This window comes from Euprymna scolopes, chromosome 3, assembly GCF_053919585.1.
Source record: "Euprymna scolopes isolate OS-2025 chromosome 3, ASM5391958v1, whole genome shotgun sequence".
NCBI classification, from domain to species: Eukaryota; Metazoa; Mollusca; class Cephalopoda; order Sepiida; family Sepiolidae; genus Euprymna; species Euprymna scolopes.
Window position 1 is genome coordinate 56474708 of NC_136484.1, and position 248500 is coordinate 56723207.

A 248500-nucleotide genomic window follows, 5' to 3' on the forward strand; every position below is an offset into this window, starting at 1 on the left:
GTTTGATTTCTTTTGCATGGTAATAACCCCTGAACTCTGGGACGATTTTCCATTTCAGACATAGCCTTTGTTTATGCTACATGTGAGCATAAATGAAGACTTAAATATGCACTCCCGTACCAAACTGCCTTGTCAAAAAACCTTTAAGCCAATAAACACGAAAATAAATGCCCCCTTCCTCAGATGGCCAGAAAGTGAGTGCTCATTCTAAGTTAAATTTACATTGAAAAGTGATCACCCACTTTTCGAAAAAAATGTCTTCATATCATGAAAACTATTTTTGGTACTCCTTGGGCGTTGAGTTCCATGGCGACCCACAGAATTATTTAATGGTTATTCCCTTAGTCCCCCCCTTACTCAAGGCTAACGCATGCGCACGTAGCATTTTTTATTTATTTACTTACGTGGCAGAGTTATACAACCATCACCCCCATGCAAATTTCTATACTGATAGGTTTTTTGAAATTTTTCACTGGATTATTATTGCTTGAACACTAACCAGATTATGAAAAAAAATTGGAAAAAAAAAAATCATTTCAACATTTGAAAGGGGTGCTCACTTTTTAGTTACCACGTTCTGGTAAATCGGTCTCCCATTTTTTTTTTTTTTTCCTCTAAATACGGAAGTGTCTTCGGGAGATATAAAATGGTCTCATGTTGACGAAGCAATGTATTAGGAGGCATACAGGATGGAATATTATTGGTAAATTTTTAGATTAGGTCCACCTCTACAATTTTCTTTTAAATGATGACTTGTAATGGTTTTCGACTATGCTGGATACAAAAATCACATTGAAATTTTGCAGAAATAAGTAGTTATCAAGATATAAAAAGTTGTATTATGCATTGTATTCTTTAGCGGCCATCTTTTTTGCGTGCGTTTGTTTATGGCGCGTGCACGCGCGTAAAAAGATGGCCGCCAAAGAATATAATGCATAACTTTTTATATCTTGATAACTACTTATTTCTGCAAAATTTCAATGCGATTTTCGCATTCAGCATAGTCGAAAACCTATAAGTCATCATTTAAAAGAAAATTGTGGAGGTGGACCTAATCTAAAAAATACCAAATTATTAAACATTTCTCCAGCATGTTAGTGAAATTTATAATAAAATTTAAAAAAAAAAAAAGTTTTGAAAAAAAAAAACTCACCTTTCATAAAAACAGATAAATTATTGTAAAGAAACACCCACAAACTCACCTTTCATAAATACAAATTATTAAAAAAAAAAAAAAAACACCCACAAACTGACTTTTAACTAAATAAGTAAAAAAAAATTTTAAAAACACGAAACTTTATTTTCATAAAAACAATAAAAAAAAGTCATGTTCATTCTATTTTTTTTCTTTGAGAAACAAATATATTTCTGACTTACAAATGCGTTAGAGGCTCATATTATTTTTACTTCCTATGGTTTTGATATACCCATGTTTTTATTGGTTACAAAATGGATGACTGATTTATCAGAACATTGTAACTAAAAAGTGAGCACCACTTTCGAAATAATGATTTTTTCAATTTTTTTTTTCATAATCTGTTTAATTAGTGTCCAATGAATAATAATCCAGTGAAAAAAATTTCAAAAAACCTATAAGTATAGAAATTACGCATGGGGGTGATGGGTGTACAACTCCGCCACTTACGTTGCCTTTCGCACTTTAACAAACATTATTTACGTTGGCTTAACTCTTTTCATAAATAATTAAAAAAGTAACTAAACCATTTATTGATAATTTGTCACGTGTACAAACATTTATTTATTTATTTACGTTGGCTTAACTCTTTTCATGAATAAAAAAAAGTTTTACTCTTTAAGAATAATAACAGGAAAAAGTTACTAAACATTTATTAATAATTTCTCACGCACTTACGTTGGTTTAATTCTTTTCATGGAGGCCAGAGGAATAGTTGGCCGAAACGTTGTGAAACAACAACTAATAAAGATGAGAATAATAGTCCACAATAATAAAAATGGTGCTAATGCAGAGAGTGATCTGCGCTATTTTTTAAATCGTATTTCCACGTTTAATTAAAGTTTTATGATATGTTTGTTTTTATTTGATTGTAAGGTTAAAGTACAGAATAGGTACAAAACACCCTCCCCTCCCCATGTTAAGAATGGCTTTTTAAATGATAATGTTATTATTTCAGCACGGATCACTCTCTACATGAGTACCATAGAAATTAATATAAATAATACTCATCTCAATAAGTGAAAGGCTCATTTCTCCCGGAAATGAAATGGCGAACAGTCTCGCAGTTACGTAAAATATTTTAATTTTATTTAATATTTTTATAATTCACAATGTTAAATTATTTTAATAACATGCAAACATTCCTTGACTCTAACAATGGGTTGTCTGAAAATTTCAAATAAATTGGTAATGTAGAAATATGGTTTTATCGACTTTGAACGGACCAAGAATTACATTTATATATATATATATATATATATATATATATATATACCACCTTTTTTGGCAATTTTATGAGTTCCAAATCTCAGCGACTATTGATCAGAATTTAACAAATGAAGGCTTGTTTGAAAGGTAATGACCTGAATTGTGCAGTTGGCTATGTCACATTTGCCTTTAAGGTCGCATATTAAGAGAATCAATCCAGAGCCTACTTTTGGCATTTTTTATAGCCATAAGATGTTCAATCATAATCATTATTTGTTTTCCTAGTTTTGCATGTGAATTACAAAAATATCTGATATTTCCCCAAAACCTCTGACTTTGATGGAGAGGGAGACTAAAACTTGCTGCTATGGTTTCAAATGATCTGAAATAATAGCAAGGGGAGACTTGATTCCAAATATTTCTCATATGCTATATCTCCCCTCTTTGATTTTCATACATAAAGTTCACAGTATATATATAAAGATTATTTGATACTGGAGATATTCATAATCATACCCTATTTTCAAAAGAGGGGAAATATAACATATGATAAATATCTGGAATCAAGTCTCCCCTAACTGTTATTTCAGATCATTTGAAACCATAGCAGCAAGTTTTAGTGTCCCCTATGATTAAGGTAAGAAGTTTTAAGGAAATATATATCTGTGGGTGTGTATGTATATATAATTACATGTATACATGTGTATTTACAGTTTTCATGTAATTTCTATATTTTTATGTTTTTGTAAGTGCTCATTTGTTTTTTAGGGTGAAAGGTTAATAAATATAGATTACTTCTTAGTGACAATCAATTATTTATTAAACTCTATTTGAATTTTGTTGAAAATTCACTTAGAGGTTTTACCTTAAACCAAATTAATATATTATTTTCCATTAACTCTAGGCTTGCAAATTAGCACACATTAATAAAGTTATGATTTTGTCAATTAAGAAAAGAACTAGCTTAGGTAATAAAATAGTAGGAAATTAAATTTCAAATTATTTTACCTCCAGTTCTATTTTATTTTACTCTTTGTGTATAATGTTGAATTTGTGTGTGTGTGGGTTACAGTTATATGTATATGTATCTACACTGTTAATTGTTTGTTGAATGATTTTATTTTTAATTTATTTTCTGATTGCGAGATTCATGTGGAGTCCCTATGATGGCATGTCAATGTCGAAACATTGATCGATCCGCATAGGCTCTTTATAATGTTTACTAATTTTATATATAAATAATACGGGTCTCAATATTAAACCTTGAGAAACACTGTAGAGTATATAGTAATTTAGAACAGTGATTTTGAAATGGTAGCCTTTGTAATGTTTTTACTTTTTTTTTTTTTTTTTTGCCTTAGCTTTTAAAGATTTCTACTGCTTCAAGTGATAATTGAAATTTCATTACCATGTTAAGAGGTGTATTTTATGAGAATGCTGGAATCTGTTAAGTTATGGTATGGATTGATTAGCACTGGTAGGTCTGACCTGATGTTGCCTTTACTGATTATACAGGGTGATCAAAAAGTCTCTTGTGTACCTAAAAAAAATTTTTTTTTATAATGTCATGTCTAGCTGCTGTTATTATTTTCTGTTTCATCATAAAAAAAAAAGTTTGGTGCATAGAAACTTTTATATTACTCTGTATAATCCAGCAGTTTTATTCTTTTTCTCCTAAAGTAACCTTTATCTTGATTCAGTGTTAAGTTATATAATTTTACAGCTGTCATAAATCGCTTGAGATAGCAGCATCCCTAGCTTGATCATAGTTACTTTTCCCAATAAAATATGTAATAAATTCCTTTTTAGTTTACTTGTTTTTTATATTTATGAGATGAGAGGATATATCCTCATCTGTGTTTATGTATTTATGCTAGGTTCGAAAGAACTTAAAAGTGCAAGACTATTTTGGCTGCGGAATCATTACTGGAGCATTATACTCGTTTTTCTCTCTGTAGTTAATAAAGTTCACTAGTCCAGCAACTAGAAGAATAGAAACTCTACATCTTACAAACTTGAACCAAATACATATATGATCTCTATTCTGTTAACATTGAATATACAAGGGTTGTTCCAAAAGTTTAACCATCCTATATTTTTTAAACTCAAAAGTTAAAGTGCTACAAAGACGGGAGTGGTACCATTAAAATAAACATTTTGTGCTCTAGAATTTATTTTTCTACGCAGTCACCACCATTCTCAATGCCCTTTTGCCAGGAATTCAATGACACATCTTTGCTTCTGATGCACATCCATGATGGGTTGCTTTCTTAGAATCTCACATCGTCAATATCTGCAACAGAGATGAAACTTTCAGGTCATGAATGCATAAATTGAGTCATCATAACAATGTAGTTTGCAATCCCCTCTGATCCATTTGTGAAAGAATGAAAAAAAACATGTCTAAATTTTACTTGCCTGTTAGTTGTCACATATTGGTCATCGAATGTGCTTGTTTTGTGTGAATGCTGTTGCCCAGAAAACATAATTATCAACCAGAATGAAAGAATGAGAATATCAGAATAATTGAATTAAGTGGTGCTCTAAAAATATTTTCCCTTATGAAGAAAACGGTCCAAGTGTATTAGTACATATTTTTTAGGGAGGGAATACAGTTTCAATCTCTCTACCCTCTATCTAGAAGGTGTTGAGAGAGGTTGAAATCTCAGAATATATATAATATTTTTTTTATAATAATTAAAAACGTGGAAATATTTTCTGTAAACACGATGTAGGAAGTGGTGTTGATGTTGCATGTTCAATCATTTTCCTATACTTGCTAAATTTAGAGGGGAAAAATCAAGATTAATTTATTATGTAGATAGATAGATAGATAGAAGAGGTAGAAAATAAGCTAGATAGACAATGCATAGATATTGCATTTGTTTATTAACTGAATACACCAGCATCCCTCTGGCCAATTTAATTTCAAGTTTAGATTACTTATTTGGTTGGAAAAAATAATTTATTGGAAAGAAATTCTTACCATAAATATTGTTTTGTATCTAAAATTGAGCCAAATAAAACTTTATTATTAAAATTTTATTTCTTTATTCATTTTTCATTAAAAAGTTAAGGATAGTTTAAACCTCTCACATTTTTTAAAGTAGTAAGATGTTCTCCATTTGGCTTGCCACCTCAATCCAGCATATGCCAACATGTAAAACAGACTTTAAACTGATGTTGATGATTACCATGTATTTACTGTACTGTGTTGCACATTAGATCTGATTTTATTGGCAATTGTTAAAAGCAGAACAGGTTTGCATCTGGCCGAAAAGAAGTAGTTATCTCTTTTCTGCCAAAATTTAATTAAAAGGAAAAGTTAAGTTTATTTTTATCATTCCTGATTTTATTTTTAATATCATGTCTGGTGTTATATGCTAACATCCATTGGGTAGCTTTAATAAATTCCTTTCCAAATTAACCTACCTCTGGCCAGATCTTTATTCGTCATTATTTCCCTAAAGTCTACTTTTTTTCCTTGACCCTCTCCTATGAAGTTGACCTGCCACCGCAACTGTTCTATAACTCCTATCACGAGAATTCTCATTTATTTTTATTGTGTGGCCATACCATCAAAGTCTACTCTTCTGCACAAATCTCTCTATTCTGTTCAGGTTTAATTTTCCTTTGAAGTTATCAGAACTAAGTCTGTCTTTAAGATTCACATTCCACATCCACTATCATTCTCACATTTTTCTCCATGCATGTCCTCAACTCTCACAGGCCAGGGTTAACCTTCATACATCATCACGCTGTGTACACACGTTTGATGTGATAGTTTTCTCTTGGTTGACCATAATAACATTACTAATTAGTAATGGCAGAAGTTACCTGAACTTCAATGGATTATATTACTCATCTCAGTGGTTAAAAAGTATGGGATTGAGGTAATATTTCTTCTATTGGTTATTTTAATCCCAAAGTTTGTACTTAGATCTTTAGTATTATCAAGTGTTTTTTTTTTTTATTTCTTTTTTTAAAGGCAATCTATTATGGTTTTATCTTGTACAAGGATACAATTAAAATATTTAGAAAAACAATACCTACTTAATTTCTCCACAGCTTTATCATTTAGATACATGATGTATTATTCATGAAAAACTCACTCTTACTCTAACTAGAACGGATATTCCTAAGAGGTATTCATTCAATCTGCACATTTATTGGTGAAAATTTTATTTCAAGTGTGACAGTCACACAGAGCCTCTTACTAGAGATGTGTGGATGTATTTAAAAAAAATTTATCAAGTAATATGTTTGTTCAAAGTAAATAAAATATTTGACAAGATGTTTGCTGTGTTAGCGAGAATTAATTCAGTTGCCATTCTAAAACAAAATGGACTATTTTCTAGTGTTAGGACGATTCTAAATTTTTTCAGGTTCCGATTCCAGGAAAATGTTGATTAACGATTCCGATATCAAGTATGATTCCGATTCAGTAAATAAAGAAAGTGAAAGAGAACATATATCCATAATTGTTTAATTGGAAATGTTTCGATTTAATTAATGAAAACGGGAAAGTTTTTCATGAAACATTTTTTTTTTATTAAAAACAGAAAATGAAATGACGTATTCATAATTGTTTAAACTGGCCGAGCGCCATTTGAAAACCAAAACATTTATTGTATAAAAATAAGTACCCATTGTTTTATTAGAATTATATTTTCTTATGCAAACTTTTCAATAAATGTTTTTCCAATTATATTTTGATAAATTTTTATTATCTTTGATAGATTGAAGAATTTGAAGCAGTTTTACCAATGGGCACACATGCAAAACTTATTTTAACATTGACACGTTCAAACATATTTCATAAAAGTTTTAAAACATATTTTATTAAATATCTTTGTAAATAGACGCACATATTAAAAATTATAAACAATGTCTTTGTAAATAGTAAATGTGCATTGTGGAAATGTTTAACTCTGTACGCAAGTGAATTTCCTCACCCACATACTTAAGTTGTCCTTAGTAGAATTGTTTTTTGGGTGTGTCTGGAATTTAATGTGTAATACGTTTTACATACATAATGCTGGCCAGTCTAGAGACCAATAGTCAAGTGTTCTTCCAATTCTGTTTCACCCATGCATAATGATAATGATAGCTGTAATATATGACATAATCATGTTGGGACACAGGTTTTTATTAGATCACTGAAGTTAAGCAACAGTAAGCCTGGTTAGTACCAGATGAATACCCATTTAGAAGTATCAAACACTGTATGGGAAGGATGGTGATACTTCTTTGTGAAAACTCTAATCCTGAAGGTGCCTATAGCAAATAATTTAATATAACCTGCTAAAACCATACATATGATGAGATTACAACCCCCTCCCAAGCCAAGCAGAGTTTTGTTCTCAAGCGTGTGGCAAAGCTCTTCACAGTATGCACATGACTGGTTGGAGTTTTTAGCTTGCAACGAAGAAACTATTTGTTTTCCATATTTATTTTACATTTAGTGCTTCTCTGTTGTGGGAATTGCTGAAGAGATAGGAATTGTTGTAAATGATCAGGACTGTTAAAAACTGATTGATGCCTCAGATTAAATCTAGCTTGGCCGAATCTGTGAAGTCAAGGAATCTAAGTAAATTAATTGCTTTAGAAGTCCGAGTCAGAATCAGATTATTTAAAATTTCAGGAGTCAATGGTTTGCAGTATAGGAATTACAAAAATATCCCTGATATTTTTAATCGGATTCTTGGATTTTATTAGGTATCACAAACTAAGTAGTTTACTGTGAAAAAAAAAAGAGTAAATATAGTGAAATTTTCTTCAATTTCAATTTGTGATAATTCATTCATAGTTTGAGGTATTTTGATCAAGTTTGATTGTAAAGAAAATTAAATTTTTTCTATTTATAAATGTACACTTTCTTGTGTTAAGTGTTTGTCCAGGTTGATTCAAATTAGTGATAGACTATTTTTGTTGATTTTTTTTTTTTTTTTTTTTAACTTAATGCATTTGATATTGGGTGTCTATATGTATATAAAAATCATCCTATCTTAAAGAAAAAGGGCCACTCTTTTACAAAAGAAAAAAATATCCAAGTTGAAAACTTTAGTGAATTAAATTTCTGCTCTATTATCAAATTGTCTTTCCATCTGTTTTTACATGATCTAAGTCTGATGTTTTTTTTTTATTGATTTATTATTAAAAAGAAAAATCTAGTTTGATCTCTACTGTACTTTGAATCCTTAAGATTCAATGTGTTATCTGTTGAAATGAATTGTACTCCCTCCATGTCATTTTTGTACATTTTTCCAAGAGGTAATAAGATTTTTGCCAAATGTTTAAACTGTTTTGACCTAATAATTGTTTCTTTTATGATTAATTTTCATTTACCACAAGATGATTTCATAATTGTAAGAATTTTTCAATTGTTTGAAGCTTGCATTTTTTACTCATACACTGTGAAATATGTTTTCTAAGCCAATAGGTAATGCTGCTAAATATGCTTCTAAAATACTAACTTTAAATAAGTCTATAAGGTGATATCTGTTTCACAAGTGATATTTGCTAAATCTGAAACAACTCTGCTATGTTACCAGCTGTTGGCAAGCTGAATGTGCATTAAGCTTATGCAATCTCATCCACACTGAAATTTGATTGTTTACTCAAGAGATAAATCAAGTATGTGATGTTCTCTTACCCTAGTGAGTTGTAGTCTTGAATATCTTGTTGATTAACAACTTAAAAGTCCCAAAGAATACCTATGATTAGAAAATATATGAACACCTCTCCTCAACAAGACATAAGATAGCAACTTGTGTTGAATTATTGACTCGTCCGGCTGTACCATGGAAATTATTCATGGTTGTGTCATAGATGTCACAACATCAAATGTAACCCCATACTATGAGGATTGCATTTGTTCCGACTGGTTACTCTGTCAATCTTTCTATATCTACAGTGTGTTTAGAACATTGCAGAAGTTAGGGTGTTGACACAACTCAGTCGGGGAACTGGTCAATCAACAATTTATCTGTTTTGATCCGAAAAAGTGTTCTCTTGATCTATGGGTAGTTTTTGTTTTAATCATGCTGTGTTTAACTTAGGTTGTGAGCAAGTAATCTAGAATAAATGTTTGCATACAAAAATGTATTTTTTTTTATTATTCATAAATGCAGTTATTTAAAATGCATAGGTGTAACATTTTCTCCTTACTACATCAATAAAATGACACCTCAAAATATTTTTAACCAAAACTTAATATTGCTGATCACTGTATGACATCAATTATGATAATATAGACAATAGACATCTATAATATAAATCTCAATCGTCTGTTTGTGTGAATGTATGTATGTATGCATGTATGTATATCTGCCAAAACGTTTAACAGACGCAACAGATCCTAACGAGATAGGTATTGATTTGAAGCTTGATGTCTCGGATGACAAATATCGAAAAATTGTCTAAAAACATTAATTCCTTCGCCCTCAACTAGCCAATTTTCTGCAAGGAAGGGTTGGTTTTTGCATCGCCATTTTCGCAAGTCATCATATTGATTGGATTGACTACGCTTAATTTCAATGTTCGGAACTTCCGGTCGGATGACGGAGACATCGGCTAAAGCGTCATTTTTTTTTTTTTTTAACCTTTTTTTCTCTTTCGCATTACGGATTCGAGTCTGCCTACCTGCTTACTACCACATTTTTTTTTTTTTAACACCTCTCTCCACTCAAACTGCCTACTGTTGTTTTGATCCCCCTCCCCCTCCCCAGGGTTCCTTACTACACCTCCAAACACCCAGGCAATGCCGGGCACCTCCGCTAGTTGTTCATACATTAAATAAGCTAAAAGGTTTGATGTGCTAAAACAGAAAATATCGACACTCTTAAAATGCATTGGATTTGGTATAATATTAATTGGTTTTGCTCATAATTTTTTCTTTTTTTTTACGTCACTTGTGGATGCATGAAGTTTTATAGATTGTGCTGATGTTTATTCTAATGCATATATTTGCTTGTTTGACCTTATTTAGTCAGATAAGCAATTCTAGAGGCCTTTAACACTAAAAAGATGAGGACTACATATGTATAAATCAGAATAAACACAGTGCTAAATCGTGAAATGACAGTTTGCATTTCAAAAATGAAAAAAAAAAAAACTTTGAATACTGTTTGCGACTCCCGCTAAACATTATTTGCATGAGAGAGTGGATGAGGATGGAGCTGAAGTTGGAATTTACAGTAGTGATTCAAATTGGAAGATATTTACGCAGATCGATGAAGAAATGATAAACTAATGCGGGCATATTGTAATTATGTTGCGCACGTTTGGAAAGCTACAAAGTAATTTTCTAAAGGGGAATTCCTGCAGTCATTATGTTATATATGAAGATGAATATTTATGTGAACACTTGTGAAGGATAATTTTAATTCCCCCCCCCCATTTTGATGGAGGGTATACATTCATTTCTATTGTATTTCTCTTAGTCAGTCTGTTTGTTTCACTTTTTTTTTTTTTGGAAACTACTGGGCCGATCTGGCTGAAATGGCCCTTTTGTGGCCCTTTGCTATAATTAGGTACAGCGAACTAAGTATTTTGGTATATATTCAATGCACAGTTAGGAATTAGTATTTAATGCAAAAAAAAAAAAACATACACACACACAAATTTTAACTATATTCAACCATTAATTTGGCATAAAGCACTCCTAAGTCAACAGTTTATAACTTTTGCCCATTTTTAATGCATAAAAAGTTTAGTACTATAATGTTATCAATATAGTAACTTTATTATTAGTTTAATAAAGTAACATTGCATGAATTATTTGTATTTCTTACACTCTATACTTACTCTCACACCTATGCTACCTCTTTAGCTGTTCTTGTTTCATCCAGCCAAATATATTTCTATGTGTTGACAGAGAACAAAATTATCAAGTATCCTATCAAATCTCTAAATGATATGTACTTTAGTTCAGCCTTTAATAAACATTTTAGTTGTACTTTAATAATCTCAATCATTATTTCAGATTGTTTTCATATTGTTTGTTAAGCTGTGACTATACAATTGTTACCATAGGTGATTCCTCAACAAAGTACACTTCACTCACAAAGCCAGCCTTACGCTTTATCTGTTTACAATTGAAGACTCATACAAATCACTGACCAAGCATAAATTAGTAGTTCAGCAAGTTCTCTTACTAATGCCATTCTTCCCCCCTCTCGCCTGTGTTCATGACAAATGAGCCATTTTCTTTCTTTTTTGTTCTAACTTTGATCACTTGAAACATCACCTGCTTCTTTTTTTTCCTTGACTCCATTCAGCGCATATTTCATTGGCTTTCACTCTTTAAAACACAAACCTAGAAAGAAAAGAAAATTTTTTTATTTTCTTAAAGAAAATATAATCCAAATAAAGTTTGACAGCACTCCTTTTCACTGATGCCGTAATTCACACCACCTATTAACTTCCAATGTGTTCTCTCAGCTGCTAAACACTCCATTCACTGTTTTCCCCAATTCATCCTCCTCAACACAGCTATTTCTCTCTGACTAAATCCTAAGTCACACTATCCATGCAAAATGCAATGATATCAGCATCACAGAGACTCTTTGTAAACATAGACGTTGCTGGTTTGGTCATGTTCTTCAATACTTTGAGAAAGTTTATGACCTTCACTTAGCATTACAAGCATATGCTGTATTTTCGTGGACATCGGCAATATTACATATCTAATGTGCTTCAACTAGTCATATCTTTTTTATTTTTGGGTCAATTTTTAAAAGAATTACATTGATGGAAAGAGAATAAAATAAGCATTCCAAGGATGTTAATTTATTTTGCTTTTATGTGTTCAATGCCTTTATGCTTTAATTTAAAAATGAAAAAACGGTAAAAAATGACGACGGCAAAAAGGGAAACTATTTTTTCAATGTTTACATTTCATATGTTACGTTTGGATACAAATGCACGGGGTTAAATTTGATTGGATATGGCAGAAATTTTACAGGCTATATAAGCATAGAAGTCCATCTCTACTGAAAGAAAAATGTCCATGGAAAGCCTAAATTTTGGCACTTAAAATTCTCATAACTTTTGAACTACTGATGGTGTTTGCATAATTCAAACGGTTTTAAGCATCTTTTACATAGCACTTTTCATGCAAGTTGATAAAAGAACAATTATCTAAAAAGAAAAAATCAACTTGTAATGCTACTTCACTGTAACTGCGGCCTGGAAGAAGTGCAGAGATGACCAACTAGAAACTTGTATAAGAACATTAAGGATAGACATGGAGCTGATAACTGGCCCCAGTGTTCTTAGTGTTTGATGCTAGGAATGGATGAACTATGAAGCTGTCAATTGGCAAGAGCAGACCGCCTTCACATGAGATCCAGTGAACTTATTTGGAGCTGGCTCAACCCAACCCAGGTGAATGCCATTACAGTTCAATATCTGGAAGAATACGTGTGATGTAGTGAAGCAAGGGTAATTAAATCTGCCAACTCCACTTTATCTGACTCCTGGCATTGCTTATGTCCATTGGCAGGAAGAAATCCAAAATGACCTGAAATAATGCTAATATAGAGTACTTGTGTTATTTCAGTATTTTTTACCCCTAGATTAGTTGTCCAACTAAAACTGGAGTCTAGATTACTTTACTATCGCGTTAGATTTTTGTAAACAATTTAACGCTTCTTTTAGGATGTTTAAAATATTATCTGGGTTATTCATGTTGTTTGATGATAAGGTAATTGACATGTTTTGCAATTTGGTGGAAGAGGGTGGGTTATCATTTTAAAGCAAATAAATTAGTTGTTTCATTTTATATTACATCAACTCTTCTTGTGCCATTCAGTGCCAAACTCGCTCATCCTTGTAAATTCCTTCATGTTTCAAATTAATTTGCTTTGCAGGTCTATATTTTTTAGTAAACAGTCTGTAAATGACCAATCCATTCATCCCACAACAAGAAATGGTATGTGAGAACATTTTAAAAACATATCTCATCTCCTTCAAGATTCCACCAAGATGATGAGAAAATGTCGCTTGACACTGTCTCTGCCATATTTCTAACATCACATCTTCCTTTCTTAACAAATTTTAGTTTATAAAAGAAAGGTCAAATGTTTGAACCCTTCATGATCCCTTATTGGGAATATTTTCCTGTTTGCAATGTTACACCAAATTTATCTGACCAAGTTTATTCTAACCATTATTTATACGAGTAAATATGCCCGCTAATATTTAGCATTTATTGCAAAAAAATTCAATTTGATGAGAAAAATAACTTTGTTTCTAAATTCAGTCATACTCGTTCATAACTTGAGAAAATCTAACAAACCCCAGCTTAATGAATCATGCTTAATGGCAAAGTTTCGAGGGGGGGGGTGTCAACCGATAGCAAGTTATGTGATACAAAGTAAAGCACCTAAATTTTTTTATTCAAAGAAAATATTGTCTTAATTTTATAGAAACAAAGAAAAAAAATTGACTTCATATTTAAAAATGTATGTACTTAAAACTTGTTCTTTTTTTTCTTTCAAAAGGTTTATTTTAATTAAGAGTTACATTCAAAGAATCAATTCCATTTTCTTTATTTTGTCAAAAGATTCATTATTACAACTTCATTCACATATTACATAAAGCAGTATCAAAAAGAATTTGTGGTTGATTTTTTTTCATTGTAATTTTATTTTATTCTTAATGAAATTTCATAAAAGGTTATTGATTATTTTGTTAAAATCAGAAGAAAAGTAAAAACTGCTACTAAACTTTTGATATAATGAGCAAATAGAATTAGTTATACACAGTTTATGTGGGATACAATATAATAACCAACCTAATCAATTTTGATTTGAGATGTTATTCACAATATTTAATTTCTGTCTTCAGAAAAAAAAATAATCCTGTGTGTTATTTGCTAATTGCTTAGTCAAGACTTGTAAAGTAATGAGGTCAAGAACAATGCTGCATTTCTAAAGTATTGCATTTAGTAATGATCCTTAAACATTTTAATTTTCTTTTTTTCTTTTATTTCTGAATATTTATTTAAAGAGCTAGTTATAAATTAATGCCCTAAAAAGATTTTTAAAAAAAATTTCTTTAAGTGTTATTCTTTTGTCCATGAGCAAAGAAAAATAAAAGTAGGCTGACTATTGAACTTGTCAAACTGCAAAGTATGTATTGTTTGTATGGTTTGGTTTTTAAGACTTGAAATCGCTTAATTGATTTTCATTGATCTTCCTGAGATAAGCCATATTGATTAGTAATTGTTTTTCTAATGGAATTGAATTGTGACTTGATGAAAAATGAACTTCTCCTTCCAAAGAATTGCAATGGCAAAACAGTTGGAAAACGATTTAAAATTAGTTGTTCCTATTTACTTGCATCTCCAAGGGCAAAGTTAAATGCAAGGTTGTTTTATGTGGAGAAAATTCAGCTCCACAAAATGAGCGACATTAAATTGGGGCCAAAATAAAAATTGGCTCAATTTAGGAGGATTCTCCCTCATTGACCGAGGACAGAACAGATACTAGTCTTTGATCACAGGCTGATTAGTTATTTTAGTTTTTGAATACAAGCAAAATATACATACTGTATAGAGATTGAAAATAAAATTAAGTGCAAATTTTCAAAAAGCAAATAAGTGAATTTGATTTCACTTTCTAGAACTTTTTTTTTTTTTTCAAAACATTGTTAATGTAAATCTTAAAAAAAAAAATTCTTTTTTAATGCATAAAAAAGAAATATTGCTATTTGTAAAACATTTTTTGATGATACAAGTTAGATTCATATACAATACGAGGTGCCTTTTCAGTCATTTTTTTGTACAAGCATTTAAAATTGTCGTAGGCTCTTGAAAATACAATATATTATTACTATACATCTTATGAGATGACTGGTCAATTTTTATGATTTCAGGTCCAAATGAACAGCTACAGCAGGAATTGTAATACACCCTACTAAAGCCTGATTGTCACAGCTGGTGAATTTCAAAAATGCAATCTGGATGTGAGGACACTTTAGAAGAACAATATGCAATAAAATTCTGTTTTAAACTTGGAAAATATGCCACAAATGTTATGGAATGCTTCAGACTGCTTTTGAACCATCTTATATGAATTGAGCATCAGTTTCTGAGTGGCATAAGAGATTCAAGGAAGGCAGGGAATCTGTAAAGAATGATGAAAGATGTGGGAATAGTAACGAAGTCAGAACACCAGAGTTGATTTGGTAAATAAAGAATTTCATGGATAAAGACCATTGTGTGTCTATAGAGACAATAAGTGCAGTTTGATTTCAGTGTGGGAACTGTACACAATTATTCACGAGGAACTGAAGATGTGGAAGATTTGCGCAAAATTTGTCCCAAAGGTACTCAAAGAAGATCAGAATATTTTACCAAGATGGGCATCAAGACAGTTCCTCACCCTCCCTATACTCCAGACCTTTCTCCCTGTGACTTTTGGTTATTCTCTAAGCACAAGGAAAACCTTAGAGGCTGTCATTATAACAATTGAGGAGATGAAAGAGGCTGTAATGAGGGTCATTGACACACTCACACAAGAGGACTTCCATGGGGCCTTCCAAAAGTTGTTGGAATGGTACAACAACTGCATTCCAGCCAAGGGAGACTACTTCAAAGGTGACTAGAATTTCATGTGTGTACTATCAATAAAAATGCTCATATGAAAAAAGTCTGGAAACTTATTTAAGCACCTTATGTGTGTGCGTGTATGTATATATATATATATATATATATATATATATATATTTATATATAGTATTTAATATCACTTTATTTTCAATTATATAAAAGCTTGTTTTTAATTTGCTTGTTTAAAAAAATGAATTCAAACAAAATGAATACTTTCTCTTTCATTCTCAATTAAGATTTGCTTAACTGCTTATAGATTCGATACCCTTTATTCTACTATTTGTACTTGAAACAGCTGTCATCCAGAGTGCCTTTCTACTGCATCCTTCACAAATGATGATCAACCCCGATTTGAAGTTGGTGATTGGGTGATCTCTCCCTACTTGCTATTTCAATGGCAAACTACCTGATTCAAGGCCCAGATTGGATTCAGGTCAGCTTTAATCGTCATCAACCAGGTTTTCACTTAATCCACCACATCACTTATTTCAATTTTGTTGTGGAACTTGGACAATTACTTTGTAGATGAACTTTCCTGGTTGATCGTGAAAGCATAACCCAGTCAGCATAGACATCTTTTGAGGATGGTTTGTTAGAGGGAGTTAATTTTACAGCAAAAACATCCTATATTGTTTGAGAGGAAGTGTTGCCATCGGACACAGATGTGACACAGGCAGTAATGATTAAAACTTTTTAATCTTCCGTTCTCATTGGCGAGAAGAACTCACTGCCATAAAAGGTGATCAATTGCAGCAGCACTTGATAGATCCTTACTTTGGTGCTGAGCCTTATCTCCGATCTTGACCAGAGCTGGGAATTGAGTTAACAAAAGGCATGATGTGCAAGGTCAATTTGCACTTTGATGTTGGCTCCATCTCGACCTGTAGTTGTGATGATTCTACCAAAATATTTGAAACTCTCAACCTATTCAAGTATATTGTAATTGAAGATAATGTTTTATCTGTTGTGCTCTTTTTTATTCAACTTAATAGTTTTGGTTTTATCTTCTACACTCCTATAAATTTGTTTTTTTTTTGTATTGATATTCATATTAAAAACCCTTTTTTCTATTTATTTAAAAAGAAAATACAACTTTGTTATATATGGGTCGTAGAATTGCATTCATCTGCAAAAGATCTACCTAATTGGCATATTCTTTTAAACATTCATTTTAATTAATTCCTTATTAGTTTTATCGGTTTTCATAAGGGATGATCATCTTTAGTTAACTATTATGTGTTTGCAACAATCCATGTTCAAATGTAACTTTTTTTTAAAGGTGCTTTATAATTTTAAACCATTTTATTCAATTAATGAAATGACCAAACGATACAGTAAGTAGTTCAATAAAACTTTGTACAATCCGATTAAGGAGAGGCGCGAGGGTGAATTGCAACAGCTGGTTAAAAAAATGCATTATTTTCCACCATGTTCATTCCGTAAGATATATCGATTTTTTTTTTTCTACTTCATTGAATTATCTTTGCAAGGATATGAACATTTTTTTACAAGAAAGTAAGAGAAAAAGAGTGGTATATGAGCAAAACAAAAACGCAAATGAAAAGATGAGTAAATATAGCTAGTTTTGTAAACTGCTTAATGTATTTCTTTTATTTTATGTATTTGATATTTTTCTGAAAATACTAAAACTTTTTTTCATAGATTTACAAATATTTACATACGTGCATCAAAGTTAATTGAATATTTCAGCATTATTTTTTATAAAAGTAAATCAAAAACAAACTGATATTCAGTTTTAGTTATTTTCTTTGTCTTTTTTTTATTTATCTTTTTATATAAAATAAAAAATTTAGTAATATTAAATTTTAAGAATAACAGAACAATCTGCAGCAATGTAAGTTAACAAGCAATAATTTATTTTGTTGCTTTCTCGCAATCGATATGAGTCAATATTAACAATGCTTTCATCAGTTGTAGGTAAAAAAAATTGTTAAGTTTATTCATTACAAATATGATGACACTCTTGTAAAGTCATTCATTGCAGGTATTTCTGCTTAGTGGGCTATGGGGCGATTTGGGAGGAAATTCAGATGGGATAAATTATAATATAACAAATTGGACAAAGTATGGACAACTGACTTCACTAAAAAAAAAAAAAGGGACAGATTTCTGTTGACACTGGTTTATCTTCACCTTGGCACGTTCAAGCAGATTTTCGCAACCAAGATTGCATTTTTTATATATTTACACAATCTTTGGATTGATATTTTTATTAAAAAAAAATAAATAATAATGAGTTATATTATTTATTCAGGACCAAGATTGATTTTGTTATGAAGAGTGTGTTTATATATTTACAAAATTTCTTAAAACTATTTAAACCAAAATTTGGATTGATATTTTTATAAAAAACAAAACAAAAAAAAACAATTTTTAAAAAATGAACTTTATTAGGTATTTTGTAGCTTGGTAGACCAAATGAAGATAAAATTAAAAAGTTGATTTTTAGGGATATTGGTTTGTTTTGAAAGAATATCACATTTAAAATTGTTAGTGGCAAGTAGTTTATAAGTAAAAAACAAATCAATGATAAGACATTTTTATTTTCTGCTTTTTTGGAGGGAGGGGGTCATTAAATCTGCCTTTTCTTTTGCGCTCATTTATAATTTAATTCTGGGAAGAGGGGCATACTTGTTATACTTGCTATGAAAATTGAAAAAAAGAATAGATGGAAATGACTTTACTTTTTGACAAGAAATATTTTCTAAACCAGAGACTTGTACAAAAGGACTTAATATTGCTCAGATTCAACTTTGGTCAGAAAACTATATGGTTTAGTATGTGCTGATCCTGTTTGTTTTGTTTTTGTTTGTTTGTTTTTGTTTGTTTGTTTGTTTTTTTTTGTTTGTTTTTTTTTTGTTTTTTTTAGCCATTTTGATTAAAAGGTAGAAAATCTGAACAAGTGAAAAATTTATTTTTTTGCTTTTTTAGTGATAAATTTATCTTAGAAAAATTTCATTAAAAAACATTTAAAAGAAAAGTATTAATTAAACATCTTTCAACAAAGTCTTAGTCACATGATTTTTTAAATATTGAATGATTTAAGGTTCAAAATGTCAAAAATACCGAGAGTAATTTTTCTTAGACACATAAAATAAAAATATTTTTTTTTTTTTTTTTTTTTGCCATTTTCATTTAACTTTAGTGAAAATAGCTATTTTAAAGGCAGTTCAGTCATCATGTTTTCAAATTCTTCATAAATTAAAAATTTAATTAATTTCAATGGGAATAAGCATTAGGTTAAAGAATTTTAAATAGAAAAAAGACAATAAAACATTATTTCAGAGGATATATGTATATGTGGTGATCAGACAATAACCAGGGTCAGGACACTGCCAACAAAATAAAAAAAATATCTTGTCCAAAGAATTTTAATACTCAATTGTGAACTCTTTGAAAGGTGTCATATAGACGTTTACCAGATAGGCGTGAGAAGAAATTTGAATTTTTCAAAAGGTTTGGTAAGAGAATAGGTGTAAGTGAACATTAGATTATTTACTATGTTTATATCGGAAATAAGGCTCAAATGTTTCTGGTTTTAATTGTTCAAGCACTAGTTCAAACCCTTATGTGGTGATTTACACCTTAATACTGTTGAAAAAGTTATTAACGTGCAATTTTCTCATAATTATGTATAAAATAGTAATTTGGTGTTGCTATCATGTTCACTACATCCCAAACCATAGTAACACATGCATGGCCGCACGGGTGTCCTGAGCATAGTCACTTGAGTTGGCTAACCAATTGCAATTCTATCATTGAGGGTTGATCACCTGTGGACAAGTTCTACTTGATGGTTGCTGACCAGGTTCTCAGCTGTCCAATAATATGCTTGCGCCACCGAGACAGAAAGGTAGGAGAATGATGTCACAAATAATTCTCCTTCCAAGTGATGTCCAAACTATCAAAAATGTCACTGCAAACAAGGCAGATAGCAGAGACTTTAGATTGAGATTTTGCCGGAAGACAACAGTTGGGGCATGATAGGCTTGACATTGACACAAAATACAACAGAGGCAGTCATTGTTAAAGACCTCCAACATTTACCAGTCAGTTACCTTCATCGGCCATGTTTCAGGGTCCTAAAGAAGAATTGACTAGATGACATATTGGTTGACATGCTGCTTTGTTGATATTGAGATCTCCTGATAATCCCACAAGGGGTGCACAAAAGTAGATCCAGCAGCCCCAATTTGATTAATCTCTTCTATGTCCTACCCATCATTCTTGTTGAGCCGTCCCCTTAAATTGTCCATATCTACCCAATTTCCATCACCGTACATGCATCAACCCTTATTCTTGAGTGGCTTTCAGTCCTTGATAAGTGGTGCCATAGAAAAGATCTATTTTTTTTAGTTTTTTATGTGTTAGTTTAGAAGTGGCTGGTAACATTTGTATGAATCAATCAGGTAATTGTATTGATTATTCTGAACGATAAAAGTTAAAAGGTCGGTTGGTCCACATTGAGTTATTGATTCCCTCCACTCAAGATAGTTTGCTGGAAACTAATCTTTTTGCTTGTCCATACAAATGGCTTACTTAACTCCAGTTATAATATATGAGAATATGCATCCTTATTGTCTTAATTCATCTGAAAATTCATTTGTCTTGCCACCCGTTCATCCGTCAATTGATGGAGAAACATTAAAAAATCTATGTGCCATAATGCTCACTCAATGTGGACAGACACTTCAATCATGAGAGATGGTAGCAATCATGCCCCCCCTCCTCTTTTTCTTTCTTTCCTATTTCCCTGTTTGAAGATACTGGTTTCTTAGAACATTTTACTTTTGAAAACAAGCTTTTCAAGAAATTGATAACATTTTACATCAGTAAAGTATAAAAGGATGAACAGAAAATATTTTACTAAATAGGATCCCTTATGAATTTTTTTTAATATCAACCAGGTTTTGAAATAAAGTTTTGTGTCTTAAATAACTCTTTAGAAGTTTATAAGTCATTAAATACAACCAATCAATCCTGAGGGATCAGTGTTCTAATAATATGAGGCCTTTGCTCTATCATTTGACCTCTGAGGGTCACAAGAACACTTTTCCAGCAGGTTCATGTTAGGATACATGTCAAACCAGTATCAAAAGTCAGTGTTGAACAACTGGAGAAAAAAAACAAAAAAAACTGAAATTCTTATCTTTAACACATTACAGACCTATAAGTACTATAATGTTTTGCTCTAAATGTTTTTCTGCATAGAAGATTTTACCAAAGACTTATTTTAATTGTGATATAGTTAAGTCACAATTATGAGGTTGATTAACATTTAAATGGTATTTAGATTTTGTGGTTGACCAAAAAAATTAAGACATTTAAAGAATCTTTTTTTCTCTTTGAATTTCGTCCAGTATTTCTAATCTTTTTTTTTTTTTTTTTTAAATTTTTTGTAGAAAAATATATTTAAAATAACGGGTTTGATTTTATTTCAATCTCATTTTGATGAAATGTAGTCTAAATAAGTTAAACTATTAATCTTCATCTTAATTTTTAAGGGGAATGCAGAACAATTTGCAACTCACTAAGTCTTGGTACTATCATAGAAAATTTTTTTAAATTAAATAACATTCTTTAACTGTAAGTCAAGATTTGTTACAAACATGACTTTAATGAATAATATATATATATATATATATATATATATATATGTGTGTGTGTGTGTGTTTATCATTTTTAAAATCAAAGTGCCATTGGTCGCTCCTGATAGAGAAAGACATCTCAGTTTAAAAGGAACTCTCTTTTCTGTCATTTATAAATTTTGTACCACTAACAAACTTTTATATATGTGACCTTGTGTGTGCGCAGAATGATCTCTACCAAACTACTCTGCAGTTTGGTAGAGATCATTCCGTTGGTCTACAGACTTGAAACTCAATATATGTATCTATTCACACCTGTGGAACAAATTCGATTTGGTTTTTAGCTAAAAAAAAAAAAAAAAGCTGCTAAGGGGGTCAAAATTGAAAAATTGCAATTTGGCAGGCGTAAGTCGAACTAATGTGTATCGTAATTTGTAAAGCTTTGATATGCATGTAGCTCAGATGATAGCAAAGAATGCTGGAAAGCTGAATGTTTTAGTTTATGTTTAGGTAACACCTAAGTTTTTTTTTTATTTTTAGCTTTTTACATCAATACTATATATTGGGTACAATATAATAATCGATAGAGAATTGGCTCTATAATAATAAATACAAAATCTGCATAAATTAAAATATCATTTAAGTATATTTTACGACCAAGCAACACCAGACAGCCTGTTAGTATATATATTTAAAAGAATATTTGCACTGGTTTGTTACATTTAAGTTTGGAATAGTAGTTTACTCTCTAATACGCAGGTCAAATGGGCATAATTGGAGTATGTCTATTCTTAACCACAAAACTTTTTATTCATATTTGTTCTTACTTTATACATCCTTAGTCATGATATTTTTTTTTAACCCTTTCTCATCCCAATTTAAGCTACTGATTCAATATAGTAGGAAAGTTAGCATTAGCTGATCATTTGATCTAGTGTCTGCGTTTTTTTTTTTTTTTTTGTTTTTTTTTCGAAAATTTACCAATAAGAATGAAAAATAATTTTTTTTTCAGATCCTATATACACTAATTTAGTACTTACTTTAAGCAAATGAATATTGTAATAGATTTTTTAGTTATTTTTATCCTAACCAGCTTAAGGTCATACTGAATCTGAAGGGTTTACAAAAATATCTTTAGGAGTTTCTGAATTTTAGACACAGAAATATGACACTTTTATATCATAATAAAAAATACCGTAAGTGAATGGTTTCAGTTCCTTCCTAACAAATTTTGTTCATTCATGTTCACACTGTCCTCCTTTTTTTTTTTTTAAATTTGAAAAAAGGTTTCTTTTATTTATTTAATGTGTCTTTCACTGGTTATAAACTTTTTCAAAGAAGTGATCCTAAATTCCTTTTGCTTTTTATGCCGTAGCATTAACAAACATTTCAGTTGTTAATGCTCTTCTAACTGAAACCATCAGAATAGGACTTAATTATTTCCTTTTGTTATGAACTCCTTTCCTGTAGCGATAATGACCACCTTGTGGAAAGACGTTTATATAGTAAATGACAACGCTGACTGAATTATAGTCACATGAAGTTTCCTGTGGAATAGTCCAGAATGTTCTATATTAATCTATAAATTCCTCAAAATTTATTCATTTGCACATAAACTTTTCAAAGTTTCTTCTTCCAGTTTCCTTTTTATATGAATACTAGAAAAAGAAATGTGATCATTGAGCCATTTGTTGAAATTGGTTGGATTATATTTGAATTAGAAAAAAGTCAATTTGCTAGTTGCAAAAAAAAAAAGACAAAATTGAAAATTAGCTTTACTGTTTGTGATATCACCCCCCCTTATCTTTAGCTATGAATTAAATAATATTACTACTTTTGGTGATATTCCCTTTTGTTTATAATGGATTATTCCAGACTTTTTTTTAATTCTTTTCCTTTCTTTGTTACCTTTAACTGTTAATAAACAGAAAGAGATAGTGATAGATACTGTCTAAAATAAGAGGGGAAGGTCAAACAATATACAATGCGATAGGGTTTAATGATAGATACAAGTTGAGTAAGACAAGTTGGTGAGTTAGGATTAGTGAGACTGATAGAAATTTCATGAGAGAGGAGTCATTTGGTGAGTTGATTATAGATTGTAGTTAGTTACAATTAAAACAGAATGCTTTTCAAACATAACTAAATCCCAAAATCAAGTAATATTTTAGAATATATTTTATATGATTAAAATATATAGGAAAAATAGCCTTAAGAAAACAAACACTAATTAACTCAGATTTAGTATAAGATATTTCTTTGTTTGGTGAAGCAGATTTTTTCCTTCACATTTTCAAATTTTATAACAACTAGCAAAAAACCATGCGACTGTGAGGATAATATAGTGAACAAACATATTACACTAACACCAAAAAAGAGACGGTAATGGCTAGGACTAGGACAGCAGCATATTCTCTTCATTGTTTTGACTCTCGTGTGTGTATCCGTTGATATCTTGTATGCTTTTATATAGAGTGATGTGGTTCTCGGTTGATTTACTGTGTCTAACTGTCAGATATATACTCGAGAGTCAAAATAATAAGAATATTCTGTTGTCATAGCCTAGTAATGACTGAGAGAATTTCATGACAACAGAATAGATAGTACACCACTATCAACCCCCCCCCCACACACACACACGGAAAAAGCTAGAAATATTAATATCAAGGGTATGAGTTCCATTATAGAAACATTGATTTAATTTGAATAAAATGAAATATGCATCAAGTGCGCTTGAAAGCCAAATTACAACGCAATATTAGGGAAAAAAACAAATATTTTACTTGTTTGAAATTTATTTATTTACTGTTAAATTTCAAACAAGTAAAATATTTGTGTTTTTTTTTCCTAATATTGCGTTGTGATTTGGCTTTCAAGTGCACTTGATGCACATTTTATTTTATTCTAGAAATATTATTTACATTTTTTATATATATTAAGTGTTTATTATTAATGCCGATATGTGGTCAATACAAATTTATTTTTGACTATTAATTTCCAGTTTTGACCCACTTTTATGTATACTAATATGCATAATATACAAAAGAAATACATTTGAAACAACTAAATATATAAATATATTTGAATTCATGTTTTGAAACACAATAGAAATCATAAATCTGACATCACAACAAAGCTGAAATTTTGCTAAGGTAATGTTTTAAGCTCTATTTATGAGATAGTTTAAATAGGTCAGTTGGTAGATTCTCAAAATATAAATCTCATGGTTTTGATTTCCTTTCCTCGTATCCACTTTATTTATTAGAAATTTATTATTTACTATTAATGCAATATTCTCCATTTGTAAAAGTAGTTAAGATCTCTGATATTTCAAAATGAGACAAATTTTGTAATGTAATTATTATATTAAAAAAAAAATTGTGACTGACAGATGGACAAAATTTCTATTTATATAAAAGGGCATTGTTTTCAGGAGTACCAATGCTATAGTAGTGTATTATTTAATTATGTGTCAAATAGAATTCCTTGAATTTAAACTGATGTGTTGTGATATAAAACAAAAAAACAGTTTGCAATATGAATTAAATTTTGAATGCATGAGGTGCCTTCAATAAGTTTCCAGACTTTTTTGTACAAGCATTTAAAATTGTTGTAGACTCTTGAAACTTCAGTATATTATTGCTATACAGCTGATGACCTGACTGACTAATTATGCTTTCAATGAACAGCTACAGCAGAAATTGGAATACACCATTCTGAAGCTTGATTATCACAGTTGCTGAATTTCAAAAATGCAATCTGGATGTGAGGACACTTTAGAACAACAATATGCAATAAAATTCGGTTTTAAACGTGGCAAAAATGCCACAGAAACGTATGGAATGCTTCAGACATCTTTTGGATCATCCTGCATGAATTGAGCATCAGTTTTTGAATGGCATAAGTGATTCAAGGAAGGCAGAGAATCTGTGAGAGATGATGAGAGGGGTGGAAAGAGTAAGGAAGTCGGAACACCAAAGTTGATTGGCCAAATAAAGAATTTCATGGATAAGGACTGTCATGTGTTTATAGAGACAATAAGTTCACACTTTAATTTCAGTATGGGAACTGCATACACACTTATTCATGAGCAACTGAAGATGTGGAAGATTTGCACAAAGTTTGTCCCAAGGATGCTCAGAAAGGATTGTAAAGAAAGACGTTGTCATGACAGCAGGGAGATGGTTGAGCTGATCAATTTGGATCTTGTAGTTCTTGATGCTCTGGTGACCTATGATGAAAGCTGGATCTACTGTTATGACCTAGAGACCAAGAAACAGAGTTTTCAGTAGAAGCATGCTGGCTCTCCCAGACCCAAGATGGCCAGAGAGCAAATTCTCCTAGAAACTTATGATGATCCTTTTTATGACAGCATGGGCATGATCTACATGCACTGGGTTCCTACTGGACAGTCAACAAGGAATGCTATATTGAGGTTATAAGGAAGTTCCGGAAGAGATTCTGTCAGAAGAGGCGAGCACTCTTCAAATCAGGTCAGTGGTATTTCCTCCAGGACAATTCATCAATTCACAACTCCATCCTTGTCACTGACTATTTGACTAAGATGGATATCAAGACAATTCCTCGCCCTCCCTATAGTGCAGACCTTGTTCCTTGTAACTTTTGGTTATTCCCTAAGCTCAAAGAAAATCTTAGAGGGTGTCATTATGAGAAAATTTAGGAGATGAAAGAGGTTGTGACAAGGGTTATTGACACGCTCACACAAGAGGACTTCGATCAGGCCTTACAGAAGTTGTTGGAATGGTACAACAAGTGCATTGCAACCGGAGAAGATTACTTCAAAAGGGACTAGAGTTTCATGTGTTTACTATCAATAAAAGTGGCCATACGAAAAAAAATCTGGAAACTTATTTAAGGCACCTCATATACTAATATGCATAATATATGAAAGGAATACATTCAAAACAACTAGAAATATATTTGACAATAGAAAACCTGTTATGTATGACATTATGTTCTTATGTATGACATTTGATTGCATATATTACAGACTGTATTGGTGATGGCAATTTTTAGTCTAAATTTAAGTGCACCTCAAGTGAACAAGGTATTCATTAAGAATTATCTGTGAAATAAACTTGGTAACCAATGTTCTGTACAAACATGTATTGGGTTGTTTCTTTATCATGTTTTGTGTATCATACAAATTGTTTAATGAGAATTAAACAAAAAGGTCGTATTAAACACTAGTACACATTTTCAGAACGTTATATGTAGCTTAAAAAATTTATTTTCATTATCTTCTCTCCTACTGTTGAATGATTTCCAACTTCTGTCCGTTGACATTTCACCTGTGCCGCCCACGAGGATCAAGTCATCATTAACTATCCCCTCCATGTCTTTTCAGTGGCCTATCATGTGGCTCTAGAGAGGTTTACTTTTGGCAGCCCTTTAATTCTCTCGTGCACTATTTTGTCCTTTAGTTCTCACATTCCATGAGCAGTATTTCTAACAAAGAGGAAAGAATTGTTTTCTAGGTCAGAATCTATCCATCTCCTACTTGTCATCGGCAAATTTTTGACCTTGAGGTTTTTTTGTTTTTTTTTCTTAGCTCCTTACATCGAGTGGCTACATGCCTTGTCTGGAGTGATTTCCATAAAAAAATTAAAAACTGACAGGCAGCTAACATGGCCTACTAATTAAGACATTGTGTAACACAATTTCTCATGAAAGTCTTTACAGTGAGCCATCAATTTTCTCCATCTCATGTGCTGCATCCCTGAAAGTGTTGCTTTGACATTTCATCATTCATCATCTCTCTGAGCCATACAAGAGTACAAGTCAAACGTGTGTTGTATGTTACTACTCTTGTGTTTTGTAATAATTGTTGACAACTGCCAGAAGATTCTATATGGCACATATATATCGTTTTATAGTCAAGTGATAACACAAAGTAGATGAAGTGTTTTAATAAACAATTTATAAAAAGATATTGATATGTGTGTAATATTTGGTCTTTAAGAACCAATGTTATTGAATGGGTGTTTGATGTTAATTCATCTTGATCATAGAAACCACTTAAACTCCTGATTTTCTATAACAAATATTAGATATTAATTATATCCATGTAAATGACTATTATTTTCTTTTCATCTGTGTGTGACATTTTTTTTCATTATAAACTTATTAATATCTTTATATGTCATGAACATAGATATATTTTACAGAAAAGAAATTAGACATGTTTTTTCTTAACATGAAAAGTTTTTCTGATGTGTATTTTACATTTATGTTTTATGTTGTATTGTAATGATTAAGATGTTTTTTTTTCTTTAATGAAACAAATATTAACTTCCTGAAATATTAGTTTTAGTAACATCAAATATAAATGACATAAACTTTTGAATTTTGAGAAAGTTTATCATTCTAAACCGGTTTTTCTGGTCATACTAACACAAGAACGAGGATATTATTATATAGATGCATTTAATGATTTATTCCATTTTGTTAATTGTATGCTTGTATAAAATGTATAATAATATGTATAAAAGAGATACATGTATAATAATGTGTATAAAATAGATACATGTATAATAATGTATATAAAATAGATACATGTATAATAACGTGTATAAAATAGATACATGTATAATAATGTGTATAAAATAGATACATGTATAATAATGTGTATAAAATAGATACATGTATAATAATGTGTATAAAATAGATACATGTATAATAATGTGTATAAAATAGATACATGTATAATAATGTGTATAAAATAGATACATGTATAATAATGTGTATAAAATAGATACATGTATAATAATATATACATGCAGAATTAAAATTGTCCGCGTTTTAGGTTTTGTCACGCACCATTTCAATGTTTTAGGGGGTAACTGGTAGTACTTTAGAGCGTGCTTAATTGAAAAAGAACAGTTTTCATTCTAAAAGTCATTTAAAGTTTAATCTATGCACATTACTTTGTTGACTGTTATATAATCTATTTTTTAAAAATACCCGCAGTGGCTATATAAATATGGAAAATGTAGTTGATGCCAATGTGGAAGGTAAAAACAGAAGTGATAAGAGAAAATTGACAAATTCAAGACGAACAGCAGTTCTGCAAGCATTGCTACAAAGGTCTAAACGGCACATCCTAGAATGAGGTGCAATCAAAGATGTTGCCACAAAATTCGGTATAGGAAGCAATACTGGAGGCAGAATTTGGTCACGAGCACTAGACAGTTCGTCCAATATATCAGTGCCAATGGATTCTTTGAGCCATAAATTTCTCTGTGGCTGAAAAAAGGACTATAGTTCACAGTTGGCAAAAATAAACACCATTCCCTTGAGAAAAAGAACCACTTTGAGGTCTACTGCTCAAGCATGTGGAATACCTAAGACAACGGTGGTTGCAAGGATGAAAGATGGCGAAATTCGGGCACATTCAAATGCAGTAAAACCGCTTCTCATGATAGAAAACATGAAATGTCGCGTTGATTTTTGCTGTTTGCAGTTGGATTTAAATCGAGGAACTTTTAAAGAAATGTTTGATGTCATACATATTGATGAGAAATGGTTTTACATGACGCAAAATGCAAGGAAATTTTATTTAGACAAAGACGAAAATGACCCTTTAAGAACCACTAAAAGCAAGCTTTTCATTACAAAGGTAATGTTTCTTGCTGCCGTGGCTCAACCCTGTTGGGATCCACATCGCAAATGCTACTTTGACGGGAAGATTGGAATTTGGCTATTTGTCAAACAAGAGGTGGCTAAACGTAACAGCAGAAACAGGCCTGCTGGAACAATGGTAACTAAAGTCATGGATACAATCACGAAAATTCAGATTCGTGAATTCCTTGTTGAAAAGGTCCTTGTTTCCACACGGAACAAATGGCCAAGTGGATCCATTGCACAACGAATCATAATTCAACAAGACAATGCTAAGCCACACGTACATCCAATGGACCCGGTGTTCAAACAGCAATCGGAGAGATTTGGGCTGAACATTGAACTGGTTAATCAGCCTGCAAACAGTCAGGATCTGAGTGTGCTTGACCTAGGTTACTTCAATACAATACAATCCATTCAACACCAAAAGGCCCCAAAGAATATTGATGAATTAATTGAAGCTGTTGAAACCAGCTTTCAAGAATTAGAAAAATCAAAGTTGAACAACATTTTCCTAACATTTCAGGAGACAATAGAATAAATAATTTTGGCTGATGGTGGCAACAATTACAGGCTTCAGCATATGTCAAAAGCACAGCTAGAAAGAAAAGGAAAAGTTCCCACTTCAATTTTAATATCAGAAGAATTGAAAAGTAAATTAACACAATTGAATAAATAGTTAGATGTTTTAGCTTTTTGCATTATTTTTTGTATATTTATTTAATCATACATTGTAAGAATGTACGTACAATCAATTGTCAATTTAATTAAGTATAATTATTTGGTTAACCTGTATTTCCTTTCAAAAGTACTGCCTTATAAAACTTGAGACTTGTATGCACCAAGTATTTCCGACCAAACTGAAAATTTTTGCGCACCAACTATTTCCGACCGGAGGTAGTAATATATCTATATAATACTAAAAGTCTATGGATCTTGTATGTTTGCAATCAGATTTCCGGTTTTCAACATCCGGTTGCGCATGCGTAAATAGCAACGTCTTCAATCCGTTATTCCAATTCCGGAATTTTTATATCGCTTTTAATACAATTTCATTTAATTTGATCAAATAGTTTTTTGTTTTTTTTTAACGGCTAAAAACATTCAACTTCGTAAAGTCTGTCGCAGTTTCAAAAAAACTTCTCCCTTTTAAAAAAACAAAAGTAAACAAACAAGAAAAACAACACTCATTATTAATAGAAACAGCGGCGGTGAAAGAAAACACCTCTCACTTTCCCTCTAATAGATTTCAACACTCCTACTCCCTCTGTTTTCGTTACGTACGCGAGAAATCTTTAATTCATGTCATTATAAATAAATAATTTTATAAAATCAACCGTAGTTTTTTTGTTTTTTTTTAACGGCTAAAAACATTCAACTTCGTAAAGTCTGTCGCAGTTTCAAAAAAACTTCTCCCTTTTAAAAAACAACACTCATTATTAATAGAAACAGCGGCGGTGAAAGAAAACACCTCTCACTTTCACTCTCATAGATTTCAACACTCCTACTCCCTCTGTTTTCGTTACGTACGCGAGAAATAGTTACGTGTATGTGTGAGAGAGAGAAAAAGGGAGCGATGTAAAACTGGATAGTTAAGCGAAAGGAAAACATAAAAGTTTTTTTAAAACACTCAAATTGTACAAAAAATGTTGTAAATAGAAAAGTATTGTCTTAGTTTTAGTGACCTTATTATTAGCATATGAATACAATATTTATTTTCTGTACAATAAGTGCTTAAGCACCCGTGCTTTTCAGCGATACATATTCAATAAAATAAATTGATTAATATAATTAATCTGGATATAAGAGAGTTAGAACCTGATAAGAAGTCTCAATTAAGCAAAAGGATAACAAAAGTTTTCTTTAAAAAAAATTAATTGTACAAAAAATGTAAATAGAAAAGAATTGTCTTAATTTTATTGACCTTATTATTAACATACAAATTAAATATTTTACACAATGGGTACTGAATGTTTGCTTAAATTAAATGAAAAAAGTTACATTTTATTTTCATTTTCTATTTAAAAAGCCATTATTAACATGTGGATAGTGTTTTTTTTATTATTCTGTACTTTCAACTAACAATTTCATTTAAAAGATGATATATCAAAATTTGAATTTAACTATAATAAGGATTATGATACCTGTTCAGTGCATATTTACCTATAAGTATGACCAACCACTTATAATTCAGTAACTGTAATTTTAAAAAAAATAACAATTATAATAAACAGAACGACTCATAGAAATCTATCTATATTCTTTTTTCATTTTAATATACTTTCATAGAAATGCTTCTGTTATGTAAAAAAAACCTATTTTCTTTATGCCACAAGTGTCCCGCTCATACATGAATTCCATAGCTAATATAACGTACTGACCCAACGGGTCACGGGTGGTCTAGTATAAAATAAATATCCTATTATAAATTTTCGTACTGTGTGTGTGTGTGTGTGTGTGTGTGTGTGTGTGTGTGTGTGTGATGCGACGCAGATTGTCTCAGCCTACAGGCCATCTACCCAGACAAGTTAGGTACTAAAATGAAGCTTATGACCCAGTGGATGTTTTAGTGATATTTATATCCATGTTTGGTGTATGGAAATGCAAAGAAATAACGATTTACAATGTTTTATTTGCTGGATACTTTTCTGGTATTCACCGGAAGTTATTATCTCCTTTAGTAAGTTCGATTTACTGTGTGTGTGTGTGTGAGAGAGAGAGAGAGAGAGAAACGCGGTTCGAAATGAAGCTTATGATCCAGCGGATGTTTTAGTGATATTTATATCCATGTTTGGTGAAATGAGATGCAAAAAAAAAAAAAAAAAAAAATGCAAAAAAATAACGATTTACTAAACGTTTTATTTACTGGATATTTTTCCGGTACAATGACTCAAGTTTGCCCAGCTGGGCAAACCTGGGTTCTTGTATGTATAATAATATATATATGTATAATATGTATAAAATAAATATATGTATAATAATATGTATAAAATAAATATATATATATATATATATATATATATATATACACACTATTTCATTGGATTTTACTTGTGCGAATGGAAATTTAATTAATTTTCTTGGGTTTACTTTTTTGGATTTTACCGTCATTGGATACTTTACCTTTCACCAGACTATCCATTCGCGTGAAATCACCTTTTTCTTCACCCTATTCCTTCTGCTTCACTTTTTGTTATCAAGTAAGATCTTTGACTTACTTGCAGTTTCATCAAATACTTTTGCATGCAAAATCCGATCCCGCATTTTGCTAATTCCTACCCTCTGATGAGAAGGAAAGTATTTCTTCGAAACTCCGCAGATTAAGGACTATCCACTTAGGTGTTTCCTTTTCAAATTAAATGTTTTTAACTCTTTTTCAAAGTGTTTTTTAACATGTTTTATTAACTATTTTCTCTTATATATATATATATATATATATACACATATAAAATAATTGTGCCATATTTTTGTTCCAATCCCATTAATGATATAAAATTGAGTTTAATTTTGTATATTTTTATTTTATTTTTCATACTTTTCCTGCTCTGAACCAACTATAGCGTAAGTATTTTTTAATATTTTGATCACAAATTGAAAATCTTGTCTGATACTCTAACCAGCCGATTGTGATGTTTTAATTAAAAATGTTGACTCTGTTCATTCTATTCTAATATCATATGTAATAACTCCTGTAATGACTGACAGTTTTTTTGTTTTTTAGATTTTTATTTATACATTTACTAGCATAGAAACTGCTTAGCCTGCAAGCAATAGCCTTAAAATTCATTAAAGCATCATCAGTTGTCAAGGCTAAAAGCCACTCAAGGGTAATGGTTAATGAGATGACTAGATCATCAATTGAATGACAAAGAATATTATAAGAGGATTGAAAATGATGAATGAAATGAACAACATTTGATGATGGCTTATGATGAGTTGGCAGCAATTTCTCTCAAATATTTTTTCAATCCTATTTTGAAGTTTAAAAGTAAATTTTTAAGTTAGAATATTTTTGCTAAAATAACTATTTTCTTTATTAAACTAACTATAATTTTATATAGAAAGTTGATTTTCATTCTACAAGATCTAAGTTGTATAGAAAATTAAAGCTTTTTACATTATTACAGTATTATGTTTAGAAGATTGTATAAAATTTATTTTGATTTAGTATGATGGGAGATTTTGTAAAAACTATAACAGGTAAACAAAGCTGAAATTATTTAATAGTGCGCATTAAATGAACATTTCTTTAAAACCCGTTTCTCACAGAAGAGATGTTGGTATTAAATCTTTATTTTTGTGCCAGGTATTTGACTCGGCTCCAATCTCTACTTCCCCTGTAAATCATTCACAGCAAAAACTTATTTAACTACAACCACTGTAAAATATTTTCCTTCCTTTGTCTCTATACCTAAAACTAAATGGAATTTCCATGAACAAAGTTTCTTTTCTAAGAATTGCCCCTCTGTGAAGCGCAATACCCCAGAGATGCTTTCCAACTGACTACAGCATGATCGTTTTCAAGTCAAATGTTAAATTCTAGTTGGGCTGTCCATTTAAGTAATCAAACACTGTTGGGATCCAACAATAATCTGCAATCCTGAAGAAGTTTGTCTCACCGTCTTCAAATGACCTTTGGCTTTTGATAAGCAGTGACATGTTACTGAAGAAAAGTCTACCACTAATTAGTTGATGTCAGTCATTATTTTAGACTTGGTTATAAAGAAAAAAATGTTCTTATTACAGTTCAGATTTTTTTTTTATTATTACTTAGATGGGTTTATACACAAAGTTCATTTATACAAATGAGTTGAACACAAGTTCATATTAATACAAATTCACAATACCATTGTTTGTAGAATGACACAACACAAGATGGCAGGTCTTGGCCTTCGGGACAAGATCAAAGTGTAGTATCTGTTCTTCAGATGCTGCACTTCTATTTCTTGTTCTCTTTCGGTGGAGGAGAAATCCTTCACGACTGAGACAATTTTTATTTTTGTACCTTTTCTCCACGTTAAAAAACGACCCTGGTGTCTAACTCTGTCCCGTGGGGAGGCATAGTAAATAGGTACAAAATGATGAGATGTTTATTTCTTCGACCGGTCAATGATTTCACATCAAGGAATTCAAAGTCCTACATGATTTCAACTTCTCCTCTCGCTTCTAAAGGGAGATTCCTTCTGACCAATGTCAGCTCTGTCTGTCGACTCTATCTCAACACTATCTCGACACTATGTCTCCGTTTGTCTCACTAAAGCTCTAATTATATGGAGAACTCATCTCTTAGCCATGACGTCATTGCATAACCAAACACGTGCATCTCGATCCCATGGCCTAGCATGCTTCACGTGTTCGTTCTTCATGTTCGAGCATGTACCCGACTCACGTGTCCTGAATTCACGTGCATACATACCTCCAACAAGAATTCTTTAACCTATTTTTGATCTAACCTATTTCTCGATATGTTTAATATTTGCTATTGTTCGTTTCAAATTCCTTATTTTAATCTCATTTTCATAAACAGAAATGAATCATCAAATTCCTTTTTCAATAACATTTCTCAACAACGAATTCCTTTTCAACAAACATATCTATTATTTATTTTAAACTCTCCTTAATTCCAAACCTAGCTTCCCAGGTTCGAATTCTCGGACTATCCTATCTCATTTTTACTTACTTACAAGAACAGGCGACTTGTTCTCGTAACAGTCTCACCATCCACCTGACACGCACCATTAATCATTCTTCGAATGACCTTTGGCTTTTGGTAAGCAGTGACATGCTAGTGAAGAAAAATCTACCTCTAATTAGTTGATGTCAATCATTATTTTAGACTTGGTTATAAAGAAAAAAATGTTCTTATTAGAGTGGAGATTTTTTTTTGGTACTTGTACAGTTTAATCAAGACATTAAAAAAATGAAAATATCGAAAAAAAAAAAAAAAAGGTTATATTGTACGTATCCGTTATGGAATGAAGTTCTCCGAAAAAAAATTTCACTTAATTTCATCAAGTAGTTTTTGTTTACCGAGCAAAAGATTCAATTTTTAGGAAGAAAAGCTAGTATTAAAGATGGGGATGGGGTGTCTGCGCTTTAACTGGAGTTATCTCCCTTTGGCATTTCTAAACTCCAAACAAAAATTAAGAAAAATTCCAAGATCTGCCTTCAACGTGCTCTCATAAAAACGTATTTTTTCGCTGTAAAAAAAACAAAAAAAAACTACTCTATGAAATTAAGTGAAAAATTTTTTTTTTAAGATCTTCAGTTCAAAACGGATACGTACAATATAACGTTTTTTCGATATTTTCATTTATTAATGTCTTGATTAAACTGTACAAGTGCTTTCTTTTTTTTTTTTTAAATGATTTTTGGGTAGCATACACTCTCCCTTTCAAAAAATTATTTTCCGGTTTGAACTTGACTAATAGTACTAACGTGTTTTAAAAATAATTTCATTGAGAAATAAAATCAATTTACACTTTTTGCATAAATAAGTACTAATTTCATTAAGAAAATTTTAATAAAAATTACATTTTTCAGAAATTCCCTTATAAAATATGAATATATTTGCATTAACTTTTGTTGCTTCTGGATTATATTCTATGAGCGCCAGTAATCGTACATTGCCACAAAAATATCTAATGAAGATGCTTAAAGCTAATTTTTGTCTTAAACTTTGTATCAAATTATCTAAATTCTTTAATTTAATTTTTTATTTTTTATTTTGCGTTATTTTAATCATGCATGTCAGAATATTTGTTGCTGCTTTGGAAATGTATTGGTCTCTAATGACATCATCATAAGACAAGATATACATAACAAAAATAGCTGGTATTTTAAGTCGCTATACTTGTTAAAGGGAGATAATCGGTAAACAATTTAGTGATGAGAACTGATTGACATGTCAATCTTATTAAAATGAAATAAAAATAATGATGTTCATTACATTTTAAAATGTAACAATTTCTTAGTCAGATTTCATTAAGTAATGATCCAACTAACTATTTACTAGTATTTTATCTTTTCTGCAGGATTATTTGATTTTTCATAAATTTATTTGAAAGAATCTGATCTGTTAATCAAAAATAGCATCAAACCAGTTTTATTTTTTATTTTTACAATAGCTTTTATTTATATATATATATATATATATATATTAGACTTAATGAAAATTATTTTCTCATGATTTATGAAGTTCTAACTTTTTTTTTACAGAAAAGAATGCATAAAATTACATTATTTTTTTTAATTAGTTGTCCATATTTAAAATATATAGTATCATATTTTTGGTCATATTTTTTTATGAAATTGGCTCTAAACAAAATATGAAGCCACTTGATGTAAGGAGTTAATTATGGATATTGCTTTACATAATATGAAGACAAGCACATACATGCCTTTATAATGATCATTTTTGCCAAGTTGTAGTGTTCGGCATGAATGTAGACTCAACATTGACATAAAACGGGTTCATTTTGACCCTATTCATTTCTTTTATTCTTCCATTTAGTGTTGCAATGTCTTTGAGCTTTCATAACCTTCAGGCGTTATCTAGGTCAGCTTTGCATAGACTGACATTTTCTGGGTCATAGCTTATCTGCACATATCAAGATTCACTTTTGTAATTTTATATAATAAACTCCTCAACCATTCACAACCACTTATGTGGTACCAATCAATGCTGGTGGCATTATTTTTTTCTTTTTAAATAATAATAATATAATAATCATCTTTTTATTATCATTACTTACTTTTTACTATTAGTAATGTTATATGATAAAGTATTTCATCATAAATTTATATTTGTTATGAATTTTTTTATTTCGTGATTTAAATGAGTATTTTTTTATATTTCATGATTAAAAGTTTTTTTTTTTTTTAATGAATTTCCTTTATTGGTAACTATGTGCTTCAATTTTGGTAGAAATTTTGAGATTTGTTTTTCATGTGCAGGACTCATATTTTGATATGTGGGACCAAATTGCTCTCAACTGGAAAGCTCTCTAACCCAAACTTTTAAATCCAAACTCTCCTTTTTAGTTCTACATAGCTGCTTTTTTTTTCTCCTTACTTATCTGCCATTTCTGAATTTTCTCAGTTTGCTGGGTCCAGGCTACTGAATGCACTAACTTATATTTGAATATTATTTTCTGTTGAAATTTCTCTAAAAATGATAATATTGCAATTATTTTTATCTTTTTAGTTTGATAGGACTTGCCTTTGCTGCAGCTGTTGGTATTACCTTTGTAGTGTTAGGATGTGCTCTTCCTGCTTTCAAGTAAGTACCTACTCATTTCTTAGATTGGGTTCTTTTCTATTATTTATTACTGCTTTTTTGTTTAAATTAATGCCATAATCTCAGATTTAGTTTACACAAATTTGATTGTATAATATCCCAATGATTATTATTATATGGAAGAATGTTGGTCTAGAATGGTTTAGGTCGGAGTCATAAAATCCATCTCTATTAGAAAATGTTGAAAACTGTAATCCATCATGCAAATTTTAGTTGGAAAAAGTCAAATCCCAGTATTGTACTTGATAAATTTGTATTATTAAGTAGAAAATAATACAAAGATATAAAATATGAATAGATTTATTCCGTGAGGTACAATAATAGAAGTCCATGTCAAGTAGCAGCAATCGGTGAATTGATAAGTAAACTGCTAAGCATTCGCATTCCAACTTGCATTTTCAACTAAATCCAACTAGTTTCGCTCTCCTTAGATATATGTGAATCGTAATCACATGTTTACACTACATCACAATAAAATCTAAACCAAAACGCAAATAACATGATAATAACACTAATGATATAAAACAACTTTTAAATGATAATGTTATTTAAACTGAAGAGTTAGAGTATTTTTATGAGCGCAAAAATAATTGCGTTGTTGTTTAAAATGTGTGTCGGTCAAATTATTGAGAGCATAGCACTACAAAACTGAGCCAAGAAAAAAGTTAGAATGCAATGTGCTGTGAGGTGTTCTTCAGTCTGTATGGTTTGTCTGTAATCTGCTTTGTTGATAGAACCAGCTCGTCATCTCTGTAGTTGCAGCGATGATGTGGCAGCCAAAGTTTCCATCTACCTCTCTCACCTGGTAGCTTCAATTATGTGATGATGTTTGAAATATCACCTGTATATAGAGTACCTATGGGATGATTCTGCAGTAGAGGTTCTGAATGCTCTATCTTTTCAACTACAGTATAACCCCGAGATATAGCATTAAAAATTAGTCACAAAATATATATACATGTATATAATCAAATAACATTATAAATAACACTAAGGTGGGGCAAATACTGTAACCAGGGGATGGAAACACATTGTATTCTACACATTTCCTCTTGCATTCCTCAATGCAGGCAGATTCAGCAATCGTGACATTTTTGTTGCTTGCAGTATGCTGAGAACATATGTTTTGAGCTAGGTTTTCCCACAAATTAGAATACAAACCAAACTGCGTGAGAGACACTTAAATAATTATGTACAACATAAGTGCAAAACGACAATCTTGTTACTTAATGGCTCATGTTAAAGTTTTGATTCTTTTATACTCTAATAGCAATGTAAAGTTACACATAAGCCCGACACACACACACATTCACATGAGGAGAGCGTAAATGAAGCTTGGTTCGGTATGATTAGATTGTGGTACTGTTAAGAAAAGGAGAAATGTTATTTTATTAGAACTTTCCTTAACTAAAAACAAAACATCCAATGTTGTGTTATAATATTTACCCAAAATCATTGCAAACGGCATTTCCAACTGCACAAATAAATCATTCCCCTGAACGATATCAATGTATATATTTTTTTTACATTTTACAACTTGTTTCTCTCATCACATTTCAGCAATTGGTGGCCAATGTTTGTGGTGATCTTCTACATTTTATCCCCACTTCCCACAGTGATATCACGGCGAGCATCAAATAATTTTGATTCTACAAGCAGTGCCTGTACAGAATTGGGAATCTTTCTTACTACAGGCATTGTGATCTCAGCTCTTGGGTTGCCCATAGTATTAGCACATGTAAATACGGTAAGTTACTTTTGGCAATGCTTGCAGGCTGACAATATGAAATACAGAACATTTGCCTAATAAAAATCAAAAATGTTTGAATAAACCTTGAGTAGTTTGTGTTAAAAAAATATTTTGCTTTTATCTATTTTAAATCATAGAAATAAGCATTTTAGAAATTTAATTTTTTTTAATCCTAGTTCAACATATATACCATACCAGCAAAAGTGGATGGAAAATCCGTAACCCCAGATAAGCATTTTTATTTATTTTTTTTCTAAAATAAAGTAAAACCTTGTTTTTATTGTTTATAGGTGACTGACATGAATGCAAAATATCACAAAATAAAATTTTACTCAAGATGCTTGATCTTAGTACAGGTGTTTTATTTCAATTGTATCCCTAGTAAGCAATAGTGGAAATTGATAATTGATCCTTACTGACTCTAGATGAAATCAGAGAGAAAGTTGAATTCTGTTGGAAAATTTGATCCCAATTGAAACTAATTTGGATTTTGTAACTAATTTCTATAACAGCCAGACAAAATTCATTTTATATATAGATTAGCAAATATATCCTCTCTCCAATCTAATGTTCTTGTTAACCTTAGAGGATGGTATCCTAATGAATGAACACTACCCCCTACAAAAAAAAAACAGGGGTAGGTAATGCCTAAAACGATATCCTAACAACAAAACAGATACTACACTATCCCCTTCCTTCAAAATGGAGAAAGTAATTCTGGAATTATGTTATCATGAGGAATGAACATATACTATACTTCCTCAAAGAGGAGAAGGTAATGCCTGGGAGAAATGTGTTTTGACTAATGAAAATATACAAGACTACCCCCCCCTACCCAAAAACATATACTACACTGTTCTCCACTTCTCTCCAAAAAAAAAAAAAAACAGAATGTAATACTAGGTAGGATGGTATAATAGAACAGATACTACACTACCTCCTCCAAAAGAGTTAATAACTGGGAGTATCACCTCATAAAAGGAGAAGGTAATGCATGTTAGTATAATATCATGACAGCAAAAAATAAAAGGTAGTCTCTGAGAAGATGGTCTCATGTCAACAAAACAGATACTACATTTTCCTCTTTCTCACAGATCCAATACCTGGGAAGATTCTCCCACTTACTTAAAAAGGATAAGATAATTACTGGGAGGAGTCTGATGACATAATCAATATTATACTAATCACTCCACCCCCTATTAAAAAATGATACACTAATAGATTTCTAATTTAATTAGGTTTTTTGTTTTTCTTCATTTAAAAAATACCTATTCATAAAAACGTTTTTTTGGTTAGGATCACAGTGTAGTGTCAGTTGTCAGCATCACATCATCATCATCATCATCAAATGTTTTACTAATCCCGTAAAATTTAAACCAGCAGTTTTTATGTAAATTGCCTCCCCTGGAAATTACTGATATTTAAAGAAAGTTTATAAACGTCATCCTTTATTACTACTAAATCACTTTAATTAATATTACCATTGACAAAAAATATTGCGTATATGAGAAAATTAAAAATGCATATTATAGAATGTTAATTTATAAGAAACCATTAACTTGTAACTATTCTGTACTTTCAACTAACAATTTATTATTAAAAAAAGATATGAAATTATAAAAAAAAAGATATTGTGAAAGTTGAATTTAAATTGAAAAAAAAAAAACAATGCGGACGGTGCGTTTAATATTGTAGCCGGAGCCTATTTGGCAATAAGGTCCGATTAAGATTCGATTGTTTTTGCTTTATTTTAACGTAAATTGTTAGGTTAAAGTTTGTTTGTTTTGTTGTTTTGTTTTTTTTTTCAAGAAAACTTTTTTTAACAAAATTGAAAATACACTTTTTTCTTTTTCTTTTTTTACAGAAGTTGTTTTTATATAAGAAAATATGAATGCTTATTCTTTATTAAAGAAATTGTTAGGTGAAATACAGAAAAGTTCCTACCAAGAAAACCGCTATTGTTTCAGCCATTCTTACCATGAAGAGGGGATGGTGTTTTGTAACTCTTCTGTGCTTTCAATTTTCACATTAGGTCCACGTCCACAATTTTTTACATGGGTAGGTTGGGGGTGTTTATTCCGAAAGCTGTTTTTAATATGGGGAGAATGGTAGTATTTATTCCAAAAGCCGTTTTGAACATGGGGAGGTTAGAGGTATTTATTCCGAAAGTCGTTCTTAATATGGGAAGGTTGGGGGTGTTTATTCATGGCCGCCAATGAATTATAGTGCATAGTATAGGTTTTTATATCTTCAAAACTACTTGCCTCTGCAAATTTTAAATGAGATTTTCTTATTCAGCGTAAAAGTAGTCATTTTAAAGAAAATTGTGGAGGTAGACCTAATGTAAAAAAAAAAATACCCCCCCCCCCCAAAAAAAAAAGATATTTTGAAATTTAAATTTAACTTGGAAAAACTATTTTTAAATAGTGTGGTACCAAAAATAAAAATAGACAGAAAAATATACCCCTTTCGGGTTTGTACTTGCACAAAGATTTGAAAAAGTTGTCAACAAAAACAAATATATAACAAGTAAATGTTTTCAAAGGCAAGATAAGTTGCTTTTCTACCTAACTGGATAATATTTTAGTGTTTTTATTTAATGTAAAATGTTTATTCGGCTTGAAAAACACAGCGTTTACCACTATATTTGAAAATTACAAATGGCGGCAGACTCTGTGTTAAACATGTTAAGTTTGGGAAAATGAGTTAAAACTAAAAAAAACTATACAAAATACTGTTTAAAAAACCACTGAATATATGTCAGCCTAAGTCACGGTAACATATATTGAGTGAGTTCCTAACAGTATATTAGTATAGGTTTTAGTTTTAACTCATTTTCCCAAACTTACTGTGTTCAACATAGTCTGCCGCTATTTGTATTTTTCAGATGTACTGATAAACGCTGTATGTTTTCAAACCAATTAAACATTTTACATTAAATAAAAACACTAAAATCTTATCCAGTTAGGTAGAAAATTAACTTATCTTGCCTTTGATAACATTTGTTATATATCTATTTTTCGACAACTTTTTCATATGTGTTTAGTAATACAAACCCTTTTTATTTAATGTAACGTTTAGTCAGCTCGAAAAACAGTGTTTATCGGTGTGTTTGAAAAATACAAATGGTGGCGGACACTGTTGATTATGTTAAGTTTGGGAAAATGAGTTAAAACTAAAAAACTATACAAAATACTGTCAGAAACCTACCGAATATGTCAGCCTATGTTACGATAACATATATTCAGTGGGTTTCTGACACTATTTTGTATAGTTTTTTGGTTTTTAACTTATTTTCTCAAACTTAACGTATTCAACAGTCTGCGACCATTTGTCTTTTTCAAATATATTGATAAACGCTGTATTTTTGAGCCGATTAAACAGTTTACATTAAATAAAAACACTAAAAAATTATCCAGTTATGTAGAAACGTAATTTACCTTACCTTTGCTTTCATTTATTTACTTTTGGACAACTTTTTCGTATCTGTGTATAGTAATCCCCCCTCCCCCCAATATTAAATAAAAACTCACATTTTTGAATACAAAAAAACAAACAAAAAAAAAACTGGATTTAGCGTTTCAACATTTTAACAGTGTTCGGCTTAATCAACTGATTGTTGGTCGAGCCCAAGCCATGATTGACGGAAACTCCCGAGGATCCAGATCAAATTCTGCAAGAGTACCATTTTTTTTTTTTTTTTTTTTTTTTTTTTCACTTTTTGGAGTGGATTGCTCTACTAAGAATATAAAAAGCATGCATTTTCTCTTTTTACTAGATTTTTCCATTACACCAAATCGAGCCACATCAACGTGTGGCAGGGTACAACTAGTATATATATAAAATGGAAAGGAAGAAACAAAATGCTCAATGATCTATTTGTTCTCACAATTAATCACAACTAATTTATAAATTGAATAACTACGATAAGAAGGTGACAAAACGATCCATATTTCTAACCTGAATGCTCGACACTAACTGGAAGCTAAAGTGATATACTTCACATTTGAAAAAAGTCGTTTGAATTAAACCCACTGAACAAATGAATCATTGAGCATTTTGTTTATTCTTTTCCATTTTAAATTGATATCGGCTGATTTTTTTTTTTTATCACACACACACATATCTATACTATCATTTTTTTTTTTTTTTGTGCATTGATGATATTCATATTAAAAACCCTTTTTTTTCTATTTATTTAAAAAGAAAATACATCTTTGTTATATATGGATTGTGGAATTGCATTTATCTGCAAGAGATCTAGCAAATTTGCGTATTCTTTTAAACATTCATTTTAATTAATTCTCTATTAGTTTTTTCGGTTTTCTCATGGGATGATCATCTTTAATTAACTATTGCATGTAATTATATTCATGCAAATATTCTACATGATTTATATTTGTGTAACAAGGTTATAGTAAACACAAACCTCTTTCTTTATGTATGCGTATATATATATTTGTTAAAAAAATTTTGTCTACTAAACTCCTGTCAATTTTTGGTCTACAGACATGGAACTTCATATATATAGGGTATTCGAACCTATGCAAACTTTTATATTTTGGTTTTAGCCAGGGAAAATCTGTGTAAAAGTGTGAAAATTATAAAAATTGGAATTTTCCAGGTAAAAGCTGAACAACGGTGTTACTAACATGTATGAATAAGGGATTAACTATTGGTTCATGTTTTAACTTTTAGTCTTGTAGCAAACATCTCTTCATAGCTCAGGTATCAACGTCAAAGGAAAAAGTAAATCGTAAGCTAAACATTTAGGTTTCGATTCTCTGTGGTGGCGCACAAGTCATTTTTTTTTTTCTTTTTTTTTTTTTTCTTTTTTTTTTTCTTTTTTTTTTTAAACTTTTTAAATCATTACTATATATTGGGTTCAATATAATATAATAATAAATATATAATATATATATAAATATATAAATATGCATTAATCAAAATGTCATATTTAAACATAGTTTACTACTGGCAATGCTGGGCAGTCTAAGCATATTTTATGACTGGGCTCATGAGGATGCAAGTAAACAGGTACTACAGGTAAGAGAACTATGCATTTCTCTTTATTCATGTTATGAAGTAGACATTTTCATAAAATTTATTTTTATATTTGACTTTTATTTTTTTTTCCAGATCACATGGGGAGCATGCAGCTTGATTCTTGTCGGGAACGTAATTGTGTTCATCACAATCCTTGGTTACTTCTTAGTGTTTGCCAGCGATGAATTTGACTACAGCATGTGGTGATGATGATGATAGTCATCATAACCTGTCACAGCAGAAAAAAAAAAAAAAAATAGAAAGAGATGGATTGGGGATCCATGGCAATAGTATATGTGTGTGTATGTGCACATATATGATAAATGCATTCTTGAGTGAGTTATTTTTTGCTGTGGATGTCAATAGACATTCTTTACAACATACATCTGATCAAAATGACTTCCCTTTCTCCAATTTATTTTATTTTTTATTTTTTTGAACTGCCTTCATGACCACCATTATCACCATTGAGTGTGATTACAACAGTCGCCTTTAAAAAATTTTTTTTTATTTCCATCATATTTACCAGAGAGGCAATGTTGGTTTATATATATATATATATATATATATATATATATAAAAAATCTCAGCAAAGTATCTATTTGACTGCTTTTTTGTTAAAAGATCTATAATTTTTTATTATTATTATTATTATTATTATGGTGATCCTTATTATCACTATGATAAAAACAAGTTGGTCATTGTCTGTAAAAGAACACTTTTCATCAAATGTCTCACACTAAAAGCTCATTAATATTGCTACATGTTTGAAAATGTAGAAAATTATCTATATTTTTCAAAATCTTCATATTAATTTGCTTTTCATAATTAAAATAAGAAAAAAAAAAAAAAGATTCCTTGATGCAACGAGCACAGTACATTTGAAAATTCATGTTTTCCTTAGGTTTAAGAGCATAAATGAACCATAATATTTGACTTTTTTTGCCTTTAGATTTTAATTCACTCCAAATATTACTTTCAAATATTGAGCATTCATAATAAAATCGTCGGCCATTTTAATCGACTATCAACAAATTAAAAAAAGAATGGCTGCATCAATATCTTTTTGAATGTTAAAACTTTGCAACTGATTTTTAAACATTTAAATTGTCAATTTATTTTTTAATTTTTTTTTTTTTAGAATTAAATTTTAGAGTCAAAAGTATATATTTACATTCATTTGTTTGAAAACCAGAGGAAGAAACATGAATTTTCAAACGCACCTTCGTCATAAAGAGGTAAAGAATTAAAAAGTTACAAAAAAAAAAGAAAAATACTTGGCATTGATTAGGAAACCTTTCTGTGATGCGTTTTTTGTTTTGTTTTGTTTTTTGTAAATTTTTATAATTTATTTTTCTTTTTAAGTTTTTTGGTTATCACATTTATCTATTTTAGAAAAGATAATTTGATGACATAAAAAAAGGAACATTTAGAATTTTTTAAGCACAAATCTATAACTTTTAAAAACTCTTAATGTTCCCTGGGAAGACAAACTTATATTTTTGGCCTATCTAAAAAAAATTTTTTATCTAATTTTAGAAAATTAGAAAGATCAATTATTACTAAAAAGAAAAGTAAAATATCTTTTGAATAATTTTTGTGTGATCCTTTTAACAGTCAGCACAAATCAAAGACTGGATGTGTTCCATTTTAATGTTTCTTTCAGTTCTTTGATATGACAGGGGCATGTGCAAAAAGTGATGCTTTCCTATGTTCTAGTAGCACAAATAAACCATAATACTTGATATTTATCTTTTAAAATTAAGTCATAATTTTCTAATCAAAAGTTTCAAGGCTATTAAATCACTTTCTAATTTCAAAGGTCACAATATCATAAACAGATTAACCATTTGAATCTATTAATTACTATGTTTTAGAGTTTTTAGATAAGTAATTCAAATAATACATATTATTAATATATTTAAAGAAAAATGAATGCAAATATAGAATTCAACCTAATTAAAAACAAATACAGAAAAATCACTGATATATGTACCCTTTACAGAACGAAAATGTCATATTCCAAAAATGATGTAAATTAATCAACTATTTTTTTTTAAATAAGAAAATAAAATTTTTAAATAATAAAATAAAATTTTATATAAATAAGGAGGCAACTCAATTTGAACTACCGAGATAAAAATCAACCTTGTAATGGTTACCACTTACTATAAAATTGTAAAACTAATTTTCTATATATAAAAAAAAAACTACTTGATGAATTTGTGATTTTTTTTAATGACATTTTCAGTCCATGATAGGTATGTACACATTCTTTTATTTTTTAGTTGAATTCTCGATAAGGACCAAAAAAAATGACTGTCTACTTCATTACACTTTTTAAATTAGGAAATATTTTCTGGCTTGAATTAAATTTTCAATTTAAAAGTCAAGTATTAGGATTCATTTGTACTCTTAAATGAAAGAAAAACTTTATTGCATGGATGCATGCACATCTGTCATATCAAAGAGCTCCTCTTTCTCTATTGTTCATGCTGAAAATGTCTGTTGCCAGATTTTATGGTCATGTTTTGTGGGCTGGGTCAGTTAATTATGACTTTCAGACTCTACTTGATTCTGATGATGATACAGAATGGGAAATCAGAAAAGACTGATGCTTATATTCCCATCTTGAGCCAGTTCTTTGCAAAGATATTTTTTGATCTGCTTCATTGTGTGCATCTGCAAAACTAACTGCAAAAAAGTCTTGTAAAAAAAAAAAAAAAAAAAAAAAAAAAGAATTAAGCTATATAAGTCATATAAAGTATGTTCTGTAATAAAACGTCTATATTTTTCTTATAATAATTCAGTCCCAAATATTTACTTGAATTAAAATTTTCATATTCATTGTTTTATTTATAAGTCACTATTTCAATTGAACTTTTTCCTCTTTTTCAATGTCGAATCGATATTAGATTTATATTTCTTTTCTGTTACATTATTTATTTCCTTTTTTTTTTTTTTTTTTTTTTCTTTGTCACACAATTTCAATTTTTTAAATGAAACTTATATCAATTATCCTGTGTATATTTTCCTAACTGACTGGGAGATGCATGATTGCTTAATGGATACCATCGCAGGCTAACTGTTGGGAAAGGTATGAACCCTCAATTTCCCCCTTAGTTATGTGTAAAAATAGCAACTTGTGTTCAATTAATTGTTTACAATTCTTTACAGTACGTTTTGTGCTTCAGAATTATATAAACTAAAACAGGTTGATATGCTGTAAAACAAATACATTCAGCTAACTGATTCCATCTTGGATGTTGCACATATTTACATGTTACATAGTGAAGCACTTCTTTAATCTGAGCAACATTATCAAATCATGTTAAATGGTACATAAAAAACATAATGCTTCTAAGTATTTAGAGAGTACAGTAGTCTTTGCAATATATAATGTACAATTATGAAAAATATATTTTATAATAAGATTTCCAGGCAGGTGACTTACTATTGATAAAATTTTTTTATCTTGTTAAAAAAAATAGACTGTAATTCTATGAAGTTTTAAGACAATAAAAATGTTCAAAACAGAAGAAAAATATAGTAAAATATAAAGATTCAATCAAAATAACTATGCAAATAAAAAAAAATCTACGAATTATATCTTATATAATTTTTTTATTTACATAGATTTATTCATATACACTGATATAATTTCAAAATTATTACACTTGGGAATAATTTTGAGCATAATTTTTAATTTAGACTGAAATTGGCATGATAAACTTGAACATTTTACAGTTTAATGTTTTTTATATTGCATAAATATTACATATATATCATATATATATTGCATAAATATTAAACCAAGTTTAATGTTTTTTTTTTTATATTGCATCGTGAAACCTATAGGATAAGCACAAGTTTATTATATGTAGTATTTTTTTATGCAGTTTTTTTTTTTTTAGGCAAAGCCTGTGCATCTTGTAACTTAAGAAATTGTGATGCAGAAAAACGAATCATTTTGGATTCAGAAGTCAAGGTGTGTCAGATGTAATTCTGCAAAAATTGTGTTCACCTGTGTTATTCTTCACTGTTTTATTCAGTAGAAGTTCTAAAAAATCATGAAAGGCCTCTCTTATAGGAGTTAACACTTGATCTCTATATGAAATACATAGAATGTTCCATTAAACTTCTCTTTTACCTCTCAAGAACTGAGTTAGTAAAGAAGTTGAAAACATAATTTTCCTATCTCCAATTGATCATTTAAATATGTTATAGTATATTTTTCTTGCGGTCTCTTGGTTTTACTGGATTCCAGGACAAGAATTTATCTAGTCTGATGGAGTATCCAGCTTCATGTTACTTAGTGTAACATCATCACTTGGAGAAGGTTCACCATTCCTCATAAAAGCCAGTATGGGTTAGCCATACCGAGATCTTATTTGGGCCCCGAATATTATGCGATTTTAAATATTTAGTCAGGGTTTACTTGTAGGGAAAAGTATTCTCATATCAGGTTGTCCTAACAAACCCTGTACAGAGAGACCTTAGACACTCAAAAATAAAAAAATAGTGTCTAGTTGGCATTCAAGTCCTCCACCTATTTGTACTTAAATCTGATCAGTTATATATTAGTTATCACCTAAGGATACTGACACTATACTGAAATGGATTCCTGTGATAGAATTTATATATTCAGTTTAAAAAACTTGGGAAATTCTTAGCTTATTATCTGACACATAATTTCATTGTATAAATTATTTAGCATCAATCATCATTATCATGAGATTTTTATGCAACTTGGAATGACTTTGGTACATTTTAGTACTGGATGATTTCGTTAAAATAGTAAAACAATGGAAAATGTATTCATCTCTTGGAAAGCCATTCATTTAAAATCTTTAATTATTATATATAATTCAGTTCTCTTCTATTTTCATTCTGAGGTTTTGTTGTATCATATTCATCTCTTTGTTCATTTATGTAAATAAAAATGAAATATCCAATAAATATTTTTTAGGAAATGAACTCTTAATCTTCATATCGATATTGTACATTATTTTACTCTTGCATTTGTTTTTTCTGATGAATTTTCCTTTGTATACAATGGTGTGAAATGTTTTGTGACCTCCTAAAAGATAACTGAAAATGATAACAAATTTATTCCTATGCATACAGAAACTTATTTATACAAATATTGATTAATAAATTATTAAAATAGGATAATTGTTCTTCAGAGAGTGATCACACATTGAAAAGTTACATATAACTTTATATATGATCAAAAAGGAAAGAATAAGAGAAAATGTTATATATAAATTTTATTTCTCATCTTTTATTTAATATATTTAATTGCTACTCTTAACATGGTTGAGCTTTCTCTATTTTTATAACTTAGCTTTGTTAAAGATATATTCTTTGCTAGCTTCATTTTATATATATATATATATATATATATATATATATATATATATATATATATATATATATATATATATATCCTGCAGGTTATTAATTCTCTCATTTTCAATTAGGAATAAAATATTTTTGCTGATTTGATTATCAGGTAAAAATAAAGGAAAAAAAAAATCGAACTATTCAGCTGATTACATTGCTCTGTCTCAATTTATATTTTATTGAATGATACTGGTTAGGGCCCCTACTCTATCTATTTTTATTCCCTCTTTTCATAAGAATACTTAATATACTTTCATATATATATATATATATATATATATATATGTTCTCTTTTATAAACAAAGTCTAGGAAATATCATTTTGGTGTTTTAAACCTGATAAAAATTGAAAAATTACTAAAATGTTGGTTCTATGTTTACAGCAAGATGTAAGTTTTCCTAATATGGTCCCAGGAATGTCTACATGACCCTTGAGAGGAAAAAAAATACGCTGGTTCAAGACCTTTTCTGGGACCCATTTTTCAACGCTGATCATATCTAGTTAATTCAGTTGCACTATATTATAAGTTTTGATTAATAAAGAATATGGTGCTCATTTAGAATTATACGTGATTAAAAACAAAAATACTGGAAAATTTGTATGATAATCTGTATTCGTCTCAGAACGAAGATGTAATATTCTAAAAATCACTTAAATTGATCAAGTAGTGCGTTTTTTGATTAAGAAAATAAAATTAGGAATCCATGAAGAGGTTGGCATCAACCATATTGTTTTAAATTTTACCAGAATTCAAGAGCGACAATTCGATTCAACTGAAGAGATTTTGTTTGTATTCAAAATAATTAAAACTTTTGAATCGCTAAAAATTGTATGATTTGATTTTCTTTCAAAAAAAATTAACTTGAATAATTTGTAATATTTGGAATATGACATCTTTGTTCCATGATGAATACATACAACATAAAGATTTTTTTTAATCAAGTATAATTCAAAATAAGCACCAGATTCTTTATTACTCAGAACATATAATATGGTGCAAGTCAACAACTTAAGTTCCACAGCGCAGATTTGTAGTTTCTCACCTTATGTTTTTGAGATCATATTGTTAAAGTAAAAAAAACATTAGTGATTCAAAAGATAAAAATAGATAAATGAATTAATGGAAAGAAACCAAAAATTCTGAGTCCCCTTGTACACTAAACACATCAGAAGCAAAATCATATTTTAACAAGTTTATAAGTAAAACAAAAATGTCTATTTACTCATTGCATACCCCCTTCCTTGCAATAACAACGAATAACTTTTTTTTTTTTTAGTTCAAACATTATGTATTTTAACTATAAAACACCTTAATATGGGTACCTTCAAAATATTATTACTGCTTGATTTTCAGTAATTAATAATTATCTCCCTTGTACTCGACAATCTATTTGATAATTTTTACTGTATATTTTGATGTTCATGACAATTTTTTTTTATTAAAAAAAATATATTTGAAAAGTGATTTTATTTTAATACTAAAATCAGTATGGCAGCAATAATGTAATCATTAATTTCTTTGTATTCATTGGTTTAGAATAAATTTTTTGTGCTAGTTAACATTATTAAAAACTCAAGAGAAAGGGATATATTTTATGGCTTAATAAATGACCTGTGTTTATTTTACTTTTATTTGATTTGTCTGAAATGAAATCTTATGACATTTTTGTCTATTTACATAAAATATATACCAAGAAATGATCATTTGCATTATATTTTCTCACAAGAATAATAAAAACCTAAAACTTGTCATTTCTACTCATAAAATGGAAAGTATTTCTGACTTCTGGGATAAATATTTAAATTTATTCATTGATATTTGACAATTATGACTTAATTTGAAACCAATGACCTGCCAATGCACTTTTTCGGAGTGCCTCTTTTTTTTTTGGCAAAGATGAGTTTCCACCATAAATTGACCTTGTGTCCAACTCTGCCTTTGTGGGAAGTAGGTAAACAAACTAGATTTACAAAAAAAAAAAAAATAAGTTGAAGCAAATAAAAAAAGTATTTATTTATAGTTATTTAAAAGATGAAAAAGAAAAGATTATCTTATATATTGCAAATATTTTTACAGTTAATTTGTAAATTAATAAAATTTGATTCACATAAAACTCTTTTTTTCTGTCCATGACTTATCAAGGAATTTTTGTTTTTAGATTTCATTGATTTCAATGTAACACAAAAGTTATTGACAGAAATAAAATGTAAGATTTTATAAAAGTAAAATATAATTTTATTCTAACTAAATTATAAAATAATCAATTTTTAATATTAACTTTAATATTGGTGTATTTTCTCAAATTTGAACAGGAAATATGATTTGCAATATGGTTACATTTAAGTGTCTATTTTAGATTTTGGTAATAAGTTTTGATAATTCAGATGTTTCGTCTTACTGAAGTCTTAAGAGACTGGATAACTAAAAGCAAATCAATTATTAAAAATAAAGTATATATTAGACAAACAAGAATGATTTAATTGCAAAGAAATATAAAAAAAAAATGTTCAATATGTAATGTGCAGAACTGTTCTAGATTCAAATAAATGATCAGAATTTTATTACCAAGTGTCAGGTAAATAATTATGGTTTTGGTGAAACCCAGCTAGTAAATGTCTGCCAATTTGTTTAAATTTATAGTTAACTAGCAGAGGTGCCCAATTGTAAAATACTCTTAAATATGATATTTTAACTTATGCAGATTTCATATATGTTATTATAGTGTCAATTCTCTATCGATTATTATGTTTTATTGTATCCAATATATAGTAGTGATTTAAAAAATAAAATATGATTTGAGTGGCATAAGATAGAATTGAAACCAAAACTTACAAGATTCAAGTAAGGACACCCAGACAGTTCAGAGTTTTATAATAATTATATAAAGATATACATATATAAGGCTGAAGAGCTATATGTTTTAGCTTTGATTTTAGATGATGGCACTCAAGTCATATATATAGATTTGGGTGCCATCACCTCGAATCAAAACCAAAATATAGAACACCAAACTTCACACACACACCCTCACATACATATATGCATGTGCATACACAGAGACAAGAATGAAACAAGCAAGGACACACAGACAGTCCGCAGAATTTTCTAATTAATAAGATAATAGCAGCAAAAAGTGGGAGAATGACATTTTGTTCATTGCAGATTTGTAGAGATTTAAAAATCTAAAAAAAATAGAAGAGATTGTTTAAACAGTTTTTTTTTTTGTTTTGTTTTTTCAGTCATTATTTCTATTTAGTCAAATATCTGATTTGGTTACATAAATACTCCTCTAAAGCTATTAACTTTTTACTTTACAGAACTGATTAAACAACTGAAAGACTGACACTCTAAACAATTTCAGTCAAGTCTTTGTAATCCTATGATTGATTTTCTGTTAACAGACATTTTCTATCTTTGCAGTCAAAGAAATGTTGTGGTCCCTGTTGATATTATTAATAGTGTTTTATTATGATGAATGATGATTAATTCTGCGGGTGTAACTAGCATGAAGTACTTAAAATTAAAAGATGGCTGCTGATGCTTTTTATTTTTTCTTTTTTTTTTTTTTTTTACTTTTTTTTTAATTTTCACTAATTGATTTTTATCTTTCAATCACATACTACCTCGTTCATTTTGTCAATTTCGCACATCCTCCCAGAATTAGAAAAGCATTTTTCCTTTATTTTTCTATTATTTTTTATTTTTTCAATTTGAATTTCTTCATAATTGAAAATATATTTTTTTAAGTTTTGAAATTGTGATGATTTACAAGCCATGATTTTCTTAAGTCGTTTAAATTTAGTACTTTTATTTATTTACTTAAACTTTAATCGCTTTATAATTAAAAAAACAACCTTTTTAGATGTTTCATTAAAAGTCATTTAAATTTAGTGCTTTAATTTATTCATTTTTATTGTTTCTAGAGAACCATTTAAAATTAAATGTAACCAGTGAAAGTAGATTAATTTTAGTAAATCAGTTAACTTTTATTCATTAATTTTTAATTTGTACCTATCAACATTTATTAAAGATTAAATATTAAAAGATAAATTTTAAAAGTACTCTATTAATATAATTAGAGAAAGGAGTATTAAAATAAAAAATGCATTCTGATATTTGTGTTTATAAACCCCTTTAGGCATCATTCATTCTGAAGAAATCAAAAAAGCAGTTCTTTACTTGCAGGAAGGTTTCAAATCTGATATCACCATTAAGAAAAAAAAATACCATTTGTAAGGAAATTGACTTTATTTTTCAATAGACTTTTAGTGGCAGTCAGATAATGGTAATTACCAATTTAAAAGATTTTTATTTTTGTATAAATACCTTCATCAAATCAGAAGTCTTCACCTTTCTTTATCACCAACTTGACATCATTTAGAAAAATTATATCACCGATCCCCATTCATCATAAATTTGAAAATATTTCAATGACACAATATTTAAAACAAATATCTATTTAAATTAGTCATAAATTTCACTTTATTTTTGATATTTTTTTTTTCTTTTTTTGACAATTTAAGAATTTTAATAATTCCTTTAGTAAAATTAAAAACTGAAATTTAAATCACAAAATCCTGAATATCTTTTAGTTTAAGAAATACTTTTCTTGCAAACACTAAGTTACACATTGTTTTAAAATCATTCAAAATATTTCAATGCTCACAATAAAATTATAATTTAAAAATTTCTCCATTTTAATAGTTTAAAAAACATTTTTATTTTTAAATTTTGATTTAAAAACTTTAAATATGAAAAGACTTTATTCAAAGACTTATAATATTTACATGATATATTGATTAGACAAGGGTTTCCCAAAGTGGGGTCCATGGTGCCGTTGGGTTCTGTGAGTGAGACTGAGGGACCCTGGAAGCTCTTTCTTAAAGAGGACCAAATGCTTTATATGGAAAAAATAAATAACTGCAGACATTTAATTATTGATCTTTTTTTTACTGGAAAGAGTTTAAGAATGGTTCATGGAAAAGAAAAGAAAAAAAAATTAATAAAAAATGCAACAATTTTTGATTAATCAAAAGCATAAAATGATTGTAAACATTATTAGTTTGTGTTAAAATATGAAAGTAATGTTTTTTTATATTTATATCTTGTTGATGCTCTGTGAAAAAACTTTGCCCTGCTCAGGAGCTCCATGGTGTCCTAAAGTTTGGGAAGCTCTGGATTAGACAACAATACCTCATCTGCATCGAATGCATATATTTATTTGAAACAAGGAAATGTTATTGCACATAAAATTTGATTTTTTTTTTTTTTTTAAATTTCTACTTTAATTCAGGATGCAAATCAAACAATTGAAATATTTTCTTGCTCCATCCCACCCCAAATAGTTAAGACTTCATTCCAGAAATGCTATCACCTTAACAAAAAGCTTTGTATTTTTCCCCAACAAAATATTTTATATGATTTAAAACAAATATATATGAAGTCATTTTATTGGTGTTTTGGGTTTCTCTTTTATGCCTTAATTTCTAATGGCTTTTCTGGTCAGATTTCCATTTTATTATATTTATTTATATATTTTAGTGTAATTTTTATCAAAGTGTAAATCTAAAATTTAGTTATTTTTAGTTCTTTTTCTTTGTTTTTTCCAGCCCCACTTTCTCAATGTAACATATTTGGATTTTCTTTTCTTTTTTTTTCTTTTTTTTTTTTTTTAAATTTACTTTCTTTCTACTTGTCCATATTTTGTAAATATCAAATGTATTATTGTGAATAATAATAAAATAAAAAAAAACTGTACTGGAGTGAAAGACAAATAATAAAAAGACAAAGATAAAATGTTCACGTCTTTTATCCACCCAAGATATTAAAAATTAAATAAAAAGGAATTTAATTTGTATGCTTTTTTTCATTATAAATAAGTTGAGTTAAAATTAGTGTTTGGTTTTTAAGAAGTTGTATTGCTTATTTTATATATATATTGAGTAAAACGATTCATAATTTTGAATTAAAAAATCAGTTTCAAAAGGAAAACAAACAAAATCCACTAGATTGTACAATCGTTTCAAAAACAATGTTTATTTTATTTAAATTGACAATGAATATTGACAATTATTTGACGAAAGTTGTGTCCTTTAATAACAAAGTCTCCTCATGAGACAAAATATAACAGCATTCCATAAAATTGAAACAGATTTTATAATGGAGATAAAAAAAAGGAACGACTAAAATGCTAGTTTTATTTTGGTGTCTTTAACTGCCCCCCCCTCCATTTTTGCTGATGTTATTTGTTATTAAAGAACAAAACTTTTGTCAATATTCATTGTCAATTTAAATAAAATGGACATCGTTTCTGAAACGATTGTACAATCTAGTGGATTTTGTTTGTTTTCCTTTTGAAACTAATTTTTAATTCAAAATTATGAATCGTATTACTAAATATTAAAATAGCTTTAGGATATCTATACCTATTGAGCTTATTATATATCTACAGTACAATGAGCAATGTTTTCTTTTAATAGTATCAATACATTTACTAGTACATTAAAATAAACTCTGCTTGTTAGACTCCAGGTCTAATTCCCTCAAAAAAATTTAAAATATATATATATATATATATATATATATATATATATATATATATATATATAATAAATAGATTTAATACACACCCAAGGAGAAATATTTATGGCACTGATTCATGGTCCAATGGTTAAAGCTGCTGACTGTTAATACAACAGTTGTAGGTTCGATCCACAGCTGGGGAAAGGTGTATGTCTAGCCACACTGATGAGTTGTGATACAACGAAACAGTACTGTATGTGGATGATAATATATATATATTAGCTGTACCCTGCCACACGTTGCTGTGGCTTAATTTCGTGTAATGGAAAATTCTAATAAAAAGAGAAAATGCATGTTTCTTATATTCTTAGTACAGCAATCCACTCTAAAAGAAAAAAAATGAAAAAAATGGTACTCTTGCAGAATTGGATCCTGATCCTGATCCTCAGGATTACCGTCAATCATTGCTTGGGCTCGACCAACAATCAGTGGATAAAGCTAACGTTGAAACGCTAAATGTTTTTTTTTTTGTTTTTTTCTGTATACAAGTTAGTACAGCAATCCACTCTAAAAGAAAAAAAATGAAAAAAATGGTACTCTTGCAGAATTGGATCCTGATCCTGATCCTCAGGATTACCGTCAATCATTGCTTGGGCTCGACCAACAATCAGTGGATAAAGCTAACGTTGAAACGCTAAATGGTTTTTTTTTTTTGTTTTTTTCTGTATACAAAAATGTGAGTTAGTAATTAATATTTGAGTGATGGAGGGGCAGGGGTTACTATACACAGATTCGAAAAAGTTGTCCAAAAACAAATGAAAGCAAAGGTAAGGTAAGTTACATTTCTACCTAACTGGATAATTGTTTACTGTTTTTATGTAAGGTAAAATGTTTAATCAGCTCGAAAAACAGAAATGGTTGCAGACTGTTGAATACGTTAAGTTTGGGAAATGAAGTTGAAAACTAAAAACTATACAATACAGTGTCAAAAACCCACTGAATATATGTTACCATGACATAGGCTGACATAATCGGTGGGTTTGTGACAGTATTTTGTGTAGTTTTTTAGTTTTAACTCACTTTCTCAAACTTAACATAATCAACAGTGTCCGCCACCATTTGTGTCTTTCAAATACACCGATAAACACTGTTTTTCGAGCTGACTAAACGTTACATTAAATGCAAAGGGTTTGTATTAACAGATACAAAGAAGTTGTCAAAAAATGAATATATAACAAATAAATGTTATCAAAAGGCAAGAAAAGTAAATGTTCTACCTAACTGGATAAGATTTTAGTGTTTTTATGTAATGTATAATGTTTAATCAGTTCAAAAACATGCAGTGTTTATCGGCATATTTGAAAAATACAAATGGCGGCAGACTGTATCGAACACGTTAAGTTTGGGGAAATTTTGGGAAAATGAGTTTAAACTAAAAAACTATACAAAATACTGTTAGGAACTCACTCAATATATGTTACTGTGATGTAGGCTGACATATAATCAGTGGTTTTAAATTTTGATCGATACAGGTAACGACTTTTAAGAGTCCCTTTTAGTGATTACCTGGTTTGAGGATATTATACAACTAAATGGCAAATCTGCCCCCAAAATCCGGTATTATTTTACTTTAAGGCCCGTCTCATGTTCGTATATAACGAAATATTTTATTGTAGATTTCAGTGTACTAAAAACGAATCTGCAAACCGTTTCCATCGCAAAAAGAAAGTTTTCATGATATGAAGAAATTACTTTTTCGAAAAGTAGGTCATCACTTTTCAATTTAAATTTAACTTAGAATGAGCACCCACTTTCTGGCCACCTGAGAGAGGGGCATTTTTCTGTGTATGTGGGGGGGGGTGTTTTGGCGGACGACCCCCCGCCCCTCCAACCAATTTAAGCAGGTAATTTTAAAGGATTTTCCAAGGGTAGAAAGAAAGCCCCACCCCAAAAATCGTGGCCACAAAGTGGGTGATCATTTTACGTTAAATTATTATGGAAAAGTGATCCTTCACTTTTTTAAACTAACATTTCTTCATATCTTGGAAACTACTCGTTTGCCTTAATTATAAAGGTTATTTTCGTTTTCAGCGACCCTGAAAACCTATAGGAGTGGTAATTTTAAAGGAATTTTCGAGGATGGAGTAATTCCTCATATTTACCTTTTTTTTTTTTTTTTTCCAATAACATAAGAAATTAAGAATTAGACAAATTTATGGTGCTAATGCACTTACCGATCCGTACTATTTTTTAAATCGTATTTCGAAGTTTAATTAAAGTTTTTTTTTTATTCCATTGTATTCTAAATAATGTTAATGCTTATGTACTGTTCCTTGTCTGCTTAAGTTTAATTTTTGTTTATTAAATTGTTAGGTGAAAGTCCAGAATAGTTACAAAACACCCTCTTCTCCCCATATTAAGAATGGCTTTTTAAATAATGTTATTATTTCAGCACGGATCAATAAGTGCACGAGTACCCAATTTCTTTAATAAAGAAAAAGCATTCATATTTTAGAATAGATGCAAAACTCCCTCCCCATGTTAAGAATAGCTTTCTAAATAACGGTATTATTTCAGCACGGTACCTTCTCTGCATAAGTACTATATTTTGTTTATTAAATTGTTAGGTGAAAATATAAAATAGTTACAGAACACTCTCCCTTTTCCATGTTAAGAATGGCTTTCTTAATAGCGTTATTTCAGCACGGTATCTTTGTTAGGTGAAAGTACAGTACTCATGCAGAGAGTGATCCGTGTTGTAATAATAACGTTAATATTTAAAAAGCCATTCTTAACATGGGGAGGGGAGGGTGTATTTTAACCTTACAATTGAATAAAAAAAACATAATAAAACTGTAATTAAACCTGGAAATACGATTTAAAAAATAGCGCGGACAAAAATAAACTGTACTTTACCAACCAATCTTATATCGAAAAACAAAAAAAAACTCAAAAAGCAAGCGACAAACTTTTTTTTGGCCTTATATAATAATAAAAAATGTATAAATTAAAAAGTTTGGAAGATAAACAAGTGAATTATGTTTTTTTTTTTGTTTTTTTTTAACTTATCGAGTTAACAGAAAATGAAATCTTTTGTCAATTCGTGGCTGTGAAATGAATCGAACCGGAAGTTCAGTTTTATCAACAGAACAGATTCGCAGTAACGGCTTACGAAAATATATTTATTTTATTTAATATTTTAATAATTTGCGAGGTAAATTTATTTTAATAACATAAAAACATACCTCGACTCTAAAGATGGGTTGTCTGAAAATTTCAACTAAATTAGTAATGTAGAAATATGGTTTTATTCACTTGTAACGAACCATATATATATATATATATATATATATATATATATATTTTCACCCCAAACCAGGCATAGTGCCACTTGGATTTAAGGGGCTACTATTTGGGACAAAATTTGTAATGATACTATGTAGGGAGTTTAGCAGCAAGATGTCTGTTCATATTGCACTTGAATTTCTGCATGTCAAGGATCTCTACAGTGTAGGGGTAGGATTTTACTGCTGATCAGGTAATTATGTTGAGGGAGGGTACAAGGATGTGGAGTTCATCAGAGCACCTGCCATTAAAATACTTGTAAAATAAACACAGAGATGCAACATTTAGTCGATGGGACAGAGGTTGAATTTTGGTTGACAGTGTGGGACCTATTAGGTTGGCGACTCTCTTTTTTCTTTTTTTTTGTATTTTATCTAAGAGTGAAGGACTAATAGCAGATGCACCAGCCCAAATGTCACAATAATACTCCGTGCATGGTCGAATGGTGGCCTTGTAGAGGTACAGGATACTTTCAGGCGTAAATAACTTTCTAGCACGTTAGAGAGAGCCTACCTTCTTTGCGACTTTCTTGGCAATGCCTTTCATATATTCGTTCCAATTCATGTTCCCTGAGACTCTTAAGCCGAGAATTTTGAACAAAGCAATTTCAGGTAGTGTATCATTAGCCATGGCTATCAGTAGTTGAGGTTTCTTGTAATTATTAAAGGAAAGAAGCTTAGTTTTGGTAGCATTGAATGTTACCGTCCATTTACGTCCCCATTTTACTACAGACTGGAGGTATTCCTCCAAGGTTTCAGCCATTTCCTTAAATATTTATTCATGTGTTTTCGTTTTCCCCGTTTGCTTGTTATAGAGTGTGGTGTCCTCAGCATATATACCCGTTCCAGAGACAATTTTATCAAAGAGGTTATTTATGAATAAGAGGAATAATAAAGGTTCAAGTATCGACCTTTGAGACACACCTGTATTTATATCATTACTTGAATATAATATGAAACTATGTCTTCCATTTATTTTGCCTTCTTGCACAATAACATAAGTGGCAAACAAACTTACAGTCTTAAAACAAATTATGGGCTGCATTTGACTCTTTTTACACCTGTTGTTGCTTCTCTTAAAGAACCTATACTAAAACAGTTGTGCTATAGCTTAATTAATATGTTGATTTGTGATACTATCGATGCTCTCCCCTCCAAGTGTTTGGAGGTAGGAGAGAAAGACAAAAGAAATATGACAAAAAAGGGAATAGGGTTCGCGGTACACAAAAGAAAGCGAAAATATGATTGTTAATCATGGTGTGGCAGATGATGGGAACAAAAAGACCAGATATATATTTAATTATTTTACAGGCAGTTTTACTAATGTGTGGTAGGGAGTTTTGCAGCGGTTTACAGACAGTCTTGGGTTTGTAACAGTTGAAGACAGAATAGGTAGTTGCCAAGCAGGTTGTGGCTTGGAAGAGATGGGGAAATGAATTGATCTTCAACTAACTGACGAACACAGCCTTGACAATAGATGTGAATGTGGATCTTAGTGTTCAGAGGATTGATGGTCTCTCTCTCTCTCTCTCTCTCTCTCTCTCTCTCTCTCTCTCTCTCTCTCACACACACACACAGTGCAATTGAAATTTACAGAGTTTTTGTTTTTAGTTTTTTTTGGTTTTTTTTTACTTGTGAATTCATGTGCATCCTCACTCAGCAGCTGCCAATGTAAGAGATGACAACAAGGGCAGAAGAAAAGATGAAGGAAAACAAATCCATGACACACAATGTGGGTGTTCTTGATCGAGAAAGCACATGGTGCATTACAGATTTAATGGATGCTAAAAACATGGCCATCACAATGAATGTGTCAACTGGAATGTGAAATTACACCAGAAAGTAGAAGCTTTCCAAAGCTACATCATGCTCATCATTACTGATCTCAAACTCTCATCACATCTCATTGGTATCCTTTAATCTATATACCTATAAAGTTGAGATTTTTTTTCTCGCTCTGACATTGATATTAAAAGCCTATTTTTTTCTAGTTAAAAATTATTAAAATGGACTTAATATACTCAGTCATGGATATGCGAGCAACTACATGAAGATTAACTAATTTGCATATTCCTTTAAAAAACGAGTGTTTATTAATTACTTATTTTTATTTCTTATTAGATGATTGGTTTCATTTTACTATTACACTGAATTCTATTTATGCAGAGTTTTTATATTGTGCGTAATTACATAAACTTTAAGGTATAAATGTTTTAGCACACAGAAATATTTATATATATGTATGTATAAAAGTGACCTTGTCAGCGTGTGCAAAAAATCTCTACCAAACTCCTCTCTGAATATTTGGTGTACAGACTTGAAATTTCATATATGGTGTATTTGGACTTGTAATACACTTTTGATCTGGTTTTTAGCCGGCAAAAATTGCTGCTAAGTGGTAAAAATTGAAAACAAAACAGTTGACCATGGCAGAGTAAGTCAAATAGAACATTACTTTTGCTGCTACTTTTGCACATGCGCAAAATTAAACATCGCTTAATTTTGTATCCATCTTTCAGTAGCTCAGGCAGTAATGATAATTATAACTATGGCTGGAGTACTAAACGTTCTGGTTTTGATTCTAGCAGATGGTGTGTTATTGTGGATGTATATTATGTGTGTATATATGTTCATGTCCATCTAGTTTATATAATATACGTGTGTATAAAACCAATTTTGTATCGTCTACTGGTTATAAATGTTCATTGTAAGTGTGTGCATGTTCGTTATGCCCATCATGTGGGGAGACAATACACGGCAGCAAAACAGATACATGTTGCATACTGGGGGTGTATATAAACAGCGTAGCTGTATAAGGAGTATATATATGTTTGTCTTGTTTATATATATGGGTATCTATTCAACAGATGTGTTTCCATAATATCTCTATATGAGTGTTAATGTTCTGATATGTGATTTGTCTAGTGTATTCTCGATTGGGTGTTGACGTGTGTATACATAAATTAACAGTTTATAGACATCGTTGTCAGTTGAAACACCAGGAAAAACATACCTCGAATCTTTCTTCCATGCATCCTGAAATTAAAGGTGCTTCTCTCCGAAAGTGAAAATGCCCAGATGGGAATTATATTTTGATATAATCATTTATTTCTTGTTGGATTCTTTTCCAGAGTTGGCACGGTTTGTATAAGGGCCGCTGCAAGAAAGGTGGGCTCTCTCTACCGTGCTAGACAACTACTAACACCCGAAAGTATCCTGTACTTCTATAAGGCCACCATTCGCCCATGTATGGAGTATTGCTGTCACATCTGGGCTGGTGCATCTGCTACGAGTCTCTCGCTTCTTGACAAGGTTCAAAAGAGAGTCGCAAACTTGATAGGCCCTGAACTGGCATCTAAGCTTCAGCCTCTGTCCCATCGACGAAATGTTGCATCCCTCTACCTTTTCTACAAGTATTTTAGTGGTGAATGCTCTGACGAACTGCAATCACTTGTGCCCCCACGACGTGAGCACCCTCGATAAACCCGACAGGCTGCTAAATCCCACCTCCACACTGTAGAGATCCCTAGATGTAAAAGATCTTTTTACTCCAGTAGTTTCTTCCCCAGAACCGCTAGACTCTGGAATTCCATTCCAGGTCCCTGCTTCCCCAACAGTACTGACGTGCAGAAGTTCAAGTGTAACGTGAACCGACATCTTGCTGCCCAAATCCGGTAAAATCCATTGAAAGCGGTCGGTGGTTCTATGAGAAAATAAAGCTGTGTACGCATTATAAATGTTTTTTTTCTGTGTCTTATGTTATACATTAATACATTAGGGGTCATTTCGAGTTAAAAGTTTATTTACTGCACTCATCTGGACTAGAGAAAATCATGATTTAAATGTGTATGTCTCGTCTAAATAACTAACGATGAATATCTAATATGGCCGATAAGACGGGTGATTAAAAAGTCAGATCTAGCGTACCGCGTACCGGAAAACGAAATGAGATCAAATGAGGTCTCATTTCGTTTTCCGGTACGCTCGATCTGACTTTTTGATCACCCGCCTTGTCGGCCATATCAGAGAATTATCGTTAGTTATTTAGACGAGACACACACATTTAAATCATGATTTTCTTTAGTCCAGATGAGTGCAGTAAATAAACTTTTAACTCGAAATGACCCCTAATGTACTAATGTATAACATAAGACACAAAAAAGAAACATTTATAATGCGTACACAGCTTTATTTTCTCATAGAACCACCGACCGCTTTCAATGGATTTTACCCCAAATCCCTACATAGTACCCCAGTAGTTGTTGCCCCTGATAGTAGCCCCCTACATCAAAGTGGCAATTTGCCTTGTTTGGGGTGAAAATGTAATTAAAAAAAATTTAAAAAAAAAAAAAAAAAAGATTACATTTTTCGAAGTTGCCCCCTTCTGACTTCCATGGGTGTCCTGTCATAAAAACCCCATCCGTCTGCTAAGGCATTGCATATTGAACTGATCTCCCTCGTAAATACCTCTACATCTCAAAATCTATATTTTTATTATGTCATCATTACACGTAGCCTGAAGATCCTTGGTGGGTTTTTGTCACGTATATTTGCTCATATTATGGTTAGCTCAAATTCCATCTGTCAAATTAACATTCATGAAAACTATTAAATGTTAATATTTCAACTTAATATAACTTTTCACATCAATAAAATATTTTTATCTAACAATTATACTTTTACCAATCATAATAAGCAACCATTTTAATAGTTTCCAGTGTTTTTCGGTAAACTAACAACATAACAATGGTACCCAAATCATATTTTTAATAACTTTTGAAATCATTAATATCTATTGGATAATAGTTTATAGAGAATTGGCTCTATAACAATAAATAAGAAATCTGCATGAATTAAAATGTAATATTTTTGCATATCTTACGACCGGGCAACGCCGGGCAGCTTGCTAGTCAAATATAAAGTCTTGAGATTATTTAGCCACATGAAGCATTCCAGTATGGGGCTATGTAAAATATGTGTTGAAGGCCTATTATAAGGAAGATGGTCAAAAGGTAGACAAAAGGAAAGATGAGTAGACAACATTTGTAAATAGATAAATGTAAACCGAGTGAACACCTTGGCCGAAAACCGTAAGACTTGCATGACACTCATCCATTTTAGTATGTATTCTGCAGCTAGTGCAGAAAACGTTTAATAAAAATAAAATTAAATTAAAAAAAAAATAGTGGAGCATGCATGGTCCCCCATGAGTGCACAGTGAACGTGGCATATAAAAAATGACTACGTTCAGCATTCACCCCCCCCCTCCCCCATTTATCCACAAAAGTCCCTAGGGGACGTCAAATCCTGGTGAAAATGAACAAACGGGGCAATTTTAGGCCTTACCATATGTAAATTTGAGTTCTGCACCATGCAAAAAAAAGCAATGATTAAGTCCATCATTTGCCCTCCCCCATTTAACCCCAAGAAAATTTTGGACAAATATGGGAAAATAGTCCCAAAAATAAAGTGTTTTTATTGGCCTTAAAAGATCTCCTGGGGCACACCCAAGAGTTATTGCGAAGTATAGACAGACAAAATTATATAGAAATCATTTAGTTACAATTTTTCAGAAAGTTTTATGAAAATACAAGGCATCAATTTTTTTTTAATATGCACAAAAGTGTCAATTTTAGCCATTTTAACCCAAAAGGCACCCCTAGGGGGGGGGGCAACCAAAGTTTTCCCGGAAAATCTGTTCTGTTATTTTTTATTCATATCATGGTGTTTGTGCAAAATTTCAAAAAAATTCCAAGGCATAGTCATTGAGAAAAGTGTGGACAGACAAACGGATGAACAGACAAAAATGAATTTACAGGTCCACCCTCCTTTTGTCGGGGGTCCAAAACATGAACAAATTCGATATATAGATAGCAATACCAATTTTACAACTAAAATGCAGTTCCATTTTGTTAGTCACATATCGTGAGAAAACGTGACAAGCAAGGCACAAAAATATATTGTAATAGTATTTAAAAAAAAAATGTGTCCGTTTATCTTTCCTTTAATTTTTTTAAAACATTTAATATATTCTGTAGCATCCATAGAATATTTTAAATGTTCGTAGAGTTTAAATATAATTGGATTTTTTGTCATACACGGATACCATTGGGAAAGACATGATCTCATACCATCCTCCTCACCGACTATGGATAAAAATAGTAACTTGCATTTAATTAATTGTATATGATGAATTGCTTTCAATTCATCCCCTCAATCTGGAAATTTACTGTCAAGATTTTAAAAAGTAAATCTATTAACTAATTGAATTTTTGCTAATAGAGCAATATATTAAAAAAAAAAAATAGTACTTATGGGAAGATGAGACAATGCATTTGCAGTAATATTCTGTGAACTAGAGATATGCAATATGGCGCTGGAGAAGTGGGAAATGAAGTCCAAATGTCTAGATTCGTGAGGGAAATATTTGTCCAGCCTAGTACATATGAACATAAGGGAATGATGAACGATGATTAAATGGTAAATTTATGACCTTCAATGCATAGCAAAGATGTTTAATAACTTAAGTAAATAATTAAAAGTTCACAAGAAAAGTAGAACAAAAGTTGAATTTGTTGCTGGTGATAATGTTGTTGTTAAGCAACAAGACAGGTTGGGATTAGCTGTTGTAGTTGGTTTTGACATATCAGGAAGATCTCATGCGGAGGTTCACTTCTCCCAGATGGCCAAGGTGTCCAGAGGTGATGGTTCAGGTGGAAGACAGTGGCTGCGAGAACAATTGCAGATGGCATGTTCCGCAGCCCCCCCCCCCCATGCTGCATTTCCTACAGATGATGTTGATCAGCCAATACTTTAATTTTGGGAAGTGACTGCTGTGCAGATGGCTCAGTGTCACCTGCTCCTTTCTGCTTAGCTCTGTCTCCGCCAAACAGTTAAGCTTCTCTCCTTGGTCACCATAGATGCATTTGCTGTTGATGTTTTAGTAAAAATGTGCTGAATACAGAACTAGATGCATCCATGAAAATAGAAAATTGCGCATCAGGTATGAGATGTGACAGCAAAGACGAGTCAGCAAACTTATTCCTGTGAAAGGCATTTAGTTGGCCGTCATCAATTGAGATACGTTCATCTTTCTTTCTATTTTTTAAAAGATTGGGTAAAGGAGCAAAGATAACTATGTAATGCAAGATTGTTATGTGTTTGAATCTTGGGATATTAAACATGCAATATATATATAAAAAAAAATCTCAGAGTTTAAAGAAATGAAAAAAGTATTTATTGTATATAAGACCAAAGAAATAAAAATATTTACAAATGATCTAAGGGAGATAAGCAGGTTTTTAAGTCAGTCTAGTTTACGTTCAGAAGAAAGACTGAGTTATTCAGATTTAATAACAATATTTTTCAGTCAGAGAAAAGATCAGAAAATCTTTATAATTACCAAATGTCCAGTTTTTCTTTGAGGGTGCTTGTAATCGATTCTTTTTATAAGATTTCTTTCAACCGGATTTGGATCCCAGAAAATATTGGCTGGAGTTAATCTAATCAGCATCTGATAACCTGGAGCAGCTTAACAACTCAAACTGACTTACTAACTGACCAACCGAAGAGATGACGCTATCAGCATTCTTTTATAGTTTTGGTGAATGGAAAGTTTCAACAAGGCTCCAAATGGAACACCACAACTTAGAACATTCCAGAAACTTTCGAAAAAGAACATTTTTATTTTCTAATTTTAATGTAATGTTTTTAATGGTAATAATTATACATTTTAAATATTATTATAAGAAGTTGTAATATCTTAATACTTTTATGACTTTAATAATAGCCTCAGAAAATGCAGCAGTTGGCAAAGAGAAATTGGTGGTCGTAAATCCAGGAAAGGTTGAACTTTTTCAGAAAGGGATAAAATTCCCTTTGCGCTTATGATATGACCTAAAAAGACAAGACTTGTGGCACCAAATATAGACTTAACAAGGTTTATCCTACCATGATAATATTGCAAACATTCAAAGAGAATATGGAGATGTTTTAAATGTTCCTTCTGTGAGGAGTTATCTATCACGATATTGTCCATATAGTTGTATACAAAATCTAAGTTATGTACTACTTCGTGCATAAAACATTGAACAGTGCTAGCTGCATTGCGTAAGGCAAATGGCATTGTTAAACAAGTCGAGCATGCAGGACTCCCCTCCAAAAGTGAAAAATTTATTTTCACCATGACTAATGTTTGTGCAAAATTAAAAAAAAAAAATCCAAGGCATCGTTATTGAGAAAAGTGTGAACAAATGGATGGATGAACGATTTGGGGGCAATTTTACCCCTATAATGCCCACTAGAGAGAGGAGAGCAAACAAAGTTATGTTGGAAAATCCATTCTGGCAAAAATTTACTTTCACCATGACTAATGTTTGCGCAAAATTTAAAAAAAAATCTAAGACATGGTTATTGAAAAAAGTGCGAACAAACAAATGGACAGACAGATGAACAGGAGTGAATTACTAGATCCAATCCCTCCTTTGTCAAGGGATCAAAAATGAAATGCTTAGAAAGGACTAGTGACAGCCATCTTCAGAATATCAGTAGGATTAACTAGAAAACTGGAATTTACCAGGTCTAACTTTGAAAAAATTTTACAACCATGAAGTAAAATCTTGAATACGGCAGATGGGATTAGCAATTGAGAGGAATAATTAGTTTCAGCTGATGATTATTTTCAGTAGGATGTGAATCACAAGAAAACTTTGGAATCATATGCAAAGGAGATGTCTAGGGCTAGATGAGCGGGCGGTGCAGGAAGGGGGGGGGGAGAAGCAGTTCACCCTGGGCAGCACATGCCACAGGATGGCATTTTGAGGGGGTAAAAATAGAAAATTGAAAAGTATCTTTGGTTTTCTTTAGTGACGACTATATATCTACACAAGTAGAGCAATAAGATGAAAGTCTAAAACTAATAACAGCAGTCTACGATTATATCCTTGATTGTAATTCCATGAAAATATATATTTTGAGAACTTTCTGGAATTTTGAAGGTTAACGGATTATCAATGGTCAACTTGTTAAGCTATAGTCAACAAATCGATTTTTTAAATATATTTTTTTAAGCAAAAAACAAGACTACGTTCTTAATTGTCAGGTCAAAAAGAGTAATATATCTAAAAATGTGTTTTTTTTACAATCCAGAGATTCGAAAAAGTGGTCAAAATTCAAATGCATAACAAATAAATGTTATCAAAGGCAAGATAAATGACTCTTCTACCTATCTGGGAAATTTTTTGGTGCTTCTTTACAGTCGGTGATCATATGCGCGTGCTTGCGCGTACAAAATGGCCACTCGTGATAACATATAGAATTACATGGTTTAATATTTGGAAAACTACTTGTTTTTCGTCTAATTTTAATTTTTCGCCAATACTACACCGTGACAAGGCAGTTTGGTACGTGAGTGCACATTTAACAGCCTTTGTTTATGCTCGCGCGTAGTGTAAACGAAGGATAGGCTGTGAAATGGAAAATAATCCCAGAGATCAGGGGTTAATACCATGCAAAAGAAATCAAATAAAAACTTTTTAGCCAATAAACACTCAAAATATGCCCCCTCTCTCAGGTGGCCAGAAAGTGGGTGCTCATTTTAAGTTAAATGTAATTTCTTTATATCATGAAAACTATTTTTTTGCGATGGAAACGGTTTGCAGATTCTTTTTTAGCACACCGTTATATACGAAGGTGAGGCGGGCCTTAAAGTAAAATAATACCCAAATTTTCACAAACGAAGGGGTTGTGTTACTTAACACATAGAGTCGAAAAAGTTCTCAAAAATCAAATATATAACAAATATATATTATCAAAGGCAAGATAAGTTACTCCTTTACCTATCTGCAAAAGTTTAAAGTTATTTTACTCATTTTAAAACGTGGAATCTTTCGAAAATAATACAGTGTTTATCGGTATATTTGAAAAAGAAAAATGGCGGCGTGCTCGCTGTTGAATACGGTAAGTTTGGGAAAATAAGTTCAAACTAGATAATTATGCAAAATACTGTTAGAAATTCACTCAGTCTATGTTACCGTGACATAGGCGGACATATATTCTTAACAAGCACCGAAAATTTAATTCATTAATAATCAACAAGCAATTAAAAAAAATTTGGTACTCTTGCAGAATTTCACCAGGACCTTCTGAATTTTCCGTCAATTATGGCTTGGGCTCGATCGGCAATCATCTGATTAAGCCAAGCAAGCAAGCGTTGTTCAAATGCTGAAACGCTAAATGGACATTTTTGTTGTTGTTTGTATAAAAAATGTAATTTTAAAATTTATCTTTTGGGTGACGGGAGAGGGGGTCTGTTTATATTTTTTTTAACATTTGTTGACAAAACATAATTTGTAATTTTTTTGAAAAAACAAACAAACTTGTCCGTACTTTCACGTAACAACTTACGGTTTTCATAAAAATCATTCATTTTTTCTTATAAAAAAAACCACGGTATTTTTACGACAGTACCCAGCGTAGTAAAACCACCTCCAACCTCCCCATGTTAAGAACGGCTTTCGAGGTTGGGGGTGTTTATTCCGATAGCCGTTCTTAACATGGGAAGGTTGGGGGGGGGGTTATACTACATTGGGTTAGGTTGTAAAAAAAGAATACCAAAACAACTTCTGTTAAAAAAAAAAAAAAAGAATATAATACAAAAACGTTTACTGCCAATTTACTTTTTACCATCTTGGTTTCTTGAAAAAAAATGAAAAAAATTGCAAAAAAAAAAATAATAATAAAAGTAAATAAACAATACAAAATGCAACTTTTCTTGAAAAAAGTAAATCTATATATATTCAGTAAATTTACAGTAGGGTTTTTTTTTAATCATTGCATTACTATTTTATTTATTTATTTATTTTCGGTTTGTTTGATTTGAAATTCGTCTGCGTCTGTTATTTTGTTCGGCTTAATCCGGTGATTGCCGTCGAACCCGAACCATAATTGACGGAAAATCCCGAGTATCCGGATCTCGGTGGCCGTGGTTAAATTCTGCAAGAGTATCAAAAATTTAAACGGAGCATTATTTTTGGCCTTATTTTTTTTCTTTTTACTTACCGGAAATTTATATATTTAAAAAATATTTTGTCCCTTCCCCTTTAAACCTGCTCTTATTCTCGATATATCATAATAATTTATTAAAAAAAAGAGTTTTAAGTTTAATTTTGTTGCAGCTTTCCCGTCATGCAATTTAGTTCCTTAGCAACGCCATGCGATGTCCATATCAACAACTGATTAAAAATGCTGTTTGTTGTCGACCCCCACTGAAGGTGAGCACATTTTCCCCCTTGGGCTCCTTCTATACAATACAATTGTTGGAATAATCCCAAGTTGCATAAGCACATAACAACAACAAGAGAAATACATAACACAACCCACATGGCGAAGAGAAAGCGAATTAATTATTAACTACCACCTTACCTGCCTCCAGTAGTTCGCAAAATCAAAGAAAACAAAACATAAAAAAAAGGTCACGATCATACGTGTACGAATAATAACAAAACAACGACGACAATGATGCTCATGATGATGATAATAATAATAATAATAATAATAATAATAATAATAAACGACAACGACCGTGATGATGATGATGATGATGACAATAATAATAATAACAACAACAACAACGACATTAGTAATAATAACAATAAAATAATAAAAAAACAACGATGATTATAATAATAATAATAATAATAACGATAACAATAAGACAACGATAATAATAATAATAATAATAATAATAATAATAATAATAATAATAATAATAATAATAATAAAACTTAATTTAATCAAGACATTAAAAAATGAAAATATCGAAAAAAAAAAAAAAAAAAGGGTTATATTGTACGTATTCGTTATGGAACGAAGTTCTCCGAGAAAAATTTCACTTAATTTCATCAAGTAGTTTTTATTTTACATCGAAAAAACAATTTGTTATGATACCGAGCAAAAGGCTCGATTTTTAGGAAGAAAATTACTGTACACATAGATTCGAAAAAGTTGTCAAAAAACAAATATATAACAAATAAATGTTATCAAAGGCAAGATAAGTTACTTTTCTACCAAACTGGATATAATTTTCGTGTTTTTATTCAATTTAACATGTTTATTCAGCTCGAAAAGCATACAGTGTTTAGCGATGTATTGGAAAATTCAAGATGGCGGCCGATTCTCTCTTTAACACGGTAAGTTTGGAAAAAGGTGTAATAAATAATAAACTAGACAAAATACTGTTAGAAATTCGCTCAATATATGTTACCGTGATATAACTTGACATATATTCGGTGGTTTTTAATAGTATTTTGTCTAGTTTATTATTTATAACACCTTTTCCCGAACTTACCGTGTTAAAGAGAGAATCGACCGCCATCTTGAATTTTCCAATACATCGCTAAACACTGTATGCTTTTCGAGCTGAATAAACATGTTAAATTGAATAAAAACACGAAAATTATATCCAGTTTGGTAGAAAAGTAACTTATCTTGCCTTTGATAACATTTATTTGTTATATATTTGTTTTTTGACAACTTTTTCGAATCTATGTGTATGTGTACAATAATACAAACCCAGAAAAGCTAGTAATAAAGATGGGGAGGAAGTGTCGGCGCTTTAACTGGCGTTATCTCCCCGTGGCGTGTTCAACAAATTTCATAATGGTTGACTTCAACGCGCTCTCATAAAAACGTGTTTTTCTGCTGTAAAATAAAAACTACTTGCTTAAATTAAATGAAAATTTGGGTTTGTATTACTGTACACATAGATTCGAAAAAGTTGTCAAAAAACAAATGTATAACAAATAAATGTTATCAAAGGCAAGATAAGTTACTTTTCTACCAAACTGGATATATATTTCGTGTTTTTATTCAATGTAACATGTTTATTCAGCTCGAAAACCATACAGTGTTTACCGATGTATTGGAAAATTCAAGATGGCGTCTGACTCTCTCTCTCTCTCTCTCTCTCTCTCTCTCTCTCTCTCTCTCTCTCTCTTTAACACGGTAAATTTGGGAAAAGGTGTTATTTAAAAAAATAAACTGGATAAAATACTGTTAAAAACTCGCTATATATATGTTACCGTGACATAGCTTGACATATATTCGGCGGGGTTTTAATAGTATTTTGTCTAGTTTTTTTTATCTAGAACACATTTTCCCAAACTTACCGTGTTAAAGAGGGAGTGAGGCGCCATCTTGAATTTTCCAATACATACATCGGTAAACACTGTATGTTTTTCGAGCTGAATAAGCATTTTACATTATATAAAAACACGAAAAATATATCCACTTAGGTAGAAAAGTAACTTATCTTGTCTTTGATAACATTTATTTGTTATATATTTGTTTTTTGACAACTTTTTTGTTATATATTTGTTTTTTGACAACTTTTTCGAGTGTACAGTAATACAAACCCGAATTTTTTTTTTCGGAAATCTCAGTCCAAAACGGATACGTACAATATAACCTTTTTTCGATATTTTCATTTTTGAATGTCTTGATTAAACTGTACAAGTACCAAACCTTGTTTTATTATTATTATTATTATTATTATTATTATTATTATTATTATTATTATTATTATTATTATTATTATTATTATTATTATTATTATTATTGTTGTTGTTGTTTTAAAAACAAAGATAATAATAATAATAATAAAACGAAAACAGTAAAACAATGAAAATAACACTAACGATAATAAGCAACGAAAGTAATAGCAACAATAATGATTACAATAATAAAAAATCAACAGTAATAACGATAATAATAATAATAATAATAATAATAATAATAATAATAATAATAATAATAATAATAATAAAAATTTGAACCTATAAAAAAAAATGAGATCGTCTGATAGTCAAAGATGAACACTTGCTTGAGTAATTGCTGAATACCTGGTGTCGTTAGGTGCAACAATGTAGGTTTTACCAATTTTAAAATGAATTGTTCTAAAATCAAATGTGACATCATAAATAAAATTCTTTTAAAAGTAAAATTTGTTTTATTTATGTAATAGACAGTTAGATAATAATGTTATACAGTAAGAACGAATGTGTTTATAAAAAGAAAATTAAAATTGTTGCAAGGAATCAATTCGGTACTGGTCGCGATTTGAGTTCCCTGCCGAACACCATAAAAAAACACTGACTTCTCCCTACGCATGAGCAAAGGACATGTTTTAGTTGCCATAGTAACTAAACGATCATGAATTTTTATCGACTTTTTAAAATAAGTTTTACTGTTTATGAACATTGATATAAATGAAATTACTACACATTTATTAGTAATAATTTTATCGACTTTTTTTAATAGCATTTTCTATATATATAAATATATCATATAGCGCGAATCATAAGTGCACTAGCACCCCTTTTCTTATTAATAAATGTTTAGTAATTTTTAAAAAGTCGATAAAATTATAATTAATAAATCTGTAGTAATTTCATTTATTTCAATATTCATAAACAGTATCGACTTTTTTTTTAAAATAGCATTTTCTTTTTAAATGACGACGTTTTACTGTTTATGTCTCACTTTTATCGACTTTTTTTTATAAGTTTTACTGTTTATGAATATTGAAATAAATGAAATTACTACAGATTTATTAATTATAATTTTATCGACTTTTTAAAAATTACTAAGCATTTATTAATAAAAAAAATGGGTGCTAGTGCACTTATGATTCGCGCTGTACGATATATATATGGTGCCCGGAAAACTCATCCCGGGAAAACTCGTCTCGGGAAAACTCGTCTCCGGAAAACTCGTCTCCGGAAAACTCGTCTCCGGAAAACTCGTCTCCGGAAAACTCGTCCCCTTTCGCTAGGTAGGAAAACTGGTCCCTTATTGAATAAATATGGATTGAAAACACATTTTATGATCATTCTTGAAGGAGATATTATTTTTTAGCCCTCCCAATATTTGGGTTTGTATTACTGTACACATAGATTCGAAAAAGTTGTCAAAAAACAAATATATAACAAATAAATGTTATCAAAGGCAAGATAAATTACTTTTCTACCAGACTGGATATAATTTTCGTGTTTTTATTCAATTTAACATGTTTACTCGTCTCCGGAAAACTCGTCCCCTTTCGCTAGGTAGGAAAACTGGTCCCTTATTGAATAAATGTCGATTGAAAACACATTTTATGATCGTTCTTGAAGGAGATATTGTTTTTTAAAATAGACTATAACCCCCATAATATTAAAAAAAAAAAAAAAAAATATTTTTACTTGTTTAATGTTTTTTTTTTTTTTTTTAAATAAAATCGATTTTCTAAGTGTCCGTTTTCTACCTAACTGGTTAAGTTCTTAAAGGTGTAATAAATAATAAACTAGACAAAATACTGTTAGAAATTCGCTCAATATATGTTACCGTGACATAACTTGACATATATTCGGTGGGTTTTTAATAGTATTTTGTCTAGTTTATTATTTATAACACCTTTTTCCGAACTTACCGTGTTAAAGAGAGAGTCGGCCGCCATCTTAAATTTTCCAATACATCGGTAAACACTGTATGCTTTTTGAGCCGAATAAACATGTTAAATTGAATAAAAACACGAAAATTATATCCAGTTTGGTAGAAAAGTAATTTATCTTGCCTTTGATAACATTTATTTGTTATATATTTGTTTTTTGACAACTTTTTCGAATCTATGTGTACAGTAATACAAACCCCTATATATATATATATATATATATATATATATAGAAAATGTTATAAAAAAAAAGTCGATAAAATTATTACTAATAAATGTGTAGTAATTTCATTTATTTCAATATTCATAAACAGTAAAACTTATAAAAAAAGTCGATAAAAATTCATGGTCGTTTAGTTACTATGGCAACTAAAACATGTCTTTTGCTCATGCGTAGAGAGAAGTCAGTGATTTTTTTATGGTGTTCGGCAGGGAACTCAAATCGCGACCAGTACCTGGATGTTTATAATATTTTATTTATTATTTTTTTTTTTTATAAATAATTGTAAACATGCAGAAAGTCTATCATCCTGATGTTATTATGTATTAAAAAAAAATGTCTTCTTGAGTAATATTGTCAAGATTCATTTTCTCCAGTAATGTCGGTTTTACGTTTCTGGAAGTAATAAATGTTAATTTTAGGTTAATTTATTCTTTCCCTTTCCAAAAGTAATCGTTCTCCACTTTAATGTTTTTGTTATTTATTTCATGCTTCGGCCATAGTTTAAAATAATGGTATCTCCCTTGAATTTAGACAGCAGGTGCGTGAAATAAAATGGCGTCTTCAATTTCGGCAATAAAGTGTAGAACCACCGAAATCAGTAGTTTAAACTATGTAGAAAATAAATAACAAAAAAATTAAACTAGATAAGTAGAAAATAAATAACAAAAAATTAAACTAGATAAGTAGAAAATAAATAACAAAAAAATTAAACTAGATAAGTAGAAAATAAATAACAAAAAAATTAAACTAGATAAGTAGAAAATAAATAACAAAAAAATTAAACTAGATAAGTAGAAAATAAATAACAAAAAAATTAAACTAGATAAGTAGAAAATAAATAACAAAAAAATTAAACTAGATAAGTAGAAAATAAATAACAAAAAAATTAAACTAGATATTAATTACTTCCGGAAAGAACTATGAAAAAAAGTAAATAAAGAAAGTGAAAGAGAACATCCGTAATTGTTTAATTGGAAATGTTTTGATTTAATTAATGAAAACAGGAAAGTTTTTCATGAAACATATACATATATTTTTATTATTAAAAACAGAAAATGAAAAAGACCTTGATAATTGTTTGAACTGGGTAAGCGCCATTTGAAAACCGAAACATTTATTGTATCAAAATATAATTGTAAAGACATTTATTAAAAAGTCTGCGTAAGAAAATATAATTTTAATAAAACAATTTTGTAATTTTTTTGTTATTTATTTCCTACTTCGGTCATAGTTTAAAATACTGATTTCTCCCTCTGATTGTAACGACAGGTGCCCGAAAAATGGCGTCTCCATTTTCGGCGATAAACTGTAGAAGTACCGAAATTAGTTATTGCAAATTAGAATTTATTATCCTTCTCCACGTACATTACAATTATTTATTATCTATTTGAAGTTTGTATTATTTGAATTATTCGGACTTTCATCATAAAATCATATCATACGTTTCAGCTGATAGAACTCTCAGCCTTCTTCAGCTCTATCTTGTCAAACTCGGTAATCTTTCTGTCAAATTTCAAACGGGACCTTTTATTTATTCCATGGAGTAGCATGCTCTTGTTTGGTCAGCCATACCCCATGGCATAGTAGATAAAGTACTAAGTAAAATTCAGTATTAAGTAACATGATTCTTGGGGTTGAAGGTTCAATCCTCAATGCAGGCGATACTAAGAATACAGTTACGAATTACTTAAGATTTCTACCCAGTCATGACTGATGGAATGAGAGCATGCTGCCCTCATGGATTCTATAGAAAGTTTTGTTTCAAATTCCATACAGATTCCTGAGTTCAACAGAAACATTTCCGAGTTCGACAAAATGCATCTGCAGAAGGTCGGAGGTTATATTGGCCAAAACGCTGTGAGAATGACACTCAAGACGAAAACAGTAGTCTGAAGAATACAAATAATACAAATTATCAATCCTCACCCCTAAAATTTAGAAACTATTTGAAGTTCTTCATTAAAAATTTAAAAACTAACTGAAATAAAAATTGGTTGTTGTACAACTTGCTCATAAAACCATGGTGCCTCCCTAATCCAATTTTATCTTTTATTTGTCCTACAGTTTTATTTGTGAGACCCTGGCAGTGTCAATTTAAGCCACCCATCTCTCTCTTTCTCTGCCTGTCTCTCTCTCTCTCTCTCTCTCTCTCTCTCTCTCTCTATCTCTCTCTCTCTCTCTCTGTACACACACACACACACACACACACACACACACACACACACACACACACACACACACACATTAGTGATGGGACGATTCCAATATTGTTCCTGATTCCGATACAATTACAGATTCCGATTCTTTATAAATCTCTAAATATTTAACTATAAAAGTGTTTATATTATTTTAATTGAAATTCATTATTGAGATGAGTATTATTTATATTTATTTATTGTGGACTATTATTCTAATACTATACTAATAAAAGATGAGAATAATATCCGCAATAAATAAATTAATATAAAAGTGTTATTTTGTCCCGATTACTGTAAAAACACATCTTAAATGTGCAAGTATTTTCTCGGATGTAAATGCATACTTGTGAGGGGGTGATCTAGAGATATTAATTAGTCTTACTGGAACTTTAAATCAGTAAATATTTATTATTTTATCATTCCTCCTATTAATTCTCAAACCAAAATCAAATAAAAAGATAATTAAAGAAATCAGTTTTGGCATTAGAAAATAGACGCAAATTTTTCTGATTCTGATACCGATTCCGATATCCCCAAAAGCTTCGATTTTTCTAATTCTGATTCCGATTAATCGTCCCAATACTAATATATATATTATTTTATTCAATTTAAGTAAACAGAATTATATTTAGTTGCAACAATGCCTGATGTGATCAATTACGTTGATCATAATAGTATTTCTATTGTCACAACGAAACCTAAATTGAATAAAATAATATCTTGCTTTTTTTATTGAGCACTATCAACAACCTCATTAAATTCAATGTTTTTTTTACTTTTGCATATTTTTAGCCCGGAACAATTATATATATATATATATATATATACTAACAGAAGTACTCGTTGTTGACTGGGTTCAAAAACAGTCTACAGAAAATGGATTGTGATTGATGAAAGTATGATAGGTTATGAAAAGGAGGAGTTTGTAAAGAGATAGGTTTTGATACTCAAAAATTTTACCCTAAGCAAAATATGATGAAAGTAAAGATAATTTTCGCGGAAATATATTTTTTTATATCAACTTTGTTTCGATTCGTAGCCAAGAGTGACCAACAAAATGATGTTTCCTTACAAAGAGAAAATGTATATATAATAATATAAATATACAAGAAATAAATGTTACCATAGTCAATAAAGTTACTTTTATGGTAGAAAAGTTCATTGGTTTGTATTTTTAAGTAGTTTGTAAAAAATTTTTTGTTTTTTTTTAATTCACGAACCGGTTTAAAAAAAAATCAAAATGGCAGCGACATTGAAATGGAGAGCCCCGTTTTCAATTTGAAGGAGGGGCACCAGAGCATTCTGTCTTAATAATTTAAGAGAGTTCTGTCAACGTAAGGAATATTTATAAACATATTTTAATGTTTTCCGTTATTTTGTGCTTGAGGAATATTCGATTATGGCATGTGTAGTTTATATAAAAATTCATTTAAGTAGTTATCGCCTCAAATTTCGTTTTAATTTTGGTTCACTGAAATTATTTCAAGTAAAGAGCATTAAAAACTATTTCAAAACAAAAAAAAAACATGAACTGAACTTTTATTGACTATGGTAACATTTATTTCTTGTATATTTATCTTTCGGGTAGTCGTTTGTTGGCTTTTCTGCTAAACACTCTTACTAAATAATATCAACAAAATCTCGAAAGACAAAGAAACAGAAACAGTTTTGAAAAATAATGAAGCTTTACTTACTTTAGTAAAATAATCTGAAACAGCAAAATGAGATATTAAAAAAGTAAACACGTAATTACTTTAGTTTTTTAAAGCAAAGAATCGATATAAATATGAACAAGAAGAAAATGGCGCCCTTTTCAAGCAGAAATGCTTGGTTTCAGTTTTACAGTATTGAACGGTGTAGTATTGCGCCATCGGATTCAGGGTTGTACTATTGTAATGTAAAGAACACGCAGAAAGGGTTATAATCAACTGAATTCCTTCTAGTACACTGACAAAAAACAAGCTTAAGCAGATATATAAATAAAAAGGTTATGTAAATGTTTTTAAAAAACACGTAATCACGTGAGCAGGATTTTTTCCTTCTTTTGACACGATAACAAGTAACGTTCTTATTTTTTATTTTTTATCTATTTATCTATTTTCAAAAGAGTGCCACGTGCAAGGGGAGAAGGAAAAAAACAGAGTTATGCAAAATTTATGTTGAGAATTGTCTAAAGTTCCGACTTTTTTTTTGGCTTTCACTTTAATATGAACGTGAATTAATGAGATGAATTTATTCGAAACAATATGATTCAACTCAAAAAAATAAATAAAAGCTAACGTGAATTAAGATTAAAGTTAAGGTGTTATTGTGGACCGTCACCTCTTTTAAAAAACCTTGTTAAACTTTATGACATATTTACATTCTATGGAGGTCAGGCGCGAACAAACACCCAATAATTTTATTATATCATATTTCTTCAAACTGAAACATAATTATCAAAGTGTACTTACGCAAATAGATATGAAAAGTCTTTGTTAAAGTTTTTGCCATATTTCCATGGAGTACAGGCGCGAATGCAGACCCCACAATTTTATTATACCATCCCTATTTAAGTTGAAACATACTTATCAAAGTATTCTTATGCACATCTATATCAAAAACCCTTATAAACGTTTCTTTTTCATTTTTTTATTTCCATACTTTGGGGGCCAGGCATGAACGCAGACCCCACAATTTTTATGAACCACCGTTCTGCCAGATCAAACATACCCATTTCTGATCCTCAATACATCTATCATTATATGTAATCAGTTTTTTAAAATAGTCAACCATATAGGAGCCTATTCATGACCAGACAGACACACACACACAGACGTTCAGCTTTATATATATATATATATATATATATATATATATATATATATATATATATAATTATTTATTATGATAATTATTAAATACTTACAGACACTAGTGTTTCATCCTTTCAGGAATCATCAGTGCAGGGTGTCAAGATTAACACCATTCGATAGATTCAAACCCGGTGACAGAAGCCATCCTTGGCTTCATTAGCAAGGACCTAATCCATTCGGCTACCATTAACCAAGAAAAATGCTGTTGAATTTAAACATTTATTTTTAAGTGCTTTTTAACGTCTGTCAGAGTGATCTAATCATTATATGATGATCTGCGCATAAGGGCTAAATTTACCGACTTTAATTCAACTGAAAATGCTCAACGATAAGAAACAAGTTTCTTAAAGGGGCTGACATAATAATTTACTATAATAATTATTAAGTACCTATGGATACTAGTGTTTCATCCTTTTGGGAATCCTCAGTGCAGGGTGTTACGATTAACACCAGTCGATAGATTCGAACCCAGTGACAGAAGCCATCTCTGACTTCATTAGCAAGGACTTAATCCATTCGGCTACCGTTAACCGCAAGAAATATATATATATATATATATATATATATATACACACGCCCATCATTTCAAAAATAAAGCTCCCTATTCTTTTTTAACTCAAAAAGTTGAAGAGCTACAAAGACGCGTATGGTACCTTTAAAACTAACATCATTTTATGCTCCAAAGTTTATTTTTCTGCATAGTAATTCTCCATGCACTTTTGCCAGTGTTTTGTCATATTAGGATCACTTAAAAAGTAAAGCCTCCTATTTTTTAACTCAAAAAGTTGAAGAGCTACTAAAACGAGTGACCTATTGTGCGCCAGAATTTATTTTTCTACATACTCATCACCATTCTCAATACACTTTTGCCAGGATTTCAATGACGCATCTCTCCTTCTAATGCATGTCCATGGCAAGGGTTGCTTTCTTAGAGTCTTGCACTGGCTATATCTGCAACAGAGAGATGAAACTTTCAAGTCATGAATGCATAAGTTCAGTCATCATAACAATACAATTTGCAATCCCGTCTAATTCATTCATGTGGAATAAAAAAATAGAAGGCATTACTTTCAGAATGTCTATCATATATGGTGATTGGCACTTCTATGTAGAAGAAGGCCATCCCTATGCTACCCAATTGTGGATACACAAGTAGTTCAACCGTCAAGTTTTAATTTTGCTAGTCCTGTTGCAGATATGAGACTCAGAAAAGTCATACATATTTATGTCCTTGCCCATTGTATAATTGGTTAGTGCCATGGAACCTCAATGGCTGAATAAACCAACTCTTGAAAGGTAGTTCTACCAAAAGAACCACACATATCAGGCTAAAAGGAGTCTGGGATGCTTTATACATACTGCTTCTATAAAACATACGTCAAGATGAATAATTTTATTTGTCTTACCTCAAACCTCTCACAGCAATTGTAGATGTCCATCTGCCGAACATCATTTCAAAGTCATCCTTTTGCAGCCTTCCATATTCACGCTAAGAGTTTTCAAGTTATATTTGATGACATCGTTAAAACACCTCTTTGGTGTATGCTTTGATACTGCAATTCTTCATATAACTGCACCCAAGTTAGTTAATTAATATTTAGAACCCTCCTAAGACATGTTTAGTGGAATCACTCTAAGACCCTGATGTGTCTACAATACATAGACAAGACACATGACTCTTACATATTAAGCTTTGCTTTAATAGTGATGGCTGTCTGTCTAACTAGGTACGTTTTTCAAACTCCCCAATAGTTTTGCTTGCCTTTTCAATTCCTAGGTGTAGTTCAAAGTGGAGAGGTCTGTCTCCTCCTTCTATTGCTTGCACTATTCCTGTAATGACCTGATCCCTCTTGATTGCAGTGTAATGCTAGTTCTGTGCAGTTCTAGGAGGTCCACCCTCCCAGGCTTTGCTCTCTCTCTCTCTCTTTTTTTCATTAGTTTATTGCTAATCGCCTGAAGCGCCCTTACCAGGAAATGCCGACAGGGGTATCCAGGCATTTTTTTGCAGGTCAGGATGCCACTCATCGAGGGTGCTGACTTCTCAATCCCACTTTCTGACCCTGTTATCACAGTTCTTACAGTGGGAGAGAACTTCTGTTGTTTCTATAATATTAAAATATTTTTATTACAATTCTAGTCGTACACTGTTATGCTACTGTAAAACTGTGTGTTATAAAATATTGATATTTAAGATTTAAAACTGATATATACGAGGGGTGTGCAATAAGTAATGTCCCTGACCCACTTCCCATAGCAGTAGAGCAACGAAACTTGGCACAGTTATTAGTCTTTCTTTACATAGGACCCACCCAGAGTTATGCATTTCTCCCATCGTTTGATGCAGCTCTGGAGACTGTTTTTGTAGAACACCTCAGGTTGGTCCTCCAACCACGACGTGACTTCAGAAATCAAGGCTGCATCATCTGGGAAATGCTTTCCTTTCAAAAACAACTTCATAGCTGGAAAGAGGTGAAAGTCAGAGGGTGCAAGGTCAGGAGAGTAGAGAGGATTTCATACCACACGCCCGTGCTTCTGATCTGGCGACATGCGAGTTGTGGACCGGAGCTTTGTTCTGCAGGAGGAGGGTACCTTTGCTGATCTTGCCCTCTTGATTTTGATAGCTTCCCTTAATTTCCTCAAAAGTGAAGCATAATAGGCTCCTGTAATTGTGGTACCCTTTGCCAGGAAATCTGTCATCACTACTCCGTCCTGGTCACAGAAGGCTGTGAGCATGACCTTGCCAGTGGAGGGCTGCACCTTTGCCTTCTTTGGAGGTGGTGAGTCCAAGTGCTTCCACTGCATTAACTGGGCTTTGGTCTCTGGATCATAGTGATGGACCCAGGTTTCATCCTGTGTAATCAGTCTTTTGAAAAACTTTCACTCATCTTCTTGGCACATCTCCAAATTCATTCTCGAGTACTCAACGCATTCTCGCTTCTGGAATGGTGTGAGCAACCTGGGAATCCATCTGGCAGACACCTTATGCATATGCAAATGGTTATGAATGATAGTTTACACAGACCCTGTACTAATCTTGACATCTTGGGCTATTTGGCGAATAGGAATGCGCCGATCTTCTAAAATGGCAGCCTCAACTTGACGGACAGATGCCTCATCAATGGCAGAAGAGGAGGGGCGACCAGGTCTGGGAGCTGTTTCCACAGACTTCCGGCCATGTTTGAATTTACGATGCCAGTGTTTTACAAGGTCATATGATGGGGCATTATCACCATAAGTTTCTTTCATTTCATCAAAAGTCTCCTGTGGTGTGCGTCCTTTCAAATACAAAAACCGGATCACTGCTCGACATTCAACAGGCTCCATTTCACACCTGACTTAGTTCAAACACCTGTAAAACAGAAACCACAATTAGTTCAGAGCTTTGCCACATAACCCGTAGAGATATAAATCATTGCACGTGCAAAATTTCAGCTAGATCAAACAACTGGAAACGGGTCAGGGGCACTACTTATTGCACACCCCTCATATATATATATATATATATATATATACTCGGGTTTTTTTATTCAAAAGTAATGGACTAGTGAATTCAATGAGGTTGTTAGATAGTGCTCAATAAAAAGAGCTGATAATACTTGTTTATTGTTATATAAACATGCCTACATCCCGCTGCTACAAACAGTCACTTGTTTCAATCAAACAACAGATATCATCAGGCAGCGACTTGACTATTCAAATGTTCAATGAATAATTCATGAATTATTCATTGAACATTTGAATAGTCAAGTCGCTGCCTGATGATATCTGTTGTTTGATTGAAACAAGTGGCTGTTTGTAGCAGCGGGATGTAGGCATGTTTATATAACAATAAACAAGTATACATATATATATATAATGTGTTCATGAGCTGCAGACGGCTTTTTTTTTGCTGTATCACAGCTTTTCAGTATAAGTAAACAGATAAGTATATGTTAGAAAGTGGGAAGGAAGAAGAGAGAGAGAGAGAGAGAGATGATAATTAATTGTTATTTTTGAAGAGGGTACTAGCAAAAAGAAAAAGAATGAGCCTGTTAGTAATTTTGAGAGCTCAAAATCTTTTAAGGCCAACAACCATCTCCCTCAATACAACGTCATCGTCTTGTTGGAGGCTTTATCACTGAAAACATGGCTGCTATTTTGGCCCGATTATTCATGTGATTAATTGATTGATTGCTTTTTTACGTGCACGTCGGTGTTTGAGTGATTTAATGGTTTATTTTCTGAATGAAGATCGATGAATTTGTTTGTTCAAACCAGCAGTGGCATAATGGAATGTGTGAAAGCTTTGCATGTGAAACACTCAGATTTTTTGTCTTGTGTTGTTTTTATATCTTTACTATTACAGGTGAAAATAGTATTATTGGTTTGTATAAAAGATGCTCAAAGAGGTATGCTAAATAAATACGTTTTAGCTTGCGGTCATTCTAAATTTCTCTCCGCTATTAGATATAAACTATGTCTGGTCAGAAGTGCTGCTGTGGATTGTGCAATCCTTGCATCATCATAAAATCCCCATCACACAAACACCCTTTGAAAAAGTAATCATTTTCTTTGGAGATAGATGGAATCATAAAATATTTTACTTGTCTCCCTGCAAGAGCAAAGAAAGACAAAGTTGGTTGTTAATGTGGGGAAAAATTTTTTTTATCTGAATGTAAAAGTTTAAACCCGCAAGAAATGTCTTGTTCACCTGATATATATATATATATATATATATATATATATATATATATATATATATATATATTACTTGTTTATTGTTATATAAACATGCTCACATCTCGCTGCTAAAATAGCCACTTGTTTCAATCAAACAACAGTTATCATCAGACAGCGACTTGACTATTCAAAAGTTCAATGAATACTAGCTAAAGTACCCGTCATTGACTGGATTCAAAAACAGCCTACAGAAAATGGACTGAGATTTATGAAAGTATGATAGGTTATGAAAAGGAAGGGTTGTAAAGAGATAGCTTCGAATTTGGGGGTATCAAAACCAAAGCAAAATATGATGAAAGTAAAAATAAAATAGATAAACCCCATAATTTATTATACTATACCTGTTCACACTGAAACATTTATCACAATATTCTGTGGATCTATATTAAAAAATCTTGTTAAACTTTGTGACATATTTCCATTCTATGGGGGTCAGGTGCGAACGAATACCCAATAATTTTATTATACCATATTTTTTCAAACTGAAACATAATTATCAAAGTATACTTACGCAGATAGATATGAAAAGTCTTTATTAAAGTTTGTGCCTATTTCCATTCTATGGAGGCCAGGCGCGAACGCAGACCCCACAATTTTATTATACCATCCCTACTTAAGTTAAAACATACTTATCAAAGTATTCTTATGTACATCTATATCAAAAACACTTGTAAACGTTTTTTTTTTTAAATTTTTTATTTCCATACTTTGTGTACCAGGCGCGAATGCAGACCCCACAATTTTAATGAACCACCATTCTGCCAGATCAAACATACCCATTCCTGTGTCTTGATACATCTTCTATCATTATATGTAATTAGTTTTTTAAAATAGTCAACCATATAGGAGCCTATTCGTGACCAGACACACACACAGACATATATATATATATATATATATATATATATATATATATATATATATATATATATATATATATATATGAGAGAGAGAGAGAGAGAGAGAGAGAGAGAGAGAGAGAGAGTAAACTTGCTGCTTTTAGGAAATTTATCTTTATCATCGTTTTTAAATTTTTCTTTTTTGCATGTTTTTGAAGTTGTTTTTTACAACGGTTTCTTAAAAAAGAGTTCATTATATTCTGTGATCATTGATTAATAAATAGTCATTAAGATTGGTTGAGTAATTTAAAAATTCACCCAAATTCAGAAAATCAACCAAGTGAAGTGAAGGGTTTGGGAATCGGTCATCCATTTTTCACGTACCTACTTGAAGAAGAAAATTGAGGAAACTCCAAGAATTTCTCATTTGTGGAACACAACACAATACCAGCAGATGCTTCCCAGTTGGCTACAATATTGTCGTTTTAAGTTAGATGTCAGTAAATATCTACTAAATCGTCCTCTTAAGTAATCAAATTCTACCAATTCCACCCATCGTTTCCAATCCTCTCATACTATTTTTCATCATTCAACAAATCTAATTAATTCTTTTCCTCAAGTGACCTTCTTAAGGGGTGACTCATTAGTATATATAAAAAGACTGGTATAGATTAACTAAAATAGATAAAGTAGGTACAATGAGATAAAAGAGAATAGACTGAGATATGGTAGAGTATGCTTTTTTTTTAATTCACAGCTCATGTATTAAACATATATTCCAAACATATCCATCATTAAAATGGAAGGCTAAGACCAAAAATTATTGTTAACACATTTATTACTTTTAATATAAAAGACAAGCAACATACATTATACAAAACAATAAAAGATATTCAGTTCTTACTCTACTTTTTGAAGTAGCAATATTAATTACTGGGAGTGGGGGAGGACTAGATTTTTCATTGTGTTGAAGTCCTATGGGAGAGGGCTGACAGAGATGAATTCTTGATACTTTCTGGTCCCTTTTGGGCACAATCAAGTATAAAGGATCATTAGTGCTCAGAACAAGTACACCAACAGAATTGGTTATTTACATATAAATGCTGTATATTTCAGCATATAAGACGACCCTTAAAGTTAAAATATCATCTTTAAAACCCAATATTTCATAAGATACCGAGTGTTGCAATCTCTAGCCTAGGCTAAACAAACATGGTTTTGTGATTTAGCAGTCGTCTTATACAACCAATATGTGATAGAATTATTAAAATTTGCTCCAATTTGTACCTTATTTTATCTGACGGTCACTTTATACGGCGAAATATATGATAGATAGATAGATAGATAGGTAGATATGAATAAGACCAAAAAAAGAATAAACTGAAGCAGAAGTTAGCAAATTGTGATAAAGCTGACAAGATTAAAACTATATAGATAAGACTTTGAACTGCATGATGGTCAGTTCTGACACTAAGTGTTTATGACCACTCCCTACTCAACTTCCCCTGATGCCTCCTCCCAATACAGGGTACCTACTAGGAGACTACTATTAAGAAACCAATACATTATTTTTTTTTTGTAAAAAATTGGGAATTATTCGATTTTAAGGAAATGTTCAGTATATACTCAATAAATTATACATATAATTATAAATAATGCAATTTTTAACATTATAATGATTTCCAAAAGAATTGAAGTTTGATAGAATTTATATCTTGGCTAGATTAACACATTTGCATGGTGAGTTGTTTTTTTAATAAGTTGTTATCGTCAAAAGTGATGGCATATAATTTTCTGGTAACATTTTAAGTAGGGAAACAGGAAACTAGAATTGTTTTAAATTAATCCATTTGTGATACTCAGCCTCTTCAGAGAAAGAATCATAAGTAAATAGTGCTATCACTGATGTTGGTATAAATGGGTTGGTGAAAGAAGATTTGACACGCTAAACAAGCCTTTAATTGTACACTGCCTTACAAATTTTGGGATGCTAATGTAAATACAATAACCCAATTCTCTAAACTCTCTAAACACCATTATTAACATCATTTTTATCTTGTGGCTTCATCTATGCCATTAACTAATTATTAGGGCTATGACAACAGCATATTCTTTTCATTGTTACGACTCTTGAGTATATATCTGACACAGTTAATTAACCGAGAACCACATCACTCTATATTAAAGCATATAAGATATCAACAGATACACACTTGAGAGTCAAAACAATGAAAAGAATATGCTGTTGTCCTAGCCCTAATGATTATTGCGATTGCTACTATTTACCTGTTCTTACTTCCCTTGGACCACAGCTATTTTATAGAACCCTTATCCAAACCAGACTGCTTACCACAGTTTTCCCTTCATTTTTTAAAAATTTTATTTGTGTTCTGAATTTATGGTGTCCCAGATGTTGACACCCTAGTTAATCATGTGTCTCGCCGAGTGAGTAGTGCTGACTCATGGAATAATCCGTAGATAAAGGACATTTTCTTTTTTTATTGTTCGATTTTACTTCCTGTACATTTGCAGATTGTTCAGTGACACTATGGCCTTCTCAAGGGACTTAAAAGTTGTGAAAGTTGGGGACATTGATGCCCCACCCCAAGAACAAAGTTATCTGTTGCCTGAAACTTGTTTTTCAGATGGAACTGGTGAGTAATGCATGTTAACATTTTTGGTTCTGTCTTTAAAAATTTTACTTTTTTCTAATATATATACACTTGTGCCCGATATTATTCATACCCCTCGGATCTTTGAGATTTCTATAAGAATATTGCTCAAACCAGAAGGTAGACAATATTAAAGGGATTTCAGACAATAAATCAAGCATAGGCATTTAATTTAAACTCAACAAATAAATAAATTATCCAAGTTTGAAACATTATACAAAGAAAAACAATAATGGCACTAGTTCAAAATTATTCATACCTCTCTTACTAATAGTCAATAGCATGCCCTTTATTCTTAATAACTGCCTGTAACCGTTTTGGATATTTATCAACAAGGTTTTTACAAGCATCAACACTGATTTTTGACCATTCTTCAATGCAGTAGTTCTCCAAATCCCTCAAATTTCTAGGTTTCCGCTTTTTAACCTCAGTTTTCAATATGTGCCAGAGGTTTTCGATAGGGTTCAGGTCGGGACTCTGGCAAGGCCATTCCAAAACATTAATTTGATTATCCTCAAACCATTTCTTGACTATTTTGGCAGTATGTTTTGGATCATTATCCTGTTGAAGGACCCAGTTTGGTCCTAAATGGAGATTCTCCGCATCCTGTCTAATGTTTTTCTGGAGTATCTCCAAATATGGCTCCTTCTTCATGGTTCCATCTATCTTGACCAAACTACCTGGACCACTAGCCGAAAAGGAGCCCCAAAACATTAGGCTACCACCACCATGTTTCATCGTGGGTATGGTGTTCTTTGGGTTGTAAGCTTCTCCTTTCTTCCTCCAAACGTAAGAAGCATCCATATGGCCAAACAATTCAATTTTTGTTTCGTCAGTCCACAAAATACTTGAGAAAACGGCTCTGGAGAATTCACATGGGTCCTAGCAAACTTTAGACGTGCTGCAAGGTGTTTTCCGGTGTGCAATGGAGTCCTTCTTGGTCTTCCTGTCAGACCATTTTCATGCAGAGTCCTTTGCAATGTTTGCCTTGATATTTTTATGCCAGAAGACTCCAGATTTTCTAAAATGTCCTTAGTAGTGGTGGTTGGATTTGCATTAACACTTCTTACAATATTCCTGGTGGCTCTAGCAGAAAGTTTCCTTTTCCTTCCTCTACCAATCAAGTTGTTTGTTGTGTGGTGGCTCTGGAATTTTTTGATGATGCTCTGTACTGTTGCTGTAGGGACCTCAAATTTCTTGGAAATTGACTTGTAACCTAAACCATCCTTATGTGAATTCGCAATTTTAGTCCTAAGATCATTACTAAGCTCTTTTTTCTTCCCCATTCTAATAATTTTTATTCTTTTATTGGTTTTCAGTAGATATCATTTTAATTTCTGAAAAATGCAAAAAACGAAATGAAATTAATCAAAGGTTGTATAAAAGCATTCAAAATAAGAATCAAACAGGAAACAAACAGTCAGAAATTCGATTAATACTGAAAAAATAAGGGGGTATGATTATTTTTGAACATTGCAGATTTTATAAATAGCTGTATATTTCTTTTATTACAAGTATCCCGAGATTTTAAAATGACGAAAATGATCAGAAGAGGTTTATTAAGAATATGTATCGATATGGACGTAAACAATAAATTCTTACAAAGTTACACATAATAAACTCAATTTTCAAGGTGGGGTATGAATAATATCGGGCACAAGTGTATATATATACATATATATATATATATATATATATATATATATATATATATATATATATCCACTCTTACATAAAAGTCATTTTGTGTGTGTGGGAGTTATGAGTGTGTGTGAGAGTTCCTTCCTCATAGGTTTCAAAATAGCTGAGCCTATCTTTTGCAAATTTCACACAAAGCATAATTTATATGTTTGGCAGTGTTCTTAGATATGTTTTGTACAGAAATGCATCCAATAAGTATCGAAAATTGAAAAAATCCGATTTAAAAAATAGTCTTTTCTCTCTTATAGATAAAAAAGAATAATTTTTACAGGGGAATATTTTATATTCCACAGGTCAAGGGAAGTAATAAAATCTCAACAAATCATTTCTTCTTAAAAAAACAGATTTATTGTCATCTGGAGATATAGCTGATTAGTAGAGCATTCAACTACAGATCAAATGATCCCCTGTTTAAGCTCAGGTGTACCTCACCATTTCATTTTAATTTTTTCTTATTACTGAGTTCAATTTATGATAAAAGAAGAGGTACTTTTCAAAATCGCCACAAATCTCTTCTTGGTTTGCATATTTTAAAACTAAACATTAATCAGAAGTGACTTTTCCAGGACATTCATCGTCAAGCCTAAATCTCAGCTGATGTGATATTGTAAACAAACACAGACAGAATTTGATAAACATCATTATTATTTTTGTATTTAAAAATTTTTTTTTTTGCGAATTAGTTCACCGGGCAAATTATTCCTTGTAATATATAATAATCAATAGAGGATTGATTCTATAATGATACATACACAATCTGCATAAATTAAAATATCATGTTTAAACGTATTGTACAATCAGGCAACGCCTGGTGTCCAGCTAGTATACATACATATATATGAAATAAAATGGAGGTGAAAGGACCTGAATACTCAACGTTTTGCCCGATTTATGTGGGCTTTTTCAAGACGGATGGTCATTGATTTATGCAGGGTTTTTCAAGAGGGATGGACTTTTTCAAAAACATTTATCCTGGACATATCCTTTGTCAAGAGCTTATTTAAATATTAATATATTAAGATATTAATATTTAAATAAGATCTTGACAAAGGATGCATCCAGGATAAATGTTTTCGCATGCTTCATTTCCTTTAAAGGAAATTTCTTTAAATAATATTCTATTGTTAAAGTGTTTTTTATCCAAGAAGTCTGAAGAAAGGCTGGTTATGTGAAAATTTTCAAATGCCATAATGCTTGAAATTGTCCAACCAGTCTTGAAACAATTGTAACTTACAATGAAATACACTTTTTGTTGCTATCAATTCCTTTTTTGAAGTCTTGGTTTTGTTAAAACAATATATGAATGCTCAATTATGAAATGTGATAATTTTGTAGCTTACTTTTTAAGTAATCTCTTTTTGGCTTAAAATTCATTGGTATATGAAAATTTCCTGAATTATACGAACCCAGTAAAATTCAGTATATTACAAACAAGTATATATATATATATATATATATATATATATATATATATATATATATAAAAGAGTAGGTAGTAGTTTGCTTGAAGCATTGTTGGTAAAGAAATATATAGAATTTTTTTTTAAAAGCCAAAGACAATGCGGGACAAGACCGGAATTATGAAAGTAAAGAAAGAAAAACAAACAAATGTAGACGGGTATGCTTGAGTAGAGTAGTGTCTAGCCTTTATTCGTCTATCTTTCCTCACCTCAATGTATAATTATTTATAACCAAGTTGCTGGTATATCCGGTGTATGTAAAGTCTGGTCGCATTCTTTTCCGTCATCTTGGATCCACTTTTGTCTTTTGAAAAAGAGAGGTCCCTTTCTCTCGAAATTAATCAAAGTTCCATACCACCCACGGACTTTACATACACCGGACATACCAGCAACTTGGTTATAAATAATTATACATTGAGTTGAGGAAAGATAGACGAATAAAGGCTAGACACTCCTCTACTCAAGCATACCCATCTACATTTGTTTGTTTTTCTTTCTTTACTTTCATAATTCCGGTCTTTCCCTGCATTGTCTTTGGCTTTTAAAAAAAAATTCTCTCTCTCTCTCTATATATATATATATATATATATATATATATATATATATATATATATATGATAATAAAAGGATAAAAAATCCGACGATATGAATTCAAAATGGAAGGGAATAAACAAAATGCTTAATGATTTATCTGTTCACTGGGTTTTATTTAAACAACTGTTTTCAAATGTGAAGTATATCGCTTCAGCTTCCAGTTAGTGTCAGATATTCAGGATAGAAATATGAATTGTTTTGTCACCTTTTTATTGTAGTTATTCCATTCATCAATTAGTTTTAGGCTGTTTTTTTAATTGTGGGGTATTATAGTCTAGTTTCCAGATAATACTCGTTCATCAGGATAGAATATACACTGTTTGGGGACAACGTTTTATATTAAATTTAAAGGTTAATAGTTGTATCCAATATATGCATTAAGACAATGAGACATGATCTGTTAATTGAAATAGGAACTACTACATTATGAAACGTCCATTTTTTTTATTGATTCGAACAGTTTGTTTAATTGTTATTCAGATAATATAAGCCTCACATCATCTGTAGGCATAATTTTCAATTCTAGGAACTGTAAAAATAATGTAAAAATATTTATTTTTATTAATTATTTAAAAATAATGTTGTAAAACTATTTATTTGTCACTATTCATTATCTATCGATGAAGTTAGGTATGTTTTTATATTTATATATTTGTATGTACATTATTTAATCCTAAACTAATTAACTGATCATTGTAAATTTTGAAACATTGCTGCTAGATCTAAGGTAAGGGGTCCAAATGTGGGTGATATTTATTTTCTTCTATTTTCATTTTTAAGTTAAAAGAAAACCAACAAAAAACTTAGCCAAATATAAATTTATTTCAACCCAATAAGGCTTTTTCAAATGAGGGAGTTGGTTGGGATTTGCTGTCCAAGTAGAGAATAATAAAAGAACACACTCTGTTTTGTATTTATTAAAGATGAGAGGAAGGAGGGAGGATTTAGAGGTCGGGAGAGAGGAAGAGAGAGAGTAAGGAGGAGGAACAAGAAGCTTGAAGTGCCATCGCTATGGAAACTGCTTGCCTTTATATCTTGTCCATGGATAATTCCATTTTCAATATGTGTGTGTGTGTGTGTGTGTGTGTGTGTGTGTGTGTGTGTGTGTGTGTGTGTGATGGACTCTCCTGTTGATTTCAATGTATGAGCTTCCGCCACAACAACTAAGTTGTTCGAAAATCGACACAGATGATTTATTTATAGTGGTGAATGCTTTGTGTAGAACCAACCACACTATTTGTTATTACAGCTAATCTTTGTTGGTGCAGACAACTGCAACAAGACAAACCATACAGTACAACACAGGTTTTTACATCAGAGTTACCTTATCCTAGATGCATGTCTTAACGAAGACTGGGGATGCATCTCTCCTAGTGAATTAATGCGCCCCCAAATACCAACCTGAAAATTTCTAAAACTCGGTACAGTACATACAGCATCTAGCCAATGGTCACCCATCTAGTACTGACCAGGCTCATTGTTGCTTAACTTTGGCGATCTGGCAAGAACCGGTGTATCAACGTGATTGTGCCATAGTAGTAGTAGTAGAATTCTTGTCCTAGGATGAGTATAAGCAGTAAGTTATTAATTAAAAATTTTTCTTTTTTTTTTTGAGTAAGGCATACTACTACTACTACTATTACTACTACTACTACTACTACTACTACTACTACTACTAGTAATAATAATAATAATAATAATAATAATAATAATAATAATAATAATTCTGATTTCGCTTATGAACGTCTCTCTAGAAAGGGATGGGATTCATTTCCAGAGGATTTCCCTTAATCCCGGCTTCAAACCAGGAGCTTCAAAGATCAAAAGTTTTCCTAAGGATGTTGGTGGTACCTATAATTGCAGAGGTTTGAAGGCCACCTAAAACATCGGGGATTTGTAGTTTTTTTCAATTGTCCTTCCAGATGACTTGATACTACTCCTAGTGTACCAACTATGACCGGGATTATTTGTGTTTTAACCTCGTGTATACGCCTTATCTGCAAGGCCAATGGAGTATAATTGCTCCACTTCTCATTCACCTTCTCTCTCACATTCCTGTCCCAGGGTACTGAGAAGTCTACAATCTGCCAGTTTTTTGAGACCTTGTCAATGACGACCAAATCCGGACGATTATGTTCCAATTGCTTGGTCGTTATGACAATTTTGTCCCACCATACCTCTACCTTGCCATCCTCACTTGTTCTCACTTCATCAGTCACCTCCTTAAACCATTTTCCAGCACACTTCACCCTAACCCTCTTACACACCTCCCAATATATCCAGAGTCCCATGTGATCGTGTCTTTTGCGGTACTCTCTCTGAGCCAGTCCACTACACCCTGCTGCAAGGTGCACAATTGACTCTGAGGTCTTACCACAAATCCTGCATTCTGCAGCAATTTCCTCTCCTAGAACCACTTTTTTGAACAATCGTATTCCTATTGCCTGCTCTTGTGCTGCACAAACAAAAGCTTCAGCACTCTTAGCTAGATACCCAGCTCTAAGCCATTGTCATGATCTTTCATCAGCCACTTCTGCTATATCCTGGAAGAACCTTCCATGCATTTTCATCCTAGCCAGTTCCTCTGCCCTTTCTCTATCCATACGTTTCACATAATCAGCCTTGGTCTCACATACCTCCACTTCATTGGCCACAACCTTAAGCATCCACTCCCCACTTCTAACCACATGTTCCTTCAACGATATCTCCTCGGTTCTAACACAATCTTTTACACTTTTCAATCCTCTCCCACCATCTTTTCTCTTTTGATACAGGCTTGCTACGCTACTTCGAATGTGAAATATACCAAACATTGCTAAAACTTTTCTTGTTTTGATATCCATGGCATGCAAATCCTTGTCAGACCATTCTAAAATTCCCACACTGTATCTCAAAACACTGACTAATGATAATAATAATAATAATAATAATAATAATAGTAATAATAATAATAATAATAATACCACTGATACTAATTCTAAATCACAAAATATTTATTATTTTTCATTCATCTTATTTTGCATTCTAGTGGTGCTTCCAGATGGTGGTGGTGTTCCTGACAACTGGCCACAGATACCACATTTGTCTCGACGCCGTAGCTGTGAGGCAAGTGGGGAAAGAACCAACTGTGTTAACAAGGCTGTGGAACATTTACAATTGCTTCAAGATATTGTGACTGATTGGGTCCAGAAGACAGAAGGAACAGAGACTTCAGCAACGACAGATGGTTGGTATCCATGATGCAAGCCTTATTCTCGAAAATCAAAATAATTATTTAACACTAATTAAGAAAAAGAAAAATGGGAGAAAGATATTTTTTAATATTGGAGTCAACATACTTGTTAAATAATGTGTTTGAATAAAATACAATACAAAAACATGTTTTTTGCAAGCAGGCAGTTCCGGCATTATCAGAGAATTCACAAGGATCACTGTGTATTCCTGATCTTAGCCCTGAACCCCATAATACCATTATTCTTTTCATATCTAAGATGTCATCTCATATTAATTTATTAGATTACAAAATCAAATAGTTTAAAAAAATGTTTACATGATCGGATGATAAAGACATCTAATCATTAATCTGTAGTAATAAGTATTAATCTATTTTAATAAGTATTTATCTATTTTGATAATTATTGATCTATAGTAAAAATATTGATCTATGATAATAAGTATTGATCTATTTTGATAAGTATTTATCTATATTGATAAGTATTGATCTATTTTGATAAGTATTTATCCATAGTAATAAGTATTGATCTATATTAATAACTATTGGTCTATATTAATAAGTATTGATCTATTTTGATAAGTATTTATCTATATTGATAAGTATTGATCTATAGTAATCAGTATTGATCTATAGTAATCAGTATTGATCTATATTGATAAGTAATGACCTATAGTAATAAGTATTGATCTATATATTTTTTTATTTTTTATTTTTTTATTCAATTTTCACCCCAAACAAAGCACATTGCCACTTTGAAGCAGGGGGCTACTATCAGGGACTTAATTAGCGGGGTCATTATGAAGGGAGATGAGTAGAAAGATGTTTGTTAACATTACACTTGAACTTCTGCATATCATTGCAGTTGGGAAAGCAGAATCCCGGAAGGGAGTTCCAAAGACCCGCAGTTCTGGGGAAGAAACTATTGGAGTAAAAGGCTTTCTTGCACCTAGGGATGTCTACTGTAAAGGGATGATACTTAGTAGCTTGTCGGGTTTGTCGGGGATAGTTACGTCGGGGAGGTACAAGTGTTTGCAGTTCGTCAGAGCATTCACCATTAAAGTACTTGTAGAACAGGCAGAGGGATGCAACATTTCGTCGATGGGACAGAGGCTGAAGCCTAGATGACAGTTCAGGACCTATCAGGTTGGCGACTCTCTTTTGAACCCTGTCCAGGAGTGAGAGACAAGCAGCAGGTGCACCAGCCCAGATGTGACAACAGTACTCCATACATGGGCGAATGGTTGCCTTATAGAGGTATAGGATACTGTCAGGCGTAAGTAGAGCACGGTAGAGGGAGCCAACCTTCCTTGCAGCAGCCTTGGCAATGCTCTCAATGTATTTATTCCAGTTCATATTCCCTGTAAACGTCAGACTATATTAATAAGTATTGATCTATAGTAATAAGTATTGACCTATAGTAATAAGTATTGATTGATATTGATAAGTATTGATCTATAGTAATAAGTATTGATCGATATTGATAAGTATTGATCTATAGTAATAAGTATTGATCGATATTGATAAGTATTGATCTATAGTAATAAGTATTGATCTATAGTAATAAGTATGGATCTATAGTAATAAGTATTGATCTATAATAATAAGTAATGATCTGTAGTGATAAGTATTGATCTTTAGTAATAAGTATTGATCTATAAGCATAAGTATTGATCTATATTAATAAATAGTAAAATTGTACATCTAAAATAAGAATAGGTTTAAGGTTCTCAAAATTCTTACTGAAATTGTTCGCAAGGACTCATGGCATAACCTAATAAAATTCAAATCTAAGTGACACTCTTCTTGAGGTTGAAGGTTCAATTGTCAGTGTGGACAATACCCAGAACACAATTGCTCATAACTTAGGACTTTTACCTTGTCATGACTGACGGAATGAGAGCATGCTATCTCAAGTTTGACAGAAAAATTTCTGAGTTCGACAAAATACACTTGAAGAAAGTTGTAGATTACATTGGCCGAAAGTATTATTTTAATGTGAAGATACTGGACAAAAGATATTAAATCTAACGTTGTTGGCATCTTTGGAGGTGAAAAAAAAACAAACTACTATTATATTTGTTTGATGATCAGAGTGGACAAACAATAGATGAAACAATTTGTTTTCTGCAAGAGTCAAATTTTAAAAGGTTGGGTAACTTCACCTAAACGGACTGGCCAATTCAGTTAATCATCAACTGGTTGGTGAGCTCACTACTTTATTCAACTTCCCAAACAACATAGTAAAATATGAAGAAGAAATTATTTAATCTAGTTATTTCTATTTATATTATACTAGAATTGTTATTCTAGCAAGAACGATCTTTTCTCTACTTTTCTGGCTTTATACTTAGGATCTATTTTATGGTTAGTAAGGAGCTGTTAGGTTCTTGATATTGCAGCATTTCATATTGATTCATAAGGAGCTAAAAAAAACGAAAAGCGAAATGTTCATATGTCCAATGAAAAGATGAATTTATTAGCTATCGCCAGTTCATTTATTGAAATATTAGAGTGTAACATGGGACTAAATTCGAATATTCATTTGTTTTATAAGTAAAGATATTAAATTTTAATAATGTCTACAAAAAAAGTAAAATGTTACTGTTCTGATTTAAATTAAATTTACATTCATACAAAAATATCATTGTAAGTGTATACATTTATTGATCCATTGTACATTTAAAACAAACCTTTTACTTTTAGTTTTGAATGTAATAATCAAAGAAGCAAGCGCCCACATGTCTGTGCCTTGTGTGGCTATATAAGGTGTGGTCTTGTGGAATCGCACAAGATCACACTGCCCACCGCACACATATGCAAATGAAATGCAGTCAGTTTTTTAATAAAAACCTGTTGGCAGAGGGGGTGGGGGACAGACGTGTGCTGGAAGTTGAGAGAGAAAGTTGTGAAGAAATACAGTGACAAATTCTATCCGTGAACGTTTGATTTGAACTCCAATGTGGGAGTTTTTATTATATGTTTTTTTAAAACCTTTTTTTAAGAGATTTTTGTTGTTGTTTAATTCTATTTTGCAATAAAAAATATGTATTTTGGAGACATTTTGGGTTTGTATTACTGTACACATAGATTCAAAAAAGTTGTCAAAAAACAAATATATAACAAATAAATGTTATCAAAGGCAAGATAAGTTACTTTTCTATCTAACCGGATAATTTTTTTGCGTTTTTATTTAATGTAACAGCTCGAAAAACATACAGTGTTTACCGATGTATCGGAAAATTTAAAATGGTGCCGTACTCTCTGCTGAACATGGTAAGTTTGGGAAAATGAGTTAAAAATAAAAAAACTATACAAAATACTGTTAGAAACTCACTCAATATATGTTACATAGGCTGACATATATTCGGTGGGTTTTTAAGAGTATTTTGTATATTTTTTTATTTTTAACTCACCAGCAGAGAGTACTGCAGCATTTTAAATTTTTCAATACATCGATAAACACTGTATGTAGATCTGTTTCCTCACTCTCTCTCTCTCTCTGCCTACACTGGTATCGACAATTCCCACTTGGGAATAACTACCGGGCAAAGGCAGACGAGTTCTATCCTAGATATATCTTTTTGGCATCTTACTCTTGCTTCAATAAACCTTTTCCTTGTGAAGTTTTACGAAGTTGTTTGCTCGTTTATTCAGTAGCTTTTGTTGAAATATTTATTTTATTAGGGAGTGCCCGAAAAGCATTTATCTAGGATAGAACTTGTAGAGGACTAGGATATATAAATCCTAATCCCATTACAAAAGAAAATAATGAAACGAATGGAAAGAAGGAAACAAAGACTCAATTGCTGGAATAGATAAATGTGCCATTTATTTACTGTTGAAAGAATGAATGTTTTAGATATAACATGTGTTCATGTCCGCGCGGGTGTAACCATCGTTTGTTGCGGGATTGATAGTATAGAAGGAAAAAGGAAATGTGTGTTCATCTCACGTTCGGGTCACTATCGTTTGTTCATGTGTGGGAAGAGAAGTGAGTAATGTAGTGTAAAATGGGAATGATAGTCCAGCGTGTAGACAAAGAAAAAGATAGAGGGTTGACATCAGTTAAACTCTGCACCATGTTAGCCGTCAGCTACGCAGTGGTGTTCTCTGGCACAAGTAGTAAATAGAGAGAGAAAGAGTGAGAATGTCAATCCAGTTCATGGAGAAAGAAAGCGTATAAAGAGTGTACGTACTGTCTGTTGGCTTTTTGTCCCACATAGTAGCAAGTGGCGTGAGGCACGCGCGTGCGCGCGCCTGCCGAAAAGGCACGCTGTCGATTCGTAGACCGCCCAGCTAGGAAGCTGGTCTGAAAAAGGCTGGAAACAGCTTGTCTCTTGCTTTTATAGTTGTTTCCAATGGTCTTTTGCGCGTGTGTGGATTTCCTTTGAAAGGGGAAGTGACGTTGTCCATGTGTGCATATGTTAGCGTGTGTGTGTATACACGTGAATGTGAGTGTATGTACGCGAACGTGAATATATGTGCGTGTGTGGATGTGCGCGCGTATGTTTGTGTGCGCGTATGTATGTGACAAGTAATATAGCTTGAAATGTGAATGCGTGTTTTTGTGTGTGACTAGAAAAGGCTCGTGCAAACTCTTCTGCCTTTGGCCGGTAGTTATTCCCAAGTGGGAATCGTCGATACCGGTGTAGGCAGAGAGAGAGTGAGGAAACAGATCCGCTCTCTTTGACGTCCGCTGGAAAAGGGAAGAGTTTTTCTCGTCCAGGACAGAAGCAGTTATAGTTCCTTAAGGGATAAGGAAGATCCCTGCACTATGCCTCTGATTGGTTAGTATGTGCCATATCGCACAGTCAGGGGAGGCACTGACGCACAAGAAAAGAGTTGTATTTGTTTCTGCTACAAACACCTTTGATAACATTTATTTGTTATATGTTTGTTTTTTGACAACTTTTTCGAATCTATGTGTATAGACGTTTTTATAAAGATTAAAAATATTAAAAACCTTTTTTAAAGTCGTCTTAAAAGATATTTTTAAAAATGTTTTCTTAATGATTTTTTAAAGGAAAAAGTTTTCTAAAGATGTTTTTAAAGACACTTTTTTATAATTCTGTTTTAAAATTTTTAGTCGCCAATAGTGCCTATCGCTAATCGGTAATCGAGCTGATAAGAACATGTATTGCAGTCGTTAGATAATATACATCTAATGCAGAATAATCTGGTATCGCAAAATTCCTTAAAAAAAAAAAAAATGCATAGAGAGACATTTAATGAAATAGTAAAGGGAAATTATTTGCATATAATTTAGTTGAGTTGCGTCCCCTTACAGCTTTGAACAACTTATAAAGACTTGGGAAAAGTTGAAAGTGAAAGAAAAAAAAATGACACGTTTTATATTGCTGCGGAAGTAAATGAAGTAAAAAAAAAAAAAATTAACATGTATAATTCTTGCAAAGATTCAAAATATAAAAGCACAATATTAACAATAAAGAAAATATTATATATACATGTGTGTGTGTGTGTGTGTGTGTGTGTGTGTGTGTGTGTGTGTGTGTGTGTGTGTGTGTGTTTTCTTATCTATTATATATTAGGTCCAATATAATATAATAATAAATACGTAATCTGCATTAATCAAAATATCATACTTAGGCGTATTTTACGACCGGCAATGACGGGCGGCTTGCTAGTATATATATATATATATATATATATATATATATGCAGTTTAATTTTTTTTCAAATCATTATTAATACAATTTTGTAATCACTTTTCATGTGATTATTGTGTATGTGTGTGTTCTAGCATATATGTGACTTAAACATTATTTTCTAATTATCAATTGCACAAGTTTATGAAAATTTTGCAATAAATAACAATAAATTGGTTACAATTTGGAATTTGTAAGTGTTTAAATTTTATAACACAAATTTATTTCCGCCTTTAACATTTTTATAGGGATTTACATCCAATACTTTTATAAATAGCGATTTAAACGACATTCACTGAATAAGATTATTAATAATTTTATAACAATTTGGATCTGTTTATGCTTTAGTGAGCAAACAATACTGCAATATTTACATTTATCCTAAAAAGAAACTATTTAAAGGAAGTGCTCTATTTATACTGATTTCAATAATGCTTGCATCACTTATTTTTCATAAAAAAAGGTGATGTAAATGCTTGCTCTAAACATGTAATTATTTTTAAGTGTTAGAAATAAAAGGTTAGAACGTAATTTTGTGAAAACTGATTAAAAATTAATATGGAAGCAATGGAAAAAGTGATTTCTGTGTGCAATGGCAGCAGTGCAGCACATTCTGGAGAGAACCATGGCTGGCTGTTTTAATGTACACAAGACAAATGGATGCTAGACTCAACCGATGATATGGATGTATGCATGCCTGCCAACTCAGAATACTTTCGTATTTGTAACTCTTTCCTGGTCACTGGCTGTTTGTTAGTGAAAATAAATATGAATAAAATTGATTGTAAAGAAGGAATTAGTCCTTATAATGAAACTAGCACTACCTCCTTTTCACCAAATGAAGTCTATGGGCTTGCTTGATCATTACCAATGGCAACCTTCTCCTGTCCTCTTGCAAGTTAAAAGCTACTACTGCATTTTAGTTACTAAAAATAGAGGTACATCATTGAGATCACATTATACTTAAATAAATACAATAGCGATGATTAAAGAAAAGAAAAAAAATGATTTATTGAGTTACATAAACTATTTCTCAACAACAGTTGAGTTTTTGTGTTTTATCATTATGAATTTTAATAAGAATTCACTGAATAATCTCCCCCTTCCCCTCTGTCATTCTTGCATGTGACTTCTTTCTTTAATTTTTTTGTTTATTTTTATTTAAGTAATTGAAAGAAATTCAAATATATTTTTAAGAGTTCATATATATGAATCGATTTTTAGATTTTTATGCTAAAGGATCAGTGTTGAGTTTTTCTTTTTGTTTCAGCTGGTAGAAAGTTATAAAGATCACTGGATATTCCTGATCCTAGCTCTGAACCCCATAATTTCATTAGTTTTTTTTTTCATATTTAAAATGTCATCTAATATTACTTTATAAGATTATAAAATCAAATAGTTACAAAAAATGTTTATCTTTCTGAATTTTTGAGACAAGGATTGGTTATTCGTATTATTTGGATTCATCGGACTACTGTTCTCATCTTGAGTGCCATTTTAACAACGTTTTGATTGATGTAATTTTTGACCTTCTTCAGGTGTATCTTGTTGAACATCGGAATGTTTCTGCCGAACTCGGGAATTTGGACGGAATTTTGAACGAAACCCTTTATTTACTACACGGATGTAGCATGCTCTCATTCCATCAGCCATGACTGGACAGAGGTCCTAAGTAATTTGATATTGTAGTTTTTGGTCGCCTATACTGAGAATTGAACCTTCAACCTTCAGGAGAATATCACTTTTACAATTGATTTTTCCAAGTACATAATCTCCAGAAGGTTGGAGGTTCAATCCTCAGTGTGGGCGACTGAAAAATACAATGAATTACTTAAGACCTCTATCACATCATGGCTGATAGAAAGAAAGCATGCTACCCTTGTGAAGTAAATAAAGGGGCAGTTCGAAATTCCATCCAGTTCCATCAGGTTCCTGAGTTCGACAAAAACATTCCTGAGTTTAACAAGATACACCTGAAGAAGGTCGAAAGTTACATCGACCGAAACATTGTGTAAATGGCACTCAAGATGAGAACAGTAGTCTGAAGAATCCAAATAATATCAAAAACTGTTTACATGATCATATGACAAAAAAAAATCTAAACATGGTTTCTTCGATCGACAAATAAAATTTGTAATTCCTTAGCTTCCTTGTTTTGCACTATCTCTTTCTCTCTCTTTAATTTTTTGTTTACTAGCGTTGAAGTAATTTAAAAGAAATTGAAATATATTTTTAAGATTGCGTATATTTGAACCATTCTTTTTTTAGGTTTTATATGCTAAAAAAATAAAAATAAAATTTTACTTATTGTTGAGTTTTTCTCTGTTTCAGATGATAGAAAGTTGTCCATTCATGATTTTGATCCTGAAAATAACAAAGATGCAGTTGTTCCATTGCCAACTGATCATGGTAAGTTTCAGATTTTGAAAATTAATTCTTCCACCCAATTATATTGAAGAGTTTCTAAAATACATTGAACTTTAAAAAAAGAAAAATGTTTGCCAAAAGTAAAAGTGTATTTCCAAATATCCATAAAAATAATTTTTTACGTTTCTGAATTTTTGACATAAATGATTGATTATTCATCTTATTTAGATTCTTCGGATTGCTGTTTACACCGAAGATGAGAACAGTAGTTCAAAGAATGCAAACAATACGAATGAAAATAATTTTATAACATATTCATTATAGAATTTTCTTCAAAAAGTGTAAAGTTTCCGTGATCACTTTGTAAAAACGGAGTTGGACGCAATTCAATAGAAGGGTCATCAATTAGCAAGTACTAACTTAATGCATGAAAAGAATTTTGTAAATGAAAAATTAAGGAAAACATGATTAAATGACAAAGCATTTATAACTTTACAAGAATCTAAAAATCATTTTTAGTCAATAAGTTTCTATTCAGAAAAGTTTATGCAAATTCTTGTTTTTGTAGAGAATGTTCAATGAATGAACAAACACAAGAGCTAGAAATGTGCATGTCTGTATATTTGTTAGTGTGGATATGCGTGTGTCAGTAACAGGCAGTATGGCACTGTGTATGTGTGTGCTTACGTTTGTTCTGTTAGTATGTGTGATTAGGTAGTAATTTGTTCCCGTTTACCTGACTTTTATTGATTCTTTTGTTTATTAGTGCGGTGAAATGCATACGTGAGATTATGGAGCTTATATATGCGTTTGAAGTGTTCCATTTTTGCCTCCCCTCTAGGTGGGAGTGAATATATGTTCAGGTCCTCTTCAAATGTTTGCCAAACTAGATCTGTTTTCATTAGTTCATTTGTTCTATTTTCAATTTCACTTCGGATTGTTGCATTTTGGATTTAAATCAAACAACGACTATTTTCATTGGTTGAAAAATGTAAATTTAAAATGTTCCTTCAAAAACTTTTGCTTTCTTTAGAAGTGAAGAGGAAAACCTATCCAAACAAAATGGAGAAAAAAAGAGAGTGACTATTCAAACCAGTAGCTTTTTGGTGTCCATACAAATTGCATCTACAATTACTACAATACAATATGTAACATAATGAAATAATAAAAACTTTCAGTAGATGCTAATAAAAGAAAATGTAAGCCGATTTTGCTAAAGATAGGCTGGAATTTTGAATTTTGGTCGTTTTGGACTGTTTCACTCACTTTTTGACACACAATTTGACTCCAGAGTGAAGCTGTTGATCCTTATTTCATCCATTGTCACATATTGATACAAAACTCCTTTGTGTTGTGTTGAAACAGTTACAAAAAATGCTCTGAATTGTCGATGCATTGTTATTTCTGATTGAATACTTTGCTTATCTCATTACTTTCACAACATTTCAGTTGATGTAACTTCCAACATTCTTCAGATGTATCTTGTCGAACTCTGGAATCTTTTTGTTGTATTGACTATTGTTTTTGACTGACTGTGAGCAAATGTGGCACCCACTATGAACACAGCTTTTTCAGCAACAAATATTCATACTAAATAGTGAAATAGTAAATTCTGATATCTTCAACTCCTCTGCTATCTTATGTAACTTCAATTTATGATTGACCAAAATGAGTTCATGGACTTTTTTTTAATGTTTTCTGAGACAGCTGCTGAATTTGGCCAACCAGAACATTCAATATCATTTTTGTCTGCATGCCCACATTTAATACCAACATATCACCTCTTGACCATTGTTTGTGACAGAGCAGAGTTCAAATATCAAAGTTTATCAAGACATTACTTTGCTTGAACAGTGTTTTTTTTTCCTCTCCTTATCAACTTTATCAATTTTTTCTATTGTTTTGAAAATTTGCAACAGAAGTTTAATTTAAATAACTGTAATTTGTAAACTAATAATCTGACTGGACTCAAATTTTTACACATGCTACTTGAAGGTTAGTACGTAATAAAAAATTGTATAGGTTTTTTTATATTGATGCCAAGGCCCGAGATTTATTGAGTGATGTGTTATTTTGTTAAGACACTTATCACATACACACCTATGAGATATGTTTACTCATTAGACGATCATAGTTTACTTTTATGTTTTTCTTTCATATGACCATTACTTTGATGAAGGTTGCAGAATTAAATTCCACATTTTCACATTCCAGCTTGTGATGAGAAACATGTATAGGAACAAATCTTTATATCAATAACAAGACCTGTCCTATAAGCAATATGAATAGAAAAGTAATAAGAATAAGGACATTTGTAGAAATATGCATATTAATAAATATTTGAAAAGTACTTTTGAATACACAAAGCTAAATTGTCTTTTTGCTTGGAACGAAGAAGGTTAATTGCTCTGTGAGCAACTGTGTATGCAAATACTTATATGCTAGAAGTTTCACTGCATATCACGTGGATGATGTACTGTTGTCCCTGATTATTTGTCTCTCCACAAGGGCAGAGTTAGACACAATGTTGGGTTTTAATGTGAGGAAAATGTAGCTCCCCAAAAAAGAGCATTCTAGATTGAGACAAAAATAAAAATTGCCTCAGTCTAGAAGGAATTCTGATTCACTGACTAAGGACAGCCTGAATGAAATTTAGTATCAGAACTAACTCGTAACTCTTAAAAACCGCCCTGTGCTGTGGCTAACACTTTACTCCTAGCCAAAAGTAGTGTTTTTATCAATAGTAATTTCAGAAATAAAATTAATTGAACAATGAATTTTAAGCTTTGACTACAGGAGACTAATACAATAAAGTTGTCACCCTAAAGAAAACAACACTACAGCTTTATTTTAAAACTTTTATTGGAAAAAATCAATTCAGGTAACTTGATTATGTAGTAGAGCTGACATCTATTCAATGTAACCGCCTTCAGCCTCAATCACAGCCTCGATACGGGTTCAGAACAAGGAGCATGCATTTTCCACAAGCTCGGTGAATACTTGGCAGATGATAGCAATCAGGCTGGTTTTGATGTTGTGAGAAGTCATATTGATGATTTTTTCGACATATGACCAAACAAAGTAGTCCAGCAGGTTCAGGTCGTGGGAGGAGGGGTGGGGTGCAGTGAGAGAAGAGTACAAAGTCATAACACTCCTTCTGAAGCCAAGCTTGGGTCTCTTTGGACTTGTGAGCCAGTACCAAGCCTTGCTGCTACATGCAGGGTCTGATTGCACCAGGGGATCATGACATTTTTCAGTACATCCAGGTACACTTTGGTGTTGATTTCCAAGCCAACTTCGAAGCTGTGAGGAGGCCCTTACTTGAAACCATACCAAAAACCATAATCATAGCCGGAAACTTTGTTTTCATCACCCTGGGTGTGTCTTTGTTATTCGTGGCAATCCAGTGATGCATTTTAAGGGTGATGGCAATGGTCCTGTTGTACGAATTTGGATTGATAGAGAGCATGAGTTGTATAGAGGCGCATCTCTGATCTCCCTCATTGATCATTGTGTCACTTTCAGACATAACAGAAGGCTCTATCACTCTTGGGATTTTTACACAACTGGTCAACTAGTAAATGGTCTGCAGCAAAGAAGCGATTTTCATCAATTGGAAACGGAATTATATCATCCTTTCTAGAGTGATAATTTTTTCGTTTCACCCTGTATTTTGTTATAGAGATTGTGGAAAACAAATCTTTATTATTGAGCAAAAGAAAGATTTCAGATTTTTATTTTCTTGGCTAGTTTTATTTTATTAAACTTCTCAATCGCAATTAACTGTGAAATTGATCAGGTGTTTAGAAGAATTCATTGCTAAAAGCCCTTCTTAGTTGATGATTTTTGTTGTTAGTGTTGTTGTTATTGTTGCTAGATAGAGTTAGATTTCTGCATAAAGCTCATTAAGATCGTGCCCCAGGATTGTCTGGTCCTCATGTAGTCCTCCTTGTTAGTTGCAACTATTCATAAATCTGCAGGACAATCCTAACCTGAAGGCAGGAAGTAGGAGAAAGAGGCTGCCGTCATGCCAATGTCATATTGATAAATGTTCCATAGGCAGAAGTCTATAAGTAATGTTTGCTAGAAGGTCAGCACATTGAGCTGCTTGACTCACAATTGACAGAAAATAGTTTGTTACTGCTACACATGCATCGTTACATTAAAGCAACTGTAGGAAAAGAGCTTGGGGGCATAAATGCATAATGTTTTTAATTATATGCATGCATTATAGGAGTTATATGTTCTCGCTCGCAGAGCGATTAGTAAATGGTTTAGTCAGAACACACTTGCAGGTTTTTACTTGTGTAGAGATATGTTGAGTGATAACAACATTCTTTGTGAAAATGGCTATTTTTGCTTCTGTCCAAACTGGTTTCCTGTGAAATATAAACAATTCTTTCACCATAAATCTCTCTTTTCGACCCTAGCAATAGCTTGGCTAGATGGGAAGGAACTCATGGACTCAATTCCATTGCTATAAATACATACATGTCGGCTAAACCAACCTGTCCTATATTCCTGCTTTTATAACTCTTTCTGGACCATACTTTTGTTTTATATTTTAGTGGCATTTACCCTGGGCGGGTTGAATTAGCTACACCCAGAAGAGAAAATTTAATGGGAATATCAATATCGCAAGGGGTCCCCAGCTGCGTATATATCCCAGTCAAGGGATATATATGTTATATAGGTTTTTGTTCAAGGGATATATATATGATATATAGGTTTTTGTTTGAGGTATCAGTGTCCTCCTACATACAGCGCATGGTATTCCCAAATGGTCACCTATTTGGTATGTTTGGTAAACTAATGAGAACCAATGTGTTAACATAATTAAGCTGTATGCAATGAAACTGTTGTATGGATTTGACTTAAGTCATAAAGATAAAGTTTGTCGTTTTAACTGGAAACTTGGTGATTTTTTTTTTTTTATTCCAAACAAGGTTAGTAAGTTGAATACAGATGTTGCAATCCTATTACAAAATGGTGATCTCAAGCAAGGTTTTACTTCAACTCTATAATGTATAATCTTACTAAAATAAAATTAACTAATAAACTTAATTACTTAAATACCGCCCTGTGCTGCAGCTGAACAGATCAAATCTGCGACAATATACATTCAGATTAGACCCTCTGCATAACCACACTGGTGTTTGCTCAGAGATGTACCGACAATCTCTTTTTGCATTATAGTCTGCAGTCCTGAACGTGCTGCCTCAGAATTGTGTGAATGAACATGTATCACTGTCACATTTTCGGAGTTCCATGTTATCTAACTATCGTGATATTCCTAAGTTTTATGCATTCTCTAATTAGCTTAGTAACCTCTGTCTATTGTTAATGGTTTCATGTCCATGGCTTAGTAAAGAAAAAAAAATGTATTTTGTCTGCAAATCATAAAATTATATTAAAGCATGATGTAGTAGTCATAAATAAAATAAAGATTTTTTTTTTTTTTTTTACAAAGGAATCATCACTTATCAAGGCCCAGAGGCCACTCGAGGATAAGGGTTAAAGAGTGTACAGTGGTCAAAAGGACAATATCATAGTAATTGTTAGAAGTGTAAATTTGATAAATTGGATTATTTTCTCGCATGAATCAATGTTCAGCTAAATGATTTGACCACACACTGACCAATCAGCTTGCAGGGTGCATTGATTCCATCTGTCTCCTAAGGAATTTATTTAGCCCTTTTTGAGAATCATAGACGATTAACAAGGATTGAAGAAAGATCCCTCTCCTTTCTCCTCTCTCTTGTCCCTATCCATTGGATGCCTCAGTATCGATGAACTTCACCTGAAGATAACTGTTAACTGATCGGTGATAACCAAACAACTTTAAAAACTTCCTTTTCCTCACTGTCCAATTTTCTGTTATCGAAATAAACCTTTTGTTGTTGTTTTTAAAAGAGGTTTTGCCTAATTACTCCATGCTATGTTTTCATACTAATATATTTATAGAGTTGCAAATCTCACACCATTAAAATGAATGCTATTCATTGTTTTTTTTAAATTTTATTTTGCCTCGTTCTTTTAGGTATAACATGATTTTTTTGTTTATTTGCAAGCACATATAATGAGCGTAGAAGCATTAAAGGAATACAGCAGTGACGACCAACTAAAAGTCGTAGTGAATGAAGTGATGCTACTGTTAGCATGGTTGCATGATGACTGTCAGCGGACGGAGATGAAACTGCAGTCGGAAAAAGATCTTGTATCAAAGCTTTCGTTGACAATTGATACCATGTCACAAAAAAAGCTCAATGATTTACGAATTGCTGTACAAAAAGGTAAGATGAAGGATGTCCAATCATTCATACGTACGAGGTGCCTTCAATAAGTTTCCAGACTTTTTTTTTTGTATAGGCATTTAAATTGTCGTAGACTCTTGAAAACTCAGTATGTTATTGCTATACATCTTATGAGATGACCGACTGGGTTCAAATGAACAGCTACAGTAGGAATTGGAATACTAAAATTTAATTGTCACAGCTGGTGAATTTCAAAAATGCAATCTGAACATGAGGACATTTTAGAAAAATGATATGTAATAAAATTCTGTTTTAAACTTGGAAAAAATGCCACAGAAATGTATGGAATGCTTCAAACTGTTTTTGGATCATCTTGCCTGAATCGAGCATCAGTTTTTGAATGGCATAAGAGATTCAAGGAAGGCAAGGAGTCTGTGACGGATGATGAGTGATGTGGTAGGGCAAGGAACTCAGAACACCAGAGTTGATTGGTCAGATAAAGAATTTCATGGATAAGAACCGTTGTGTGTCTATAGAGACAATAAGTACACAGTTTGAGGTCTGTGTGGGAACTGTACACAAAGGTTTTCCCAAGGGTGCTCCATCCTTGTCACAGACTATTTGACCAAAATGAGCATCAAGATGTTCCTCACCCTCCCTATAGTCCAGGGTATACTCCCTGTGACTTTTGTTTATTCCCTAAGCTCAAGGAAAACCTTATGAGACAATTGCGGAGATGAAAGAGGTTGTGACAAGGGGCAGGACTTCCATGGAGCTTTCCAGAAGTTGTTGGAACAATACAACAAATGCATTGCAGCCAGAGGAGAGTACTTCAAAAAGGACTCGAGTTTCATGTAGAGTTTCAATAGTAGTAAAATTCTTTCTAATTTCAAGAAAGCATTAATTGTTGTTTTGTACAAAAAAGGATGACAGGTCCGAATATAAAAACTATAGTCCTATAAGCTTGTTGAGTCATGTTTATAAACTCTTTATGGCTATCATTGGCAACAGAATCACATGTGATCTTCATTCCTGTCTCCCTGATTCCCAAGCAGCCTATCAACCTGGAAGAGGCACAGTCGAACAGATTTTTGCCCTTAGCCAATTGATTGAAAAATCAATCGAGTTTAATAAACCATTATACATCATTTTTATCGATTTTACAAAATCTTTCGATAGTATCAAATTAGACAAACTTTGGTCAATTTTAGACAAAACTCCTCTCAACAAAAACTACATTAATTTTCTAAAATCACTTTACAACGAATAATAGGCTTTTATAAAAACTGACCTGGGTGTCAAGCAAGGAGATATGCTTTCAGCAATCCTGTTCTGTGTTGCTCTAGCTGTTGACATGCTTAATACAGAAGAGACTTGCTAAAATGGTTTTTCTTTAGGTGGATAAATCCTCTCTAATCTCGTCTCTGCTGATGACATCACTCTTGTTAATGAATGCACACATAAACTTCCAAGTTTTTGTTAATGCATTAGCAAAAAATGCAAAGGAAATAGGATTAGAAATAAACATAGAAAAAACAGAATGTATATCTACAGCTAAATCACAGTTCAACCTAAACATGACTGTTCACAGCAAACCCATTAAACAAGCTACCCAATTCATTTGTTTAGGACATAAACTGACTTTCTCCAGTGATCACGCGATGGCACTGAAATACAGAATTGGGCTGGACTGGACAGCTTTTCAAAAACACAGCACCATTCTAAAATCAAAAAGGGTAAAGTAAAAGTTTATTTTATTTTGTCCTTCCAATAGTTTTATATGACCTTGATTGTATCACATAGACTAAACAACTAGCCAATTGCATAGAGGTGTTTCAAAATCATGTAATGCGTTTAATTAAGGTACATCACCTGATCAAAAAAACAAAATATCCACCCTCCATCAGACTACTTCCCTACCCCTGCTATTTGATAAACTCAAAAGTAAAACCCTTAAACTGTTTGGCCATGTCAAACGACCAAACGCTGGCCTGTCAAAGTTATGCTTTGAGGGTATGTTAGAAGGCAAAAGAGGCAGAGGAAAGCCAATGAGAAGGTGGAGAGAAAATGTTTTTGATTGGACATCTCTCAACAGTTGGGTGTACATCAACCAACTTGCCCTGGATCGGAAGGAATGGCAAAAAATACGTCATGTGGGTTCGCAATTCGCACCAAGTAACAGATGCAACTCATAATGCATATCAATAAAAGTGTGCATACGAAAAAAGTCTGGAAACTTATTCAAGGCACCTCATATGTATAAAAATGTATGTGTATGTACTTTATTTCACAACATCAATCTTCAGGTATGAATGAAGACTCTTAGTTTTGTGGCTCATTTATAATTAACACCAACAATATTTACTGCATTCATTTAACGTCTTTTTGAGAAAGAGAAAAACATATTTGTTTTTTTTAAGTTCTTATAAATTTACTTATTTGTGTGTATGTATATATATATATATATATGATAGGCAAGAAAACTATTGGTATCATAAAATCCAACATGAAAATATTTTATTTAATAAATATGTTAGACTCTTACATCAATAATTGAGCATTCTGTTTAATCTTTCTTCCAAATGTGTAGTCTCAGTAATGACAGTAAGTACAGGTTCTGCCACACATAAATAGAGAATGTGAGCCACCTGACATGTAAGGTTCCCCTGGAGACGGCTACTATACAGTGCGACACAATAGATGATTTATAAAATGCTGAATATCGAATGCAGCAGCAAGTCCTCAGAACATGTATCAGAAAAAACAGTCGGAAATAAGTCATACATCATCCACTATCCATGACTATGCAATTGCTATAGGTATGAAATGAAATAACAAACTTTATATTTTTAGAGAAAGTTTTAAATAAATACTGGCAATAAATGCTATATACATTGTTGCCGGTAAAATTAATATTAATCATTCATTGTTTAGCACCATCATCACTGGCCGTGGAGCTTGTAGCACAAATGGCTCTCCATAAAGTCAGCGGCTTTCTCAGCAAATCCTTCAGTTTGGCCCAGGAGCTAGGAGCACTCCTATCCTGACTTAACACTCATAAAGTCAGTGGATCCAGTCATCATGGGAACCAGTGACAGCAGTAGCAGTAACCAAACAGCCTACTCAACACACTATTAATGCGAATCACAAACCACCTATGTGTGATACACATTCTATTCTCTACTGCTGCCTGCCTTCTAGAACTCCTCCCTCACAACCATTCCAATTCCTGCAACTTCCAGCAACTCCAGCTTACTCCTGGAGTCTCTAGCAACTCCAGCTCACCCCTACAGCTTCCAGCAACCCAATCTTATTCCTAGAACAACTCCAGTGCTTTCAGTGACTCTAGCTCACTTTTGCAGTGACTCCAGCAGCTTCCAGCTCATTCATGTAGTGGCCTCTAGCTCACTTCTGCAGCTCTGGCGCTTCCAGTCATCAGCTCCTGTGGTCCACTGACGTCCAGCTACCAATTCTAGTGCCCACTGATATCCAGCTACCCGTACCAGTACTCATTGATATCCAGTTACCTGTTCCAGTGCCTCACTAACATCCAGCTACCCGTACCAGTACTCGTTGATATCCAGTTACCTGTTCCAGTGCCCACTGACGTCCAGCTACCCATACCAGAGCCCACTGACGTTCAGCTACCAGCTCCTGTAGCCCTTGACATCTGGCTACCAGTTTCCAGTGCCTACTGATGTCCAGTTACCTGTTTCAGTGCCTACTAATGTCTGGCTACCAGTTCCAGCATAAGACCCCATCTATACGACAGATGCAACCTGAGGCTTGTAATTCTACCTCAGGGACTCAAAAATCTCAACCTCACGAGACACTCATTCTTACTCCAGCTTACTCTGATATCTATTACGATACATTTGACCTTTTTCTTAGTAAGAATAAAACACAATGTCCTATCGTCTGAAAATTCGTGTTTGTCATCCTTTTTTGCTATTACCATTACGTCTTTGTTGTGTGTCTACTTTATTAGTTGTATGGTCAATTGGCATCTTCATACCTTTCGGCCTTCTGCAACATGTTCTTGTTTCTTCTATGAAGGTCATTCCGAAAATAAAGCCTCCTATTTTTATAACTCAAAAAGTTGAAGAGCTATAAAGACAAAAGTATTGTCATTGAAACAAGCGATTTTTGTGCTCCAGAATTTATTTTTCTACATAGTCACCACCATTCTCAATGCATTTTGCCAGGAATTCAATGGTCCATCATTGCTTTTGAGGCATGCACATGACAGAGATTATTTTCTTAGTCTCACACTGTCAATATCTTCAACAGAGAGATGAAACTTTCAAGTCATAAATGCATAAGTTTAGTCATCATAACGATGTAATTTGAAATCAATCTCCTCTCATTCATTTGGGTGGAATAAAAAAAAAGTAGGAGGCATTACTTTTGAAACGCCCTTCATAAATATTTTTGAGTACTGGTAATCACCTTGGACACTTTCTGAGTTAGGAATTAGTGCAAAAAACAAAATGAAACAAAACTTTGTTTATAATTTACTTGCAGAGCACGATCGATTCCAAAAGAAGAACAAACCTTGTTTGATACACCTCACTTATTTAAACCGAATCCACGCAAGTTGCAAAACTAAATTTAAATCAGTGCAAAATCTCAACTTTCACTTGAAAAAAGATATTGCTTGGAGAAATAAACAAATGTAAGTTGTATTTCTTTTTATATATATCCAACCGAAACATTTTAGAAAAATGATTAAAAATAATTGGCTATAAGGAAATTGCAGATTTTATTTAACAGAAATAACAGTTGATGTTCAATAGCACTGTCAACTAAGCTCCAATCCCTGTCCCATCACTGTAATGTAGCATTCCTGTTCCTGTTCTACAAGTATTTTAATGGAATGTGTTCTGATGCTGCCAAGACTAAACTTGTTTCCTTTAATAATTACGAGAAACATTCTCAACCACCAATAGCTATGGCTAATGATACATTACCTGAAAGTACTTTTTTCAAACTCTTCGGCTTATCATTCACAGGGAATATGAGTTGGAATGGATAAATCAAAAGCATTGCCGCAGTTGCTGTGAGGAATCTGGGCTCTATCTACCATGCTAGAAAATTAATTATGCCTGAAAGTATCCTGTACCTCTACAAGGTCATCATTTGCCCACGTATGGAGTATTGTTGTCACATTTGAGCTGTTGCATCTGCTATTAGTCTCTCACTCCTGGACAGGGTTCAAAAGAGAGTCACCAACCTACTAGGTCCTGAACCGTCAGTTAAGCTTCAGCCTCTGTCCCATCGACGAAATGTTGCATCCCTCTGCCTGTTTTACAAGAATTTTAATGTTGGATGCTCCAACGAACAACAAGCTCTTGTACCCTCTCAATGTAGATACCCTCGACAAACTTGACAGGCAATGAGGTTCCACCCCTACACAATAGAGATCCCAAGATGCCAGAAAATCTTCTACTCTAATAGTTTTTTCCGCAGAACTGCTAGACTTTGGAATTCCCTTCCAAGTTTCTGCTTCCCCGATTGTATTGACATGCAGAATACCAAGTGTAATGTAAACAGACATCTTGCGGCTCAACTCCCTACATCGTATCCTTGCAACTTATGTCCCAGATTGTAGCCTCCTACACCAAAGTGGCAATGTGTCTTGTTTGGGGTGAAAATGCAATAAAAAAATTTTTTTTAAATTACATTTTATCCCATTGATGCACATACCTCCACCAAATCTGTTCAACAATAAAATCTCACCCCTTTACTGTAGGGGTCCCTAGATATGAGAAAGCCTTTTATTCTGATAGCTTCTTCCGTCGGACTGTTAGACTTTGGAATTCTGTCCCTATTACTTATTTCCCTCACTGTACTAACATGCAGAAGTTTAAATGTAATGTAAACCACACATCTCGCTCATCTCCTTGTATAGTTCTCTGTAAACATGGTCCAAAATAGTAACCCTCTACATCCAAGTGACAGTATGCTTTGTTTGGGGTGAACATGAGTAAAAAAAAAAAATCGATGCTTCCAATCAGTCTCAAGAAACAATGGACACTTCTGTAAGGGTAACTGCACATGTAATTGTGAGGTAAGGGTTGTGCAATCTCCAGTCATACTTCTCCTGAATTGGTATTGCTTAGGTCCAGTGGCAAGGAGAAGCCCAAGACTGACTGGAAACAATCCAGAGATAAGTGGAGAGCACATACAGCCCCTGGAATTCCCAAATGGTCACCCATTTTTAGAACTGACCAGACACAACATTGCTTAACTTTAGTGATTTAGAGAGAACTGGTGTGTCGACATGATTATGCTGTAAATAAAAACAAGACAAATAGTGAAGCAGGAAAGCAATAATGTTCAATAATGAAGATAGCAAAACACTTAGTATGCAATATCGAAAAGGAAAATAGTGTTTGATAGGAGAAGGGGAGAACAATTAGTGTTTGGTAGAGAAGATATGACTTATGCCAGTGGTTCCTAAATGCTGTACTGCGACATATCAGTGTGCTGAGGAATGATTACTGGTGTGTCATGAAGAAGTTGCAGGTGTAAGTTATAAGTTGTTATAGGTAGAAGACAGCTTTCATACCAACTGGAGTTGTTTGTATCAATAAATACTAACACATTATTACTTGTATTATACTGATGTTTACAAATACACAGAGAAGAAATAAAATGTATAATAAATCGTTTGTTAAATTGTTAGATACTTTGAACTTAGAAATGTTTATCAACATGTTTATCAGCATTGGTAAGCTGTGTGATGCTTTATAATATCTATCTGTCTCATTTACAATATTAACTGATTCCTTGTAGGTATTTCTTATCTAATATTTATGTATCGAGAATTAATTTGAAGACTTTAACAAAAATGTAGGTCCAAATGTAAGAATATCTGTAAACTGATTTTTAAGGAAATAATTAATTGAATGTAAAAGCTGATTTTTATAAATAAATATGTTCATTCACATATTTTTTTAAAAATATGTTTATTTACAAAAATAATTAATATTGAATGTAAAATATATTTTTTTAATATAATAAGAATATCCATAAGTTGATTTTTATGAATAAATATGTTTATTTACATATTTTTACAAAAATATGTTTATTTACAGAAATATTTTTGCAGAAATAATTAATATTGAATGTAAGATATATTTTTTAATGCAATAAGAATATCTGTAAGCCGATTTTTATAAATAAATATGTTTATTTATATATTTTTAAAAATATATTTATTTACAGAAATATTTTTACAGAAATAATTAATACTGAGTGTAAAATATTTTCTTAATATAATGAAGTAAAATAAATAAATGGATGTGAAAATAAATGTACGTTTAAATAAATGAAAAAGAAAATTAATGTTAACTTACGGTAGTGAAAAAAATATGGAGAATCATAATAAATTAGATAAAGGAACTTAATATTAAATAATAATAAATTAGATAAAGGAACTTAATATTAAATAATAATAAATTAGATAAAGAAACTTAATATTAGCAGTTTTCAGATTGAATAAAGGAATGTAATTTGGCAGAGTTTTCAAATGAACTAACTTTTGAGGACTTCAAAATCTGGGCTCGTTTGGATGGATAAATATGTGAGTTATCCAGACTTAAATTTTTTTTTTCTTTTTTGCATGTCTTTGGAGCATGTGATCACACAGCAACCTCTTACTTGTTTACACACTTTGCATTATCATTGAACTCTGCAAGATCTTTCAAGCTTCACTGGTTTAATTGTAGGAAGGTTGTTCCAAAAATAAAGCCTCCTATTTTTTTTTAACTCAAAAAGTTGAAGAGCTATGATGATGAGAGTGGTACCATTAAAACAAACGACTTTTGTGCTCCAGAATTTATTTTTCTACATAGTCACAACCATTCTCAATGCACTTTTGTCAGGAATTCAATGATGCATCTCTGCTTCTGGCACACATCCATGAGTTCCACACTGTCAATATTTTTAACAGAGAAATGAAACTTTCAAGTTGTAAATGTATAAGTTCAGTCATCATAAAAATGCAATTTGCATGCTCCTCTCATCCATTCGGGCAGATTAAAAAAGAATAGGAGGCATTACTTCTGGAACACTCCTCATACAAGACAGACAGAACAGTGTTGTGTTGTATGGTCTTTCTCTCCACATTAACAGATGATTGGTCAGTTTTGTAGCCCATCTGGTCATAGCAGCTTTTGATTGCTCCATTTCTGTTTTTTTTTTTTTTTTTTTTTTTTTTCAGGTTGTTAAATGTCCTTCACTGGACCTAGATTGCTTCTGAGTCAGGAGAGAGAACTTTAGAAGGGAAGATTCCCATATCTGTTGGAGGGATGGCATTGTATTGCCCTTTTGGTCTACACTTGCAGTCTAGTCTCTTCTTGAGATATTGTTAAGGGCTGGACATTGTTGAAGAAGCTTTTCCTTTACTTTAGTCATTGGGTCATTTGTTCATATCTGTAAAGAGATGCCATTCATCACTGGTAGTTTTTGTGATATTTACTTCACTGGCAACTTTCCATCTTATATTTTCACATTATTTTTACTAATTTACTGCAGCAGGTTTTTCTAATATTAGCAAAATCATTAAATATTCTATCCTGGTATCATGAAAGTATTTTTATCTATGTGATTTTGTAATCCTAAACAGTTTCACACATTTAAAAAAATATTATTTTAAAAGTTAAATCAAAATGTTAAAAATATCATAAGAAAATAAAAATTGTTTCCTTTCTTTTTAGTCCAATGGTACAAGAGAAGTTGCTGTTAGAAAATGAACATCTTAATAAAGTTAAAAATGCTCTAGATGAGGTAGGATAATCCGGTTTCTTCTTTTTTCTTTTCTTCACTGTCATTCAGTTTTGGTATTTAGAGTGCTGTGAGGATCCTAGGGCTTTTAAGTGAGCAACACCAGGCAATGTCTCACACCAGCCAGCCAGCCAGCTAGCATGTATGCTGGTCCAAAGGGTTGGTATCAGTTAGGTTGCATGTAGTTATATCACTCCACTGCTTGCGGATGCCTTGAAAAAGGCAAAGGCTAAGGGAGTAAACCTTGACAAAAATCTGGTTTAGAATCCCAATAGACGTATGGTAAAGTGCTGAAACACCTTTCCGACAATTCAGGTACCTGTGGTGACTCTGACTGCATTGGTTTGCCTTTCCATCAGACTTTACAATGCTGAGAAGAAGAACCTGGTAAATGGGAAAACCTTGTTCTCCTTATCGCCCATTCAGGTCTGCATCTGGAGAGGCAATTCCAGCTTTGACTGTATCGCCACATACATCAGATGCAGAAAGCCATTGTCTCACAAAACAGAAGATTGCAATCAGTTATATCACTTATTACACATTTAAACCATGTATTTCTCAGTCTATCATGCTATCCAGTGTCCAATATATTCAAACACTTTATAAAGATGATGCAAGAGATGACCTGCTATACATGTCCAAACCATCAGAAGTATCAGACATTTGTAATCTCACCAATACCAACTTTCTGATAAAGCATAATTGAAGTTTGCAGCTGGATATTCACGTGATTAATATGTTTGAAGAACCATTTTTCGTTACATTTTTTTTTCCTCTTCTTTGCTACATTTTTATTTTTTTGCTGCATTTTTTACTCTTTTTTTGTTATATTTTTCCTTATTTTTGTTACATTTTTCCACTTTTTTGTTACATTTTTTTGTATTACATTTTCCTCTTTTTTGTTGCATTTTTTCCTTATTTTTGTTACAGTTTTTACTTTTTTGTTATATTTTCCCACTTTTTGTTACATTTTCCTCTTTTTTGTTACATACTTTTCCTCTTTTTGTTGTATTTTTCCCCTTTTTTCTTCACTTCCTAACAACTGGTGGTGGTGGTGATAGGGAAACGTCGATAGTATCACAATCAAAAAATAAAAACAATTTGACATTTATTCTTAAAATAGAATAGAAACGTACAAATTACAGAGTACACAAGCAAAATAAACAGATTTAAAAGTCAAATGATTGATTACATTTGGTATGAAAATAACAAAAAAGAAAAAGAAATCAGAATCAGCTTTTTTCTCTCCAACACCAGATATCCATGTTATTGTAGTTTACCTAAGTTTGAATAGACTTCAAGAATGTATTAGGTTAACACGAAAGTTCTTGTGGAATTAAAAATTTTGATTTCAAATGATGTATTTTCAAATAAGTTTTTTTGTTATAATACCTTTACTTTATATATCATTTTAAAGAGAGTTTTTCTCTCTATCTAATCGTTTAAATTACAATAATATTTAAACAATAATGTCTTCTTTTCAGAACATCAAATACAAGATGGAAAAAAATCAAATACGCACAATTTTCTTATTTCAATTTAAGCTAGGCCGAAAAGCTGCTGAAACAGTTTGCAATATCAATGAAGCATTTGTCCCAGGAACCACTATTGAATGCACAGCACAATAGTGGTTTAAGAAATTTCGTGATGGCAACAAGAGTCTTGAAGATGATGAGTGTAGTGGTCGGCCATCGGATGTTGACAACAATCAATTAAGAGCCTTAGTTGAAGCCAATCCATGCACAACTGTTTCATTGCTTCTGAATTAGACGTTACATATATGATGATTTCCAACCACTTGAGAGAGATTGGAAAGACAAAAAAAATTGATAAATGGGTGCCTCATGAATTGAACAACAACCAAAAGAAATGCCATTATAAAATGTTATCTTCCTTTTTTTTACACAACAAGAACAACCCGTTCCTCGATTGTGTTGTGACTTGCAATGAAAAGCAGCAATGCTCAGTTCAGTGGTTAAATACCAACGAAGCTTCACAACACTTCCTGAAGCTAGAGTTTCACAAAAGAAATAAATATCACAAAAACTACCAGTGATGAACCATCGCGGCAGAGAAGTACTGTCAACAAATGGATGAAATGCATGAGAAACTTTGACAACAACACTCAGCATTAGTCAACAGAAAAAGCCCAATTCTCCTCCATGACAGTGCCTGACCGCATGATTCTAAACTGACCTTACAGAAGTTGAACAAATTGAGTTACAAAACTCTGCCTCATACACTATACTGTTCAGACCTCTCACTTACCAACTGCTATTTTTTCAAACATCGCGACAACTTTCTGCATGAGAAATGCTTCAAAAGCCTTAGTGATATCAAAAACGCCTTCAGTGACTTCATTGTCATTAGAATGTAAGATTTTTATGTTACTGGCATAAATAGACTTGTTTTGCGTTGGCAAAAGTGTGTTGATTCTAATGATGTTTATTTTGATCAATAAATTTTTGTTTGAGCCGAGATATGTTCATTTGAATTTTAAAATTAAAAACCGCAAGAACTTTCTTGTCAACCTGATAGTAACAGATATCAGTTTACGTTTGTAATACTGAGTTTGATTCTTTCATCCCAGATAGTGAGTTTGTATTCAACACAGTGATTATCGCTTAATAATAATAATAATAATAATAATAATAATAATAATAATAATAATGAAAACCTTTGAATGTGGAGACTAACACACATAAGCAACAAGTGCAGACCAGACAAACTGCTGCAGAGGCAAAAACATGAAACGCCACATGTAACCAAGAACATTGATATCTGTAAATTCTCTACCACATCACTGAATGCCTCTCTCAAAAACAAAAAAAAAAAAAGTGTGGCCAAACAGTCAAGTAAAATCAAGGAGGAAGGAAAGACCGAGGAGAGAGCACTGACCAGATCTCTGCTGGATGACAAGAACTGGAACCTTGGGGAAGTTTATTGCCACTCAAATTCCAGTGAAGACCAATAGCCGCTGCCAATGAGAAATCAATGGCAAGCACTGTTGCGATAATGTAAATTTATTTGCAAATACTACCGAAAGAGGTGGAGACTACTGGAAATTTGGAGAGATTTGTTGTCACTCAGCTTCCAGGGAACACCACAGGCTGTTTTCAAGAAGAGATTCTTGATAACCTGTGTGAAAGCTCCTTGTGAGCCAATAATAATAATAATAATAATGTTCTGATGAAACCCTATATTAAATGTATATATATATATATTTACTTGGGTATTACTGCTTATAAAAGCCTGGAGGTTATTCTAGGATCAGGTTTAATGAACGTTAGGTAGGTGATGAGACAACACCGTGACGATCAATAATGGTGGAACTTGGGTAGGTTTCAACTATATAAATGAACTGCTTAATAAGAACTTATTTATATTAGATTTGAAAACAATCATGTTATAGTCAACTAAGTAGCAGTGTCACAGTATTGTTTCACAGATGAACAGTTCCAGGAAAGAAACTTTGCTTATTGAATTTTCATTTAGGTTTAGGCACAGATAGAGGGTAAAGGAAATTGTTCTAGCTAGAATTGTGAATTTAGCTAGAATGTAGCTAGAATTGTGAAATGTTTACAGGGTGGCGGGAAACCATAGATTGACACTCAGTTGAGCATGTACCATAAAAGTAACAATAGAACAGATAAAAAGGGTATATATACCAACATACGATAAGAATTATCTTTATTTTAAAATCTGTAGGCAGAATATATGATGGCTGAAACTGTGAAGAATAAAGTAGATGCAGACGTCAGATGCAAAGAAGCCCAGGAAACGATCAAGAAAGAACAGAATCTTCTTGACCAACAAATCAATGCTTTTTTCCGTGAATACAATAAAGTATTGTAAGTATTATTTAACTTTGAAACTCATAATCAGTGTTGGGGTTCCATATCTTACCAGTAACGTTACTATGTAAGTGGATATAATAGATCCAGCTGAATTTGAACACAAACTGTTAATTTTATACTAGTAACCATTAAACTCTTTACCCACATAATTCTCCTTGGTAGAGACAATGTTTAAAAAAAGTCTATTACTAGTGCTTAAGATATCTAAGTATATTGTGGAGTTAATGCAAGAGGCATCACACGATACATAGCCGATCCAGCTAAGACAGCAAGTATGTAAAACATCCATGATCCAATCAACACCAAGTTTCTGATGAATGAGGATTAAAAAGATCCACTATCCTCGAGTTTCGAAGGCCTCTCTGTACATAGGTTTGTTAGGACAACCTGGTATGAAAATATTTTTTCTTGCAAGTAAATCCTGACTAAATATTCAAAATTACATAGTATTCGAGCTCAAATAAGATCCCCTCTGTATGGCTAGCCAACACTGCCTTTTACAAGGAATGGTGCACTTTCTCCAAGTGATGGTATCTCAAGTAGCAACATGAAACTGGATACTCCACCAGACTAGATAAATTCTTGTCCTGGAATCCAGTAAGACCAAGGGAAAGATATATTATCACATATTTAAATGGTCAATTGGGGAGAGGAAAATTATGTTTTCAACTTCTTTATTAACTCAGTGTTTGTTAGATAAAGAACTTTAATGGCACATTCGAATATCTATCTCATATTTCAAGAGTTAGCTTCAGGTAGGAGACCCCTTTGATTTCTGAAAACTTCAACTGAAAAATAATAAACAGATATACTTCATATCCCAAATCAAAGTTTCAGACCAAGTTTTTTTCTACCCCCTCCCCCAAATGCAGAGAAACGGCTAACTAAGGTTATTTGAGTAAAATTGGTAAAATTAAATTGTTACATAGAACTAAATCCTATATAAAATGGTATTTACAATGCTGTAAATCTACTTGACTCCAGAGTGGAAACACCAGGCAATGTCTCATGCCTGTTGACCATGTGGTTCAATCAAGTTCTAAGCAGTTATATCATTAAGTATTCAAACCAGGTCTTCGTTGGTTTGCATGTTCCCTCGTGCATAAGATATCCAAATGTGTTATAGAGTTGATGCAAGAGGTTGTACACTGTATGTGGCCAAACTATCTTAGGCACCAAAGTGTGTAAGGCAATCATAATCTAAACAACATTAAGTTTTTGATGAAGCACTGTTGAAGGAATTCTTTCTTTCAGTTTGCATCCTCACATTCCATCTGATCATGATATGGTCATTATTAGTGATGGGATGATTCGAATATTTTTCCAATTCCGATACAATTACTGATGCCATACCAAATTCCCAATTCCTGATTCTTTATAAATCTGTAAATATTTAAATCTAAAGTTGTTATTTTCCCCCCGGTTACCATAAAACACATGTTAAATTTGCAGATATTTCTCAAACATAAAACAAACATGGTGGAGGGGGGGGGTGATCTGTGGATTTTAGCTTTATAAGTAGTTAAAATTAATAAATATTTATTATTTTATTATTACTACCAACAGTGGAAGATTTTGTTTTAAACAAAATCAAATTAAAAAAAAAAATGGTTAAAGGAATCGTTTTTGGCTTTGGAAAATATGCACAAATTTTTCCAATTCCCGATTCTGATTAGTCATCCTAACACTAGTCATTATGCTGAAGCCATTGCAGATCAGAAGTACTTGAAGCCCATGTCTGGATGGCAGAGAACACAGATTGAAAAGACTTGTCCTCAAATCTTGAAGTAAATCTACTTAGGTGTAGAGGTTGGCAGAAGCTTCTTAAATTTTCCACAAACAACACAACAGTGAGCAATGAAAGCACATTCACAACCACTACCAGCATTCAACATGTCGCCCATGTAGTGTGTCACTCATGTAGCAACATGTCACACATGTAGCAAAAGGTAGTTACATCAAGTGAGGCATCATTAACATCAACATGTGCCAGCTTTGATGCAGAAAATAATCACTTTTTTTAGATAAATTTGGTGAACTTGTTTATTACAAACTACTGTAAACCATTTGTGAATTTGACATTTCCATGAAACTTCCTTCTTAAGAGGGAGTCGGTTCAACCCATCTAAGGTGAGTGCTGCAGCACCTCATGTGCTTGTTTTCTTTTTTTTTTCAGCAATGCAGCAGAAGAAGCCGAGAAGACATACCATGCAATGACGCAAGGTATCATAAATGGAGAAAAACAGATAAAAGACAATGAAAAAGAACAAGTAATTTTAGCAGTGAAATTAGAGAATTCAAAAACCAAATTCAATATTCTACAAGTCAAAGTAAGAAATTTTATTCACTTATTTTTAGTGTTCACCGTTTGATTCACCATTTTTATTCTATTCATTCTTCCCAATAAGAATGTAAGTTGAAATTCAAATCTCCTTCTCTCTCTCTCTCTCTCTCTCTCTCTCTCTCTCTCTCTCTCTCTCTCTCAGTATATATATATATATACAGTACTGTTTTGCTGTATCACAGCTCATCAGTGCAGCTAGACAGGCAACTATCTCAAGCCAGGATCGAAACCCAACCGCCTGTACGACAGTCAAGGCTTTGAACAATTACGCTATTCAGTAGCTTCTGTGCAGGTAGTGAATTAATGATGTTTTGTCATCGTCCAAATACCTAAGGTCGATTTGTTTACACAAAGAGCATTGCTTAATACGCTAATGGTATACTGCGTATCACTTCCCAATATGCTCAACTCAAGATAAGGAGCATTATAGTCACCCACATACAGTACTGTTTCGCTGTATCACAGCTCATCAGTGTGGCTTATATTTATTTATTTATTTATTTACGTGTGTGTTTCTGGCTTTTAGCTGTTGTTAGCATAGGTTAGGAACCTATGTTGATGTCGGCTAAAAGCTAGAAACCCGCGTGTCCATAGGTATACTTTTATGCATGTAAATAAATAAATAAATACGTCCTATAAAAAATAAGAGTTATTTATTCATATATATATGAATAACAAAAAGAGCTTATAGTTTAAAAAAAAACGTTAAGGTAACATAAAAAAAAAAATAGCATTTCAATGTTATTAATAATGCTAAAAAACGCCAAATATATATATATATATATATATAAAGCAAATAGTAAAATGATTTATGGAAAAATCATTTATTTAGGTGTCAAGAATTAAAATAGGATTTATCCATAAATAATACATGACAAATTGGATTAATACAAATGAGTCAAAAATTCAATGAATAATCAAAGTGTATTTGTTTGAAACCAATGTATGCTGTCTGCTTGTTTTGGGGGTCCTTGAAATCTAATTAATGCCTCTCTGCTAATATGGTATTTCTCTCAACTTCTCTACCCTTAGGGGCTGGGGGAAATGAATGATGCTCCCGAACTCTATATTCATAACACCCTCCCTCTGACTAGAGAAATAAAACTAGAATCAGATGACCAGGCCTTTATGTGCTTCAGACTAAATATGCAACATGATATTAGCTACTTGTATTTTCTGTACCACTCTCCCTCAACCCAGGACTGTACCCTAATAAACAAAGTCTCTGACAGCATAGATATAGCACTCGCCCTCAATACTAGTGCACAAATACATGTGTTTGGTGATTTTAATGTCCACCACAGTAACTGGCTTGGATTCTCTAATTACACAGATGTAGCTGGTAGCACAACACATAGCTTCTCTATATCCCATTCCCTATCTCAGACAGTTACATTTCCAACACGTTTCCCAGACCAGCAAGATCAATATGCCTCACTTCTAGATCTATTTCTGACAACAGTTCCCGATGATTGTACAACAAATGCCCACAGCCCACTCAGGAATGCTGATCATGCTATGATAATGGTAGAAATCACCCTAAATTCTCGCCCTAAAACTAAAGCCCCACAACTTAAAACAACAAGGTATTACAAAAAGGCTGACTGGGAAGCCATCAGGGAACTCATCAGAGATGCCCCATGGCGAAATATCTTTTCTCTTCCAGCTGAACAGTGTGCAAATGAGACCACTGAATGGTTCAAAACTGCAATTGAAGCACATGTTCCCACACGGAAATTCTATAACAAGCCTCACTCTCCCCAATGGTTTACTTCTGCTTGTGCAGCTGGCATTACTCAAAGGCAGCATGTGTTCCACAGATTCAACCGACATAAGTCTAGTTCAAACAGACAGAAGTATGTAGAAGCTAGAAATAATTGTAAGAGAGTAATAGCGACAGCTAAGACAGATTACACTGAAACCACCAGAAAACGCATCGAAGCACAGAAATTAGGAACCCGTGATTTTTTGAAAATCTGCAACAGTGTAGTAAATAATGGGCAGTCAACGATTCCCCCACTATCAAACAATCATAAGGTTGCTTGCACAGCAACCGACAAGGCTAATCTGCTTGCCAGTCGGTTTGCCTCAAACTCCACACTGAACCCGGCAAACCACTCCCTCCCCGACTTTCCTTTGCGGACAGACGCCACACTAGACAATTTGAAAATCACCCCTACTCAGATGCATGGTATCATAAAAAACCTAGACACCTCAAAAGCATGTGGACCAGATCTCATCCCGGCTATGCTATTAAAAAATACTCTGTTGAGGTTGCTCCAGTTCTCTCCAAACTTTACAATAAATCCCTTAACGAATCTTGCTTTCCCGACTGCTGGAAAACCGCTTCCGTGGTACCAGTTTTCAAGAATTCTGGTGAAAGAACTGACCCACTAAATTATCGCCCAATTAACCTCCTCCTGCTTTTCACCAAAATATTTGAGTCCTTAGTTAATCATGCCCTAGTCCAACACCTAACAGCTGCTAAACTCCTGACTGACAATATGGATTCAGGCAAGCCTGTTCAACAGCAGATATCTTAACTGTAGTCTCTGAACGTATATACGGTTCACTGGACAAAACAGGGGAGAGTAGAGCAGTAGCCCTTGATATATATCAAAGGCTTTTGACAGAGTATGGCACGATGGTCTTCTAAGGAAAATTAGATCATATGGTATCACTGGAAGAATACATAATGTAATTAAATCCTTCTTAAATAAGAGAAAAATCCAAGTTGTCCTCGATGGTCGTACATCTAAACAATATGATATAAATGCAGGAGTACCTCAGGAATCTATCCTTGGATCTTTATTATTCCTGATATCCATAAATGACCTCTCTGATAAAATTGTTTTGGAGATGGGTATATTTGTCGATGACACCACTCTATAACAGGCATGAGAGGAAAACAAATGAACACATATCTAAGGAAATGGCAAAAACACTAGAAGATGACCTCTAATCTGTAGTGGAATGGGGAGAAAAATGGATGGTCACATTCAATGCTACCAAGACTAAGCTTGTTTTCTTCAATAACTACAAGAAACCTTCTCTACCACCAATAGCAATGGCCAAAAACACATTGCCTGAAAGTACTTCTTTTAAACTCCTTGGCCTAACGTTTACAAGGAACATGAACTGGAATATATACAATGAGAGCATTGCCAAGGCTGCTCCAAAGAAGGTGGGCTCTCTCTACCATGCTAGAAAATTACTTACACCTGAAAGTATCCTGTACCTCTATAAGGCCACCATTCGCCCATGTATGGAGTACTGTTGTCGCATTTGGGCTGGTGCATCTGCTGCTTGTCTCTCCCTCCTGGACAGGGTTCAAAAGAGAGTCGCCAACCTGAACTGTCATCTAGGCTTCAGCCTCTGTCACATCGACGAAATGTTGCATCCCTCTGCCTGTTCTACAAATACTTTAATGGTGAATGCTCTGACGAACTGCAAGCATTTGTACGTACTTGACGTGACTACCTCTGACAAACCCGACAAGCAACTAAGTCCCACACCTTTACAGTAGAGATCCCTAGGTGTAAGAAAGCCTTTTACTCCAATAGTTTCTTCCCCAAAACTGCAAGTCTTTGGAACTCCCTTCCGGGATTCTGCTTTCCCAACTGTACTGATATGCAGAAGCGCAAGTGTAATGTGAACAAACATATTTCTACTCATTTCCCTTCATAATGCCCCCGCAAATTATGTCCCCGATAGTAGCCTCCTACTTCAAAGTGACACTGTGCCTTGTTTGGGGTGAAAATTGAATAAAAAAAAATTAAAAAAAGAACCTTACTCACGCACTTTGTCACATGCATTAAACGAAACTGGAATCTTAGGAAGATCTCCATCTTTTCAGTAATCATGAGAGCAACCAGATTCACGAAAAACAATTTCCAAAATCTACCTAGCAAATACATCGGGTGAACCAACTGCAAGTGAGATACAAACAACTGCACTTAAAGGGACAGTTAGAATTTTAAAGAGATCTATCGGTTGGAATGTATGAGATAGTGGGTGAATGTCTGGCATCTGGTAGAATGCCCCATCGCTAGATAGGACGAAATAATAAGAAAAAAACAAAAGAAAACAGAAAACAAGCACATAGACACTTATAACTCTTGTTGACTTTTTCTTCAAACATTCTACAATACAAAAAGTTAACTTTTCAAATGAATAATTTACTGAGAAAAAAATTTGTAAATCTCTATAAAATCTATATAATATTCTGCTTGTTCGTTCCTCAGTTTGTCTATATGTTATGTTTTGAAAAAAGCCAAATACAATTTTTCAAGGCCAAACTGCTCAAGAAAGGGCCAAATTCATTAAATTTGACTTTAAAAAGACCAATCTGGCAACCCTGGACAAGGATATGAGAGTGACCTCCCTTTGATGTAGCCTTGTTTTCGAATATCATTATAATAATATATGATTATTGTTGTAATGGAAAGGAACTTGTAGTAATTTCGATGTGCAGCAGTTTTTCACCGTAGAAAGAAATCAGCAAAATATTATGTAAAAAAAGGGAACATTTGAAAGAAACAAGGCAAAAATAGATGAATATTGTCTGCCAAGAGGTGCTGGAATGCAGAACTCATAAACAAAAGTATATTGACCATTTAATGATTTTTTTTTCATTTGTACAGAATATAGAAGAAAAGGAAAATTTGGTGATGCAATTAAAGGAAACGCAACAGATGAAAAAAGTGAACAAGAAAATTGAAGATAATATCGAAGATCTGGTAAAAATATATGCTTAAAATAATTTGTAAGATAATTTCATTTGTTTATTTTATGAAGGGTGGGGGTGATGATGATGCTAAAATGCAATGCAATTTTTAATTATTGATTACTGGGGCTATGACAACAGAATATTTTTATTGTTTTGACTCTCGAGTATATATCCGACACAATTAGACACAGTTAATCAACCAAGAACCACATCACTCTATATAAAAGTATATAAGATATCAATGGATACATACTCGAGAGTCAAAACAATGAAAAGAATTTGCTGTTGTCCTAGGCTTGTTCATTATATACAATTAATTGAACATAAGTTGCGATATGTTTTATGGCAAATCACTTTTTTTGGGGATGATTATTGAAATCGCTCCAGACAAGGTGAGATGCCACTTGATATAAGGAGCTAATGAGAACGAACAACGATAATGCAAAATTAACATATTATATTAAGTTTATATTATAGGACTACAAAATAGACATAACTAATTTTGAGTATGTAATGACTAGGGCTATGACAACAGCATATTCTTTTCATTGTTTTGATTCTTGAATATATATCCGTCACAGTTAAACACAGTTAATCAACTGAGAACCACATCATCTATAAATATAAGAGCGAAAATGTATGTATGTATGTGTGTTTGCTTTTTCTGTGTGTCTACAAAAGGCTTCTTTCAGAGAAGCGGTTGCTCGCTTTCAACTTTTTAAAACTTTTTATATCACATATAAATCGTAATATCTCACAGTTAACAACATTGCTCGCCTGTCTATTTAATTTGCTTGATTTTGGGAAGATAAATATTCAATATTTGTCGCTCGCCGCATGTGGGTTAGTCTTTTTCCTATAACATCTTGGGGGGGGGGGAAGCGTTCAGCAGTAAATGAAATCCCGCAGTCAAACTTGACCTCATTAACTCATTAAAATGAGCACCTGCTAAATCCAAGTAATTAAATAAATTCAAATGTGTTTCCGTAAGCATGTCGCGGTGGGGCAATGGTTAACGTCAAACGTTTTTTTTTTCACAACTTTGCCTCAACAGTTCGGGTTCGATCCTCATACTTACTTTTTTTTTTTACCCCCCCCCCCCACACACACCTCCAAACACCCGGGCAACGCCGGGTACCCCTCGCTAGTTCTATATAAAAGCATATAAGATATCAACGCATGCATAAGTAAGAGTCAAAATAATTAAAAGGATATGCTGTTATCCTAGCCCTAGTAATGACTGTTCATTGGATTTTTGTGTGTTCTATTTCAAATCAATCAGTGTTATTTTGTGATTACAGAAATGTGAATATAATTCAAGGATGCTTGAAATTGATGAAAAAAGGTTAAAACTAGAGGGGGAAATAGAATCATGTACGGAAATCAATCAAGTGCTATCTCGCAAGATTGAAACTATTGAGCATAGAATAGAGGAAAGGTAAGTTTGATATATTTTTCTCTTTCTCCTAATACAGCATGAAAAATATACCTACTGTATACAAGGTCTTTGGAAATCGTTGGCATAATTTCAGGATTACATTTTACTAGCAGGGAGACCCGACGTTGTCTGGGAGTGAATGATGATCAACGAATGTTTCACTCTCGCATATTTTTATTGTTATTGAAATCGGTGAAATTGCCTATTTTTCAATCAAATCGATTAATTGCTTGCTCTAGTTGGAGACCCATCATAGTACACTGGAAGGAAGCTTCGCATGCCTCTCCACAGTGACTTAATCCACAATACATTGTTGTCTACATTGCAGTGTAGAGAACCTACTGCTGATTTTATAAAATATTTTTTTATATATAATGACTTCAATTAAAGTTTAAAATGCAAAAGTCAAGTATCATACTCTAAAGAGAAACTGATTTCGAATGTGTAAAGAACCTACTAATGATTTTATATGCCTGGCCTTACTGCTTGCGTGGTGATAATGGTTTGAATTTAAGTTTAAAATGTAAAAGTCAAGTATCATAATACAGCTGTGCTTTAAACAGAAACATTTATTTCGAACATGGTCCTGTCATATCAGAGAAACTACTGTTGATTTTATATGCCCAGTCCCGTCGGCTTGTGTGGTACTAAAACTTCTCAAATGTACTTGTGATGTTAGGCTGTGTAAGTTGCAATATGTTTTATGGCAAATCACTTTTTTGGGGGATGATTATTTTTTCTTTACTGAAATCGCTCCAGACAAGGTGAGATGCCACTTGATATAAGGAGCTAATGAGAACGAACAACGATAGCACAAAAGTAACATATTATATTAAGTTTACATTATAGGACTACAAAATAGACATAATTTTGTCAAAATCACTTGTTCCTTGCGTTTTTGGATTATTTTGATTATCGATACTTATCAAAGACATTCTGATACAAAACCTATCTAAGAACACTGCCAGTTACATAAAGTACCTTCATGTGAAATTTTATCAAAATTGACCCAGCTGTTTTTGAGTCTATAGGTAACTTCACACACACACACCTTTTATATAATAGTCGATAGAAATATAGATAGATAGATATGTCCAAAGGAGTTCTTTGTGTAGGAGTTGCTTTTATAATAGCACTTAATTTCTTGTATGGAAGGGTGGAACAATAAATTTTTCACCGTAAAGAAAACAACACTACAGCTTTATTTTAAAACTTTTATTGAAAAAAATCAATTCAGGTAACTTGATTATGAAGTAGAGCTGACATTTATTTAATGTAGCCGCCTTCAGCCTCAATCACTGCCTCGATATGGATTCAGAACTAGGAGCATGCCTTTTCCACAAGTGCCGGCGGGAGGTCGCTGAATACTCAGCAGATGGTGGCAATCAGGCTGGCTTTGGTGTTATGGGAGGTCATGTTGGTGATGCTCTCAACATATGATCAAATGAAGTAGTCCAGTGGGTTCGGATGGGGGGGGAGGGGGGTAGTGAAAGAACGGTACAAAGCACTCCTTCTGAAGCCAGCCTGGGTCTCTTTGGATTTGTGGTCCAGCACTGAGTCCTGCTGCCATACCTAGAATCTGCCAGCAGGGGCTCACCACACTCTTCAGCATATCCAGGTACACATTGGTGTTGGCTTTCAAGCCGACTTTGAAAATGTGAGGTGGCATGATGTGGCCCTCACTTGAAACCACACCAAAGACCATAACCGTGGCCAGAAACTTCGTTGAACTGTGCCCTCAAATGTTGAGCAATCTAGATTTGTATTTTTAGTGTGCTGGCAATGGTCCTATCTTCATAACTTGGATCGGTAGAGAGCATGAGCTGTGTTAATCATATTTATTTCCTGAATTTGGTGTGTTGTTTTCTGCTACTTGAAATAAGAAGGAACCAACATTCACAGTAGATGTTGACCAAGTTTCCATGTTGGTTAATTTTGTTGATTTATGTAACAGCACCAGTCCAGTTTTTTTTACCTATAATCTTGTCACAGGTGTAGTAGTATATTCCATATGTAGAAATAAGAGTGCTCTCTCACACACACATGCATAATCATGTTGACACACCAGTTCTCGTCAGATCACCAAGGTTAAACAGCAATGAGCCTGGCCAATATCAGATGGGTGACCATTTGGGAAAGCTAAGCACTGTATGTACCATGCTGAGTCGTAGAAATTTCCAAGTTGGTACCTGGGAGCGCAGTTAACTCACAGGGGGATATACACCCCCGAATCAAGATAGAAAGCCACAGGAAACTACTGTCTTTACTCGTCTTCTTGTGATTATCATGGCACTACAATTTGGAGAGCCGTGGTCGTCAACACTGTTAAAACAGCAGTGCCACTGCACGCATGCATCACACACATTGTGCATATTTAATGTTTGCAGTAAACAATATTGATAAATATTTGGTTCAATGGCGTTTAACTCAGAAACCAAGCATTTCCAGAACTCTATACATAGTATAGAACACGATCCTGAAGTTACGTCATCGATTTTCAAAACATCCCGTACAGTTTAAACACATTGGTTTATAAAAAAAAATGTTTTGCCTGGAGACAAATATAAGTTTTTGTTGTTGGTGAATTCAAATTTTCAAACAGTTTTGTTCTATCAGGTCTCGGCTTTTTTCTTTCACGCATTCCATTTTTACTATAATCTTAATCCATTATATAGAATGCAAATGTTTGTTTGTATGTTCAGCTAAAACTTAAAAAAATACTCCACAAACCCCCACAAAGTTGGTATATTTTTTTAAATCAGCATAATCCTGGAAAAATAATATCTAAAATGAAAAAAATAGAAATTCATTATTTGGAGCTCAAATGGCCATTTGTATAATTTAATGCTTTCAAGATGTTTTCCAGGCATTTGATGTATGAACTAAAAAAAAGTAACTGATTTATTTGCAATAAATACTTTTCCTTATGCTGATTCATTCCTCGGGTAATCTATAAAAATGTGTGTGCATGTCCAGAGGGAGAAATGGGCTGGTTGGAGAAGAAAGAGAGAAGGGGGGAAACCAAGGAAGAGAAGTTTTAATAGAAATTTTATATTTTTGCTCTAAAACAGGCCTTATCTTGCATATATATAGTCATTATAATATGTCTTATGCGTCTTTTCTTGCCATATGTAAGGGTAGAGACGACCTTCTGAATTTTCATCAAAGACCTGTTAGCCCTGCCAGTTTATATGTAAAGTAAAGATGTTTTGTGTGTGTTTGTTTGTCCATGGATCAGTTGGCATATTTGAATCAGCAAGTTACTGCATATATTTTAGGTTTCTTTTAAATCTTTAATAGTTTTTTCTATTATAATCTAAAGAAAAACTAACTTTTTATAGTTGGAACATATAATAAACTAAAATCTTAATCAAAAACAGGCTCTGTCTGGCATATATATAGTCACTATAGCACATCTTATATGTCTTTTCTTGTTATATGCAGAGATAGACGACCTTCTGAATTTTCACCAGAGACCTCTTATCCAGATTTTGGCCTTAATACCGCTTGGTGTATAACCTGCCAGAAACCTGGATTCCAGATGACATAGTTTTGACACTATTACATTGCTACCACCCCTATCATGGCGAGGATAAGTTAGACTTTAGATAAGTGTGCTTGTTGTTGGTTGGGACATGCTTTTTATTTTGGTAGATGGAAATTCTTCTTCATCCAGGATTTTCTGCTTGGATTATCATTGTTAAAACTCTTGATGACATTGGTGTCAGAATATAGCTTTTTTTGTACTTAACAGATTTCCCCATTGTGTTGAAGATAGATAGATAGATAGATAGATAGATAGATAGATAGATGGAGCGATAGAGAGAAAGAGAGAGTATTCACTGGTGATTTTTACCAGCCTTACATCAGCCTCTTGAAGGATCCACATTATTGCTACTTTTTCAATCTGCTTCCCATGAAGAGAAATGCTGCTGCTGTTGGTTGATTGGTTGGGACACATTTTTTGTTTTGGTGAATGGAGATTCGTCTTCATGCAGGATTTTTTGCTTAGATCGTCATTGCTACAACTTTTGATGACATTGGTATAAAAGTATAGTTTTATTTTATTTTTTGTACTTAAGAACACATTTCCCCATTGTGTTAAGAGAGAAAGGTAGATAGATAAAGAGTTAGATAGATAGATAGTTAGATAAAGAGATAAGTAGATAGATAGAGAGATAAATACATAGATAGAGAGAAGCAAGAGAGAAAGAGAGAGAGAGAGTAATCACTGGTGGTCTTTACCAGCCTTACGTCAGCCTCTTGTAGGATTCCCATTATTGCTACTTTGTTCGATCTTCTGCTTCCCATGACTGTGACCGGCTGTGCTTCATCAAAACTAACCTCAAACTATAGACAATTTAAGCCTGTGCACATTTACATTTATGAGAACTTTTTCTGGTTGAATTTTCTTCACATCTCATTTTTAACCCTTAGTGAATAATTTCCAACCTCGGTTGTCTAATTATCAAAGTTAAGTTTCAAGTCTATCTCAACACCTTGCTCTATAACATAACAATAGATTTAGTTGGATTTAAACCTGCTTTTTTGATTCTATAATGGATGTTGATGATCATGAGATCACGTGTATCCCAGTAAATGAAAGAATGTATTAAAAATTCCATGTTTTGTCTTATTATATCTACAGCAAAAAGCAGACAGAATTTTATGAGAAGAACTTAAAACGAATGATTCATGATATCCAAAAGACAGAGACTCAAATTACGCTGACCATTGATGAATTACAACGAATGAAGGAAGTGAATGCTGCTTTAAGTGAAGCTGCAGAGCAAGAACAAATGAAGACGCTTGCAAAAGAAAAATCTCTACAGGTAAGGGTAGTGATTCCTTGGATTATTTTTTATCTTTGTCACTTAATTTTGTGCCCAAATTATTGGTACATATTATTTAGCAATGATATGTTTCATATGTTTCAAGATTTAACTTTTTTCATGTTTTGTTTAACGACGTTCACCTTGAATTAATTGAGCTGGTTCCTTCAAAAGAATTTACTTTGAGTGAAGGCTGACCGAACACAACAATTCATTACTAATACTGAGACAAGTAACAGCAGGTCTTGATTCCATTATGCGAACTGATTCTGCATCCTGCTTCACCTTTTAGAGCCACATTTTGAGTTTTCCACTACACTGCTTCTCAGTGGCGGCTCATGCCTGAGATTAGTGGGGGTGCTGCTTCAAAAATTTTACGTATTTTTTTAATATCATGTAAAGGAATTCGAATATATAAATAAATATTTAATCAAATAATAAACAAACATTAAAATAAATATTCAAATATATAACAAAAACAAATAATCAATCAGAAATGGATAATACGCAAAAACTTTTTTATTAAAAAGATTTTTTTAAATTATGTACACTTTACAGAATAAAAATAATATATATATTTATTCCTTTTCAGATTAAATAAAAGTTTGCAGATTTTTTTTTTTTTTTTTTTTTGCAAACAAACGAAAAACATTTTTAAAAATAACTTATTTTTTATAAAAACAAAAAATAAAAACTTTGAAATTTATCTGCCTCCCTACGAGTGTTAATTTAGGAGTTTACTATTTGAAAATAGCGTTTTATTTAATAACAGTTTTATTTACAAAATTTATTTTTAAAGATGTATTTATAACAAAACGTATTTGTAAATAAAATGCAAAATAAAAAAGTTTACATTTTTATATAGTGAGCAAACAAACAAAAATATTTAAAGATACAAAATTTTATTTACAAATCTTTTAACAACTTGCTTTTTATATAAAAAGAACAAACTTGGCTATTTACTGACCTTCCCGTGCCGGTAAATATCGACATAAAGTGGAGATTTATTATAAGAAAATAGGATGTCATATATAAGCATTATAAAACATCGAATTTTAATGTAGCTTTCTTCCCCAAAAAACAAAAATTAAAATTGTCTCAGTCCAGAAGGATTTCTAATTACTTTTTTTTAATGTGTATTATCTGACCCATCTACTAACAAATTCAATGTAAAGTTTAAAAATGCATAATTATTAAAAAAAACTGTGTTTTTTTTTTACTTACAAACAAATTTTAATTAAAAAATCTTCTGTAAAAAATCCATTTTTCAAAGTGTAAAACTTCTAACATTGTCCTTGTCGGAGGCAAATAAATGCTAATTTTTTTATATCTAAAACATACACGCTAAAAAGATTTCTAACTAAAATATATTTTCAACATAAACTGTTTCTTCGCTTTTTTGCTTCTAGGAAAAAATGTAAACAGTTGTTTTTGTAAAGTTTAGTTGTTGCAAAATAAATAGCATTTAAAACTACTTTAAAGAAACAAACAAAAAGGCAGGTAGATGGAAAAGTAACTTTATTTTTATGGTAAAATTTACTTATTGTATATTTGGTTTTTACTCTTGGCCGCGTGTTAGCTTCACTGCTAAATTCCCGAATACTTTTAATAAATAAAAATAAACAGTTTCTGCATATTATATATTTCCGTCTGCTACCGACTTAAATCGCAACGCTAAAAGTGTGCATATTTAAAGAAAAAATAGCACAATATTTTATGTACAAGAACACGTTATGTGCAGATTTTAATAATAATTTAAAAAAATATAAGTAAACCTCCTTTTTTTTTTCAATAACAATGTTATCATATTTATACAGGCGCACACTCTAAGCAAACAACGAATTTCACGACACAGAACTGCGCCAAGCGACAGTTCTTCAAGCAGCTTTCATCGGCTGCCTAAAGCGTCTAATCCGCGCATGCGTACAAGAGAATTTCATTAAGAAAGTGTAACTGTGAATTTAACAGCTCCAAGCAAGTTTTATTTTTGTTATTATATGAATTTGGAGATACCGACATTAAAGTTAATGATTTTATAATGTACACATAGAAAAAATAAAATAAAATAAAATAAAATAATAGACAAACGTATTATTTTTAATTTTAGCATTAATATTATGTAGAAATAACTTGGGGGTGCTGCAGTCCCACAGTTCCATGCACGAGCCGCCACTGCTGCTTCTTCCATCCTTATTTGACATTATGGAGGGGTTCATTTATATGTCATGTTATTGTGTGTGACATGTTACTAAATGTCTATAGTGGCTTCTTCACTATCTGAACCCTAAGTTATTGTGTTACAGTCTATTTACGTTCCCTGGTCATCTAAATGTGTTGCGTGTGTGTGTGTCAGACATAACATAAAGACATGCATGTATTTCGACGTACCTCATCAACTTTGCAACTGCGTTGTTGGTCCTTTGGTCCACCTGGGAATTTCATCTGTTCTTGGATGAAAGCTGGAATCTGTGCACGAATGCATTTCAACTTCAAGACAATGGTTGGTTTTATATATAGTTTTTATTACTTCCCAAGTGTCAATCACAGAAGAATGGGAAGTGAATATCTGCACTTGTGTGGTTAATTCTATTAGTCTTCATTCTGAGACTAATAGAAATAAATATAAGCAACAAGATACTAACAATTATAATAAAAATAAAAAATAGAATGGTGAGTGGATCTGGACCATGCAGTAGTCTCTGGTGGGGCCTCTCAATGCCATACTAGTGGGTAATTATTACGGCTTTACCTTTTCGTGTGCTACAAAAAAAAAAAAAATTCCCTGTCTTTTTCTCTCTTACTTTCCCTCTCTGTACTGCTCTAACCAAGTATGCCGACCTGTTCCACAAATCCCAAAACCTCAACATGAAATATCTCCAGAAAAAAACCTCAAATAAACCTAGAACCCCATCTTCCAACGTAGACCCCTACTACCAGGTCTCCTTCTCCAACATCAGGGGTCTACGTTCCAACCTTCCAGAGGTTGAAATCCAATTACAGGAGACGAAACCGAACATATTATTTCTAAGCGAAACTGGAATAGGGCCGACCACTTCCCTAGATGAGTTCATAATTAACGGATACTCTAACTTAACAGCTAAATCTGACCCCCAAGATCGCCATGGGCATGGAATATGTGCCTACATTAAAGATGGCTTCTCGTGTGGCAGGGATATCTCTAGAGAAGATCCTAATTTACCCTATATGTGCTTCCGGGTTGCACTTGCTAACACCACTGCATTTATATTTGCCCTCTATCGGCCCCACAACAGCGAAGTTACTATCTTCAGGAGCATATCTGAGAAAATAGACCACATCCTGTCTGCACATCCCTCGGCTAACATCCACATCTGTGGTGACTTCAACGTCCATAACGTGGAATGGCTGACTCATTCAAATAAGACAGACAATGAGGGGAGGTTTTGTTATGATTTTGCCATTGCTTATGACCTCACTCAGATTGTTCGCGAACCCACCCGTGTGCCCGATACACCCGGTCAATATGCAAGCCTCCTAGACCTTTTTCTCTCAACTTCCCCTGAGCTATGTTCATGTTCCGTTCATTCTCCTCTAGGATCCTCCGACCACTCCGTCGTATCAGTTAAGATAAAAACGAAATGTAATAAGTTCCTAGACGTACCCCTCCACCGTACTGTATACCGATACTCTATGGCTGACTGGGATAGCTTCCGTACATTCATATCTGATTTACCTCTGCACTCCATGTTTAAAAAGGAAGTGTCCTCTATAGTATCAGATCTGACTAAATGGTTAATTGTAGGCATAGACCAATTAATACCATCTAAAAAATTCCAACAAAAACCTAACAGCCAGCCATGGTTCTCCCCAGAATGTGCTGCTGCTATCGCGCACAGAAATCACTTTTTCCATAGCTACCAACGTAATAGATGCACTGAGACTAAAGCTGCTTTCAGGACTGCCAGCAACCACTGTAAAAGAGTAATAAAAAATGCAAGAGAGCTATATGCCCAGTCTGTTAAATCCAAGGTAGATGATCAGCGGCCTGGTTCCCACCAGTTTTGGCAAATAACAAATAGGATCCTGAACAGAAGTGTGCGTTCTATCCCAACCATTATCAATGGACCAGAGGTCATCTTGTCAGCATCAGAAAAGGCCAAACTATTTGCAAAGAACTTTGCAGCTAATTCTACCCTATGCGACGAAAGCCATCAAGTCCCCATATTTCCTCCTATAACACAGAACACGCTAGGTAACATACAAATATCCATGCATGAGGTCGCCAAGCTAATCCAGAACCTTGATTCCAGTAAAGCAACTGGCCCTGACGGCATCCCAATTATAGTGTTAAAAAAGCTTCAACCAGAACTTGCTCCCAAACTGTTTAAGCGCTGCCTTAAGGAGAAGTGCTTTCTGACTCCCTGGAAGACCTCATCAGTTTGCCCTGTATTTAAGAATTCAGGTGATAAGTCATCTCCCTCTCAGTACAGACCAATAAGTCTCCTGTGTGTCATGAGTAAGTTGCTGGAATCCATATTAAATAGAGAAATAGTAAACCACCTCAGCAGAAACAACCTTCTTAGTGACACACAATATGGTTTCCGCTCTGCAAGATCTACCGCATATGTGCTGACGGTTATATCTCACAGGATTAGTGAATCTCTTGACAAAGGCTTCCTTTCTAGGGCAATTGCTCTTGACATATCAAAGGCCTTCGACAAGGTATGGCATAAGAGTCTACTTCACAAGATTTCCAGCTACGGTATAGCTGGAAATGTTTTCTCAATCATTAAATCATTTCTCTCCGATAGGCTCATAAGAGTAGTGGTCGATGGACAAAAATCAGAGGCCTGCAGTATTAATGCTGGAGTCCCTCAAGGGTCAATCTTGGGCCCAACTCTCTTCCTGATCTACATCAATGACCTCCCTAAACACATACTTAAATCATTCATTGACATCTATGCTGATGACATGACCATCTTAGGCAACACATCAAAGGCTGTAAATGACAAAGTTCTCTCTGATTCTCTCTCCTCTAATCTCGAGCGCGTGGTTCAGTGGGGGAAGACGTGGCTGGTTACCTTTAATGCATCTAAAACCAAACTCCTATCCTTACATCATCAATGCTCTGATCCCCATCTGGCATCAATTGTGATGGATGGCTCTCGTCAGGGAGAGGCCCCATGTTTTGACAGGCTTCTGGGTTTGACCTTTACTCCTGATCTGAAATGGAACACATACATCAAGTCTGTTGCCAAGGTTGCTGGAAAGATGGTGGGATCCTTCTACCGCTCCAGAAGATATCTCACTACTGATGCAATTCTCTATCTATATAAAAGCCAAGTACGTCCAAGGATGCAATACTGCTGCCATATCTGGGCAGGAGCTGCTAAAAACAGCCTATCCTGCCTTGACAAAGTACAAAATAGACTTCGTGGCTTAGTGGGGGATGCCCTTTTCTCTACCCTGCAACCTCTCTCCCACAGAAGAGACGTTGCGAGCCTATCCTTGTTTTATCGTTATTTCCATGGCAGGTGCTCGTCTGAACTCCAATCTCTGGTCCCCCCTCGCCAATCTTTCACGAAAAACACCAGTCTAGCTGAATCCACTGTGAAAAATTTTCCCCACTCTTTATCTGTGCCTAAATCAAAACGTGGATTCCATGAACAAAGCTTCTTTCTTAGAACTGCACACCTGTGGAACTCTGTTCCATCTGCCTGCTTCCCACCTGATTACAACTTGGATGTGTTCAAGTCCAACGTTAACAAATTCCTAATGAACCGCCCCCTTAAGTAAACACTTCATCAAATCTCCACACTAACGTAATGTACTTGCAATAACCCTTCTCCCTGAGTGGCTTCCGGGCCTTGATAAGTGGTGATCACTGTGTAAAAAAAAAAAAAAAAAGAGAGAAAATCATTTGGTTTATGCCACCCTATAACTAGATTTGAAAAATTAATTTTGGCAAGAAATTTCTAAATCTCATTGAAAGGCACTTTCCTCTTGCACAAAATATTCAATTAAAAATAACTTCAAACTATCCTACAGCTGCTGCAAAAAAAATCATGAATAATAATTTAAATAACAAAACATTAAATGAGAATAGTAGAGAAAAAAAATGTATAAAAAAGTGATAAATATAGAAAAATAACAATAACAGTAAGAAGAAAAAATATACGTTACAAATGATAATAATTCAAATTCTAATAGCAATCATCCAGATAGAAATAAGAAAATTAATAGTTAAGAGAAAAACTTTAATTGTAAAACTCATGCAGTTTGTCCACTACAAAATTATTGCTTAACCAAAGGCATTGTTCATCAAGCCACAATATATCCTAGAAAATCTGAATTTTCATAGATGTAACATCCCTAGATTTTAAATCCAGGTATAACAACTATAAAAGCACATTCAGGAGCAAAAAAAAATTTAAATAAAAAATATTTAAATATTTAATAAATAGAATTAATTATATATATATATATATATATATATATATATATATATATATATATATATATATATATATATATATATATATATATATATATATATAAGAGAAAAATTAAAACTGTAAGTTGAAATTTACATTCAAATTTATTGTTCAACCGAATACTCTAAAAAATAATTTACAAAGTCCTTATTCCACAGAGTTTCAAAGAATGCTATTCTTCTCATCATAGGACAGAAGAAATCAGCAAATTATATTTGTAGCATTAAATGAAACCACAATTTATTGTAGTCATAAATTACAAAGATGTGCATGTCCTTTAAAAACAACGAGTGAAAAAATGTTGGAGATGTAAAAAATTATAAAAACAAACAGGGCATAAAGTTGCAGCTTGCATAAAGATTCTTTCAAATGTAATCCGAAAAGCGAAAATAATTCCTCAGAAAGAATCAAATCCAAATTTAAATCCAGTTGAATACAAATAGTCCATGTTGCTCATCTCATCTTGCTTGTTATTTTCACAATGTTTTGACCAACGTTGCCTCCAAGCTTCTTCAGGCGTATTCTTTCAAACTCATGAATCTTTATGTCGAAATGGGAAATTGTACTAAATTCTTTATTCTATCTATCATGGTAGATTGTTCTCATTCTGTCAGCCATGACCTGGTAGACATGATAAATAATTTAAAAATTTTATTCTTAGTTAATATCGCTCGTATTGAGGATTGAATCTTCAACCGCCAGAAGACTGTCACTTCTATGGCATTATGAGACAGGATGTGAGATTTGAATCTGGATTACCTGCAGACAGATTAGGTTAAAAAAATAAAAGAATATAAAATGATTTTGGAAAGAAATGAACAAAGCAAAAATCATTCCTTGTCAGTGAGGTAAGTAGGTGAAACGGACACAGCCAGCAAAGAATGATACTGTCTGAGAAAGCAGTGAGTGGGTAATTAGGTCAACTGTTGCCCTCAGAGCAGAGATCAGATAACGTAAGCAACAGTTATTTAACATGTGAACTGTTATATGAAGGGAAGCCATTTTGCTTCAGCTAGAAACAAGAAAATAAATGGATTTAATTCCCTTACATTAGATTGTTATTACTAGGGCTACGACAACAGTATATTCTTTTCATTGTTTTGACTCTTGAGTGGGTATCCGTTGATATCTTATATGCTTTTATATAGAGTGATGTGGTTCTTGGTTGATTAATTGTGTCTGTGTCGGATATATACTCAAGAGTCAAAACAATGAAAAGAATATGCTGCTGTCATAGCCCTAGTTATTATTACCAAGACAATCAGGGCCTATAAAAATATAGAACTGATTGCCACTCAGCACCTTTATCTGTTGTGCCACAGGTCATGTGAGAAAGATGTGATAATTAATCCATGTAATTACAAAATATCAATCCTCATGTAAAAAGGTCTGAAACAAGTATAATCTTTTGTGTTTTCTGTTTTTTCTTTTTTTGTTTTTGTTTTTTTCAGCAAACTATTCATCAAATACGGAAGGAAATAGACCTGGAGAACAAATCTTTCTTGGACATGACAACGCAGGTTCAAGATTTGGAGTTTGAATCAAGGCATATAAGAGCAGAAGCAAGAGATGAAAAAGAAAGGGTCAGTTTGAGAATGGAATCTAATAACATCATGTTTTATGTATCTTTTTTTTTTTTTTAAACTTTTCTTCACTCCAAGCAAAGCATATTGTCACTTAGACATAAAGGTGTTACTATTTGGAACCATGTTAACAGGGGACTATGTAAAGAGATGAGCGAGATGTCTGTTTACATTACATTTAAACTTCTGCATGTCAGTACAGTCAAGGAAGTAAGAAACAAGGAGGGAACTTTAAAGTCTACCAGTTCAAGGGAAGAAACTATTAGAGTAGAAGGCTTTCCAGCATCTAAGGACCTCTACAGTGAAAGGGTTTTGCTGTTAAATGGATTTGTTGGGGATACAAGTGTAATGAGTTGTGGGGCTTTTTGATGCTATATTAGTGGGTAATTGTTACGGCTTTACCTTATCATGGTGTACAAAAAAAAATGTTTCTCCCTTACTTTCCCTCTCTGTCCTGCTCTAACCAAGTCTGTCAACCTATTCCATAAATCTCCATCATGAAAAGTCTCCAGAAAGAACACAAGATTAAAACCAAAACTCCAACATAGATCCCCACTACCATGTCTCCTTCTCCAACATCAGGGGTCTATGTTCCAACCTTCCCAAGGTTGAAACCCAATTACAGGAGACCAAACCAGACCTATTCTTCTTAAGCGAAACTGGCATTGGACCGACTATTTCCCTAGATGAGTTCGTAATTAAAGGATATTCTAATTTAATATCCAAATCTGACTCCTAAGATAGCCATAGGAATGGCATATGTGCCTACATTAGAGATGGCTTTTCATGTGGTGGTGACATCTCCAGAGAAGATCCTAAGTTGCCCTATATGTGGTTTCGGGCTACACTTGCTCACACCACTGCATTTATATTTGCTCTCTATCACCCCCACAACACAAATTGATGACATCCAGTATGCTCATCCTTCAGCTAACATTCATGTCTGTGGAGATTTCAATTGTCACAATGTAGAATGGTTAACCCACTTAAACAAGACAGATGATGAGGTTCTGTCACGATTTCTCCATTGCTTATGACCTAACTCAAATTGCTCCCAAGCCCACCCATGTGCCTGACACTGATTGTCAGTATGCAAGTCTCCTAGATTTTTTTCTCACAACTTGCCCTGAACTATGTTCATCCTCCGTTCTGTCTCCACTGGAATCTTCTGACCACTTGGTTGCCTCAGTTAAGATAAAAACAAAATGTAATAAGTCCTCTGACATAGCTCTCCATCGTACAGTATATCAATACTCTGACTGGGATAGCTTCCATACATTTATATCAGATCTGCTTCTCCGTTCCATGTTTAAAAAGAATGTGTTGTCCTCCATAGTATCAAACATGATGGAATGGTTAATTGTAGGGTTAGTCTACTTCATACTCTCCAAAAAATTCCAGCAAAAACCTAACAGCTGGCTATGGTTATCTCCAGAATGTATTGCTGCCATTGTGCACAGAAATCACTATTTCCATTGCTTCCAATCTAATAGATGTACTGAGACTAAAGCCACCTTCAGGACTGCCAGTAATCTGTAAAAAAGTAATAAAGAATGCAAGAGAGTTGTATGCGCAGTCGACAAAGTCGAAAGTAGCTGAGTAATGGCTTGGTTCCCACCAGTTTTAGCAAATAACAAACAGGGTCCTAAATAGAAGTGTGTGCTCTATCCCAACCTTCATCAATAGACCTGCATCTAATCTCGTCTTCATCGGACAAAGCCAAACTCTTTGCCAAAATATTTGCAACTAATTCTACCCTATGCAATCAGGGTCACCAACCCCTCCATATTTCCTCGTGTATCAGAAAACACGCTATGCGACATACAAATATCTGTGCATGATGTTACCAAGCTAATCAAAAACCTTGATTCCAGTAAAGGAAGTAGCTCTGATGGCATTCCAATTATAGTGCTCAAAAAGCTCACACCAGAACTAGCTCCCATACTTACAAATCTATTGAAGTGTCGTCTTAAGGAGAATTGCTTCCAATATCCTGGAAAACCTCATCAGTATGTTCCATATTTAAAAATTCAGGTGATCAGTCATCTCCCTCTCAATACGGACCAATCAGTCTCCTGTGTGTCATGAGTAAGTTGCTGGAATCTGTGTTAAATAGAGAAGTAGTCAACCATCTCATCAAAAATAGCCTCCTTAGTGACATGCAATATGGTTTCCGTTCTGCTAGATCTACAGCAGATGTGCTAATAGTTATATTTCATAGGATTAGCAAATCTCTCGACAGGGCAATTGCTGTTGACATATCAAAGGCTTTTGATAGGGCATAGCATAAAAGTCTACTCCACAAATCTCCAGCTACGGTATAGCTGGAAATGTCTTTTCAATTATTAAATCATTTCTTTCCGATAGGTTCTTACGAGTAGTGGTTGATGAGCAGAAATCAGAAGCTCATAGTATTAATGCTGGTGTCCCTCAGGGGTCCATCCTGGGCCCAACTCTCTTCCTGATCTACATCAATGATCTCCCAATTCACATCTTAAGATCATTCATAGACACTTATACTGATGACACTACCATTTATGGCAACACATCAAAGGCTGTAAATGACCAAATTCTCTCTCCTCTGATCTTGAGCATGTGGTGCAATGAGGAAAGAGGTGACTGGTTTATTTTAATGCATCTAAAACCAAGCTTCTATCTTTTCATCATCAACGCTCTGATCCCTATTTGGCATAAATTGAAATGAATGGCTCTCGTCTTGGGGAGGTTTCATGTTTTGATCATGTTTTGATCTTTACTCCTGATCTGAGATAGAATATGGACATCAAAGCCGTTGCCAAGACTGCTGGAAAAATGGTGGGATCATTCTGCTGCTCCAGTAGATATCTCACTGTTGATGAAATTCTCTACCTGTATAAGAGCCAAGTATGTCCGAAGATGGAGTACTGTTGCCACATCTGGGTAGGAGCTGCTAGAAGCAGCTTATCCGGCCTTAACAGAGTTTAAAATAGACTTTGTAGCCTTTTCTCTTCCCTGCAACCTCTTTCCCACAGAAGAGATGTTGCAAGCCTATCTGCTTTATCGTTATTTTCATGGCAAGTGCTCGTCTGAGCTCCGATCTATGCCGCCCCCCCCTGCCTGACTAGTTGAAACCACTATCAATAATTTCCTCACTCTTCATCTGTGCCTAAACCTAAACGTAGATTCCATGAACAAAGCTTCTTTCTTAGAACTGTACGCCTGTGAAACTGTTCTGTTTTCCTGCTTTCCAACTGACTACAATATGATCGTCTTCAAGTTCAACATAAACAAGTTCTTGATGAGCTGTTCCCCTTAAATAATCCAATTTATCAAATTTCTACTACTAATTATTTCTACAATATTTTCTCATTGACTACTCATTAAACCTTATCCTCGAGTGACCTCTGTGCCTTGATAAGTGGTGACTCCTTTGTAAAAAAAAAATACTTGTAAAACAGGCACAGGGATGAAAGATTGCAGCAATGGGACAGAGGTTGGAGATTGGTTGATAGTACGGAGACCTATTAGATTGGAAACTCTTTTTTTGAACCCTGTATAAGAGTGAGAGATTAGTGATAGATGCACCAATCAATATGTGGCAACAATACTCCATGCATGGGTGAGTGGTAGCTTTGTAGAGATACAGGATACTCTCATGTGTGAGTAATTTTCTAGCACGGTAGAACAAAAACAATGGTGTTTGTTTTTATAGCATTTCAAAAGGGGTCTAGCTGGGATGGGTTTTGGCTAACACCTTTTCCAATGATATTACAGTGTAGGGGATAGACTGGATTTGAACTTGGCTTCACATCGGTATCCATTATACCATTATTGCTCTCACGTTTCTGAATTTTGGAGATGAGGATTAGTTATTCGTATTATTTGGATTCTTCAGACTACTGTTCTCATCATGAGTGTCATTTTCACAATGTCTCAGGGAGATTGTCTATCTATACCAAGATAATGTGAAAACTAACGCCCGCAGTAGATATATGGTGATGGAAGTTGGAGATCAGTATTGTACTGTACAGAAGTTTACGGACAGGGGAAAAGGTAAAAAGTGAAGAAATGTGATATTATCAAAGTTGAACAACACCCTAACCATCACACCACTGATCAAAACAGCAGTGAAAATGGAATAAATATCCCTAAATATATTGAACCCAATTCATCATTCAATGAACAATCAGACTCTACTAAACAGAGACACACAAAGCATGCAAGATGACAGTACAAATTGTATGGACCCAATAGAAGAAAGCCCACAGGAAATAGTTCCTGATGAACTTAGTGATCTGCATCGGTCTTCACAAATCCAAAAATGTCCAAGATTTTTAGAAGAAAACTATGTGATGTATAGTAACTCTGATTAAGTTCTATTCAGAAATCATATGCACACAACATGAGGGGAAAGAAAATGGAGAAAAAAAAGGCCATTAACCTAAAAGTGCTACTTGGCATTATAAGTATTCATGCTCCAGTTATTAGTAGTGCCTTCATTAAAGAAGAGGCACATAGTATAGACAAAATATTTGATAGGCTCCGACAATACTATGATTTTTCGCAAATCCGGAACGAATATCATGAACATGTTCAGTTTCAAATGCGGCGTCACTGAAACAAGAGAGGTTCTCTGGGAAAGGTGCTACTCGTTCATGGAGTCTAATTACAAAAGCTTCAGCTATCAAACATCGCAGAGCAAAACTAGAGAATGATGAACGCCTAACTCCCACTTTACAGAATATCACGGTGATGATTTGGCTTGATGCAATCCACTGAGACCTATCCTCCATTGTTAAGCAAAGATTTGCCATCACCTTAAGAGATTGTACACTATATTCCAGACAGAAATCAGTGATGCAATACCTTCCCTGTTACAAGAAATAGGTGATAAAGACGGCATTATATATGTATGTAGTTCGTATGTAACCGGAGAGCATCTCAACCGGATACATATTCCTACGCCGAGTGGTCACTAAGCAGTGGCACTATGTAATTTGCAATTGTATTTAATACAATGGCAAATTACTTAGGATCTCTATCCAGTCATGGCTGATGGAACAAGAGCATGCTACCTCTGTGAAGTAAATAAAGGGTTCTGTTCGAAATTCTGTCCAAATTCCAGAGTTCAACAGAAAGATTCCCAAGTTCGACAAGATACACCTGAAGAAGGTCAGAGGTTAAACCAACGAAAATGTTGTCTCAAGATGAGAACAATAATCTGAAAAATTCAAATAATGCAAATTATTGTTCTCTCTTTAATGTTTTCAATAGTGCAGGTATCCTCTGCACAATCATAAAGGACAATGTGTATTTATTTATAAATATATATCCATCTCATCACGCAACAGTTTGCTTGATGAAGGGAGGATGCTAGTCTATTTCCATAATGAGGTGTTTTCTTTCTGCTTTCTATACCCATTTATATGTGTTTTTTTTCTATTTTTTAAACTTTCCTTTTCTTATTTCTTTAGATGAATTGACGATTGTACTCTTTCAATTTCATTTTTAACTGCTGACCTTGTTAATGTTTTTAACATCCAGCATAATTTTTTTAAGGTCTTTCCCTCCACACCAATAATCAAAGTTTGATGTTTTTTGTTTTAGAAATAATTTGTGACAGTTCAATCCTATCTTATCGAAAAAAAAAAATTATTGTATTTACTTTAACAGTGCTCAATACATGCCAGATTAGCTTTTTTAAAGCCGAATTTCACAAAGTTAGCCTTTTTAGAAGCAGTTTGACCTTAAAAAATTGTATTTGGCCTTTTTTCAAAGTGTAACGTATGAACTAACTAAGGAAGGGACAAACAGAATATTATATAAATTGTCTAGAAAATAAACATGAATACAAATATTAATTGATAAATTGTCTTTCTAAAATTTTTTTAAGCTTCTTGCTCTCCTGAATAATGCCACGAGTGCCCAAGACAAACAAACTGAAAAACTTGACAAGTTAACCAATCTTCAGCAAGAAAAAATTCAGGTAAATTGTTTTCTACTTGTAATAAACTGAAAAATCCTTTGTGGCACACAATAAGATATCTACAACTTGGGAGGAACAGAAAACACCTGACCGACACTAACAGAGAAATGAGGATGGCTAAGTGATTAATAACACGAACTGACTACTCGGGTATGCTAAGTTTGAATCTGGTTTATTCCACAGAAACAGTCTCACTTAGGGATGTTGATAACCTTCATGGTGTCCCTTCTGTACATACTCAATGTCTTTTTAGAAAGAATGCTAGCTAGAAAGATATCAGGGAAATGAATGTCAACAAAAATCATCTAATTCATACAAAATGAATGGATGATGTTTAACAAACAACACAAACAAAATATCCTCTAACTGCACAAAGCACTTTTGACTTCTGTGTTTTTCTGTCTGCCTCACTGTCATAATATCTCGTCTTTTAAAAAATAGCCGATATCCATGCATATAAATTATTAACATCCATAAAAAATCTACAACAACAAGCATGCGCTTTTTCCATCTTGCAAATAGCCACTCAAAAAGCAAAACCTTGCAGGTACTTCACATCCAGTAAGTTTGACTATCTATATCATACGACTTTTATTAAAACGCTATCTAATGGGGGAAATATTTCCCCTTTTTTTACCCCAATCTGTCCAAAACTTTTTACAGTTGTAAACAAGAATGCCATTTCTTGCTTTTTAATCACTATCACAATACATATGAAAAGAAAGACAGTTGATGCAAAGCAAAACTAATAGGACCTAATTAAACAAATGTAGTTGAAATTGTTGAACCAGAAAGATTTCTTAAAAATTTAACTCACATACTGTTCAAAGTTAATTTGGTATAGAAAATAACTAACCCATAACTGTAGATTAGTAGTCTGATTGCTAAAACGTTTTGCCACATATCCAATTTAATGCCTTTACTGTTTATGGTTAAATATAAACAAACTTTGATTTCAAAGGTTGTCACAATCGAAAGTGTTAGTGGAGATAAGCTCACTCTCACTAAAAAATGCTCTCATGGTGTGCATCTCAAATAGCCTCTGACAACTAAATCCAGCTCCTGGCCTTCTTGTATGGTTTAGCTACTAAGCCCAGCAAAACTGTTGGTGCTAGTACACTTACTGATCCGCGCTATTTTTTAAATTGTATTTCCAAGTTTAATTAAAGTTTTATGATATGTTTTTTTATTCAATTGTAAGGTTAAAGTATAGAATAGGTACAAAACACCCTCCCCTCCCCATGTTAAGAATGGCTTTTTAAATAATAACGTTATTATTTCAGCACGGATCAATAAGTGCACTAGCACCAAACTGTTTATACTAACTGGGAGAAGAGGCAAAGGCAGTCCACTGGTGCCTTAAAACCAGTCACTTCGGGCAGGTGGGGTTCATCAACTTTGGATGGTAGCTCACCTAGGAGAAGGTAACTCTGATTCAAAACCTCCACTACCTTGTGGGATTACCTCATCAGGGGAAAGACTAAGGGAGTAAACCCCAACAGAAAATTTTCATCCTCCTTGATCCTTACTGTCGATACCAGCAAGCACTAAATTTTTTTTTTTTGGTGGGGGAGATAATCAACTTACAATTTTGCAGTTTCAGTTTTCTTAGTTGCATCTTTTTTTTTGCTTCTGTTGCATTTTTATTTTTATTATTATTATTATTATTATTATTATTATTATTATTATTATTATTATTATATGCTAACAAGGAGTTTTCACACTGGTCATCAAAGATCTGTCCTTGAAAACAGCCTGTGGTGTTCCCTGGAAGCTGAGTAACAAAAAAATCTCCCCAGATTTCCAGTACTCTCCACCTCTTTCGATAGTATTTGCAAATAAATTTGCATTATTGCAAGATTATTATTATTATTATTATTATTATTATTATTATTATTATTATTAATTTATTATCATCATCATATGCGCAGGAACTGGCCGATTTGAAAATGAAACAGATTAGCATCAAAGAAAATTTTGAGCAAATACTTAAAGACAATGAAGAGTATCTGGCTCGTTTGAGACCTTACACAAAACTTTCTGAAGTAAGTATGCTTTAATATTTGATTAGATTTGTTTGTTTTATCATTAAAAAAAAACTTTTCAAATCATATAACTGAAAAACTGATCAAATGTCACAATTATATTCATGTATTAAAATAAATCAGCCTTCAGACTGGGATCAAAGTGCAATATCTGTTCTACCCTTGGTCAGTTTAGGAGAACTCCTTCCAGGCTGAGGTAATTCTTATTGTTCAGAGTGCTCTTTTTTAGGGAACTGGAGTTTTCCTACATTGGAAAACGACCTTTTGTCTAACTCTCTCATAACAAGGAGACAAGTTAATAGGGATTTGTAGTGACTGATAATCAAAATGGAAGAGTTATTCCCCTTTAATTAGGTATCGTAAATATTACAGTCATAAAAACGTAGAAATTAATTTCAACACAATGATACTTTATGCTAAGAAAATTACCAATGAAAATGAATAGATTTTTATATTTTATGATTTCATTTAGAGATTAGACGTATTAGAAGAAGAAGAAGAAATATAAATTTGTAAATTGAAGTTATTCACACGTCATATCCGTACATGTTATATCTTGACCACAAATAATTTTGTGTTTTACATAACACAATTATTGTTAATCTATATATAAAATTCAGTGTGTGTGTCCTATAGAAAGAAAGTTTAGAGAATTTTCTTTTTTATTTTTCAATTTTCTTATTTTGTTTTTTTCTGGAGTTGAGGCATTGTACCAGATTGTTGTATTTTTTCTTGCACTTGGTTCACGGAGTATAGTCATCAGATAATTTTTTAAATTTATTTTATGAGTCCAGTTGCTCCTATGATTACCAGAATGATGGAGATTTTCGTAAGATTTCAATTTCTTTTCATGGTGTACATAAAACCTTGGTATTTGGTTATCTTCTTTCTCTCTTTCAGCTCTGTTCAACTCATCATCATTAGGGCACTAAAAATTTATAAGTGTATTTTTATGTAAAATGAACCGAAGAAGATGCTGGGAATGTTTCTGAATCTCTAAGTGCAGCTCTATGTGGACTGTGAAGCAGATTTTGTTGGAGGGGTGGGGGTGAGGTTGTCAGTCATAATTTGGAAAGGAAACACTCTAATTTCAATGTATTCCTTCCAGAAATGGCTTAGCATTTTCTTTAGTTAATGTTTCTTAAATTTTTCTTCAGATTAGGTAGGGGGCAAGAAACTCAGGATGGTTTTAATTAGTGTTGGGACGATTCCTAATTTTTATACGATTCCGATTCCGATTCCAGGAAAATATTGATTAACGATTCCGATACCAAGTACGATTCCGATTCCGATTCCTAGGGAATTATTGTTTTGAAATATACCAGGTAGTTTTATACTTATGATCGCTAGTTCCCAAATATGTTCCCTAACTTTGGAAGAGATATTTTATGTCTCACCAGTACACCGTCGTGTTTTGGTTTAAATAAAATTATTATATAATAAACTAAACGGAAAACTTGGCAAAATTTATTTTAGAGAAAATTTATTTTACTTAATTGGAATACAGAAAAAAAACTCAAAGAAAATAGAATTTATCCTTCAGAGAAAAAACAAATAAAATAGAATTTATATAACAGAACAAAAACAAGAAAATTAGAGAATACACACGATTCATTATTTTGGTCCTCATAATTAACAGATTTAATGAATTAAATAAAAAAAATATAGCGGAAGAGAAAGAAAATATATACTAAGTAAATATAAAAGAGATAAATATTTAATTTAATAATTTATAAATGAACGTGCGTAATGAAAAAAAACAAAACAATATACTATGTGACATGGCGCCATAGATACAAAATAACCTTTCCAAAGTTAACGACCATATATGAGAAATACCATTAATCGAAAGTTTTTGTGTTTTATACCAAAAAGGTAGGTATAGCGAAAAGTTACAATTAAAGGAATTTCAAAAACGATTTTTTGTTTGGCTATTGATAGTTGTATTTGTGACGGCAGTTCTTCAGACCTCCATAATTCACAAGGAGTAGTTAACACCTATAATTTTTTCTTACTTTTTCATTGCGTTTACACGTTGTTTCTAACCTGAAGAATAAGTTTAGCCAAACTAATTTTGAAATAGGGTATATCAAAGGAACACATATAAAAATGATACCACTATAAAAAAAACAAATGAAATACTAGATAAAATTGAGCAAACATAATTACCAAAATTACAGAAAACGATTAAAAAAAAATGGTGAAGTTTGTTGAGTGAAATGAATTATTGAAAGAAAATTAATTGAACTAATAGAAATGTTAAATAAAAAAATGTCACATTTCAATATTTTTTTAATAATTAAATTCTCAGGGTTGTCGAAATTAAAAATTAAGTGATTTTTTTTTATTAGACTTCTTTCGAAGCTTGTTACCTTGAAAAATACATTTAAAACCCTGTTTTTTTAAATAAATTGAAAAATAAACGCAATTAAAAAAATTTAATTGATAATTGAAACTTTAAAAACATATTAAACATTGAAAAATTACTTATCTCACAAATTAACGTCCAATAAAGTAGATCCAGTCTTCATACAAGAATTCGGTTATAATAAATATATCTTTCCCAAACTTAAAAATTAAATCTTTTTTTTTTTTTTTTTTTTGAGAGAGAGAGAGAGTGCTTTAAAATCGCCGGGGAGTGCCGCCTAAAATTTTAAAGAAGTAAATTTTAGGAGTTTAGTGCCTTTCAAAGACGGTTATCATAATTTATTATCATCATTTAATTTCCTTTTTTTTCCTCCGCCCCCCCCCCACAGCTTTCCACGTGGTTCAGTAGTTAACCAGTGCTCCTGTTGCTGTCAGTCAGCTATCTTTACCTAAGTTTTAATTTCTAGTTAAAAGAATTTTTCATAAATAGAATCAGCATTTTTAAAAATTATTTTTTTAGTTGTATATATTGTATTTACTCTTTCAAGTTAAGGAGGGTTAAAAAAATTGGTGACACCTAGATGGTGACGTAGGCAAAAAAAAAAAAAAAAAAAAGACACTGCGATTTCGACCCTCACTAATAAAACTGCTCTGAGTGACTAGCTGGTAATTTTTTGTTCCTTTTCTTTTTTATTTTGCTCCTCCAATTTATTTGGATGCCTCATAGTTAAATGTTTTAACATGTTGGTTGTGGTCATGTTAGATGGTTTTATTCCTCGCGATATTTTAATTTGACAGACTTTGCAAATGGCTTTCAACTCATCATCTTCATCAACTTCAAAAAGTTTCCATGGAAGACTTTTTTTTTGGACTTTGGCGTTGTGCGTTCTATCCCAACCATTATCAATGGACCAGAGGTCATCTAGTCAGCATCAGACAGGGCCAAACTATTTGCAAAGAACTTTGCAGCTAATTCTACCCTATGCGACGAAGGCCATCAACTCCTCATATTTCCTCCTACAACACAGAACAAGCTAGGTAACATACAAATATCCGTGCATGAGGTTGCCAAGCTAATCAAGAACCTAGATTCTAGTAAGGCAACTGGCCCTGATGGCATCCCAATTATAGTGTTAAAAAAGATTCAACCAGAACTTGCTCCCATACTTACGAAACTATTTAAGCGCTGCCTTAAGGAGAAGTGCTTTCCGACCCCCTGGAAGACCTCATCAGTTTGCCCTGTGTTTAAGAATTCAAGTGTTAAGTCCTCTCCCTCTCAGTACAGACCAATAATCTCCTGTGTGTTATGAGTAAGTTGCTGGAATCCATATTAAATAGAGAAATAGTCAACCACCTCAGCAGGAATAACCTTCTTAGTGACACACAATATGGTTTCCGCTCTGCAAGATCTACCGCAGATGTGCTGACGGTTATATCCCACAGGATTAGTGAATCTTTTGAAAAAGGCTTCCTTTCTAGGGCAATTGCTCTTGACATATCAAAGGCCTTCGACAAGGTATGGCATAAGGGTCTACTTCACAAGATTTCCAGCTACGGTATAACTGGAAATGTTTTCTCTATCATTAAATCATTTCTCTCCGATAGGCTCATAAGAGTAGTGGTAGATGGACAAAAATCGGAGGTCTGCAATATAAATGCTGGAGTCCCTCAGGGGTCAATCCTGGGCCCAACTCTCTTCCTGATCTACATCAATGACCTCCCTAAACACATACTTAAATCATTCCTTGACATCTATGCTGATGACACGACCATCTACGGCAACACATCAAAGGCTGTAAATGACAAAGTTCTCTCGGATTCTCTCTCCTCTGATCTCGAGCGCGTGGTTCAGTGGAGGAAGAGGTGGCTGGTTACCTTTAATGCATCCAAAACCAAACTCCTATCCTTACATCATCAACGCTCTGATCCCCAGCTGGCATCAATTGTGATGGATGGCTCTCATCTGGGTGAGGCCCCGTGTTTTGACAAGCTTCTGGGTTTGACCTTTACTCCTGATCTGAAATGGAACACGTACATCAAGTCTGTTGCCAAGGTCGCTGGAAAGATTGTGGGATCCTTCTACCGCTCCAGAAGATATCTCACTGCTGATGCAATTCTCTATCTATATAAAAGCCAAGTATGTCCAAGGATGGAATACTGTTGCCATATCTGGGCAGGAGCTGCCAAAAACAGCCTATCATGCCTTGACAGAGTACAAAATAGTCTTCGTGGTTTAGTGGGGGATGCTCTTTTCTCTACCCTCCAACCTCTCTCCCACAGAAGAGACGTTGCAAGCCTATCCTTGTTTGATCATTATTTCCATGGCAGGTGCTCGTCTGAACTCCAATCCCTGGTCCCCCGCTCGCCAATCTTTCACGAAAAACACCCGTCTAGCTGAATCCACTGTGAAAAATTTCCCCCACTCTATATCTGTGCCTAAATCAAAACGCGGATTCCATGAACAAAGCTTCTTTCTTAGAACTGTACGCCTGTGGAACTCTGTTCCGTCTGCCTGCTTCCCTCCGGACTACAACTTGGATGTCTTCAAGTCCAATGTTAACAAATTCCTAATGAACCGCCCCCTTAAGTAAACACTTCATCAAATCTCCACACTAACGTAATGTACTTGCAATAACCCTTATCGCTGAGTGGCTTCCGGGCCTTGATAAGTGGTGATCACTGTGTAAAAAAAAAAAAAAAAAATCCGCTAAAAAAGACAAAAAGAAAAAAATATAAAGGGATGGGGCGGTAAATTGTACCAACCGGTAGTTAACAAAAAAAAACTTATAGAATTTAATTTTTGAAACCAATGTATAAAAGTTTACATAATGAAATGCAAATATGCATTTTCTTTTGATTTTTTTGTTTTGGTTGGCTGTGTTCAATTCACACATGGTTGATGCGGTTCAATATTGCTAAACTATAAGTCTTAAGTAAAATTCTATTCATAAATACTTTTTAAAATGAAATTATTTAATTAATCGTAAATATTATTTAGACATAAAAATTAATTGATTACAAAACCTTTTAAAAATATATATATTAATTTCTTTTTCGTTCGGCAAAAAACTGCGCAAAACACTTTTAATTTTCAATTTAAAATTCTAGAAAAAAGATTATATTATTCTGCTTTTAATATAATCAAATTCAGGGTTTTATCTTTCTGGAGAAAAAAAATTTAAAAAATGGATTTTATTTCAATGAAATTAAAAAAAAAAAAACTTGACTGAATTGAATTAATTACCCTTGAATTAACGAAGGGGTTATTTAATAACTTTAGGTTTGGAAGAGATAGGTATGGGGTCGATTTTTTGGAAACATCAAAAGAAGCCGACAACTGTTAAAACTTTGCGAAATAATACAACGTGATCAATTTCATTTTAGAGATATTTCTTTCAAAAGCCTTCTTTTAAAAAAAGAAAAAAAAGTACATTGTTCTATTAAACCGTTTACTGTTTAAATAATTTGACTTTGCTCGTTTTATTTTAAGAAAATATAAGTTGAAAAAGCATTTTCATTCAGTATTAGAAGATTTGTCAGTAAAAAAAAACAATCGCCAAAAAGATAAGCGGGTTTTTTATTTTTACTCGCAATGTAGAGCCCTGCATACTTTTCAAGTTAACTCTTTTGTAGTTTTGATTACAATAGATCTGAATGAATGAACCTTGTAAGGGAGGGGCACTAAGCATTGCCCTGTTAATAATGAATTTCTTTGGTTTCTTTTTATAACATGCTACATTTCTCTCTTGCGGTTAGAAATATCAGGAAATTTTTTTCTTTTTTTCAACATCAGACTAAAAGAATCGTAATGAAGGAATCGGAAAATTAAGGGATTTTTTAACGATGCGATTCCGATTCCGATACCTCCCAAAATACACGATTCTTACGATTAACGATTCCGATTCCGATTAATCGTCCCACCACTAGTTTTAATAGTGCTCTGGAGGCATCCTTAGTTTTATTTGGATGATCTCCGTATGCTCTAAATGGGAGCAGTGAATGTAAGATTACAGTATTTTATTTGGTAAATAGCATATAGTAATTCAAAAGTGTTCAACACCCTAGATAGAGTAGGTGCGTTTAAATGCAACATTGCCAGAGGAAAAGAATCTCTATTTTTTAAATTCTGTGTTGCCTGGAAGCCATAACATTAATAATACAGTATTAAATTTGATAAGTAGTATAAGCTAATGAAAAGTGCTTAATATCCAAGATAGAGCAGGTGTTTTTACTTGGTGTTGTCCAGAAGTTATCTTGGATAGAGAAATACAGCATTGTCCGGGAGAAACATTTTCAGAATAGATACTTTATGTTGCTTTTGTTAGTGCTCAATATTCAGCCTGCTTTTGGACCATTTTGCATCAGTCAAGCATCAGTTTTTGAGTGGCATAAGATATTCAAGGAAGGCAGAGAGTCTGTGAGGGATGATGAGAGGTGTGGGAAAAGTAAGGAAGTCAGAACACCGGAGTTGATTGGCCAAATAAAGAATTTCGTTGATAAGGACAGTCATATGTCTATAGAGACAATAAGTGCACAGTTTGATTTCAATGTGGGAACTAAAGATGCAGAAGATTTGCGTGAATGCATCAGTCCACAACTCCATCCTTGTCACAGACTATTTGACAAAGATGGGCATCAAGACAGTTCCTCACTCTCCCTATGGTTCAGACCTTTTTCCCTGTGACTTTTCTTTATTCCCTAAGCTAAAAAAAATCCTTAGAAACTGTCGTTATGAGATAATTGAGATGAAAGAGGCTGTGTCACGGATCATTGACGCACTCACACAAGAAGATTTCCATGGGGCCTTCCAGAAGTTGTTGGAACGGTTTAACAGGTACAGCAAGTGCATTGCAGCCAGAGGAGATTACTTCAAAGGGGAATAGAGTTTCATGTGTGTACTATCAATGAAAGTGCCCATACGAAAAATGTCTGGAAACTTATTAAAGGCACCTTGTAGATTTCATTACATTTTTGAGGAAAGGAAAGGAGCAAAAACTTGGTGTTGCATGGAAGCAATGACTTTAAATTTGAAAGCTTAAGAGAATGATTTATTCTTATTTTCAAAACATTAAAACAAGAGATAGGATGTGCTGGGTGGAGGTGAAAGAGAGATGGGGGAGGGGGAATGTAGAAGAACAGGGGTAGGGGAAAGAGAGACAGAGAGATAGGAATTTTAATATAAAAGTGTTACATACACTTCTTTGTTATTTTTTATGACTCCGGGTAATGCTGAGTAGCTCTACGAGTCCGAGTGACAACAAGCCCCCCCCCCCGATTTCCAGTACTCACCACCTCTTTCAATACCTTTTGTAAATAGTTTACATTATCGCAATAGCTGTTTACCATTAGTTCACCTTAAACAAGGTAGATTGCCACTGAAACTTAAGAAACTACTATGAATTAGGCACCATACCTATAGGGGCATCCTAAGTGGGGAGTTGTGCTACGAGATTTTTGTTAACATTACATTTAAATTTCCACATGTTAATACAGGCTGAAAAACAGGGAGCTGGGAGATAATTCCAAAGCCTAGCAGTACCAGGAAAAAAAGCTACTTTTCTGGCATCTGGGGATCTCTACAGTGAAGGGGTGATTATCGACACATTACTACTTATAAAAGAACATGCTTGTCTAAGTAGCGAGCTATGTCATGTGATGATGGTTTTCTTTTCAAAAATGAAAACGCTGCATTTTTGTTTCAAGCAAAATCAATTCCTATTTGCAGCCGCGATGGACGTCTTATTATAGCAGTTATTTCAGTTTTTAATCTTTATTTTATTTCATTGTTTTATTAATTGTGTAAATGGTTTTCTCGTGGAAAGATGTGTCGATTCTATCTGGCAAGTTCATTTGGCATATATATTTTATTTTATTTATGTATTTATTTATTTTGTTTGTTTTTTCATCATGGATTTTTCTTGTCCATAAATGTTTATAGTTTCCAAGTTGATAGCATAACAGATTTTGCAATTGTTTTCATTTCTAGTTGGTGAGAGGGGAATCTTTCACCTAAACCTCTCTTAAACACACTAAAAGTGACTTTTACAATAGTTAATTTTTTTTTTCTTTAATGGAGAGTAGACAATGCATTGTGGATGCGTTATTGGCAGCTTTTGTTACTCTCGCTTCTCTTTATTTGTCCCTCAGTCCTCATTTTTAATGAGTGATTTTTCTGACAAAGGGAGAAGAAAAAGCTGTTTTCTAGGTTGGCAGTATTTTGCGTGAACAGCCGCCAGGGATGTCAGAAAATTTCTGTTTCTATGTCTATCCTTGTAGCCATGTAACTAGTAAGGGTGCTGGAGGTAAACGTTTTATCTGGGCTGACGTTATCTGCCTGATAGTCAGGGACCTGAACCTTGGATTAATCACTAAGGAGGCTGTCCTATCAGCAGGTGAAAATTACTGGGGCTGCTGTATTGCCATTTGGTGAATGGATTCTGGACCATGCAGTAGCTTCTGGTGGGGCCTCTCGATGCCATATTAGTGGGTAATTGTTACAGCTTTACCTTTTCATGTGCTACAAAAAAATATTTCTTCATTTCTATTTCTCTCTTACTTTCACTCTCTGCCCTGCTTCAGGCATGTCTGTCGACCTAGTCCACAAATCCCAAAACACCATGAAAAGTCTCAATAAAAAACACATGATTAAACCCGGATCGCCAACTTCTAACGTAGACCCCCACTACCATGTCTCCTTCTCTAACATCAGGGGTCTACGTTCTAACCTTCCAGAGGTTGAAACCCAATTACAGGAGACTAAACCAGACATATTATTTCTAAGTGAAATTGGCATTGGAGAGACCATTTCCCTAGATGAGTTCGTAATTAAAGGATTCTCTAATTTAACTTCCAAATCTGACCCTCAAGATCGCCATGGGCATGGAATATGTGCCTATATAAAAGATGGCTTTCCATTTGGTAGGGACATCTCCAGAGAAGATCCTAACTTACTCTATATGTGCCTCTGGGTTGCACTTGCTCAAGCTACTGCATTTATATTTGCTCTCTATTGCCCGCACAACAGCAAAGTTACTATCTTTAAAAGCATATCTGAGAAAATTGACCACGCCCTATCTGCTTATTCTTCAGCTAATATTCATGTCTCTGGTGACTTCAATGTTCACAACGTGGAATGGTTAACTCACTCAAACAAGACCGATGATGAGGGGAGGTTCTGTCATGATTTCTCCATTGCTTATGACCTCACTCAGATTGTTCACGAATCCACCCATGTTCCCGATACTGACGGCCAGTATGCAAGTCTCCTAGACCTCTTTCTCACAACTTGCCTTGAACTGTGTTCAGCTTCTGTTCTGTCTCCACTTGGATCTTCTGACCACTCAGTTGTATCAGTTAAGATAAAAATGAAATGTAATAAGTCCCCAGATGTATCTCTCCATCGTACAGTATATCGATACACTATGGCTGACTGGGATAGCTTCTGCACATTTATATCAGATCTACCTCTGCGTTCCATGTTTAAAAAGAATGTGTCCTCTATAGTATTAGACTTGACAAAATGTTTAATAGTAGGTATAGACCGTTTCATACCCTCGCAAAAATTCCAGCAAAAACCTAACAGCCAGCCGTGGCTCTCTCCAGAACGTGCTGCTGCCATTGCGCATAGAAATCACTTTTTCCATTGCTTCCAATGTAATAGATGTACTGTGTAAGGGACTAGGATATATAAATACCCCAATCCCGTTACAAGAGAATAATGAAACGAATGAGGAATTGAAGGAGACCAAGACTCAATTACTGGAGAAGGTAAATGTGGTTTATTTGCTATTGAAAGAAATGAACGTTTTAGTTACAATATGTCCGCGCGTATGTGGCCAATGTTCGTTGCAGGACTGGTGTTGTAGCAAGAAAGGAAATGTGTTTTCATCTCAAGTTCGGGTCACTATTGTTTGTTCGCGCATGGGAAGAGAAATAATTGTTGTAGGAAAATTGAGAATAGTAGTCCAGCGCGTGTATGCATTGATACGGAATGAACTTGAGTAGGGTAGTATAATTAAACAAAGCGTACTTATCTTTTCAGACGACAGGGGTGGTAAGTGGCGGCCAGTCGTGCTACTTCGGTGATATGTGTCAGGCTTTTAACTGGAGAGCGACGACTACATTTATCAACCTAGCGGCGCGGCGTTTTTGCCTCCTGTGTTTTTCTTCTTTTTCTTCTTTGGTTTGTGTAAGATAGGCATTGTTAGAATTGAAGGCGTCTCGGCTCATAACGTGAGAGCGGAGTTAGCTTCAGTTCACTGGTGCCTTATTTCTTCTTCTTCTTCATCTCTTTAGGTCGGGTGGAAGAATGTCTGTGCGTTCACTGACGCAGCTGGGCGAATCTCCTTTTCTTTTCTTTTTCTTCTTCATTTCTTTAGGTCGGGTGGAAGACTGTCCGTGCGTTCACTGACGCAGCTAGGCGAATCTCTCCTCTTTTCTTTCTGGTCCCCTCCTTTTATAGTCGTAAACCGGCTCCCAGCGGCTGTGATAATTTAGGCCTTTATTTTCGGCGGGGAGCTCTGCCATTGGTTCATAATTCTTTTTATGGTTTCTTATTTTTCTTTTTCCAAACGGAAGCGATGCGTGGAGTCATGTGCAAACGACGATTTTTTATTTCGTCTTTTATGTTGGAGACGTTAGCATCTGGTAGGCATGTTCCCACAACTGATACTAAAGTCGCTTTCAGAACTGCCAGCAATCACTGTAAAAAAGTAATAAAGAACGCAAGAGAGTTGTATGCTCAGTCGGTCAAGTCCAAAGTAGCTGAGCAGTGGCTTGGTTCCCACCAGTTTTGGCAAATAGCAAACAGAATCCTGAACAGAAGCGTGTGCTCTATCCCAACTCTCATAAATGGACCTGAGGTAATCTCGTCAGCATCAGACAAAGCCAAACTCTTTGCCAAGAACTTTGCAGCTAATTCTAACCTTTGCGACCAAGGCTGCCAACCTCCAATATTTCCTCCTGTATCAGAAAACATGCTATGTGATATATGTATATCTGTACGTGATGTTGCCAAGCTAATCAAAAACCTTGATTCCAGTAAAGCAACCGGCCCTGACGATATTCTAATTATAGTACTCAAAAGACTTCAACCAGAACTTGCGTCCATCCTTGCAAAACTGTTTAAACGTTGTCTTAAGGAGAATTGCTTCCCGTTACCCTGGAAAATCTCATCAGTATGCTCCATATTTAAGAATTTAGGTGATCGCTCATCTTCCTCACAGTACAGGCCAATAAGTCTCCTGTGCATCATGAGTAAGTTGCTGGAATCTGTGTTAAATAGAGAAGTAATCAACCATCTCAGCAAAAATAACCTTCTTAATGGCACGCAATATGGTTTCCGTTCTGCTACAACTACAGCAGATGTGCTTACAGTTATATCTCATAGGATTAGCGAATCTCTCGATAGAGGCTACCTTTCTAGGGCAATTGCTCTTGACATATCAAAGGCCTTTGATATAGTATGACATAAAGGTTTACTTCACAAGATCTCCAGCTATGGTATAGTTGGAAACGTCTTCTAAATTATTAAATCATTTCTCTCTGATAGGTTCATAAGAGTAGTGGTTGATGGGCAGAAATCAGAAGCTCTTAGTATTAATGCTGGAGTCCCTCAGGGGTCCATCCTGGGCCCAACTCTCTTCCTAATCTATATTAACGATCTTCCAAATCATATCCTTACATCATTCGTAGACATCTATGCTGATGACACTACTATCTATGGTAGCACATCTAAGACCGTAAACAACCAAGTTCTCACTGATTCTCTCTCCTCTTATCTTGAGCAAGTGGTACAATGGAGAAAGAGGTGGCTTGTTACTTTTAATGCATTTAAAACCAAGCTTTTATCTTTACATTATCAACGCTCTGATCCCCATCTGGCATCAATTGAAATGAATGGCTCTCGTCTTGGGGAGGCCTCATGTTTTGACAAGCTTCTGGGCTTGACTTTTACTCCTGATCTTAAATGGAACACATACATTAAACCCGTTGCCAAGGCTGCTGGAAAAATGGTAGGATCCTTCTATCGATCCAGTAGATATCTCACTGCTGATGCAATTCTCTATCTATATAAGAGCCAGGTACATCCAAGGATGGAGTACTTTGCCACATCTGGACAGGAGCTGCTAGAAAGGACTTATCATCTGCCTTGATAGAGTTCAAAATAGACTTCGTAGCCTTGTGGGGAATGTCCTTTTCTCTTCCCTGCAACCTCTTTCTCACAGAAGAGATGTTGCGAGTTTGTCTTTGCTTTATCGTTATTTTCATGGCAAGTGCTCGGCTGAGCTCCATTCTATGGTCCCCCCTCGCCAAACTTTCAGAAGAAACACCTGTCTAGCAGAAAACACTATCACTAATTTCCCCCACTCTTTATCTGTGCCTAAACCTAAATGTAGATTCCATGAGCAAAGCTTCTTTCTTAGAACTGCACATCTATGGAATTGTCTTCCGTTTTTCTTCTTTCCAGCTGACTACAATATGGTTGTCTTCAAGTAAACAAGTTTTTGATGAGCCGTTCCATATAAGTTAACAAATTTACCGAATCTCCATTACTAACGGTTACTATATTGTCCAATTTCTACTGTGCACTCTTTAACCCTTATCCTCTAGTGGCCTCTTAGCCTTGATAAGTGTTGATGCTTATGTAAAAAAAAACTTATCAGGTATAGCAGGTGTGTTTACATCGAGAGTGTACCAGAGCAAAAAGTTTATTAAAGTACATTCCATGAAAGTGCTTGTAAAACAAACACATGTATGCAACATTGTGGTGATGGGACAGTGGCTGGAGCTTGGTAGATTGTGTGGTACCTATTAGATTAAAGATTCTTTTTCTGACCCTGTCTAAGAGAGAGAAGCTAAAAGTTGGTGCACCAGCCCAAATGTGCCAACAATACTCCATGCATGGACGAATGGTGGCTTTGTAGCGATATAGGATACTGACAGATGTGAGAAGTTTTTTAGCTGAGTAGAGGGAGCCCATTTTCCTTGCAGCAACCTTGGCAATATCTTCTATGAATTTGTTTCAATTCATATTACCTATTACCTGTGAATGTTAAGCTGAAGAGTTATGGACTCAGATAGAGTGCTGTTATCCATGGCAATTGGGTGGTTGAGAATGTTTCTTATAATTGTTAAAGGAAAAAACTTTGCTGTGGTAGCATTAAGAAAACGTTAGCTGCCCAAAGAAATGCTACATAGACTCCATCAAGCTCACTCTCAAATGCAATATCCTTTTCAATCTTTTGGAGACTTTGGTAGCGGACAGAGACACTTGGCACTCCACATGTTATAGCAGGATGGCCTTCTTCAACAACGAGCATGAGCGAGCAGCTATGGAGCGCCATACACTGAGACATCGACGAGTGGCAGCCACTCACCATCAAACCCAAATCCTGTCTTCCTGTGCTCTATATGTGCATAGCAGTGCAGATCATGCATTGGGTTTCATAGTGATCGATGGAGTCACAGAGTCAATTAAAAAAATAAATAAATAATAACAAAAAAAAATGAAAAGAAAAAATGAAGAAAAAAAAAATGAAGGAGACGTCATCATCTACATGGATGGACTACCATAACTCAAAAAAGTAGCATTAAATGTTAAAATCCATTTATGTCCTGATTCAACTACAGACTGGAAAATTTTTTTAATGATTTAGCCTTTGAACTATAAATAAAGAGAAAGAAAACATTCACGAGGGAGACAAGATAACCTTCGAGACTTCATGAGAGATGTGGAGAATGCTCTAGATCACGTGGGTGACGTCATGGCCGTAACAACAAAGAAATAAATATCATTGTACAAAACAAAAAAAGGAGTTGGAGTTACGACTTATTCTTTGTCTTGGTCTCTTTTACAACTGAAACTGGTCATAACATGTATTGGTTCCCTTACTACGGTACATCACATGTTGAGAATAGAGTGTGATGTAATCTGCAAATATACCCATTCCTGACGCCATTGCTTCAAGAAGATCATTTATGAAGATCAGTAACCATAATGGTCCAAGGATCAACCCCTGAAGTACACCATTAATGCCATATTATTTAGATGTACAGTTGTTAAGAGGAATCTGGATATCTTTTTTTTGGCTAAGGAGGATCTGATTATATTAAATATTCCTCCTTTACAAATTAATTTTCATGAAAAGAGGATCACGCCAGACCTTATAAAAAGCTTTAGATATATCAAATGCTATCACCTTGTCCAGGGTATGCTATATGCATTCAGATATGACTGTTAGGGTATTTGCAGTAGAATGGATTTGCCTAAATTCATACTGTAGTTCGCCCCCCCCCAACCCTACAAAAAAAATCAGCATTAACGATGTGGCAGACTACTGCTAAATTGATTAATGATTTAAGGATTTTAGTGAAGAGTGGAAGAAAAATTATGGTAATTTTGCTGGTCAGTTCCTTCACCAGAAGCAATTTTCCAACTAGTTGAGAAGCAAGATTCACAAATTTCTAATTTATGTGTTTTCTGGTCATTTTGATATACTTTCTCTTAGCTGTGACTATTTCACTCTTACACTCTTTTTAGCTTCTATACAATCTCGATTATTTGTATCTGACTTATGGCGACTGAATCAGCAGAACGCTTTCTGCGTTTGTACAATATCAGATGCACAGGTTGACGTGAATCATGAGGATGGGGGAGGTGGGCTTTACATGTGCTTCTATGTCTGCTTTGGCCAACTGAGTTAGATCATTTGTACACTGAGCAGCAGGGAGATAAAAAGTGAATGCGAATTCTGATGGGGCTACTCAGACATTTTTGCAGGCCAGACTGCTATTCAAATTCCATTTTCCAACCCTTGTCACATCATCCCACTGTGGAAGAGAGATAAATATGGATTAATATGCAATATTAAAATCTGACCATGTGATTTTTGATTGTATCATGACCATCTATATTCTTTTTCCGTCTTATCTTTAACATTTTGTTAGATTTGATTGAGTCTGTTTTTATTGATTATCTGCTTCGATTTTGATTTATTTCTTTTAATTGTATCGAATGATGAAAACCTTTGCTTTTGTAATTATCAACCCAAATTCTATTTGTGCAGCATAGAAATCAAGAACTGGAGGTGAAAATTAATTTACTGGCAAGTGATGAAGCAAGGAAGAAGATGGAAATGGAAGTGATGCAGCAGCAAGGAAAAGCTTTGGAATCTTCCCAAGTTGTAATAGAAGAAAAAATTTTAAAATGGAAGTAAGACTATTATCATATGTTTATTATATAATCTGTTTCATGTTACGAATGAGACTGTTTGCATATTATAACTATTAATGCCTTGCAGAAGATTGTGCCTTAAGATGAACATATGTGTTTATATGTGTAGCACATAATTACCGGAAAATAGTGGCAGAAATAAGGATACTCACAGTTGACTTGATGTAGACGCTTTATTTACAAGGAGGCAACACATAGAATGTATATCAGAAGGCTGCGTGTTCGTATTACGTTGGGGGTCACCAAAATATAGAATAAGAAACAACAAAATGGAGTTTCATTTTATATTCAAAAGCAACTTTATTTGTTATCTTTGTTAGTAATGTGTACAAGAGAGAAATGGGTTAGTAGGAGAGTTCAGTGTTCGTGCACACTTGTATTCATAGGGTTTCTGATGTGGGGACGTAGATTAGATATCCGACAGTTAGATATAGGTCAAGCTTGTTGAAAGAGAGAGAGAGAGACAAGTGTTCAATGTGTCTACATATGTAGGAGCGTGCGTCCGATAGTAGACATGACAAAGGGTTAGTGTCTTGTGGTAGGAAAGAGTACATGTGAAGTGCACGTGGAAACAAGTTTTCACGATAACCATGCTTGTTGTAAACACATTAGGCCTGGGGCCAAAGGCCCAGGCAAATGTCTGCCACCAGCTGAAGCCAGGGAGAAAGAGAAAGAGGGTTTGCCATTTCACCTTTTTGTATACTCGGTCACGTGATTGAGAGCTGGCTTGTAATTGGACAAGCCAGGGAGAAAATGAATTTCAAATCTCGAGCAGCAAGAATTAACTCTTGCTACTGTGCTTGTTGCAAGTTCGTCTGCTACAAATGATATAAATTACATTTATCAGTCTTTGTTTGATATTACTCGAGTGTATCAGAACTATCACGGGCAGAATAATATATCTTCATCTTCATTTATCTGGATTTAAAGTCATCCTTTCCTGGTGCCTGCTAGCATCTGTCTCATTTCATTCTTGTGGCTCCACATGAGAACTTGCATAACAGAGGTAAAAAGGAGAAGGTAACTCTGCCTGAAATAGAAAAAGAGTTAATTCCCCTTGATCATAGTTCTATCATCAAATATGAAAATCACAATTGCTTTTGCTAAAGAAATAGAACAAAATCAATGCTGTCATTTGAAAAATGTTTCATGAAAAGTTTTTCAAGTCTAATCAAATCTAATCTGGTTGGACTCCTTGCCTGGACCAATGTGACTCTCTCTCTCTCCAGATTTCCCTGTCTTCCATTAGTTGCCTCAGATCTTCAGGATCACAGTTGGCATCACGTACAATTTGCTGGATGTACATGGATCAAGGTTGTCCTATGCTCATCCGCTTAGTCCATTATGAATTCTGCCATTACTAACCATCAGAGCATTACCATTGTTAACCAAAAAAAAATCTGTCAATTATGTATGTCTAGTATGATGATGTGTGGAAGTGAAACTTTACCAGTGTGGGTTGAGGATATGTGTTGCATGGAGAGAAATGGTATTCCTAGTAAGATATTCTAGACCTTTCACAAGTTAGACAAAAGAAGAACTCAGACATCTGAACCCAAAAGCTAGGAAACTACTGGCTATGTACGATGCACTATACCCAAAGGATGATCATGATGAAGTCTATATAAAAAGGAGAAAAGGTGTACGATGTTTGGTAAGCATAGAAGACCATGAGGATGACACATAAGGTTTAGAATAATGCATAATTCAAAACAGAGAATGACTGATCATTGCCACAAGAAGCACCACCAAAAATAACAATACAGCGCAGCTTGAAGCAAAAAACTGAAAATGGGAAAATAGGAAAAGAAGCAGCAAAGTGAACGATTTCTAAGACAAAAAAGTAAAGAGATACATAAAAAACATTGAAAAGTTAAGAATGAAACATGTTCGGCAGGAGTTAATTATTCTTATCAGGTTGCAAACCTTGGATGCATTCAGTGGCGTTGGAAGGTTTGTGATATTCTTGATTTCTTTTGTGCTAAATTTGATCCCATCTGTTTAAAGAAGGTCCCTAGAGGTTCAAGCAGAATTTTCTGAATTTCGCATTTATCAGCATCTAGGGTATAACTCTTCTATATGAAACCATGAAATGTCTGCTCACTTGTTGGCATCATGATCTTCTTAAAATGCTCCAAAGCAGAAGATCTTATCACTGAGTGAATGGGAGGCTCAGTTCATTTAATGGCATGACTGATTCAGCGCCAACTATGTCAGTCATTTTTATAAAGACTTTATAACTTTCTTTTTAAATTAAGAAAAACAGTATGAAAATATCGTATATCACTTTAACTGCATTTAAGAAAAATCATGTTTTTGCAAAACTCTTTTTGGTTAATTATTTTCTAATTAATTTTTTAAGGATTAAAATTTTTTAAAATATTTTAAAATTAAAAATAAAATAATTTTAATTTTAACTGAAACTGATCTAATCAACGATGTTCTGATGCCACATATATAGTAAAATAACATTTATATCAAGATTTTCTTGTTTAGGCATATTTATGTCCCCCCCCCCACCTTTCCCCAAACACAATTTTTTTTAAAATAAAATATCAATAATAAATGAATTCAGATATTTTTAGAAAATATCATATTTAATGAGTCCTTTCACTTTTTTTACTTCAAACAATTTAGTTCGAGTTTAAATTTTAAAACATTTTAAAAATTACCATATTTAAATTTAATTTTTTAATTCAGACATTTTTTCTTTTAATTTTTATTTCAATTTTATCCTAAGAAAAAAATATCTTTGTTTACTAAATTAATTTTAAAAATATAAACAAAACTTGGACTATAATGACAAAATGCTAATTTGATGCCGAATCGCTCAACCCCTGCCGAATTGGCCACACCAAAATGTATCAAACCCTATCACTGATGTTGACATCCCTTTCAATGCCTGCAAGAGTTTGGCACATTGTCTCCTTAAAAATCTTATTTTCTAAGTTAACTAAAAAAAATAGGCATTTGTACTTGTATAAGCCCAAGTGCAAAGGTTGTTATGTATGTAGATTATTCAGTTAATTTTAGTTGGTTGTATCCTTGGTAAAGATGTAGTTTACTGAAAATCTTTACTCCTGATAACATAGTCATAAGTTCATCAAGTATTGGTATTGTATATTGTCCCATTTTTATAGTTTTGTTTTGCTAACTGCATATCTACACAGACATTGGCTTATCCTGGTGTTTTCTTGAGTACTACAACAATGGAATATATTCGTACTGCTTGTCTTTTAAAGCATTTTTAGATTTTCATAATTTTTTATTTGTTTCCGAATGTGAAATATAGCATGTTGATATTGTTGCTCAACAGGAGGAATATCTCTGTTGATGTGCAGATCGATCTGTGGGTTATTAAGTTATTTGAAGCAATCTTATTTTCCTCAGGAATGCTTGCTGGGTGGTCTGGTTGCTTACGGCTCCAAATTAAGTGTTTATTATATTGTCTATTTATAAAAGATTGTGAGTATTTTATGACTGGGCAATGTCGGGCAACCTGCTAGTAGCAACATAAAACTCAGGCAAAGAAGATCAAAAGGTTTTAGGCACCTAAAGAGTATGGATGACAACTTTTAGGAAACATGTCAAAGGCAAATACTGCAGTCGGCTATAGAAGTGATGGCTGGACAACATAAAGGTTGACCTCCATGCTCTAAACATCACAGAGCACCTGGCCAACGATTGTAATGCCTGGAGAGCGGCCATCAACACCAGCAATGACACAACAAGACATCGTCCAACCCCAGCAGTTGGGAACAGGAGACATTAAATCATGCAGTAATAGTAGTAGCAGTAGTAGTAGTATCATTGATCTTTTGTTTAAATTATCAGAAGATAATTTCTGATATTCAGGCCTTTTGCGTTTAAATGCTTATATAATGCAAGTTTGTTGAATGGGTTTCTCCAGTGGTACAATGATAAAAGCCCTTTTGAGGGAAGCCTATATTTAAAAACTTTCTACATGTGCTTCAGTGTCCTCTGAGGTGGGGGGGAGAGGCAAGTAAAATCAAGTTAGTGCTGTTTTCATCTTGAAATGTCCATGCACATTAGTTTGCCTCAGGTTGACAAAGATTTATAAAATTTCAGTGGTGTCAAAACAAAAGATCAAACCTACTTGGCCAACATCAGGATTGGAAAAACAAAATAACATTTCAGTCTCTTTGGTTTCAGTATCTATCTATCTATCTATCTATCTATCTATCTATCTATCTATCTATCTATCTATCTATCCCCTTATCGCTCTTTCTTTCTTTCTCTCTCTCTCTCTTTCTCTTTCTTTGTATCTCTTGTCTTTCGACAATCTTGGTCAGCAAGGGATGGGTTGGTTGCATGCAGCTGATTCGCAAGTTCTTAAAATGTTTCTTCAAATCTATATAAATAGATAAATAAAACAATAGATATATGCATGTGTGTGTGTGTGTGTGTGAATATTTAACCGATAAACTCTTAAACTACTGGTCACATAACCTGAAATTAACAGGAAATAGTGACCATACACCAAGGACAGTTTATAACAAGTAAAATCTTTATTTGGATTGATGAATAACACGTACAAAAATATGTCAGCAAGTTGAAATGCAAAATGTTCATTTCAACTTGCCGACATATTTTTATTAGTTTTACGCAAATTCATTCATAGCTTGAAGTGGTTTAATTTTAAAACTTTTCTTATCTATCTGTCGACAACTCAAATGGTAGGGAACCTGACAGGAGCGCAAAATGTTTTGGTTTCGATTATAGCTGATAGCACCCAAGTCATTTTTTTTTTTTTTTTAAATCAGTACAATATATTAGGTACAATATAATATTCAATAGAAATTGGCTCTGTAATAATAAATATGAAATCTGCGTGGATTAAAATATATTTAAGCATACTTTACAAGGCCAGGCGCCCCTCTCCCTCCCTAGTATAAAATAAGAGAATTTGTATTTTTATGAGAAAATGTGTCTGTCACTTATTTTCTACAAGTGTTTGATTCTAGCACAGTGATCCTGCCAGTAATGATAACAGAAAACTTAAAACGAAAATCCACCAGCTGATGGCATATCAACCCTTTGATCTATCATTTTATTGTATTTATCACCCAGGGAGCTGGTGTACCATGCCCAGGATGTAGCAACTGTTCCAGAGATGTCACACAGCACAGATAAACTAAGTTACTCTTCCTGGCAAGCGATAGTTGCACACTTCCACATGTTGTTTCAGTTTGTGGGATTGCATCGTTTCCATTTTAATTATTTTTTTTTTTTTACTCATGTTCATTCCAAACAAGGCACATTGTCACTTGAACGTAAAGGGCTACTATTTAGGACCATGTTTAGGGAAGATGAGCAAGATGTTGGTTTATATCATGTTTCAACTTCTGCATGTCAGTACAGTCAGGGAATCAGGTAGAGGAAGGGAATTCTAAAGTCTAGCTATTCGAAGGAAGAAACTATTAGAGTAGAAGGCTTTCTGGCATTTATGGACCTCAATAGTGAAGGGGCGTGATTTTGTTGCTAAGCAGGTGTATCAAGAGTATGTACATTGAGGGGGCACAAGTGCAATAAGTTCATCAGAGGACATTCCATTAAAATACTTGTAAAACAAGTACAATGATGCAACATTGCAGTGATGGGACAGGGGTTGGAGATAAGTTGACAATGGGGGACCTATTAGATTGGAGATCCTTCTGTGGACCCTTCCAAGAGGGAGAGCAGTAGATCCACCAGCCCAGATGTGGCAACAATACTCTATGCATAGGCGGATGGTGGCTTTGTAGAGGTATAGGATACTTTAGGTGTGAGTAATCTTCTAGCTCGATAGAGGGAACCTACATTATTTGCAGCAGCCTTTGCAATGTCCTCAATGTATTTGTTCCAGTTCATATTGGCTGTGAATGTTAAGCCAAGGATTTTGAAGGAAGAATTTTCAGGTAGGGTGTTATTTATCATGGATATTGGTGGTTGGAGAGGCTTCTTGTAATTGTTAAAGGAGAGCAGCTTAGTTTTACTAGTATTTGATGTTACCATCCATTTACAGCCCCATTCCACTATGGTCTGTTATTAATTTTTTCTTCACTAGTTGTAGAATACACACTAACATGGTCGAGTATACATCCAAGCTTTACAATCTGGAATGAAGGTGTTTGCTTGGTTTATGTTTATGGTGTTCATTCACAAATGTTGTATATCCATTTTTTTTTTACTTTTGTTTACTTTTTCGATCGGCTTATTATGTCTTTAAAATGCATTTTTTGCATAGCCCTACACTGGAAAGCTTAATGTTACCAAATAATCACAAAACTTTAATGACAGAACATTGATGAGATGCCTGTGAGTTTCTCATTTTTACGTTTTTCATAGCTCTACTCAAATGAATGGCTAATTATAGATTGTTTTTTTTTTAAAATTTTTACTGGCCTTAAGATTTTGGTCTGCAATATATATAAAAGAAACCGTGTGTATATTTGTGTGTATGCGTGTGTGTATTCCCTATAAAAAGAATTTGCATAAAATTTAGTTTAATTTCGATTCTAATATTGATTCCAATACCCTAAAGTGTTCTGATTTTTGTTTTTTTTATTATTATTCCCGATTAATTGTCTCTACATTAATATGTATATAGTATAATAAACTATTTTATTTCTAATTTTATTCTGGAACTTATTTGCGCTCAATTGCTTTTAATAATATACATCACACGTTATATCCTGGGTAATTCCAAATCACTTCACTAGTTATTAATATAGCTACTGTTTATTCACCGCTTAATACTACATCATTGTGCTCAAAGTGTGGCATGGCTAAATTTCTCTACAGGTTTTGCTGGGTAGATTTCACTGTTGCCATTGTGACTATTGCATCGGGTTAAGACAGTCGTAATTTTGTTTTGCTACTCTGAATTTTTGGTTGACAAAGAATGTGTTATCCTCCCTCAACATTGACGGCTTTATTCTATTTTGTAATGCACTTTGTGAAAACATTTCACTGATAAAAGATTTTTATTGGAGAGAAAAAAATAAAACTCTTAAGGAAGAAGATGAGATTTTGCTTCTAATTAGAAATTTTTTCTTTTTCGGATTCAAATGAAGCATAAAAGAATATTGTTTAAAATAGAATGTTAGAGAGAGAGATAGAGAGAGAAAGAGAGAGAGAGAGAGAGAGAGAGAGAGAGAGAGAGAGAGAGAGAGAGAGAGAGAGAGAGAGAGAGAGGTGGGGGCAGCAAACATTAAAATAAATTAATCGCGGAGAAAATATTTTTATTATACAAATGTATATGTGGTTTATTGCGAAAATTAATTTTTGGTATTTACAACCAATAGTTGCCAAATCGGCAATTGAAGAAAATAAAGTCATCAATTCAAAGTTTACTGCCTTTAAAAGTACCCTATATATATATATATATATATATATATATATATATATATATATATACCTCATCAATAAAGCACGAATGTTTCTGTGTAGCTTACTTGCCATAAATATATTTTCATGTTATATCTACTAAGGAAAGTTATAAGAAGTGGCTGAAAAATTGTTTTTTTAAAAAGACAATTTGCATTCCTATACGTCTTCAAATTAGAAGTAAAAATATGTAAACATTTATGCAGTTTTTACATCCATTTTTTTTATACTTATATGTCTATCTATCTATAAAAGTGACCTTGTCTTTCTGTCTGAGGAACGGTCTCTATTAAACTCTTCTGTCAATTTTTGGTCTACAGACTTGAAACTTGATATATAAAGGATTTGGGCAACTAAAACAAATTTTATTTGGTCTCTAGCCAGTAACAATATCTGCTAGAAGGTCAAAATTGAAAAAAAATTGGAACTTAACAAGCATAAATTGACTTAAAGGGCTCTTCTATGCACGTGCAAATATACATTTATACATTAAAGACGGTTAAATTTTAACGATTTCTTATCCATCTGACGATAGCTCACACAGTAACTACTAAGGATGGAGTACTGTGTTTTAGTTTCGATCCTAGCTGACGGCACCGAAGTAATTTTTTTTAAAGTTTGGAAATCAGTACTATATATAGATAGCATTTCTTGCAAGGCATGGAAATGGTTAAGCAAAATGTTCTTTTTTTATAAACTTTAAAAATTAAGGTACAATATTTAATTTGTCTGAAATTTATAAATTTTCACTGTGCAGTTTTATAAACTTTACAAAGCAAGGTATAAAAATTTAATTTAAATTGAATCTAAGATTACCTTTGATTTATTTTATGTTGTGTATATTTTATTGCACTTAAAAAATTAAATTTATCTATTATTTAACAATTAATGATAGCGGTATATAATTTTAAACTAATTAAAACAAAATGCACTATAATATACATAGCATAAAATAAATCCCAGGTAATTTTTAGATTCAATTTAAATTAAATTTTTATACTTTGTAAATTTTATAAAAGTGCATTTTGAAAATTGATAAATTTCAAATTAACTCTTGTACTTTTATTTTTAAAGTTGATAAAAAACATTTTTTTTTCAGCCAATTTCATGCTTTACAAGAAATGCTTTTCTAACTTGTATCTCAGTTTTAAAGATTATATTTTACTTAATTTTTTAAATTTAAATTAAACAAAAATAAATATGCTTTTTACATGCCTGTAAGAAGTTGAAATTATTTTTGTTTCAACATTCTATTTGAGTGAAAAATTAAAGTTATTATCAATATAAATAAAACAGGAGATGTATGTGTGTGTTTTAGTCTATCTGTGTGTAAGTATTTAACTGATAAACTTTTAAACTACTGGTTACATAACACTGAAATTAACAGGAAATACTAATCATACACCAAGAATAGTTTATAATGAGTAAAATCTTTATTTGGATGGATGAATAACGTGTAGAGACATATATTAGCAAGTTGAAATGCAAAATGTTCATTTCTTGATGACTTATTTTTACTTCTGCGCATGCCCAAATTTAATTCATTTCTTCAAGTCATTTAATATTAATCTTTCTTACCTATCTCAACAGCTACATTAGTAGGAGACGGGGTTGGAGCACTAAATATTTTGGTTTTGATTCTAGCTGGGCACCCAAGTCGTTTATTTAAACTTCTGAAATCACTACTTTATATTAGGTACAATATAATATTCAATAAAGAATTGGCTCTGTAATATTAAATACAAAATCTGCATAAAGTAAAATATATTTAAGCATATTTTATGACTGGGCAAAGCCGCCCCCCCCCCACTACTTTGTAATAAAACATGATCAAGATCTGATTTAAAACATAAAAAACGTAAAACAGAAAAGCATATACAATTAAATCTACTCTTCTGCCTTTCCTTTTCTGCCTTTTTTTCTTCTTTCTCCTTTGTATCTCTGTTTTCTTACTTTCTCTCTTTCTCCCTCTCTCTCTCTCTCTCTCTCTCTCTCTTTCTTCGCTTTCTTTTCCACCTTTATGTCAAGGGTCCGGGTTCGAGCCTACCTCGCTACCAAAACTATTTTTTTTCTTTTACACTGACAAACACCCAGGTAAAGCCAGGCACCCACACTAGTCTATAATATAAAAGCGAAAATGTGTTTGTGTGTGTGCATTTTTTTTGTATGTCCACCAAAGGTTTTTTTGGGGGGGACACTCGAGTGGGTCATTCTTTCTTAGAACTTTTTATATACTCTCTAGATTATAATATGTCCGATTGACGAAAGGAGGTTGTAAATATCTTTTATTTCAGTGACTTTTATGTTACAAAATTTGCTGTGATTTCATTTTCTCTACTATTATGGTGTGATGTTTGACCTAGAAAACCACACGTTCACATTCGTTTAACCACCTGCTTTTTTAAACGTTAAATTTCACCCTTCCTCACTTCTCTGCCTGCATAGCATTGTGGTAAGTTGTCAGGCTATTTACCTCAAGGCTTCGGGTTCAAGCCTACCTCCCTACCAAATTTTTTTTTTTCTTTTACATTTCTTTTACAATTTTAAAATTGGCTAAAAACATTAATTCCTTCACCTTCAACAAAGCACTTTTCTGCAGGGAGGGGTAGCAAAAAATCGTTAGCCAAATATGCATGCGCAAAAAACGGTCTTTCTTGAATTAGTTTAAATATTAAAAAAACTGATCCAATTTTGCTGATGCGCTCGTAGCTCAGTTGATTAAGGAGCAGCATCATTATCTTAAGATTGCACTGAGATGAAAGATTTTTTTTTTCGATTTTGAAAGTTTTAATATTGAAGTAGGGTTATTCATTCCATTTTCCACGTTCGCTGTTTTTTGTTTTAGTTTTTCCGCTTTTTAAAAAAGTTTTAACATCGTTCGTTTTGCATCACATTCATTTTTTTTTTCATCACGTCCATTGTTTTTTTTCCCGATTTTTTAAGAAGTTTTAACAACATTTTCTTTTTTTAATAATATTTAAACAGGGTTATTGCTTCGCTTAATCTTTATTTTTCATTTTGTTTTGATTTACCCCCCCACTCACACACACCTCCAAAAACCTGGGCAACGTACCCCTGCTAGTCTATAATATAAATCTCACCTGTCTGTTTAAATGTATGTATATATGTTTGCATGTCTGCCTAAAACTTTCAACAGACGTGACGGATTTTCACGGGATCAGTATCGTTTTCAAGCTCGGCCCTTTGGACGACAAATATTGTAAAATTGGCTAAAAGCATTCATTCCTTCACCCTCAACTGGGCACTTTTCTACAGGAAGGGGTCGCTTTTTTGCTAATATTTTCGAAAGTCATCCCTTCTTTTCGATTGACTAGCCTTAATTTAAACATTCGTCAATTCCAGTTTGGCGATGGGCACAACAGCAAAGACGTCACATTTTTTTTTCCATGATTTTTTCCTCCTTCGCGGTATGGGTTCAAGCCTGCCTGCCTACTACCACTTTTTTTTGTTGCCATACACACACCTCCAAACACTTGGGCAATGCTGGGCACCCAGGCTAGTATTTATATATGTCTAGGGTATTGAGACTTAATAAGAGTAAAATTATATCATAACACATAACGCATAACTATTTAGAGTATTGAGTACATTTGGATTCAACATCTACCACATTCCAAGTGGCCTACTGCATTATTGTATGCACTTGTTATATCTAGAGAATTGAGCACTATTTTATGTAGCATATACTATTTACTGTGTGACCTACTATATCAACAATTTATTGCTCCAGAGTTTGTGTCAGATTATTGCCTGAGACCATAAATAACAAAGCAGTATTAAAAAATGTGCTTAACATATTTTGTTAAAAACTTATTTATCTCGCATTATCCTGAAAGTCATTTGTTTAAAAACCATATTTATTTACCACTTTCTAGCAACATATAATGAATGAAATAAAAATTTTATAAATGAGCTGTGAAAAAAAAAAAAAAATCATGAGGCCTTCATGGCGCTACTGAAAGCACTAAATAAAAGCAAGGAAGCTTCCAGAGCATGACTAAAACCAATTTTTTACGTCCTTAAAGAGAAATTACTTTTTTAGTGATCAGTGAAAAAATAAAACATAAAAAGTCTCCACAGTGTTACTAAAAGCACTAATTAAAATTAAGGAGGCCTCCAGAGCACTACTACTAGCAAGTTACTAAGCACCATTGTTATAGTTTTAAATTACCCTTGTCGCCCTGCTCCTTTGGCTTTATCCCATTATGACATAGGTTATCCCCCTTAGCCAGAAGAAGCCCTTTCACTATTACAACACAGTACAAGAATCACAGCATATGTTTTGCTTGTTCATTAATAAAACGTATATCAACGGTTTACCAGTCTTTTCTTCCTTGTCAGATATTCTTTTCAGTTCATCACAATTTTATTAACTAATAAAACAAAACAAAACAAAAAATGGGCAGACTACTGTGCCCTGAAAGATTTGACATCGAACCTACAGCTTCAAACTCAGAAAAATTATAAAAGCACTGGAAACTGACTTTCGAAAACTATTTAATGACTATCAACAATGGCGAAATTGAAAACAACTGCCAGAACTCCTTTGCCTTGATTAACAACATTTCAGCCGCTGTCTACGAGATAATGAGCGATGCCATGGACTACAATAGCGCAATAGAGGCCCTCAGTGCTGCTTATATTAAACCGGCAAGCATTGTGTACAAAAGACACCAACTACTGACAAACAAACAGCAACCGACTCAAACTATTGACGTGTTCATACAACAGTTGGAAGTACTCGCAAAGTCCTGCACTTTTCAAGCTGTAACCGCTGAAGAAAACAAAAAACAGTACATTCGAGATGCCTTTGTCAGTGGTATGTCTTCCTCCTCAATTTGACAACACTTGTTTGAGGAACTCTTCCTCACACTACAAGAAACCTACACAATAGCCAGATCACTGAAATAAGCAGGAAAACATTCGGAGAGCTACGAAAACAACCACAACATAGCCGCTGCCGTAATTCCTTTGGAAGACGCCCACTTAGCCTCTATAAAGGAGAATGCCCAACCTAAAAGAGTCTGCTTCTTCTGTGGGAACTTGTGGTATCCGCGATTGCGATGTCCAACATGTAACACTGAGAACATTTATCAGCAAAAATACTACTAAAAAACTGAAACTCTTCATGATTCCTAAAAAAAAAAACTATAGCTCTGGCAGAGCCTAACCAACATGCCAAAATTATTGGCAAACCGTTGTAGACATTGTGTTAAAAAATAAGACCCATCCCAGCATAACAATGGAAGTGATTAAGGATCTCTTTATCAACATAATTATCAGGAAAGACATCCTAAAAAAATGCAAAATGAGGATGAACTCATTATTGGAGCTATTAACAAGAATAACTCTTTTCCATCTATAAACATCCCTCCACCTTTCTTTTCTCAGATTTCTCTAGGTACAACTCCTATTGCCACTAAATCACATCGTCACTCGATTGTTGAGAACAAATTAATGATGGAGGAAACTGCTGGGATGTTGAGAGAAGGCATAATAAAGCCCTCATTGTCTCCTTGGCAAGCTCAGGTTCTGGTGACCTCCAACGAAAATCACACAAAAAAATGGTCATTGACTACAGTGATACCATAAATAGATTTACGGAACTGGATGCTTATCTTATGCCTAACATCAATAAAATGATTGACAACATAATGCTGTATAGTATCTTTACTACACTCGATCTGAAGTCTGCCTATCACCAAATACCGATAAGTCACATTGATTGGAAATACACAGTTTTCAAAGTAAGTGATAAACTTTACCAATTCACTTGTCTCCATTTTGGTGTTTCTAATGGAGTGAGTGTGTTCCAAAGATGTATTGACTACATTATAGATAAGGAAAACCTAACAGATACGTTTGTGTACATAGACGTCATAATATGTGGAAGAAATCAAAAAGAGCTTGACCACAATCTTTAACGATTCTATGATGTAATGAAAAGATATAACATCACACTGAATGAAAACAAGAGCATTATTTCGGATACTACAATCACTCTACTTGGATGCACTATACAAAACAACCAAATTGCTCCTGACTACCAAAGACTGAAACCACTTCTCAAAATGCCAATCCCTCTAAATCTCGCATCTCAAAAACGAGCAGTTGGAATGTTTTTGTATTATAGAAAGTTTATTCAAAACTTCTCCAACAAAATACTATTGCTCAATCATAACAAGGAATTTCCACTGCCTCCAAAACTCTTTTCAGACTTTGAAAAATGACTTAAAAAATGCTACTCTAATAACAGTTGATCCAGATAAAGAATTTGAAGTAGAGATGGATGCAAGTAATTGCTGCATAGCTGTTACATTAAATCAACAAGGTCAGCCTGTTGCATTATTTTCACAGACACTGAATCTGAATGAAATGCTGTCAAAAAGGAAGTTGCTGTGATCGTTGAAGCTCTTCAAAAGTGGTGCCACTTCTTACTTGGCAGACACTTCAAATCATCACGGATCAAAAGAGCATTAGTTTTATGTTCAATAATACTAGAAAATCGAAAATTAATAATGACAAAATATGTCGATGGCGCGTTGAATTGTCACAGTTCAAATTCAGTATTGTCTACCGTCCGGGAATGTAAAATGCAGCTGCTGACACATTCTCTCACATCTCAGCTCTCACTCTTTGCAAGACGTGCATGATTTGCATATTCAATTATGCCATCCTGGTGTTACATGGCTCTGCCACTTTATTAGAAATTTTCCGTTCTCTTTAGACCAGATAAAAAGCAAAACCCACTTTTGCTCCTCCTGCCAGGATCTGAAGCCCAAATTTGAATGTTTTGCTGGGTTGAGTGGGGGGGGGGGGAGGTCGAAGTCATAGATTGAAGCTTAGTTATGCACTTGCAATTAAAATAATGATAGAGCAGAGATAAACTTGCAATGTCTCTTCCATGGAAAAGAGATTGAAAGGAGGAGAAAACAACATCACCTACTAGGTCTCAAAGCTGGTTTTGAACCCTGTCAAGGTAGGAAATGGATGCTCTGAGCAGTTCCTCTCAAGATGTAGCAACAGTACTCCATTTTAGAATGTATTTGGCTCTTAATACTGATAAAGGATTGCATCAGGAGTGAGATACTTTCTGGAGCAGTAGAATGATCCAACCAGGTTTTCCAGGAACCTTGACAACATATTTGATGTAAGTCTTCAATTTCAAGTCAGGGGTGAAGGTCAGTTACAGAAGCTTGTTGAAGCAGATGCTTTATTGAGAGGAGAGCCATTCATTTCAATTGGAGCCCAGTGGGTATCAGAACATTGAAATAAAGAAAAACGCACATTTGTTTGCAACAAACAAATATAAATATCACCACGTTTACCCGAGTTGATGAACAAAAGGTATTGATTTTGTTGTAAGTAATAGGAGTCTCATAGTTGATTGATTAACTGAAACTAAAAATACTTAACAAACACAAATAGTTCACAAATACATAAATACACATTTATTATCAACTGACAAACGTAAAGAATAACGTAACATCACAATATAGAACAGCAATAATTTGGTACTCACTTTAGAAGTGGTTAGAGTTCTACTCAGTCTCTCAAGTGGACATACTTCCCACGAGGGCTAAAAACGTACCTTCCCTTATCAAGGCCAGGACTCGTTGTGTGTGTGCCTTTGTATCCGAAAGGAAGTAACTCTCCGGATTTCAGCTGTAAATGTGTCTGAAATATCATTACATGATATTTAACATAGATCAAGAATGTTAACCAGGCATATTTTTTAAGGAAGTGTATAACGGCTGTATTCAAGATTTTGGAATCATTTGTCAAATTATTCTCTCAATCTGTTACTCATGGGGATTTAGTATCTATCTGTCTGAAGCCGAAACTACTCTATTACTTTTATTAAATGTACTATTGAACTGTGTTTTAATGCTCAATTCAGTTTACTATGCTATTTCAGATTAATGTAATGTTCAATTCAGAGAGAGTAGTGTAGTACCTGTTTTGTTGTCATGACACTATCATTCCAGGAATTACGTCCACTTTTTTATCTTTGAGGACAGGATAGTATAGCATCTATTCTGTTGTCATAATACCATCCTCCCAGATATGATCTCCTCCTTTTTTTGAGGAAGGTAGTGTTGTATCTGTTCGGCTGTTTAAAAAATTGATTTCCAAACTAACATGACTAGCTCTTTATTTATTCCTCTTTCCCTCAAGCTCAGAGATTTTTATCCTCGGACCCCAAAATCAACATGATTGTGCGGTGGGATATTAGTTCTGTAAAGTTCTAGGAGGTCCACCTTCCCAGGTTTTACCATATCTCTTTCAGGAGGGGTTAGTTTATTGTTAATCGTCTGAGGTGCCCTTACCGGGGAATGCTGACAGGATCTGCTCAAGCACTTTTTGCAGATGAGAGTGCCCTTTCTTGGGGGTGCTGATTCTCAATCTCACTTTCTGACTTTGGTGACACAGTTCTTGCAGTGGGAGAGAACTAAATACCCCGTCTCAGTCTCAGTCTATCACTTTCTCTCATGTTTTCCATGACCTTCCCTTGTGAACTGACCCTGCTACCTCAACTGCTCTACATCTACTAATCCAAGAACTCTCACTCATTCTTTCAGTGTGGTTATTTTTTTAATATTCACTTTAATCAAATTGTTAGCTACTTTTTTTTTTTTTTCCAATTTGGTATTTTGATAATTGAAAAGTAAAGTTTCTTTGTATTATGTTTTAATATGTTTGTCTTTGTTCAGAGGTTCATTAGCAGATGCGAATCTTCGATTGGATAATTTATCTAAGATTGCTATGGATACAAGAACCCGGTGGGAAGAATCCATTGGTAAGTCTATTCCTGATTCACTGTATGTAATACATTTGATACCGCTTCTGTTTATTGAATAGAATCTTCACTTGATCATGTAAATAATTTTCTGACTTGTTTTGATCAAATAAGAAAAATCAAACACAAAATTTGAACATACATAAACCTGCACACATGATTCATAAACATTTAGATTTATTGTATTTTTGTCTATTTGTTTTTTTTTTTTTCTCTAAGTCTTTTAAGTAAGAAAAAAGACAAGGTCACTTCACAAAGCTTATATGACAAGCCTTTTTTTTTCTTTCATTTTGTGAATTTCTAGTGAGTCTATTTTTAGCAATCAGCCCTTGCATAATGCAGCAGGTATTTCACACCTAGCTGCTTTGGTTAACATATGCGTGACTCGTGCTTCTATGAATAATTAGAAGAGAGTTTATTACGCATAGAAAATTTATTACTAAATGGAATTCATAAAAATAAAATTTGTAACAGTTCTTTTTTTTTTTTTAACTTTTTGCAGCACGATTAAATGAAGAGAAGACGGATCACAAGGATTTACTGCGTTGTCGAAAAGAAACCCTTGTAGATATTTCGGTGGGTTTGATAAAAAAAAAAATATTTATGCGGCAAACTCCTGAGAATGTTTTATGAGTTTAACATACCAGCTTTTGTTGTTGACTTATTCTAAAAATAATTGCAAATCTATATTTTTTTATAATTATTTTTTGTTCAGATCTGCTGATACACTTTTAAATTGCTTTAGTATCACTACTACTACTACTACTACTACTACTACTACTACTTTTTTTTGTACTTTTGTTAGAATTACTGTCAGAGAAGAAATAAAGTTGAGTCTTTCTTTAGAATGCCTGTTATTCTAATCTGATCTTTATTATGAAAAGAATTTAAAACTAGAAAAATGTTTGTAAGTCATAAAGATAGGCATGTCCTCAGAGGAAGATTAAACCTTGACCGTATATGGAGATATATGCAGAACAGGAGACTTTGTTGATATGGTCATGTTAAAAGAATTCATAAGATTTCTTTGGTTTGTAGATGTATAATAGTTTAGGTAGTAGGGTCGGTTGACAGAAGAAGGTCCGGATGAAAAATGGAAGGAAGTGATAAGGATTGACTTCAGAAAAGAAAAAAAAAATAAAGACCTGGTCAGAGATAGATTAGATTGGAAGTGGAATTTTAAAGCAATCCAATACATGCCAGCAATGTAAAATGGATGTTAAGCCGATAACGATGATGACAAGGATGATGATGATGATGATGATGATGATAATAATAATAATAATAATAATAATAATATTATTATTATTATTATTATTATTATTATTATTATTATTTATTTATTTATTTATTTATTTTTTTTTCTTATAAGTAATAATATAAGTAGTAATATTTTTTCTTATAAGTAATAACTCAGGGTTATTGTTTTGTTTTAAATACTTACAACTACAATAAATCTTCATACAGAGACTCTGGTATTGCTATCAAAATTAAAAAAAAAAACCTGTTCTAGGAGCCCAGCTCCTCTCAAGCAGCACAACTCCTCTCTAAGAGGAGAGTCAACTGATTCATGTGAACCCTCATAAAATATATGGGACTACCAAGTAGCTGTAGTTTTATGCATGCAAGCATGTTTAAGAACCAGAATTCCTCTATAACATAGCGCGGACGGCTATATACAAATGCATGCAAAATGGTGTCACCGGTAAAGAAAAAAAAATAATAAAGAGAAAGAGGATGATCATGAAAATTGTACTGTTTCAGTAGATGGAAGGACAGTTTGATTTTGGAACAATTCATTTTAAAATAGGTAGAGTCAGAATTGTAAACCTTAGTGATGTCAGAATCATCATCTTCACTGATTGAACAATCTTTTTTTTTCTTAATGCATGTAAAAAGTGATAATGTACATATGAACATGAAATGCCTTAGCATATTAGAATTAAAGGAGAGTAGAAAGTGGATCTTAGGTTTACTTTTGGAAGCTGCATAACTCTCGTTTCCCTTATTTTGTCCTTTAGTCCTCACATTTCATGAGCCATGTTTCTGACAAAGAGGGAAGAATTGTTGTTTTCTGTGTCAGAATCTATTCCATCTAACACTTATCATTGGCATGTCTTTGACTTTGAAGTAGCATTATTTTTTTCTAATTAGCTCCTTATATCAAGTGGCTTCATGCCTTGTCTGGAGCGATTTCCATAAAAAAAAACAATAATTTCTTAACTGCAGTTCGATTGAAGCTAATTTATTATTTTAAAAATATTTTTCTTCTTTAGCAAAAGAAAAAAGAAAATCTTGAAGAAAATTCAAAATTAGCATTGGAATTCCGAACAAAGCAGAATGACTTGCGGGATAAGAAAAAAGAATATATCCGCTTGTCCGAGGAGACATTATTACTGAAGCAAGCGCTAAAAGATTTAAAACAGGTGAGGTGGAGATTTATTTATTATTTTAAAAAGAATTTTCAAAATATTTTGGTAAATGATGATTTTGATGGTGTAAACAGTTTTTTCAAAAATCCATATAAAATAAGCGTGTAGGCGATAAACAAACTGCCACTAGCGTATTAAGCGATGCTCTTTGTGTGAACAAATGGAGCTTAGACGTTTAGACAATGTTTGAACATTGTTAAATCACATACCCATTTTAGCAGCAGCTGAATAATGTAACAGTTAGGAACGTCGACTGTTGCCTAGGCAGTCGAGTTTCACACCTAGCTTGAGGTAGTTGGTAGTCTAGCCACACTGACGAGCTGTAATACAGCAAAACAATACTGTATGTGGATGACATATATATATATATATATATATATATATATATATATATATATATATATATTAATATGATAGAGTGTGTTATTTATTTATTTTCTGTGTTATGCTTACATCCGAGTTGTTCAATTATTATAGACTTCCATTTCTTATAATAAATAATTTTACCAAGAATTCTTCATAAGTTTTGGTTTTGGTTTCGATTATAGCTGATGGCACTCCAGTAATCTATTTTTTTTATAAATAATTTTATCGAGAATTCTTCATAAGTTTTGGTTTCAGTTTCTATTATAGCTAAAGAAACTCAAGTTATATATATCATATATACACACATATATTTTTTATAAGTGTTGGCTTCGGTTTCCATTCAAGTTGATGCATTCAGGTCCTATGGATATATTTTTTTTATTTTTGAAATTGCAACTTCATAATATATAAAAATCGATAGAACACTAACTGTATAATAATATATACAAAATCTGCAAAAATTAAAATGTCATACTTTACGACCAGGCTATGCCGGGCGTCCCTGCTAGCTTAGATAAATACTTTTGCAGTTTTAACAAAAGAGCTAACATAATATGATTGCATCTCCATTTACACTGAACATCTACAGAATGTCAACATCAATATATTACATACGAATGAGTCTCCTATGGAATTTCCACAGGTCCCGTGAGTATGAAATTTTTATAAGATTAAGAATGTTTTGGAGTTCAAGCAATTTAGTATTACACAGGAATAAAGATGTTTTAATACTTTTTTCATCTTGAGTAATACAAAAAAGCATAGTGCATAAGCTACTTCCGGTTCGTTTTTGCTAAACTCTTGATTATTTTAGCATATATACACATTCCAAACATCCTTCTTTTCTTCAGATTACACGCGTAATACTAACTAGATTTTAATTTGAAATAATTCTATATTTAATAATATTAAAAAACAACATTAAACCAATACACAATTTTTATTGCATTCTGTTTACACCATTGAACTCATCATTTGCCAAAATTTCTACAACGAACAACCTTTTAAACATAAAACCCCAAATGATGATCTTGACGTGTTGGCATAGAAATAAATTCTTACAATTTTATAGGATTCTAATTATTGTTTTTGATTCTTGATCATTAGATTTTTGTTTTTACCCTTTTTTTTAATCCTAAACAAGGCATACTGCCATTTGAAACATAAGGGGCTTCTATTTGGGATCATGTCTAACAGGGTACTGTGGGGAGTTGAGCAGTGAGATGTCTGTTCACATTACATTTATACTTCAGCAGGTTAGTAAAGTCATGGAAGCATGAAATAGGAAGGGAATTCCAAAGTCTAACAGTCTGAGGGAAGAAACTATTAGAATAGAAGGCTTTTCCACATCTAGGGACCTCAACAGTGAAGGAGTGGGATTTGCTTGTTAGATAAGTTGGGCATGTACGTCAAGGGGGTACAAGTGCTATGAGTTCATCTTCAAACTGCTATACTCCCTGTTTTCTGCTTCCATTACTATACTAGTTTGCTGAATTATAAATGTAATGTGAACAGATGGGCTCACTCTACCATGCTAGAAAATTACTCACACAAGAGAGTATCCTTGCAATATTTTTGGGCTGGTACATCTGCTACTAGTCTCTCACTCCTGGACAGAGTTCAAAAGAGAGTCGCCAACCGGAACTGTCATCTTAGCTTCAACCTCTGTCCCATCGACGAAATGTTGCATCCCTCTGCCTGTTTTATGAGTACTTTAATGGTGGATGCTCCGACGAACTACAAGCCCTTGTATTGCCTCAATGTAAATACCCCAACAAACCCGACAAGCAGCAAAGTCACAGTAGAGATCACTTGCTTCTCCAATTGTACTGACGTGCAGAAGTTCAAGTGTAATGTGAACAGATATCTTGCTGCTCAACTCTCTATATAGTATCCCTGTAACTTATGTCCCTGATAGTAGCCCCCTACATCAAAGTGGCAATGTGCCTTGTTTGGGGTAAAAATGTAATAAAACAAATGAAGCATGCATGGTCCCCTGTGAGTGCAAAGTGAACGAGGGATAAAAAAATGATTAAATTCAACAGTTGCCCCCCTCCCCGCAGCCCCAAAAGTCTTCAGAGGATGTCAAATCCTGGTGAAAATGAACAAACAGTACAGTTTTAGGCCTTAACATATTTAAATTTGAGTTCTGCAACATACAAAAAAAGAAATGATTGTCCATCATTTACGCCCCCATTTAGCCACAAAAGTCCCCAACGCCTTAACATGTCAAGGCCTAAACAAGTATCAATTTTAGCCATTTTAACCCGAAAGGCACTCCTAGAGGGGGTCAACTGGAGTTTTCTCAGAAAATTCATTCTTTCATTTTTGTACTCATATCATGCTTAATGTTTGTGCAAAATTTCAAAAAAATTTCAAGGCATGGTTATTGAGAAAAGTGCGGACAGATGAATGAACGAACAGATGGACAAGGGTGAATTTACAGGTCCACCCTATTTTTATCAGGGCACCAAAAAATAAAAAAAGCAAATCTTAAGGCAAAAGCGCCAAAATATAATGAAGAAAGATTTTCTTTTCTTGAATGCAAAGTCCTTGAAAATGCTGTGGTAACTGCAACATCTACCACCATAGGGGAGAGAGGCCTCCTTAGTCCTGGACGACAACCTTCCTAGAGCTGGTGACTTGAAAAAACTATCCAGTTTGTAAATGTAAGTTGATTAGGGAATAGGTAGACTTTGTCTATTACCCAGCTTTCACACTTATTCTTTGTCTATTAGCCAGGCGCAGAGGTACAATCAGGGACATCCGGTGCTTGGCCTCATTTTCTTGACTCGAACAATGAACATCATTCTCCAGCCCTTTTTTCTCTCATTGCTTTTTCTTAAACTGAGCAACTTGGTGATGCTTGCTTGCCACTCTTTCCTATGTGATTAGTCTGCGTCACTCTTACTTAACAGATTGAGGGTACATGTTTAACTGTTTGTCTGGCTACTGTTTCCGACTGACAGTTCAAGAGTCCTAACTCTTTGGTAGCACTAAGCTGCTCTATTATCAATATAATATTGGGATGGATGTAGTGCATATGGAAAGGGAGCCAGCAGTTATCTCCAGTGAGTTTCCCCGAGGTCACAGCCATCTAGACAAGGTGTGTGTACATATTTGGCATCAAACTGACTCATTTTACCCAGCCCACTCTACTCTCAAACACATACAAATTGGCAGGAAAAGAAAAAGATTGTATTTTTGTTTATATGTATAACATCTAAGATCTATGTCATTAAACCTCTAACACTTTGGCCAATTTTCATTTCTTATTGTTGTGCTGTGTTATTTGCAATATAATAATGTACTTTCGTACAATTTATTAAAAAATTACTAAGTTTGGCCCAGATGCCTGCTACTATGAAACGTTGTTTAATAATCACCTTAAAATAAAAATCAGTAAGGTGATAATTCATTTTAAATTAAAGAATATAATAGGAGTTGTTTATTGTTAGTTTACAAATACGTAAACAAATAAAAATTAAAAACTAAAATAACTTCACTTCATCCCAGGCATCATCAAGTAAGTACAACTAATCAAAATATCTAGAAAAATGAGAATGTGTGCTTGTGTGAGGACACTTCCGAACCTATACATGCAATTAATTTTTGATCTACACACTTGAAATTTGGTATATAGTGTATTCAGAGATGTAGAAATCTTTTTTATCAGTTTTCATCCAAAAAAAAAAGGCTGCTAAGGAGTCAAAATTAAAAAATTAGTACTTGGAGGGTTATCGTATTTTTACCTGTTTGTCAACTGTTTCATGATTGCACATGTGCAAATCGTTCACATGATAGCTTTCTTATGTTAAGTATAAGTAGGTTTGAAAACAGGTTTTAAAGATTATATCAAGCTGGCCTAATGGTTATCGTACTTGACTCATTGTTTTTTAGGCTTTGCTTTCGATCTCAGCTTGAAGATTTTTTTTTACTTAAAAGAAGTAAACTGTTTAGAAAAACCATAATACTTTCATGCACATATATCAGTTTCTTTCTGTTTTTTTTTATTTTACTTCATTTTGTTTTTTTTAAAGAATTTAACGTTACATTTAATACCTAGCAGTGCCGAGTACATTTGCTAGTGTATTTATAAAGAGAAAGAATTTCAAAAAACAAAATTTTTCTGCTTTCTACTTATTACAGCTGCTGAAAATGCAAGTGAAGACGCAGTATAACCTTAAAAGTATGTACAATTACCGTGGTCTCTACCACAGCCAACAGTTGTCTTTCTTTGTGAATTCTTCTGTGGGAAGTCAAAATAAAATCAAACAGTTGAAGTGTGAAATGGACTCAAAAATGGAGAAAATGGTTAGCCACTTGGATGAAATATCATCCACTATTTACCGGAAGAAAGCAGACTTCTTACCTAAGATCAATGCCACCACTTCTTGACACCTGCAAACAAGTTTATGAAAAGAAATCAACAGACAATAACTGACTATTGAAAAGTTTATATTTACTATTATTTTAATCATTTTTTTCGATCAATGAATTTGAGGCATCTTGAAATGGGCAATGATGAAAAGGATGCGTTTTGCCACATTTTTTCACTTCCGGTTGAATTATGAACTTACAATTTGACACATTCGAAAAAGAGGGTTTATTTACGAATAATTTTACTAGTGATGGGACGATTCCAATATTTTTTCTGATTCTGATACAATTACTGATTCCATACTAAATTTCCGATTCCAATTCAATTACCGATTCCATTTCTTTATAATTCTCTAAATATTCAAGTATATGTTCATTTTTCCTGATTAGCATACACTGGTTTACTGATAGTTCAAAATAAATAGATATTTATCATTTTATTATTACTACTAGTAGTGGAAGGTTTTGTCTCAAACAAAATCAATTAAAAAAGATGAAGGAATCGTTTTTGGCATCAGAAAATAGGCACAATTTTTTCCAATTCCGATACCTCCAAAAGTTCCAATTTTTCCAATTCCTGATTTTGATTAATCGTCCCAATACTACATTTTACTAATAACCTAAAAAAATACATAGCTTTATCTTCACACATGTTTTGTAACATGCATAGTCTTAATTGGAATGAAAACAGTTTTATTTGCAAAACGTTTTGTAAATTTGGGAGATTTATAAAAAAAAAAAAAAAAGGTGCATAGTTTTATTTACAAACATTTTAAGCAAAATATATGAACAAACGAAACAAACAAATATTAAAAGAAAAGCATTTAAATAAAAAAAGTGCCACACAATTTGCAAAAAAAGTGGATTGTATTAAAAGATATTTTAAATATTCGATTTTTTCATATAAAAAGTCTTTTTTGTGTCATTAGCGATAAAAGCGGAAGTCAAAAATAAAAAAATGTCATTTTCTCAGTCAAAGTATTCATTTTTTTATTTGCTTAAAAGGCAAATTTCACTTTCATTGTTCGTCTCTATCTATCATGCTTCAGTTTTAAATAGAATGTTTTTTGCTAAATTTGACTTACGTGACTTATTTTCATATTCCAGAGAGCTTCACTATATGTTTGAAAACAAAATTCTCTCACTTATCATGGTCCTGCATCAGTTATTCAGCTGTCAGGATTGGCATGCTAGTCTTAACCCTTTTCCAGTCGGCTCATTTCTTTGCTGGTCATCCTCTTGATCATTTTGCCCAACCCACTCTACCCTCAAACACATACAAATTGGCATGAAAAGTAAGAGATTGTATTTTTGTTTATATGTATAACGTCTAAGATCTATTAAAATTTATATCTATTAAGATTCAAATCTTCTTGATATTGGCTTTTATAACTGGAGTGTACTAGCCAGGAAACATGCCGAAACCTACTGTTTCTAATAACTTTGTTGGTGCATCTGTTAATATTAAGTCTCTTTCTGATATCTTCATTTGTTTGTCTATTTCGCAAACACAGTGGGCCCAGACGTAAAATGTTTGGAAATAAAGGTGAAGCACACTCACGAATGGGTTTTATAAGATTTTTCTAAAAATGATTTTTGAGGTTTGTGGTCAGTTTGGGTAGAGTTTAATCATATTTTAACTGATATTTGTCTTTGAAAACTATTTTTAGAACTAAACTGGCCTATTTTGGCTCTATTGCCAAATGTTGCAAAGTTACTCCAGTGATAGTTCTTAAGCACTTTATCTAAATAACATTAGGTTTTCTGGTTATAGTCAACAAACGTATTTCCTAATTTCCAGTGTAGTGCTACCGGAAATAGTGACAAGGAAAATTTGTTCCTTCACTTTTGTTCTTCAGTATTTCCATTGTTAAGCGATTTATTGAAATAAAATATAAGGAAATGCATTATTGAAAAGTATACAATAAAAATTAACAAAATTACACAGATAAAAATAACACAATTAGTCCTTATTTGCATTTCATTGCTTCATAAACTAAATAGGTCATTACTTAAAAAGATTTTCAATAATTTAAAAAAAAAAAGAGCACAGAAATTTTTTTCAATAATTCTAAATAAAAACCCAACTAATTTTAATAAATTTTAATTAAAATAAGACAGGAAAAAACTTTTCAATGATTATTAAATAATAAGAAAGAACAATTGGAAAAATATAATAAAAAAAGAATACATGCACAAGGAAGATATAGGCATGAGCAAAAAAAGTGAAGGAACTCATTTGCCTTGTAACTGCTTCCGGTAGGAGACACACTGGAAGTTAGGAAGTACGTTAGCTGCTTATTACCAAATTAACAAAATTTTACAGATAAAAATAACACAATTAGTTTTTATTTGTACTTTTAATAACAAAATTAAAAAAATAAAAGTTTTTATTTTATTTGGAATTTTATCAGAAAAATATGTTAATGAAATTATAAAAACAAAAGTTTTTTTTGAATTTTAAAAATAAAAGTTTTTATTTTATTTGAATTTATATAAAAAATATATGTTTATGAAAGTATACAAATAAAATTATACACAAAGGAGATATAGACATGAGAGAAAAAAGAGAAGGAACTGATTTGCTTTATCACCGCTTTGATAGTGCTACACCAAAAATTAGGAAGTATATTAGCTGAGAATAACCGGTTTTCTCTCAAGCTTTGTCGGTGGAGTGCTTGTTTCACTTGTAAGAAACATAAATTCATTTTAAAGTCTTAACTTCACAGGCGTTCTTCCTACTGCATATCTTATTTTTAGATGATCAAATGCAGGAGTTGAGATTCATATCTTTTTTTTCTAATGTTAAAGGAGCATCCGGAAACCACTGAACTAAAAAATACAAAATGTCAAAAATGTGTCCTTTTTAGTTCATGCTCATTCTGGGGTGCCTCAGATACATCTGATCCTGTTTTTTTTTTCTACTTGCTTTTTTTGAAACTGCTTCTGTTGTTTTACTGAATTATTTTTTGGATAAAATTTGTTTTTTTAAAAAACATTATCCACAACTGCATTTTTATTTCATTTATCTTTTAAAAGTTAAGAAAAACCAAAACAGTAATTCTGTACTGATATGCAAATTAAGTATAATTTACATATGAGCAGATAGCTCATATTTATAAACTGATACCAATTAGAAAAGGTGGTTGTTGAACGCTTGCTTAGCGTTATACACGATATATCAATGGGTCGATGATAGGATATTCTCTGATCTTTGAAGACCCGGAATACGTAGATACTTGGATGCGTTGCTTTGCTGCTAATGACAAAAATCAAAGAGGGGAGAATGAAATCACCGACTTGTTCATGGATAACGCTGGTTGTGAAGCAATTATGAAGGTTGCTACAATGATTTACCCTCAAGAACTAGAAGAAATGATTTTCAAAGAAATAAGTCAGGTTATCAAGGGAAACATAAGGCCAAAGAAAAGACTGGTGATTGCAGAAAGGACCAAGTTTATGGCAATGAATCAAGAAATGGATGAATCGATAGTAAAATATTTACACCAGTTAAGAAGTGCGAGTAAATACTGTGACTTTAAAAAAGTAGGAACAGAAGAACAGACAACAGAAGAAGACTTAATTCAAATAAGATTAATTGAAGGTATGCATAATTCGGCACATAGATATAAGGTGATGGAACAGTTACAACTTACAAACATATCCTTGAATATGTGTCTAGAATTTATACAACAGCAGGAATTAGTACATACTTACAACCAAAATAAAAAAACTTCTACAAAGAAATAATGTCTGACACGTATACGGTAGAAACGAAAAGAAAAAAATATACTTACTGTGGAAAAATTCATGAAAGGAAAAAAGAAAAATGCCCAGCTTTTGGAAAAACTTGTTCAAAGTGTTTAAAAAAGAATCACTTCAAAGAAGTATGTAAAACGAAAAACGTGGAAAGAATAGAGGATGAAAATAAACAAATTTTTAATGTAAAGAAGGATAATATATAAATTACTGGATCAAGGAATGGAGATACAAAAATAAAAATGAAAATCAGCAATTGCGTTGTTGAAATGCAGATAGATATTGGCAGTGAAGTAACCATAATACCCAAAATTTTGTGAGAAAAAATGGGAAAACCGTGTTTAAAAAAAGTAACTAAAAGAAAAATATGGAGTAGTACCCATTATAGTTACGAATTGCCAAAAAATGCATGGACTATTGGAGAATGATGTATTTTGTTTCTACCGTATACGTGTCAGACATTATTTCTTCGTAGAAGTTTTTTTATTTTGGTTGTAAGTATGTACTAATTCCTGCTGTTGTATAAATTCTAGACACATATTCAAGGGCATTCAGGAAAATTAGATCATACGGTATCACTGGTAGAATACTTAACATAATTAAATCCTTCTTAGATAAGAGAAAAATCCAGGTTGTCCTCGACGGTCGTACATCTAAACAATATGATATAAATGCGGGGGTGCCCCAGGGGTCTATTCTTGGACCTCTATTGTTCCTGATATTCATAAATGACTTCCCTGACAAAATTGCCTCTGAGATGGGTATATATGCTGATGACACTACACTCTATGGCAGGCACAACAGGAAGACGAATGAACACATTTCTAAAGAAATGGCAGAAACACTAGGGGAAGACCTCCAATCTGTAGTGGAATGGGGACAAAAATGGTTGGTCATGTTCAATGCCGCCAAGACTAAACTAGCTTCATTCAATAATTACAAGAAACCCTCTCTACCACCTATAGCAATGGCCAACGACTCTTTATCTGAGAGTACATCTTTCAAACTCCTTGGCCTAACGTTCACAGGAAACATGAGTTGGAACAATTACATTGAAGGCATTGCCAGGGCCGCTGCAAAAAAGGTGGGCTCTCTCTACCGTGCTAGACAACTACTAACACCCGAAAGTATCCTGTACCTCTATAAGGCCACCATTCGCCCATGTATGGAGTATTGCTGTCACATCTAGGCTGGTGCATCTGCTACTAGTCTCTCGCTCCTTGACAAGGTTCAAAAGAGAGTCGCTGAACTGGCATCTAAGCTTCAGCCTCTGTCCCATCAACGAAATGTTGCATCCCTCTACCTTTTCTACAAGTATTTTAGTGGTAAATGCTCTGACGAACTGCAAGCACTTGTGCCCCCACGATGTGAGCACCTTCGACAAACCCGACAGGCTGCTAAATCCCACCCCCACACTGTAGAGATCCCTAGATGTAAAAGATCTTTTTGCTCCAATAGTTTCTTCCCCAGAACCGCTAGACTCTAGAATTCCATTCCAGGTCCCTGCTTCCCCAACAGTACTGACGTGCAGAAGTTCAAGTGTAACATGAACCGACATCTTGCTGCTCAAATCCCTACATAGTACCCCAGTAGTTGTTGCCCCTGATAGTAGCCCCCTACACCAAAGTGGCAATTTGCCTTGTTTGGGGTGAAAATGTAATAAAAAAAAAAAAAAGTATTAAAAATAAATTCAATGAAACTGATTAATGAGATAGAAATGAAAAAAAACCCAGGAAAATAAAAAAATTATGAAACTAGTCTGAAATTAAAAGAAAATACCCCCCCCTTCTACTACGAAGCAAGAAAAGTACCAGTGCATTTCTTACTATTAGTAATAGTTAAATTGCGAAAGTTAATAAAGGAAGATTTATTAGAACCTGCCCCTTCAGGAGGAAGTAAATGGGCATCACCCATTGTGGTGTTAACAAAAAAAAAGATGGTGACTTGAGAATTTGTGGAAATTATAAATCAGGGGTGAACCATAAAGTTTGCACCGACTCATACCCTATTCCGAATGTGGAAGTAGCTTTACTTGTCAGAATGAAAGTATTTTCGAAGATAGACCTAAAATCAGCTTACCACCAAATTCCCATAGATGAAAATTTTAAAGAAGTGACGATGATAAACACACCTATAGATTTGTTAAGGTGGAAAAGGATGCCGTATGGCATAAAACCGTCAAGTGCAATTTTTCAAAAAGCTATTGAAAAAGTAATAGGAAATGTTGAAAATACCATCTGTTATCAGGACGATATATGTATTGGAGATTTAAATGAAGATGATTTAAAGAAAAAAACTGAAAATATACTGAGCCGGCTAAGAAACGCTGGTATGATAGTAAATATAAAAAAGTGTGTAACAAACAGTAATGAAATATCAAAAGAAGAGAACTCTTCAGATGAAACGCTAATAGAGAAAATTCTAAAAGTGGCTACACCAAAAAATAAAAAAGAGTTGGAGTCTTTCTTGGGTTTAATAAATTTTTATAGAAAATATGTACCAAAATATAATGAGTTGACAGAATCATTTGCAAAGTTAAGAAAAAAAAATGTGGAGTTCATTTGGTTAGAACACCAACAAAAAGCTTTAGAAAACTTAAAACAGATTCTGGTGAAAAAGCCAATAGTACAAATTTTTGACCCTAAGAAGGACATAGCTCTAACTAATGACGCTAGTGAGCATTTCGTATCCAGTATTTTTTCACAAGATAGTCATCCCGTAATGTACTTATCGAGGAGATTAACAACGACTCAACACAATTATTCTAATATAGAAAGAGAGGCACTAGCCATAGTGTGGACAACAGACAGAGCAAGACAGTTCTTTATGGAGGAAAAATGCTTGTTAAAAAGTGATCACAGACCACAGGAATTTATTTTAAACCCAAGAAATGAACTACCGAAAGTTACGTCCAGAATATTACGTTGGGCGATCAGACTGATGGCATTCAACTTTGACATGGAGTATGTTAAAGGGAATACGATATTGCACGTTGATGCCTTATCTAGATTGAGGTTTTATAGAGAGGATAAGGACAAAAACGATGATGAATTTGAAGACACATTCCTGCACCTTGTAGAAACCGATGTAATATCTGCAGATAAAATGGCTACTGAAACTACAAATGACACAGTGTTAAATAGAATAGTGTTGAGGATAAAAGAGAATCGCTGGGGAAATTGTTCAATGGCTGAAAGGCCATTCAAAGAAATAAGACATAAACTGACTATAGAAAAGAGGGTAATATGTAATGCAGACTTGGTAGTTCCCTCAGAAACACAGAGGAGACAGGTTATAAAAATTGTACATGATGATGTACATTGTGGAGTAGCAGCTACGCAAAGAAAATTAAAATTGGAAGCGTGGTGGCCGGGGTACTCAAGAGACATAGAGGACTATGTAAAAAAATGCACAAAATGCACAGAACTCAGGAATTTCAAGCAAAAGAAAATATATGTGTGCCCCAAGAAGCAGAACCGTGGAGCAGAGTACACATGGATCATGCCTATGTCAATGATATAGGACTATTATTAATATTAATAGACACATATTCAGGTTGGCCTGAAGTGGTGAGAATACCTGATAAAAAAAGTACCACTGTAAAACAAATATTAAGAGTAATATTTTCAAGAAATGAGATACCAAGAACATTGGTGACGGATAACGTGCCAGAATTTGCGGATGCTGATTTGCATGAATGGTTAAGAAAAATAGGATACAGACCTTATAAGACCCCTCCCTACTACCCTCAAAATAATGGGATAGCGGAAAGGATGGTCCAGACGGTAAAGAAGGGCATAAAAGCATGCGTGCAACAGGAGGAGAAAATCAATTCTTTCCTACCAAGATTATTACTAAGATAATTTAGTAATAATCTTGGTAAGAAAGAATTGAACAATTCTGCATGCAGGCAGGCAGGTCAGAAAGTTCATCTGCCTTAATGGGCAGATAATTCAGGTTCCCTTTAATTATGTCATATGCCACAAATCAAAAGATGTGATACAAAAGAAATAGGAATACAGAAGCCAAGACAGCAGAATTTATTACGCAGAAAGGACATAATACTGCAATATTAAATAAAGAAAATGTGAACAGTGTTCTAGCTCATGCTGACCAATAAGATCCCAAGGAGAACAATCGGATGAGGAAATGCCTTCAGAGCTGCCCATTATTGATGTAACAGAAGAGTTACTGTAAAATGAGACTGCGGAGGAAGAAGTAGAGAGAGACGAGGTAGAAAAGGAAAAAGTAAAATGGGACAAGGCAGAAGAGGAAGATCAGAATATGCAGAAGGAACACTGCGATTATAGGGAAAGATGTGATGGATCTGGATCTCCAAGGAAAGGAGGGCATGAGAAGGGTCTCAGTATTTAGTATAGCCTCCATTATTACGAATTACTTTAAAAATTCTCTTCGGCATGCTTGCGACTAAGTTTTTTATCAGTTGCGAAGAAATTTTATCCCATGTACTGAAAAATTGAATCAGAAAGTTCCTTTATCGAATCATACTGGGTTCCATCCTTGAACACTTCTTTTGCCATCCATCCCCAAAGATTTTCAATGGGATTGAGGTCCGAAGAACATTCTAGATGATCTAACAATTCTATATTATTTGAAGAAAAGTATTCTCGTGCTTGTCGGGAAGTTTTAAAAAATTTTTTTTTTATTACATTTTCACCCCAAACAAGGCACATTGCCACTTTGGTGTATGGGGCTACTATCAGGGGCAACAACTACTGGGGTACTATGTAGGGATTTGGGCAGCAAGATGTTGGTTCACGTTGCACTTGAACTTCTGCACGTCAGTACTGTTGGGGAAGCAGGGACCTGGAATGGAATTCCAAAGTCTAGCGGTTCTGGGGAAGAAACTACTGGAGTAGAAAGATCTTTTACATCTAGGGATCTCTACAGTGTGGGGGTGGGATTTAGCAGCCTGTCGGGTCTGTCGAGGGTGTTCACGTCGTGGGGGCACAAGTGCTTGCAGTTCGTCAGAGCATTCACCATTAAAATACTTGTAGAACAGGCAGAGGGATGCAACGTTTCGTCGATGGGACAGAGGCTGAAGCTTAGATGCCAGTTCAGGGCCTATCAGGTTTGCGACTCTCTTTTGAACCTTGTCAAGGAGCGAGAGACTAGTAGCCGATGCACCAGCCCAAATATGACAGCAATACTCCATACATGGGCGAATGGTGACCTTATAGAGGTACAGGATACTTTCGGGTGTTAGTAGTTGTCTAGCACGGTAGAGAGAGCCCACCTTCCTTGCAGCGGCCCTGGCAATGCCCTCGATGTAATTGTTCCAACTCATGTTTTCTGTGAATGTTAGGCCAAGAAGCTTGAAAGACGTACTCTCAGATAAAGAGTCGTTGGCTATTGCTATAAGTGGTAGAGAAGGTTTCTTGTAATTATTGAATGAAACTAGTTTAGTCTTGGCGGCATTGAATGTGACCATCCATTTTTGTCCCCATTCCACTACAGATTGGACGTCATCCTCTAGTGTTTCTGCCATTTCTTTAGAAATGTGTTCATTCGTCTTCCTGTCGTGCCTGCCATAGAGTGGAGTGTCATCAGCATATATACCCATCTCAGAGGCAATTTTGTCGGGGAGGTCATTTATGAATATTAGGAATAATTTCTTTAGATATGTGTTCATTTGTTTTCCTGTCGTGCCTGCCATAGAGTGTGGTATCATCAGCATAAATACTCATCTCACAGACAATTTTGTCAGGGAGGTCATTTATGAATATCAGGAACAGTAGAGGTCCAAGAATAAACCCCTGGAGCACTCCTGCATTTATATCATAGTGTTTAGATGTACGACCGTCGAGGACAACCTGGATTTTTCTCTTATCTAAAAAGGATTTAATTATGTTAAGTATTCTACCAGTGATACCGTATGATCTAATCTTCCTGAAGAGATCCTCATGCCATACCCTGTCAAAAGCTTTAGATATATCTAGAGCTACCGCTCTGCCCTCCTCCGCTTTGTCCAGTGAATGGTATATACATTCAGAAATTACAGTTAGGATGTCTGCTGTGGAACGGGCTTGTCTAAATTCATATTATTGGTCAGTCAGAAGCTTAGCATCTGTAAGGTGATGGACTAGAGCATGGTTAATTAAGGTCTCAAATATTTTGGCAAAAAGTGGGAGGAGGCTAATGGGGCGATAATTTAATGGGTCAGTTCTTTTGCCAGAATTCTTGAATACTGGTACCACAGAAGCAGTTTTCCAACAGCCCGGAAAGCAAGATTCATTAAGGCATTTGTTGTCGAGTTTGGAGAGAACTGGAGCTACTTCGGCTGAGCACTTTTTTAATAGCAAAGCTGGGATGAGATCGGGTTCACATGCTTTTGAAGTGTCAAGGTTTTTTATGATAGCATGCACCTGAGCAGGGGTGATTTTCAGATCGTCTAGCGTGGCGTCTGTCCGCATAGGAAATTGAGGTAGGGGGTGGTTGGAAGGGTTCAGTGTGGAGTTTGAGGCAAACCGACTGGCAAGCATGTTAGCCTTTTTGGTTGCTGAGCAAACAACCTCGTGATTGTTGGTTAGTATGTATCGCAGCGTTGTCTTGGCTGGAAAATCCAATTTCTTCCACACAGACGTGGACCTTCAGTCCTGATAGAAGCATTTTCAAGCATTGAAATGTACTTCAATGATGTTTGCTGGCCTTTCACTACTTGCAACTTTAGGGTCCCAGCTGACGAGAAAGCACCCCAGATCATTAAAGACCCTCCTCCACTATGCCGAGTTAAAAAAGTCTCTTTGGGCAAATTTTTATCATGCCAATAGTGTTGAAATCCATCTCGACCATCTAGATTAAACTTTTTCTCATCGGAGAAAATTACATTTTCCCACTTCTCTTTATTCCAAGTCTGGTATTTGGCGGCATATTTAAGTTGGTTAGTTTTGTGCTGTTCAAGAAGACGTGGTTTCTGCAGTCGCTTTAAATGATTGAAACCCTTCATTTTCAGATGCCTTCTGATGGTTTTAGGACTACATTCTGCTGCTGTTTGGCTTTTCAATCGACTTGAGCTCATACTGGAGTTTTTTTTTAACTTCTTCTGATATGGCGATCCAGTGATGGGGTTATTTTTTTTGGTCGACCTGGACTCTTTTTGTGCCCATATTGATCTGGATTTCTTAAAATATTTGTGATGACCGTTTTGCTACGATTCACTTCGTTTGCAATGGATCTATGGGAGAGTCCACCCCTATTAAGCTCAAAGATCCTTCCTCTCTCAAACTCTGATAATGGTTTCCCTTTTGCCATTTATAATTTAGTAAGATATTTTTTATCCACTAACAAGTTGCTTTTAGTAACATAGAAAGCTTTTTGTATTCATTTTTTCAAAACTAGCCGATTATCATTTTGACCAGGTGAAAATGTTTGTTTTTAAGAAATAATTATTAGATCAGGGTTAAGGTTTCGAATGAGGCAGATTTCATTTTTTTTCCATCATATTTTCCCTTTTGGCAATGGTTTCAACTATTTGTTTGATTAACAATTCGATAATATGCGTAAACGCTTACTTTCTGAAGTGGTCTAATGATTTTGACCAGGACTATATATATATATATATATATATATACTAACAGGGAGACCCCACGTTGCCCAGGGATGAATGAGGATCAGTGAATGTTTCACACTCCCATATTTTATTGTCATCAAAATCAGTAAGATCACCTATTTTTCCAATCTTCCCTTCAGTTACTTAATCCACGATATATTGTAGTCTACATTGCACTGTAAAGAACCTACTGTTGATTTTATATAATTATTTTTATATAACAGCTTGAATTAAAGTTTAAAATACAAATATTAAGTATCATAGTTAAATTATGCTCTAAACAGAAATATTCATTTCGAATGCGCCCCTGTTATATCAAAGAGTCTACTGTTGATTTTATATGCCAGGTCTTTCTGCTTGTGGGATAATAAAGCTTCTCAAATGCACTTTTGATGTTAGGCTATATAAGGCGTTAACTTTAGTCAAAATCGACTGTTCTTTTTTTCATCAAATTTTTTTGACTATCTATAATTGATACTTATCAAAGACATTCCAATACAAAACCTATTTAAGAACACTACCAGGCATATAAAGTACATTTTTGTGAAATTTAGAAAACGTCGGCCCAGCCATTTCCGAGTTCATAGGGAACAAACTCTTAACACACAGAGATACACACAGAGACAAAGTTCCTTTTATATAATAGTAGAATATATATATATATATATATATATATATATATATATATATATATGCACGAATTCAATATAAAACCTGTTGAATAAATATAAGGACATCAAGTAATTAATACTTTAAAAAATGAATTATAAAATGTATCAGTTTATAAGAAGATTAAGTCATGCTCCACATGATTGCTGACGTCATATCTTGCAGGAGTGTTCACTAATTTAAAAATAAACATACAAATTCATCAGTGAATCAGATTTAATTACATAATAAAAAACATTAGTATGCATAAATAATCAACATAAAACATCAAAATACGTTACTTTGTGCCTAAATATAAACGTAGATTCCATAAACAAAGCTTCTTTCCCAGAACTGGCCGCCTTTGGAACACTGTTCCACTGGCGTGCTTCCCGGCTAAATACAACATGGTTGCCTTCAACTCTAATGTAACCAAGTTCCTGTGAAGTCGTCCTCATAAATAAGCAAATTACACTCAATTTGCATTCAGTAACTCTTATTCTCGAGTGGCTTTCAGGCCTTGATAAATGGTAACCTCCCCCAAGTAAAAAAAACAACAAAACAACAAAAAGCCAAAGACAGCAAAATCTACAAAAATTAAAAGAAATAGTTTGAAAGATGTTGCTTTCTTTTCTGTAAAAGATGAATAAACAAAAAATAAACGTCTTAACGAGAGTTAAGAAAAAACAAAACAAGAAAAAAAACAAACAGATTCAGTTCCATCTTTCACAGTCATGAATATAGCAGTATAAACACTGAAATTTATTTTCTCTGGGAGAGAGTAGCCCTGCGAGATGATTTAATCAAACAAGGACCAATCAGATCCCAGAGCGTATTAATCTATTGGACTTTTGAAGAACTACTTCTAGACCATTTGTCCTTGCCATAAATGAAGAAAGACGTCCTTTATCTTGCCTCTAGTTCATCCTTTTAATCTGACCTATAGCCATCTCATAGATGTCCTTCTTTTGAACCACTTCCTGCCTTTTGTTTAGTAAGCTATCATTAGATACTAGTATGCAATATGATTTTTTGGATTTTCCTGTTCTACTCAATATGAACCATTTCAAGTTTTTTTCCACGTTACTGCTACATAATTTTCTTACCCATTTGACTAGAGCAGTTAGTGTTCTGTTAGAATCAGATGATATATGGTTCCTGAATCTTTCCTTGAACTTATATTCAATGGACCCTACATCTTTTCTAGTTCTATTTCTTTCTATAAGAAATATATATCATCGCGTGTAGTATATATATTTAATATATATCATTGCATGTAGTATATATTTAATATATATCATTGCATGTAGTATATATTTAATATATATCATCGCATGTAGTATATATTTAATATATATCATCGCGTGTAGTATATATTTAATATATATCATCACATGTAGTATATATTTAAGATATATCGCATGTAGTATATATTTAATATATATCATCGCATGTAGTATATATTTAATATATATCATCGCGTGTAGTATATATTTAATATATATCATCACATGTAGTATATATTTAATATATATGTCATCACATGTAGTATATATGTAATATATATCATCGCATGTAGTATATATTTAATATATATGTCATCACATGTATATATGTAATATATATCATCGCATGTAGTATATATTTAATATATATCATCGCATGTAGTATATATTTAATATATATCATCGCATGTAGTATATATTTAATATATATCATCGCGTGTAGTATATATTTAATATATATCATCGCATGTAGTATATATTTAATATATATCATCGCATGTAGTATATATTTAATATATATCATCGCATGTAGTATATATTTAATATATATCATCGCGTGTAGTATATATTTAATATATATCATCGCATGTAGTATATATTTAATATATATCATCGCATGTAGTATATATTTAATATATATCATCGCATGTAGTATATATTTAATATATATCATCGCGTGTAGTATATATGTAATATATATCATCGCATGTAGTATATATTTAATATATATCATCGCATGTAGTATATATTTAATATATATCATCGCATGTAGTATATATTTAATATATATCATCGGATGTAGTATATATTTAATATATATCATCGCATGTAGTATATATTTAATATATATCATCGCATGTAGTATATATTTAATATATATCATCGCATGTAGTATATATGTAATATATATCATCGCATGTAGTATATATTTAATATATATCATCGCATGTAGTATATATTTAATATATATCATCGCGTGTAGTATATATTTAATATATATCATCGCATGTAGTATATATTTAATATATATCATCGCATGTAGTATATATTTAATATATATCATCGCGTGTAGTATATATTTAATATATATCATCGCATGTAGTATATATTTAATATATATCATCGCATGTAGTATATATTTAATATATATCATCACATGTAGTATATATTTAATATACATCATCGTATGTAGTATATTTTTCCTCTAAGAGAAACAGTTCACTCTACATGTGATTCAACAATGTGACCGGATGAAGCAAATGTGATGGAATGACGAAAATAATATATTACATACCTTAGTAGCTAAACGTGTTGGTTAAGATATATTTCTAATTAATTTTATCTAGAAATTATGAGTTACAACCTCTGGTGTAGGAACTTAACAAAAATAATTTAATAAAAATATTTAAAATAAATGAAAATGGAAGGAGAGAAATTTAGTCTCATGGATTTCATAAAGGGTTTATTTTGAAATTCTAAGAAGTTTTTCAACCATTACGAAAATACCTGATGAAGGCCAAAGAGTACACCAGTCGAAACACTGTGAACCATGATGAAGGCAGTGTAAATTTTAACTTTTTTTTTGAAATATAAAAATATTGACTGGAGGAATTTCTTGACTGGAAGAATTTCGTTTGGGTTATTTTGGCGTTCTGTATTTACAATGTTGTTACATTATTTGCTTTATCTTAATAAAAATAAGACCGTAATGAAAAAGATGTTTTTTTTTTTGTACATTTGTAAATTATTACCCTTTGCTTGCCCCGCCTCTACAAAATAAATATGAGATTCTATTTTTTTTAGGCGATTACATATCAACACACTGAAAATAGGAGAAGAAAATTTTTTTTTTTTATCATTTAGAGTGAGGATCAATTTTTATACAAATTTAACATAAAATTGTCTATTTATTGGCCATTCTAGCGTTTTCGGGCAGTTCACAATATTTTTTATCACTAGGTCCAAGTGGCTGCCATGTAGAATTGGGTTAGGATTAGGTTAGAAAACCCTAATGTAAAAAATCTTTTTGGAAAACAAATATTTTGAAAAAAAAAATTATTGGCATAAGAATAATTTATTGAAATGTTTTGAATAATAAATTCACAAAGATAAGAGTGTAGCATCTGTGATTGAATGCCATGCTTAAGATTTTTATTTATTTATTGCGTCATCCCATAGACTCTTTATGTTCTGTGCATTGATTGTAGTAATCGGATTTATAGATTTTATAGAATGGTCTATACGTTCGTGATTATGTCTATTTGGCAACTGTTCAATATATCATGTACAAAATTGACTTAATCCATTGGTGCCTAAATTTTTTTCTTAAATGTATTACCAAAATCTTTTGTGAACCCAATATTATATTTGAGCAAAATTACTTTCAAAGATTTACTTGAATTTCTAAAACAGTTTGAGCATATAGAAAAATGTGGTTGGTTATAAGAACTATTTACCAAACGATACCTTATTGAATAATAGATGACACTGGATTCATCCATATTATTTGGATTCTTCGGACTAATGTTCTCATCTTGAGTATTATTTTCACAACGTTTCGGCCGATGTAACCTCCAATCTTTTTCAGGTGTGTCTTGTTGAACTCGAGAACATTTCTGTCGAACTCCAGACCCATGACGCAATGGTTAGAGTACTTGGAAAAATTCAATTGTAAAGTGATGTTTTACTGAAGATTGAAGGTTCAACCCACAGTTTGAGCGACCGAAAAATACAATTACTTAGGACCTCTATCGAGTCATGACTAACAGAACAAGAGCATGCTAGCCCACTGAAGTAAATAAAGGATTTCGTTTGAAAGTCTGTTCAAATACCCGGGTTTAACAGAATAACCAATCCTTATCTCAAAAATTCAGAAATGTAACTGGATTTATGTACGACAAATTAAAGCACATCAAATGGCTTCTATTGATTTTATGTTCATGTGATATTTAGGCATGTCATTCGAGCAACCTGGGATTCTTATGTCAAGTACAACCAGAAGCAATCAATAACAGATTGGCATGTTGTTTTTTTTTTGTTTTTTGTTTTTTTGATAAAAATCTTTGTAAAAAAATAAACTAACTATTTTATTTTTCAAACTTTGGGAGAATATATATATATATATATATATATATATATATATATATATATATATATATATATATATATATATATAAAACACACTTTCCACATTGTCATTTTTCTTTGTAAATCAACATTTACTATTAAAAAACAAACAAACAAAAAGGAAAACATTTACGATTTAAAAAAGTAGACAAATATTTTTTTTCTTTTAACTTAAGGAAACATTTTTCCTTTTTATATCTGACTGATATTTTTTAGAATTATTCCTCTTAAGTTTGGAAACAAAACAAAACAAACAGACAAAACAAAACGGGTTTATTTTATTTTACTAATATTTTTAACATAATTGATTATTTTTTCCAGTCTAAATTTCCACAGTATACTGAAAACTGAGACCTTAGTATTATCAATACACACTAGACTGAGCGTGTGATATTTGAAAGATGTGATATTTGAAAGACACTCCAAATTTTTTACTAACTATAGATATCTCTAAAAAATACATAACACGTACAAATAAAAAGGGACCATCGGCGCTAATAGGTTAATATCGGTAAGAGTAGACAATACAAAATGTAGAATAAGCAAAACGAAATTGCTCCAGTCAAGAAAGTTCAATATCACCTAAAAAGTATTTGTATTTCAAAAAAAAGTATTTTAAGATCTATTTAGATTTAATTTATTAAATTAATAAACAGATCATGCCAATGGAAGTGAAATTTGGTAATGACGAATGTGGAAAGTTACAAGAAACGTTCCTAAAGTAATGCTTCCTAGTTTTTTTTCTTCCGTCCAAATAGATCAGAGAGGGATTGAAAATTGTATTGTTAGGATGACTGAATTTCTGCGTTCATGACCTGAAAGTTCCATCTCTCTTTCTTTTCTTTTTTTTTTTAAATTGCAATTTCGCCCCAAACAAGGCACATTGGCACTTTGCTGTAGGAGGCTACTATCAGGGACATAAGCTACAGGGGTACGATGTGGGGAGTTGGGCAGCAAGATCTCGTTCACGTTACACTTGAACTTTTACATGTCAGTACAGTTAGCGAAGCAGGAACTCGGAAGAGAATTCCAAAGTCCAGTGGTTCTGGGGAAGAAACTACTGGAGTAGAAGGCTCTCTTACATCTAGGGATCTCAACTGTGAAGGGGTGGGTTTTGCTGCATGTTGGGTTTGTCGGGGATACTTACGTCGAGGGGGCACAAGTGCTTGCAGTTCATCAGAGCATTCACCATTGAAATACTTGTAGAACAGGCAGAGGGATGCTACATTTCGTCGATGGGACAGAGGCTGAAGCTTAGATGACAGTTCAGGACCTAATAGGTTGGTGACTCTCTTTTGAACCCTGTCTAGGAGTGAGAGACTAGTAGCAGATGCACCAGCCCAAATATGACAACAATACTCCATACATGGGCGAATGGTGGCCTTATAGAGGTACAGGATACTTTCGGGCATTAGTAGCTTTCTAGCATGGTAGAGAGAACCTACTTTTTTCACAGCGTTTCTGGCAATGCACTCAATTTAATTGTTCCAATTCATGTTTCCTGTGAACGTTAGGCTGAGAAGTTTAAAAGATGTACTTTCAGATAAAGATTCTTTGGCCATTGCTATTGGTGGCAGAGAAGGTTTCTTGTAGTTATTGAAGGAAACAAGTTTAGTCTTAGCAGCATTGTCCCCATTTTTGTCCCCATTCCACTACAAATCGGACGTCATCCTCTAGTGTTTTTGCCATTTCTCTAGATACGTGTTCATTTGTTTTCCTGTCGTGTTGGTTATAGCGTGTGGTGTCATCAGCATATATACCCATCTCACAGACAATTTTGTCAGGGAGGTCATTTATGAATATTAGGAATAATAGAGATTCAAGGATAGACCCCTGGGGAACTCCCCCATTTATATCATATTGTTTAGATGTACGTCCATCGATGACGACCTGGATTTTTCTCTTATCTAAGAAGAATTTAATTATATTAAAGATTCTTCCAGTGATACCGTATGATCTGATTTTCTTGAGAAGACCTTCATGCCATACCCTGTCAAAAGCCTTAGATATATCTAGAGCTACCGCTCTACGCTCCCCTGCTTTCTCAAGTGAATGGTATATATGCTCAGAGATTGCAGTTGCAGTTATTAACCATGTAAGACTCTAAGAAAGCAACTTCCATATTGGACGTGCGTCAGAAACAGAGATGTCATTGAATTCTTGGCAAAAGTGCATTAAGAACGGTGGTGACTATGTAGAAAAATACATTCTAGAGTACAAATTGTCGCTCGTTTTAATGGTACCACTACTGTATTCATAAATTTTCAACTTTTTGAGTTAAACAAAAATAGGAAGTGTTACTTTTGGAACAATTCTCGTATGACAAAGCATGCTCCAGACGCCTATGCACAGCCATCGTTCATCACTGGCAAAAGTGCATTGAGATAGGTGGTGACTATGTGGAAAAAATAAATTCTGGAGCACAAAAAAGTCGCTCATTTTAATGGTAACACTACTGTCTTCTTCTGGAACTATTCTTATATAATCACCTTAGCATTGGGTGCAAATCATTGCCAAAATGTCAAATACATGTTTAAAGCAAGACCAGCGTTACCCAAATATTCAAACCCAGATGGATTTAAGCTAAATTAGTCACTAAAAAAAAAAGAAAAAAAAAGGTTTCATTTGTGATCAAATCCTAATCCTTAATCCAAGTTAATAATAGGATTAAAAGATCGATTCAGCTATTGAGAATTTGGTAGATTTTTATAGTCGTTACTCTGAATATTGCTTTCATTCGTTTTTGTTTTATTTATTTATTTTTATAATCTTTAACTGTAAATTGATTATTTTTCTTTCTTTTTTTTATATGGAAATCGCTCCTGACAAGGCATGAAGCTACTTGATGTGACTAACAAGAACAAAAAATGATTATTGCAAAGACATATGCATATTGACCTTAATTTTGAAAAGACGAAGCTTATAGGTAGGAGGAAAACAGTCAGTAGGTAGAAGAGAGTTTCACAAGCCTGCAGTTCTACTGGAATAGTAAGCTGTATTACAATGAGGTGTCAAAACAGTAAATTGATGGAGACCACTAGACCAACAAGTCAAACAAACTGCAACAAAGAAAGCCAAAAATAGTTCTGACAATTCTGAAGAACATGCCATAATAGTATTTATAAAAAAAAGATTGAGACTAGCAACATCACGTCTGTGAAAGAAAAGTGGAGGCAATTCATTCTTGTTTCTTGAAAACCAATTACTGTTACATTTTAATATGTATGGAATAATTGCATTGACATATCAGCTGTTAGATCACTGAAGTTAAGCAATGTTAAGCCTGATCAATATCGGATGGGTTACTGTTTGGGAGTATCAGGCACTGTATGTCGTCTCCATTGACCTGGATATGCATATGATTGTGAATTTGACATTCCCTAAAAACTTCTCCCTTAGGTAAAAGGTATCTCAGCCCACCTAAGCCGAATATCACAGCAGTTATTACTGAATGTAATATAAGATTATAAATTTTAAGAGGAAAATAAAAAATAGTCAAAAAGTATTTTTTTATATGGGGACTAGGGGTAATGTTTGCTTGTGTCTACTATGAAACGTGCAAACTGAGTTCGAATCTAGTTGGATCTGTTATGTTCACTTATGCAGTAATATCGTTCAAAAAAGTATGACCCCCCCCTCTTCCCTCCAGCTATATATAAAAAAACAAATTGTTTAGTCAATTGTTTTTTTTGTGTTTTTTACAAGAGAGTCACCACTTATCAGGGCCCAAAGGCCACTCGAGGATAAGGATTAATGAATGTAAGGTAGTAGTGTAGTAATCATTAATAGCATAAATTTGGTAGAATGTGGATTACTTAAAGGGACAGTTTAAGAAGAGCTTGTTTACATTGGATTCGAAGGCTACCATGTTTTATTCAACCAGGAAGTAGGCCAGTGGAACAGTGTTCCACAGATGGGCAGTTCTAGGAAAGAAACTTTGTTCGTGGAATCTGCCTTTAGATTTAGGCACCAATAGAAAGCAGGGGTAATTGTTGGTTATGATTATAAATATTCGAGTGTTTTTTGTTAAAGTTTGGAAAGGGGGAACGATAGATTGGAGTTCAGTCGAGCACTTGCCATGAAAATAGCTATAGAGCAGAGACAGACTTGCAACGGCTCTTCTGTTGTGACTTACCATTAAATCAACCAAACTTTGCCCATCCCAACCATCCTGCTCAATCCTCTAATAATACTGTTCATCATTACACTAGCAATCTTGTTAACCTTTATCATCAGGTGGCTTTTAGCCTTGATACGTAGTGACTCATTAGTATTCAAAACAAAAACATAATTACAAGATAGGGCTGATATGCTTCACATCCAGTAAAAGGTCCTGTGATTGGCCTAATGGATACCATAAAGTAGAGACTTGTGTTCACTGAATTGTATAGAATAAATTGTTCTTAGTAGATACTGTGTAACATCATAAAATAACTCAAAGCCGGTTGATATGCAATATGATGTACAAAACAACTAAATCGAGAAACACCAAGTGTAAGAGAGTGCAGGCGCGCATATGCAAATGCATGCGAAATGATGTCACCGATATGAAAAAAGAAAGATTTTAAAATGTGTAACGTGAATGTGGCCGTTACTCTTTAACTGTGTCGTTACAGTTCTAACCTCTTGGACCCACACGCCGTCCAGCACTACTGCAAAGGAACAAACAAAAATAAATAGGAAAGAAATAAAAATCCGACTTGACACTTCTTCAAGTGCAAATGAAATGCATTTATTCATGGTTCCTCCAAAGCAACGCATTGCATTTTATTTCCAAAGTTTTTTCACACATACATGTGCTTTTTAAAAATCTCTGTCTCCGCCAGCTGATGCCAACCTCAGCCAGCACTTTCTCGCTCTCGACTTTACACATTGATCTTCCCTGACGCGCACTTTACTTCTCTCTCGACCACATGGAGTATTTTTCTCTCCATTTTCTTGTGACGCAAGTTCGCGTATACTTACCAATTTGCATACATGCTTTAATGGTTGCTGCTGCTAATAGTTTTGCTAGCCAGCTATCTTTCAGGTGCTGCTGCTGATTTTCTCACACACGTCAACACATGCTATGTTATAATAGGACAAGCATGTTAGAGACGTGAGTGATGTCATTACTGTAATGAGAAGTCACGTGTGGCAGTAGAGTAAGGAAATAAATGTCGTTACAAAAAAAAAAGAGTTGAGTTATTACTTGCCCTATATTCCGTGTGACATACTCTGCTACAACGTGTTGGGTCTATGTGTGTAAAAGTGTGCAACATTACACAAAGGCAAACAAACTAATGCAATCAATATGAATACATCCGGATTCCTCCACACAAGAATATGATTGGCTGATGTAATCCATAAATATGGATGGATACAGCAGCCTGGGAGAGATGTTGAAAGATACGTTTAAAGCTTAATCATATTACCAGCTATGACTTAATTAACAACTGTTAATTAAGACGACGTACTAGATGGTATTATTTGAGTTCTGTAGCCAAACAAATATATCTCTTTCCAAGACATATCACAAACCAATCTTTTCTCATCTTAATTCCATAGAAAATAGAAAAAACTATTTTCTGATCGAAATTTTAACAATGCAAATTCATCGATAAGAAATTCTGTGTAAGTTTTTAACATAATTCTGCTCGAAATTAAGAAAGATGTTTGTGCACATAGAAAACTGAACGTTATGTCAAAAATTGGACGTGCTATTTTGTTTTCAATTTTTTTTTTTTTTATATAACTTTCGATTACAGTAAAAATGATAAACACAATATAAATATTTATAAACTAATATAAATAAATATAAATAAATAAAATAATTATAAACTAATATAAATAAATATAAATGAAATAAAATAATTATAAACTAATATAAATAAATATAAATAAAATAAAATAATTATAAATTAATATAAATAAGTATAAATAATAAACATAATATAAAATAAATAATTATAAACTAATATAAATAAATATAAATAAAATAAATAATTAAAAACTAATATAAATAAATATAAATAAAATAAATAATTATAAACTAATATGAATAAATATAAATAAAATAATTATAAACTAATATAAATATAAATAAAATAAAATAATTATAAACTAATATAAATAAATATAAATAAAATAAATAATTATAAACTAATATGAATAAATATAAATAATAAACATAATATAAAATAATTATAAACATAATATAAAATAATTATAAACATAATATAAATAAGCAAATAGCAAACAAGGGAGAGAACTACTAATCAAAATGGGAAAATGTTCAACATCAACAGCATTTCACGAATGTAACAACAAACATTAAATAATACTTAACTAAAAAAAAATTGAGGTGACAATTAATAATTAGTTAATTAAATAACCCTCCCAAAACCAATGTGCAAGTATCAGGAAGTTTCATTGAATGTCCTAGTGGTCTGACAGGCCGAGAGAAGGCTCAAGGTATTTCCATGAATAATGGCGATGGAGAGGCACTCATAAGGCCAAATCGGTTCAAGTTGGTCCCTGGTGTGGCATCTCATTAGCAGTCCCAGGCTATTGAGGAAGTTGCATGCGGTGAGGCCTATTGCTCCACTCGTCTCTATGGTGATTGATTGAAATACAAATCTGTTGAGAAGGTTAGCCTAGCATATTGGGGAGTATAATAACAAACTGCTGCTTGTATGTAATGTATGTAAACAAATAGAGCTTAAGCATTTGGACAATGTTTAATCATTGTAATTTCGCATACCCATCTTAGCAGCAGTCAAATAGCATAATGGTCAGAAGCCCTGACTGTTGCTTAGGTGGTCGAGTTTCAATTCTGGCTTAAGGTAGTTGCTAGTCTAGCTGCACTGAAGAGTTGTGATACAGCGAAACAATCTGTCCCATCCATCCATAGCCTTAAGCCCCTTGAGGGGCATAGGCCATCTACAACTTTGCAGATGCTTTTGTAGCAAGGAGTTCTTTTTTTTTTTGAGGTGAGGGTGCTGGCCCTATGCCCAACCTTCCCAGAAGGTACATGCAGAGCCTAGCCTTCCCAAATGCTCACCCATCTGGTACTGGCCAGGTTCAACGTTGCTTAACTTTAGTGATCTGGTGTGAACCGGTGTGTCAATGTGATTGTCCATACTGAAACAATTTGTGGATGACTATATATATATATATATATATATATATATATATATATATATATATATATATATATATATATATATATTTCAATAAGTTTCCTTCTTCAGTCTGACAAGATGAGTCTCTTTAAATAAGGACTCTACTGTAGCATGTATGCACATATGTAATCAATAATGTTTGTATAATAAACAGATTATATATATATATATATATATATATATATATATATATATATATATATATATATATATATATATATTTGACAAAATGATTACTAAGTTCGTCAGAAAAATTCCCGAGTTTGACAAGATACACCTGAAGAAGGTTGGAAGTTACAACGACCGAAACGTTGTGAAAATGATACTAAAGATGAGAACAATAGTTCAAAGAATTCAAATAATATAGGCACGGTTATGCCTATTTTCATCACATGTGCTGAAGCAGTCGAAGAGTTAACTTCCGATTCTGTTACTAAGATGTAAATCTACCACAACAAACATTCCTTTACTTTTGCAATATTAATCTACAAACGCAATATCTTTTTTATATTATATTAAAATAATAAAAACAAAAAACAAAAATATTATTAACAATATTCAAAATACAGTTATAATGATCATCTTTTTGTAACATCTGTTTACTAATATTTTCCATCGTGTGTAATAACTAGAATAGTGGTTTTCTATCTCTGTTACCTGATGTTCTTTTTTTTAAAATATGAGAGTCGTTCCAAAAGTAAAGCCTCCTATTTTTTTATAAGTTAAAAAGTTTCAAAGCTACGAAGACAGGAGTGGTGCCATTAAAACAAGCGACCTTGTGTGCCCTATAGTTTATTTTTCTACATAGTCACTATCATTCTCAATGCACTTTTGCCAGGACTTCAATGATGCATCATTTCTTCTGACGCACGTCCATAACAGAGGTTGCTTCCTTAGAGACTCACACCGTCAATATCTGCAACAGAGAGATGAAACTTTCAGGTTATGCATGCAGAAATTCAGTCATCTTAACAGTGCAATTTGCAATCACCTCTGAACCATTCGGGGCGGAATAAAAATAGGAGGAATTACTTTTGGAACGCCCCTCGTATAATTTTTAATTCCATAACTAGAAAAAAAAAAAAAAGCAACTGATCGTATTTTGGTGACCCCAGCTCTAAAGGATGGTGTTGATTAACCTGTCCTAAAATTGCGATGCTTTGCTCAACCTTGCATGTTGCAAATTATTAAAAAGGAATACTTATTGTCTGCATGGATTAGCATAATCCGACTATATTTATCGAGATTAGACAATCAACTCAGTAATTGCTGTGAAGATAATCCGCATTGCCTTCATCCACCCACATGTATCAGTTCGAGATCACCGCCTTATGTACTCCTATCGACGCGGTCACAGGCTCCGTTTTTCTTTTTTTCTGTTCAATTTTTAATTTCAGGACCAATCGAAACAGTTTCCATACGTGAGCCTACCAGTGTCTGCATTTGTGGAAATTTCAGTTTAGGAATAATCGTGTAGATTGGACCAAGTGGGAAGAAAACAAATTTGTTTCAATATAAATGAAAGCGAACACCTAAAAACATAACATCGATCTGACAATATATACATGCATATATATTTATATCTTTATATATTTATATATAAATATATATGTTTTAATTGTGATGGAAATATTTTGACCTGTGAAAAATCTGGAAATTTGCCCAAATCTCTTTAAGGTTTGTACATTTGTTATTCAAATCTTTTCAGCTATTAATATACTCAATGTGAGTCAATCAACGCTTGTTTTTCAAATGCTTTTTTTTTTTTTAAATTATTTTTTAGACAGTACAACCCCGGGATACGGTGGCCCCAGGATACGTTTTTTTTCAGGTTACGACGTGGAATACAATATTTTTCCGAACCCTGGTTACGATAGTTGCCCTGTCTTACGGTATTATTTATAATGTTATTTGATTATATACATGTGTATCATATACTGTACTGTATTTTGTTACTAATCTTTAATGTCGTATCCAGGGGTTCTACTGTATACTTCAATAACGCAAAATACGGGCGAAAATATATCTTAGTTCTGGAGTTGAGTAATTTTTTAATTGTTCTAATTAGTCGTAATTTATAATTAACTGAAAAAATCATCTATTTCTCTTTTTTATGCATTTTTCTCATTTCCTCTCATTCTATGTTGATTCAACCACTCACTGATTATTCTTGATGTTTCTGTGAGCATTTACAGAAAAAGTGACTCTTTTTTCGGTGTTGCCATCTAATTTGCATAAGTGTATATGTACATACAAAAAACACTTATGTAAATTAAATGCCACAATAATATGGCTCTTTATTTCTATGTAAGAATGATAGTGTTGAGTGATGGAGGCTAAGTGGTTAACTACACGGACTGAAAATCTGGGTATACTAAGTTCGAATCTGGTTCGTTCCACAGAAACACTTTCATTAAACCCATATTGTGTGTGTGTGTCTATGTGTGTACATTTCCCTACCAAATAACTTTTCAGTCTACAGACTCAAGATTTTACATTAGGGGTATTAAGATTTGGGAAAGTCTTTTTAATCGGTTTTCAACCAGAAATTTTGCTGTCTAGGGGTCAAAGTTCAACGATTTGACCTTTGAAAACTCTACCAAACTCGTCTACCAATTTTGGGTCTAAACACGTGAAATTTTAAATGTAGGTTTCTTGGGCATGGATCAAACTTTTTAACTTGATTTGAGCCCCAAAATATAAATATTAAGGGGTCAAAATTAGGATCAATGTTAAAAACAAATTGACCTACCAAATACTCAGGCAAATTACTCAGCCAATTTCTGGTCTAAACATTTGAAATTTTACATAAAGGGTATTCAGAGATAGGGCAAGCTTTTTAATCGGTTTGGGTAAAAAATTTGAACTGCCAAGGGGTCAAAGTTAAAAAGATTTGACCTTTGCGGTGTCTAGCAAACTACTCAGCCAATTTTGGGTCTTAACATTTGAAATTTATACATAACGGGTATTCAGACATGCGGCAAGCATTTTAATCAGTTTTTGGGCGAAATTTTGGCTGCCAAAAGGGCAAAGTTGAAAGAGTTCACCTTTGCAGATTCTACCAAATTTCTCTGCCAATTTTGGGCCTAAACACATGAAATTTTAGATGTAGGTAACTTGGACATAGGTAAAACTTTGTATTTTATTTGAGACTAAAATAATAAATGTTAAGGGGTCAAAAGTAGGGTCAAAGTTTTTTAAAAATTTACCTCTGCGGTCTCTATGAAATTACTCAGACAATTTTTGGTTAAAACATTTGAAATCTTAAAGATAGTGTATTCGTACGTAGGCAAGTTATGAAAAGTAAATAGGGACCAAGCAAAGTCTACACTATATTGTAGTCTACATTACACTGTAGAGAACCTACTGTTGATCTTATAAAATTATTCTTAAAGTTTAAAATTATTATTAAAGTTTAAAATTCAAAAGTAAAGTATTGTGGTTCAATTGTACTCTAAACAAAAGCATTTATTTCGAATGCACATCTGTCATATCAAAGAACCTACTGCTGATTTTATATGCCGGGCCTTTCGACTTGTAGGTAACAAAACTTCTCAAATGCACTTGTGGAGGCTGTATAAGGTGTAACTTTGGTCAAAATCACCTGTTCCTTCTTCCATCAGATTTTTTCGATTATCAATTATTGATACTTATCGAAGACATCCAGATACAAAACTTATCTAAGAACATTGCCAAGCACAGAAAGTACATTTGTCTGAAATTTCAAAAACATCGTTTGTTGTTGGCGTTTTTTTTTTTTTGTCTAAAAAAAAAAAAAACTAAAAAATAAAACGCCAACAACAAATCTTAAATTTTAAGCAATATAATACCGTGCACTCAAGTGGTGATCGACTGTGGCACATTGGTTAAGTATTAGAATGCAGATACTGGGTAATGAGTTCGACCCCAACCTATGCTGATAACGGCAAAGAGCCAGAAACATGCATGCCCAATATATATACACACCACACACACACACATATAAAATAAAAAATTACAATTAAATTTACCAAAATGATCCAAGATGGTAAAACTAAAATATATTATAAATATTAAAGAATTAATATTTATAAAGTAATCTCAACCAGATGTAAAAGCTCGATAAAACTAAATAGGAGATAGAGCTTATAATAAGAGCAAATAGTTAACATTTTTGGATTTTACTGTCATTGGATACTTTACCTTTCACCAGACTATCCATTCACGTGAAATCACCTTTTTCTTCACCCTATTCCCTATGCTTCACTTTTTGTTATCAAGTAAGATCTTTGACTTACTTGCAGTTTCATCAAATACTTTTGCACGCAAAATCCGAACCCGAATTTTGCTAATTCCTACCCTCTACCTACATCTAACCCAAAATAACCTTACACCAACACTTAAATGGGAAATCCTTAGAAAATCTAGCACATGTAAATCCCTAAACTCCCCATGTCTCCTCTGCCTAAACGAGAAACTCCTTATCTCCAATTTTAAAGACAGAGACAAATTACTAAACAAAAAACAGGAAATCACCATAAACTGTAGGCATTACAGATCACACCTCCTTAGCAACTATACACCTCTCTAAAACATCCCTTAGACAACACCACCTTAAATCGCCCTAACTATATATCCAATACAACCACCCACCACAACTACCATGACATACACTCAACCAAACTCCCTCGACCAACTCCCCCCACACCCCACACCACTTTACCCCCCCTAAGAATCCCTCTAAATCAAAAAAGAAAACAAAAAAACACACATACCCCCAATCACCACCAACTCCAAACACCACATAACCTCATCCCACATAACCACCCAATAATCGGCACCCCACCCCCGCCCAACTCGAACACACCCTACATGCAACCTCCACGACTTAACATGGAAATTGTTTACATATGACTATGTGGATTTGCACCTGCACAGGTAAGTGCACATAGAAATGTACAACCAACCGATGCCTCATGTGCATAAACACACACCTTAGAGTATGACACCCCAATATAGCCTTCCGCCAAAACTGATCGATAATACCATATAAAAAAAGATGCAGGCGAGAACAACGCAGGTGCCTATGCATGCAGGCGCACATATGCACATATATATGCATGCAAAGGCGGGCATGTATGTGTACCCGTGACCATTTCTTTTTAGTATATATGTGTGTACATGCGCATGTGTGTACCCGTGGCTGCGACCGCTAGCTGACCCTCTCCAAACAATTAACAACAAAATAAAAACTAAAAATAAATGAATCATAGCCCCCCCGCCTCCAAACATAAGCGAACACCCAACAGCTCAAGACATACTTACCAAGAAATCACCTCACCAACCAGACGCTAAAAACTTTAACACTAAGACCATGTATCCCTACGCCCTCAGCCACACCAGAAATGAACTTCCCAGACCCTCCCCCACAAGTTCCTTAAACCCCAAAACTAAAACACTATCGACATACGAAACGCCTCCCCCCACCTTTCCTCCTTTGTACCCTTCCTCTCTTCCTCTTCCGCCCTCCTCGCAACCCCCCCTGACCTCATCCACTCTTCCAACTCTTTCATCCCAAAATAGCGAACATTTCTGTAAAAATCTGAGGACACTACAGACGGCCAAAAAAAACGGCCGTGTAGCCAAAACAATAATGTAACTTAACAGAAAGATACGATAATAAAAAATAAAACGCATATTTGCTCTACAACAGTATTGAGCACTTTCTTCAGTTTTTATTAATTACCATCTCCACTATATATATATATATATATATATATATATATATATATATATATATATATACGAACCCTTTGGAAGTATAGTTGAGATCTGATAAATCAAATATGGCGCTATAAAATAACATCTCCTTGTGGGCTTTGAATTCAACTGTTTTTTTTTTCTGGAAATAGTGCCTATATAGTCTATACTAAGTAAAAGTTATTTTTATTTAAATGTTTTTTTTTTCTGGAGGAATGCATATCTGTATCTGATGAGTTGCTTGGCGAACTCCCGCTATGTAAAAAAACTCATGTAAGATGTAATACATAAACATATGAATAAAATATTTTGTGTTCGAAATAAATAAATCCACACTGACATCAAACTGTGCACTTATTGTCTCTATAGACACACGACGTTCATTATCCATGAAATTCTTTATTTGGTCAATCAACTGGTATTCTGACTTCTTTACTCTTCTCACATCTTTCATCATTCCTTAGAGACTTCCTGCCTTCTGTGAATCTCTTATGCCACTCAAAAACTGCTGCTTGATTCATGCAAGATGGCCCAAAAGCAGTCTGAAGCATTCCATACATTTCTGTGTCATTTATTCCAAGTTTGATTGCATATTGTTCTTCTAAAGTGTCCTCACGTCCAGATTCCATTTTTGAAATTCACCAGCTGTGACAATCAGGCTTTAGTAGGGTGGATTTCAATTCCTGCTGTAGCTGTTCATTTAAACCTGAAATCATAAAATTTGGTCAGTCATCTAATAAGATGTATAGCGATAACATATTGAATTTTCAAGAGTCTAATACAATTTTAAATGCATGTACAAAAAAAGTCCGGAAACTTATTTAAGGCACCTCGTATATATATGAAAAAAGCCTTAGTGAAAAAAACGTTGATCAGCTTGGCTTTAGTATAATAATGATAGATAATACTCTACTTACTCAGATTGTCCTGAGGTATTATATTTATATTTTTTTTTCTTTAAAGAGGATTCCCGAAGGAGCACGGAATCCCTACTTTAATGTTAATTACGTCTAATTTTAATAAGATTTTAATCATAGTTAAATTACATTGAATTAATGTGATTCTCCAAATAACTACAAATTTTAATCATTTTAAGATGATCAAATGAGAGCTTAACCGTAGGAAATTACAATCTTTAAAAGCCCATCACTTTAGTTGTATACAGTGATGTGCAGAGGTTATTTTTTGACTAGGGAGTCACGAATTCTCAAAACTCAAAGGCTACTCGAGGATAAAGGTTAATGAGTATCATGTGGCCGGTGAGACAACACCGTGATGATTAGTAATAGTGAAAATAGAGTAGAATATGATTATTTAAGAGGACAACTCAATAAGAACTTTTTTTAATATGTTTTTTCACCCCAAACAAAGTGCAGTACCTACTATTTGGTATCAAATCTACTGGAAACCTATGAAGGGAATTGAGCAGCAAGATGTCTGTTCACATTACAATTGAACTTCTGCATGTCAGTACAGTCAGGGAAGAGGGGACCCAAGAGGGAATTCCAAAGTCTAGCAGTTCAAAGGAATAAACTATTAGAGTTAAAGGAATTCTAGAATCTATGGATCTATACAGTGTAGGGGTGGGATTTTGTTGCTTGTCGGGTAGCTGGGGATATTTATGTTGAGGGGGTACAAGTGCATCGAGTTCGTCGGAGCACATTCCATTAAAATACTTGTAAAACAGACACAGAGATTCAACATTTTGGCGATGGAATAGGGGTTGGAGTTTGGTTGATAGTGTGGGACTTATTAGGGTGAAGACTCATTAAGAGAGAGACTAGTGGCAGATGCACAAGCTCAAATGTGACAACAATACTCCACGAATACTCTTAGGTGCAAGAAATTTTCTAGGACGGTAGAGAGAGCCCACTTTCTTCACAGCAACCTTGCCATTATCTCAATATATTACCAAAGAGTTTGAACGAAGAACATATTAGTCATGGCAATTAGTGGTTGAGAAGGTTTCTCGTAATTGTTAACATTTAATGTTACCATCCATCTATGTCCCCATTGCACTACAGAATGGAGGTCAATCTCTAAAGTTTCAGCCATTTCCTTAGATATATGTGATTCGTTTTCGTTTGCATAGTGTCATCAGCAAATATATCTATCTCAAAGGCAATTTTATCAGAGATGTCATTTATGAATATAAGGAATAATAAAGGTCCAAGGATTGCTCCCTGTGGCACACCTGCATTTATATCATGTTGTTTTGACATATGATAATCAGTGACAACCTCGATTTTTCTCTTGTTAGGTACGGGCAAAAATGGGGCGGACAAAAATAGGGGGACCTAGTTTTGAAAGCCGATTTATTATAATTTTTTTGTAAGTTTCTGACTACTTTTTGATTGTATTTGAAAGATTAAGGACTAATTTCCAAAAGGAAAAAAATATTTGTACACGTGAAAAAAAAAAAGGTATCAAAAATGTTTGTTTGGCGAGCTACCCAATTCAGCTAAATTTTGAAGTTAAATAAATTCATTGTAAAAATCCTTTAAAAGATAAATATTAGTTTTCTGGGTCTATTTCAAAGATAATTAGTAAAGTAAAATCCTAAGATATTGAATTAGATTAAAAAAAAACACCTTGTTTGTACAAAACATAAAATAATTAGCCCAAAACCTAGTGATTCTATCGTTTACAAAACACAACACACTAAAATTTTGTAAACACGGAATATACGAAAGCCCAAAATTTCAGGCAGTCGAAAGACTGTGAAAATAACGTCATGTAATTAAAAGGGAGGAAGGGGTGCCATAATTTTCTTTTTCCCCAAACGTACATCCGTATGTTCCTATTCTGAACGTTTGTATAAATTTTTCCATTTTTTAATTCAATTATTTTTCTATGTTTCTGTTTTTAAATGAATTTTTTTTTAATTATTGTTCAATATTATATAAAAAAAAAATATGTTACGCCGAAAATTTCACATTCTTGCGAGCAAGGAAATTATTAAAATCTTGCATATAAAAATTATGCGAAACCTGTAATTTAAAAAAAAAGTAGAAATATTTTTTTGTAATTATAATTTTTTTTTTTGAAAATATTAAATAAACAATCCTTAATTCAATTCGGTAGTTCAAGAAATTCATTTTTCTTCGAGTTATATTGAATTCATTAATATGGACTGTAGGGGCTTTTTTCGTAATGTTTCTGTAAAAATTATTTTATTTTTATTGTTACAAATTGCGATGCTTTATTTATATAAAAAAAGCAAAAAGAAATTCTTGCTTCTTCTGAAAACCATAACTTTAGTAAAGGTATTTTTTGTTTAAACAAAATAATACATTTCCACTAAGATTTAATTAAAAATAATTAGTTCATTATATTCTGCAATCATTATTTAATAAATACTGAAAATTCATTAAAATTGGTTAATTTCCTGATTTTTGGTGATTTTTAAGTGAAGGGAGGGGTCAAAATGTTTATATATTTTCAGCATCAGCATTTTGCCCGTACCTATCTCTTGTCTTAGAAGAATTGGATTATATTAAACATTCGCCCAGTAATATCATATGATTTAATTTTCATGAGAAGACCTTCATGGCAGATCCTTAGATATATCTAAGGCAACTACTCTTATCTCCCATTCCTTATCTAGTATGTGGTACATATGTTCAGAGATTACAGTTAGGATATCGGCAGCAGAATGAGCTTGCTTAAATTCATACTGTTGGCTGGAAATAAGTTTAGTATCTATAAAGTGGTGGATTAGTACTTGATTGATTAAAGACTCAAAGATTTTGATGAAGAGAGAAAAGGAGCTAATGGGGCAATAACTGAGTGGGCCAATTTTTTCACCAGAACTTTTGAAAACTAGTACCACAGAAGCAATTTTTCAGCAATCAGGGAAGCAAGATTCGGTAAGGCATTTTTAGAAAAGTTTGGAGAGAACTGGGACAACCTCAGTGGAGTATTTTTTTTTTTTTTATAGAATAGCATCGATGAGATCAGGGCCATACGCCTTCAAGATGTCTAGTTTTTTTTTTTTTTATATCATGAACATGAAAAAGGGGTGATTTTCAGATCATTAAGTGTGACTTCTGCCCGCAAAGGGAAACTTGGGAGGGAGTGGTTTGTTGGGTCTAAAGTGGAGTTGGAGGTGAACTACCAGGCAATCACACTAGCTTTTTTGGTTGTCATGTAAACTATCTCATGGTTGTTGGATAGAGGGGCAATTGTCGATATTTTATTATTTACTGCATTATTACAAATTTTCCAGAAATCACGAGTTCCTAATTTCTGTGACTTAATGCGTTTTCTGGTGATTTTGGTATGCCTTTTCTTGGCTGTGGCTATTTCACTTTTACAAATAATTCTAGCTTCAATATACTTTTATCTATTTGTACTGGACTTATGTCAGATAAATCTGCAGAATGTATGTTGCTTTTGAGCAATGACAGCCCCGCAAGTAGAAGTGAACCATTGGAGAAAGTGGGGTTTGCTATAAAACTTCCATGTGGGAACATATGTTTGAATTACAGCTTGGAACCATTCAGTAGCCTCATTTGCACAATATTCCACAGGAAGAGAAAAGATATGGGCGTCTCATATGTGATCCATGATGACCTCCCACTTAGCCTTCTTGAAGTACCTTGTCATTTTGAGCAATGGTTCTTCAACTTGGGGTCAAGAATTTAGGGTGATGTCTATCAATATCACAATGTGATCAACATTCCTCAGTGGGCCATGGGCATTTGTTAAACAATCCTCAAAAGCTGTAGTCAGAAATAGGTCTAGAATCTTATTTATATTGGACTTGAAAACGACCGTATTATAATCAGCTGGGAAGTGTTCTGCAATATTGGGTAGTTCAAGGAAACAAACTTTGCTCATGGAATCTTCGTTTAATCTGGTGACACCCTAGTGATGCCTTGGTGATGTTCAGGGTCAACTCCTTGATTGTATGTCACAAAGACACAAGTAAAAGTTCTAATGCTGAGAAATATGAGAAAGGAAGATAGTTTAAATATGATTAGATGTTCATCCCCTTCCTTGCAACTTGAATACCTGAGACCACTACTCCATTTCACTTCTCTAGTTGTATGAGTTTTATTTTTACATAATTTTCATCATAGAAGCATATTTTTCATTGCATTTAACTATTCTTGGGGTCTGACCTTTTATCCTTTTTATTTAAACAGATCTTTGTTTGTTGTGCCGTCTGTGTTCTTATGCCCTTAACATTATTTTAGCAAACACAATACCGCAAGGTTGCTTCCCAGCTGACTATAACGTAGTTGTTTTCAAGTCCAATGTTACAAATACTTGTTGATTTGTCATTTTAAGAAATTAAATTATTCCCATTTCACCCATCACTTTAAATCCTCTCATACTATTGTTCATCATCCTTATTCTCCAGTGGCCTTTGATCTTAGTAAGTGGTGACTCATCTAATATATAAATCTCAACTATCTGTTTAAATGCATGCATGTATGTATGCCTAAAACTTTAGACAGAGGCGACAGATTTTCACGAGATCAGTATCGTTCTGAAGCCCAACTCTTCGGACGACAAATATTGAAAAATTGGCTAAAAAACATCAATTCCTTCATCCTCAACTGTGCACTTTTCTACAAGGAGGGGTCGCTTTTTTTTTGCCTATATTTTCGAAAGTCATCCCCTCTTTTCGATTGGATAGCCTTAATTTAAACCTATGTCACTTCCGGTTTGGTGAAAGGCGCAACAGCAAAGACGGCACATTTTTTTTTTTAGTTTTTTTTCCTTCTTCGCGGCACGTGTTCAAGCCTGCCAGCCTACTAATACTTTTTTTTTTTGCTCAACGCACACCTTCAAACACCCAGGCAACGCTGGGCACCCAGGCTAATATAAGTATGAAACAAAAGATAAAAAAGAAGCGCTGCTTCACTGGTGAGCAAGCAGACTTTTTTTTTGTTGTTGGAATGCTTGGGAGAATATACCTATGGAAGGTAGGTTACTTTTATTGCTAATTATTTGAGGTGCCCCTTCTGGAGAATGCTCTCGTTTTTTTATTTTATTTTATTTTTTTTTTAACTAGTGTGCCTCCTTGGGAGAACTGTTTTTTCCACCTTCTTTGTGTCATTTGTTATATAAATTGTATAAAACGTTGAGCTAGCTGTATTTGAATTATAATGATAAATAGAAATTTGGTAACAGGTGGATCACATGCTGAGTAGCTAATTAGAATAATTAAAATGGAAGTTTTTAAACATGGCTCAATTCCAAAACAGAGGAATATTTTAGCATATATTTTGTGCGATTGAAACATTAACAGCTATGTTTGAATAGCAGTATGATGTCATTATCTCACTATACTTAGAGATAGATTTAATTATGAAATAGACTGTCATAAATACATATTATTAGCATACAATGTTTAATTTATATATATATTGTATAATGCTGACTGTCAGCCATTTCTCTTTCTCTCTCTATCGACTGTTGAGATTCTGTTCATCAAAACGTCTATTATTCATTTCTAACTTTAATGTTTTATTCTCATACATACGAGCAACAGCGAGTGCATAAGTGTTATGAAGAAACCTAAAATAGCAAGAGGATGAATAATTGTAAGCTATATTAGTGACCCGGCAAGGCCATAGGGGAGACAACCGAAGCAGGAAAACTGAAGCTTGTCTGCAGGACACTATATATACAAATGTAGGCAAATGTGGGTATATTTTATTGGTTTTAAAATATAGATTCTTTTTTTACCAATTGTCATAACATTTTAAGCATTATAATAGTATTATAATCTTCAAAAAGCTTGCAAATTTTCATGTTATTTCGTCCCATAGAACCAAAGATATGAGAATTTCAATATTCAATTTGACTACCAGTATATATCTTTAATTAATTTATCTTCATGCTTAGATATACTCATGTACTCTAATTGTGATGATAATCAAAAATAGAAGGTAATAAGAATAAACATGCTAGTGACTGCGATATTTATGATAATTGATAATGATAATTTTTAATAATGATTATATTGATTAACAGTGTGAAGAAAGTGTTTAAAGTAAAATTCAAAAATCAAAATGTAAAGAATAATGGAGTAAAAAAAAGAAGATATGGTGTAAACGGCAAAAGATAAAAAAAGTCAAGATATAAAAGAAGTTTAGATAATTTGTCTGAAGGTATATATATATATATATATATATATATATATATATATATATATATATATATATATATACTTGTTTATTGTTATATAAACATGCTCACATCCCGCTGCTACAAATAGCCACTTGTTTCAATCAAACAACAGATATCATCAGGCAGCGACTTGACTATTCAAAAGTTCAATGAATAACCTATTATCAGCTCTTTTTATTGAGCACTATCTAACAACCTCGTTGAATTCATTAGTCCATTACTTTTGAAAATAAAAACCCCGAGTATATATATATATATATATATATATATATATATATATATATATATATCAGCTTAAACTTAAACTTTAATTTTAACTTGAAATCAATTCTTTTCTCTACTATATTAAAGCACTGTAAACCATAACCTTTAAATAACCAACTCTAAATTCTGACTAGTTTCAACCTCTCACAACCACCAAGTACATTATAAAAAGTTTCAACAGTAAAGAATATGCACCGTTATATAACATAAAATTAAAGACTAACTCTGAAATATTTTTATTTGAATCTACTCCAAATTAATAAAAAACATATATATATATATATATATATATATATATATATATATATATATATATATATATATATATATATATAACTCTGAAATATTTGTATTTGAATCTACTCCAAATGAACAAAAAACATATATATGTGGATGCATATATATATATATATATATATATATATATATATATATATATATATATATTTTTTTTTTTTCTTTGTTTGGGTTAAGTCGTACTAAAGTTGATAGCATTTCTATAGTATAAGAGTTGAGGCAAGGACAGCAACACATGCAGATAATCTTAATTTTGTCAAATATTTCTATTAAGAGTAAACACCATTAAAAATGTTTGAGGGAGACTTAATATGGGATGTCAAGTGCCAAAATTTCAGTGGATGAATTGAGGGAAGTAGATAAATATTTGAAGTATGTAGAGAAAGTGCCTGAAAGTAATGAGTATAGTATAGAATGATTTTCCGGAGCAGTGCTGACAGAGATGGTGTAGTAATGAAATTAGCCAATATTAAATTTTGTGGAGATTTAAGTGAAAAGCTGCATTTTTGTAGGATCTTAGTATATATGTATCTTAGAAGCATGTTCAATAGGGACCTAAGGGGGAGAAGTATGTAAGTGATTAAGGAGGTCTAATTTGTAATGCCTACAATTTGTTGATGTCTATTGTTTCTTATATATATATATATATATATATATATATATATATATATATATATATATATATATATATATATATAAGTTAGAAAAGCATTTCATCCAAGGCATGAAAATTGTTAAACAAAATGTTTTTACTATAGGCTTTAAACATAAAGATACAAGATTCTATCTGAAATTTATTTATCTTCAAAGTGCACTTTTATAAATTTTACAAAGTAAGGTATAAAAATTTAATTTAAATTGAATAAAAAAATTACCCTTGATTTATTTTATGTAATGTACATTCTGTTGCACTTTAAAAAAAATCATTGAAAATCTTATATTTATATCATTAATTGCAAGATGAAAGATAATGCTTTTAAATTGAAATGCTTTTCTAACTTGTATCTTATCATTTTAAGATTATATTTTAAAACTCTCCTTATCTCTATTTAAGTTTGTATTTCTCCTCACACCACAACTCATTTTTGCAACGCCCTCTTTGTATAATTACAGATCTGAATATTCTCTCTGTTTCAGTTTGTATTTCTCCTCACACCACAACTCATTTTTTGCAACCTCCTCTTTGTAATACAGGTCTGAATAATGAGAAAATCTCAATTTTTTTAACAAAAACTTTAAAATAACTTTTTAGATAAAATTTTTTAAAACTTCTTTCAGAACAGAAAATCTTTAAACTTTAATAAGGAACATATTTCATATAGGTCTCATTAACAAATATTCAGTACATAACAAGAAAAATAGAGATGAAAATTTCAAAAGGACTCTATAACTGGTTACGGTCAATAGTAGTCCTCGCCAGCGAAAGTCTTTGTTATTGTTATTCTATTATTATTATTATTTAAAACATTTGTGTCCTGCTCTTTTGCGCAAGGACTAATATATATATATATATATATATATATATATATATATATATATATATATATATATATATATCCATTCATGTGAAATCACTCTTTTCTTCACCCTATTCCCTCTGCTTTACTATTTGTTATCAAGTAAGATCTATGAGGAGGAAAGAATTTCATCGAAACTCCGCAGGTTAAGAACTATCCATTTATTTAGTGTTTCCTTTTTAAAATTAAATATGTTTTTAACTCTTTTTCAAAGTGTTTTGTTAACATGTTTTATTACCTCTATGTTCTATACCTATGTTCTATATATATATATATATATATATATATATATATATATATATATATATATATATATATATGTATATATATATATATATATATATTTATATATATATATATATATATATATATATATATATATATATATATATATATATATATATGTATGTGTGTGTGTGTGCGTGTGTGTGTGTGTATTATAGTAGAAAAATGCGTAAAGTATTAGTTGTTAAAACTGGAAAAAAAAAGAAAGATATTCTAGTAAAAAATATAATAAATTTATAACTTAAAATATTGCAGCATTAAGAATTGGTTATATAATGTTATAAATTGAATTTAAAAAAATATTTTAAGTTATGAATTTATTATATTTTTACTAGAATATCTTGTCCTTTTTTTCCAGTTTTAACAAATAATCCTTTACTTTTCCATGTTTAAGCTAAACCATATTACTTTTCTTGCTCGCAGTTTTCTATTGTAATCCATGATTTTTCCAGGCTTCCAATAAATTCACTTGTTCTTTGTTTAATTTTAGTCTTTTTTTCCACACATAAACACATATATAATAACAATGTATGGCACTCGTCTGCTTTCAATCTCTCTGTTTCACTTGTTACTTCTCTTTCCGCGACAGCAGTGAATTAGTAGCAACAGTAGTCGCTGAAGCGACGTGGTCGCTATGGAAACCAGTCATAAAAAGCGTCGCTCACCTCCTTAAATATTTTTACGATTTTGAACACTAGAAAATTTTGTTTTACTGAACGAAAATTGAAAAAACTTTTTTCACAATATAGCTGAGAAACTATAAACTGTAATAATTGTTTGAAATTTGGTCGAAAAATGAGTGAGCGGTGAAGCTTTACAGCAGTTTTAAATGACTAAAACTGCCACTTAACCATATATTCAAACACGGTAGTGTTTGAATGATATCTCTCTCTCTATCTATCTATCTATCTATCTATATATATATATATATATATATATATATATATATATATATATATATATATATATATATATACTAGCAAAAGTAAAGTACCTGTCGTTGACTGAGTTCAAAAATAGCCTACAGAAAATGGACTCTGATTTATGAAAGTATGATAGGCTATGAAAAGGAAGGGTTGTAAAGAGATAGCTTCGAATAATTTGGGGGTATCAAAACCAAAGCAAAATATGATGAAAGTAAAAATAAAATAGATAAACCCCATAATTTATTATACCATACCTGTTTACACTGAAACACTTATCACAATATTCTGTGGATCTATATTAAAAAACCTTGTTAAACTTTGTGACATATTTCCATTCTATGGAGGTCAGGCCGAACGAACACCCCATAATTTTATTATACCATATTTCTTCAAACTGAAACATAATTATCAAATGTAAAAGAGATTTAGAAGGCTGTTACACTTGTTCTCGTCTCCTCTTACCAACAGCGACTATAATTCATTCCTCGCATTGTGACAACCTTCTAAATTTCTTTTACATACCTATCCCACACAATGCTTCAAGCAAACTACACATCAACCCTATAATTATCAAAGTATACTTACGCAGATAGATATAAAAAGTCTTTATTAAAGTTTGTGCCTATTTCCATTCTATGGAGGCCAGGCGGGAACGCAGACCCCACAATTTTATTATACCATCCCTATTTAAGTTAAAACATACTTATCAAAATATTATTATGTACATCTATATGAAAAAACACTTATAAACGTTTTCTTTTCATTTAAAATTTTTTTATTTTCATACTTTGTGGACCAGGCGCGTATGCGGACCCCACAATTTTAATGAATCATCATTATGCCAGATCAAACATACCCATTCCTGTGTCTCGATACATCTTCTATCATTATATGTGATCAGTTTTCTATAATAGTCAACCATATAGGAGCCTATTCGTGACCAGACGCACACACAGACGTTCAGCTTTATATATATATATACTAGCAGAAGTACCCGTCGTTGACTGGGTTCAAAAACAGCCTACAGAAAATGGACTGTGATTGATGAAAGTATGGTAGGTTATGAAAAGGAGGGGGTTGTAAAGAGATAGGTTTTGATACTCAAAAATTTTACCCTAAGCAAAATATGATGAAAGTAAAGATAATTTTCGCGAAACTATATTTTTTTTATATCAACTATGTTTCCATTCGTAGCCAAGAGTGACCAACAAAATGATGTTTCCTTACAAAGAGAAAATGTTATATATATAACAATATAAATATACAATAAATAAATGTTACCATAGTCAATAAAAGTTACTTTTATGATAGAAAAGTTAATTGGTTTATATTTTTAAGTAGTTTGTAAAAAAAAAAATTTTTTTTTAATTCACGAACCAGTTTAAAAAAAATCAAAATGGCAGCGACTTTAAAATAGAGAGCCTCGTTTTCAATTTGAAATGACCACTGGACGGTAAAGGTTAAAGATTTTCAGTTGGCTGATGCACACCAGCACAAGAGGATTGGAATCAGTGGATGGATCCAGGGTTGTACTATTGTAATGTAAAGAACACGCAGAAAGGGTTGTAGTCAACTGAATTCCTTCTAGTACACTGACAAACAGAGCATTCTGTGTTAACAATTTAAGAGAGTTCTGTCAACGTAAGGAATATTTATAAACATATTTTAATGTTTTCCGTTATTTTGTGCTTGAGGAATATTCGATTATAGCATATGTAATTTATATAAAAATTCATTTAAGTAGTTATTGCCTCAAATTTCGCTTTAATTTCGGTTCGCTAAAATTATTTCAAGTAAAGAGCATTAAAAACTATTTCAAAACAAAAAAACATGAACTGAACTTTTATTAACTATGGTAACATTTATTTCTTGTATGTTTATTTTTTCGGGTAGTCGGTTGTTGGCTTTTCTGCTAAACACTCTTACTAAATAATATCGATGAAATATCGAAAAACAAAGAAACAAAAACAGTTTGGAAAAATAATGAAGCTTTACTTATTTTAGTAAAATAATCCGAAACAGCAAAATGGGATATATAAAAAGTAAACACGTAATTACTTTAGTTTTTTAAAGCAAAGAATCGCCATAAATATGAATAAGAAGAAAATGGCGCCCTTTTCAAGCAGAACAGCTTCGTTTCAGTTTTACAGTATTGAACGGTGTAGTATTGCGGCGTCGGATTCAGGGTTGTACTATTGTAATGTAAAGAACACGCAGAAAGGGTTGTAGTCAATTGAATTCCTTCTAGTACACTGACAAACAAAGCTTAAACTGATATATAAATAAAAATAAAAAGGTTATGTAAATGTTTTTAAAAAGACATGTAATCACGTGAGCAGGATTTTTTTCCTTCTTTTGACACGATAACAAGTAACGTTCTTATATTTTATTATTTATCTATTTTCGAAAGAGTGCTACGTGCAAGTGGAGAAGGAAAAAACAGAGTTATGCAAAATTTGTGTCGAGAATTGTCTAAAGTTCCGACTAATAAGTGTTTGATAAACATCATGTTTATGTTGCAAAATAAACTTAAGTGTAACCTTTGTTAGTTGTAAACTTTTTCATGTTATATTTAAAATTATTTTTTTAGCGAACCCTGTATATCTAATACGTGTGAGATGAGTAAATCTTTTCTTTAATTCACACAATGTTTTATTTTCATACACGTAAGAACATTTCATTTTTCATATGATTCAAACAATTTTTTTGTGTACAAAATAACTTCCGTTTTTATAATGATTTATTTTAGTACAAAATATTGTTTTTTTTTCTGTATTTCAGCAAAAATTTCGACAGAATTTGTCAAAAAGCTGGTGCCAGCCATGGGGGAAGCATCGCCAGTGTTGGTCATCGATAATGGTTCTAGTTTAATCCGGGCTGGATTCAATAAAGATTATAGACCAACGATTATGACCCCGACAATCATTGGAAAGAACAATTATGCGGTAAGTAGAGTATGGAATTTCAATTCAGAAAGAAAGAAACATGAAAATATTAGAAATGATTTCATCGTCTGATGATGCTGTTTTAGAAGACAAGTAGTTGAAGTACCTACCTACATTGGGTAAAGAAGGGGATGATTACAACATTTTGAAAGATTTCTTGTTTTTTCTTTGTTTTCTAATGAGTCATCATTTATTAAGGCCCCATGGCCACTGGACGGTAAAGGTTAAAGATTTTCAGTTGGCTGATGCACACCAGCACAAGAGGATTGGAACCAGCGGATGGAATATACAAAACATTAATTAATAATTATCGATTATTGAAGAGGACAGTTCAATAAGTATTTTTTTACATTAGACTTGAAGACCTCACCCACTACTACAGTTCATCAGAGCCTCTTAACAATATACTAATGAAATGCTCAGCCAAATACAAGTTTACTAATACAGACGAAAGAATGAACCACCTAAAGTATATGAACGACCTGAAACTTTATGGAAGGAACAAAAGAAACTAAAGAGGCTAATACACAAAACCAGATTCTTCAGCCAAGATATGCAAATGGAATTCAGAATGAAAAAGTGTGCACTGCTAGTTACAAGGAGAGGAAAACTGGAGGCAATGTAAGGTATGGAATTACCCAACCAAGTGGAGATGAGAACACTAGGCGAACATGACACCTACAAATATTTATGTTGGAAGCAGACACCATCAAATCAACAGAAATGAAGGATAAAATCAGAAAAGAATACCTACGAAAAACAAAAAAAAAAAAATCCTAGAAACTCAACTATATAGTAGGCACTTAATAAAAGATATAAACAAATGGACAGTATCACTTGTAAGATATTCTGGACTGTTTATAGGCTGGACCAAAGAAGAACTGAAACATCTCAACCAGAAGACCATGCAAAGGATGATGCTGAACGACTCTATGTGAAAAGAAAAGACGTAGGAAGTAGGACTGTTTTGTATAGAAGACTGAGAATGACACAAAAAAAAAAAAAAAAGAACTAGAAAAATAGATAATGCAGAACACAGAAAGATTAATCATGAGACATACCAAAATAAGCAAATGAGTCAGAGAACAGAGAAACGAGAGATAAGATGAGAAAAGGAAAATGCGAGGAGAAACAGCTACAAGGACGATTCATAAAGATGACAAAAATGAAAACACATAGACATGACTATGAAAAAGACACCTAAATAGAGAAACTTAATCCCTAATAACAGTTACACAAGATACCGTGATTAGAACCAATCATATCAAAGCAAATATCGATAAGACACAAGAAAACAGCAAATGCAGACTCTGTGGACAAAGAGACAAAACAATAAACCACATAATAATTGAATGCAGCAAACTAGCCCCAAAAGAATATAAGAATAGACACAATCAAATAGGGAAGGCAGTACACTGGGAACTATGCAGAAAACTGCATCTTGAACACCCAGACAAATGGTACAAGCATTGAACCGGCAGTAGTACTTTAAAACAGAAACCACAAAATCCTATGGGACATGGATCTATAAACAGTTAAACTGATCCAAGCATGAAGACCAGATATCATAATAGTTAATAAGAATGAAAAGTTATGCCAGATTGAAGGTTTCACTGTTCCAGCAGATCACGTGATGAATATCAAGGCGACAGAGAAGCAATGCAAATTGGACAGACAGCTGAAAGTCAAAATACCAATAATAGGAGCACTAGGAACAATCCTGGAAAAATTTTGAAAACAGAATGAGAAAGATTGAAATCAGGGGATGGCTGAAAAGTTACAACAGATAATAATAATAATAATAATAATAATAATAATAATAATAATAATAATAATAATAATAATAATGAAAACTGTTGAAATATTAAGGAAAACTCTTGAATGAAGCTATACACATGAACTGCAAACGCTAACTAAACATATATGAACTGCAACAGAAGTAAAACAAAAAGATAGATGAACAACACATGGAACCAATAAAACAAACTGTATAATCGTAAGTTACCCCCCCCACACACACACGCACCTCAAACAAAAAATTGTAATGTCGACATCAACTAGTTCTACACCAAATAGTTGTGAAGGGTCAAGAAGGATGGAAAGACTGAGGAGAGAAAGCATTAAGCGGACCTTCACTGGATGAGTACGAAGAGGACTGGGATCTTGGAGAAGCTTATTGTAGCCCAAATTCCAGATCATTGCCAGTGAAAAACCGATGGTAAATGGCTGTTGTGATAACGCAAATTAATTTGCAAAGGTTATGGAAAGAGGTGGTCAGTACTGGAAATACTAGGAAAGTACTAAATACTGGGAAGAATTGTTGTCACTCAGACTTCAGGGAACACTACAGGTTGTTGACAGAGATCAATCTTTGATGCTGGCCGGTGTAAAAACTCCTAGTGAGTACAATATTAATAATGTGCATTCTGGGTAGTGATGACTGTGACGATTTGAGATTTATGTTATTTTTTTGCATCTTTTTTTACCTTAGAATGCTATGCCTATACATCTACGACAGACAGGCTAAAATGTAAGTGCTCGACTGAGCTTCAATCTATGGTTCTTCCCTGCAAAACATTCACAACAAAACCTCGTCTCGCTACAACCACTGCCAATAATTTCCCTTTGTCCCTCTGTATATCCAAAACTAAATTGAACTTCTCATGAGCAAAGTTTCTTCCCTAAAACTATCCGTCCGTGGAACACAGTATCACAGGGCTGCTTCTTGAGCGATTACAACATTGTGGTTTTGAAGTTCAATGTAAACAAATTATTGTCGAGCCATCCTTTGAAATAATAGATTTCTAAGAATCGTTACAAAATCCCTCAAAGTTTCATCGTTCACCGGATAAAATCAATACGCATTGTCCTCGAGTGTCCTTGATAAATGGTGACACGTTAGTACAAAAAAAATTCTTTCGTTCGGTAATAAAAGAAAATTTTCATGGAATGTGGGGGGGGGGACACAAATTATTAATGGGCATAGATTTTTAATCGGATTTTTCATTACCCCCACCTTGCCAAACAAACACCTGTACACCCCCACACACACATACACGATTATTTGTTAAAGTTGGGTGTACTTTCTTTTAGTATCCATGGAATTTAGAATGCAAACATTTTTGTAGTGTTCCCGTTTAAAGCTAACGATCTCAGAATTTAAGATGACAACACTTTCAAGAGTGTGACCACCGCGGGGAAGGTGGAGGCATGCTAATTCAAAGTGGAGAGTCAACAATATCAAATTTGGTTCGAATGCCAATCTATATATGGAAAAGTCTTGAGCCTACTCTTGGTCTGGCAAGCCAGCAGGACATCCAATGAAACTTCCTAATACTTGCATATTAGTCTCAGTAAAATAACACGAATTTTGTAGAGATCGTTAAAATTATCAGTCAAGCACTCCCACTAAATTATACAGAATTCGTTTATTTCTAAGATATTTCCCTCCATGCTGAAATCACTGCAGAATAATGAAAATGAAAAAAATGATATGAATAAATAAACGTGAGTTTTTGATTTGCTTCCTTCAAATTTTCTTATCAATTTTTTGAGCTGGGGATGGGGCATCCTACCAGATGCCAAACAGACATCCGTTAACTCAGATATTCCAGCCGAAAGATCTTTTTAAGATTCTGACTGTCCTTTTAAGTCCAATTGCTTGAATCTCTTTTGCACTTGGTTTACCGGGTATATTCTTTTTCATGCGTCCAGTTGCTCCTGTAATAACTGGAATGACAGAGATCTTCTCAAGATTCTAGTTTCTTTCCATGTCACACGTACGATAATCTGTGAATCGTGAGTGACACGACGAGTTCTTGATTATCTAAGAGGTTTGGATCGAACTTTATGTATCAGTTTGTTTTTTTCTTTTCAACTCCACCCTAAACATGTACTTAATAAATCAAACATCCTTTCACCCGTGTTTATGATAACAGAATAAACAATCACGATTACTCAATTTTATTTTTTTACTAGCATTTCAGCCCGGCGTTGTCCGGGTGTTTGGATGTGGATGTTGAGCAAAAAAAAAAAAAAGTGGTAGTAGGAAGGCAGGCTCGAACCCGTACCGCAAAGGAGGAAAAGAACGGGGTAAAACCTAACGTATATGCTGTTACGGCCACCGCCAAACCGGATGCGACATTTTTTAAAATTAAGGCTAGACAATCTCAAGGAGAGGATAACTTTCAAAAATATCGGCGAAAAAGTGACCCCCCCTTGTAGAAAAGTGCCTAGTTAAAGGGGAAGATATTAATGTTTTTAGCCAATTTTTCGATATTTGTCGTATGAAAGGTCGAACTTTAAAACGATACTGATCTTCGTAAAATCTGTCGCCTCTATTGAAAGTTTAAGGCAGACATGCAAACAGACATGCATATATACATTTATATATTGGTAACTAAGAATTTTCGACCCAAACTGATGAAAAAGCTTGCCTTATTTCTGAATACCCTTTATGTAAAATTTCAAATATTTGGACCAGAAATTGTTTGAGTAATTTGGAGGAGACCGCAGAGGTCAATATTTTTTAACTTTGACCCCTATTATGACCCCTTAAAATTTATTGTTTTGGGTTCAGTTATTAAGTTAGATCCATGTCCAAGGAACCTATATCTAAAATTTCAAGCATTTATACCCAAAATTGTCGGAAGAGTTTGGGAGAGTTCTCAAAGGTCAAATCGTTGAACGTTGACCCCTTAACAGCCAAATTTCTGGCCAAAAACCGATCACATCGATTTTCCCAAATCTCACTACCCTGTATATCAAATTTCGAGTCTGAACTAAAAATTGACAGAGTTATTGCGTAGGGAAATGGACACACACACACACACACACACACACACACACACACATACACACACACGTTCAATTTTTTATATTGTATTCAATTTTTTTTGGGGGGGGGAGAGGAGAAGGGAGGATACCTTAAGATATTGAAAAATATTTTAAACATCAGGTGAGTTCATCCACGCCATGATCCTCAAGAGAACAGTGTCGCGTACACTGACCTTACTCTCAACAAAGTCTGCAAATTGTACTGAAACAAAATACCTACGGTGCACATATATGATTGGTACCGATGTTAAGGACGTAGTTGTCTGATCCGAATCTGTAAGGAGATTACCGTTTGTAATTAAATTACCATGAGATTACCTAAACAAACTACTAGAAAACTATTAGTAACAAAACTAATGCGTTAATTGTTTAAATCTCCATAATCAAAGATTTATTCAATTTTAATTAAATTTTGTGCATTTATTCAATAAAGTATATATAGTTTACAAAGCATACAAGTTTTCAAATTTAGTATTGTAACAATCTTCACATGAATACAAGTTTGATGATAGGATTTAAATTTGGTCTAGATTAAGATTTTTTGGAATATTTTCTTAGTGCTAAAACGATTCTACATAATTTTTCCAACAACATAAGTAAAGGAACAAAAGAAAACAAAAAACAACAACTAAAAAAAAAAAAAAAAAAAAAAAACTAAAAAGACCTGCCGAACCATGTAAAACACTTCGGTCATTATTTTGAAGATAGTTGTGTAGGATCTCTTGTTGCAGCAGCAGCAACGAGAAAAACAACAACAATCACCCACCCTGGTTTCTAACTCTGTCCCGTGGGGAGGCATAGCAAATAGGTACAATCACTGCAGAAAATTGGCCTTTTTGCCAAGATCAAAGTGTAGTATCTGTTCCGGCAGATGCTGCACTTAAGATGATTTGTACCGGTCAATGGAGGGGAAACCCTCTATACTGGGACAATTATTATTTTTGGTAACCAGAGTGCCCCCTTTTTGCCTACTTTTAGAGGAGCTGGTTTTTACCTCACATTAAAAACGGCCTTGTGCCTAATTTGCTCAGTGGGGGAGCAAATAAATACCATCTGTTCCGACAGATGCTGCAAGCTATGACTAGCTATGACTAGCAAAGACCAGATGTGGGGGCAACCCCACATGCCTGACCATTAACCAGCTCCCATTTCCCACCTCTCGGGAGCTGGTCCCCTTTTTCCCTTCCCCCTCCCTTCACTCCTCACATTAAAAATCGGCCTTGTGCCTAATTTGCTCGGTGGGGGAGCAAATAAATACCATCTGTTCCGACAGATACTGCAAGCTATGACTAGCAAAGACCAGATGTGGGGGCAACCCCACATGCCTGACCTTTAACCAGCTCCCATTTCCCACCTCTCGGGAGCTGGTCCCCTTTTTCTCTTCCCCCTCCCTTCACTCCTCACATTAAAAATTGGCCTTGTGCCTAATTTGCTCGGTGGGGGAGCAAATAAATACCATCTGTTCCGACAGATACTGCAAGCTATGACTAGCTATGACTAGCAAAGACCAGATGTGGGGGCAACCCCACATGCCTGACCTTTAACCAGCTCCCATTTCCCACCTCTTGGGAGCTGGTCCCCTTTTTCCCTTCCCCCTCCCTTCACTCCTCACATTAAAAATCGGCCTTGTGCCTAATTTGCTCGGTGGGGGAGCAAATAAATACCATCTGTTCCGGCAGATACTGCAAGCTATGACTAGCTATGACTAGCAAAGAACAGATGTGGGGGCAACCCCACAAGTTTGACCTTTAACCAGCTCCCATTTTCCACCTCTCGGGAGCTGGCCCCTTTTCCCCTTCCCCCTCCCTTCACTCCTCACATTAAAAATCGGCCTTGTGCCTAATTTGCTCGGTGGGGGAGCAAATAAATACCATCTGTTCCGGCAGATACTGCACTTAAGATAATTTGTACCAGTCAATGGAGGGGAAACCCTCTATACTGGGACAATTATTATTTTTGGTAACCAGAGTGCCCCCTTTTTGCCTACTTTTAGGGGAGCTGGTTTTTACCTCACATTAAAAACGGCCTTGTGCCTAATTTGCTCAGTGGGGGAGCAAATAAATACCATCTGTTCCGGCAGATACTGCAAGCTATGACTAGCTAGGACTAGCTATGACTAGCAAAGACCAGATGTGGGGGCAACCCCACATGCCTGACCATTAACCAGCTCCCATTTCCCACCTCTCGGGAGCTGGTCCCCTTTTTCCCTTCCCCCTCCCTTCACTCCTCACATTATATATTGGCCTTGTGCCTAATTTGCTCGGTGGGGGAGCAAATAAATACCATCTGTTCCGGCGGATACTGCAAGCTATGACTAGCTAGAACTAGCTATGACTAGCAAAGACCAGATGTGGGAGCAACCCCACATGCCTGACCTTTAACCAGCTCCCATTTCCCACCTCTCGGGAGCTGGTCCCCTTTTTCCCTTCCCCCTCCCTTCACTCCTCACATTAAAAATCGGCCTTGTGCCTAATTTGCTCGGTGGGGGAGCAAATAAATACCATCTGTTCCGGCAGATACTGCAAGCAAAGACCAGATGTGGGAGCAATCCCACATATAAGACCTTGATCAATGTAGGGGCAACCCTTCATACCAATTGTCACTATCAAGCTCCCCTACTCCCCGGGGAGTTGGTCCCCATTTCCCCTTCACCCCTCACATTAAAAATCGGCCTTGTGCCTAATTTGCTCGGTGGGGGAGCAAATAAATACCATCTGTTCCGGCAGATACTGCAAGCAAAGACCAGATGTGGGAGCAACCCCACATGCCTGACCTTTAACCAGCTCCCATTTCCCACCTATTGGGAGCTGGTCCCCTTTTTCCCTTCCCCCTCCCTTCACTCCTCACATTAAAAATCGGCCTTGTGCCTAATTTGCTCGGTGGGGGAGCAAATAAATACCATCTGTTCCGGCAGATACTGCAAGCAAAGACCATATGTGGGGGCGACCCCATATATAAGACCTTGGTCAATGAAGGGGCAACCCTTCATACCAATTGTCACTATCCAGCTCCCTTACTCCCCGGGGAGTTGGTCCCCATTTCCCCTTCACTCCTCACATTAAAAATCGGCCTTGTGCCTAATTTGCTTGGTGAGGGAGCAAATAAATACCCTGTTCCGGCAGATACTGCAAGCAAAGACCATATGTGGGGGCGACCCCACATATAAGACCTTGGTCAATGAAGGGGCAACCCTTCATACCAATTGTCACTATCCAGCTCCCCTACTCCCCCGGGAGTTGGTCCCCATTTCCCCTTCACACCTCACTTTAAAAATCGGCCTTGTGCCTAATTTGCTCAGTGGGGGAGCAAATAAATACCTCAAAGTGTAGTATCTGTTCTTCAGATGCTGCACTTCTATTTCTTGTTCTGTTTCGGTCGAGGAGCAGTTCTTCACGACTTAGACAATTTTATTTTTTATTTTTGTACCTTTTCTCCCCGTTAAAAAACGACCTTGGTGTCTAACTCTATCCTGTGGGGAGCCATTGTAAATAGGTACTACCACTGCAGAAAAACGCTGTCTAAATCCTTCAAAATTTACTTACTACCCGATTGGTTACTTCAGCCAATTAGAAACAATCAGTATGGGAGCCAGGCACCTGTTTGCAGAACCTATATAAACAATTGCATTCATGCGCTTTTCACACACCAAACATATCCTTGTCACTCTGGACACTACGGATGTCTTCTTAGCGCACAAACGAAACCTGCCATAGCTTCTGGCTTTTGGCGTCATTGCCACGTGGATGCAATTTCTAAATTTTACAACATTTCAGCATATGGACTCACTTCCTAACAATGCGGACAAAGGTTCATAATTATTTGTATTTTTAACCACACTTTTGTTGTGCTGTGTGCATTGGCGCAGCATCAATGAAAATCTTTCTCCCCCTTAAACTTCAATGCCGTGAAAGCATTTCAGATCATTGTTATAAACAAATAAATAAACATATAAATAAACCTGTTTTAAGTGCATACAATCTATACAAAAACATTTAAAATTATAAAAAACATTAAAAATTATAGCATATTTATAGCATTGTGATTATAAGAATATGTATGCTCGATGCCGTGTGGGGCTATTGGTCTGAGGTGTGTAAAAATAAGGATTAAAATGGAAAAGTATGCATAATGTTAGTTTAAGCAAGAAAGTAAAAATTTCCACTAGAAGCTAAGTTAGAAATTAAGACTACATGTCAAGATATGATGCAATAGAAAGGAAGTCTAAAATGGAATATAACAAGTGAGAGGATTCGGTGCCACTTTTCACAGCCTTAAGTTAAAGAATGGTAAAAACAAATAAAAAGAAGCAGGGTTTTGGTTCAATATATCGATCGATTTGAACTGGTTAACATCTCGGATTCATATGGACTCAGTTTTCCAACTCTTAATTAATTTACCTTGTCCCCCACTCCAAAAAAAACGGTTAAGTTTGGTAATGATATCTATACTAATATTCATACAGATATTCACGTATATAGATACCTACACAGGTTGAACCAGCTTCACCCATGTATCCTGGTCAGGAGAAATGACGACTTTAGTTTTTTGCAGTTTTTGCATGAAAGTGTTGACGTTCCCCTACAGACAGTGCCTGACATTCCCAAATGGTCACTCATCTGATACTGATGAGGCTGAATGTTGCTTAACTTTAGTGGTCTAACAAGAACCGGTGTGTCAGCATGATTATGCTGTATATTATATACTTGAACTTGCAAACTAGTGACCAGATGTCAATGATTTTGATGGTGGGTTCGGCAGTCTTTGTAGTGCTTGGTCCTGGGTCAGTTTTCTCATGCACTTCTTAAAGGGAAGGGTATCAAAAAGCCACACAAGGTGGAGCAATAACAGGTCTGAGATATCCTTAGATGTCTAATGCGCACTATGCTGGAGGTATCAGTGGAAACTTTGCCCTGATCTGAGAGGGCTGGGAAATCTCTTAACCACCTTTCGTGATAGGCATTGGGGGCTTGTAACCAACCCCATCAATGAGGAATTCCCCGTCAACAACCTGCGTCGATTACATTCTGTGCCCTTTGCACATACTGCTAATCGAACAATCTGCAACTTCTGTTCCAGTTTCTAAACTCTGTATTCGAGAGTCCTTAACCCTCCCCACTTCTCTGTCTTTTCTTTCTTTTAATTCCTAATATGGATCAGATACGTTCAAGTGGCCTTGACGACCTAACTATAGATTAGATAAAATTATATCTCATTTGTATTTTAATCTCTAAAGGGGAGCCTACGGGAATTTTTCTTCCTTATAATGGTTCAATATTTTATTATACTTTAAACATTTTAATAATTTTGATATAATAATATAAGAATATAAATACTAATTATATAAGAATATAAGAATATATATGAAGAATATATATAAATAAGAATATAAAATACTAATTATATAAGAAATTTCTCAGCAAATAATATCTAAAAATACTTTCAATTAAATCATTCTTGTATTTTTTTGGTACAAATATGAACATTTTCAAAGGGATCTTCAAAGGATTTTACCATGGCAAAATTTATGGATAACTTCATATGCATGATCTTGAACTGCAAATAATTCAATTTTCAACCTAGAATATACATTAAAAAACACAATTCAGTATGGAATATAGCAGTATTCATTGCTTTGGATTTTACAACAGTTCGGTCCTGGATATGACCTTAAACTATATCCGATGGTGAGGCCCCAGCTTTCGGTCTTTAGGGAGTGTGGAGCCACCCTTTAATGGCCATTGCTCCCAGGTCCACTCTGACCCAGAGTGGTAGTACCTGTTAGGGTCCCAACTATGGGTTAAATAGAAATCGACTTAAAAAAAAAAAAAGAATGTATGTTCTATTAAAAGTTCTTCAAAATAACTGAATTCGGCATTAAATAACCTGAAAAGGGATTGATATGCTGTAAAACAAAAACAACCTACCAATTACAACTGTTCCTGTATCTTCACTCGTTCAACCATAGAATATTATTTCCATGAATTGATTTTAAATTTAATTTTCAATTTATGTGCTAAAACATTTCCTCCAATGAGATGGGCAATTCATTGAAAATCCATGGATTAAGGATAAAACTTTAATTTTTTGTATTTTTTGTCAAACAATAAATTTTGCTGTGGATTTACATGATTAATTCAAAATTTCCGTATATGTATATACTGTTATTTTTTCCACTCAATATGTTACTAGTTGTTAAGAAAATTGAAAAAATAAAATCCATTAATGAAAGAAAAAAAAAAGGGTCATGTGGCTTGTGTACAATTAATTCTTTACACTTGATCTTGAATTAGAATTTAATCTCTTAATAAAAATATTTATTAAGAATCTATAATAATAACTGCTGTGTATCTGTATTTCTGTCTGGGAATGCAATTAAAACGAAAAAGAAACATTTAAAGTAAAATCTTATTTCATTTATAACATTGTAGAAATTAATTTGGTTGTTTGGGTGTTTTGTTTTACAGTGTATCAACGCTATTCAGGTTATTTAATGCTGAATCCAGTAATGTTGGAAAAAAAGTTTTTATATTTCAAGTTATTTATATTGTAAAATATTTATTTATCAATCCATTTTGGTTTATTTAATGTCGAATCCAGTAATTGTGGAAAAAAATATTATGCTTCAATCCCTTCAATTAGGATCCCAACTATGGGTTTTGAAAAAAAATAAAAAATATTCTATGAAACATTTTTTATTCAAAATAACTGAATTCGGCATTAAATAACCTGAAAAGGGTTGATATGACGTAAAACAAAAACAACCAACAAACAATCCAGGAAAATGTTCTTTTTTTATTTTTTCAAACAAGAAGTTACAAATTTTTATCAATGTTTGGTTTAATATGACAGTCGTTCGCGCTATGTTACAATTAGATCTTCTTTCAGTTAATATTTATCATATCGTCGTTAGAATTTAAATACAGTTTAAACATGATAGTAAAGATATAAATTCAATTAAAATTTTTTTTATGTTGACCGCAAACAAACATAAAGAATAGACACATTCATTCTATTTAAATTCATTTAGATAACGACGGTTTCCAATAGGAAATGTAAACCACTTCTAAAACGTCTAGATAAAAAGTTGACCACAACAACGGTCATAGAAACAAACGTCCAAGGGTGGCGTGTGCGTATTTGTAAAAAAAAAAAAAAAAAAAATCACCGACACTCGAACTCGAAACCCGACCGATGGGAGACAAAAAGGTGACACGCAAATTAGGATATAGTCGAATTTGAGCACGCAAAAAGCCGGTATTTCTTTCATTGGCAAGAACATTCTTTTTTTTGATTCGGAGTCGTTTGAACGTACGGTCAATTCACACGTCGTTCAACACGTGGTAATGGTTTATCTCTTTATTAGTAATGTGGAGATGAAATAAATAGTCTTACCGTTGGAAGATGAGATTACTTGGTATATATATATATATATATATATATATATATATATATATATATATATATATATATATATATATATATATATATATATATATATATATATATATATATATATATATATATATATATATATATATATATATATATATATATATATATATATATATATATATATATATATATATATATATATATATATATATATATATATATATATATATATATATATATATATATATATATATATATATATATATATATATATATATATATATATATATATATATATATATATATATATATATATATATATATATATATATATATATATATATATATATATATATATATATATATATATATATATATATATATATATATATATATATATATATATATATATATATATATATATATATATATATATATATATATATATATATATATATATATATATATATATATATATATATATATATATATATATATATATATATATATATATATATATATATATATATATATATATATGTTTTTTTGCGTATGCCGAGAACGTTGCAAGCTGAAGAAAAATCTTTTTTTTTTTGCATGCACATTTAACTGTATTCGGCAGTTTAAAGGCAAACTCTAATTTCAATACTTCACAAATAATAACCCAAAACTCACTTTTTCGTAACAACATTTAGTCAATAATGAAGACAACGAAAGGAAGTTTCATTTTAACATTTAATAAACAAACTTTATTTGTCATTTTCGTTAGTAGCTTTGGTAGAAGAGAGAAACGTATTAGTAAGAGAGTTCATTATTCGTGCTCGCTTGTAGTAGTCGTGGAAAGAGTTCGTTGAAAGAGAGAGAAAAGTGTTACATGTTATTTTTTTACATGGGGGTCACCACTTATCAAGGCCCAAAGGCCACTCAGGGATAAGGGTTATTGCATGTACAGTAATCAATGAGATAGTATTGTAGTAATCATTAGTACTAGCGGGACCTGTGGAAATTCCACAGCAGCATTTTTCCTATGCAATATATTGTTGCTTGGCATGCTGTGAGCGTTCTATTCAGCATGAATGATGGCACAATCATATTTTAGTTTTTTTTAATTAAAACTGTACTGCCTCCTTACTAAAATAATAACTTTGATATATTTCATGGGCTGATTATTTCATTACAAACATACCGGTCAATTAACTCACATTTTATCATTTTTCATAATTATTGAATACGTTACTATGTTCGAAAATAATTTTGCATAATTTCAACCCACATTATCGCCTCTCCCTTTACTAAAATAATAAATTTGATATATTGTATCGGCTGATTATTTTATAAAAAACACAACTATTAATTAACTCACATTTCCTCATTTTTATTTTTAATAATTCTTGGATAGAGTACTAATCTTGACAATAATTTTTCATCCTTTAAACTCACCATATCGCACACCTTACTAAAATAATAAGCTTGATATATTTTCTAGGCTGATTATTTCATTACAAACACATACATCAATCAACTCACATTTCATTTTTCGTAATTCTTGGATATGTTACTAATTTCGACAATACTTTTTAATAATTTAAACCAACGTTGTAGCCCAACCTTACTAAAATAATAACTTTGATACATTTGCCGGGCTGATTATTTCATTACACACAAACTAATCAATTAACCTCCATTTCATCATTTTTCATAATTCTTGTGTATGTTACTAATTTCGACAATAATTTTTCAGAATTTATACCCACATTATCGCCCTTAATAAAATAATAACTTTGAAATATGATCTGGGCTTATTATTTTATTACAAACACACTAATGCATGAAATCACATTTAATCATTTTTCATAATTCTTGGATATGTTACTTATTTCGACAATCATTTTTCATAATTTTAACCCACATTTTCGCCCTTCCCTCTTTGATATATTGTCTAGGCTGATTATTTCCTTACAAACACACCAATCAATTAACTAATATTTCATCATTTTTTGGTAATTCTTGGATATGTTACTAATTTCGACAAAATTTTTCATAATTTAAGCCCTCCTTATCTTCTTCCCCTTTACTTCTATAATAACTTTTATATATTGTCTAGACTGATTATTTTATTATAAACACACCAATCAATTAAATCACATTTTGTCATTTTTCGTAATTATTGGATATCTTACTAATTTCGACAATAATTTTTTATAATTTAAACCATCTTCGTCGCTCTGTCTTACTAAAAAATACTTTGATATATTTTCTGGGCTGATTATTTCGTAAAAAACATAACTATCAATTAACTCACACTTCATCATTTTTCTTAATTCTTTGATATGTTACACATTTCGACAATTATTTTTTAATATTTTTAACCCACATTATCAACCACCCACTACAGACATAATAACTTTGATATATTATCTGGGATGATTATTTCATTTCAAACACACCAATCAATTAACTCACATTTCGTCATTTTTCATAATTCTTGGATATGTTACTTATGTCGACAATCATTTTTCATCATTTTAACCCACATCATCACCCCACTTACTAAAATAATAACCTTGATATATTGTCTGGTCTGATTATTTCATTGCAAACACACTAATGCATTAAATAACATCTCATTTTTCATAATTCTTGGAT

General features: G+C 33.0%; 2 protein-coding genes across 2 annotated transcripts; both read left to right on the top strand.

Annotated features, from left to right (window-relative positions):
* Positions 1-37482: 37482 nt before the first annotated feature.
* On the top strand, positions 37483-44766 carry LOC145255576 (leptin receptor overlapping transcript-like 1). The gene is made up of 3 exons (XM_080114043.1): positions 37483-37553; positions 39132-39318; positions 44461-44766. Exons 2-3 carry the CDS (start codon positions 39145-39147, stop codon positions 44572-44574), a joined length of 288 nt encoding a protein of 95 aa, XP_079970169.1. The 5' UTR covers positions 37483-37553; positions 39132-39144; the 3' UTR covers positions 44575-44766.
* Positions 44767-70599: 25833 nt separating this feature from the next.
* On the top strand, positions 70600-191034 carry LOC145255582 (uncharacterized). Its single transcript, XM_080114057.1, has 20 exons — positions 70600-70910; positions 88494-88615; positions 95417-95614; positions 103621-103698; positions 109728-109949; positions 114435-114585; positions 118634-118703; positions 122409-122551; positions 124734-124887; positions 129545-129640; positions 130932-131068; positions 135717-135900; positions 143825-143956; positions 149829-149921; positions 151853-151966; positions 167401-167546; positions 183692-183777; positions 184280-184353; positions 186054-186203; positions 190725-191034. The coding sequence occupies exons 2-20, from the start codon at positions 88510-88512 to the stop codon at positions 190971-190973; spliced, it is 2583 nt and encodes an 860-aa protein (XP_079970183.1). The 5' UTR covers positions 70600-70910; positions 88494-88509; the 3' UTR covers positions 190974-191034.
* The last annotated feature ends 57466 nt before the right edge of the window (positions 191035-248500 follow it).

Excerpts from the sequence above, each read along its gene's own strand:
- LOC145255582 (XM_080114057.1), top strand. The coding sequence starts at position 88,510 with ATGGCCTTCTCAAGGGACTTAAAAGTTGTGAAAGTTGGGGACATTGAT. Across the intron at positions 183,778-184,279 it reads CCGGTGGGAAGAATCCATTG|CACGATTAAATGAAGAGAAG; the intron begins GTAAGTCTATTC and ends AACTTTTTGCAG. Across the intron at positions 184,354-186,053 it reads AAACCCTTGTAGATATTTCG|CAAAAGAAAAAAGAAAATCT; the intron begins GTGGGTTTGATA and ends TTTCTTCTTTAG.
- LOC145255576 (XM_080114043.1), top strand. The coding sequence starts at position 39,145 with ATGTTTGTGGTGATCTTCTACATTTTATCCCCACTTCCCACAGTGATA. Across the intron at positions 39,319-44,460 it reads TATTAGCACATGTAAATACG|ATCACATGGGGAGCATGCAG; the intron begins GTAAGTTACTTT and ends TTTTTTTTCCAG.